This window comes from Carcharodon carcharias, chromosome 3, assembly GCF_017639515.1.
Source record: "Carcharodon carcharias isolate sCarCar2 chromosome 3, sCarCar2.pri, whole genome shotgun sequence".
NCBI classification, from domain to species: domain Eukaryota; kingdom Metazoa; phylum Chordata; class Chondrichthyes; order Lamniformes; family Lamnidae; genus Carcharodon; species Carcharodon carcharias.
This window is the reverse complement of record NC_054469.1, coordinates 136,725,703-137,014,060: the sequence shown is the minus strand read 5'-3', so window position 1 is coordinate 137,014,060 and position 288,358 is coordinate 136,725,703. Positions and strand designations below refer to the sequence as shown.

The window sequence follows — 288,358 nt, the reverse complement described above, 5'->3', positions numbered from 1 at the left end:
TAGGGGAACAGACAGTTATTTCTGTAGCTGTAGACGTGATTCCAGGATGGTATGTTGCCTCCCTGGTGCCAGGATCAAGTCAGGGTCAAGGATGTCATGGAGGGGCTACAGGACATTCTTCTGGGGGAGGGTGTTCAGCTAGAGGTCACGCTCCACGTTGGTACCAATGACTTAGGTAGGAAAGGGGATGAGGTCCTGAAAGCAGATTTTAGGGAGCTAGGGGGAGATTGAGAAGCAGGACCTCTAAAGCAGTAATCTCAGGATTACTCCCAGTCCACTTGCAAGCGAGCATAGAAATAGGAGAATTGAATGATTGAACACTGACTGGAAAGCTGGTGTAGGAGGGAGGGCATCAGATTTGAGCTACTGGGGAAGATGGGACCTGTACAAGCCAGATGGGGAAGATGGGAACCTGAGAGCAAATTCAGAGCAGGGAACAGGAGATGGAAAATTAGTGAGTGACTCTGAAAGACAGAAGAAGCACAGATTAAAAAGTGTACAGCACAAGAAATTGGCATGTTAAAAGGTGCATATGTAACTGCAAGGAGAATAGCAATAAAGCCGATGAGCTGAGGGCACAGGTAGACATATGGCAGCATGATATCATCACTGTTATGGAAACTTGGCTTAAAGAGGGGCAAAATGGCAGCTCAACATCCTTGGATATGGAGTTTTCAGGCAGAATAGAGAGGGATAAAAAGGTGGGGGGGGGGTGCAGTGGGATAACATTATTGGTTAAAGAAACAACTGTAGCTGTGAGAAGGGATGATATAGTAAATGAAGCATCAAATTAAGCCATATGGGTTGAGCTCAGAGATAAAAAAAGAGACAGCCACACTGCTAGGAGTGTACTATAAACCCCCAAATGGTGGGAGGGAGATAGAAGAGCAAATCTGTAGGCACATTTCTGAGTGCAAAACCAATAGGGCAGTAATAATTGGGGACTTCAACTACCCTAATATCAGTTGGGATATGAACAGTGTGAAGGGCACAGAGGGCACACAATTCTTGAACTTCATTCAAGAAAACTTTTCTCATCAGCACGTAACAAGCCCAATGAGAAGGGGTGCAATTCTAGATTTAATCTTGGGAAATGAAGCTGGGCAAGTAGATCAAGTAGCAGTGGGTGACCGTTTTGGAGATAGTGAGCAGAATACAGTTAGATTTAGCATCATTATGGAAAAGGACAAAGATAGAACAGGAGCAAAAGTTCTAAATTGGGGAAGACAAGTTTTACAAAGCTGAGAGGTGAACTTGTGAGAGTGGACTGGATACAGCTACCAGAAGGGAAAACTGTGTCAAATCAGTGGGAGGTATTCAAAAGCGAGATTCTACGCGTACAGTGTAGACATGTCCCCACAAAGAAAATGAGTGGTGCTGCCAAATCTGGAGCCCTCTGGTTATCCAGAAGCATGCAGGGTAAGAGAAAGCGGAAAAAGAAAGCTTATGACAGTCACAGAAAGCTTAATACTGTAGAAAGCCTAGAGGAGTATAGGAAGTACATGGCTGAAGTAAAAAAGGTAATTAGGAAACAAAGAGAGGATATGAAAAAATATTGGCAGGTAAAATGAAAGAAAATCCCAAGATGTTTTACCAATATGTTAAGAGCAAGAGAATAACTAAGGAAAAGCCAGGGCCTATCAGAGATGTACATGGTAACTTGTGTGTTGATGCTGAAGATGTGGGCAAGGCTCTCAATGAATACTTTGGCTCTGTCTTCACTAAGGAGAGGGATAATGCAGACATTTGAGTTAAGGAGGAGGAGTGTAAAATATTGGATACAACAAGCATAATGAGAGAGGAAGTACTGAAGGGATTGGCATCCTTGAAGGTGGATAAATCACCAGGGCCAGATGGATTTTATCCCAGGTTGTTAAAGGGAGCCAGGGAGGAAATAATAGATGCTCTGAGGATCATTTTCCAATCCTCACTAAATACAGAAGGATTGGAGGTCTGCGAACATTATACCAATATTTTAAAAGGGTGAAAGGGAGAGACTAGAGAATGATAGGCCAGTAAGTCTGACCTTGGCGGTGGGCAAATTATTGGAATCAATCCTGAGACACAGGATAAACTGTCACTTAGAAAGGCACCGATTGATCAGGGACAGTCAGTATGGTTTTGTTAGGGGAAGATCATGTCTTACTAATTCAATTGAATTTTTTGAGGAAGTAACAAGGAGGATTGATGAGGGTAGTGCAGTGGATGTTGTTCACATGGATTTTAATAAGGCATTTGACAAGGTCCCTCATGGTAGACTGGTCAGAAAAGTGAGATCCCATGGGATACAGGGGAATGTAGGGAGTTGGATCCAAAATTGGCTCAATGACAGGAAACAAAGGGTAATGGTCAATGGGTGTTTTTGCGACTGAAAAGCAGTTTCCAGTGGTGTTCCACAGGGCTCAGTATTGGTGCCCTTGCTGTTTGTTGTATATATTAATAGTTTGGACTTAAATGTGGGAGGTATGATTGGGAAATTTGCAAATGACACGAAAATTGGTGTAGTTGATAGTGAAGGGAATAGCTGTTGTCCCAAGAAAGATATAAATGGTTTGGTTGAGTGGGCGGAAAAGTGGCAAATGGAATTCAATCTGGAAAAGTGTGAGGTAATGCCTTTGGGAAGGGAAAAAAAACAATGGAATACTGAATAAATGGGAGGATATTGAGAGGGGTTGAGGAAGTGAGAGACCTTGGAGTGCATGTCCACAGGTCCCTGAAGGTGGCAGGGCAGCTGGATGTGGTGATAAAGAAAGCATACAGAATGCTTTCCTTTATTGGACAGGGTAATGACTAAAGAAGTAGGGATGTAATGACGGAACTGTATAAAATGTTGGTTAGGCCAAAGCTGGAATTTTGTGTACAGTTCTGGTCACCACAAGTACAGTAAGGACTTGATTGCTCTGGGAAGATTATAGAGGAAATTTAAAAGAATGTTGCCAGGACTGGAAAATTGCAGCTATGAGGAGAGATTGGATAGGCTAGGGTTGTTTTCCCCAGAACAGAGGCGGCTGAGGGGTGACCTAATTAATGTGTACAAAATTGTGAGGGGCAAAGATAGTGTAGACAGGAAAGACCTGTTTTCCCTAGCTGAGGGGTCAATTACCAGGGAGCATAGATTTAAGGTGATTGGTAGACGGATTAGAGGGGACATGAGAAAAATCTTTTTCACCCAGAGGATGGTGGGCGTCTGGAGTTGGTGGTTGAGGCTGAAATGCTCAACTCATTTGAAAGGTACCTGGATCTGCATCTGAAGTGCGGTAGACTGCAAAGGCTATGGACTAGGTGCTGGAAAGTGGGATTAGAAATGAGCGTCAGTTTCTTTTTTTTGGCCGGCACAGATATGATGGGCTGAATGGCCTTCTTCTGTGTTGTAACTTTTCTATGGTTCTATGGAACCACAATTCTGTGATTGATATAATCCATTAACAGCTTATGGAGATACTAAAAGAAAGCAGACTCCAGAGACTAAGCAATATTTCCCCCCCATTAGCTTCCATATTCAAAGGATCAACCGCCGCCATTTCCACCCAACTCCAGTAAGATGCCACCACTAAACACATTTTACTTTCACCTCCCTTGTCAGCTCTCTGGTCCACTCCTCTAGCACCTCCAACAGCTCATCCCCTTCCCAATGCACCTTCCCATGCAATCACAGGAGGTGTAACACCTGCACCTTTATCTCCTCTCTCCTCGTTGTCCAAGATCCGAAACACCCCTTCCAGGTGAAGCAATGATTTATTTGCACTTCTTTCAATTTAATACGTGGTATTCACTCCTCACAATGTGATTTACACTGGGGAGACTAAGCACAGATTAAACACCTTCGCTCAGTCTGCAAGCATGACCCTGAACTTCCTGTCACTTGCCATCTTGGTTCACCATCTTGCTCTCATGCTCACATTTCTGCCCTTGGCCTGCTGCAATGTTCCAGTGAAGTCCAACCCAAGCTGGAGGAACAGCACCTCATCTTCTATTTAGGCACTTAACAGCCTTCTGGACTCAACATTGAGTTCAGCAACTTCAGACCATGAACTCTGTCCTCCATTTTGATTTTTTTTCCCCCCAAGTGCCAGTTGGTATCTTGTTCTCCAGTTTTTACTTTCAGACAGTGCTGGCCTTTATTCTGCTATTAACTCCTACTCTGGACCAAAGCTTTCATCTTTAATAGTATCATTACAACTGCCTTTACGAACATAATGAACTAGGAACAGGAGTAGGCAATTCAAACCTGCACTGTCATTCAATAAGATCATAGCTGACCAGATTGTAACCTTAACCCCACATTCCTGCCTATCCCCAATAACTTTTCACCCCCTTTTTACTCAAGAATTTATCTAGCTCTGCCTTAAAAATATTCTAAGTCTCTGCTTCCACCACCTTATTTTGCTTCCTTCCACCACAGTGTTTTGCTTTCATTCCACTGTGGCAGTGTGCAGCTGATCTGCACGGAACATGCACAAGGTGAAACCTCAAATTCTCCTGATGTGACTGGCAGCCAGTCTCTCCAGCTGAGCAGTCTGCAGGCGAGGAGAATCCACTTGCAAACCTTTGTTGACAGAAGGCCGGAGGATTGCCCATGTGTTTCCCTTAATATTAAAATCTCATAGTGCACTGACTCCCTGCTCTGTTCTCGCCTCCTGTGAGTTGGTAAAGCCTCAGACAAAGTAGGGGTTCCCAGTGGCCGCTAATTACTTCAATTAATGCCTCAAATATCTGTCTGCCGCTACCGGATGTGTTGCCACCACTGCCTTGACCCCGCCTCTAGCAAGTTCACTCAGAGGTGAGAACATGCTGGTAAATTGACTCGACACGCAACTTTTAAAATTTGCCCCAAACACACACTGCTAAAACCATAGGAAGTCTGTGGGCAAGTGTAAGTATGATGAATGGTTAGTGCCTTTCTCCGGCCGCTGACTGCAAAATTAGCTCATTATGTTCTGAGACGGGCGGGGGAGCGGGGGGATGGTGGTAGTACCCAGCAACCCCTCCCTGGGTCAGTTAGCTACTGCCAACATTTCCAGAATCTTCTGAGCAGTGGGGCCATAAATGTTACCCTATATTGCTGGAGTCTGAACATTCCTATAGTGTGCAGCCAATTACCTCACTTATTACACTAATGGGGGTCCCGTTAACATTTTATATAGGTTCATAGCTACCTTTCAGCTTTTATATTTTGTACCAAAGACATGGCTGCAGGATGACATAGGTTGGGACCTGAATATTGAAGGGTATGTGACTTTAAGAAAGGACAGGAAACTAGGAAAAGGTGGAGGGGTGGCTTTGCTAATTAATGATGGTATTAGCACATTAGAGAGGGATGACCTAAGTTCAGGAAACCAGGATGTAGAAGCAGTGTGGGTTGAGATGAGAAATGATAAAGGCAGGAAGTCACATGTGGGAGTGGTGTACAGGCCCCCTAATTGTAACTATATGGTAGGACAGAATATAAAAGAAGACACAATGGGAATTTGTCAGAAAGGTACAATGATAATCGTAGGGGATTTTAATCTACATATAGATTGGAAAAAATCAGATGGGAAAAGGTAGCCTAGATGAGGAGTTCATAGAATATTTTCAGGATAGTTTCTTAGAACATGTTCTGCAGCCAACCAGAAAGCAGGCTATACTGGATGTGGTATTGCAATGAGATAAGATTAATTGATAACATCATAATGAAGGCACCCTGGATGGAAGCTATCGTAATATGACTGAATTTTACATTCAGTTTGCGGGAGAGAAGAGTGGGTCCAAGACTAGTATTTTAAACTTTAGTAAGGGCAATTATATGGGAATAAAAGCAGAGCTAGTTAAAGTGAATTTAGGTTAATGGATAGGTCAATAGAGATGCAGTGGCAGACATTTAAAGTAAGATTTTAGAATGCACAATAGATACATTTCAATGAGAAAGAAAAATTCCAAAGAGAGGACCCATCATCCGTGGTTAACTAAAGAAGTTAAAGACAGTATCAAACTTAAAGAAAAAGCATATCATTACACAAAGACAGGTGGCAGGTCAGAAGATTGGTCAGAATAAAAAGAACAGCAAAGAATGACTAAAAGACTAATATGGAGGGAAAAATTAGAGTACAAGAGAAAGCTAGCTAGAAATATAAAGCTAGATGGTAAGTTTCTATACATATTAAATAAGAAAATAGTTAACAAAGTGAGCATTGGTCCTATAGAAAGTGAGTCTGGGGAATTGGTAATGGAAAATAAAAAGATGGCAAATGAATTGAAATGGTATTTTGCATCAGCCTTACCATAGAGAATACAAGTGACATCCCAGAAATAGCTGTAAATCAGGAATTGGAAGGGAGGGAGGAACTCAGAAAATTACAATCTCCACGGAAGTGGTACTTGAGCCATGGGCTGACAAATCGCCAGGTTCTGAAGGACTTCATCCTAGGGTCTTAAAAAAAGTGGCTAAGGAGCTAGTCGATGCGTTGGTTTTAATTTTCCAAACTTCCCCAGATTTGGGGGAGGTGCCATTAAGATTTGAAAATAGCGAGTGTAACTCCTTTATTCAACAAGGGAGGGAGAGAGAATGCAGAAAACTACAGGCCAGTTGGTTTAACACCTGTGATAGGGAAAGAGTTGGAAGCTATTATTAAAAATGTTATGACAGGGCACTTAGAAAAATTCAAGGCAATCAGGCAGCGTCAGCATGGTTTTATGAAGGGGAACTCATGTTTAACCAATTTATTGGAGTTCTTTGAAGGAGTCACATGTGCTTTGGATAAAGGGGAACAGGTGGATGTACTGGATTTCCAAAGGCATTTAATAAGGTACCACATCAGAAGTTATTGCAGAAAATAAAGCTCATGGTGTAGGGGGTAACATATTGGCATTCTACTCGTTACAGCCTGCCAACTTGACATTCCCCATTGAACATTGCTGTCTGCTTCCTGTCCATTAATCAATCCCATCCATGCTAATATATTACCCCTAATTCCATAAGCCCGTATCTTGAAAATTAACCTATTGAATGGTACCTTATTGAATGCCTTTTGGAAATCCAAGTATATTATATCTACTGGTCTCCTATATCAATCCTACTGGTTACAACTTCAAAACCTCTAATAAAATTGTCAAACATGATTCTCTTTCATAAAACCATGTTGACTTTGTCTGACCATAATATGATTTTCCAAATGCATTATTAAGATTTCCTTAATAATAGTTTCAAGCATGTTCACAAAGACTGATGTCAGGCTAATTGGCCTGTAGTTGCCTATTTTCTCTTTTTGTCTCTCCTCCCTACAGTAGGGGAGGTACATTTGCTAACTTTCAATCTACTGGGACCATTCTAGAATTTAGGGAATTTTGAAAAATCATAACCAATGCATCCATTCTCTTTGCAGCAATCTGTTTTAGATGCCTAGGATGCAGGCCATAAGGTCCTGGGGATTTGTCAGCATTTAGTCCCTTAAGTTTCTGTACTACTTTTCTCTCTGCTGGTATTAATTACTTAAAGTTCCTTACTTTTATTAACCCCTTGCTTACTCTCTATTTTAGGTGTATAATTTGTGTCTTCTACTGTGAAGATGTTCAACACCTCTGCCATTTCTTCATTCCCCATGATAATTTACTCTACCTGCCTCTAAGGGACAAATGTTATCTTTAGCTACTGCAAAGAACTTTTCTTTTTATTTCTGTTGGACTGTAGATTAAAATTACAATGGCTGCAGTTTGAAAGACATGTCTACTGGAACAATGTTTCAGGACAGCAAAATTGTATATATCCCTCACAGAGTGTGCCATGAAGGATAGGATAATGCCAAGGAGGAGTCCAGTCTAATGGGGAACTGCCTGGCAACAACATTTTAATTGGCTCCTGACCAGTTGACCAGGTTTGTGTGTGGGAACAGTGCAGCAGAAAAGCTCCAAGCCTGAGAAAAGACCTAAAACATTTTTCTCCTGTGTGTGTAAGATTCCAGTAATTCTACAATAATAGCTAGCTGTTTTTCTCCCCCTCATATCTCTATAACCTGCTCTCTCTGAAAAACCCGTGTCAAGGGGAAAAGGAGGAAAGACAAAATAATAGAGACAAGATAATTCCAGCTTAGAATGCTGGCAGTTAAAAAAGAGACATCATTGATGAGGCAGGACTTACTTCCAAATCAGAACCTAGTGGGGCGATGTTTAAATTTGTACAACTCTTCCAAAGTTTGAGGAAAGGGATGTTGAAACATTCCTTATTTCATTTGAGAAGGTAGCTAAACAGATGAACTGACCAAAGGAAAACTGGACATTGCCCATGCAGAGCAAATTGACAGGTAGAGCACAGGAAATTTATGCTTCACAGTCAGAGGAGGTTTCTAGGGATTATGATATCCTGAAAAAGGTCATTTTGAGAGGATATGAATTAGTCCCTGAAGCATACAGACAAAAGTTTCAAAATTTAAGGTAACAGACTGGGCAAACTTATATTGAATTTGAAAGGGTTAAGCAAAGTAGTTTTGGCAGGTGGATATGTGCATTGGGAGTTGAAACTACCAATGAAGTTCCCAGAGAGATCATTCTCTTGGAGGAATTTTAAAACTCCTTACCTTCTGTAATAAGAACTGAAGCTGAAGACCAAAGAGACACAACTGCTAGACAGGCAGCAGTAATGGCTAACTATTTTTTTTCCATCACTCCCATAAATTTGAAAAGGACAGAAAGCGGGAGAGTGAAAGGATGGCAAGTAGTCAGAGTAAAGAATGGATAGCTGGGAATACCTTGAGATCTCCTCCCCAGATCAGGAAGGAAGGCACTAAGGGTGGAGGTGAAACTTGAAGGCTGAAGTGTTTCCATTGTAACAAAGTGGGACACATTCGTTCAGAATGCTGGCAGTTCTGAGGGAAGCCCATGGGACTTATTGGGTTTCATGAGAGTGAATCCAAAAAGGAAACTCAAAAAGAAAATGCCAAGGATCAAATTGTAGCTTTAACTACAAATAAGGGGCTGGAGGTAAACACTACTGTGCATGCAGGTGAAGTGAATAAGGTAGATGAGAGAAATAGAGGGTTTTTGTCCAATGGAAAGATAACCCCTTTTTCATCAAATGATGCAGCTAAACCCATAACTATATAAAGGGACACAGGAGCTACTCAAACTTTTTTGCTGGAGAAGGACCTAGTTTTCCCTCCAGGGAGTTCAGTGAAAGCTGAAGTATTGGTAAATGGGATAAGTGGACAGTATATCCCGGTTCCATTGTAAAAAGTGCAATTGGGGTGTGATTTGTTGTCTGGATCGGTGGCTGTAGGAGTGATTAAGAAATTACCAGGGGATAGAGTTGATTTACTCCTGGGGAATGATTTGGCAGGAGTGAAGGTTATAGCTTCAACCATAATTACAGTATGTCCGTGAGAGGACAGAAAAATGGAACAGTTATAATAACAAGTTCTTTTCCATCGTGTGTGCTAACCAGAGCAATGGCTAAACAAAGTCCATCACCAGAGGTCAATGGAATACCACAAGCAGATGTTAGAGTAGCTGAAACTTTCTTTAAGGATGAGGATAATTCAAAGGAAGTGTTTGGCATGTCTTCATTAATTGAGGCTCAGAAAGCAGATTCAGAGTTAAACAAGTTAGCACAGTCAGCTCACACTGAAGCTGAGGCTGAAAGAGTTCCGGAATGCTATTACATTAAAAACAGCATTCTGATGAGGAAGTGGAGACGCTCTCACAGACCTGTGGATGAGGAATGGACAGTTGTTCATCAGATATTGGTACTGCCCAAATATAATAAGGATATATTGTGAGTAGCACATGAAATTGCAATGGAAGGACATGTAGGAATACAGAAAACACAAGCATCGATAAACAGAAATTTTACCTGGCCAACGCTTCATAAGGATGTAGTGCACTTAAAAAATTGTAAAACATGCCATACATGTCAGGTAGTAGCTAAACCTCAACATGTAATCAAACCAGCACCTTTAATACCCATACCAGCTTTTAAAGAAACATTCAGTCGGGTATTAGTAGATTGTGTAGGACTATTACCCAAAACAAACGCAGGAAATCAGTATATCCTTACAATCATGGATATGACAACCTGATTTCCAGAAGCTATTCCTGTAGGACAGTAACAGCTAAGGTGGTAGTGGAAAAGTTAACTCAGTTTTTCACTCGTTACGGCCTGCCAGTTGAAATACAATGTGACCAAGGTTCTAACTTGATGTCTAAAATTTTCCAGGGCATAATCAGCAGTTTGGGTATGAAACAACTGAAGTCTACCGCCTATCAGGCGCTTTAGAGAGATACCATCAGAATCTCAAACCTGGGTATTGGGTAATGAGAAAGGAATAATTGGCAATCTAGTTGTGAGAGGCCCCTTGGGGATGAGTGACCATAATATGATAGAATTCTTCATCAAGATGGAAAGTGACGTAGCTGATTCTGAGACTTGGGTCCTGGATCTTAATAAAGGAAACTACGATGGTATGAGGCGCGAGTTGGTTATGATGGATTGGGAAACGTTACTTAAAGGTATGATGGTGGATAGGCAATGGCAAATATTCAAAGAGCGCATGGGTGAACTGCAACAATTGTTTATTCCTGTCTGGCGCAAAAGTAAAACAGGAAAGGTTGCCAAACTATGGTTTAAAAGGGAAATTAGAGATAGTATTAGATGCAAGGAAGAGGCATATTAATTGGCCAGAAAAAAACAACAGACCTGAGGATTGGGAGCAGTTTAGAATTCAGCAAAGGAGGACCAAAGGATTGATTAAGAAGGGGAAAATAGAGCATGAGAGTAAGCTTGCGGGGAACATAAAAACTGACTGTAAAAGTTTCCATATGTATGTGAAGAGAAAAAGATTGGTGAAGACAAATGTAGGTTCCTTACAGTCAGAAACAGGGGAATTTATAATGGGGAACAAAGAAATGGCTGACCAACTAAATACATACTTTGGTTTTGTCTTCACGAAGGAGGACACTAATAACATACCAGAAATGTTGGGGAACACAGAGTTTAGTGAGAGGGAGGAACTGAAAGAAATCCGTATTAGTAGGGAAATGGTGCTGGGGAAATTGATGGGATTGAAGGCCGATAAATCCCCAGGACCTGATAATCTACATCCCAGAGTACTTAAGAAAGTGGCCCGAGAAATAGTGGATGCATTGGTGGTCATCTTCTGAGATTTCATAGACTCTGGAACAGTTCCTACAAATTGGAGGGTAGCTAATGTAACCCCACTATTTAAAAAGGGAGGCAGAGAGAAAACAGGGAATTATAGACCAGTCAGCCTGACGTTGGTAGTGGGGAAAATTCTAGAGTCCATTATAAAAGTTTTAATAGCTGAGTACGTGGAAAACAGTGGCAGAATCGGACAGAGCCAGCATGGATCTATGAAAGGGAAATCATGCTTGACAAATCTACTGGAATTTTTCGAGGACGAAACTAGTAGAGTTGATGAGGGGGAGCTAGTGAATGTGGTTTATTTGGACTTTCAGAGGGCTTTTGACAAAGTCCCACATAAGAGATTGGCGTGTAAAATTAAAGCGCATGGGATTGGGGGTAATGTATTGAGATGGATAGAAAACTGGTTGGCAGACAGGAAACAAAGAGTAGGAATAAACGTGTCTTTTTCCAAATGGCAGGCAGTGACTAGTGGGGTACCGCAGGGATCGGTGCTGGGACTCCAGTTATTCACAATATACATTAATGATTTAGATAATGGAATTAAATGTAATATATCCAAATTTGCAGATGACACGAAGCTGGGTGGGAGGGTGCAGATATGCTTCAGTGTGATTTGGACAAGCTGAGTGAGTGGGCAAATGCATGGCAGATGCAAAATAATGTGGATAAATGTGAGGTTATCCATTTTGGTAGCAAAAACAAGAAGGCAAATTATTATCTGAATGGCTATAAATTGAGAGAGGGGAATGTGCAACGAGACCTAGGTGTCCTTGTACACTAGTCGCTGAAGGTAAGCATGCAGGTGCAGCAGGCGATAAAGAAGGCAAATGGTATGTTGACCTTCATAGCCAGAGGATTCTAGTACAGGAACAGGGATGTCTTGCTGAAATTATACAGGGCCTTGGTGAGACCACACCTGGAATATTGTGTGTAGTTTTGGTCTCCTTATCTGAGGAAGGATGTTCTTGCTGCAGAGGAATTGCAGCGAAGGTTTACCCGACTGATTCCTGAGATGGTGGGACTGACATATGAGGAGAGATTGAGTCGATTAGGATTATATTCACTGGAGTTCAGAAGAATGAGGGGGGATCTCGTAGAAACCTATAAAATTCTAACAGGACTAGATAGGGTAGATGCAGGAAGGATGTTCCCGAGGGTGGGGTAGTCCAGAACCAGGGGTCACAGTCTGACAATATGGGGTAGGCCATTTAGGACTGAGATGAGGAGAAATTTCTTCACCCAGAGAGTGGTGAGCCTGTGGAATTCGTTACCACAGAAAGTAGTTGAGATCAAAACATTGTATGTTTTCAAGAAGGAGTTAGATATAGCTCTTGGGGCGAAAGCGATCAAAGGGTATGGGGAGAAAGCGGGAGCAGGCCATTGAGTTGGATGATCAGCCATGATCGTAATGAATGGTGGAGCTGGCTCGAAGAGCTGAATGGCCTACTCCTGCTCCTATTTTCTATGATTAAGACCTAGTGCCATGAATACCCAAAGGATTGGGACAAAGGATTAAATTTCTAACCATTTGCTACCAGAGACTCTCCAAATAAATCTACTGGATTTAGTCCTTCTGAATTGATCTATGGTCATGAAATAAGAGGCCCATTAAAAGTGATTAAGGAAATGTTTCTAAAGCAGAAAGATGAATTCTCCATGTTGGATCATGTGTCCATGTTTCCAGAAAGACTCACAGGAGCATGTTAAGTAGCATGAGGGCATTTATAAATTTCACAAGCAAAAATGAAAGAATAGGCAGACAAACATGCTTCAATTAGAATGTTCCAAGCAGGAGATGAAGTATTGGTATTATTGCTTTTGCAGGGGTGAACCCCTGAAAGTGAAATTCAGCAGCCCGTACAAGGTAGTTAGGAGGGTTAGTAAAGTGATTTATCTGATAAATATCCCTGAGCATAGGAAGAAGAAATGGTTACGTCACATAAACATGTTGAAGTAATATCATGGCAGAGAAGATGATAAGAAAGAGCCAATGTGCCAGGTGGTAGGAGTAGTGGAGGATGACAGAGGCAGTAAGGGTAAGGCAGAAGGAGCAGTAGGCAGTGCACAAAGCGAACCTCCTACAATTCGACTAGCCAATACGACAATACTGGGACAGTTAGACACTGTGTTCTCATATTTAGAGGAAGGACAAATGGAGGTAAGTCTCATTTTGATGTCCATGTGTCACATACCTTGTAACAAAATGCATTTTTGAAATGGCCTTTTATCTCTTTTATGGGAGAAGACATGTCAAGAACATGGGCGGGATTTTCCACATCCACCCGCTGCCGGGAACTTCCGGAGACGCTGCAAGTCAATGGACTTATGGCTGGGGCCCCGCCTTGCCCGCGGCGGGTCCCGCCTGTAACAGGGTCAGAAAATCCAGCCCATATCTTTTTATTTCTGTTGGACGGTAGTTTAAAATTACAATGGCTGCAGTTTGAAAGACATGTCTACTGGAACAGTGTGAAGGATGTATACAATGTTACTGTCCTGGAACAGAGTGTGCCATGAAAGAAGGATGGTGCAGAGGATGAGTCCGGTCTAACGGAAAACTGCCTGGCAACAACATTTTAATTTGCTCCTGACCAGGTTTGTGTGCGAGCAGTGCAGCAGAAATGCTCCTAGCCTGAAAAGGGAAAAGTCCTAAAACCTCTTTCTCCTATATGTGTAAGGTTCCAGTAATTCCACAATAATAGCTATCTGTTTTTTTCCCCTCATAGTTCTACAACCTGCTCTCTCTCTGATAATCCCCTGTCAATAGGAAAAAGGTAAAATCACCATTAAAGACATTGAAAAAAAAGTGCTCAACCAGTGAACTAAAGACTGAAAGTGCTGGGAAGATCACCTTGTGTAATCAACAAAGAACTGAAAGGAATTTGGATGACATCAATCAAAATCAACCCATTGAATCCTGTACTCTGGAGTTGGTGCTATTGAACTGTTTTATCCCACCCTTAAAATCCATGTTTTTATGTGTCTTATGTGTTTTGTATGTGTGTCTATACGGATTTATGAATGGGTAGAGTTTAGATTATAGAGTTAAAAATTCATAGTTCATATTTCTTTCTTTTGTCACTGGTTAAAGACAATTTGTTCAATAAACAGTTATTTACTTATGAAGGTTACAAACCTAGTGCTCGTATTCTGTTAACCTAAATTAAACAGTTATGTAGTTTGATTAAACTTTTCACATTTGTATTGGCTCGGGAAGCAGTGGGGCTTGATAATGCAGTGCACTATCCCCCATGAGTCGTGAAACTACCCTCCTCTGTTTATATACTTATTAAAGCTCTTGCAATCCATTTATGTATTCCTGGCTAGTTTACTTGCATTCATTTTTTTATCAACATTTTGGTCACCTTTGCTGGTTTCTAAAAGTCACCCAATCCTTAGGTTTACTTCTATTCTTCACAGCATTAAAAGCCTCTTCTTTTAAGCTAAAACTATCCTTAACTTCCCTAATAAGCTATAGATGGATCTTTCGCACTGTGTCTTCGTTTTTTTAATGGGGCATATTTTTGTTGAGCATTTTGAATCCTTTCTTTAAATGTTTCCCACTGTTTTTTTCCTGTCATGGATTTTAGTTTATTTATCCAAAAACCCTTAGCCAGCTCTATCCTCATACCTACACCTGAACTGTGCTGGGACTGATGTTCCTGTGAGTCGTATAACTAGGGAAGTAAAGAGAGTTTTAAGTCAAATAGTGGGGGCAAGGGTACAAATTTGGGAAGATGTGGTAAATCAAAGAGTAGAGACAAGGCAAAAGAAAAAGGTATTATTAAGGGAAATGAAAAACAGACCGTGACAGGAAGGGATAGAGAGTATAAATCTAATAGTAAATCAACAGATGAGACTAGAGGTTATAAAAAGAATAAAGGGATAAAACTAAAGGTTTTGTATCTGAATGCACAAAAAAAACAAAACAGATGAACTGAGAGTGCACATCAAAATAAATAATTACGATTTGATAGCCATTACAGAGACATGGCTGCAGGAGAACATAGATTGGGACCTGAATATTAAAGGGTACAGGACATTTAGGAAGGATAGGAAGTGTAGAAAAGGTGGAGGGGTGACCCTATTAGTTAATGATGGTATTAGCACAATAGGTGATCTAACTTCAGGAAACCAGGATGTAGAAGCGGTTTGGGTTGAGTTGCAGAATGATAAAGGCAAGAAGTCACTTGTGGGAGTGGTGTACAGGCCCCTTAATTGTAACTACACAGTAGTACAAGAGTGTAAAAAAAAATAATGGGAGCTTGTCAGAAAGGTACAGCGATAATCATGGGAGATTTTAATCTACAGGTAGGCTGAAAAAGTCAGATGGGCAAAGGTAGCCTGGATGAAGAGTTCATAGAATGTTACCGGGATAGTTTCTTAGAACAGCATGTTCTGGAGCCAACCAGAGAGCAGGCTATGCTAGACCTGGTATTGTGAAATGAGATGGGATTAATTAATGATCTCATAGTGAAGGCGCCCCTAGGTAGCAGAGGCCATAATATGATTGAATTTTACATTCAATTTGTGGAAGAGAGGAGTGGGTCTGAGACTAGGGGCGGAAATTTCCTAGCCTGCTGGCAGCAGGTGTGATAAGTGGCTGGAGCGGACAATATGGCGTGATCTGGTTAACGACAGCGGGAAGGCAGATCGCGATCATCCGCTCAGCCCGCCAGCGTTTCCCACCAACGGCCAGCGGGGAGCTCATTGTAATACATCAGCATCTCATTAAAAGGCCATCCTGCCAGGCTCTGGACCCCCGCCGGATCATCAGTCCACATTGGCAGGAAAGCACGTCAACTTGTTTCACAACACACAGGCGATATGCACTTGGCTGCATTCAATTGGGGGGTACTGAGGTGAGTGAACAGCATTGTTTTCCACAGCTTGCCAGGGTTGCCTGCTGCTTTGCAGGCTTCAGGGGCACCAGGGGGTCCTGGGTGAAATGCTGTCCTGCCTCAGAGGCAATTGTTTTTGGGGGTGTGGTGTCCAGGGGCAACTGCTGCCTGGCCCCAGAGGCAACTGTTTTCAGTGTGGGGGGCAAGGTGGTGTCCAGTGGCAGCTGCTGCCTGGCACCGGAGGTGAATGTGCTCGGGGTGGGGGTGTCCAGTGGCAACTGCTGCCCTGGCGTTGGATCCCATGCACAAGCTATAGAGGTGAGGGGCAGGGTAGGTGAGGGAAGTGGCCAGCAGTGGGGATACCTGCATAAACTGGCATCCCTCTGCAATTGAGACAGTTCAGGTGCAGCCACAATGATATAATCGGGGTTGGGCTTCTAGCCTGCCTGCCCATGCAAGCAACGTGGAGGCACCAATGTGCCAGCAAGCCCTTTACTTGACCAATTTACTGGACCATGCAGCAGTTGGACTGCACAAGTTGTACAATCTCCTCGCCAATGCTGGCCACATAGCAGTCACCGCTCACAGCCCCTTGCCATCTCAGCATCCTGGACCAGTGTCCCCCATGTCACAGGCTGACAGGGCAGCCATGCAGCGCACTCATCCGTGGCCATCCCAGGGGTGGCCAGCTCTCTCTGGGAAGCATTAAGAGGTGGTCACAGAGGGCCAGGCAAGGTGCTAAGTACACCCATGCTAACCACTTCTCTCTCTCTCGCTTTCTTTCATGCTGCAGGAGGACCACATCAGCATCATGGATCCTGGTGACCTAGCTGTTTGCCTGATGGCTGACAGAGAGCAAAGAAGATGGAGGAGAGAGCGACTGCGCTCCTGGCTGTGCAACTGCAGGAGCAGCAACCTCATGAAGAAGGGGCAGCAGGGGCTCCTGCACATGCTGCCCAGGAGCGACAGCGAGCCGTGGCTGGCCTGCATCTAGCGACACTCAGGGTCTATTGACACCGTCTGCCATTCCTGCAGATGACTGAGAACCAGTGTTGCCGATGACTGCGCATGTCTAGGGACCTGGTCACTCATACCTGCCACTTGCTGCAGGACTTGGCGCCAAGGGGACTTGGAGGGCATCCACTGCCAGTAGCTGTGAAAGTGACCGTGGCGCTCAATTTCTATGCCAGTGGCTCTTTTCAGGGCTCCACAGGTGACCTCTGTGGGATCTCACAATCCACCACCCACAAATGTATCCATGAGGTCACAGACGCGATCTTCTTGAGGGCACATAGCATTGTGCTTTTCGCCTGGGACTAGGACAGCCAGGATTCAGCCCAGATCTCAGGATTCCCACAGGCACAGGGTGCGATTGACTGCACTCATGTGGCGCTCAGGTCTCCATCACTACACTCAGTGGACTTCATCAACCACAAGGGCTTCCACTTACTGAACGTGCATCTGGTATGCGACCACCAGAAGCACATCCTGCAGATGTGCGCATGTCTTCCAGCGGGTGTGCACAACGCCTACATTCTCAGTCAGTCACAGATCCCTGGCGTCTTTCAGGGTCCACAAAGATTGCAAAGACAGCTCCTCGGGATCAAACGCTACCCGCAGAGGCCGTGGCTGATGACACCTGTGCAGCGGCCTCAGACTGCAGCAGAGCGACACACCTAGGTAAAGCAGACCATCGGGATGTTGAAAATGCAGTTCTGGTGCCTGGACCAGTCTGGCTATATCCTGCAATATAGTCCACTTAGGGTGTCACACTTCATCATCGTCTGTTGTGCCCTTTACCACCTGGCGCTCCAATGGGGAGAGGAGCTGGCTGAGGAGGAGATGGAGGAGCTGCAGGTCCCCGCCGATGAGGAGGACATTAACAGGGATGAGGGTGAGGGGGTCCTTAGGGGTAATGACGAAGAGGATGAGGTTCTCGCACTGGCTAGATGAGGCAGGCACACTCAGGAGGCCCTCTTAGCTGCCAGATTTGTGGAGGATGATGACAAATGCAGTGAGGAGATGCCATAGATCCTCACATCCCAGTTGTGAACGTTTGACTCCAGTCTGGCTTATGGCAGCGCCAATACCCTCTGTGAGAATGCTCCTGTCATGGAGATGCAGTGGAGGCTCTAATAGTCGCTCGATCACAGGAGTATGATGACAACATGCAGGGAGAACACTCCGTAGATCTTCACACAGCCTCTGTGAATGTCTGACTCCTAACGGGCCGAGGGTAGCTTGCTTGCGCTGCATGATGAGGGCCATCTCATAGAGACGCAGCCATGAAACTTTAGATGCATCTGATGCTGTGTCCGCATTCATCACTTGAGCCCTTCAGGAGCTGGTACACAGCATCACTGGTCACAGATGCTGGTGTGATGGGGGTCAGCCGCACCTTAAAGGTGCTGAGAGCACGCGGAGAGAATGAGAGAACTCTGTGGCACCTGCCCACTACATTCTGGCAGCAATAACCAGCACCATCGAGATGCAGGCATCAGTAATGTTTCCAGGGAGTGTGAGGCTGGACCATCACTGTGGTCTGAGGCTGCACAGAGCACAGGGAAGAGGTCATGGCCTGACACACCCACCTTTATCTTGTGCAGAAAGGTTTCACATCTGAGTAACAAGAACACTGCTCATCAGAACAAGGAGCCATAGGCATGGAGACATTGTTGGAAGTTTATTGACAATAGTGATCAACACCCATGCCCAGGCTTCACAACTACTTTTACTTAACTTTCCTTAACCCTGCTGCCATGTCTTGGTGCTCCCCGGACATCCACAGCAGAGTTGGAGGCAGCCTGCTGACTGTGATGCCCTGTCTGTGATGACTTTGGCGTGCGTCCTCTGAAGGACCGAGACTTGGTGGACCCTGGCCTTCTTTTGGGGTACTGCTGTATGGCAGTGGCACTCTCCTCAACCTGTGAAGCTGGAGCTGCGGAGGTCACAGGGAGAGGGGATTCAGATGGGCCGGACACTCCCGGAGTCACCTGGGTAGATGACCCTGGGGTATGCATGTGCTGATCCTCCTCGCAATGGGTGCCCAGGGACCCTGGCTGACTCCGTGAGCCGAAGGGGTAGCTGGAGTGAGATCAAGCTGCCAAGCACCCTTTTCGCGTACACACTGTTGGAGGCCAACTATGGCATCAGTGATGGAGTTAAGCCCGTGCAGCAGTGCAGGAGTGATGTCCTGGACCAAGGTCTCCATGGCAGCTGCCATCCTGCCAGTGTTGCCCTTGGTGCATTGCAATGCCGGCGCTATCACCTCAGCCTGAAAGCGGATGGACTCCTCCATCGTGCCTAGCAATCTGTGTGCAGCAACTGTCCAGTTGAGTCCAGAGGCTCATCATCTGACTCGGACTCGACAGGTTCCTAGCCTCCAGCAGCCCTCCGAATGCCAAGGACTTGGGAAGTCCCTGCCACAGCCTGCTGTGGATCAGACTGTGCACTGTGCTCACCAGGTTGTGATCCTGTGTTATTCTAGAGCTAGGTCCCATGGAGGTGTGTGTCTCTGCACTGGTGGAGGGTGTGGGTGTAAGTTCAAGGAGGGTGCTTTCAGATTCCCCTTTGGAGGTTACTTTGGGTCTTGACTGGAGGCCCTGGGTCATGGACTCTATCAGCTGTTTGGCAGATGTGCCTGTGAAAGCAAGGAGAAATAATTAGTACATGGCAGTGGCCTGTGAAACAGGACACATCACTCACAGCATGGTTGTCTGATGGATGTTGTACTGCTGGATCATCACTTGGTTGAGCAGCGCTGACCTCACCGTCAGCACAGGAACGGTCCAGTTCCTCGCCAGCCAGCTGGATGGCTCTGTTTTCAAAGTCTGGGAGGACCTTAATTTCGGGCATTCCACCACCGGTGTGAGACCTCTCCCTCTTGTTGTGTGCCAGCTTGTCCTGCATGGATAGAGTTGGAAAAAGTGTTATCAGGATGCCTGCCAGGCCAGATGATAAGTATGCTTGCACTATGAGGGTGGTGAGTGGTCCCATGGACGGGCTGAGGACAATGAAGGTGTGTGTGAAAGAATAAATGATAACGTCCTTGAACTGGCAGTGAGTGAGATCCCTGTGAATGTGTGATGGGTTGGTGAATGTTTGAGTTGAGAGTGTGAGAAGAGTGAATTACCCCGTCGGAACAGAGATCATTCATTCTCTTGTGGCACTGGGTGGCTGTCCTCTTCTGAAGGGCATTGGCACTGACCCACCTCCCAAGCCTGATTGGTGACACCACTGCCCATCCCGTGACCAGAGCGGGGATAGAGGTCATCCTGGCAGGACTCCATGGCATCCAAAAGACATTCCAGTGACGCGTTGCTGAACCTCTGGGTTGCAGTCATTTTTAGGGCCATGTCTTCCCCGCAGCTGTCGTAGGCAGAAATCACTGATATTTTTGCATGAGGTTGGACTTTAAATATGGCATCCAGCGTGATGAAGCAGCAAGGTGATGACAGGCGGGCGAATGAGAGCTCGTCCACCATGGAAACGGCGTTAGTGAGTACAGAAATAGAAGGAGAAAGCAGCTAAGTGCTGGAGAGATGTTGTAGGAGGGAGAGCTTTAGATGCCTGACATTGGGGCCCACTCTGGGGGAGTTGGGAACTGTACAGGCTAGACAGCTTGCACCTCAACAGAGCTGGGAATAATATCCACCCAGGGAGGTTCACTTGTGTTATGGGGAGGGTTCAAACTAATTTAGTGGGGGGATGGTCACTAGGGTGTAGCCAACCAGAAAGGAGAAACAAGGAGCATAAAGGATTGAGAGAACAAAAACAGAATTACCTGGAAAAACTCAGCAGGTCTGGCAGCATCGGCGGAGAAGAAAAGAGTTGACGTTTCGAGTCCTCATGACCCTTCAGCAGAACTGGTTGAATCCAAGGAGAGGGGTGAAATTGAGAGAGACAGGTTGCACTAGAGCAGGCAAGTCCAGCCTTTTTGCATGAGAAGGAGGGGGTGGTGGGGGGCACATTTCCATTTTTTTCTCACTCAAGGGGCTGATGAGCAAATTTCAGAAAGATACATGAATTTCAAAAAGAGTTGACTATGAAGAAAAGAAACAACTTGTTGAGCAAAATAAAGCAGTGTCAAAGCAATACATTGATAATTTTTAAAAAAGTAATTAAGGAAGATGACTGTTGGAGTGTGAGAAGGTCAGAGTGTGTTCGCAACTCACTGCCAGTCTCAGGGTACTCACTCACCCACTCCACTGTGTGAGTTGGTGTGAATAACTGTGGGGATGAAAGTGAGTGAGAATCCAGAGACTGGGAGTGAGCCAGACACACACACTCACTCTATCTTGCACACACTTTCACACACATACTCACTCTCTCACCCACACTCTCACAAACAGACACGCTCACACATTCTCTCTCTCACACACATATTCTCATACACACACACACACACTCACACTCTTTCACACATAATCACATTGTCTCTCACAGGCACACACTCTCTCTTTCACACTCACTCTTAATCTCTCACACACATTCTCTCTTTCCCTCACACTCACTAACTCTCTCTCACACACACTTACTCGTGCTCTCTGTCTCTCTCACACATACACAAGCCAGCCATTTCTCCCACCCTGACCCCAGGCTCTGCATTGTCGCACTGCCAGCCCCTGGAGTCTCTCCTTCCCCTGCAGGCCCCACAGTATCTCCTACTCCCGCGGGCCCCGCAGTCTCTCTCTTCACCCCCTCTCCCACCGAAAACCTCTGTTTTTCCCCAGCATAGTCACGGCGCTGGTGATCGCTGCTCCCTCAGTCAAAGCCTGTTTCTCTCACACATTTGCTGCTGGTAGTTTCTAGTGGGCCTATCAGCCGCAAATGTGAAGGTGCAGCCACTTGAAGAATCTTGAACTTCACTTACCTGCCTTAACTGTATTTTGAACAATGGCCCCGTGGGATCAGACTAAATGAGAATGCAACAAGATCTGAGATAGGTTTACAGTGTGTGTATGTAAATACACAAAGCATGGTTATCTGCAGCCAAGAGCATGAGTCCTGAAGGCTGTGTTCCTGCCAGGGTTAAGGACATCTCTTCTGGGCTGGAGATGAACTTGGAGTGGGAGGAAAAGGATCCAGTTGTCATGGTGCATGTCATTACCAATAATATAGATAAAACTACTAAGGAAGTCTTCTGAGGGAGTATGAATAGCTAAGGGCTAAATTAAAAAACAAGAACCACAAAGGTAATGATCTCTAGATTACTACCTGAGTCATGAGAAAATCGGCACAGAAGAGAGAATCCAACAATTTCCCCTTGACATTCATTGGCATCACCATTGCTGAATCCCCCACTATCAACATTCTGGAGGTTATCATTGACCAGAAAATGAATTGGATCAGTCATATAAATACTGTGGCTACAAGAGCAGGTCAGAGGCTAGGAATCACCTTCTAAGTCTCAAGTCTGTCCATCTACAAGGTACAAGTCAGGAGTGTGATGGAATACTCTCCACTTGCTTGGATGAGCGCAGCTCCCACAACACTCAAAGTTCAACACCATCCACGATAATGCAGCCCACTTAATTGGCACCCCATCCACCACTTTCAACATTCACTCCCTCCGCCACTGACTTCCACTGGCAGCAGTGTGTAGAGTCTGCAAGATGCACTGGAGGAATTCACCAAAGCTCCTTTGACGGCATCTTCTAAACCTGCAACCTCCACCACCTGGAATGACAAGGGCATCAGATACATGAGAACAGCACCACCTGCAAGTTCCCTTCCAAGCAACACACCATCCTGACTTGGAAATATATCGCCGTTCCTTCACTGTGGCTGGGTCAAAATCCTGGAACTCTTCCTAACAGTACTGTGGTGTACCTACACCATATGGGTTGCAGCGGTTCAGGAAGGTGGCTCACCACTACCTCCTCAAGGGCAATTAGGGACGGCTAATACGTGCTGGCCTAGCCAGCAACATCTACGTCCCGTGAAAGAATTATAAAAATAAGATCAGAGAGTTGAATACGTGACTCAAATATTTTTTTTTATTCATTCACAGGATGTGGGCTTCACTGGCTGGGTCAGCATTTATTGCCCATCCCTAGTTGCCCTTGAGAAGGTGGTGGTGAGCTGCCTTCATGAACCGCTGCAGCCCATGTGGTGTAGGTACACCCACAGTGCTGTTAGGAAGGGAGTTCCAGGATTTTGACCCAGCGACAGTGAAGGAACGGCAATATATTTCCAAGTCAGGATGGTGAGTGACTTGGAAGGGAACTTCTAGGTGGTGGTGTTCCCATCTATCTGCTGCCCTTGTCCTTCTAGATGGTAGTCGTTATAGGTTTGGAAGGTGCTGTCGAAGGAGCCTTGGGGCTGTATTTTCCACACCCACCCGCTGCTGTGATCTTCCGGTCCTGTTGCAAGCCAACGGACTTCTGGCTGGGGCATCGCCTCGCCTGCAGAGGGTCCTGCCTGCAACAGGGCTGGAAAATTCTGGCCTTGGTGAGTTCCTGCAGTGCATCTTGTAGATGGTGAACACCGCTGCTACTGTGCGTCAGTGGTGGAGGGAGTGAATGTTTGTGGATGGGGCGTCAATCAAGCAGGCTGCTTTGACCTGGGCGGTGTCAAGCTTCTTGAGTGTTGTGGGAGCTGCCTTCATCCAGGCAAGTTGGGTGTATTCCATCACACTCCTGACTTGTGCCTTGTATATGGTGCACAGGCTTTGGGGAGTCAGGGGGTGAGTTACTCCTCGCACAATTCCTAGCCTCTGACCTGCTCTTGTAGCCACAGCATTTATATGGCTAGTCCAATTCAGTTTCTGGTCAATGGTAACCCCCCCAGGATGTTGATAGTGGGGGATTCAGTGATGGTAATGCCATTGAACATCAAGGGGCGATGTTTGGATTTTCTTTTGTTGGAGATGGTCATTGCCTGACACTTGTGTGGTGCAAATGTTACTTGCCACTTGTCAGCCCAAGCCTGGATATTGTTCAGGTCTTGCTGCATTTGGACATGGACTGCTTCAGTATCTGAGGGGTCATGAATGGTGCTGAACATTGTGCAATCATTAGCAAACATGCCCACTTCTGATCTTATGATGGAAGGAAGGTCATTGGTGAAGCAGCTGAAGATGGTTGGGCTAAGGACACTACCCTGACGAACTCCTGTAGTGATGTCCTGGAGCTGAGGTGACTGACCTCCAACAACCACAACCATCTTCCTTTGTGCTAGGTATGACTTCAACCAGCGGAGGGTTTTCTCCTTGATTCCCATTGACTCCATTTTTGCTAGGGCTCCTTGATGTTACACTTGGTCAGATGCTGCCTTGGTGCCAAGGGCAGTCACTCCCACCTCACCTCTGGAGACCAGCTCTTTTGTCCATGTTTGAACCAAGGCCATAATGGAGTCAGGAACTTAGTGGCCCTGGCAGAACCTGAACTGAGTGTTAGTGAGCAGGTTATTGCTAAGCAAATGCCACTTGATAGAACTGTTGATGACCACTTACATCACTTTACTAATTATGGAGAGTAGACTGATGGGGCGGTAATTGGCTGGGTTGGATTTGTCCTGCTTTTTTTGTACAGGACATACCTGGGCAATTTTTGACATAGCTGGGTAGATGCCAGTGTTGTAGTTGTACTGGAACAGGATGGCTAAGGGTGCAACAACTTCTGGAGCACAAGTCTTCAGTAATGTTACTGGAATGTTGTCAGGGCCCATAGCCTTTGCAGTAACCAGTGCTTTCGGCTGTTTCTTGTTATCATTTTGAGTGAATCAAATTGGCTGAAGACTGGCACCTGTGATGCTGGGGATCTCTAGAGGAGGCTGAGATGGATCATCCACTCAGCATTTCTGGCTGAAGGTTGTTGTGAATGCTTCAGCCTTATCTTTTGCATTGATGTTCTGGGCTCCTCCATCATTGAGGATGGGGATATTTGTGGAGCCTCCTCCTCCAGTGAGTTGTTTAATTGTGCACCACCATTCAGAACTGGATGTGGTAGGACTGCAGAGCTTAGATCTGATCCATTAGATGTGGGATTGCTTAGCTCTGTCTATCACTTGCTGCTTATGCTGCTTGGCTTTTATGTGTCGTAGCTTCACTAGGTTGACACTTCATTTTTAGGTATGCCTGGTGCTGCTCTTGGCATGTCCTCTGCTGCTCTTTATTGAACCAGCCTTGTTGGTAATGCTGGAGTAGGTGATATGCCAGGCCATGAGGTTACAGATTGTGGTTGAGAACAATTCTCTACTGCTGAAGGCCCACAGCACTGCATGATTGCCCATTCTTGAGTTGCTAGATCTGTTCAAATTCTATCCCATTTAGCATGGTGGTGGTGTCACACAACACAATGGAGGGTATCCTCAATGTGAAAACATGACTTTGTCTCCACAATGACTGTGTGGTAGTCACTCCTACCGATACTGTCATGGACAGATGCATCTGCGGCAGGTAAGTGAGGATGACGGTCAAGTATGTTTTTCGCTCTTATTGGTTCCCTTACCACCTGCTGCAGACCCAGCCTAGCAGCTATGTCCTTTAGGGCTTAGCGAGCTTGGTCTGTAGCGGTGCAACGGAGCAACTCTTGGTGATGGACACTGAAGTTCCCCACCCAGAGTACATTCTGTCCCCTTGCTGCCCTCAGTGCTTCCTCCAAGTTCTGTTCAACATGGAGGAGTATTGATTCATCAGCTGAAGAAATGTTTTTAAATACATACATAGATCTACAAGTTATTGCTATCATAACTTCTAAATGCCCTAATTAATCTAAACCGCAGTTACACTTTCGTTAAGGCAACAGTAAGACCAAGATTTTCCATTTGGACACTTGCCCGACATCACCACGCATCATTTTACATGTGGACATGCATGGTCCACCCCCCGCACGTCAAACAGAAAATTCTGCTTCTAGTTACACTTTTATTAAGGCAGCAGTAGGACACAAAGATTTTAAAAGACCCAGGCAAAGAAGCATGATACCCTAAACAACCCAATTCAAAGCGGGTTTTCTTAACTTCAGTACTTTGTAGTCAGCAGCTTGGGGTGTAGATGCTGAAGGCTTTACGCATATGTTAAATCTTAGAATGACTACCCTTACACACAGCCTTTCTCCCCTTTATACATATTTTCCCCTTTGAATGCAAATTCCCGTTGTTTCACCATGTTTTTGGACTTTATCTTTCTAATAATAAAAATCTCTCATAGTACCAAGTTTACCAGTAAACTTTGGGGAAAATAAATACATCGGGCAGAATTTTACTTCCCGTGTGCGGGCATGCACCCGACCCGATCGGGCATAAAATAGTGCTGGCAGGCACACGCAAGAGTTGGCAGCATGCCCACCAACAACTAAGAGGGCTATTAAGCCCAGTTATCAATTAATTAAGTTGCATTTTTCACTGCCTGTCCAACCTTATGGATGGTAGGTGGGCGAATCGGCTAAGCGACTTTCGGATTTTTCAGGACTCCTCATCCACGAGTGGGGTGAGGTTTCCAACAGTACTTTTTTAAAAATTAAAATTTTTAAACATCATTTGTAATATGTCACAAATCAAAAACAGAATTACTTGGAAAAACTCAGCACGTCTGGCAGCATCGGCGGAGAAGAAAAGATTTGATGTTTCGAGTCCTCATGACCCTTCAACAGAACTTGAGTGAGCCCATATCCACCAGTCAAAATTACTTTGTTTTACTCTTTCAAACTCAATATAAGTTTGTCCAGGCTGTTTTCTCATATTCCTAAATTTCAGCTTGTATGTCTCAGGAACCAACTCATATGCATTCAAAATAGTCTTTTTTTTAACCACATCATAGTTCACTGACATTTCTTCTGACAGTGAAGCATAAACCTCATGTACTCTACCCACCAACCTGGATTGTAATAACAATATCCAATTTTCCTGTGGCCATTTCATCTGTTTAGCTTTCTTTTAAAATGAAATAAAAAATACTTCAACATCTCTTTCCTCAAACTTTGGAAGAGCTTGTACAAATTTAAACATCTCCCAACTGGGTTCTGATTTGGAAATAAGTCCTTCCTCACCTACTGGTGTCTTTTTTTAATTGCCTGCATTTTAAGCTGGAGTTCTCTCTCTCTTTCCTCCTTTTTCTAAACTTGCCATTTCTAATTCCCTTTCTTGTTTTCTTTCTCTCTCCTGCTTTTCTGCCTGTTTCCTTTGAAATGCTCTTTCTTTTTCTCTTTCTGTCCTTTCTTTTTCTGCTGCCTCGAGCTCAAGTTTTTTCATTTCTTTTGCTTGTTCAAGTTCTAACTGAAATCTCACTACCTCCAGCTGTGACTCAGTAGTATCAGGTATCACTTCCAACTTTAAATGCTGTGCTATACCTTCAATTAGATCTGCTTTCTTTGCTCCTGCAGGTAACCCCAATTATAATTTATCTGTCAATTCCATTAACTTAACTTTAGTTACCTTTTGTAAACCAGCCAAAGTTATAACTTCAACTCCCAGACAAGTCTTAGCAACTTCTAAAGCCATATTGCCGTCTCACCACTTGAAAAAGCCTCACACTATCTCCTGAATTCAAAATGCTTCTTGTACTCATAACCTTAAGATTCATCAACTCCAAACCAATCAAGGAATCTCAAATATATCCTGCAAACAGCCCCCAGCTTTGTTATGGCACAGCTGATGGTAAATGCTGAGCTGCTCAAATCCCAAAGGGAAACTTGAAACAACTGCCATAACTGTTTTGCAATTTGTATAAATTTTGAAAGGTTCTTCATTTCTAACTGAAATCTCACTATCTCCAGCTGTGACTCAGTAGTGTCAGGTATCACTTCCAACTTTAAATGCTGTGCTATACCTTCAATTAGAACTCAGTATTAATAAGGCCACGAAGTCTTATAGGTTTCTTACAAAACTAAATTAAACCCCTATTAATAGAAGAAAGATTTTTAAATACATACATAGATATACAAATTATTACTATGATAACTTTTAAATGCCCTAATTAATCTAAACTGCAGTTACACTTTCGTTAAGGCAACAGTAAGACACACAGGGTGGAATTTCCCAGAATTGCAGTCAGTGTGGTACTGGGCGGGTAAAATGGAGTCCCACCTGTTGATTGAAACGGTGGGTTTTCACGCTGTATCATCTCGAGCCCGGCTTATTATTTATTCACTCCAGTGAAACACGCTGTTTCCATGGCGAGCGGGCTCTCATTCGCCTGCCTGCCATCACCTTGCTGTTGCGTCATGCCAGCCGCCATCTTTAAAGGGCATCTGCCAGCAAAGCACTTATCGCCACCAGCTCATCATTGCTGCCCGAGGGACATGGCCAGCAAAGGAAAAAAGACTGCAGCCCTCCGCTTCAACGGTGGATCCCTTGAGAGACTGTTGGATACCGTGTAGGCCCGATGGGATGTGCTCTACCCCCACTCTGGCCACAGGATGGGCAACAATGTCACCACCCTGGCTTGGGAGGTGGTGGCAGTGGTGGTCAGCACAAACGCCCTGCAGAGGAGGACAGCCACCCAGTGCCACAAAAGGATGAATGTTCTCTTCCGTTCCACCAAGGTAAGTCACTCTTTTCATCACTCCCAACTCTCACACTCACAAACCCATCACACATCCACAGGGCCTTCACTCACTGCCAGTGCAAAGAACATCACCATTCACTCTCACACAGGCTGTCATTGTCCTCATCCCATCCATGGGACCACTCCCACCCACACATGCCTGGCAAACTTATCATCTGGCCCGGCAGGCATCCTGATACAATCTCCCCGTCTCTATCCATGCAGGACAAACTGGCTCACAACAGGGGGGAAAGGTCGCAGACGGGTGGAGGGATGCCGGAGATCAAAGTACGGACAGCATTCGAAAATAGAGCCATCCAGCTGGCCGGTGATGACTGGGACCAGTGCTGTGCTGACGGTGAGGTTGGCGCTGCTCTACCAAGTGAGGATCCAACAGTGCAACATCCATCAGACAACCAGGCTGTGAATGATGTGTCCTGTTTCACAGGCCACTGCCATGCATTAATTATCTCTCCTTGCTTTCACAGGCACATCTGCCAAACAGCTGACGGAGTCCACGACCCAGTGCCTCCAAACAAGCCCCAGAGAAACCTCTGAAGAGGAATCTGGAGGCACCCTCCATGAAGTCCTGTCACAGCGCTCACCCACACTCTCCAGCAATGCAGAGACACACACCTCGGTGTGTGAAAGCACAATCTGGTGAGCACACCGCACTTTCTGATGCAGGCAGAGGCTGGGACTTCCCAGGTCCCCGGCACTTGGAGGACTGCTGGAGGGCAGAACCTTGCTGAGTCCGAGTCAGATGACGAGCCTCTGGACTTGGTCATGTCACAATTGCTGGAGCTGCAAAGGCAAGCTCGGGAACATCAGGAAGTGATGTCTGCTACACTCCTCAGATTGCAAAGCACAATGGAGGAGTCCATCTGTCTTCAGGCTGAGGTGATAGCGCCGGCATTGCAACGCACCGAGGTCAACACTGGTAGAATGGCGGCCACCACAGAGACCTTGGTCCAGGACATCACTACTGTACTGCTGCCCGGCCTAACTCCAACAGTGTGTATGCGAGAGGGGTGCTGGGCAGCTCAATCTCACTCCAACTACCACTTCCACTCACGGAGTCAGCCAGGGCCCTCGAGCACCCATAGGGAGGAGGATCAGCAGGTGCACACTCTGGGGCCATCCATCCAGGTGACTCTGGAAGTGACTGGCCCTTCCGAGTCCACTCTTCCTGTGACCTTCACAGATCCAGATTCACAGGCCGGAGAGGGTGCCACTGCCACACAGCAGGACTCCGAAAGCAGGCCGGGGCCCACCAAGTCTCAGCCCTCCAGAGGACGCCCACCAAAGTCATCACAGACAGGTCGTCACAGTCAGCAGGCTGCCTCCACCTCTGCTGTGGATGTCCGGGGAGCACCAAGACATAGTAGCAGGGTTAGGAAAGTTAAGTAAAAGTAGTTGTATAGCCTGGGCACGGGTGTTGATCATTTGTACTACTGTTCACTACTGTCAATAAACTCCCAAGAATGTCTCCCTGCCTGTGGCTCTTTGTTCTGATGAGCAGTGTTCTTGTCACTTGGATGTGAAATCATTCTGCACAAGATAAAGGCAGGTGTCTCAGTCCAGGGCCTCTTTCCTGTGCCCTGTGCAGCCTTCAGACCAAAGTGATGGCCCAGCCTCACACCTCCTGGAAATATTATTGATACCTGCACCTCGGCAGTGCTGGTCATTGCTGCCGGAATGTAGTGGGCAAGTGCTACAGAGTTCTCTCATACTCTCTGTGTTCTTTCAACACCTTTAAGGTTGGGCTGACCCCCATCACACCAGCATCTGTGACCAGTGATGCTGAACACAAGCTCCTGATAGGCTGGGGTGCTGAAGGCGGACACAGCATCAGATGAGCCAAAGGTTTCATGGCTGCGTCTCTGAGCTGGCCCTGATCACAGAGCGCAAACGACCTGCCCTCGGCCAGATAGGAGTCAGACATTCTCAGAGGCTATGTGAAGATCTATGGAGTGTCCTCACTGCATGTTGTCATCATCCTCTTGTGATCAAGTGACTAATAGAGCCTCCACTGCATCTCCATGACAGGAGCATTCTCACAGAGGATATTGGTGCTGCCATAAGCCAGACTGGAGCCAAACATTCACAGACGTAATGGGAAGATCTACGGGGACACCTCAATGAATGTTGTCATTATCCTCCACAAATCTGACAGCTGAGAGGGCCTCCCGACTGCATCTGCCCAATCTAGCCAGTGTGAGCGCCTCATCCCCATCAACATCACCACCGAGGATCCTCTCACCCCCATCCCCGTCGGCGTCCTCCTCATCTGAGGAGACTTCCAGTTCCTCCATCTCCTCCTCAGCTAGCTCCTCTCCCCATTGCAGTGCCAGGTTGTAAAGGGCGCAGCAGACTTCATTTTCAGCATCCCGATGGTCTGCTCCAACAAGTTGTGAGCTGCTGCATGAGCCTCATTATATCATTGCTGCAATCTGAGGCCACTGCATGGTTGTCACCAGCCATGGCCTCTGCAGGTAGCCCTTGTCCCCAAGAAGACAACCCTGCAGCCTCTGTGGACCCTGGAAGACTGTAGGGACTTGCGAGTGACTCAGGATGTAGGTGTCGTGCACACTCCCTGGAAACTGTGTACATACCTGCAGGATGCGTTTCTGGTGGTCGCGCACACCAGCTGCACATGCAGTGAGTGGAAGCCCTTGCAGTTGATGAAGTCCACTGAGTGTAGCGAAGGAGACCTGAGCACCACATGAGTGCAGTCGATCACCCCCTGCACCTGTGGGAACCCCGAGATCAGGGCAAATCCAATGACCCTTGCATCCTGGCTGTCCCAGTTCCAGGCGAAATGCACAAAGTTGTGTGCCATGGATAAGATGGCATCCATGACCTCATGGATGCATTTGCAGGTGGTGGATTGTGAGATCCCACAGAGGTCACCTGTGGAGCCCTGAAAGGAGTCACTGGCATAGAAATTGAGCACCATGGTCACTTTCACAGCCACTGGCAGTGGATGCCCTCCAATCCCCTTGGAGCCAAGTCCCACAGTAAGGGGCAGATGTGAGCCACCATGTCCCTAGACATGTGCAGTCATCGGCAACACTGGTTCTCAGTTATCTGCAGGAATGGCAGGCAGCGTCTATAGGCCCTGCATACCATTAAGCGCTGACCAGCCACAGCTCGCTGTCACTCCTGAGCAGCGTGTGCAGGAGCCCCTGCTGCCCCTTCTTCCTGAGGTTTCTGCTCCTGCCTTTGTGCAGCCAGGAGCCTCAGTCGCTCTCTCCTCCATCTTCTACAGTCTCTGTAGGCCATCAGGCAAACAGCTAGGTCACCAGGATCCATGATCCTAATATGGTCCTCTTGCAGCATGAAAGAGAGAGAAATGTGGTTATCATGGCTGTATTAGCACCTTTCCTGGCCCTGTGTGACCGTCCCTTAATGCTTACGGGAGAGTGCTGGTCACCCCTCAGCTGGCCAGAGATGAGTGCGCTGCATGGTTGCCCTGTCAGCCTGTGACATGGGGGACACTGGTCCAAACCAGGTTGCTGAGATTGCAAGGGGCTGTGAGACCCTCCAGCAGTGACTGTTACATGATGGCATTGGTGAAGAGATTGTACAACGTGTGCAGTCCAGCTGCTCCGTGGTCCAATAAAATGGTGTCAGACTCGAATTCTGTGTTGGGGGGATGGGGGTCGAGGGGCGGGGTGGTGGGGTAAGGTATGAAGCACTTGGTGGCCCTTTGTTGCCACCGCGTTGCTTGCATGAGCGAGTAGGCTAGGAGTCTGACCCCAATCACATCAAGTGGCTGTGCCTGATCTGTCTCAGTTGCAGAGGCTTGGTCAGTTTATACAAGTGTTCCCAATGCCTGGCCACTTCCCTCACTTACCCTTACCCCCACCTCGAATGGCTCTGGGCAGGATGCAGTGCCAGGGCAGCACTTGAGCCTCTTCCACCCAGCAGTTGCCTCCGAGGCAGGCTGAGCGGACGATCGTGACCTGCCTTCAAGCCGTCATGAAGCAGGTCACACCATATTTTCTGTGCGCACCACCTATCATGCTCACCAGCAACGGGCTTGGAAAATTCCACCCATAGATTTTAAAAGACCCAGGCAAAGAAACACGATACCCTAAACAATCCAATTCAAAGTGAGTTTTCTTAACTTCAGTACTTTGTAGACAGCTGCTTGAGGCTTAGATGCTGAAGGCTTTACACACTTGTTACATCTTAGGATGCCTACCCTTACACACAGCCTTCACTCCTTTATACATTTTTTTCCCTTTGAATGCAAATTCAAATTGTTTCACTATGTCTTTGGACTTTATCTTTCCAATAATAAAAATCTCTCATCGTACCAAATTTACCAAAAATCTTTGGGAAAATTAAAAGCACTGTTTCTCAACATCTCCTGGCTAGGTGTAATATTTCACTCCCTGTCTTTGAATCCAAACTAGTCTGGTTTATTTAAAATGCAAATATTCCCTTTACCTCTTACATTCTGCAACCTCTCCTATGTTTACCTACTTAACATTTCAAACCTAGTTTATCTTCTGACACATCAAAGCCTTCAGGCCAGCTGCTTTTCTGATCGTTGCTCCCAATGTGGTCTCCTCTACATTGGAGAGACCAAAATGTAAACTGGGCGACCGCTTTGCAGAACACCTGCGGTCTGTCCACAAGAATGACCCAAACCTCCCTGTCGCTTGCCATTTTAACACTCCACCCTGCTCTCTTGCCCACATGTCTGTCCTTGGCTTGCTGCATTGTTCCAGTGAAGCCCAACGCAAACTGGAGGAACAACACCTCATCTTCCGACTAGGCACCTTACAGCCTTCCGGACTGAATATTGAATTCAACAACTTTAGGTCTTGAGCTCCCTCCCCCATCCCCACCCCCTTTCTGTTTCCCCCTTCCTTTTGTTTTTTTTCCAATAAATTATATAGATTTTTCTTTTCCCACCCATTTCCATTATTTTAAAATATTTTTAAATCTTTTATGTTCTCCCCACCCCCACTAGAGCTATACCTTGAGTGCCCTACCATCCATTCTTAATTAGCACATTCGTTTAGATAATATCACCAACTTTAACACCTATGTGTTCTTTTGTTCTATTATTGGTGACATCTTTTGATGATCTGATTCTATCACTGCTTGTTTGTTCCTACAACCACACCAACCCCCTCCACTTCTCTCTCTTTCTCTCCGCCCCACCCCACATACCTTAAACCAGCTTATATTTCAACTCTTTCTTGGACTCGAACTCAAGTTCTGTCGAAGGGTCATGAGGACTCGAAACGTCAACTCTCTTCTTCTCCGCCGATGCTGCCAGACCTGCTGAGTCTTTCCAGGTAATTCTGTTTTTGTTTTTAATTCAGTTAAATCACACATAGACACGCACCCCACTAATACCCAACTAAACAATAAATTCCAATAACATTATGAGAATTATTATATCTTCCTGACACAATCAGCAACAATTTCATACTTATCATTAGACTTCTAATTCCAGGTTTTTATTGGATTCAAATTACACCATCTGCTGTGTTGGGATTTGAGCCCAGGTCCCCAGAGCATTACCCTAGGTCTCTGGATTACTAGTCCAGCGACACCACCATAACCTTTCCGATCTTCACATAGACTGGACCAACCAAATTGCCAAAGATGGTCAGGAAGATGAGTTTGTAGAATGCTTTCAGGGCAATTTCTTGGAGCAACATGCTATGGAACAAAATGGGGATAAAGTTGGATTGACATACACAATTTTCCAATCTAAACAGATGGTTCAAGAATCAAGATTTCCAGAGTCAATTTGGAAGATTATAGATCATGTGTCTGCATTTATTCTCATCTGCTTGCTTTCAAAATCTTGCAATGGAAGCCATCTGATTTTGGGATTTGCCACTCTTTCCTGTCATTTTTTCATTAATTTTATCTTGTTCATGTTGATTTTGGTAAGTCTTTGTCCATTGGGATTATCAGCATGCTGACCCCATCCTTTGCTGTAAATACTGATGCAAAGGACCTAATTTTAACTCTAAGTGAATGAGCTTCAAACAAGTTAAAATCTCACACAAAGTATTCAACATGTCTATTAGTTCCTTATTTTCATTGACAATACCCCTGTTACCAGATTTCAAGGGGCCACATTGCTCCTGACCACCTTCTTTTTCCCAGATAATAATTGTAATGATTTTTTTGTGTTTGATTTTGATATCCCTTGAAAGTTTCTTTGCCTACTCCTTATCGTAGCTCTTGCTATAGTTTGACTCTTTGCTGTTTTTTGTATCTTTCCCATTTGCCTTTGACAGTTTTTGCATTCAGAAAAGCTATTCAGCTACATTGGAAGAACAACTCAGGACATCAGTCAGAGTATCAGCACACAGCAAGTAGAGATTACCACTTTGATAATGCAGACCGATAAGTGGAAATATTAACCTTCAAGTCTGAGATCCCATAGCCTTTCTTCAATGTGATTTGGAATATTTCTCAAGAACTAATGTAAGCAACCAATTGGGATAAACTCTGCTTTCCACTGCCACCAATCCCTACTAGTAGAGCATATCCTCGGCTGTTCTCTAGTATTCGATTTATCCGACACCTGTGAGAAAGAAACAGAACATTTAAAACTTTTTGTGATACGTATCTTCTAATACTATCAAGTAAAATTGTACAATACCTACTCTAACTGATGACAGAACTAAGCTGGCATTCTGAGAATAATGTTCTTCTCCACTGCTGTCCAGGAGTAATTAGTGTGGAATGTATCAGAACCGAGCTCTGTCATGACCCAGATTTCTGGGCCCAAACTTTCTCTATATCTAACAAGAATGAAGGCTTTGGAACACGGAGGCAAGTGTGCACACTTGCCATTAAGAGAAGGGGACATCCTCGTACTCCCCAAGCCTTGAAGGCAGCCTTAAAAGAGGTAGCTGCAGTGATAGTGGATGCACTGCTAATAATTTTCTAAAGTTCCCTATATTCTAAAACAGTCCCAGCCGATTAATGACTTAGATGAATAAATAGAGAGTAAAATTTGCTGATGATACAAAGCTGGGTGGGAATGCAAGCTGTGAGGAGGATACAAAGAGGCTGCAAAGAGATATAGAAAGGTTAAGTGAGTGGGCAACAAGATGGCAGATGGCATATAATGTAGGGACGTGTGAGGTTATTCACTTTGAAGAATAAAAAAGAATATTTTTTAAAAGGTATGAGACTTGTAAATGTTGATATTCAGGGACGCTTGGGTATACTCGTACAAGGAACACAAAAAGTTAGCATTCAGGTACAGTAAGCAATTAGGAAGAAAAATGGCATGTTGGCCTTCATTGCAAGGGGATTGGAGTACCTGAATAAAGAAGTCTTGCTACAGTTGTAGGGGCTTTGGTGAAACCACAGCTCGAATACTGTATGCAATTTTTGTCTCCAAATATAAGGAACAATTTACTTGCATTGGAAGCAGTACAGAGAAGGTTCACTTCACTGCATGTCCAAATGCAGCAAGACCAGGACAATATCCAGGCTTGGGCTGACAAGTGGTAAGTAACATTCACACCACACAAGTGCCAGGCAATGACCATCTTCAACAAGAGAGATTCTTGACATTCAATGGCATTACCATCACTGAATCCCCTCTATCAACATCCTAGGGGTTACCATTAACTAGAAACTGAACAGGGCTAGCCATATAAATACTGTGGCTACAAGAGCAGGTCAGAGGCTAGGCATTGTGCGACGAATAACTCACCATCTGACTCCCCAAAGCATGTCCACCATCTACAAGGCACATGTCAGGAGTGTGATGGAATATTCCCCAATTGCCTGGATGAGTGCAGCTCCCACTAAAGAAGCTTGACACCGTCCAGGACAAAGCAGCCCACTTGACTGGCAACACATCCATGAACATTCATTCCCTCCAGCACCATCGCAGAGTGGCGACAGTGTGTACCATCTACAAGGTGCACTGCAAGAACTCACCAAGGCTCCTTCAACAGCATCTTCCAAACTCATGACCACTACCATCTTGAAGGACAGCAGACACATGAGAACACCACCACCTTGAAGTTCCCCTCCAAGCCACACACCATCCTGACTTAAAAATATGTTGTCATTCCTTCACTGTCACTGTCTCAAAATCCTGGAATTCCCTCCCTAACAGCACATGGACTACAACGGTTCAAGAAGGCAGCTCACACCACCCTCTCAAGGGCAATTACGGATGGGCAATAAATGCTGGCCTAGCCAGCGACATCCACATGCCATGAACGAATTTTTAAAAATAGGCTAGAAGGCGCAGAAATAAAAGGCACGGAGAAAGACAGTCACCACCCACTAGAGGAGCTTCTGGACCTTGGTTGGCTCTTTTCTGAAGTTCATGAGAAGGTTGCAGAAGCAGATGATCCATTGGAAGATGAGCTCCTAAATCTCGTTACGCTATTTGACTTCACTGCCAATTCCGATGAATCCAGTTCTGGAGGTCAATTCCATTGTTGAAGATGATGTAGTTTTACCTTCTTATGTTGACAGCATCATCCCATTGCCTACAGTGGAGCAGCCTCACACAGAAACAAGGAAGGAAATATTAACACACCTACAGAAAGTGCACATAGTACCCTATGAGGAGTAGGAAAGTCGTAATTTCTTCATATCCTGCAATGTTTTCAGGATGTTCATCATTCTTCTTCTCATCTTCCTGATTTATTCAAATCTCAGGTTTTGAATATTTTCTACGTGAAAGATACAGCTGCGAAATTCTTCGTCAAAGTGAAGACGCTTCATCTTCTCAGGCCTTTCCCTGGTGTGCAACAAGGGAGCAGGAGATTCCAGAGAGAATGTTAATTTGTCCTCTTCCTAATCAAGAGAGTGTGATTGTCCATATCCATAAGTCTTCGCTCTTGATCAGTCTTTCATTGAATGGGTTTTACAATGCTTGCAGTCAAGTTGTCATAAAGATCACAGCCCAGCAGTTACCAGCAGTCATGGGAAGCTGCTTTCCCACTCCACCTATGTATTTGCCTTCCAGGAAGAAGACAGGTGATCGTAAATGTCCACAATATCTTCCAAGAGAGCCATGAACACTGTTGGAGATTGAAACCCTTTGTGACAGTGACTTGGAGAAGGAGAAGGGTAGGAGCTGGATAGAAATTGTAAACAGTGCATGAAATTTAGAGACGTTGGAAAATGTAAATAGTTCAGCAAAAGAATGTAGCAGTTTGACGTTATACTTGGGGGAGATGTAGAGCGATGGGTTAATGGATATGGTAAGAAGACCATGATGATATAAATGATATAACTGTGACATCAGTAGTCAGATGACCAAGAGGCTTGAAAAGAGCTAGGCGCAGAACAGCTTGTGTCCTGAATACCATGTGCTTACCCAGGGAGGGTCTTTGTAAATAGTTCTTAATAAATTGTTTGACAGACTTGAAATATTCAGTATAGTTTAACTTCAAAGCCTCATCAACTTCGTTAAGACTATAAAGCATGATATTAGTAAAACCTCACTAACGCTCAGCAATAACATCACAACAACATCAAAACACTTCTAACTATTTACAATATAAGGCTTGTCATAAGGCTTCACATAGAACTATCTCTCAGCACACTATTGTCATGTGATCTTACATCACTGATGATGTAGACTATTTACATTAACCCTTTACACTACATCTCCTCTCTAGTCTCTGGTTGTATTAAATGCCTCATTTACAGTATCCTATATCTCCCCCTGAAGTCTCTGATGAGACTGCACCTAGAGTCGTGCACACTAGAGTAGTTTTGGCCCCCTTATTTAAAGAGGGATATACTTGCATTGGAAGCAGTTCAGAAAAGTTTCACTGGGCCAATTCTTGGAATAAAGAGGTTGTCTTATGAGGAAAAGTTGAGCAGGTTGGGCTTATAATCATTGGAGTATAGAAAAAATGAGAGGTGATTTTATTGAACAGATTTCGAGGCCAGTCTTTCAGCAGATGCTAAGAGGATGTTTCCCCTCAAGGGGGAGATCTAGAACTCGGGGGGCACAGTTTAAAAATGAGGGGTCTCTTATGTAAGATGGAGATGAGGAGAAATTTCTTCTCTTAGAGGGTTCTTAGTCTTTGGAATTCTCTACCCAGAGAGTAATGGGGTTTGGGTAATTGAATATATTCAAGGCTGAGTTGGCCAGATTTTTGATCTACAAGGGAATCGAGGGTTATTGAAGGCCGGCAGGAAATTGGAGTTAAGGCCACAATCAGATCAATCATGATCTTATTGAATGGTGGACCAGGCTCAATGCATTGCACCTACTCCTGATCCTTTTTCTTATGATCCCTGATTCACAGAGATAACTGTTGTGGTGACTTCACCAATCTCCCTGGACTTTTACTCAGCTTTCTCGGAGGATATATAGAATTCAAGTTCTCCATGTTCTCTCTCGAACTCGGTACAGTAGTACGTGAATCATCAGAGATTACCAGTTCGCTGCTCTAGCTGCCTTCCTGATTGTCTGGGTAACTAGTCCATTCCATTGAAGGTCTTCTTCGTGTAGCTACAGGTATGCTTCTGTTTCTTCTCGCTATTCCATTTTCGGTCTCCGCAAGATAAGATCGCGGGGGTCGTGTTTATTTCAAAATCTGGTCTTCATAATTTTGGTCACGAATCTATACTGACTACTATATCAAACTGAAAGAAAAAACATACAATGTGGCAAAGATTAGTGGTAAGCCAGAGGATTGGGAAAGTTTTAAAAACCAACAAGAGATGACAAAAAAAATAAAGAGGGAGAAAATAAACTTTGAAGGTAAACTAGCAACTAATATAAATACAAGCAGTAAGAGCTTCTTTAAATATATAAAAAGAGAGAGGCCAAAGTGAACATAGGCCCCTTAGAGAATGAGGCTGGGGAAATAATAATGGGAACCAGGAAATGGCAGAAGAGTTGAATGAATACTTTGCTTCAGTCTTCACAGTAGAACATTTTAAAGCACACCAAAAATACTAAATAATCAAGGGAAATAAATACAATTACTATCACTAGAGAAAAACTACAAGGGAAACTAATGGGGCTAAAAGCTGATAAGTCCCCTGGACCTGATGGTGTGCATCCTAGGATATTAAAGGAAGTAGCTACAGAGATAGTTGATGCACTGGTAGTAATCTTCCAAGAATCCATAGATTCTGGAAAAGTCCTAGTGGATCAGAGAATGTCCAATATAAAACCCTTATTCAAAAAGGGAGGGAGACAAAAAACAAGTAACTATAGACCAGTTAGCTTAACATATGTCTTTGGGAAAATTTTGGAGTCTATTATAAAGGATGTAATAGCAGAGCATTTAGAATTGTATAATTTAATCAGGCTGAGTCAGCATGGCTTCATGTAGGGGAAATCATGCCTAACAAATTTATTAGAATTCTTTGAGGAAGTAACCAGCAGGATAGATAAAGGGGAACCAGTAGATGTAATATATTTGGAATTCCGAAGGCATTTGATAAGGTTCCACACATAAGACTTCTTAATAAGGTAAGAGCCTATGTTGTTGGGGGTAGTCTATCAGCATGGATAGGGGATTGGCTAACTAATAGAAGATAGAACGTTGGGATAAGAGGCACATTTTTGGGATGGCAACCTGTAACTAGTGGAGTGCCACAGGGATCAGTGCTGGGGTCTCAATTATTTACAATGTATATTAATGACTTAGATGAGGCAAGTGAATGTACTATCATCAATTTTGCGGATGACACAAAAATATGTGGGAAGGCAAGTGGTGAGAATGACACAAGGAGTCTACAGAGGGATAAAGGTAGGTTAAGTGAGTGGGCAAAGACTTGACAGATGGAATTTAATGTGGGAAAATGTGAGATTATGCACTTTGGCAGGAAGAATAGAGGAGCTGAATATTATTTAAATGGAGAGAGACTGCAGAACGCTGCAGAACAGAGGGATTTGGGAGTCCTTGTGCATGAATCCCAAAAAGCTAACATACAAGTTCAACAGGTAATAGGGAAGGCAAATGAAATGTTGGCCTTTATTTCAAAGGGAATGAAGTATAAAAATAGGGAAGTCTTGCTAATGTTATATGAGGCACTGGTTAGACCACACCTAGAATACTGTGAACAATTTTGGTCCCCTTATCTAAAGAAAGATGTGCTAGCATTGGAGGCAGTCCAGAGAAGGTTCACTAGGTCGATCCCAGGTATAGAGGGATTTTCTTATGAGGAGAGGTTGAGTAGGTTGGGCCTGTACTCATTGGAGTTTAGAAGAATGAGAGGGGACCTTATTGAAACATATAAGATTCTTAAGAATCTTGACAGAATTGATGCTAAGAGGTTGATTCCCCATGCGGGAGCATCTAGGACCAGAGGGCATAATCTCAGAGTTAGGGGTCACCCATTTAAAACAGAAATGAGGAGGAATTTCTTCTCTCAGAGGTTAGTTAATCAATGGAATTCTTTACCACAGAGGGCTGTAGAGGCTGGGTCATTAAATATATTCAAGGCTGAGATAGACAGATTTTTAATCAGTAAGGGAATCAAGGGCTATGGAGAAAAGGCAGGAAAGTGGAGTTGAGGATTATCAGGTCAGCCACGATCTCATTGAATGGCGGAGCAGATGCGATGGGCCGAATGGCCTACTTCTGCTCCTACGTCTTATGGTCTTTGCCTGGAGTTTTGGTAAGTTATGTACTCTATGGCAATGATTATAGTTTCTAGTTTGGTTTGCACAATACTCACCCTCCTTCTCCCGTACTCTCTCTATCTCTGTTGCTTTGAGACATGGTACAAGCATGTGTGGAGGAACAGGAAGTTAACTCGAAAGTCACCTTCCCGTTAGAAGTTTAGGTGGAGCCAGGCCATTCTGGAGTGGTGTGAAATGGTAGCTCAACAGTGTTAAGTTGATGTAATTTTTCTTCAACAACACCTTCACCGTCCTCACTCCTCATTTAGCCTTCCCATTAGCTTGCAGGTATTCTGGATGAGCTAGTCATGAGGACAAATCCATAGGCTTGTGTGAACTCCTTAAAACAGTAGTTGGCAAACTGTGACCCATTGTGTGAAATGGCTAGGTCTAGAGTGCTGTGCATGGCAAAAAATTTATTTTAGTAAGATAATGAGAGCTTCTGAGGTGGGACCATGTCGATGCTTAACCTCAACCCATTTGGAGGAATAGTCAAGAACTAAGTGGAATGCCTTATCTTTGACCTTAAAAGGATCCACTTCAAGATGTTCCCACTGTCTGGATGAAAATGGGGATACCATCATGGTTCTCTTTGCACCTGGCAATGGATTACACAGGCGATGCAGTTTGAAATCATTCCTTCTAGTGATTTTGAGATCCCAGGCCATCAAATGGAATTTTGCATGCTACACATTGCAACATTACAATACTTTGCAATCCCAGGTGTCCCTGATGTATTGTCTGAAGGGATCTTGGGTCTGAGGACTCTAGGTTTGAGCAAAGTTTCATCAAAAATCAGCAAGTCATCCCTGAGCTGTCTTTATTGCTTCAGGATGAGTTTAGTTCATCCTTTGACGTGATATTCCAGAAATAGAGCACATTCTTCATCTGTTTTGTGTCTTTCGAATTTCATTTATCCTCTGTATTGTGGCTGGTAGAAATTTTGTGGTCAATGAAGTAGAGAACTCCACATTTTTGACAGAATTTATGTCCTCTTGTTCAGGCTTGTCAACAGGAATTCTTGACAATGTGTCCACTGTAGATTGTTGCTTTCCTTGGTTATAGCTTGGTTGTAGCATCGAATCTCATCAATCGCAAATGGAATCTTTGGACTCTTGGTGCATCTTTAGTATTTAATAATATAACCAGTGGTTTGTGGTCTGTCTCAATGGTAAACTTTAGGCCTAAGACACAGTTGGCAAACTTCTTATAGCCCCGTGTAGCTGCTAATACTCCTTTTTCAATTAGAGTGTAACTTTGTTCTATTTCAGTCAATAATTGAGATGAGTAGTAAACTGGTCTGCATTTATCATCTCTCTAAATTTGAAAGAGTGCAGTTGATGATGCAACAAAAACAAAAATGCTGGAAAAACTCAGCAGGTCTGACAGCATCTGTGGAGAGAAAGACAGAGTTAACGTTTCAAGTCAGTATGACTCTTCTTCAGAGCTAAAGGGAAGTAGAACTTCTAGATTGGATTCCTCATCCAAAGGTAGTTGCCAAATGCCACTGTTTGGTAAAAATTAAGCTCTTTGTTAATTTTACCAGATTCTCATCCACAGATTGCCCTTTCCACAGCTTTGTTTAACTGCATGAGATCAACACAGATTTGCAGTGAGCTGTTTGATTTTTCTACTGGGACCAACTTGTAGGTTATGTTACAGGTGAGATTACTTCCTGATGCACCATTAATTCAATTTCTTGCTTCAACTTCTGTAAAAGTGGGTGTGGAACTTTTCTTGGGGTGATCAAGCACACTGGTTTGGCATCTGGTCTCAGTATGCTGTGATAGGCTGTTTTCAGCTTCCCAAACCCCCTAAATAATTTTGGAAATTCTGTCCCAAATTCTCCCAGTTTGTCTTGGCTTCCCAATTCTTTTCCTTTATAGGTGAGTTGTAGATCTGTGTAAACTTTCCAGCTTAATAGTCAATATTCTTGGTCATTGCTGCCAGAATGTAATGGGCAGGTGCCACAGAATTCTCTCATTCTCTCTGTGTGCTCTCAGCACCTTTAAGGTGGGGCTGACCCCCATCACACCAGCATCTGTGACCAGTGATGCTGTGCACCAGTTCCTGAAGGGCTGAAGGCGGATACAGCGTCAGATGCATCTAAAGTTTCATGGCTGGGTCTCTGAGATGGCCCTGATCATGGAGCACAAGCGAGCTGCCCTTGGCCAGACAGGAGTCAGAGGCTATGTGAAAATCCATGGAGTGTCCTCACTGCATGTGGTCATCATCCTCCTGTGGTCGAGCGACAATTAGGGCCTCCACTGCACCTCCATGACAGGAGCATTCTCTCAGAGGCTATTGACGTTGAGATAAGCCAGACTGGAGTCAAACGTTTATAACTGCAATATGAGGCCAATTAAGGCCATTAAAGTTGTAACTTTTGCCGATTTTTCATGGTCCATCCAATCTTATTGTTGGTGAATCAGTCAGGCGGCCTTTACATTTTTCATGAAACCTCATCCAAGGGTGGGGTGAGGTTTCCGTTATTAAATTTAAAAAATAAACATTCATGGACAGAATTTTTATAATGTCGATGTTCAGGTGACTGTTTTTGATGCTTGGACATTTTTGTTCTGATTTTAAAATCTTTATTTAATACTTTTGAAGCCTTCAGCATCCTGAGGCAGCTCTCTGCCTTCAGGGAGCTTTCATACAGCGCTCGCCCGTGCCTGCGCTTATGTCAGTGCCTGCCCTCCTCTAGCCCCCACCCTGGCAGCACTGAGCATTTCAGCACGTGCTTCACGCTGGCTGGTCGTTAATTGGCTGGCCAGCGCAAAATCGCAGTTGGGGGCCGATTGCAGTTGACAGTCCATTCACCGGCTGCTCCTGGGCCCACCAATTGTGCTCGCACGCCGACCTAAAAATCCTGCCCAATTTTTTCAACTCATTTCTGAGCTGCCTCCTTTGATTCCACTGCCAATTCTAGACTAGTGATATCTCCAAATTGTATCATTTGCATTGAGTTTCTGATTTGGTACACACATGTGTATGACATTACATTTCTAAGTAAAAGTATCATTTACTAAATATTTGTCCAATCTCCAACACAACTAGATCTTGGTAGTTTAGCACACTATAAGTTTAATTCTTGCATATATTTAGGTATTGTCTGCAAACTTGTGAATCATTCTCCCAACATCAACATTTATATAATTAATGAAAACACCAAAACTGATCTCCCTTGGACGCCACTGGTAGCTGATCTTCAAGCAGATCCAAACCCACTAACAACCATTTTCTGCCTATGGTCATTCAGCCAATTCCCAATGCACTGCAACAAATTACCACTAATTCTAAAAGACTCTATCATGGAGAGAAGCCTCTAGTGCGGAATCTTATTGAAAGCTTTCTGAAAGTTTAAGGAGACCGTGTCTACTGGGTTACCATCATCCACTAACCAAAGAAATCCAATTAAACTGTAAAATACATTGTGGGCTAAATTGAATTGTGCATGAGGATTGTGACTTGCTATTAACACATGCTTGTTCAATGTAGTTCAGGCAGCATGCCAACTTTGCGCTGTGTGCACAGTTCAATAATTCTGGCATGTATCAGCAAGGGGCCCAAAATCATAACTTGTGTAAATTAGCCTGCACTCTTAAAGGGGAGGTTCATTTTGACTGGAGTAAGTGCTGGCAGTCATGCAGGGGTGATTTTGGTATGGGAAAGAGTGAAAAATGGGAGTGAGTGCCTTCCAAGGATTTCAGACACTACACTGGAGGTTTTGGTGTCACAGGCGGAAAGGAGGAGAGATGTCCTGTTTCCGCAAGTGGCCCACTAAATACATGCTCAAAAGGCAATGGGAACAGATAGCCGTGGATGTCAATGTTAGGAGTCAAGCCCTAAGAATCTGGATGCAGTGTCACAAGGAGTCGTCAAAGTAATTGAATGCATTTTCAAGTGCCATATCCTACCTATTGCACCACTAAATTCAGACATGGTTCAATTCACCACACACCCATCAATCACCTATCAAAGATTTCTGTCAATCAGAACTCATACCAAACATTCATAAGCATCACTGCATTCTCAAACACTTAGCTTCATATTCTTGTGGGAGAATCTAGAACTAGGGGTCACTGTTTAAAAATAAGGGGTCGTTCATTTAAGACAGAGATGAGAAGAATTTTTTTCTCTCAGAGGGTTGAGTCTTTGGAACTCTTTTCCTCAAAAGGCGGTGGAAGCAGAGTCTTTGAATATTTTTAAGGCAGAGCTAGATAGATTCTTGATTAACAAGGGGGTGAAAGGTTATCAAAGGTAGGCGGGAGTGTGGTGTTGAGATTACATTCAGGTCAATCATGATCTTATTGAATGGAAGAGCAGGCTTGAAGGGTTGAGTGGCCTACTCCTGCTCCTAATTCGTATGTTCATACATCCACATCTCCCAGTGTGCAGTCACTGTCAGCTATTCAAACATGACAGCCATATTACCTGAACAGATTGCATAGCACTCACTCTCTCTTGCAGGACAGATTTGTACAACCTGATGCAGCAGAAGCGAACCAGAGGAATGCCTCCATATCCTGAATCCCATGCAGGAGAAAGTGCTGGCTATTAGTGGGATGCATATTGTTGAGGTGGCCAGCAATGGGGCCGAAGCCATGGAAGAAGATTGTATCTTCATAGCTAATCCTCCTTCTCATATCATCCCCCTCATCCCAAGCTTTCTTCTGAATTACAAGCTGCAGATGGAATAAATGGACATCTCTTATTATCCCACTCTAATTACAATGCAACATTAGCCTTCTTCTTTTCTTCTTTCAGATACCCAAGAGGTGCAACAAGGCCGGGATATGGAGGAACACCAACATGAGAGTGATGATGAAGAAACTACACCACTACTTCCTTTCACACTTGTAGCCACCAGCTCAGACACTCAGAGGAAGTGTGGCTGTAGGAATGGCTGATCAGTAGTCCTAAGCCTAAAGACAGATGCCAGACTGCGCTTCATTGTCACAGGGGTCAAAAAGATCTGCTCTTTAATAAAGTAAAATTGAAGCCTCTGTGAGTTGACCTATTTCTGCTTATAAGACACTATGCGTACCTTATAGGATGAAGTGGTGGGATCTGCTCATAGTGAGGCACTGCCACAAATGCGCTGCAGCCAGGGCATGAATAGTGCAGTTGCCAGTTTGCCAGAGGGCAAAGTCACATATGAGTTTTACTATAGAGCTCAGGTGAGTGCCTTGATGGGCAGCCTACAGATGAACACTGATGGAGGTGCACCATGAAATGCTTGGTGCATTGGGAGCCCTGCTAGGGATGCCTGCAGTCACTGTCAAAGAGCTTGGAGGAGTCCAGCAGCAACTTGACACAGATCTTGATACAGAGCTTGGAGCCCATCCTTTCCAGCTTGGAAGTAGGTGACATGAGGAAACTAATTTTTACGCAGTGAGTGGTTAGTATCTGGAACGCGTTGCCTGAGAGTGTGGGGGCAGATTCAATCGTGAATTTCAAAAAGATAATTGATAATAATCTGGAGAAAAAACTTGCAGGGCTGTGGGGAAAAAAAGGGAAAATGGGACTGGCTGAGTTGCTCTTGCTAGGAGTTGGCATGTACATGACAGGATGAATTGCCTCCTTCTGTGCTGTAATCAATGACTATGATTTTATGGTGGCCAAGTCTCTTCATACAGCCATGATGCAGCACCTGATGATTGATGTTGCAGCTTCTGCTACAGCAAAGGCAGCAACCATCTAATGTCAGAGTGTTGCAATGAAAGCTCAGAATGCAATCATGCAATGTCAGCTTACTGCATGCAAACCCAGACTGCTGGCATCATGACTGTGCATAAGTATGCAAGAGGGCTTATAGGCTTTTTAAAAAAATAGTTCAAGAGTGTGAGCATTATCCATTCCTAATTGCCCTTGAGAAGGTGGTAGCGTGCCACTTTCTTGAATTGCTGCAGTCCATCTTGAGCAGATACACTCACAATGCAGTTAGAGACTCCCAGCTTTTGACCCTGAAATAGTGAAGGAAGAGTGACATAATTCCAAGTGAAAATGGTTTGTTGCATAAGGGGAACTTACAATGGTGGTGTTCCCGTGTGTCTGAAGCCCTTGTCCATCTAGGTGTTAGATGTCACAATTTTGGATGGTGTTGTTGAAGGGGCCTTGGCAAATTGCTGCAGTGCATCTTGTAGATGGTGCACAGTGCTGCCACTGTGTGCCAGTGGTGGAGGGAGTAAATGTTTAAGCTGGTGGATAGGGTGCTGATCAAACGAGATGCTTTATCCCTTTGTCCTAGGTGGTGTTGAGTTTCTTGAGAGCTATTGAAGCTGCATTCATGCAGGCGAGTGGAGAGTATTCCATCACACTCCTGAATTGTGTTGTGTAGATGATGCTTTGGGGTGGACAGGAGGTGTATTACTTGCCACAGAATTTCCAGTCTCTGAACTGTTCTTGTAGCCACAGTGTTTTTATGCCTGATCCAGTTAAGTTTCTGGGCAATGTTAACCCCCAGGATGTTGATGATGGGGGATTCCGCAATGGTAATGCAGTTGAAAGTCTAGGGGAAGTGGTTAGATTCTCTCATTGGAAATGGCCATTGCCTGACACTTGTGTGTTGTGAATGGTACTTGCCACTCATCAGCCCAAGCCTGAATGAAATCCAGGCCTTGCTGCATGTGGGCACAGATTATTTCATTACCTGAGTGAATGCTGTAGAATCATCAGTGAACATCCCCATTTCTGACCTAATGATGAAGCAACTGAAGATGGTTGGGGCTAGGATGCTGTCATGAGGAACACTTGCAGTGATGTCCTGGGGCTGAAGTGATTGGCCTCCGACAACCACAACCATCTTTCTTTATGCTAGATATGATTTCAACCAGTGCAAAGTTTTCCCCTGATTGCCATTGACTTCAACTTGCCATACTCATTCAAATGCTACCTTGATGTCAAGGGCAATTGCTCTCACCTCACATCTGGAGTTCAGTCAGCTCGTTTGTCCATATTTGGATCAATGCTGTAATGAGTTTTGGAGCTGAATGGCCCTGACTAAACCGGAACTGAGCATCAGTGATCAAGTTATTGCTAAGTGCCTCTTGATAGCATTGTCACAAAAGTCCAACAATCTGCTCTCCAACAGATTACTAGGGTTTCAGAGGTGCTATTCTGAAGGATTGACAGTGGCTTTATGAAGCCTGAACCTGCTGTCCTCACCCAGGAAAGCAGTATTCATCCTCCCACACCCACTCCGCTCCCAGTAGCCTGCTGCCTGTTGGCTAGCCAAAAAGCCCAGTGTGCTGCACATGCCAAGATGGTGCAGTCCACAGCTGGGCAATCTAGGCCCAGGGTGGCTCGAGGTAATGCTACAAGGCCATCTTTTGCCTCCTCCACTGAAAGTTTGCAGCTTTACACCAACCACATTGCAGCTACTGGGGTAGCAGTGCTTAGGGGCACTAGGGTTGGCAAAGGGAGAGGAAAAGCAAGCACTAAGGGAATGAACGAGAATGATTATTTGAGTTTTGTGTGGAAATATATATTTATTATATATATATTTATATTATTTATAAATTTGGTTTGGAATGTTTGTTTTGTGGGAACTTTTAGTTTTATTTTCTGGCTAAACAGGTGCTGTGCTGTTGCATTGGTACCACTGTGACAGAGGGAAAGTGAGGTGTGAGACTGAGAGTGAATTGGGGTTGTGGTTACTGTACCACACTCAGATTAGTTCTTCACGGACAGTGGAAAGATTAGGGTTGTGTATAGGTTGCCTCCTTCATTTCTTTTCTTCCTGTTGTTCCTCATGCCAAGCACTATATCACTTGTGGCAAGGATTGTTCCGTCAGGATGGCAAGGTTGTGCAACATGCAGCAGACCACCATGAATTTTGACATCTGCTGTGCTGAGTACTGCATGGCTCTTCTAGAGTGGCCCAGGCAGCAGAAACATTGTTGCAGCGTACCAATGGTCTGCTTTATCACATGTTGTGTGGCCATGTGGCTTTAATTGTAAACATGCTACACACATGGACATGGTTGTGTACTAGAATCATCATCAGCCGTGTGGTCAGCAGATAGCCATTGTCACTCCTGGCCACCCTTGACAATTCATATAACTAAGGCCGTGTAGGTCTTTGAATTAACAGGTGAGTGAAGTAATGAGAGGGCTTGTTCAGAAATCTAAATAGAAAAGTGAAGGCAACTTGGCAATGTAGCGATCTGAGTAAAGACAAGCAGAGTGGAACAGGAAGGGACAAAAAGTTTAACAATAATGGTGTTTAACAGTAACAGCAAATAAGGTCCAAGAAAAGGATAGTAGTTAAAAACAATAAAGTGAAAGACTCTTTATCTGAATGCATGAAGCATTCATAACAAGGTAAAGAATCTAACAGCACAAATAGAGATAAATGGGTTTGATTTGATCATCATTACTGAGACATGGCTGCAAGGTAACCAGTGTTGGGAATAAATATTTGAGAGTACACAATATTTCAAAAGGACAGGAGGAGGAGTACCCCGATAGTAAAGGATGACATAAGGTCAGTGGTCGAGTGACTTTTGGCTCAGAATGTCTTGAAGTAGAATCAGTGTGGGTGGAGATTAGGAATAACAAAAATCGGAAAATGTTGGTGGGGAGTAGTTTATAGGCCCTCTAAGAGTAGTTAATCTATTGGACAGAACTTTAAGCAAGAAATAATTGGAGCTTGTATAAAAGACACTGAAATAATCATGGGGGATTTTAATCTTCATATGGACTGCGCAAATCATTGATCAAAGGTAGTCAGGAAAATGAGTTTATAGAATGTTTTCACAACAGTGATACCAAATAGGGACAAAGCTATTTTAGATCTAGTGTTGTATAATGAGGCAGTGTTAATTAATAATCCCATAGTAAAAGGTCCCCTGGGAAAAAAGTGATCATAATACAATTGAATTCCATTTTAAGTTTGAGAGCGACATATTCAAATCCAAAATAAGAATCTTCATTTAAACAAAACAAGTTTCAAAGGCATGAGGGAAGAGCTGCCTAAGGTTGATTGGACAAATAGGTGTAAAATATTGTGGTAAATAAACAGTGGGAAATACTTAAAGTAATAATTTAAAATTTTCCACAAAAATACATTCCATTAAAAAACAAAAACTCAGTGAAAGATAGATCCATCTGTGACTTGCTAGGGAAGTTATTAAATAAAAAGAAGAGGCTTATAATTTTGCAAAGAGTAGTAGTAAGCCTGAGGAATGGGAGAGTTTAAGAACCAACAAAGGGTGACCAAAATTTTGATAAAAAGGGGAAAAAATAGAATGAGAATAAACCAGTCAGAAATATAAAAACAATACTTTTACAAGTAAGTAAAAAGCATGAGAGTAGCTAAAGCAAACATTGGTCCCTTAGAGGCATGGACAGGATAAATAATCATGGCGAATGAGAAAATGGCAGACACTTTGAACAATTAATTTGTATCTCCCTTCACAGTAGAAGACACAAATTACACACCAAAATAGAGGGCAACCAAGGAGTGAATAAAAGTTAGAAGCCCATGGCAGAATTTTTCACTCAGCATCCGGGCGTGCACCCAACCCGCTTGAACATGAAATAGCACATGATGACATCGGGCGAGCATCCCAATGTCATCGTGCTCTCGCAATAGTTGGATGTGCGTCCACTGATAATTAAGAGGCCTATTAAGGCCATTAAACTTGTAATTAACAGAGACTTTTTGTTGCCCGTCCAACATTCCAGTTGGTGGGTGGACGAATCAGCCTGGCGGCCTTTGCATTTTTCAGGAAGCCTCATCCACGGGTGGTATGAGATTTCATTTATTAAATAAAAAAAAGTAAAAATTCATGGGCAGAATTATCGTCTTGTATATGTTCCGGTGACTGATTCAGATCCGTGGGCATATTTTCCCAGATTTTAAAATCTGTTTTGATTGCATTAAGTTCTTTGGCTCCCTGAGGCAGTTCTCTGCTTTCAGGAAGCTTTCATTCGGCACTCCCCTGCGCCTGTGCTGATTTCAGCATTTGCCTTCCTCCCATCCCACCCCGGCAATGCTGAGCCAATTAACAGCCAGCCAATGTGAAACCGTGGTGGGGGGTCAGTTCCCCGGCAGCTCCTGGGCCCACCAATCGTGTGCGCCCGCCTAACTAAAAATCCTGCACCTAAGGTAATTAATGTCATCAGAGAAAAAGTAATAGAAACCTAAGGGTCTTAAAGCCAAAAATTCCCCGGGACCTGATGTTCTTACATCCTAGGGGTCTATAAAAAGTAGCTGCAGAAATAATGGATGTACTGGCTATGATTTTCCAAAATTTGATAGATTCTAAATGGTTCCAGCAGATTGGAAGTTAGCAAATGTAACGCTCCTATTCAAGGAAGGAGGAAGAGAGAAAACAGATCTACAGGTCAGTTAGCCTGACATCAGTCGTAAAGAAAATACTGGAATCTATTATTAAGGAAGACATAACAATACACTTAGAAAATCATAGAATGATCAGATAGAGTCAACATGGATTTACGAAATGGAAATCATGTTTGACAAATATATTTGAAGTTTTTAAGGATTAAACCAGTAGGGTAGATAAAGTGAGCTAGTAGATGTAGTATTCCTGGGTTTTCAAAAGACATTAGATAAGGTACCACACGGAAGTTTAATATGTAAGATAAGGCTCATGGAGTTGTTGGTTAAATATTAGCACGGACAAAGAATTGGTTAACAGGCAGGAAGGAGAATGCCGTGATAAATGGGGCAGGCTGTAACTAGTGAAGTGCCACAAGGATCAGTGCTGGGACCTCAGCTATTTACAACCTTTATTAATGACTTAGACAAAGAAATCAGGAGTAATATATCTAAGGTATCTAGGTTTGGTGATGATACAAAGCTGGTCAAAAATGTAAGTTGTGAGGAGACATAAAGGAGTAAAGAAGACGTAAAGAGACAGGTTAAGTGAGTGGGCCCAAGATAGCAGTTAGAGCATAATGTGGAGAAGTGTGGGATTATTCATTTTGGTAGTAAGGATAGAAAAGCAGAATATTTTCAAAAGGCATGAAACTTGTAAATGTTGATGTTCAGAGAGATTGGGTGCACTCATGCATAAAACACAAAAAGTTAACAGGCAGGTACAGGAAATTAGAAAGGCAAATGGAAGGTTGGCCTTTATTGTAAGGGAACTGGGGTACAAGAAGGAGTCTTGCTGCAATTGTATAGGGTTTCGGTGAGACTACAAATAGAGTACTGTGCACAGTTTTGGTCTCCAAATTTATGTAAGGAGATACTTGCCTTGGAGGCGGAGAAGTGAAGACTCACTAGGTTAATTCCTGGGATGAGACCGTGGTCCCAAATTGAGACATTGAGTAAATTGGGCCCTTACTCTCTGGAGTTTAGAAGAATGAGAGGTGATCTCATTGAAAAATTCAAGATTCTGAAGGAATTTGACAGGGTAAACACTGAGAGGTTGTTTCTCCTAGGTAGAGAATCCAGAAAATGGGGAAAACAGTCTCAGCATAAAGGGCTTAGGAATGAAATGAGAAGCAATTTCTTCACTCTCTACCCCATAATGTTGTGAATACTCCATCGTTAAGTTCATTGAAGGTTGAGCTTTTTTTGATCTTTCAGGGAATCAAGGGAAATAGGGAGCGTGCGGTGGAAAATAGAGTTGAGGCAGAGGCGGTAAAAAAGGTGCACAATCAGCAAGGGGAGACTTTGGCCCGAGTGAGACAGAGACTGAGTGAGTATATTTGGGAATTTGGTTCAAAGTAGAAATTTGGTGCATAGAGGAAAAAAGGAGCTTTAGATAAGGTTTACTGCAAGAAGTATGACTTAGGATAGAGTGCTGGGAGTTGGATAATTAAGGAAGTTAGGGAAGAAAGTGAAAAAGGTGCTCTTTTGCTTTCTGCTATCTAACTTTCTCAGCCTTCAGGAAGTGACTGAACTCTGCTACAGGAGAAAAAGTTAGTTATTTAGTGAGTACCTGGTAAGTGACAAAGGTTTATTACATAGAAACATAGAAAATAGGAACAAGAGTAAGCCATTTGGCCCTTCGAGTCTGCTCTGCCATTCATGATGATCATGGCTGATCATCCAACTCAATAGCCTGCCCCTGCTTTCTCCCCATATCCTTTGATCCCTTTTGCCCCAAGAGCTACATCTAACTATCTTCTTGAAAACATACAGTGTTTTGGCCTCAACTACTTTCTGTGGTAGCGAATTCCACAGGCTCACCACTCTCTGGGTGAAGAAATTTCTCCTCACCTCGGTCCTAAATCGTCTACCCCATATCCTCAGACTGTGACCCCTGGTTCTGGATTACCCCACCATTGGGAACATCCTTTCCGCATCTACCCTATCTAGTCCTGTTAGAGTTTTATAGGTTTCTATGAGATCCCCCCTCATTCTTCTGAACTCCAGCAAATATAATACTAACCGACTCAATCTCTCCTCATATGTCAGTCCCGCCATCCCAGGAATCAGTCTGGTAAAACTTCGCTGCACTCCCTCTATAGCAAGAACATCCTTCCTCAGATAAGGAGACCAAAACTGCACACAATATTCCAGGTGTGGTCTCACTAAGGCCCTGTATAATTTCATCAAGACATCCTTGCTCCTGTACTCGAATCCTCTGGCTATGAAGGCCAACATACCATTTGCCTTCTTTATCGCCTGCTGCACCTGCATGCTTACCTTCAGCGACTGGTATACAAAGACACCCAGGTCTCGTTGCACCTTCCCCTCTCTCAATTTACAGCCATTCAGATAATAATCTGCCTTCCTGCTTTTGCTACCAAAGTGGACAACCTCACCTTTATCCACATTATTCTGCATCTGCCATGCATTTGCCCACTCACTCAGCTTGTCCAAATCACACTGAAGCATTTCTGCATCCTCCTCACAGCTCACCTTCCCACCCAGCTTTGTGTCATCTGCAAATTTGGAAATATTACATTTAGTTCCCTTATCTAAATCATTAATGTATATTGTGAATAACTGGGGTCCCAGCACCGATCCCTGCGGTACCCCACTAGTCACTGCCTGCCATTCAGAAAAAGACTCGTTTATTCCTACTCTTTGTTTCCTTTCTGCCAACCAGTTTTCTATCCATCTCAATACACTACCCCCAATCCCATGTGCTTTAATTTTACACGCCAATCTCTTATGTGGGACTTTGTCGAAAGCCCTCTGAAAGCCCAAATAAACCATATTTTCTGGCTCCCCCTCATCAACTCTACTACTTACACTCTTGAAAAATTTCAGTAGATTTGTCAAGCATGATTTCCCTTTCATAAATCCATGCTGACTCTGTCCAATTCTGCCACTGTTTTCCAAGTGCTCAGCTATTAAATCTTTTATAATTGGCTCTAGAATTTTCCCCACTACTGATGTCAGGCTGACTGGTCTATAATTTCCTGTTTTCTCTCTGCCTCCCTTTTTAAATAGTGGGGTTACATTAGCTACCCTCCAATCTGTAGGAACTGTTCCAGAGTCTATAGAATCTCAGAAGATGACCATCAATTCATGCATTATTTCTCAGGCCACTTCCTTAAGTACTCTGGGATGGGGATTTATCAGCCTTCAATCCCATCAACTTCCCCAACACCATTTCCATACTAATACTGATTTCTTTCAGTCCCTCCCTCTCACTAAACCCTGTGTTCCCCAAAATTTCTGGTATGTTATTTGTGTCCTCTTTTGTGAAGACAGAACCAAATTATGTATTTAGCTGGTCAGCCATTTCTTTGTTCCCCATTATAAATTCCCCTGTTTCTGACTGTAAGGAACCTACATTTGTCTTCACCAATCTTTTTCTCTTCACATACTTATACTTCACATACTTTTACAACCAGTTTTTATGTTCCCCGCAAGCTTACTCTCGGACTCTATTTTCCCCTTCTTAATCAATCCCTTGGTCCTCCTTTGCTGAATTCTAAACTGCTCCCAATCCTCAAGTCTGTTGTTTTTTCTGGCCAATTTGTATGCCTCTTCCTTGGATCTAATACTATCTCCAATTTCCCTTAAAAGCCATGGTTTGGCCACCTTTCCTGTTTTACTTTTGCGCCAGACAGGAATAAACAATTGTTGCAGTTCACCCATGTGCTCTTTGAATGTTTGCCATTGCCTATCCACCGTTATCCCTTTAAGTAACATTTCCCAATCCATCATAGCCAACTCGCGCCTCATACCATCGTAATTTCCTTTATTAAGATTCAGGACCCTAGTCTCAGAATCATATACATCACTCTCCATCTTGATGAAGAATTCTATCATATTATGGTCGCTCAGGTCATGCACTTTCGTAGGAAGAATAGAGGCATAGACTATTTTCTAAATGGGGAGAGAATTCAGAAATATGGAGTGCAAAGGGACTTGGGAGTCCTGGTCCAGGATTCTCTTAAGGTTAACTTGCAGGTTGAGTCGGTAGTTAGGAAGGCAAATGCAATTTTGGCATTTATTTCGAGAGGACTAGAGTATAAAAGCAGGGATGTGTCGCTGAGGCTTTATAAGGCTCTGGTCAGACCACATTTAGAATATTGTGAGCAATTTTGGGCCCCATATCTCAGGAAGGATGTTCTGGCCCTGGAGAGGGTCCAGAGGAGGTTAACGAGAACAATCCCAGGAATGAGTCTTAATATATGAGGAACGTTTGAGGACTCTGGGTTTATACCTGATGGAATTTAGAAGGATGAGGGGGGATCTGATTGAAACTTACAGAATACTGAAAGGCCTGGATAGAGTGGACGTGGGGAAGATGTTTCCCTTAGTAGGAGAGACTAGGACATGACGGCACAGCCTCAGAGTAAAGGGAAGACCTTTTAGAACAGAGATGAGGAGAAACTTCTTTAGCCGGAGAATGGTGAATCTATGGAATTCATTGTCACAGAAGGCTATGGAGGCCAGGTCATTGAGTGTATTTAAGACGGAGATAGATAGGTTCTTGATTGGTAAGGGGATCAAAGGTTATGGGGAGAAGGCTGGAGAATGGGGTTGAGAAACTTATCAGCCATAATTGAATGGTGGAGCAGACTCGATGGGCCGAATGGCCTAATTTCTGCTCCTATGTCTTATGGTCTTATGATCTCATTCCAAAGGGGCCTCGCACAATTAGATTGCCAATTATTCCTTTCCCATTACACAATACCCAGTCTAGGATGGCCTGTTCTCTAATTGGTTCCTCAACGTATTGGTCCAGAAAACCATCCTGTATACACTCCAGGAATTCCTCCTCTATGGCATTGTTACTAATTTGATTTGCCCAATCTATATGCAGATTAAAGTCACCCATAATTACAGATGTTGCTTTATTGCATGCGGCTCTAATTTCCTGGTTAACCCATTCCCAACATCACCACTACAGTTTGAGGGTCTATATACAACACCCACAAATGTTTTTTGCCCCTTAGTGTTTCTCAGCTTTACCCATAGAGATTCCACATTGTCGGAGCTAATATCTTCCCTCATTATTGCGTTAATTTCCTCTTTAACCAGCAATGCAACTCCACTGCCTTTTCCTTTTTGTCTGTCCTTCCTAAATACTGAATAGCCTTGGATGTTCAGTTCCCATCCCTGATCACCCTGCAGCCATGTCTCCGTAATCCCGACTATATTATACCTGTTAACATCTATTTGCGTGATTAATTCATCCACTTTATTGCGAATGCTCCTTGTGTTAAGGTACAAAGTCTTAAGGCTTGTCTTTTTAGCATTACTTGTCCCGTTCCCACTATTTTTCACTGAGGCCCTGTTTGATTCTTGCCCTTGATTTCTCTGCCTATCACTTTTCTTATTTCCCTTTCTGTCTTTGGTTCTCGTCTTTGATTCCCCCTCCTCTGACTTCTTGCATAGGTTCCCGTCCCCCTGCCATTTTAGTTTAAACCCTTCCCAACCACTCTAGCAAATATTCCCCCAAGGACATCAGTCCCGATCCTGCCCAGGTGTAACTCGTCCAGTTTGTACTGGTCCCAACTCCCCCAGAACTGGTCCCAATGTCCCAGGAATCTGAAGCCCTCCCCCTCACACCATCTGTTCAGCCAGGGTATTCATCCAATATATCCTGCTGTTTTTATTCTGACTAGCACATGGCACTAGTAGTAATCTTGAGATCACTATCTTTGATTTCTTACTTTTCAACTTACTTCCTAACTCCCTATATTCTGCTTTTAGGACCTCCCTTTTTTTACCTATGTTGTTTGTACGAATGTGTACCACGACCATTGGCTATTCACCCTCCCCCTTCATAATGTCCTGTAGCCACTCTGAGACATCCTTGACCCTAGCACCAGGGAGGCAACATACCAACCTGGAGTCTCATTTGCAGCCACAGAAGTGCCTATCTTTTCCCCTTACAATTGAATCCCCTGTAACTATTACATTCCCACACTTTTTACCCCTCCCTGTGCAGCAGAGCCAACCGTGGTGCAACAAATTTGGCTGTTGCTGCTTTCCCCTGAGAGGCCATTCCCCTCAACAGTATCCAAAGTGGTATATCTGTTTTGCAGAGGAATAGCCACTGGAGATTCCTGCACTGCCTGCCTAGTCCTCTTGCTCTGCCTGGTGGTCACCCATTCTCTTCCTGCCTGTGAACTCTTAGCCTGCAGTGTGACCACCTCTCTATACATGCTATCCACGATACTCTCCGCCTCACGGATGCTCCACAGTGACCCCAGCTGCCACTCCAGCTCTGAAACCCGGACTTCCAGAAGCTGCAGCTGGAGACACTTACTGCACATATACTGGCCCCGGGCACTGGAAATGTTCCCAGCTTCTCACATAGAGCAGAGTCTATTCTATTCTATTCCTCAGGTTCAAAATAGTCTGGTAACTGGCGATAAGGTTAATAAAATATATAAATAGAAAATTAAAATATATAATTGAATAAAATAATTAAATAGTCAATTAGAACATATTTAAGGATGTCAGGACAGGTGATGTGTCACAGCTGCAGCATGTGGGAGCTCCTGGATGCCAGTTTGATCCAGGGCAACATGTCCGCAGTAAGTATTTGAAGTTTGAGCAGCTTCGGCTCAGAGTTTATGGGCTGGAGGCAAAACTACAGACACTGCGATGCATCAAGGAGGGGGTAAATTTACCTGGATTCTTTATACCACGAGGCAGTCACACCTCTTAGGACAGTGTCTTCTGATTTGGTCAGTCATCAGGGACAGGAGAGTTTGACTGTGAGTGAGGCAGGAAAGAGGACTCAAAGGGCAGGAGCACAGGAGCACAGGAGGCACAGCCTCACAATTGTCCAGCAGGTTTGGGGTTTTTTCAGCTTGTTTGGATGAGATTGGGGCTGCAGGGTAGATGAATTAACTGGCCATGGCACCGTGGTACAGGACGCCATTCAAATGGGGAGACCAAAAAGGAATGTAGTGGTAGTAGGGGATAGTATATTCAGAGGAATTGCCACCATTCTCTATAGCAAAGACCGTGAGTCCAGACGGTTATGTTGCCTGCCCAGTGCCAGGGTGTGGGACATTTGCTCAGGGCTGGAGAGGAACCTGCAATGGGAGAGGGAGGAACCAGCTGTCGTAGTCCATGTCAGTACCAACGACATAGGCAGGACAAAGAAGGATGTTCTGCATAGTCAGTATGAGGACCTAGGTACCAAATTAAGAAGCAGAACCTCAAAGGTCATAATCTCTGGATTATTACATGAGCTACCTGCAAATCGGCATAGGACAAATCAGATTAGGGAGATGAATCTATGGCTCAAAGACTGGTGTGGGAGAAGTAAGTTCTGGTTCATTGGACAATGGCACCGGAACTGGGGAAAGTGTGATCTGTACCATTGGGACTGTCTACACCTGAAATGCGCTGGGACTGACATTCTTGTGATCTGCAGAACTAGGGGAGTAAAGAGGGTTTTAAACTAAATAATTGGGGCAGGGGATCAAATTCGGGAAGATGTGGTAAATCAAAGAGTGGAGACAAGACGAAAGAAAAAGGTATTATTAAGGGAGATGAAAAACAGACCGTGACAGGAAGGGATAGAGAGTATAAATCTAACAGTAAATCAACAGATGAAACTAGAGGTTTTAAAAGAATAAAAGGATAAAACTAAAAATTCTGCATTTGAATGCACTTAGCATTTCGAACAAAACAGATGAACTGAGAGTGCACATAAAAATAAATAAGTATGATTTGATAGCCATTACAGAGACATGGCTGCAGGGGGACATGGATAGAGACCTGAATATTAAAGGGTACAGGATATTTAGGAAGGATAGGAAGTGTGAAAAGGTGGCGGGGTTGCTCTGTTAGTTAATGATGGTATTAGCACAATAGAGAGGGATGACCTAAGTTCAGGAAACCAGGGTGTGGAAACAGTTTGGGTAGAGATAAGAAATGGTAAAGGCAAGAAGTCACTTGCGGGAGTTGCGTACAGGCTCCCTAACCACATAGCAGGGTGGAGCATAAAGGAAGAAATAATGGGAGCTTGTTAGAAAGGCACTGCAATAATCATAGGAGATTTTAATTTACATATAAACTGGAAAAGTCAGATGGGTAAAGATAGCCTAGATGAAGGGTTCATTGAATGTTTTTAGGACTGTTTCTTAGAACAGCATGTTCTGGAGCCAACCAGAGAGCAGGCTATACTCAACCTGGTATTGTACAATGAGCTGAGAGCAATTAATGATCTCATAGTGAAGGCACCTCTAGGTAGCAGCGACCATAATATAAGTGAATTTTACATTCAGTTTGAGGGGGAAAGGAGTGGATCTGAGACTAAGTTTTTAAATCTAAATGAGGGCAATTATGAGGGCATGAAAGCCGAGCTGGCTAAAGTGAATTGGCAACTTAGGTTGCAGGATAGGTCAATAGAGATGCAGTGGCTAATATTTAAAGGGATATTTCAGAATGCACGGAATAGATATATTCCAACGAGTAAGAAAAAGTCCAAGGAACAGACACACCACTCTGGGTTAACTAAAAAGGTTAAAGATAGTGTCAAACTTAAAGAAAAAGCATATAATTGTGCAAAGACAAGTGGAAGACCAGAAGATTGGACAGAATATTAGGAACACCAAAGAATGACTAAAAGACTAATAAGGAGGGAAAAATTAGAGTAGGAGAGACGGCTAGCTAGAAATATAAAAACAGTTAGTAAGAGTTTTTATAAATATTTAAAAAAAGAAAATAGTTAACAAAGTGAATATAGGACCTATAGAAAGTGAGTCTGGAAAATTGATAATGGAAAACAAGGAGATGGCAGATGAATTGAACAGGTATTTGGCATCAGTTTTCACTATAGAGGATATAAGTAACATCACAGAAGCAGCTATAAACCAGGAAATGAAAATGGGGAAGGAAGTCAGCAAAATTATAGTCACCAGAGAAGTGGTATTAAGTAAATTGTTGGAGCTGCAGGCTGACAAGAGCCCGGGTCCTGATGGACTTCATCTGAGAGTCTTAAAAGAAATATCTATAGTGAGATAGTTGATACATTGGTTTTAATTTTCCAAAACTCCCTAGATTCAGGGAAGGTCCCATTTGATTGGAAAATAACTAGTGTAACTCCATTATTCAAAAAGGGAGGGAGACAGAAAGCGAGAAACTACAGGCCAGTTAGCTTAACATCTGTCATAGGGAAAATTAGAAGCTATTATTAAAGTAGTTATAGCAGAGCACTTGGGTAAGCTCAAGGTCATCAGGCAGAATCAACATAGTTTTGTGAAAGGGAAATCATGTTTATAACCAACTTATTAGAGTTTTTTGAGGAAGTAACATGTCCTGTGGATAAAGGGGACCTGTTGGATGTACTGTGCTTAGATTTCCAGAAGGCGTTTGATAAATTGCCACATTGAAGGTTATTGCGGAAAATAAAGGCTCATGGTGTAGAGGGTAACATACTGACATGGACAGAAGATTGGCTAGTTAACAGGAAGCAGAGAGTTAGCATAACTGGGTATTTTTCAGGTTGGCAAGATGTAACGAGTGGTGTGCCACAGGGATCAGTGCTGGGACCTCAACTGTTTACAATTTATATAAATGACTTGTATGAAAGGGTTGAAGGAATGGTTGCCAAATTTGCTGATGACACAAAGATAGGTAGGAAAGTAAGTTGTGAAGAGGACCTAAGGAGACTACAAGAAGATATAGGTAAGTTCATTAAATGGGCAAAAATCTGGCAAATGGAGTGTAATGGGGGAAAATATGAAGTTGTCCATTTTTGTAGGAAAAATAAAAAGAGAAGCATATTATCTAAATGGTGAGAGATTGCAGAGCTCTGAGGTACAGAGATATCTCAGTGTCCTAGTGCATGAATCACAAAAGGCTAGTATGCAAGTATAACAAGTAATTAGGAAAATTAATAGAATGTTATCATTTATTGTGAGGGAATTGAGTTATAAAAGCAGGGAGGTTATGCTTCAGTTGTACAAGACACTAGTGAGACCACATTTGGAATACTGTGTACAGTATTGGTCACCTTATTTAAGAAAGGATATAAATGCGTTGGAAGCAGTTCAGAGAAGTCATGCCAGACAATACCTAGAATGGGTGGATCATCTTATGAGAAAAGGTTGGACAGAGTAGGCTTGTATCTGCTGGAGTTTAGAAGAGTAAGAGGTGACTTGACTGAAACATAGAAGATCCTGAGGTGCCTTGACAAGGTGGATGTGGAGAGGAAAAATTTACAACTAGGGGTCACTGTTTAAAAATAAGGAGTCACCCGTTTAAAACAGAGTTAAGGCGAAACAGTTTCACTCAGAGGATTGTGAGTCTTTGGAACTCTCTTCCTGAAAAGGTGGTGGAAACAAAGCCTTTGAATATTTTTAAGACAAAGGTGGATAGATTCTTGGTAAGCAAGGGGGTGATAGGTTATCAGGGGTAGGTTGGATGCAGATTTGAGGTTATTATCAGATCGGCCATGATCTTATTAAATGGCAGAACAGGCTTGAGGAGCTGAATGGCCGATTCCTGCTTCAAATGGTCGTATTATATTGAATGACAGAATAGGCTTAAAAGCCCTTGTGCTCTTCTCCTGCTCTTATCTCTTAGGTTCTTATGTTTTTTACGTCATTCAGTAGCCACCCTTTAGTTTACCACGGTGGCTCAAATGCATCTGGTTTGGCATAATTGCTGCCAGAATGCCAGGCATTTGAATCATAGAAAGATTAAAAGCATAAAAGGAGGCCATTCAGCCCATTATATCCATGCCAAGTCTCCCCTACCTTTTCCTCATAGCCCTGCAATTTTTTCCACTTTAGATAATTATCTAATTCTCTGTTGGAGGCCTTGTTTGAAACTGGCTCTATCATATTCTCAGGCAGAGCATCCTAGGTCCTAACCGCTCACTGCATAAAGAAGATTTTCTCATGTCACTGTTGCTTCTTTTGTCAATCATCTTAAATCAATGTCCTGTGGTTCTTGACCCTTTGGCCCACGGGAACTTTCTTCCTATCTACTCTGTCCAGAGCCCTCATTGTTTTGAAAACCTCTACCAATCGTTTCTAAATCGTCTCTTCTCCACAAGAAGAACAGCCCCAGCTTCTCCAATCTATCCACGTATCTAAAGCTCCTCATCCCTGCAACTATTCTTGTAAATTCTGTCTGCACCATCACCAATGCTTTCACATCCTTCCTAAAGTGGGTTGCCCAGAACCGGACACAATATTCCAGTTGAGCCCGAACCAGTGTTTTATAAAGGTTCATCATAACTTCCTTGCATTTATACTCTTATATTTATATGCTTAGGATCCTGGATGTATTACTAACACTTCATGGAACTGCCCTGCTACCTTCAATGATTTTTGTGCACATGCCTGTAGGTAACTCTCTCCTGAACCTGCTTTAGAATTATACCTTTTATTTTATATTGTCTCTCCTCATTCTTCCCACTGAAATGAATCACTTCACACTTCTCTACACTAAATCTGATCTGCTACTTCTTTGCCCATTCCACTAGCCTCTCTAACTACTCTTGAAGTTTATTGCTATCCTCCCTCAGTTCACAATACTTTCAAGTTTTGTGTCATTCACAAATATTGAACTCAATCACGTTGCCTTCACCAACCATCTCCATTACGTCATCAAAAAACTAAAGCAAGTTACTTAAACATGATTTCCCCTTAACAAATCCATGCTGACTTTCTTTAATTAATTCACATTTGTCCAAGTGGCTGTTAATTCTGTCCTGAATTATCATTTCTGAAAGCTTTCCCATCACTCAGGTTAAACTGACTGGCCTATAGCTCCTGGATTTATTCTTACACCATTTTTTGAAAAAAAAAGTTGTTCTTTTTGCAATCCCCAGTCCTCAGACATCATCCCTGTATCTAAGGGAGAATGGAAAATTATGGCCATTGCCTTCACACTTTCCACTCTCAATTCCCTCAGTATTTCATCCGGCCCTGGTGACCTATCAACTTGAAGCATAGCCAGTCTATCCAATATCTCCTCTTTATCAATTTCTAGCCCGTCCAGTGTCTCAGCTAACTCCCCTTTCACTATGACTTTGGCATTATCTTCTATCTTGGTAAAGACAGATGCAAAGTCCTCATTCAGTATCTCAGCCCCTGGCTTCATGCATAAATCCCGACTTAGCCCCACTCCTCCTTTTGCCAACTTTTTACTACTGATATGCCTATAGGGGACTTGTGGATCCCCTTTTATGTTAGCTGCCACCAGTTTCTTCTCATACTCTTTCTTTGCTTCTCTTATTTCTTTTTATAATTTCCTTCTGAATTTTCGATATTCAGATTGGTTCCAAACTGTATTACTGACATCACAGAATCATACAGTGCAGAAGAGGCCCTTCAGCCCATCAAGTCTGCATTGACATGTGAGAAACACATGACCTACCTACTTAGTCCCATTTATCAGCACTTGGCCCATAGCTTTGAATGTTATTACGTGCCAAGTGCTCATCCAGATACTTTTTAAAGGATGTGAGGCAAACCGCGCTAGGCAGCGCATTCCAGACCGTCACCACCCTCTGAGTAAAAAGGTTTTCCTCACAACCCCCTAAACCTCCTGCCCCTCACCTTGAACTTGTGTCCCCTCGTGACTGACCCTTCAACTAAGGGGAACAGCTACTCCCTATCCATCCTGTCCATGTCCCTCATAATCTTGTACACCTCGATCAGGTCGCCCCTCAGTCTTCTCGGCTCCAACGAAAACAACCCAAGTCTATTCAGCCTCTCTCATAACTTAAATGTTTCATCCCAGGCAACATCCTGGTGGATCTTCAGTGCAACCACACCCTTCCTATAATGTGAGGACCAGAACGGCACACAGTACTCCAGCTGTGGTCTCACCAAAGTTCTATACAATCCAACATGGCCTCCCCACATTTATAACCTATGCCTCGATTGATAAAGGCAAGTGTCCATTATATAAATATAAACAACACAAAAACAGAATTACCTGGAAAAACTCAGCAGGTCTGCATCGCGGAGAAGAAAAGAGTTGAAGTTTTGAGTCCTCATGACCCTTCAGCAGAACTACCATTATGTCCATTATGCCTTTTTCACCACCCCACTAACATGCCCCTCCACCTTCAGAGATCTATGGACACACACGCCAAGGTCCCTTTGTTCCTCAGGACTTCCTAGTGTCATGCCGTTCATTGAATACTTCCTTGTTAAATTACTCCTTCCAAAGTGTATCACCTCACTTTTTTCAGGGTTAAATTCCATCTGCCACTTATCTGCCCAATTGACCATCCCGTCTATATCTTCCTGTAGCCCAAGACACTCAACCTCACTGTTAACCACCCGGCCAATCTTTGTGTCATCCGCAAACTTACTAATCCTACCCCCCACATAGTCATCTATGTCATTTATATAAATGATGAATAATAGGGGACCCAGCACAGATCCCTGTGGTACGCCACTGGACACTGGCTTCCAGTCACTAAAGCAGCTTTCTGTCTCCTACAACTAAGCCAATTTTGAATCCACCTTATCAAATTACCCTGTATCCTATGTGCATTTGCCTTCTTTATACATCTCCCATGTGGGACCTTGTTTTTTGCAACTCGTCTATTTCTTTGTCCATAACAAGCTTAAGTTGTACCATGTTGTGGTCGCTATCACTAAAATGCTCCCCTACCATCACATCAGCCACCTGTCCGGCTTCATTCCCCAGAATTAGGTTCAGCACTGCGTCGTCCCTTGTTGGACCCTCTACATATTGACCTAAAATGTTCTCCTGTACACATTTCAAGAAATCCACTCCATCCAAGCCCTTAACATTATGTCTATCCCAATTAATGTTGGGAGAGTTGAAATCATCTAATATAATTACCCTATTGTTATTGGTTTTACACACCTCAGTAAATTGTGCACATATTTGCTCCTCAATTTCCCGCTGACGATCTGGGGATCTATAATAAACACCTAACATTGTGGCTGCCCCTTTTTTATTCCTAAACTCTACCCACAACGCTTCATTCGATGCCCCCTCCAAGATATCATCTCTCCTTACTGCAGTAACTGGCTCCTTAACTAATAATGCAATGCCTCCTCTTCTTTTACCCCCTCCCCTGTCTCAACTGAAGATTCTATATCCCGGAATGTTGAGCTGCCAATCCTGCCCCTCTCTCAACCATGTCTCTGTGATGGCTACTATATCACAATTCCACATGTCAGTCCTCGCCCTTAACTCATCCATCTTACTTGTAATACTCCTGGCATTAAAGTAGAGGCCATCCAGCCTTGCCTTACTCCTTTGAAATTTGATGCAGCTGTACTGCATCTGACTTGATTGGTTTACTGTATTATGATGTGTCCCTATTCTGCTAACATTCTGTGTCCCCTCCCCCTGCCAAATTAGTTTAAATTCCTCCCAACAGCACTAGCAAACCTGCCCGCAAGGATGTTAGTCCAGCTCTAGTTCAGATGTAGACAGTCCCAGTTGTAGAGATCCCACCTTCTCCAGGAACGATCCCAGTGATCCAGGAATCTAAAACCCTCCCTCCTGTACCAACTCTTTAGCTGTGTATTCATCTGCGCTATTCTCCTATTTTTGTGCTCACTAGCACGTGGCACTGGGAGTAATCCAGAGCTTACAACCCGAGAGGCCCTGCTTTTTAGTCTACTGCCTAACTCCCTGAATTCTTGATGCAAGACCTCATCCCTCTTTCGACCTATGTCATTGGTACCAACATGTACCGTGACCTCTGCCTTATCATCCTCCCCCTTCAGGATGCCCTGCAGCCGTTCAGTGATATCCCAGACACTGGCACCAGGGAGGCAACACGCCATCCTGGAGTCACAATGACGGCCACAGTAGCGCCTACCTGTTCCCCTGACTATAGAATCCCCTATTACTATTGCCCTTCCTCTCTTCCTCCCCTCCTGTACAGACAGGCTGCTTGTGGTGCCAGAAGCTTGGCTCTGTCTGCACTCCCTGGAGGAACCAGCACCCTCATCAGCCTCCAAAATGGAACACTGATTTGCGAGCAGGACCCCATGGGACTCCTGAACTACCTGCCTGTTTCTCTTGGACTGCCTAGTGGTCACCCATTCCCTTCCTTCCTCAAGTCCTGAAGATCTGCGGTGTGACCACCTCTCTAAATGTGCGATCCATGATGCTCTCAGACTTGCGGACGCTCCACAGTGTCCCCAGCCGCTGTTCCAGCTCTGAAACCCAAACTTCCAGGAGCTGCAGCTGGGCATCTGTCATATTTTTGATTTTTTACTGCTTTATCTTGCTCTCTATCACTGTCGTCATCCTGTAAACACTGAATTTGTTTGTTGTATCTTTTCCCCTCATGGGAACGTACCTCAACAGTAACTGAACTATCTCCCCTTTAATGATAGTCCATTGTTCCATTAGTTTTGCAAGCCAATCTTTGCTTCCAATTTACCTGGGCCAGATCTGTTCTCACCCACTGAAGTTAGCCCTTCCTCCAATTAATTATTTTTACTTTGTATTGCTCCTTGTCCTGTTCCAGAGCTAACCTGAAACCTATGGATAGAATTTTCCCGTTGGCATGCGGGGCGGGCCCCGCACGCCGACATGTAAAATGGCATGCGGTGATGTTGGGCGAGCATCCCGACGTCATGGTGCATCATCACGATATTTCGGTGGGGGGCATGCAATGATCTCCAATGCGCGACCGCTATTGATTAACGGGCCACTCTACAGTGAAGATCCTTTTTGGGGCCTGCAGGTTTCAGGAAGCCTTCCCTTAGCCTGGGAATGGGAGTTGTGCTCTCCACTGGAGGCACCTCCTCTGAGGAGGAAAGGAGGGCCAGAAAGGGCAGGAGGCCAGGAGTCCACAATCAGCCTTCAGGGGAGCCACCTTTGGGAGGACAGGCACAGGCACAAGGGGCACATGGCCAAGAAGTAGACCAAGGTGGATGGGGCTGCAGAAGACGCCACTATCCTGCTGCCAAGGTTTATAGGCAGCGAAGAGTTACCCCAATATGTCTGAGGTGCAGTGCCGAGGGAAGCTCCTTCTCTTGAGGGAGACAGTCAACTATATCTGTCAGATGATTGGCCTTGATATCTCTGCTAACTGTGTGAGTGGACACCCCATGCCAGCAGCTCTAAAGGTTACAGCTGCCCTCAATTTCTATGCCACTTGCTGTTTTCAGGGCTCGGTGGGCGATCTTTGTGGTGTCTCCCAATCAACTGTCCACACTTGTGTCAAGCAGGTCACAGACGCTCTGTTCAGACAGGCATTGACCTTCATCCAATTCCGCTGCGACCAGGCAAGTCAGACACAGCGAGCCAGAGGCTTCACGGCCATTGCTGGCTTCCCCCACGTCCGGGGTGCAATAGACTGTACACATGTGGCCATCAAGGCGCCAGCAGGTGAACCCAGTGCCTTCGTCAACAGGAAGGGCTTCCACTCCATGAACGTGCAGATAGTGTGTGATCACAGGATGCTGATTCTACAAGTCTGCGCAAGGTACCCAGGCAGCTCCCATGATGCCTACATCCTCAGACGGTCCCAGGTGCCGGGGCTCTTCAATGCTCCAGCTCAGCTGGATGGGTGGCTGGTGGGTGACAAGGGCTATCCCCTCAGAAGGTGGCTCATGACCCCTCTCCGCCACCCAAGAACAGAAGTTGAGCAGCGGTACAATAAGAACCACGGCACCACAAGGGCTGTGGTGGAGAGAGCCATCGGTCTTCTCAAGATGCGCTTCCAATGCCTGGACGTCCAGTACCCCCCAGTGTGTCACTGATAGTGGTTGCATGCTGCAGTCTCCACAATCTTGCACTGGCGAGGTGGGGTGCTGTGGACGAAGAAGATGTAGACGCATTTGCTGCAGCTGCACACGATGAGTCCAGCAGTGAGTCTGAGGATGAGCACGCACAGGGAAATGCTGAGGGGGTAGATGCTGACCCGAGCATACTCCAGGGAGCTAGGGACACCCGGGAGGATTTAATCCAATGAAACTTCAGCTAGAACACCACAGATGAACCTTCAACACAAGCCTGTGCTGCAGGCTCAATACTCGATACCTAAGTGCAAAATCTGCCTAGATAGGAACATTGACTAAGGGCCTTGTCAATAAAGCTCAATGTGACATAACTCACTCATAACATCATGGGTAACCATCCACCTGCAGAGGAAATGAGTCACCCTCAGCCATGGTCACCTGTCTAAATTTAATGATATAACAAAATGAACTTAAGGAAACAAAATGACAAAGGTGTAAACACCACACTATCTAATCATGACCTCATTGCGGGGCAACACAAAAGCACAAGTGAGAAACCCATAGTGTGCCAAAGGTGTCTTAAATTTACGCTTTCGGGTGCTACGTCAAGGTGCTCCCCACTCGTTGGCTCTGGCATCTGAGTCTGCCTGCTCACTCTGCTGTCGCCTTGGCAGCTGTCCTCTGGCCCATGGAGCCTGTGCTGCCCCCACCTGGGAGGGAGCCGCCAGTTCCACAGCTGGCATCTCCCCAGTCGTTGCAGCCTCACCAGATGCAACGGTCACTGGCAGAAGGGCCGAGGAGCTGCTGCCCTTATCTGGAGTGCCCTGAGAGGAGCCTGCAGAGATGACAGGCAGCTGCTGCGCCAACGTGAGGTCGCTTTGGACCTCCCTGCTCACCGTGGTTGGATAGGCACTGAGCTGGGAAACTTGGTGCCCAGACCATCTCCCACACTGGCACTGACCAGCTGAGGTCAATGCTGCTGTGAGAGCTTGCTTGTCCGAGCGCATCCCCAGGAAGCCCTGATGGGTCTCTTGGCGGAGCCTCTCCACGAAAGTCACCACTCTCTCCATGGAGGAAGCATGGCGCTCGGCCATGAGGCTCACTGCATCGGCAATGGTCCACATGGACCCCTCCACCATGGAGCCAAGCATAGCCTCATGTAACTCCGCCAGATCCTCCCGCACACCATGCTGGACTTCCAGCATTTGCGGCCTCACAGCTGATTCCAGAGGCTCATCATCAGCCACCAACTGAGCATGTGCCTGGTCCCCTGCAGTCCCCCGACTGCTGGCGCCATGAGCATTCTCTGTCTCCACCAGCTCCTCCAGTGACAGTGAAGTGCCCTCACCGCTGTGCCCCAGGACACTAGTTGATGATCTAATTCCCACCGAGGTGCTAGTATTTGCGCTGGTGCCTGCCTGGCAGAGATGGTGTGACGCCGGTGGGTCAGAGTCTTCAGGGCCCTCAGGTGTGAGAGGGGGCCCCTGTGCCTCCTCCTCCCGGCCCTGCTCCGCTGATGCTCAAAGGAAGAACAAGGACATTTAATTAGTTAACGTGGAGACAATGTCAATGTGCATCCCTGTCCCCCGGTTCATTATGTGCTCATCCTTCCATAAGCAATGGTCAAGCCATGTTGCAAACTTCAATTACTGAACATTCAGCAGTGCCATGGCTGCTGGGACACTAATGGTGACCTCAGTGCTGAGCAAACATACTTGCTCGTGGAACCCCAGCCTCTCTGACACCGGTAGACCTGGGTGCATGGGGATTCTCCAGATCAAGGACCTCCTGATTGGACCTGCTAATGATCATTAACTGGGCCAGCCCTCTGCCAGTCCTCACCCGCTCGGCAGCATTATGTGCATTCTTCTCCTGAAAAGGAGAGAAGAGCATTGATTAGTGCTAATTGTACCTGGACTCTCTTCATGGACAGCCCATCCCAACCAGCATGGGACATTGCAGGGCTCCAGTGCCTCCTCGCCCCGCAGCTGCCACCCACTCTCACAAAGATGCCAAGCCTGTCCCCCCTTCTTGGCCAAATGCTGCCTACATCACAATTGGCACCACACAATCTAACCATGCAAAGCAAGGAGGCACAAGCACGTGGAATGCAAAGGGCAGCTGATGGATTGTTGCCCCGCCACATGGAAGCTCCCCTCCCAGCATGTCATCACCTTGACTTTGACATGTTTTGCAGTTCCAGCACTGCGCCTGGGTGCAGATCCTCCAGGTTGCCCCCAGAACAGTAATGCGGGTCTCAGTGTACCACATGCTGCGGGTGCAGAAACCATCTCATCACCACCCTCTCAGGGTGACCTAGGCATGGGCAATATCTGCTGGCCCATCCAGCAAAGGACACATGATGTGAATGATTCAAGCAGTCACTACACTCAGAGTTTGGGTGGGGGGGCAGCCAGGGGGGAAAGCCTACCTGCTGGATTAAGTGACCAGTGCCAGCATGGTACTCATCCTTCCCGAGCGCAATAGGTCATTGAAACATTTACGGCACTGGATCCAGGTGCGTTGCACCACGTCGCAGGAGCTCACTATCTCCGCCACCTCCTCCCAGGCACAATTGGGCATGTGGGTGGGGCCTCCTCCTCCTGTCCCTGGGAATGAGGACCTCCCGCCGCACTGCCACCTCCTCGAGGAGGGGAGCAAGGCAATCGTCAGAGAAACGAGGGGCACAGAGCCCCCTTGGCCTACACTCTTGCCTGGTCTACTCACCAGCAGTGCTCTGGGGAGCCCTCCTGCTGGCCCTGTTTGACAGCCTTTATAAGGCTTTAAACAGGCCACCGGGTCACCATTGGACACAGCGATCATAGCAGTCCCGTTGCCCACCCACTCCCGCTGTCCTCGGGAGCCGTATTTCACGCTGGGCGGGCATTAATTGGCCAGCCCATGTAAGATGGCGGCACGGACCCAATCACAGGCGACGATCGGGTCTGCGCCCTCCCGCTCCCACAGGACCCGCCCAACAGGCAGCCAATTCTGCCCTATGATACAGCGATCACTGTCCACTAAATATTCCCTTACTCACACTTCATCCATTTGACACTGCTCATTCCCCAGAACCAGATCCAGCAATGCCTCCTTCCTCATTGGGTCAGAAACATACTGAACTACAAAATTCTCCTGAGCACACCTCATAATCCCTGTTCCCACTCTGTCCTTTACACTATTACTAGCCCTGTCTATTTTAGGATAATTAAAGTGCCCTATTATAACTACAATATAGTTCTTGCACCCTATTGTAATTTCTTTGCAAATTTGTTCCTCTATATCATTCCCCTAGGCGATGGCCTGTACAATACACCCTGTAGTTTAATGGTACTTTTATTGTGTCTTAGTGCTAACCAAATAGATTATGTCCTTGACCCCTCTCAGACATCCTCTCTCTCCAACACTGTACTGTTATTCTTAATGTTACCCCATTTCTTTCTTTCATACAAATATACAAATATACAAATTAGGAGCAGGAGTAGGGCCACTCAGCCCTTTGAGCCTGCTACGCCATTCAATAAGATCATGACCGATCTGATTGAAACCTCAACTCTACATTCCCACCTACCCCCGATAACCTTTCACCCCTTGCTGATCAAGAATCTATCCGGCTGTACCTTAAAAATATTCAAAGTCTCTACTTCCACCACCATTTGAGGAAGAGAGTTCCAAAAATTTGCTATCCACAGAGAAAAAATTTCTCCTCATCTCTGTCTTAAATGGGTGACCCCTGATTTTTAAACAGTGACATCTAGTTCTAGATTCTCCCACAAGAGGAAACATCCTTTCCACATCCACCTTGTCAAAACCCCTCAGGATCTTATGTGTTTCAATCAAGTCACCTCTTACTCTTCTAAACTCCAGTAGATACAAGCCTAGCTTGTCCAACATTTCCTCATAAGACAACCGACCCGTCCCAAGTATTAGTCTAATGTAAAAAGTTGAGGCCCCAGCACTGATCCCTGTGGCACACCATTTCTTACATCTTGCCAACCAGAGAATGACCCATTAATGCCTACTCTCTGCTTCCTGTTAGCTAGCCAATCTTCTATCCATGCCAAAATGTTACCCCCTACACCATGAGCTTTTATTTTCTAAAGTAACTTTTAATGTGGCAACTTATCAAATGTCTTCTAGAAATCTAAGTATAGAATATCCACAGGTTTCCCTTTATCCACTGCACGTTACTTCTTCAAAGAACTCCTATAACTTTGCTAAACATGATTCCATTGCACAAAACTATGTTACAGTGCCTGATTACCTTGAATTTATCTAAGCGCCCTAATATAATGTTTTTAATAATAGCTTCTAACATTTTCCTTATGACAGATGTTAAGCTAACTGGCCTGTGGTTTCCTGCTTTCTGTCTCCCTCCAATTTTGAATAGGGGAGAAACATTTACAATTTTCCAATATAATGGAACTTTCCCTGAATCTAGAGAACTTTTGGAAAATTAAAACCAATGCATCAACTGTGTCATAAGCCACTTCCTTTAAAACCCTTGCATGAAGTCCATCAGGGCTTGTCAGCCCGCAGCTCCAACAATGGCGATTGTAATTTTCATGAGTTCCTCTCTCCCTTCCATTTCCTGGGGCAGCATCTTCCCCCCATTGGGGGGTGGTGCAGGAGTGGGCGCAAGCGGGCGGGTTCATTCCTGACCGGCGCCTCTGGTCGGGGGCGCTCAGCCATTTTACGTGGGAGGGCCAATTAAGACCTGCCCAGCGTGATGTATGCCAGGAAGCGTTATGCGCTCCCTGTGCGGCGGGGGGGATTCCCTGAGCCTGGAGATCTCCCTGAGGCAAAGTGCTGCTTCAGGGAGATCGGCTCAGGTTTCAAACATTGAATAAATGTGAGAAAAAATATTATCGACATGTCTCCTCATGTGACACTGTCACATGAGCTGGGATATGTCCACTACTTTTATTTTAAAATTTCTGGAACATCCCGCCAGTGGATGAGGTTTCATGTTTTTTTCTGAAGGCTGCCTGGGCCCTTCGTCTGCCCGGCAACCTTAAGGTTGGATGGGCAGGTCCATTAAGTGTTTTAATTACTTTATTAATGGCTTTAAGTGGACGTTGATAGGTTGGTGGGTGCGCAGCTGACTTAGCTATGTGCCCGCCGACCTGAAAATCTAAATGACATGGGGTGACATCGGGACGCACGTCCGAGGTCACTCCGTGACATTTTATACGTCAGTGAGCGGGCCCCGCTCCCACTCGCCAACCTAAAAATTCTCCCCGGATTTAAAACCATTTTTAGGATGTTACTTGTAATCCTCCACAGTGATGACCAATGCAAAATACCTGTTCAATTCATCTGCCATCTCATTATTTTTCCATTATTAATTCCCTAGACTCACTTTCTATAGGACCAATCTCACTTTAACTCTTTTAACACATTCAGTGGAACAGCAATGGCAGGAGTTTTTGGGAGTAATTTGGGAGACACAGCAAAAATTCATCCCTATGAAGAAGAAGCATACTAAAGGGAGGACGAGGCAACCATGGCTGACAAGGGAAGTCAGGGACAGCATAAAAGTAAAAGAGAAAGCATTCAATGCGGCAAAGAGCAGTGGGAATCCAGGGGATTGAGAAGCCTACAAAGACCAATAGAGGACAACTAAAAAAGAAATAAGGAGGGAGAAGATTAAATATGAGGGTAAACTAGCCAGTAATATAAAAGAAGATTGCAAGAGTTTTTTTAGATATATAAATGGTAAGAGAGAGGCAAAAGTGGACATTGGGCCGCTGGAAAATGATGCTGGAGAAGTAGTAGTGGGGAACAAAGAAATGGCAGAGGAACTGAATAGGTATTTTGCGTCAGTCTTCACAGTGGAAGACATGAGTAACATCCCCAAAGTTCAAGAGAACCGGGGGGGCAGAGATGAGCATGGTGGCCATTACCAAGGAGAAGCTGCTAGGAAAACTAAAAGGTCTGAAGGTGGATAAATCACCTGGATCAGATGGATTACACCCCAGAGTTCTGAAGGAGATAGCTGAAGAGATAGTGGAGGTGTTAGTGGTGATCTTTCAGGAATCACTCGAGTCAGGGAGGGTCCCAGAGGACTGGAAAATCACTAATGTAACCCCCTTGTTTAAGAAGGGAGTGAGGCAAAAGATGGAAAATTACAGGCTGATTAGCCTGACCTCAGTCGTTGGTAAGATTTTAGAGTCCATTATTAAGGATGAGATTTCAGAATACTTGGAAGTGCATGGTAAAATAGGGCAAAGTCAGCATGGTTTCATCAAGGGGAGGTCATGCCTGACAAATCTGTTCGAATTCTTTGAGGAGGTAAAGAGTAGGTTAGACAAAGGAGAGTCAATGGATGTTATCTACTTGGACTTCCAGAAGGCCTCTGACAAGGTGCTGCACAGGAGGCTGCTCAGTAAGATAAGAGCTCATGGTGTTAGAGGCAAGGCACTAGCATGGATAGAAGATTGGCTGTCTGGCAGGAGGCAGAGAGTGGGGATAAGGGGGTCCTTCTCAGGATGGCGGCCGGTGACTAGTGGAGTTCTGCAGGGGTCAGTGTTGGGACCACAACTTTTCACTTTATACATTAATGATCTAGATGAAGGAACTGAGGGCATCCTGGCTAAGTGTGCAGATGATACAAAGATAGGTGGAGGGGCAGGTAGTATTCAGTAGGCGGGGAGGCTGCAGAAGGATTTGGACAGGTTAGGAGAATGGACAAAGAAGTGGCAGATGGAATACAACGTGGGGAAGTGTGAGGTGATGCACTTTGGTAGGAAGAATAGAGGCATAGACTATTTTCTAAATGGGGAGAGAATTCAGAAATCTGGAGTGCAAAGGGACTTGGGAGTCCTAGATCAGAATTCTCTTAAGGTTAACTTGCAGGTTGAGTCGATAGGAAGGCAAATGCAATGTAGGCATTTATTTCGAGAGGACTAGAATATAAAAGCAGGGGTGTGCTGCTGAATCTTTATAAGGCTCTGGTCAGACTACATTTAGAATATTGTGAGCAATTTTGGGCCCCGACTCTCAGGAAGGATGTTCTGGCCCTGGAGAGGGTCCAGAGGAATTTTACGAGAACGATCCCAGGAATGAAAGGCTTAACATATGAGGAACATTTGAGGACTCTGGGTCTATACTCGATGGAGTTTAGAAGGATGAGGGGGGATCTGATTGAAACTTACAGAATACTGAAAGGCCTGGATAGAGTGGATGTGGGGAAGATGTTTCCATTAGTAGGAGAGACTAGGACCCGAGGACACAGCCTCAGTAACAAAGGGAAAACCTTTTAGAACAGAAATGAGGAGAAACTTCTTTAGCCAGAGAGTGGTGAATCTATGGAATTCATTGCCACAGAAGGCTGTGGAGGCCAGGTCCAAGACCGAGATAGATAAGTTCTTGATTAGTAAGTGGATCAAAGGTTACGGGGAGAAGGTGGGAGAATGGGGTTGAGAAACTTATCAGCCATGATTGAATGGCGGAGCAGACTCGATGGGCCGAATGGCCTAATTTCTGCTCCTATGTCCTATCGTCTTGTGGTCTTATGGTCTTTTTTTTAAATATACATAGAAAGTCTTACTATCAGTCTTCACATTTCTAGCTAGCTTTCTCTCATACTCTTATTTTCCCTCCTTATTAATCCTTTCCTTTCTTTTCCTCTCTTTCTGAACACTTTGTATCCATGAATATTTGGTACCCAGTGCTGCCCTTTGTGGCTATCTGTGACTGCAGCTCAGTTATTTATCACACTCCACACATTCATATACACGTGCAGTAAACTTCATTTAGACTTTATTTAATCCCTTCTTATTCTGACCCCACCTAATGCCATCCTATTTCCTACTCTATTGGTATCTATCTCTTCGAATTCGCTGTGCACCTTGTTTTTCCTCACAAGTATTACTTGGTTCTTACACTCCTGTCAAGTTAGTTAAACCCTCCCCAGTACCACTAGCAAATTACCCCACAAGGATTATTGGTTCCATATTTGTTCAGGTTCAAGTCCTCTACTCTGTACAGGTCCCATCTCTCACAGAACTGGTCTCACTGTCCCAGAAATTGAAAGCCTCCCTCCTGCACCATTTACCCAGCGCACATAAATCTGTTATATCTTTCTACTTCTATACTAACTTGCGTGTGGTACTGGAAACAATCTAGAGATTACCACCTTTCAGGTATCATTATCTATAAGTATCAATGACACAATCCTGAAGGCAGTAGGTAACTTAACCTATCTCCCAGAAATGCCTGCACTGACAGTGAGATGGCAAGTAGAATTGCCAGAGCATGCTCAGCATTTCCCTATTTATGCAAGAGACTGTGGAGGAACGAGGTAGTACACTTACAACAAAAGTTGCTGAGTGCAAATCTATGGTAATACCTACCCTCCTATATTTCAGTGAGACATGGAATATCTACTCAGACATATTAAGCAGTTGGACAGGTTCCATAGATGCATTCAGAACATCAAATAGGAGGAAAAAGTGCCCAACACTGAGGTACTTCAAAGATCAGAAATGTCTGGAATTTAATCCCAGCTCAGATGAAGTAGACATGTAGCCTGATGATCAAATCCCTTAGGTGGTCATATCTCCACAATTTAAACTTGAACACCGCCTGCAAGGAAGGCTGAGATTAAGGTTCAAGGACATCTTGAAGGTGAACCTCAGGAAAGCTGACATGTCCACCAGGGACTGGGAGAAAAATTCACAAGAAAGAACTATCAGGAGAACAATCTCAACTGGTGGCGTTGTTTCCTTTGAACAGCATAGAATTCATGACAAAAGGCAAGCTAGAAAGACCAGGCAGTCCCAACAAAATTAGACAATTCATCCTTTCCCACATTGTGGAAAGCCAAGCAGGTCCACAATCAGGCTTCACAGCCACATTAGAACATAAAACAGATGACTCTACTCATGCAAGAAGTTGATAATGAAGAGAAACTGACATTGAAAACAATTACCTTTGAGGTCCCATTTGCTTGTTTCCTTCCTAGCTCTGTAGACTTTGCCTGCAGGACCTTTCTACCTATGTAATTGCTACCAATATGGACCATGACTGCTGGCTATTCACCCTACCCACTCAGAGTGCTCTGCACATAAGAACATAGCGATATAGGAATAGGAGTAAGCTATTTATTCCTTCAACATTGTTCCACTATTCAATGAGATCATGCTGATATGACCTAACTCCACATCACCACCTTTGCCTTATATCCCTTGATACCTCCCACCACATACGCTTTAAAGGTGTTTCCCTAAATTCATCCATGAACAATATATTTGTTTGTTTATATGAACTACCTGATCCAGGCCTGCTGTGGTTCAGCAGTTTGTGAGTCAGTTTGTAATCCTTAGCTATGACTATGGCTTTCCTTGCTGAAGAAACCCTCTGTTCCTTGAGGTGCATTTTTATAATAAAGGGCAGGTAAGTTTTAAATTCCCCTAATAGTACCAATCCTTTATCCCTTCGTAGGCATGCTCTATTTTTAAAGCGTGGACCCATTGGTAGAACACGATCTGTTTAATTCTTTCGAATTCCAAATAAGTCTGTATGGGCTTCTTACAGGAATTGCAGAATTGCTGATGATAAGACTCTGGGACCAATTCATAAGCACTAAGAAATGTGGCTTTGGTCTGTTTCTAATTTGCTGTCACTTCAAGGAGCAGTGTGGAACAACAGTTACCCTGTATCATGAGCGTCCACAACTCTTGTGGCCAAAGTAGCTGATCAGCTATCTTCTCATAAGTGCTAAAGAAAGATTCTATATCTCCCTCTTCAAACTTGGGAACGAGTTTGGTGAATTTTAGGGCCTCAAAACCTGATTCTGAGTTACAGGGTTTGGAGTACTACTAGACAGAGTTATACTTTCCCTCACTGCTTCAAGCCATCTTGGATCTTTCTGTGCCTACAATTCCATCTCCAATTTCTGTACCTGGAAAACACTCACTTGCTTTTTGGGCTTCTTGTTCCCTCTCTTTTTCTCTTTTCTGAGACTCTACCTCTATTTTCAGCTTTTCCAGCTGTATTTTGGCTAAAGTACCCTTTAGGTCTGGTTCTGATTCAGCTTCTTCTAACTGTTCCAACTTTGGGTTGAGTCCCAAATGTTTAGCCAGCAACTTGACAAACTCATGTCTCTTTGTCTTATTGGGGATTTTAAGTCCTACCTGTTTAGCTATGGCTGTTAGCTGTTCTATGTTTAAGGACGCTAATTTTTGCCACCTAATATCCTCCTAATCTATAAACATCTGTGCATCAAAACTCTCTCTCTCTCTAGGTACCATGTTCCAAGAGGGCATTCACGACCATGGACTTCCATGCTAATCTTGCTCTGGAGGCATGGTTCATCTTCATTGATGGTACTTTCACCCAGTTTGCGAGGCTCTTTAGAAAGAGTGTTCTCTGTCTACATTTCTTTTCCCATTGACTTTTTTCATTTACATCAGACTTTCTAAATCATGATTTCTTATTACATGCCAAAGAAATTCCAACTGTGTCTTCCTGATCTTGGTCAGTAGATTTCTTCTGGTCTCAGATTTTACTAGCACTTCTACATTAGTAGTGTGACTTGTCCACGATAGCTTCATAATTTGCTTCAAAAACCACAACGCTTCAGCCTCCATTCTTCTCTGCATTGCTTCACTGATCATCCAACACTCACTTCCATATGTCAAAATTGATGTCCAGGATTCTCATGGCTAATCTTGAGTTGGTCACAATCTTCTTCATTTTTTGAAATGCATCTTTGGTCATTCCAATCCTTCATCGTATTTCTTGGTCACACTTTCCATCTGATGTTAACATACTTCCTAGGTAACAAAATATGTCCACATGTGTGACCTTTTCATTCTTGCTGTGATCTTACATTCTGGTATGATTTTGCTTTTGGACTCGGTTAGAGATTCTGTTTTCTTACAATTTATGCTCAGCCCTTTCTCACTTTCACTCACTACTCTATCCAAAATGTTTGTGCATCGAAACTAGCCATCGTAACTTCTATTGTTAGTACTTTCAAAAATTTCACTCATGCAGATTTTCATTTGATTTCAACAATTTGGCTCTACGTTATTTCCCCTTCTATTTCCAATTTCTTTAAAATTCTAATTTGGCTGGCTTGCAACTGGATTCAATCCCAGACCTGAGCCCTTAATTGTCACAGATGCTTTAAAATTGTTTCCCCAAAGTTGCCTGTGAACAATATATTTGTTTGAGAGCATGCATTTTTACCCTTGGAGTAATTTAGAAATAACCCAGCAGCAAAGTTGTTTTACTTATAAAGGAAAACGTTAGTTTATTTCACAGTATTGCTCCGGGAGTTACCTAAGAAAAGGTAAAATTACTAACACACACATACACAAACATGTTACAAATTAAGATAAAATGATACTTATAAAGTTGTATCAAATTTTGTCTGTATTTGATTCTGGCCTGATACGTTTTGAAGTCAAGATGTCGCGTTGTCTGGAGTTGAAAGTCTTGAGGTTGTAGAGTTGTCTCTGCAGCTGCGATGGCTTCCACAGTTGAAAAGCTAGAGGTTGCTTTACTTGGCGAGCTTAGTAGGTGGAATCGGGTTTACAGAGAGAAAAGAATGTTCCTTACTTCAGGTATGGCACTTTTAGCTGCCTAGTTACCTTACAGCAGACCAGTAGCTGTTCTTCTGGATGTCCCTCTTTATCTCTCCCTGTTGCAAGCAGTTTTCTTTTCTGTTGCTGAAGCTTCTTTGAGATGGTTCAGGATGGATCTGTTTTTAAGCAGCTTGCTGCATTTTTGTATTATTCTTAACAGGCAAACCAAGAGAGCCATGGTCTCAAAAATGCCCAATCACTTTCCATATAAGGCAAGTAGTAATCCCATTTAGCAATCCAAAGCCTATTTACCATCTGTAGTGATCAAAAAGGCAAAGGTTGTTCACACCTTGCAGTTGTTAATCAACTACTGTCTTTGCGTTTGGACAAAAAGCCAGCAAGTTCATAAATTTCTGTTTACTCTTTTGGAACACTTGCTGAATTTCAAATGTATACGTCTGAGGATGTCTCCTCTTTGCCTGGCTGAAGGGGTTCCAGCCCGAATTGACAAGGAGAAATCCAGGTGACCCTTGAAGTTCATTTTGGAAAAAGTCTTTAAGCTCAATCCAAGGTTTATAAAATGTAACCTTCAAAACAGTTTTTCTAAAAAATTGTAATATCATAACTACACAGTGCATAACAAAAATCTACCATTCTCAGATTTAAAATTAATTACTGATCCAGCATCAAACAAGAGTTTCAAAGTTCTACCACCCCTTGTGTGTGGAAGTGCTTCCCAATTTCACTCCTGAAAGGTCCGGCTATAAATTTTAGACATGCCCCTAGTTCTAGAATCCCAAAGCCCCAGCAGAAATAGTTTTCCTCTATCTGTTTCTGTTCCTTTAATATTTTGAAAACTTTGATCAAATCATCCTTAACCTAAATTCTAGGGAACTCTAGTTTGTGTAATCTTTCATAATTTAAACCTTGGATTACACCTACACTACAATCCCTCCAAGGTGAATCTATCTTTCCTGAGCTATGGTGCTCAGAACTGCTCACAGTAATACAGGTGTGGTCTAACAGGGATTTGTTCAGCAGAACATTTACTGCTTTGTATGTTAGTCTTCTAGATAGCCAGCATTCCATAAGGCTTTTAAATTATTTTCAGTACCTGTTCATTTGAGGTCCAAAGTGAATGATTTCACATTTGCCTACATTGAAATCCATTTGACACAGTTTTTTCACAACCACTTAATCTATCCCATTGCAATTTTTATGCCTCCATCTACACTGCTTATCGGGTTGGCTATCTTTGTGTCATTGACAAACTTGGTTATGTGGTTTTCTATCACATCATCTAAATTGCAAATAAATATGATGAATAACTGAGGGCTCAATACAGATCCTTGCAGGATACCATGAGTCACATCCTGCCAATTATGGTATTTGCCCATTATTTCTACTGTCTGTCTCCTGTCACTCATTCAATTTTCTAATCAGATCAATAACTTGTTTCAATTCTCTGAGCTTCAACTTTAGCTAAGTGTTTTATGAAGGGCTTCATCAAATGCCTTCTGAAAGTCAATATAAGTAACATTTACAGACAATCCCCTCTTTACTTCTTTACTACTTTAGTAACCTCCTCACAAAATTAAGTCAGGTTCATCAGGCCTGATCTAACCTTCAAAAATCCAAGCTGGCTCTCTCTGATTATCTGAAAAAGTTCAAGTTGTTCTGTCACTCTATCCTTAATTATAGAACCTATTTACCCACTGATAGATATTAGGCAAACTGGTGTATGATTCCCTGGATCCCTCGCTAACCTTGCATAAGTAACGAAGTGACATGTGCAATTTTCCAATCTAAGTGAAAAGTTCCAGAATCGAGAGAACTGTAGAAGGTTCTAGTTAGGATATTTGTATGTTCTCACGTACTTCTTTTAAATACTGGGAATGGAGACCAATTGGTCCCAGTGATTTGTCACTCTTTGGTGTCATTATTTTCTTCATTACTATTATTTTGCTTCTGTAATTTTGATGAGTCTTTGTTCCTCATTCAACAAAAGAGAATCTAACCATCTTCCCTTGATATTCAGTGGCACGGTCATCGCTGAAGCCCCCACCATTGTAATGATATGTGTATATTTTTATATTTCTTTGTGTAAGTATATATTCTGTGCAGGTAAGGGTAAGCTGTGTCTGTGTGTGTACAGGGTTAGTCGATGGTGAACAAAAACAAAAATACCTGGAAAAACTCAGCAGGTCTGGCAGCATCTGCGGAGAGGAACACAGTTAACATTTCGAGTGCGAATGACGCTTCAACAGAACTAAGTAAAAATAGAAGAGAGGTGAAATATAAGCTGGTTTAAGGCGGTGGGGGGGGGGGGAGGCGGTGGAGGTGGAACAAGTAGAGCTGGATAGAGGGCCAGTGATAGGTGGAGATAACCAAAAGATGTCACAGACAAAAGGACAAAGAGGTGTTGAAGGTGGTGATATTATCTAAGGAATGTGCTAATTAAGGGTAGAAAGCAGGACAAGCAAGGTACAGATAGCCCTAGTGGGGGTGGGGGTGGGGTGAAGGAATCGAAAAAGGCTAAAAGGTAGAGATAAAACAAAGGATGGAAATGCATTTAAAAATAATGGAAATAGGTGGGAAAAGAAAAACCTATATAAATTATTGGGAAATAAAAGCAGGGGATCGGAAAAGGGGTGGGGATGGAGGAGAGAGTTCATGATCTAAAATTGTTGAACTCAATATTCAGTCTGGAAGGCTGTAAAGTGCCTAGTCAGAAGATGAGGTGCTGTTCCTCCAGTTTGCGTTGAGCTTCACTGGAACAATGCAGCAGGCCAAGGATGGACAGGTGGGCATGAGAGCAGGGTGGAGTGTTGAAATGGCAAGCGACAGGAAGGTGTGGGTAATGCTTGTGGACAGACTGAAGGTGTTCTGCAGAGCAGTCACCCAGTCTGCGTTTGGTCTCTCCAATGTAGAGGAAACCACATTGGGAGCAACGAATGCAGAAGACTAAATTGAGGAAAGTGCAAGTTAAATGCTGCTTCACTTGAAAGGAGTTTTTGGGCCCTTGGACGGTGAGGAGGGGGCAAGTAAAGGGGCAGGTGTTGCACCTTCTGCGGTTGCATGGGAAGGTGCTGTGGGAGGGAGTTGAGGTATAGGAGGTGATGAAGGAGTGGACCAGGGTGTCCTGGAGGGAACGATTCCTGCGGAATGCCACCGGGGGGGGTGGGTGAAGGGAAGATGTGTTTGGTGGTGGCATCATGCTGGAGTTGGCGGAAATGGCGGAGGATGATCCTTTCAATGCGGAGGCTGGTGGGGTGATAAGTAAGGACAAGGGGGACCCTATCATGTTTCTGGGAGGAAGAGGAAGGTGTGAGGGCGGATGCGCAGGAGATGGGCCGGACACGGTTGAGGGCCCTGTCAACCACCATGGGTGGAAAACCTCGGTTAAGGAAGAAGGAGGACATGTCAGAGGAACTGTTTTTGAAAGTGGCATCATCAGAACAGATGTGACGGAGGTGAAGGAACTGAGAGAATGGGATGGAGTCTTTACAGGAAGTGGGTGTGAGGAGCTGTAGTCGAGGTAGCTGTGGGAGTCAGTAGGCTTGTAATGGATATTGATGGATAGTCTATCACCAGAAATTGAGACAGAGAGGTCAAGGAAAGGAAGGGAAATTTCAGAGATGGACTATGTGAAAATGTTGGAGGGGTGGAAATTGGAAGCAAAATTAATAAATTTTTCCAGGTCCAGACGAGAGCATGAAGCAGCGCCGAAGTAATCATTGATGTACCAGAGAAAGAGTTGTGGGAGGCGGAAGGAGTAGGACTGGAACAAAAAATGTTCCACATACCCCATAAAGAGACAGGCATAGCTGGGGCCCATGCGGGTACCCATAGCCACACCCTTCATTTGGCGGAAGTGAGAGGAGTTTAAGGAGAAATTGTTCAGTGTGAGAACAAGTTCAGCCAGATGGAGGAGAGTAGTGGTGGATGGGGATTGTTCGGGCCTCTGTTCGAGGAAGAAGTGGAGAGCCATCAGACCATCCCAGTGGGGGATGGAGGTGTAGAGGGATTGGACATCCATGGTGAAGAGGTGGCGGTTGGGGCCAGGGAACTGGAAATTGTTGATATGATGTAGGGTGTCAGAGGAATCACGGATATAGGTGGGAAGGGACTGGACAAGGGGAGAGGGAATAGTCGACGGTGAGGTTGTTGGAGCCAGACTGTTTGTAGGAAGTAAGGGATAAAAGAGTAAAGGTGTTATTTTCTTGCATTTGTAATGAGGCCTTATGAAGGGTTTTCACTTACAAGTAAACAGAGTAGATTTGAAATTTGCACTTAGGGTTGCATGTTGAAATTGATGTTTAGCTGTTGTATATCAAAGGAGTCTCAGAGCTACTAAAGAACATTTGCATTTTATTGGAGATTCGTGACTATACAGGAGCAGGCATTTTAAAATATTATTGATACAAAAATAGAGAAGAAATAGGGACATGAGTGGTTTTAATATTTGGGAAACTGAGTTTTCAAAGGTATACTTGAAGACAATGAAGAATAAAGATGAAAGGGGTGAAAAGGGTACTTAGGAAAATGGGGTTTCAGCTGAAGTGAGTTGCTGTGGGGGAAGTCCAATTCCTGTGTGTGTAGAATGAGCTGGAAAAGCTGTGAAAGTCTCTTAACCGAAGAAAAGCAACTCAAGTTTTGGGCCGGGGCATATTTGTCCTGAGAAACAGTTTGTTTCAAATCTCCCTTGGAAAAACCAATCAGCGTGAAGTTATTCTGGGAAGTCGTGAATCATACTTCTGTTTAAAAACGGAAGCAATTTCTCAATTTGGGTAATATTTCCTGGATTTTATGGTTAAGAATCTATAAGGCCTGTTGCCAAAAATATAGTTTTATTGTGTACCTTTGATAAAGCATTTTGGGTGTTATTTTTGTAAGATTTTTCTAACTATGTATCTTTTATCTTGTGTGTGTTTAAGTTTTATCTTTTCTTTTCTATCTTTTAATAAACATTTTAATTCTGCAAATTTTAAAAGCTATCACTGGAGTCCTGTGCTTTTGAGTTCAGTAGCTTTCTCTCTTCATTTCTACAGTATAAAAAGAAGATTACAATTAGATGAGATGGATTTCAATCTGAGATCTGGCTTGTTCAGCATTAACATCAGCTGCAGTCATGACACCATCAACATCCTATGGGTTATCATTGACCAGAAACTTAAGTGGACCAGCTAAATAAATACTCTGGCTATAAGAACAGGTCAGAGATTTGGATTTCAATGGCAAGTAGCTCACTTTCTGGCTCCCCAAAGGCTATCCACCATCTACCAGGCACAAGTCAGGAGAATGATGGAATTCACCCATTTGCCTGGATGAGAATATTTCTAATAACACTGAAGAAGCTCAACACCACCCAGGTCAAAGCAGCCCACTCAATGAGCACCCTATCCACCACTGGCGCACTGTTTCCACTGTGTGTACCATCTATAAGATGCACCGTAGCTACTGCCAAGCTTCCTTTGCAAACACCTTACAAGTCCACAAACTCTACCACCTGGAAGGACCAGGGCAGCAGACACACAGGAACAACACCATCTTCAAGTTCCCCTCCAAGACCCACACCATCCTGACTTGGAACAATATTGCCATTATTTCACTGCAACGGGATCAAAATCCCAGAACTCCCTTCCTAACAACATTGTGAGCAGACCTACACCACATGGGCTGCAGCAGTTCAAGAAGGCTGCTCACCACCACCTTTATAAGGGCTGTTAGTGATGGAAAGCAAATGCTGCCATTGCTAGCGATGCTCACATACTATGAATGATTGAAAAGAATATGTTTACTTAGGAGGTCTGGCATGCTATCCTGTTCCTCTGCTGTAAATACTGACACAAAATAAATGCTCAACAAGTCCTACATTTCCTAATTTTTATAAACAATATCACCATTATCAATTTTCAAGAAGCCCACATTCCTCCTGACCACCCTCGTTTTGCTCATAATTGTAAAATTTTTTCTTCGATTTAGACATTCCTTCCAATTTTCTTTGTATTCTCCCTTTTTGTAGTTATTACTATCTGTTTTGATACCCATTTGCTGTTCTTTGTTTCTCTCCTATTGACCAATATTTGTACTTTTTTTGCATTTTTGTATGCTTTCTTTATAGTTTTATGTTGTTTCATACCTTTTTAGTTGTCCATATCAGTCTTTTCTGGCAAGTAGAGCTCTTGCGCCATAGGGAACTATACACTGGTTCTGTGTCACATAAAATTCTCTTTTGAACACCTCCCACTGATCTTCTGTCATCTTAACCATTAACGGATTTGTCTCGTTTACTGTGGACAGTCATTGCATTGAAGTCAATCTTACTTGGATCTAAAATCTTAGTAGTTTTTTTAAACACTGTTGAATTTGATCATATTATGATCACTGTTAGATAAGTGTTCATGCACCATTACGCTGTTAACTCAATCTGGTTGATTACTAGAAAAATAATACTGCCTTTCCCTTTGAAGGTTCCATGATATACTGTTGCAGTAAATTATCTTGCACACACTCAAGAATTCACTACCTTTCTGATGTATGCTAGTCTGATTATCCCAATCTTAATGAAAATTAAAATTCCTCATTCACACCATTCTGCCTTTGTTATATGCATAATTAACCTCTGAATTTATGTAATCCTCCACTTCACAGCTGCTACCAGAAGATCTAAACATAACTTCCGCTATAGTCATAAATAATTTTCTGTTCTTTAATTCTACCCATAGAATATCCATTGCCTCTTTACTTCTTGTAATGTCCTCTCTTAACAATGTAGATTGGAAAGGTTGGGACTGTTTTCCTTGGAGAAAAGAAGCCTGAGAAGAGACTTGGTAGAGGTATTCAAGATCTTGAGGGGTATAGACAGGATGAATAGTGAGAAACTGTTCCCATTTAAAGAGAACATCAAGAACTGGAGGGCACAGATTCAAAATAATTGGCAAGAGGGGTAAATGTGACGTGAGGAAAATTTTTTTCACTCAGAGGGTGATTGGAGTCTGGAACAAATTTGGTGGAAGGATGGTGGAGGCAGGCTCGATCGAGGTATTCAAAAGGAATTGGATTGCTACCTGAAAAAAGAGAATGTGCAAGGTTACGGGAATAAGGCAGGGGAATGGGACTAGATCGAATGCTCTTTCATAGAGCCACTGCAAACTCGATGGGCTGAATGGCCTCCTTCTGCACTGTAAAGATTCTGTGATACTATGAAGTGATTTAATCATTAATCATTAAGTCTGCTCCTCTCCCTCAACTATTTTTCCTGTCTTTCCTGTAGACCTTATAACCTGATACCTTTAGTTTCCAGTCCTTCAGTCTTGCAGCCATGTAATGGCAACAATTACAATTCTGTAAGGGACCATTAACATTGAAAGAGAAATCTGAGCACCTCATTTTAACCAATGGAACCACACCATAAGATTTCACATTTTAAACAAAAGCAAACTTTATTGTACATGCCAGATTTAAACAAGACATGTACTATTATCTTCAACAGTTTGGTTTATAAGTACATATGTTATGCACTTAGTTTTACTTCTTTCCGCAAGAATTCTCTTATACTTTATGATATCTTAGAGTTACTTACTTCTGTCAGGACCACCCAAAAGTATGCCATGGTCCTCTGAAAACTACTTTAATTCTCTACAGGTATTCTCAGAGGCAAAACTTTTATTCACCATCTCTTGACTGTGGACTCCTCAGTCCCTTGTTCTTGTTACTTTCTCAATACTTCAAAGCTAATTTGCTGGTTGCTTTCTTTGCCACAAGGCTCTGTGAGGACCACTGTAGATTTTTGCACTAGCTTCAAACTAGGCCATTGTCCAGCTTCTTTTCCCTCAGGAAATCCAAACTGCGATTAACCCCAACCCGGATTCCATGTGGCGAATGATGAAGTTAGCTTTTTCTCTGCTTACAGTATAGGCCTAAATAACTCTCATTTACTTTGGCTACCTTCTCTCAGTGAGCTTCACCACACATAGAATCAAATCTGTAACTAACTCTTAGCAAGCCCCTAGATAAATTGAGTTCAGAGAATCTCCCTAAACTCCAACCATCTCCATGTCAACGTGGCACACTCTGGGATATCCTCAAACACTTCTGTAGGTCACTTATCCTTAATTTAAAATTCGTTCTTTGGCCTAAAGAAAGAAGTGGATTTTATAGCCCTTCAGGGTTTGCTGAATGCTTTTAAACTAATATAGCTCTAACTCCCTAAACAAAAACATCTCTCTGGACTTCCCTTACTGAAATGATTGTAGATGACATCCCTTCCGTTCTTTAGATAAAGGACCACACCTGCTATTTTATGATCTTACTTTTCTAATTGTTAACTTCTTAAGTCAACATGGTTTAAACCAGTTAAGTGTAATAAACAAAAACAGAATTACCTGGAAAAACTCAGCAGGTCTGGCAGCATCGGCGGAGAAGAAAAATGTTGACGTTTCGAGTCCTCATGACCCTTCGACAGAACTAGATGAATCCCAGGGAGGGTTGAAATATAAGCTGGTTTAAAGTGGTGGTGGTGGTGGGGTTCGGTGGGGGGAGAGAAGTGGAGGGGGGTGGTGTGGTTGTAGGCAAAAGCAGTGATAGCAGCAGATCATCAAAAGATGTCACAGACGGCAGAACAAAAGAACACATAGGTGTCGAAGTTGGTGACATTATCTAAACGAGTGTGCTAATTAAGAATGGATGGTAGGGCACTCAAGGTATAGTGGGGGTGGGGAGAGCATAAAAGATTTAAAAATATTTAAAAATAATGGAAATAGGAGGGAAAAAGAAAAACCTATATAATTTATTGGAAAAAATCAAAAGGAAGGGGGAAGAAACAGAAGGGGGGTGGGGATGGAGGAGGGAGGTCAAGACCTAAAGTTGTTGAATTCAATATTCAGTCCGGAAGGCTGTAAAGTGCCTAGTCAGAAGATGAAGTGTTGTTCCTCCAGTTTGCGTTGGTCTTCACTGGAACAACGCAGCAAGCCAAGGACAGACATGTGGGCAAAAGAGTAGGGTGGAGTGTTGAAATGGCAAGCGACAGGGAGGTTTGGGTCATTCTTGTGGACAGACCGCAGGTGTTCTGCAAAGCGGTCGCCCAGTTTACGTTTGATCTCTCCAATGTAGAGGAGACCACATTGGGAGCAACGAATGCAGTAGACTAAGTTGGGGGAAATGCAAGTGAAATGTTGCTTCACTTGAAAGGAGTGTTTGGGCCCTTGGTCGGTGAGGAGAGAGGAAGTGAAGGGGCAGGTGTTACATCTTTTGCGTGGGCATGGGGTGGTGCCATAGGTGGGCGTTGGGGAGTAGGGGGTGATGGAGGAGTGGACCAGGGTGTCCCGGAGGGAATGATCCTATGGAATGCCGACAGTGGGGGTGAAGGGAAGATGTGTTTGATAGTGGCATCATGCTAGAGTTGTAATAAGCTCCCAGCTTGCTTGAATTGCTTTCACCCTAGGGTTGCTCATCAGTTTCCCAACCAGGTGCCTCCATTCTCCGCAGTTAAAACTTTAATTTCAAAAAGTAAAAATTATACTCTGAAACACATGAAACATGAAAGAGATATTCATAACACCACCATGTCATACCCTCTAAGCTGAATTTGTGCCTGCAATTCATTCCATTTTTTCTTATACCCTGTGCATTTATATAAGGAATGCTTATTTGGGTAATGCACACTAATCTATCCTTCTGCTCTAACATTTTACTCACAAATTTATTATTTTTCCTGCCTGGTTTAATTAGTTTACATCTTTTAATTTTCCCTTTACCTGTAGTCTTTAAAGCATAATTCCTGACTTTTACTCTCTGCACTCCTCCATTTTGCAAGTTTTGAAATATTCAGGTGCGGCCAATCCCAGCGATGCAGTTCCTCTCTTTCCCAGTACTGATGCCAGTGTCATATGAAATGGGACTCCTCTTTGCCACACCACTCCTTCATCCGTTTGTTCACTTCCTTATAAGTCAATTTGTATGTGACTCAGGAATAATCCTTGACATCCTGTTCTTTAACTTATCTCCTCTTTCCTAGAACTCTCCAAAGTGAAACACTTGCCGGCTGTTTTCTATGTTGTTGGTCTCAACATGGATAACAATGACTGGATCCTACCCCTTCCTCTCCAATATCCTTTCAAGTCAGTTTGAGATAGCCCTTGCCCTGGAAGACATCATACCATGTAGGATACGTGATCCTGTTTACAAAGGATGTTAGCCATCGCCTTAACTACTGAATCTCCTATAACTACCATGTTATAACTGCCCTCTTTGTCCTCCTTCCCCTCCACCAGGGAAGAGCTTTCTGCTCCAAGGTGCCATGGTCAGCATTTCGACAGCCATTATCCTTATCCTCAAATGTTGTAAGTGCATTGTATCTATTGGACCTATTTCTACAGATCCTGGTTCTCATCTGGCTTCCCCTTATGGTGTGCACCATCAGCCACATGGACCTCATTCTGATCCAGCACCTCTCTACGAGGTGTGACCAAGGTCTGAAACAAACAGTGCTGATATTTCTCCTCCTTATGCATATCTTCAACTCACGTTCCTGCTCAATGGCTCTGAGCCAGAGAGATTTGAGACCGAGATATCTACTGTAGACGTGTTCTCTCAGGACATTAGCGCTGTTCACAAACTTCCATATACTATATTGCAGTTCAAACGCATAAACTACTCTGCTATAACTTAGATGAGATTATTTATGTTATTAGTGGCGACCCGAAAAATGTTTGTGATCAAATTAGTATCGTTATTACAATAGTACTTCTTTAAAAATAGGGTTTCACTCCCTTTCTCCTGAGTTGAAAAGGACAGGTTTACATCTGATTTGAGGAGTAAGCACTCTATTTCTTTGAAAATTGCCTGTTATAATTTCTGCATCTACCTTCAAAGAAAACAGAATCCTAACTACCATCTTGTTCCATGAAAAAGTCCTTGTTTAGGATTGAAGTTTTGTTGCAACATTATAACTGCTCATCCCTTGGGTCTAAGTTAGTGCAGTGGCAAAGATTTAAACTGTGTAGAAAATCTGGAGGATATAGACTGTAGTTATCGTCTTTGTTGATACAATTCATGCTGATTTATCTTTTTAATTCACTGGCAGCTTTTCTAAAATGTTTCCATTCAAATCCAGTGAATCTTCCTTTTTAGTATGAAGATTAGCTTTTGAATAATAAATTGTATAAAATAATTGTTCCTGCCAATTCATCATCACATCCACCCCTCCCATGCCATCCCCTGCCTCCCACATCATCCATCTCCTGTAATTTCATCCTTCCTCCTCCTCTTTCATCCTTCCCATCCCACCCCTCTCATGCCATGCCCATGCTATTCCTTTAATTCCTTCCTTGTCCTCTCCATCCCATTGTTGCCATCCACATCCCTCCCATAAATCCTATCTCATCCCTCATGGAAACAATCTCTGTAGGCAGGGTAACTTTGTTGCTGGGCTCCCCTTATCATCTGCTGTTTTTGTTCTTCACCAACACTCCCATCCCGCTGCCAATACCGCCACCAACTGTTGGCAGCCACATGTGCAGCACGTGCTTCAGTCCCTAGTGTGTCTGTGTGCACCAGTCGCCACCCACCAAATAAACCCATTAAAGTGACAAATCAAAACAATCCAGACAAAAATAAAGTTTTATTATAGCTTTAGATCTACTTCTTAGTTTGCTTTAAGTTTTTTTCTACACACTAACTTGCTACAAACAATAAAATATCAGACAAAAGTTTAAATACTTTCTGCCTGAAACTCACATAAACCAATACAAATCTCAGAGGCAAAAAAGGATGTTTCCTTCCCCTCTGCACTGAATTTCCACTCTCACCAAGTTTCCAACATTTATATTCTGTTTTTGATGCACTCTGTGGTACTCTCGGGCACAACCTACATGATCCTCTGCTTATGGTCACGCACAAGCTAAATTTTGAGGGTATGGAATGCCTTTTGTTGCAGTATAAGGCAGAGTTGACATACGGTATATGCAAAACAATGTGCGTGCAGTCAATGGTGACCTGCATCAAGGAGAAGCCTGCAATCCAAGCGAAATCATATGTCTGCTCCACCTACTTGACTCTATCAAGAGAGAATGAAATGTAGTTGGCTCTCAATGAATAGAGGGTGTCAGAGAAACCCTTTGTATGACAGTGGACGGCAAACTGTAAAATGCTGCAAACATCTCCAGCTCCAGGGTGGAAGAAGCCAGAAGCATAAAAGTTCATCACCAAGGTCACATTCACAGCCACTGGCAATGTGGTTCTTACTCTGCTCTGGGGTTGCAGTTGTAGGTGGCAGATTCAATGAGGACATCCTTACAGAAGCACAGATGTCTCACACTTTGTTCCTCACTAAGATTCAGGTAGGAGAATTACTCCCTGAACACCCTGGGTATATGGAGCCTCCCCCTTCTCTTCCCTCTATCAGTAGCTGGTCTTCCTCTGCATGGCCTATATTCATGTAATGCTGTTTTCGAAGGTATAGTGCATCCATGTCTGAGAAGAACTATTTTGTGCAAAATCCTTGAAGTCAGCAAAAACTCATTCAACACCAGCCACAAAGCTTCCTGTAAATTTATCCAACTTTAACAACTATTAAAAGCATCAAATCCTAGCAGAATCAAAGCAATAGCCTGAAGAAATCATCTAGTAATTAACCTGCAAATAATTATTGATTTCTTTAAGTATCGCTGGTAGGGGGTCCTTACTGCTGCTGAGTACGTGTTCAGTTGAGTGAGCTAAGAGAGGAGGTAAGCTGGAATGCTGACATCCAAAATGTCACCACTGGTTCCAAATCAGTGTTGCACTCTGGTTGATGTCATGATCTGCCTGCTTTATATAATTCTGGCAGATGTTCACTTCTCATGTGCTAACATATGCACCAATATGGTGTTAACAGAATCACAGTGCAAAAGACGCCCTTTGGCCCATCGAGTCTGCACTGACACGTGAGAAACACCTGACCTACCTAATTCCATTTACCAGCACTTGGCCCATAGCCTTGGTGTCTGGTAGGATTTGCCACACAAATGTGTGCATAATCCATAGACACTGTTTTGGCCCCCTAAAGGGCACTCGGAATGCCCAAGCAACAGGTATTCCTGGGCCCAATTTTGTGCTGAACTTTTGATTTTTAAACAAAACTCTTTTGGATGTCTCTTATGTGGCCTTCACTGTCTAAATAGTCATAAAGAACATTCCTAATAATTTCCTCAAGCTATAGGTGAGTTTAGATTATTGTTACAAAAGTGAAATGCTGTCCATACTGGAAATCAAAAAATGCTGGACATACTCAGCTGGTGAGGCAGCATCTGTGGGGAGAGAAACAGAGTTAACATTGATGAAACATCAGATGGAAAGTCACAACCTGAAATGTTAACTCTGTTTCTCTCCCCACAGATGCTGCCTCACCTGCTGAGTATTTCTAACATTTTCTGTTTCTTTTTCTCATCTATTTTAATATTAAGAACTTTTTTGTTAACAGTACCACTTAATTCCATTAGTTGAACACAATCTTTGAGTGGTGTGATGGAAAGTACCCATTTCATATTTCTGCCATTTCCTGAGAATCCCTGAGCATCTTTCAATGACTCTTCACATAATTGAGAAGCTTGCCCCAATTATTAGCATAGTTGTCCAATTTCCTCTTTTTCATTAACCTTTCAGCTAATATAGCAGGCATATTTCTTAAAAAAAATTCTGGTAAATGTCTTTGCTTTGTTGTGTATTATGCACATTTAATACATAATTTAAAAATGTTTTTAAATCTTATTTGTCTTTGTGCATGACCTATCAGCTACATTGACATTTGCTGACCACACACCCATCTTCTGAATTTGGGGATGTACGTTGAACCTCTTTCCTGGGCAGATTATTGGTATCTTTCACAATTTACTGAACAAGATAAATAGTTTACTTAAGGTTCATTTCAGCATGATAAATTTAAGTCATAAGCTAGCCTCATAACTGGGTTAAAACACTAACATGGTTGAAAGCTAATTTGAAGATTTTGCATTTAAATATTTGAGCCTAATTAGAGTGTGAATTGTCAACCTTACACTGTTGAAGTCTGGTGATTTAAACGTGTTATTATTGGTAAGGTTGTTAAGTGATGTATTTGGTACATGCATTGTTTTACGTACAGAAAGGCTATAAGTGGCTATATTTGATCTTGTATACTATAGTTGGGCTGAACAATTTGCAATGAAATGGTTGGATAAGAATGAGAAAGTTTCATTGGAATTCCTCCATGGAGTTCTTGAGAGAGATAAAACTGATGGGGCATATACCCCATGTACCCAGAAGTTATCCATTTTGGAAGACTGTGCAGTTAACGAGTAAGCGTGTTCAATTTGACCTTTCCCTTTAGAGTTACATGGAATAGTTCTAAATGGGCACATGTTTAAGTCAATTACTGGTTAATTTGTGTTGGTAGGGGAAGTTCATAAATGCTTTATAAATTTCCAGCTACTATCTGAGGAAACCAAGATGATGACTACCTTTCCCTCTCTTTTTATGTATAATTGATCCTTTGAAGCACAATGTCTAAAGTGTGACAACAACAACTTGTATTTAAGAAGCACCTGTAATGTAATAAAACATCCCCAGGCACTTCTCAGGAGCATAAAGCAAGATTTGACACTGAGCTACACAAGGATATATCAGGAAGATGACAAAAAGTTTCATCAGTGTGGGTTTTAAGGAGGATCTTAAAAGGAGGAAAGTGAGGTAGAGTGGTTGAAAGGTATAGGGAGCGAATTCCAGAGCTTGGGGCCAAGACATAGCCACCAATATAAGTCAGCAAGCACAAATGTGATGGGGAAAACAGGACTTGGTGTGAGTAAGGAAAGGGGCAGCAGAGTTTTGGATGACCTCAAATTTATGAAGGGTAGAATGTGGGAGGCCAGCCATGGGTACATTAGATTGATCAAGCCCAGAGGTAACAAAGACATGAATGAGGGTTTCACCATCTGATAGCTTGGGGTGGTGGGTGAGGTGGTGAAGTCTAGAGGTGGAAATATATAGTCTTAGAGATGGCGTGGATATGTGGTCAGAGGCTCATCTCAATGTCATGTATGACACCAAGGTTGCGAATAGTCTAGTTCAGCCTCAGATATCTGCCAAGGAGAGGGACAGAATCATTCACCAGGAAACAGAAGACTGAGAACAGTGACTTCGGTCTTCTCTATATTTTATTGGAGAACATTTCTGCTCATCTAGTGCTGGGTGCTGGGCAAGGTGTCTGATAACTTAATGACAGGGGAGGAGTTGAGAGGTGATGAGGTAGAGCTGAATGTTGTCAGTGTTTATGGTGCAAACTAATGCTGTGCTTTCAGATGATGTCACTGAGGGAAGCATGTAGATGAGAATTAGGAGGGGATCAAACTTAGATCCTTGGAAGGACAGAGATAATCGTGCAGGAGTAGGAAGAGAAGTCATTGCAGTTGATACTCCGGCTACCATTAGGTAGATAAAAATGGAATCAGATGAGCGTAGACCCGCCCAGCTGGATGACTGGTGTTGGAGGAGAATAGCATGTTTAACCATGTCAAAGGCTGCAGACAGGTCAAGAAGGACAAGGAAGGATAGCTTATTAGGCATATGGATGTAATTTGTGACTTTGAAAGGAGCATTTCGATTCTGTGGCATGGGCAGAAACCTAATTGGATTTAAACATAGAATTCTCAGAAAGATGGCATGGGTTTGGGAGGTGACATCATGTTCATGAAATTAGGAGTGGAAAGGAAGGTTGAAGATGGGATAGTAATTTGCAAGAACAGTTGAGTCAAGGTTTGTGATGATGGTAGTTCTGAAGGAAAGAAGGACAATTGGAAAAAGAACAATTAATCATATTAAAAAAAAACTTGCATTATCAATTAACAAGGGAATCAGGAAGCAAATTGGGTTGTCAGCAGTTTTGTGGCAATAGGTCAGGGGAGCAGGAAATGGATCTCATGAGCAAGATGTGCTATGAGGGCACGAGGGGAAATAGGAGAGAAATTAGAGAAAGGTGAGGTTCAGGGCTAGTGCAGGTGGGGAGCTTTAGACCAGGTTTAGTTTAGTGAGCTAGAGGTTGGGATTAGCACTAGAGGCACTGATCGATGGTCTCAATGTGACAGGTACTCATTATTTGTAAGGTAGATGTAAATAACAAGATGTTGGGTAGTAAATTGGTTGTTAAAATCCATGCACTCTTACTTGTCCTCTTTTTTCTTAAGAATACATAGCCTAGACTGAGTTTGAAATAGACTATGCATACTGGCAGGATACTTCAGAGGAATTAGATCTTTTCTTTTGCTGTGAATATAAAGGTGACTCATCTGGGTACCATGTGTTTTTCCAGCTCAGGCTCTGAAAGTTCCTCCACCCTTGCTCTATGAAAATACCCGTTAATTAATTTCTATTAATGTTACAGGTTTCCACTTATATAAACATAGTCTCTCCACACCTAAGGTTATATTATTTCCTTATCATTAGTTTTCCTAATGAGAGTATCTTTTGTTAATCAATCTACTTTCATGTTTTTTGAAACTCTACTGTAGAACTCATCTTTTTCCACAGGAGCTAACTATTGCTCCTCATGCCCCAGTTTCTGTTCATGTCAATACATGGTCAGCATTAATGTAAAAATATAAAAGTTCTAAAACTATTAGGCATAAGAGTTGATTTCAACCACCATATTTCTTAATGCCTCGGAACCTTCATTATGACAAGAACAAATGCAACAATCATTTTTCATTTAACGTTTTCCCTCTCACCTCTCAATTTCTGGTTTAAACATTGCAATTTAAGTAAATAAAATCTGATCCAATTCTTAGTCCTATGCCTGGTTAGATGCAGTCCATCTATTCCAAACTGTTACATCTTTCCTGAAATGTATTTCAATATTTATTGCATTTGATTCATTCTTTTTACATCTTTCCAATTAGCCATCAAGTCTGTCAACTTATTGATTACAGGGTATACTATATATCATGGAAGTATGCCTTATTCCATTTGCAGTATATTTGTACCATATAATTATATATGGTCATTCTGTCATTTAGGTGTCAGTGCATCTTGCAGCTTGTCAGAGTACAAAAATATTGAAGAACAAGGTTAAATTTTATGTACTTTTGGGTTTGGACTTAAGCTTTCAATTTTTAAAAACTATTGATTTTGCAACACTGGATCAAAATGTATCCATGGTTATAAAGGTAGTGTACTAAACATCAGAATACTTAGCAATCTATAAACAAATGTCATGTGATTTGCAAATCACTAGTAATAATATGCCCCTGCCTTGCCAGCGACACTCTCATTCCATGAAAGAATAGAAAAACACTTTTTAATGAATTCATGATCCAAATTACTGTATTTCTTGGTCCACTTTTGCCAATCTTCTCTTGGTCCCTCATCCTCTTCTGAAAACATCAATCCCTCCCTCGGATACCATACTCAGTGCTGGTAGGTTATTCAACATGGTGGACGTCACAGCTAAATCCAATTATGCTCTCGTTATCAGGATCAAAAATACTGACATTTTCCCTTTCCTAAGCTGTAGCATTGATGTCAATTGTAGAATTTATATTGCAAGATCAGCTGAAATCAGCTAAATTAGTACAAACTGGAAATCAAAGGCAAGTCCCTTCTGGCCTACAATCAGCAGAACCATCAGGACACTATTTTGCGATAAATCTTAGGATTCCTCCTCTTGGTGCTACTCATTAGAATTCAGCCATCAAGCTCTGGATCAGAAGGAAATGAACAGTTTTAAGGAAAAATAGATAATCATCCTAAGAAATTGGCCGCCTCACTCCCTGGCTTTCAGATACTCAGCTTAATTTAATTAATCTGTGGAGATATAAAATGACCATAGGCATAACTTCCAAGAAAACAAGATTGATGTTGAAATTGGTTTTGGCCCATTCACGACAGTATGTGCCCTAACAGAAGCCAGAGGCTGACCTGTAACTGGGCCTCAGGCACCACATGCAAGTTGAAGCCAATGAATGCCAGCCAAGTCATGAGGGACTTGCAGCAGCAATGGGAAAGCAATCACAAAGACTGTGAAATCAGGCAAGCATTCTTGTTTCCCCTGATTCCACAGTAATGTTTTTCCTTTAAAAATTCTTAAAACTTACATTTTGGTGGGGGTCGCAGTAGCTGCTTAGGAATCCCAAGTGGAGCAGGCCTGGCACCTGCTCCACTCATTGCAAACTAATTTCCCAGAAGAGTCTCAAAACAGGTGTGGGCCACCCCATTGCCAAATTTGCTATTGCTCATGCCATTTATGCCCCCCAAAACTGATGCAATGCATCCCACTTTCTACCCATTATCTTTGGGGAACAGTGGAAAATTTCAAAACTAATCTATTCAAATTTGAGTAGTTATTTTCCAGATGGCATTTCTGTGGTGCGAGCAATGCTGGAAACATCATGTTCCATTTGATTTTTGATCATTTTCTTACTTATCCTTATAACCTTCAGTCTGAGAGATTTTGAATGAATTAATCATATAAAATTAATTGATTCGGATGGTGTTTTATTTCACACATCAACTTGTATAAGGAGAAATACATTCTCCTAATCTCTAGTTTTGGTTATAGTTTATTAACTTCATACTTAAGCTCTAGTTATGGAATCAGTGTTAAAATAAACAATTTGCTTAGTGAATTTGCTGTCATGTTGCCATCTCGATGTTTTCTCCTGCACTAACAAGTTCAATTACTTCTCATAAAAAATCCAAGTACTAGAATAACCTGCATGACTGTTTCATGAATCTTTTCCAATGCATCGTCATTTTGAATGTAGGGTGCCCAGAATTGCATGCAATATTCCAAATGTGATTTTAATAATGTTATCAATCATGCAGAATTGGAATAAACCATTTAATTTATAACTCTTCCATGCACAGCTATAGTTTATTAGCCCAATTGACAGTCATAAATGTAGTGAAATTTTGATGCATCGTTGATAATCACCATCGCTACTTTCCTTTTCTCACTTTGATATTGGATGCCAATGCATTGCATGTTTGTTTTATCGCATGTTGTGTGTTCAAGCCTCCACCACCACATTCCTACCTCAGACTTCAGTTCATAATTTAAGATGATTCCTTAATTCAGTCCTAGGGAGCTGCATTGCTAGAAGTACCATTTATCATAGAATTCATGAATTCAAAATGTAATTGTTAATTCTCTTCAAGAAAATGGTGCAGGTTAATGTACAGATAATTATTTTTTCCACTTGCATTAAACCCACACCTCAGCTGCCTCTGCCAGCAGTAAAGATCCCATAACACTATTATGGATAGCCACTGGGTCCCTCCTCTAACCGCGACCATCAAATCTAGAAAAACCCATTATACATTCAAGTGATATCTATGCGATCTTGCCACGTGCAAAGCGTTCTCAAGTTTGGCTAAAAACAACAATGGCTTCAACACTTAGGAATAGTATTGATAGATGGATGAAGGGGGATAAAATTATGTTTTAAAATTATGAGTGGGTTCATGGAATTAGGACTACCGTTCTTATAAAGGATAAACACCCCCATGGACTGGTTGGGCTGAAATACCTGTTTTCCTATGTAAATTCCTATGTAATTCACTGCATTAGATTAATGAATTATATTTTAAAAAATTTCTTTTGATCCTTCTGCACCAAGATTTAATTGTCATTCTTCCATGTTCGTAACAATGTTACTTATACAAAAACCAAGGCAGCTGGTAGATAAGTTTGCAACAGACACTCACATGCACACATAACCTCTAAAGAAATGGATGTTATTGCTATACCTTAATGCTTAACAACAATCTCTAGTCAATTCTGATAATAACAGTAATTAACATAATTAAAACCTCAATTATGAATGAACGTTTGTCAAAAAATCTCAAGTCAAAGCTAAGAGAAATGATCTTACAGCCATTGTTGTAAATTACTTGAGCTGCCACAAACTCATAAAAATTATTTTGTTTCAGAATATAACTAAATTTCAAATTTTTGACTTAGTCAACTGTGAATAAATTAAGACCCACATGCTATTTTTAAAATTTTAATTTTTTTTCTATTTTCACATAGCGATGAGGTTAACTTTAGGAATCATTTTCTTTACAGACAATGAAACCGGAGCTTTCTGTTAACTTTATAATCTTTAAGGTTTTTGAATAATTTACTAAATATGTCAACTCAACTTTGTACAATGAAGTGAATTTTCTCATTTTTTTTTTAGTATTTAAATGCTGATCTGTTTGTCCTAAACATGCACAAGTGTAAAACCGTCACACTTTAAACACATTGCTGGGCAACTTTTCTTTTACATAATCAGACATTTCAGACTTCAGGAAACCATATCATAAATAATAATTTGAACAATAAAACTCATTTGAACTAATATTGTAAGCCACAATTCAACCATTATTTCAGCAAGTGTTAGCTATTTGTTTGAATTGAAGGGAAATATTTTACGATTTGGAATGCACTGCCTGAAAGAATGGTGGAAGCAGATTCAATAGTAAATTTCAAAAGGCAATTTGTTATGGAACAGGGGTTTGGGACTAATTAGATAGCTTTTTCAAACAGCTAGCACAGGCACGAAGGGCTAAATGGCCTCCTGTATGATTCCCTTTAATCATTATAAATACAAATCATGAATTAAAATTGTGAAAATTATTCAGGAAATTTGAAAAACTAGACCATTCTTAACCTTAAGCAAATAATACAGAATTTAGAGGACATGGCACTTCATTTCTGTTCAGGCGTGATTTCCTTAACAATAGCCAGTATCTTTTTTTAATTAAAAAATGGGAAATTTCACCATCAAGCTCTGTCTTGTTTTGAAGAACTAAGTGATTTGTCATATGTCTGTACTTTCAGACATTCTCTTCAAACTAGTAATCTATTATGAGAAGAATTGATTTTTTCTATATTTATTATTGATGTAGCAACACCCAGCAGGATGTAGGGTGGGGGCAGGGGGAGGGGTGGCAGATTTGATCTTTGCTCTCTGAAGTTACGTTGCTTTTAAAAGGTACTGGGCAGAACCAAATACTACCCCACAGAGGAGTAGAGGAATATCAAAAGGAAAGTTATTAGTACTTTTGGTCATCTCCTGACAGCTGCCTTCAGAAGTGTTTGGTGAAACTCTAGAATCCTGTCACACACACTATTTCAGATGCAGATGCAAAGAGGGTCCAGTTAAAGGTATGGCAACCGCTGCGAACAATGAAGAAATATACAGTGGAAACCGACCATCATATAACAACTTGGATCTTAATAAGCAAATTATTCATCAAAACTTCAAATAAAACAAACATAATTCATGAAAGTCACTAGAAAGACCCATTTGTATTGCTCATTTACTAATTTTAAAAACAATGAAAACTTTAATCATTAGCATCAACTATAGGAGCTACTGGAAGGCACTATAGATACATGATTAATTTGCTTTCTGCCCTTTCTAAACTGAACATGACCATTTTTCGATAAAAGCAAAAAACTGTGAATGCTGGAAATCTGAAACAAAAACAGGAAATGCTGGAAAGATTCAACAGGTCTGGCAGCATCTGTGGAGAGAGAAACAGTTAACATTCAAGTCAAATATGACTTTTTGCAATTTGTAAGTTCTGAAGAAGACTCGTATTCGACTCGAGCTGTTAACTTGGTTTTTCTCTCCACAAGTCTTCTTCAGAACTTTCAAGTTCTGAAGAGTCATATTTGACTCAATGTTAATTCTGTTTCTCTCTCCACAGATGCTGCCAGACCTACTGAGTATTTCCAGCACTTCCTGCTTTTACTTTGACCATTCTGGTCTTTGTCAATTTTCTTCAAGTTTCGTCTTTCTCTCCTTCTTTTCACTTCAGTCAGGTTTCCTTTATTTTGTCCTGCCTATTCTAATTTTTGACCATTATTTCCTCTCTTTGTACACACTTTGTAATAGACAGATCCCATTTTATTCTCTCTGCTGCCTACCTTGTGCCTTTTTGATTTCCCAGGAAAGCCCTTTTCCATCTTCAGACTTATCTATGCATGGTTATTGATACCACTACAGCAGCATTACAACATTTGCTACCATCTCAGTGCTATTTCATATCAAGCAAATATTAAGCATTTTTATTTGAACAATGATAAAACCATCCAAATTAATATTTTGTTTTGCACTAAGGCACTTTAAGAAAAAACGTCTACTTTTTAGTTGTGTTGAGATAATTAACATAATGATGCCAGTGAATGCATCTAATGGTTATTTTCATTTTTGCAAACAAAAATGACTGAGAAATGAAAATAGTAAATGCCAATAGAGAGCCAAAAACTAACAGTAAAAAGTGAATAAGTTAAAACAAGAAAATGAAAAGTATAAATAAACAGAAATTAACAAAAGCAAAAATGCAAGGAAGAAAAAAAGCCCAAACAGAAATAGAAAAAAAAATACCAAGGAAGGAAGCATTAAAAGAAGGAAAACATAGGGAAAGTTGCAAAAAGGAATACATACATAAACACTTATAAATAAATGGAATAAAAATTCCATTAAAAATTGACAATTTATAATTAAAGACACCTATTAAATGGTAGTTTGAAAGGCACACACTGACTAAAGAAAACACGTTTTAGATTTATTTCAAAAGTTGATTTAAAAATTTAATAAATTTTCTTTTACCATGTCAATTAAAACAAGACGTTTTTCCCCACCACAATTGAGACACACACAATGTATACAGAATTATTTTCCTATGATTTTTTTTTTACTGGTGAGTCAACAGGCTATTCATAATCTTGTAATGACCATTGAGGTACTAAACAAGTAGGATTTGTTCAATCTGAGGGAGTACCAATGTTGAACATTTTATAATTACTTCATTAATTTAACAAAAAGATTGAAAATTTTAATGAATGGGATAATTGCAGACAATTTTACCACAGAGTAAGATTTCAGTAGGATTTGTTTTGTTTTTTGAATTTTAGAATTCTTGATATAAAATGTTAATATGGAAATCCAGAATAAATTTTTAATCATATCAGGATCATGTAGAATAACTAGATAATAACATTTTCTTATTCAGATAAAGTTGAAAAACTTCATATTTTGTGAATAGCAGGATAGCTTATCCTGCAACATTAATTATAGTTTTGGGCCATATCATTTGCATGTATTTTGAATAATTATTTAAAGTAATTGACTTCATATACTGACAACTTACTTCAAAACATGAATATACTCTTATCTGGTGCAAAACGTAACTGAAAAGGTATTGATTATTACAATCTGTACTGTCCATTTTGATTTCAAAGCTCATGTGGCTCAGAGCACATACAACCTCAGTCTGTTTGTTCAACATTTTACTAGAAACTTCAGAATCTGGTTTACGGTGGACAATTCAATAGTTCTATTGTTGTGAAAGCAATTACAAAATGATCAGTAAAGTTAATTCGATAACTTCATAACTCATGATTAAAAGCTTTAGTAAGGAAAGCCAAAGCTCCATTGGACAATGAAATGAGTATCAATTTTGGATAACGTGAATAAAAGTGTCTTGGACTAAGAGAAAACCTTAATTCTGATTAATCTTATACATAAGGACATGGCTCGCACAATTTTATCCATTTCTAATTGTTTTTAGAATTAAAAGCAAAACCAAGTTTGAATAATCAAATCTAATTTGAACCTGTCTAGACCTAAACCAGTTATATGGATAGCAATGTGCCAATTATACACCCAAACAATAAATCCAAATTTGGTATTAACGTATTTTCATAACATCTAGTTGCATTATTCCTTAAAATATAAATTTTTTTGCGTTTTGACAGAAAAGAGGCACAAAAAAACCAGAAAGGACAATCTGATTTTTATTGATAAATATTCCAAATGATTTTCGAAGTACTTTTCCATCAAAAGTTTGAGAGCTTTTCTAATGTTACAGTATTAAATAGACAATGGGGTTTTGATAAAGTTTCAATAATCTATAATTATTTACCATGCACTCAATACGTTTGTAACATTAGTTTTTCAGTAAGCGGTGAAAGCAAATATGCTGCTGTGTACAATGCTTACAATACCTTAAATTATAAATAAAATTAATTTTGTTTGGAGTTATGAATGTGGAAAGTCAGTAGAAAGTTACACTTTAATATAAAATAATTGATTAGTTAAGTCCATTATCAAAATTGCCTTGGCTACAATAAATTAGAGTTAGGCTTTTAATCACAAGCATATATATTTATAATGCGCAAATGTTTTTTTCCCCATCAGGTTTATTAATTTTCACTTCATTTATCCTTGTGCAATGTTGGTTTTTATACAACTTTTGAAATTGTTTGGCATTTTAAGTAATTGTATTTTTATTGTTAGTAGAGACTACAATGTCTACTCAAATAATGACAAGTGTAATACTCAAAACAAAATTAGATATGTTCTAGTGAAAAATTGGTTTGCCAATTCAACATTTAAAAACTGATTTTAAAAGATTATGGCCAAAAATTCAAACCCTACTAACAAGATTTTCAGAAATGTATAGAGGCTCTAACAGCTAGTTGTTGGTTTATATTTTCTTAAATTTTAGAGGATAGCTCCCCCATTTCTATTTTTTTATATAGAAAGCAAGATTATAACTTGTTTATGCAGGAGCATTTTACTATTTTGAAGACATGTTTTATGGATTCCAGCATTGAAACATTACAATTAGTTGAATTAGTTTACGTTAAGTGAAAGTTGAAAACAAGGGCTTTTTACTGAACAAGCCAGTTTACATTTTCATTTGAAAATGAAAAATTATATCACCATTTAAAAGGCAGTACGTTATTAAAACTTTAGATTTTATATCAGTTTTTGATAATTTCAAAATGAAATACCTCTGGTATTTAAAACTGATTCTAATGAATTTGATGATTGTTGGGAATACAGAGAAAGCCTAAGCAAATGTAGAGAGTTTGAACCGACGATTGGTAGAACAAAGATTTAAATAGATACCACTGCTACAATGAAACATATTAAACTAGTTTTTCTACAAAGTGTCAGGTCTTGGATGTTATAATCAGTTCATACTATATTAAGTTTGCGCCAGGCAATTTTTGGTAACATATTTTTATCAATGCAGCTCAAACAAGGTCCTACTTTCCAGTTGCCCCTCCCCCCATTTTGGATCTTCCTTTAAAGTAGAGCATTGGTGCTCGAATTGATCATTTAAAATGGTAACCAAATTAAGTCGATATTTTAATATTTTTGCGAGCTTTTTGGAACATGTGAAATGTTTTATTTGCTCACTCCGCGGCAGTCATTTTCCACGATGCCCCTAACTATACAGTAATTTTATAGATTAAATATTCAATCGGATTAACGATAGCTTTTCTTGGCTTGAAAATGCAAATAATTTACAACATATTTTTAATTACACCAACAAATCACACCTTCGTATGGTTTAGAACCAAAAATGCACACCCTTTACTACAAATCGATATGTTTTAACTTTGCAAGGATTGTTAGAATTTTCCAGGAAAAACTGTTAGGCAAACGGAATACAGAATCGAAACAAAAGATTTAACAGGAGCTAATGTGAACGAAATGCGTTTTATTCGCACGTTTTAGTTCAATTTTAAATATATAAAAGCGTGATATGCGCGAAAACGCTACATATTATCTAGTCAATTAAAGCAGACAGCTTTAATCACGAAGAATGATCGCAAAGTACAAATTCATCTATGAACGATTATTTTCTTTTTATAGGGAAGCTTCCCCTCTCACGCCGGGGGAATCGTTAGCTTTGTCGCTAAAGGGCGATTTAGCTTTAAACAATTTTAAATCGGCAATACCAAATTTCTTACGTTCGCGCCTGCCAACAAAGAAAAGGAAACGGGTTTGAATTTCGGATGTAGATTTTCGTTCGTTCTGAACACTTCCGCCAATAAAGTTGTGCAATGTGAATTTAGTTAACTTTTTTGCTCCCTTCGCTAAAAACGAAAACACTCCATTTAAAAAATCTGCACGAACGACGGCTCAGCACGCGTTATTACAAAGAGATCTGCTTCGCTAATTTAACAACTTACTCCAACGCATCTGTGAGCAAACGTTAAAACCAACCACCTTTCAAATACAAAGACCTTTAGTTCCAATATTTTAAAACGGCAACGTTGTCTTGTGTGAACAACAGTGAACCGGGTTCTTTAGCTTGAATAGAATGAGAGAACAGCGAAACTGCTAGAACTTTCAAAAGATCTTTTTCGACTAACATTTCGATGCAGTAATGTAATTATCTTTTTGGTGGGGCCCACCAACCCCCCCTCCCCCCCCAAAAAAAAAATCTGGGGAAAAAATGTAGCTTACAGATTTTAACATGAAAAGTATTTACGCCTTATTTATTAAGGAGCAGCCATTGCAACGCTTCGGTTTTGATGGCGACGCATTATACATCTGAACGTGGTGTCCTTTCTACATTATTCAGCTTCAACGGGGAGGGGAAAGCACAGGATGAACAGATCACTACGAAAATACACTCCCCTTCCCCCCCGACACAACCAACCCCCACCACTGGTAACTCGCGCAACCACCACATTGAAGAACTGCAGCAGTCAGGAGAATTTTCGCGCCATCGCCCTTGTAAATGGAAGCCTGATTTAAACCAATGAATGAACTTTGTAGGCAGAGAGAAAAAAAACTTGGTCAGTGGTAGCGAGGCTGAAGACGCTTGATAGGATCCAAGAGTCGGGCTGTGTGCGAATGAGAAGGCGGAAAGGGGGAAGAGGGAAAAAAAAGGAGAATGCTCCAACAACTGTTATTCCACAATCAATATGTTTCTCGGATTCACGGACCAAAACCTGTCCCTCCCTCTCTCTCCCAGTATCATTGAATAGCTGGCATTCCTCACGTGAGAAGTTGATGTATAGTTTGACCACGTGGCTCATTCAGCCGGAATATTCAGGGATTTTTTGGAGCTGCATTTTATTCAGAGGCGGTGCTATTAGTAACGTAGTGTGACATTTTCACAGCCTGTTTGCGAAAGGGGTTTTGGGGGAAAGACAAAAAATAGTTTTTTCTCTCTTTCTGCAGCCCGCCATTCTAGACTGCTAATACAACTTGTTCTGGGAATTTATTTTATCATCGTGTTTATTTTGTAAGAACTCTTTCATCCCCTCCCATCTTTTGTATTTAAATCGACCGATTATTTCTCCAAAGGGGAAGATAAAGGCGGAAAGATCTTTGCTTTTTTTGGAGTTTTAGCAACATGAACAAGCTCTATATTGGGAATCTTACCGAAAACGTAACCACTGTGGACTTGGAAAGTCTGTTCAAGGAATGGAAGATTCCCTTCACTGGACAGTTTTTGGTGAAAACTGGTTATGCTTTTGTCGATTGCCCAGATGATAACTGTGCTATGAAGGCTATAGATACACTGTCAGGTAAGCAACTTAATCCCATATCCTCCAATGTAATCTCAAGTTTTGAGGCAAGCAGCCGTAAACCTTGTTTGGTGAGAGGCCTAACACAGCTCCTTGCGCACCAGTTTCGCACAAAACTGACTCGGGTGGGGGGAGGAGGCTGCTCACTCCCGAGTGTTTGAGAAATACCCATTTGCAGGAGCACTGCTTAAACGGCACTTTCTTCAGACTTTCGCTGAAGAAATTATTAATTTTAATCTTTAGTGTGATTTTAAACTCTTTTTGGTGGACCCTGGTGTATCCTGTATCTGCACGCGGTCTTTTCTTTCCCCATTTGTTAAATATTTACAGCGCTCAGTGGCTTTGGCAGTAACTAAAGGAAGATGCATTCTGTGCAGGATGCTTTATGATTTACTCTTTCCTTATTAAACTAGTGGAGCTGTACTGGGTTTAAGACAGTATTGGAGAATTCAGCCCGTGTTGCTGCACCTTCTTGGTATTTGTAGGCCTTTAACAATCCAGGCGGCACCTCGGAGCCACCATTCAAATCAATGCGCGCCTGGGAAAGGAGCACGCACTTCAGTTTTTATACTATTAAAAAAAATAGACAGAAACGAAAGCTCACTATCCAAAAACCATTGACAATATCAGTGTTATTTTTGTTCGTTTCGTCCGACAGCGCGAATGCGTTTCTGGTCGGCCATACTGAGTCCCAAAAGTGTCCTTTAGGACCCGACCACTAGAAACATGGCTGAAAATTAGGCTACAGAACAATTGAGACCACGTCTTTATTTTTTCCCCCAAAGTGTACTTGTTTACATCAGTTTCGGGATTGCAGTTGACTGATTCCTTACATTTACACCGAAATTTCTTGTTACCCGGATTCCGAGATTTGTAACGTAGTTGCTTTGGAAGTTGTTGGTCAGATACAAACTTAACGTTGAGGATCAATGCACTAAAAACGGTCAATTTTAAATGTTTTTAAGTGTTTAACACGCAGCCTTGTATTTTATGTATTGCCTCAGGTAAAGTGGAGCTGCACGGAAAATCCATAGAAGTGGAGCATTCCGTTCCTAAACGACAAAGGTAAAAGGTTTAATTCGTGTCAGGTTTCTGTCCGAACAGAATTAAACTAAAAAAGACACTCTATTGATTATATATGTTTGGAATTAAATGTTATGTAAACCGTACGAGTCTCTGGACTTGGTGTGCTTAATTTAGCATCTAATTACTGTCTGAACTTGGTACTTTTATGTCTATTTTGGGGTTTGTATCTTGTTTATAGTTAATCACTTATGTTTCTTTAAATTGCTCGGGAATTTGATTAAAACTGCATTTGATTTGAGAAGCCAAAATAAGTTTTTAACTAAAACTAAGACCTGATGCAGTATTTCTGAAAAGTTTGGGCGTCAGCAGGAAATGATCTGAGATGTCTTGTATTCTGCTAACCGACAAACACGTGAGGAGTTCTCAATTTAAGAGCAAAAAAATACGAATATCACAATCAAATGTTTCCTCTTGTACACGAATGTAGATGAGATGGTGTGATATAGAAGGAAAGGTATGTTCTCAGAGGCGGTTCACTTAAACGCTAATGTGCAATCGATTATTGGTCGCGTTTAAAATTAAATGCTATAGGATTATTCAAAAATGCTGTTTCCAAATATATAACTGACGGATTGCGTCTAGGGGTGTTAAATCTTCAAGTGTTGGAGTTAAACATTAATTTTTCCGTCTTTGGGACCGTTTTGACCGTCTTAAAACAAACGAGTTAGGGTAATAGCTTTAGAAAGTAATGTCAACTGTTGCATTTTTAAAAAAAATAAAGATCATCATTGGTTTAAACGTTCCATATGAATTTTTACAAGTTGAATTGTTTGTGATGGGATATTGTATCAATTTACTGCTTTTATTTTTGACTGGGATATGATACCTTCCTCTAGTGTTTTTCCTCTGTACAAAAAATGTTGAATACATGATTTAAAATGAGAGCAATTTTATCTAATCTTCAAAGTAAGCCACCACTCTTTGTGCTAAAGCTTTTAGTTCAATGTAATTTGACTATTTTCTGTAGAGTCCTGAGGTTGCATCACAAGGTTGCTGGAAATGCTACGTTTTAAGAGATCTAAATGGTTGAATGGGCAAAATTCAGCATGGGAGGGCCTTTAGGTAGCTTCCTGTGTGATGACTCTTTTCCTCACCCCATTCTTCCACATTAGTGTAGGTTGAGTTCAAACTACTTTAATTCAGTGCCCTCTGCATTTAATTTGTGCAACATGACTAAATTATCAATTTTCAGTGCTCTTCCATTTTATTTGCAAATCACCCAGGAATGTAAAATATTTCATTTTTAGCATGAAGATCTGCTTCCAAAAATTATGTAACTTCACGAATGATGGCATTTAAAACTAAATGTAAAATGAGACTGATTTGTTTAATGAATCATTTAATGCTTTTAAAGTAACTTCATCTAGCTCTGAATGAAAATTGGTTAGTAATAAATTTTTTCCATTTATTTAAGCAAGTTATTGTGCTTTCCTAGCATAGAGTAGGAACTGTACAACTATTCTGATCATTTTACTAATATTTTGTATTAAGGTTCTTGGTTTAGTTTTGATTGAATAGTTGTGAACCAAATTAATTCCTTTGTTCTATTCTTTTGTGATTGAATTGTTCTTTTAAATCATCAGAAAACGTTAGTTCAATCTTAAACATTGAAGTTTTCAAGGATATATACTGTCAATCTTAGTACTGATTTTACCATTTTATCAAATATGAACTGTTTGGTTATATATTAGCAAGATTAAAAACAAATCCAGATCTGTAGTATCAACTGATGCCTGTAATTTTAAATTTTTGATTCTTGTCCTTGCATCACCTGTTTAAAATTTGTGCCCATTTTTGTTTTGGTCTGGTTTAAAAGCCATTGTTTGAGTTATAAATGAACGTAGTGTCTATGAACGTCATATGGGTAAATATGTTCTGAAATGTAGAATATAATGTGCACCTATTTGAAAACACAATTATCATGTTATATTTTCTGAAGCCTTAATTTTAGGTAATGGGTGTGCCTTTATTGCTAGTGCACCGTTCAAACATCTTTGCACAGATATGAAGATGGACATATAGTTCTGGCATTAATCACCAATGTGCATGCTAAAAGGGTGCAGTCTGCAGTCTCCTCGGAGGCCATCTTGAGTGTCACGTTGGTTTAGTATACCTTGAATCTGGATAAAAAACTCTGTTTAAAATTGCAATTGTCACTCATTGGAACCCCCAGCACTCCATACATTAAAATAAACACACACATACTGGACACGAGGAAACAGTCTTTTCTGGAGACTTTATTTCCAGTAGTGAAACTTCACATGCATGTAAACAGGCACATGCAGGGCTCTATTGGCAGGTAGTGTGCTTTGTAGTTTGCAAAAACAGTTTGTGTTTGGCCATGTTTTGCATTATACAGCTAGAGTTCCATTAGTGCTGTAGTACAATATAATCACAATTGAAAATAAACATCATCTATAGCAGTTTCCATGTTGAAATTAAAACAATTGAATGAGTAAGAAAGAGTAAAAAACTTTCAGAGGATTGTTTGGTTTCCAGAAGTTTTTTTTAAAAATCTGGTCCAGTAACATGAGGAAAACTCTGGTATCCTTTTGCCGGCCTCAAGGTCAAATACCAATCTTGATGAGTTGAAGTCGATGTATGAATTTCAGTTGCCCTCTTTGGAGTAATGGAGGGAGACTTTATCTTGGGTGGTGGTTGGGGGAAGGGAAAGAGTTAACAATGTCAGTTCTATCTCAAGTATAATCACCATTTGTTGAAGATAAAATGATGGGTATGAAGAAATTCTTGGGCCAAACAATTGTGCCCTCAGCTAAATTTGTGATAAGGTACTTGCTGATTATGCACATAGAAAAGAAGTTCAGAATATTTGAAATATATATATCTCTTTTCTGTAAGTCAAATTGACAGTTAATATTTAATTTTCTGATTATATGTAAAAATATTCCATATTTAAAGGGGAGACCATTAATTATGTTAAAGATGCTATATAAATGCAAGTTGTTGTACATGTTGAAAAGCATTATGTGGATTTGGGGTTTTTAACCATTTAAAAAAATTGAACTCGTCTAGATATGCTGCCAAAATACTGTCAAAGAAAAATCAGTTTAATATTTGAAGAATTGTTTATGTAACTTCCTTGCGTCCATTGGGTCTGATTGATTTACAAATGAAATCAATGACTGTGGAATAAGATTGATCAGTTAGTTAACTTTACTCAATAACTTTACTTTGGCAGTATTTGGAATCTTGCATACGTACCAGTACAGGAGCCCACCCAGTTTGCTGGTATGTGAATTCTGTGAGCTGTACTTAAAGCCTTTCCTACACAAATATTCACTTTGGTCCGAAGGACTGAATTAGTGAACATACCTTTTGGTATTTGCATTCTCTTTACTTGTTTTGTTTTGTGCAATTTATTTTTTTTCAAACGTTGCTTTGTGTAGGGGTTTAATAGATCTCATCAGCAATTGCAAATGGCAAAAAAACTTGCTTTACTTATAACAGACCAACAATTGATATATGCAGCTGTTTCACCCTGGTCTTCCTGCTCAGTTTTCATCAATGCACAATGTGCATATTTATCCAAATGCCAGTCCTGCATTTTTTTCATGTTTCAAGTTGGGAAATTCAGTTTGAATTATCTAGTTTTTTTTCTCTCTTGTGACTTGATGTGCATAGTTGAGCAGCAAGTAGCTTCCCTCGTTGTGTTCACTTTGCCTCGAGGTTTGGAGGCAATTGAGTGGGGTACTGCTAATCCACATCCTCATCACGTAAAGAAAGGTCAAGAGGTGGTGTTAGTAAGGGTTTCCATAAAGTTGTGTTGAGGCCAGAGGACCAATCAGGACAAAGTGTGCTTAATTTGTTATTCAAAGTGAAATTCTTGGGCCCAGCAGTCACTGCATTCCAGCTCGCGTTGAACGTTCAGAACTGACGTGGGTACGCCCACCATTGCAAAAGCGACCTTTGTACCTGCTGTGAAAGGCAGGTTGGGAATATGGTGCCATAGAGCACTTAGTGAAGCGTTAAAAGGATGAAAGACTGCTCACTGTTATTGGAGAGGGCATGGTCAAAGCTTACTTGGTAGAAGGGTGGGAGTATGTAATGGGGGAGGGTTAAACCTTTTAAGATGTCTTTTAGGCTTCGTGTGATTATATGCTTTTTAAAAAATTTTCAAAATGCACATCCAAACAATACATATTTATCAGATTTGCAGGTTTTTTTCAATTAGTATTTGCAGGACAAGCTGTTACTAGGAAGAAATTGAGAAAATAGATAACCAATGATTGTAAATCGCTTAACTTTAATTCCCAACTGATATTCTACTCATACATACACACTTCCCATCTCATTCAAACTTGTGTATGTCTCTCTCATTTTGATGTTTGTAGCAGAGTTCTATAGTCTTTGCTTGATATCACAGCAGCTGGTGTCCAGTGGATGATATACATGCTCGCAATCTGATTATGCAAACAGCCTGCTGTCATTTGTTGTGCAATGGGCAGTTTAGTTGGGGGGGGGGGGGGGCGCGGCGGTGGGGATGGGTGCAGATCTGACACTTGCACCTGGGGTTAAAATCTGTCTGTTCAGAATTTTGATATATGAATAATACTAACTATGTGAACAAAGTATTCTCTAAACCGTGCCATTTATTTTCCTGGAAGGAAATTGTAAACACTTTATTTAAAAAAAAAAACACTTGCTTTGTGTGCATCTTGGTGAGGGAAGCTTGAGGCCCAAATTGATTTGCTGTATCTGTAAAGTAATGAAAAATGTCTGTGAAGTGGGTGTTCTTTCCTCTGTCTAGGGTTACTTCCTCCTTGACCTCTGACTACAATCAGTGAAGAGGGCAGCCATTGCATTCTAGGCAGCTGAACTGCTTTTAATTGTTGAATAGTACTATGCAGGATGTCTGTGTGGCTTCCTACAGCGACTATCTATTTGTTGTTTTATAGATATTTTGGGGTTAAAATTTTAGAAATAAGCTTTTTTAATCATATCACTCCTTTAACGCTGTTTATGGCACATGTTTGAGTCTTAAGTGTGGTAGAAGTGTCCATGCTGTGGTGTAGTCTTAGAGCAACAATTTGCTAAATGCAGAGAGAATGATCAGTACAATCTGACAAGTTTGTTCAGTGTAGTGACACAAACTGCTTAACAGCTCTTCATTGTATTTTAAGACTGGTTTCATTGTTCACCTTGCATGTATTATTTTCAATCTGGTGGCTTATTTCCGTTACAAATTTCCTACAGTTAACTTTAGGGTTGTCTTTGAATTCAATTTTATTTTAGACATAAGTTTTAAAAGTGCATATCATAAGTTTCAGTAGTATGCAGTCACTTGTATGTTTAACCATGTCTTGGATCTAATTGATCAAAATTATTTTTAGGGATAGGGCAATAGAAATTGGATCAGATTCCTGGATCCAGCCTGACTGCAATAACATCTCTGTGGAGAGTTGCTCATGTGTGGTCTAAAGTTTTGATTTTCCTGAGCCACCTTTTTAACACACTTGGTCAAACATCTTAGGTTTTCTTTCAAAACTTTAATATTAAACTATCCTAGATTTCTAAATATTATTTGGGTTCAATTAGGAAGGTTTGCATAAAGTGATTTTTAAACCATGAATAGGGTACAGCTTACTAATTGTTTTCCTTCTTGGCTTAAAGGAAGCTGTAGAGAGATTGCATACATTGAGGACATCTTTTAAGTGACAGGGGATCAATTTCCTCATTTGTACCAGAAAGCAGGCAAAATCAAATGTAACCTATCTTTTCTAGGTATTTTGAGCTTTACAATGTACCCATGGTAGTCATTCCTATATTGTAGGAATGAGCAAATGGCTGCAATTAAAATAGCTTTCATCAGTGAAATTTTTGCTTACCAGTAATAAATGGTATGGCTTGGTTTATTAATGGCTTTCTCTTACAAACGTAGGAGTGGCTAATCTTCATAACAATTTTGATTTGTCTGTTATTAACCACACTTCACTTGAAGCATGATCCTGTGCCTTTCCTGGATAGCTGGAAAATGTGAAAAGGTTAACACTTACTTATGGATTTGGTGTTACTGTATTGCAGTCAGTTGCAAATGTGATTGTTCTTTAAATTTGGAGACTATAACAGTATCCAAAAGAATATTTCCATTCTGAACTGGTAAATTAATCTAGGAAAGGCACATTATCATGCTTCAGGTAAAATGCAGTTAGTAACAGCTTCACCAAAATCTATATGAATCTTTTGAAATACCTAGTTATTTTTGTGTGATTGCTCATACTTGACATTTCTGAAAATTGTGTTGCAGTGATAAAATAATATTTCTAAGCTATTTAGAACAAAAGTTGTGGGATACAGATTGTATAGCAATATGGCTTACATTTTGAATCCTCCTGTCATTTTAATATTTTTAATTCAGTATTGAAGTTGCATCAAAATCTAATTTAGAAATCTTCCAATATACAGCTGTTTTGGATATTTAGTTCAAATTGAACTGATAAGCCATATTTGATGTGACACAGGACACCGAAAGCATGTGTTGATGTTCTTTGCTAATGGAATATGTAATAGAACAGTTGAAAAATTAATGGTGCACTACAGAAAAGTTTGTAACCATTTAATTACAATGCAACTTTAACAATTATAAAACTGAAAGCCAGAGTATAGCATAAGTTCTAACTTCTGCTTGAGTTTATTTTATAACTGTCTCAAGGTTGAGTGTAGTGAGCATAGCTACATTCTCTTAACCACTGAAAATTGTCTGGATCCGTTTACCTGCCTTTTCTGTATCTGTTGTTTATACTGTGTGTGCAGTATACAAGGGCAAAATTCTAAAGATGTGGAACCTGGTTAACATATGCGATATGTTTGGTATTTACTGAAATTGAAATGATACTGCTGTAGCTACTTGAGATGTAAATAAAGAGTATTTCCTGTAACTTTGTAATCATTAGAATATAAAGCATAGTTAAGTGGCATTCATCATGCGTGGTTTGGATTCCTGTACACCACATACATTCTTTTTACAAAAGGCTGAATCATGAGCTATGTAACTTCATTTAACATTCGTCTATGTTCAGAAATGTGATTTTGTTCTTGTACTGATTTGATAAACATCAATGTATTCAACTCTTCAGTCTCAATTTATTGACTGCTAATATCAAAAATCTCAAACTCTGGGAATGTGCGTGCACAAATTACTGTACTTATTAATACTTGGTAATTTCACAAATCAAAACTGGATATATGGCTGTGGATTTAAGGCAGAAAATTATATAATATTAAAACCACAAGGAAATGGCCATCTCTGACACTATCCAATTGTAAAAATATGATTTGTATGTCCTTTCCATACAATGCAAAGATGGCCAATTTACCAACTTTCTAACGATCTTTTTAATTTGCATAACTTAATTACACTGGGAATGGATATATAGTTTACAAGTTGTTCAGTCTTATATTTTATACAAGGCTGAATTTTTTTCTTTTTTTAAAAAGCCTAAATACCTCAACTTAAATTAAGACCTGTCTCTTGTATGTACCACCTTGTAAACAATGTTACACTAAAATGAATAATACTGTATCTAAAAAAAAAACTTAGTTTTTAGCAAGCATCTAATTTAAAATAATTGTATCCATTGAAGCTTTTGTTTGTAGCAAAAAAATCAGCTTGAAGTTATCCAAAAGTACCAGTTTGTAGTGCAATAAGATATAGTTTACCATTCACATGTAACCCCAGTGTCAAGAAATAAAATGGATACTAGCTTTAGAAAAATTTTAAGTCTACGGGCTCTTTTGAATGTGTCCGTGCAGAGTGTGACAACGTTTTAAAATGATCAATTCTGCGTCTTTGGAAATGAAGTGACCTGAGTTTTGATCAAATTTTAAATTGTAAGGGGCAAATGACGTTTTTTTGTCTGACTACTTGAGTTGCATATTGCTTGAAATCTTGCAGAGGTGTTAGAGAATGTAGAGGTTTTGTAGGTAAATTTTGTAAACATATTAAGAATGAATTGCATTAGTGACTCAATCATAATAGCTGCTGAGATCTTAAAATAAGCATTTCAAAAGTTGATGTGCTGCTTTCCTGAATTTGAAGTTCCTTTACAAATCGTCTGCATGTTGTAATTATTCAAATCCAAGGTAAAATTGGAATTCGCTGTTGTAATTCAAATTGCTAGTCAGGTTTGATCTATTCCTAAAAATTTAAAGATCATCATCTAACATGATGCTTAATGTGATCAAGAAATACCTCTAATCTACAGACTAATGTAGAAAAATTCAAATGTTGGTGATAAAATAAATTTATCTTTATGTCAAGCTTGTTCATGTGCTCAGTTTCTCCTCCCCTATTGAAAACTTTGCCTATTCCCTTCCAAAACCTCTGCCTCTTTTTCCTCCTTTCAGAGGTTCTGCAGACCCTACTTCTTTACCCAGGCTTTTGGTTATCTACCCTATTGTGTGGCTCATGAGGTTTTTTTCTGTTGATAGTACATCCCAAGGTGTAATATGTTTTAAGTGTTATATAAACACAAGTTTTTGCTCTTTTATGCCAGGGTATGATTGCACTAGGCAGTTCTAAGTACCTCAACATTAGCCAGTCAACACTTGCGCAATCAAATAGGGGAATCTCAACTGAACTTGATCTTGTCGCTATCGTAAGCTTTCAGCAAGGATCACCTGATCATGTTTGGGAGCCAGTTTACTGGCTGTTCATCCCATCTAAACTAGGGGCACTAAGACTTTACTGCTGCTCTGGGTAAGATTACATAAATCAACCCAAGCTACTGATGTACCCAAGACTTCCTTAAAAGTTGGGTGGGTTTACTGATTGCTTGATTTTAAATGTTTGCTCTTCGTTTTAACAGTTAAAATGCATTTGTTGAAAATTATCTTCATACTAAGATTTAAATGCTGATCTCATTTCTATAGAATAGCTAATTAGAATTTCTCAAATTCAAACTGCTTCAGAATAGTGACTTTTGAATTAAAATGGTTTAAAGTATCCTTTAAATCGAAAGGCTTCTTGGGACATTTGGCAAATGACATGGTGCAAGTTGTGTACTGATTTATGAAGTTCAGAAAAAAAATATGCAGTACACCCATGAACTCTTAACTGAAGTCTTAAAATTATGAATGAATTTATTTAAGCTCTTTGAATAAAAGGAATTTGTTATATTTGCCTAATACAAATAAACTAGGTATTAGAGTATGAAATTTAGTAATACATTCACTAAATGTTCATTTTTCTGAGCATTAAGGTTTAATTTTTTGGTTACGTTTTGTCAAATTTTGTTTGATAATACACCTTTGAAGTACCTGGAGATGTTTGACTGTTAATTGTGCTATCTAAATGCAAGTTGTTAATGTAGGCGTTAGTTAACCTAAGAAATGACTGTTGGGTTTCTCCTTGTTGTAAACTTTTAAAAGTTTTGAATTAAATTTTATAGATATATGATTTGCTATTAAAACAGACAGGAACATTTGCACACACCATTCAATAAGTGGCTCATTTTTAGCCTTGAAGTGTTCTTGGTTCTTTAAATTTCTCCCTTTCAACCCCATTTGCTACTTGTTGGAGTAAGATTTTACGAGTGTCTGTTACTCTTTAGCAACTTGTTTAAGTGGGCATTGTTCACTTAAGGCCTTTGCGAGGTTATTCTACAGTGGTGGTAGATGGTTGAAAACATAGCTCACCTGACTTTGTGCCTGTGCTACCCAGCTCTATCTAACACAATCATAATTGCAACAATAAGTTGCATTTTTTTTTTTAGTGCCCTTAATATAGCAAAACACGCCAGGCTACTTCATAGTATTGATCAGGATTTGATTAAATGAAATAATGTTTCCTCCTCAGTCTAATTTCTGCCCAATAATACATCCTTTTGTGACTGTACTTTGGCAAGTTAATCTTCCATACTATCTTTGCAATGCAACCACTCCATCAACCTCCTCATCAGTCATAATTTATACATTCTTTTATAGCTTTGCAAGTTCCGCAGCCCATACTCCTGATGCCCATGTACTCAATCACTGGAGCTAGTGCACTGGTATGAAAAGTCATTAAGAAGTTTAATGTAATGTTGGCCTTTATCTCAAGGGATGGAATACAGAGGGGAGCTAGTAATATTTAAATTATAGAAGGACTTGCCCTACCTTGAGTATTGTGGTCAGTTTTGGTGCTGAATCTCAGGAAATATATATTCACTTGGGAAGTGTAGGGAGGATTCACCGGAATGAGGGTCGAGGTTTAATTAATGAAGTCACATTTCATAAACTTTATTTGTATTCTCTTGTGTTTAAAAGGTTGAATGGTGACTTAATAGAGATATTTAAAATTGTGGAGACTCAATAGGGGTAGATAAAGGGAAACTTCCCTCTGGGGGAGGAATGCACAAGAGGGCATAGAGCTAGGTGACGAGCGACAAAATTAGGATGCACATTTTTCCCACACAGCATAATAGAAACCTGGATGTTCTGGCACTCTTTCCCCACCCCCACACATTAATAGACACAATTACGTTTGGGTATCAAAGGATATGGATAGACAGCTGAATGGAGTCAATGGACAGTTGTTTTTCGTGCTGGAGGACAATTTAACATGGGCTTCCCTAGGCGTTTATATTAGAACCACTGGTTTTCTTGATCTTTATTAATGACCTACACATGGATGTGCAGGGCACAATTTCAAAACTTGAAGAATTGTGAACAGTGAGGATAGCGATAGACTTCAAGAAGAAGGAGAAGCTGGGCAGACACATGAAAGATGAAATTTAATGAAGAGAAGTGTGAGGTGATACATTTTGGTAAGACAAATGAGGATAGGTAATGTAAAATAAAGGGCACAATTCCTACAAGGGGTGCTGGAACAGGCAACTGGGGTATATGTGCTCAAATCATTTGAGAGTGGCAGGACAGATTAAGATAGTGGTTAATAAGGCATAGGAGATCCTAGGCTTTACAAATGGATTAAAAAAGCAAGGAAATTTACATTGAGCCTTTACAAAACACTGGCCTGGCCTCAACTTGAGTATATCGTTTCCAGCCCTAGGCACTATACTTTTGAGATGTTATTAGTGAGGGTGCAGAAAAGATTGTGTGGCTCCAGGGATGACGGACTTCAGTTACATCAATAGGTTTGGAAAGCTGGGATTACTCAGAGCAGAAAAGTTTCAGGATTTTGATAGAATTGTGTTAAATCATGAGGGGATCTGGAACAAACAGTTGAACCAGAGAACACAGATTTAAGGTGATTGACAAAAGAAGCAAAGAAGAACTATGCAGCGAGTGGTAGGATCTGGAATACACTGCTTGAGCGATTGGTGAAGATAGATTCAATTGTGGCTGCTTTTGAAAGGGTATCGTAATTATTTGAAGAGAGATTTGCGGAGCTTTGAAGAAAAGGTGGGTGTGGGGCTAACTGAGTTGCCTTTGCAGAGAGCTGGTATGGACATAGTGTGCTGCACCTTCTGTGCTGGCTTTCAGATTCTGTGGAGTTCAGATCAACCATGATCCAATCTGAATAGTGGAAAAGGCTCAAGGGGTGGAGTGGCTAACTCTCGTTCCTATGTGACTATGATCTCTTGTGGATTTTAACCCTTGCTTACTGCAGCCAATGTGGTGGAACCTCCATCAACCTTGGCCTTAAATTTGAACACCCTCTCAATCCCTTTGCATCACACGCTCACCCTGCTTTCAAAAGGGCCTTCAAAAGCATGGTCCAAAAGGTATATTTCAGTCACCGCCCTAAAACTGACCCAACCATAGAGTTCCTTAGGATATTTTGCTGCTGTACAGGAGCCTTCTACTTTTTAGGGATTGTCTATATAGATTATAGCAATACATTGTGAGAATCTTGGCTTTTTATTTCTTTCCTCCCCAAATCCCCACCCTCACTTGGCAAACTGGGAATTGGAGCTGGGACTTACTTGGCGTGTATAAATTACTAATTAACCAAGGTAATTTGGAGGTTCCTATTGAAGAAAAGTGTTTCTATTCTTAGCTTGGTTTGTGCTTATTGAAGTTAGGTTTTGTGCATTCTAATTATAGGTTTTCCTGACATATTGTTGATCATTCTTATGTGTAACAAATTGTAAATGTGTGTAAAATTTTACAAGTCAAGATCAGAATATGATCCTTAATCTTCATTTCGATTGCAACTTTTCCTTGTGATTACAAAAGTTCAATGTAAAATGGTTCCTAACAAATGGGCTATTAAATTCTGTTCTGCACTCTCTCAATTTGAATTCTGTTTTTGTAATTTTGAGTTTGGTATAGATTTGAAACTTTGAATGTTCTGATTTAGTTTAATGAACTTGCAGATTCTATTTAAATATATTGTAATCAAGAATTTTTGGATGCTGTTTATGGTATCCATATTGAAAGTACAACTTTTGAGTCCAGGGTGAAATCAAACTTTATTAAATTGGCCAGTTGTAATCTCATGGCTTTGATTTGTTTAATTCAGATTTGAAAACACTTGTACTTGAACATTAATTTCAAAAGGAGCTTGAAGTATTAAAGATAAGTGTATTGCTGAAACCTGTGGGGGACAGAAAATTTGAACCAAATGCAAGTCTACATCTCAGCCAATAGCAAAACTTGGAAGAATAGAAGCAGGAGAATTTGTCTTCTGCATGTAATTTGATCAAATTGATTGCAACTTTGCATCCTATTTACAAAATTGAAGTACGAGAAAGGATCTTGTTTCTAAAACTTAAGTAATTTGGCCTTTCTAATTTGAGATCTCCTTTTGAAAATACAGAGAATCTAAAATAGACCACATTTGGAATTAAATGTGTTTGGCTGAATATGGCCATAGTGAAGTTTTTTTTTTCTAAACTTGGTACTTAACATAAACGTCAGGCACCAAGTTCAATAATTCAAAAACATTTTAAACTTTAAAATTGTTCCATTTCCAAGTCAAACAACCTGTGTAGAATTGGTTCCAACAGTTATGTTGATTTTAAATACCTTTTGGTAGAATATGCTTCTACTTTAAAATATCAAAAAGTCTTTGCCATCTTTGTACACCTTTCTCCCCTGGAGAGGATATAAGTGGGGGGGCGGGGGGCGCAGAGCTAATTTTCCTTTTTCTCCATGGTGCGCTTCATGATTGTTGATAACTTGAAATTTAGGTTCTCTAAACTCAACGCTAAATTAAATTCCTTCATTCATTTTGTTCACAAAGCTGTTTTTACACAAGTTTAGTGTTCAATTATGTATTTAAGCAATTTATGTCTTCAGAACTAATTTCAAAGCATAACCCCTCAAATCCTGGAAAAAGACAGAGAGAACCGAGGATTCAGACAAATGAATTGTTAAAAATAGGACTAGTACAAGTCTCTTTTTTTTTTAAAAAAAAGTACATATATTTGATTTTATAATTAGGGGGTAGAATAATAAAAAGGATCATTTTAAACTGCATTAATTTTTGGCAGTGCCTAGTTTTTGATGTCTTGGGGCTGGATGCCAAGACCATTGGAGGTGTGCAGAAGAGATTCACTAAAATGATATTGATGATCAAGTAGAAACTGTTTGAGGCAATCTGATTTTCAAAACTGGAGTTTGATAGAAGTATATAGATCAAAATTATTTACACGATTAAGTTGGTAACCAGAGGCCATAAACTTAAGGTATTTAAAAGAATTAAGCGATGTTGAGAAAATCTTTATTTTATGAAGAGAGCTACAAAGTTGTAGAATGTCCTACAGGAAAACTGGTGGAAGTAGAATGTATAATGGCTTTTTAAGAGAGAAGTTTACAAGTTGGTGAAGAAAGGTCAGGGTAAAGCAATTTGTGGATAGCTCTTTCAGAGTTGGCAGATGTGTGATAGTCAAAATGGCCATTGCTGGTGTTCTGTTATTTGGAAAATGAGATTCAGAAGAAACCCGATGAGACACTTCAAAATTTATGAAGAGGTCCAATCGGGTAGGTGTTTAAAACAAAAACGGTTTCCACTTCTGGATGAGTCCAGACTAGAGGCGCAAAAAATAAAAGATGAAAACAAAGATCAAATAAAGAATTAAGGAGGAATTTCTTTTCCTAGCAGTGAGTGTGTTGAACTTGTTGCCACATGAATTAATTGAAGCAGATAGCATTGACATGAGGGGAGGTTTGATGCATAATAAGGGAGAGAGGAATAGGGGCTGTGGGAAAGGTAATTTGAGAAGGAGGAGGTTTGCATGAAGTATAAACATTTGGACTTCACCCTTTGGGCTAAATGGTTTCTATTCTGTACAATCTATTTGATTGCAAGGGAGAACAGAATGGTTCTGGATCCCCTGAAAAGTGAGAGATCTTCATGTAGGATTGAAGAGTGATGTAGAAGACAATGGGTTGGAGAATTCAGCCAGAACCTGCCTTGGGTGGACAACTGATGATGAACTATTAGTGGGGTGATCTCAAGATAGAGGAATATTTTAAGAAAAAAGTACTCATTTTCCTACTTTTGCCTTTGTAGCAAGGACTAACACTTGGTTCTTAAGGGTGCAAATTGATTTGCACACTCTTTCTATACAAGTCTTGTATTTCACAAAATTAATTGGTGCTCTCAAATCTCTACCTTTGGTTAATTAATGCCCAGATATAAAATCAACCTGTTCCAGCCCAACTTTGTAGAAAGCAAATTACCTGACTATAGCATGAGGTTTGCTGGAAAATGGTATACTAGAAGAACACAACTGCTTTCACCAAAGTTTCAGAAAAATGCTGGCAATCCCTTTGGGAAGAAAATTGAAGTTGCTATTCATTTTCGGAAGCTGCCTATCGTATGTGTAACCAGGATACTTTGGCAATGCACTGTCTTATTGTAACTACTTTTAATAATGGGGATGCTATTGGTATCCAACAGAAAACGAAAGATAACCCATCAAGAGTAATTTTTCAAAGACTTAAGACTGACTCGCCCTTTGTTCAAATCCCTCCATGGTCTCCATATCTCTAACCTAAAACCCTCAGAAAACTGCATTCCTCCAACTTTTGCCTGTTGTCCATCTCTACTTTGTTTGCCCCTTCGTTGGCAGCTGTTCCTTCAGCAGTGTAGTCCCCAAGTTGTGAAATTTCCTCCCTAAGCTCCTCTGCTTGTGCACCTCTTTTATTTAACGTGCCCCTTAAACAACCTACCACTTTAAACAAGCTATTGGTTCTAATGCCTCTTTCTTTAACTGCGTGTCGGGTTTTGTCCAATTTCGCTCCTAGGGCATTATATCATCTTTATATAACATAGCATATAAATGCAAGTTTCAACTTAGTCCCACTGTCTCTCTTGAAATGAATGACGTTCAGATTAATTCTATATGCATTGCAATTAGGTCCTTGCTGAAGTCTGATTAGATGATGGTGGGGGATCCTACTCTATTACATAAAATGCATTAAAGTCCATACTGTAGACGCCAAGATAAGTGTTTGGAGTGGGAAGGCTGTAAATAGGAATAACTGTTATGCCAGGCCTGCTGCAGCTATTCTGAAAACTTCATCCATATCTTTGTTACCTCTAGACTTAAAGATTTTGATGTTCTCCTGGCCAGCCATCCACCCGAATGAATTTGAACTCATTCAAAAACTTGCTGCCCGTAGCCTAGCTCTGGCCTGTTGAGCATCTCTGAAATTGTTTCACTGTAGGTTTCTCAAGGTACAGCCTTCAGGCCCTAAGTGTTGAAATTCTCCCTCTTTCTGATTTTCATCTTTCTAAGACATTCTTAAACCTATCTGTTTGACCAAGCTTTGGATATCTGTCTTAGTTTCTCCTAATATGGCATTGTCATTTTATTTTATAATACCCCTGTGAATCATGTTGAAATGTTTTGCTGCAATTAAATAGGGCCTTGATAAGACAATACTGCCCATCTGTTGAGTCTTCAAGTGGGGGTACAGTCCAATTTGACCAAAGCATTGTCAGTTGAAGTGGAGGCATTATTGGTTTCGGCTGCTAAGGCAGAGGTTACTGTCGCATTCTCTGTCCTGCAAAGTCACAAAAAAGTGGTAATCTGAAGATAGTTCTTCAGATTTCCATGCTCCGGTTTGGAGATTTTAAACCTTGTGCTTTGGTTCCCAGTTGTTGAAGTCAGTCTGACATGAAATGATAAATTGCTCACTTGCAGCCTTGTATCTTAGATCCAGCAGGTGTCCAAAAATGCTAGTACCACCTCTCTATGCAGTGCAACCTTTTGCACTGACCATCATCTATTTTAACAACATTCCCAGAGAGCTGTGGATGATCAGTTGCTCAGTATATTCAAAACAGAGGTTGATTAGTTTTTTTTGGGGTTAGTGCAAGAAGGTGGAGTTGAAGTGGAAGAGCAGCCATTATCTTATTGAATAGTGGAATAAGCTCAAAGGGTTGAATAGCCTATTCCTGCTATTATGTGAAGTTATATTAACTTAAGTTTCCACTTTGTCTTCAAAACCCTGGCTGTATGAGATGAAAATGTTGGTTTTTAGATGGAGAGAAATGAGATGGGGTGGGGTTCTGGAGTGGGTTCCTCCATCAGAATACTGGTGGAATTGCCTGCCTGCTTTATTGTTGAACATTTTTTCCCTCTCTTGGCTACCTTTTTGTTCTGTTTACTATGCTCCTCCATCCTCTGTGTGCATGTTCTGTCTTGTAAATTTTTTTTTTTGTGTGTCCCTTATTCTCTCGTCCTAAAATCACTTCAACCATTTAACCAATTTGCAGGTTATTTTAATTTACCTTTTTTGTGTACCCTTTTCCCTTCATTATGTTTCTTTTAAATGCTGTTCACCTTATTTTCTAGTTCTGATGGAATTTCTATACTTGAAGCATTAACTCGTGTCCTCCCCACTAGAGCTGAGTGTTTCAGTTATCCAGAGCCTTTATTTCATTGACTTTTGCTTTATTCGTTCAGTGGATGTGAGTGTCGCTGGCTAGGCCAGCATTTATTGCTCATCCCTAATTGTCCTTGAGAAGATGGTGGTGAGATGACACCTTGAACTGCTGCACCCCATGTGGTGTATGGAGCCGACTGTCGTTTCTGTGGGACTCATCCAGTATAGTTAAACTTGAGATTATGACCAAAATGCATAGCAAAAAATCCTTTTGCTTGTAACCTTGCACCGTTCACCTGTTTGAACATAACGTAAGAAATAAGAGCAGGAGTCAGCCATTTGGCCCTTTCGAGCTTGCTCTGCCATTCAATAAGACCATGGCTGATCTGCTTGTGTTTTGAATTCCACATTCACAACTGCTGCCAACAACCTGATTCTTGTTAGGCAAGGGAATTAATCCACCTCTGCTGTAAAAATATTCGATGACTCTGCCTCCCCCACTTCAACCTCGCTTCAACCCTCAGAGAAAAAATTCTCCTCATCTCTCTCCTAAAAGGATGACCCCTAACTTTAAAACAGTGCCCTCTAGCCTGGACTCCCCCACAAGGGGAAACATCCTTTCCACGCCCACTTTGTCGAGACAATTTAGGAGCGTATGTACTTCAGTCAAGTCACCCCTCACTCTTCTAAACTTCAGTGGAAACAAACCCAGTTTGTCCAACCTTTACTAACAAAACAAGTTTTGTTGAAGGGTCATGAGGACTCGAAACGTCAACTCTTTTCTTCTCCGCCGATGCTGCCAGACCTGCTGAGTTTTTCCAGGTAATTGTTTTTGTTCACTAACAAAATAACTGACTCATTCCAGGTGGGAATTTAGTAAACCTCCTCTGAACCTGCCTCCAATACATTTACATCCTTCTTTGAATAAGGAGACCAAAACTGCGCACAGTATTTGAAATGTGGTCTCGCCAATCCCTGAATAACTGAAGCATAACATCCTTACTTCTATGTTCAATCCCTTTTGTAATGAAGAATAGCATTCCATTTGCCTTCTTAATTACTTGCTGTACTTGCATTCTAACTTTTTGTGACTCTTGTACTAGAACAGCTAGATCCCTCTGCATCTTGGAATTCTGCAGCCATTCTCCATTTAAGTAATATCTGCTTTTTTGTTGTCCCTGCCAAAGTGAACACCTTCACATTTCCCCACATTATACTCAATCTGCCTGATCTTTGTCCACTCACTCAACCTATCTATATCTGTCTGCAACCTCCTTATGTCCTCTTCACAACATACTTTTCTACTTATCTTTGTGTCACCTGAAAATTTAGCTACCATGCCATCACTTCCCTCATCTAAGTCATTGATATAAGTTGTGAAAAGTTGAGGCCCCAGCACAGACCCCTGCAGGGACTCCACTTGTCACATCCTGCTAATCAGAAAAATACCCATTTATGCATACTGTTTTCTGCCAGCTAGCCAACCTTCTATCCATGTCAGTGTTACCCCCTGCACCATGAGCTTTTATTTTCTGCAGTAACCTTTGATGTGGCACCTCATCAAGTGCCTTGTGGAAATCCAAGTACAGCATGTCTACAGGCTCTACTTTATCCTCAGAGCATTTGAACTCCTTCATAAAATTCTAATAAATTAGTTAAACATGATTCTTTCAAAAAACCATGCTGACTCTCCCGATTACCTTGAGTTTCTATAAGCATCAACCTCAGCTGTAACCTTCTGACTGGTCGGTTCTAACACCTCCCCGTGAAAGATGTCAAGTTAACTGGCCTATGGCTTCCCGTTTTGTGCCTCGCTCCCTCCTTTGAATAGAGGGGTTATATTTGCTACTTTCCAGTCTGATAGAACCTTTCCAGAATCTAGTAAATTTTGGAAAATTAACACCAGCACATCTACTATCTCATTAGCCATCTCTTTTACGACCCTAGGATGAAGTCCATCAGGACCTAGAGACTTGTCAGTCTGCAGCTCCATCAGTTTGCTCAGTGCTGCTTCTCTAGTGATTGCAATTTCACCAAGCTCCTCTCTCCCTTCCACCTCCTGATTTACAACTATGACTGGAATGTTTTTTGTATCCTGTGTATTGAACACAAGCAAAATATTAATTTCATATGCCATTTCCTATCTACCATTAACTCCCCACTGTCACTGTCTCTTGAGGACCAACACACTACTTATTCCCTTCTTAAATACCTGTAGAAACTCTTGCTCCATTTTTACATTTCTAGCTAGCTTCCTCTCCTACTCTAATTTATTTCTCCAGTTAACCTTAGTCATTCTCTGCCCTTCTTTATATTCTGACCAATCATCTGTCCCGCCACTTGTCCTTGCATAGCTATATGCTTTTACCTTGTGTTTGATGCTTTCCTTAACTACGTTAACTATGGTTGGCAGGTCCTCCCCTTAGAATTTTTCTCTTTTATGCTTATTCTGAGTATTCTTTAAATGTCTGCCACTGCTTTATTGATCTATCCCCTAGCCTAGTATCCCAGTTCATTTTGGCTAGCTCAGCTTTTAAGCCTACATAGTTGCGCTTATCCACTCTTCTCCCTTTCAAACTGGATGTAAAATTCAATCATATTGTGATCACCGCTACCTAGGGGTGCCTTTACTCTTATGTCATTAATTAATCTTGTCACATTACACAATATCAAGTCTAATATAATCTGCCCTCTGGTTGGTTCTAGAATGTGCTGCTCTAAGAAACTATCTCGAAAGCATTCTATGAACTTCTCATCTAAGCTACTAGTGCCAATCTGATTTTTCCAGTTTATATGTAGATTAAAATCACCCATGATATTGCCATCCCTTTATCATGAGCGCCAAATATTTATTCTTGAATAATTTGTCCTATACTTTGCTCTATATTGTGTGGGTACTGTTAGGGAGCCTGTAGACCACTCCCTGTAGTGACATTTTTTCCCTCTACTATTCCTCATCACCACCCAAACTGATTCTACATCCTGATCTCCTCAACCAAGGTCATCTCTAACTGTTGCACCAGTGCCATCTTTGATTAACAGCACTAATGTGGGAGGAGGGGTGGTTTTAGCATTAATTTGAGGTGTAGCATTGTGTGATTTTCTTTGGTTTAGCATTTTACTGCACATGGCTTTGAGGAGCTAACTTGGCTAAGCTTCTCCTTAACTGATCACCTAGAACAGGTCTCCATATGTACTGTGGACTTGCTGAAACAGTTCTTAAACTGCCAATGTGCATTGGAGTTTGATTGAGTCTTCTGAAAGCATGCTGAATTCTGTTAACTTTTTTGGAAAGTCATGTTTTGTCTGCCCTGTTAATTTAATTCTGATTGGATTATAGACCCACTTTTAGGAACTTTGGGAAATCTGCATTGTTAATGAGAGAGCTTCACGTACCTGGGACATTTTGAGTTAAATTCAGGCCCTTCAACAGACTACTATTTTTGTCTTGCTGGCAGTTGTGGGTGGATAAAAGTTGGCAGCTTGGGGTCAGGACTTGCAGGGAGCCTCATTGTTTGTTGAACTGGCATGATCGTGAGAGGAAATTTACCGTGGGAGAGCTGGGGAGGCGATGGCATTGTTGCCGGGCCAGAGACCCAGGGTAGTGCTATGGGGACCCAGGTTCGAATCTTGCCATGGCAGATGGTGGAATTTGAATTCAATAAAAATTAATTAAAAGTCTAATGATCACCATGAAACCATTGCTGATTGACCATTGCTGATAGTTTTTTTTCACAACAATCTGGTTCACTAATGTCCTTACCTGGTCTGGCCTACATGTGACTCCAGAGCCACAGCAATGCGATTGACTCTTCAATTGTCCTTGTTCAGAGGGCATTTGAGTTGGGCAATAAATGCTGGCCTAGCCAATGATGCCCACAACCCATGAATGAATTAAAAAATAAAAAAAAATCCCCTGGTGTAATTATCTCCCACTTCTGTTGAAGACTACATTGATCTGTACTTGCTATATGTGGTTAGAGTGACCTATATCAAATCCATATGCATCCTTTCCAATGTCAGGCAATCTTTCTATAGTTGACAGCCACGCTTTATGACTTGTTGCCGAAATGCCACTTTTGGTTTAAACCAGCTCAGGAACCAGAAAGTAGCAGAGAGGAGCAGAAATGAGATGAGGACAGATATAAACAGCAATAAAATGAGAGACCAGATTGAGGAAAATAGAAAAAAGTTATGAAGGAGGTATTAACTTGTATGTTGGCTAATGTCTTCTGCCAGAAACTCTCAAGCCATTAATTACATAAATTGCTACATGGGATTATGTTGTGGTCACGTTGAGATAAAGCTCAACCGACCCAGGAATGAAAAGACAAGGTAAAGGAGAAGTTGTGGCAGTATTGATTAAGCCTGTTACGGTTCTAATTAGATTGAATTGACTACATGGTTCTAGGGCTTGGCATAAATAGCCAAGTGGTTATGGTACTGGGTTTGTAACCCCAAGATCAAGAGTTCAAATCTCACAATGGCAAACTAGGAAACAATGTAACTACATCTGAAACAGATGGAAACGGGTTTGTACTCGAAAGAGTTACATGGTTCTAGGACTGAACCTGTGTGGTTCGAGTTGAGGAACGGGGGTGCTGTTATATTGGGAGTCCTTTTTAATATAGAGGTCCAAACAAGTGTTACAAAAATAGAATAGTAATATTAGAGGAATTACTCACCCTAATATAGCCTGGGAAAAAAACATGGGGCTACAGAAAGAGAAGAAATGATCCATGTGACTCCAGTTCAACAAGGAACAAAACAGTGTCCGATCTGATCCTGGAAAGTGAAGTAAACTGAGGGGAGTGTGCTACAGCAGAAGATCGTCTATCCAACAGTGACCACAATTAACAGTAATTCAGTTTAAAGTAATTATGGAAGGAGACTAGCAACTGTCATAATATCATGAGCCATGATCATGTCAAATGGCGTAGTGGGCTTGATGGGCCAAATGGCCTACTCCTACTCCTATGTTTCTATGTAAATATGCACAACCAGGGAAGAGTTAATTTCAGCAATTTTAGAATGTACTCAGCACAAGTAGATGGGAAAAGGTGATTCCAGGGTAAAGGAATAATGGAGCATTAAGATTATTCAGGGAAGAGTTTTCAGGGTCCAAACTAAGCATGTTCCATTTGAAGGAAGATGTACAACATCCAAGTTAGTGTGCCTTGGAAGGCAAAGGAAATAAAAGTTAAATAACAGAAAATGGGGGGTGATGACAAATGTCAGGAGCAAGATTCATTAATAACCAGGATGATTATGAAAGTACAGGAGGGAATTGAAATAGTTAATTGGGAGGTTCACTGAGTTTATGCAAAAAGATTAGCAGGCAACTTTAAAGTGAACCCTAAAACATTTTGGAAAAAGTTGGAATTATTAAGGGCCCAAAGGGAAATCTTCAGATAAAGGGCAGGGCTAGTGTATAGAATCAAAGAACTTCACAGTGCAGAAGGAGGCCATTCAACCCATCATGCCTGTACCAGTTCTTTGCTAGAGCTGAGTTTTTTGGTCACAAGTGTTCAGTTTCAGTAGGTTTAGATAGTAAATCAATAAACAGAGGCACGATGGGACACCTCAGTTCTGTTGAACACACATCCTATGGCATGTGAGAACTTCAGGATGCTTCTCATGTACTGGACAACCACTGGTACAGTGTGCCAGTTGTGGATTCAGACTTGAACAGCAGCTGGTATTGCTGTAATGCATCCACAAGACTGGGAGCTATGTGGGTGCCAAGTTGCAGGAGATGACCTCATTGCAACTTGATATGCAGGCCAAAAGGGCATGGGTGACTGGCAGAAAGATAAGGAACACCAGGCAGGTAGTGCAGGAGTGCTCTTGAGTGCATCTTTTACCCTCTAACTGGTCACAGCTAGGCATTGCATGCAGTTACAATCATATTACAAGGAAGAGGTAATTGTACAGGAGATTTCCAAGAATGATGAAGGAATGGAGAATTCTAGCAATGAAGAAAGTTTGGATAGACTAAGATTGCTCTCTTTAGAAGAGAGGAGGTGGAAGGGAGATTTAATCAATGCGTATAAAATTAAGGAGCCCAGAGGGAGTGGATAGCAGAGAGATAAATAACAATCAGGGGTCATAGATTTAAATTGACTGAAGGATTGGTGGAGAGTTTATTTTTCTTTTTACCCTGAGGGTATTGGGTACCAGGAATTCGTTGCCTGAAAGGATGATAGAGAGAGAAACCCTAATTGTATTTAAAAAAAATACTTGGATATGCGGTGAAAATGTTGCAACATACGGGGCCATGGACCAAAAGTTGGAAAGTAGAATTAAGCTGGATAGCTGTTTTTCAGCCGACATGGACACAGTGGATCAAATGGCCTTCCTCTGCTTAAATTTTGATGATTTTATGCTGTTTACAGGGGAGGTGATAGTGTAGTGGTAATGTTACTAGATTAGTTATCCAGAGGCTGAGGCTAATGCTTTGGAGACACAATTTCAGATCCCACCTTGGCAGCTGGTAGAATTTAAAATTCAATTAATAAATCTGGATTTAGAAGCTGGTCTAATGGTGACCATAAAACCATTGCCAGTTGTCGTAAAACGCCATCTGGTTCACGAATGTTCTTCAGGGAAGGAAACCTGCCATCCTTACCTCGCCTGGCCTATATTTGACTCCAGGTCCACAGCAATATAGTTATTCTTAAATGCCTCTGAAATGGCCTAGCAAGCTGCTCCAAAGTTTAATGCGAATAATGAAACTGGACAGACAACCTGGCATTGACCTAGGCACCAGCAATGGCACACGAGCCCTGTCGACCCTGCAAAGTCTTTCTCACTAACATCTGGGGGCTTCTTCCAAAATTGGGAGAGCTGTTCCACAGACTAGTTACAACCTGACGTAGTCGTACTCACGGAATCATACCTTACAGATCATGCCCCAGACACCACCATCACCATCCCTGGTTTATATCCTGTCCCACCAACAGGACAGACCCACCAGAAGTGGCTGCACAGTGGTGTACAGTCTGGAGTTGCACTGGGAGTTCTCAACATCAGCTCTGCACCCCATGAAGTCTCTCAGCATCAGGTCAAATGTGAAAATGGAAACCACCTGTTGGTTATCACCTACTGTTTCCCCCCTCAACTGATAAATCAATACCCCTCCAGGTTGAACACCACACAGAGGGTGGCTAGAGAACAGAATGTACTCTGGATGGAGGACTTCAATGCCCATCACCCAAAGTGGCTTGGCACAACTACTGACTGACCTGGCTGAGTCCTAAAGGGCATGGCTGCCAGATTGGGTCTTCGGCAGGTGGTGAGGGAACCAACAAGAGGGAGAAACTTACTTGAACTCATCCTCACCAATTTACCTGCTGCAGATGCATCTGATGATGACAGTACTGTAGGAGTGACTATCGCACAGTCCTTGTGGAGATGAAGTCCCGTCTTCACACTCTGGATACCCTCCATCATGATATGTAGCACTACCACTGTACTAAAAATGGGATAGATTTCGAACAGATCTAGCAATTCAAAACTAGAAATCCATGAGGTGCTGTGGGCCATCAGCAGCAGCAAAATTGTACTCAAACACAGCCTGTAACCTCATGGCCCAGCATATCCCCCACTCTACCATTATCATCAAGCCGGGAGATCAACCACGGTTCAATGAAGAGTACAGGTGGGCATGCCAAGAGCAGCACCAGGTGTGTCAACCTGGTGAAGCTGTAACACAGGACCACTTGCATGCCAAACAGCATGCAATAGACAGAGCCAAGTGACCCCACAACCACTGGATCAGATCTAAGCTCTGCAGTCTTGCCACATCCAGTCATGTCCAGTGGACAGTTAAACAACTCACTGGAGGAGGAAGCTCCACAAATATCCCTATCCTCAATGATGGGGGGAGCCCAGCACATCAGTGCAAAAGACAAGGCTGAAGCATTTTTAACAGTCTTCAGCCAGAAATGCCGAGTGGATGATCCATCTCTGCCTCCTCCAGAGGTCCCCAACGTGACAGATGCCAGTCTCCAGCCAATTCGATTTGCTCCACATGATAATCACGAAATGGCTGAAGGCACTGGATACTGCAAAGGCTATGGGCCCAGACAATATTCTGGTAATAGTAAAGAAGCCACGTGCTCCAGAACTAGCCACACCCAAGTTAAGCTGTTTCAATACATCTGGCATCTACACGGCTATGTGGAAAATTGCCCGGGTATGTCCTGTACACACATCCAACCTGGCCAATTCTCACCCCATCCAGTATACTCTCCATCAGAAAGGTGATAGAAAGTGTCACGACAGTGCTACCAAGTGGCACATACTCAGCAATAACCTGCTCACTGACGCTTAGTTTAGGTTATGCCAGGGTCACTCAGTTCCTGACCTCATTACAGCCTTGAACCAAATGTGCACAAAGAAGCTGAACTCCAGAGGTGCAAATGACTGTCCTTGACATCAAGACAACATTTGACCAAGTGTGGCATCAAGGAGCCCTAGAAAAACTGAAGTCATTGGGAATCGGGGAGGAAAACTCTCAGCTGGTCGGAATCATACCTAGCACAAAGGAAGATTGTTGTGGTTGTTGGAGGTCATTCATCTCAGCTCCAGGATATCACTGCAGGAGTTTGACAGGGTAATGTCCTTGGTCCAACCACCTTCAGCTGCTTCATCAATTACCTTCTATCATAAGGTCAGAAGTGAGGATGTTTGCTGTGCAGTCATCAATGTTATACATCATTTGCGACTCCTTGGATGCTGAAGCAGTCCATGTCCAAATGCAGCAATGGGACAACGTTCGGACTCGGGCTGACTGGCAGCAAGTAACATTTGCATTACACAAGTGCCAGGCAATGACCATCTTCATCAAGAAAGAATCTAACCATCTCCCCTTCAATGCCGTTACCATTGCTGAACCCTGCACTCTCAACACATTAAGGGGTCATCGTTGACCAGAAACTGAACTAGACCAGCCATATAAATACTGTGGCTACAAGAGCAGGCCAGAGATTGGGAATTCTGTGGAGCGTAACTCACCACCTGACTCCCCAAAGCCTGTCCACCATCTGCAAGGCACAAGTCCAGCAGTGTGATGGAATACTCCCCACTTGCCTGGTTGAGTGCAGCTCCAATGACACTCTAGCTCGACGCCATCCAGGACAAAGCAGCCTGCTTGATTGGCACTCCATCCACCACCTTCAACATTCACTTCCTCCACCACTGATGCACAGTGGCAGCAGTGTGTAACAGCTCCAAGACGCACTGCATCAACTCAGCAAGGCTTCTTCGACAGCACCTTCCGAATCTGCAACCTCTATCACCTAGATAAAGAAGGGCAGCAGATGCATGGGAACACCACCACCTGCAAGTTGCCTTCCAAGCCATACACCATCCTGACTTGGAACTATATTTCTGTTCCAGGATTTTTGACGCAGCGACAGTGAAGGGACTTCTTTCCTAACAGCGTTTTGGGTGTTCTTGCAACACATGGACTACAGTAGTTCAAAAAGGCAGCTCACTACCATCACCACGACCTCAAGGGCAAATCAGGATGGGCAATAAGTGCTGGTCTAGCTAGTGATACCCACATTCCATGAATGAGTTTTAAAAAAAAAAACACTTTCTGGTTAAGTAGTAGTTTATTATTGCCAGTGCTTTTGCTGTACCTATTTGCCCTAAGGCCATGGAGTCAATGATGTAGTGTGTAGGACTGGAGTCACATGTAGGGTGGACCAAATTTGTTTTATTCCAGAAAGGACATCAATAAATTTGTAACAGTACTGAGGGAAAGGATTGGTGAATGAGCAAAAATGTATAGGTTTAGGAAACTCTTAGCCACAGACTTTAAATCAAAATAATATCCCCTCCCCCCCCCCCCCCGCCCCCCCCCCCCCACAAAAAAAAAATTAGCCTCATTCACTAACACCACAAACCAGAGGTACAAGGCTGATAAACATGACCCTTCTGTCTGTCGAGACAGAATCCACAGGTCGGATTTTTAAAAAAATTAATACTTTAAAAAATATTTTCAGCTGGAATAATATGGATTTTGAGTTCTGACCTCTTAAAGAAGCCACTATTGAGATTTGTTTAAAAAAAAGTTATTCCATCTTGATTTATGTTTGAATTAAATGGTATATTATTTTATTTGAGTTTTTTCTTTGATTTTTGAGATGGTGGGATTGGCATTACTGACATGAAGGTTATACTAAAAGAAGGTAGGGAAGTTCTGGACACAATAGAGAAGGTGCACCAAAGTTGGTAAATCAGCTTGTGCAAATGGAGTGCATCCTAGGTTGCTGAAAGAAGCAAAGATAGAAAAAAAGGACATTGGTTGTAATTTTTAAAGCTTCAGATACAGGAGTAGTGTCAAAGGAATGGAAGGTTGCTAACATTGTACCCTAATTAAAAAAACGGGTGCAGGATAAACCTGGAAATTATAAGCCAGTTAGCCTAACATTGATGGGGAAGTTATTGGAGATCATTATCAGGGACAAAATAAAACTTTAATTTGGAAAGGAATAGATTAATCAAGGAAAGCCAACATGGATTTTTCAAAATGCAAGTACTGTCTGACTCATTTGTTGGAATTCTTTTGATGTAACAAAGAAGGTGGATCAATATCATGCAGTTTGATGTGTATTTATTATGGGCCTGCTGAAGGCATTTAATAAAGTGCCATTCAGGAGACACAAGATAGAAGCCTATGGTATTAAGTGGAAAGTGATGGCATGAATGCAAAATTGGTTCAGTGACAAATAGCAAAGAGTTTTGGTGAATGGATGTTTTTTGGACTGGGAGATGGTTTACAGTGGGTCAATTTTTGGTCCATTATGCTTTGCAATTTTTACAAACAGCCTAGACTTGGACATAAGAGAGCAGCATTATATATTGTGCAGATGGTACAAAAAACTTTCCAAAGCAGTAGATCATGGTCAGGATAGTTTATAGGCTTCAAATTTGGATAAGATAGTGAAATAGGCAGAATGACAGGTGGATTTCAATGCAAAGAACTCTGAGGTGATGCACTTCAGGAGCATTAGTATGAGAAGACAATATGCTATAATTGACAACTTTGAAAAGTTTAGATGAGCAGAGAGACCTTGGTGTCCATGTACACAAATTATTAAAGGAATTAGGACAGGTTGATGAGGTGATTAATAAAGCACGTGTTACTTGGGTTTATAAAGAGAGGCATGAAATATAAAAGCAAGAAATCATGCTTGAACTTGGGCCTCAGCTAGGTAATCCTGGACACACTTCAGGGCAGATGTAAAGGGCTTAGAGTATAATGGAGGTTTGCTCAGATATCATTTGAGGTGACAGGTTTCAATTGTGAGGCGAGATTGGAAAAGTTAAGACTACTCTCCTTTGAACTGAGAAGATTAAGAGATGACCTAATAGATTTTCAAGATAGATTTCTGACAGAATAAATTGGAGAAAAAAATACTCCCCTTGTATTGTGTCAATACCAGAAATCATGAATTCAAAGTCATTAAGATCTAGAGGGGATGAAGAGTGATTTTCCCCCCACCCCCCCCCAATCTTGTTGAGATCTGAAATGTTCTACCTGAAAAGATGGTGGAACTAGATTCCGTAAATGGTTTAAAAGGGAGTTGGGTAGGTTCTTGAAGAAGATGAGGACCTTAGAGGATATGGGCAAAAATTGGGGACATAGGACTAAGCACAACTCTTTTTAGGGAGCCGGCACAGCCACATGGGCAGAATGGTCATCTCCTCCTGTGCAGTAGCTTTCTGTGATTGAAGTTTTTTCAAAAAAAAAGCTTGTCATTTAGATTATTGAAATAAGAACAGAAACCTCTAGAAACACTCAGCAAGCCTGGCATCTGAGAAGAGAGAAATTAAGGCTAGAATTTTGTGCTCTCACTGGTTGCGAGCTTGGTGGTGGGAAGGGCATTTAATTAGACGTGATGGTAATATACTGGAACCATGCTGCCTTCCTGCCTATGCCAGAATGAAATTCTAGGTGGGAACGCCCATGGTTGACCTTTCTGCCCTGCTGCCAATTGAGGCTCTTAAGTGGCCAATTAATGACCACATAAGGGCCTCATCCCTCCCCCACTGATATTTTAACCCAGCTGCAGGTGGGCGTGTCATCATGTATTTGCATGGCAGGATAAACTCTGCATGGCCAGCTTGTCATCTGGGGGGGAATCATTACCTGATCGAAGGACTGGACATATTGGAAAGTGGGTGGCCTGCTGAGAGCCGTGCCCCACCCACCCACCCCCAATATTACTGACCTGTAGCCAAAGTCGCGCAGCGAGCTTGTTACCCACAGTGCTTGTCCTTCCAGCAACAGCCACGGCTTCCTTAGTGGTGCTGCTGAGCACAAGAGCTGCCAGCCTCTGAGTGGTGAGACTTCCGCCGCAGGGTCTTGATTCCAGAGAAAGCCCTCTGCTTTTCTCACCACTGTCTGATCGGCATGTGGTTCAGTGGGCCTTCCTGAAAAGAGGTAGCATGGGTTTCTCACCAGCTCTCCAGCTGGCAGGTGAAATCCCTGATTCCTCAACAAGATTCCATCCCAAGTTAAATTTTGAAGTCAGTGACGTTATATCAGGATCTGGTGTTCAATGTGTGGATGTATAGAGTTATTCTTTGCATCAGAAAGTTACAAATCTGAATATTTCTGTTCCAGGGATAGATGGTAAAAGGCCTCTTGTCTGTCCCACCTTCTCAGCCAGGTCCAAAGATCAAATCTAGTACCTGGTATTCTTGATCAGTATGGCTCAGTACTGTTGTAAGTAGTGCCTTTAACTGCTGAGCCATTGGAAGATTGCTATGGAGAGAATTATAGCAAGCTTCAGTTTCTAACTTAATGCAAAGGGTGAGATGATGCAGATTTGCAAGCACTGGAAAGGCCAATGGAACGCTAAGGCTGGCATGAGGTTAATTCACAGCTACGTGGGTTTATTCAGAAAATAACAGAATTTGTTTTCCATTTTTTAAAATATGATTTTGCAACATTATGCTGAGAATTTGCTTTAAAACCTGAAAGTTTAAAAATTTGATTTCAGGTTGCTTTAACCTTCAAAATTAGCTTCATTCACTAGTTCAGCATATCTCGCTGAGTGTAAACCAAGAATTCAGAGCCAGGACTGTTGGTGAGTTCGAACCCTTCACCTTTTAACTCTGGCATGAATGCTTCAACAAAGCCAAAGGCATGCCTCAGTACACATTATGTTTAATCATTAGGCAGTATATGGCCAGTCCAAAGACTTGCATATGATGCTGGAAGGTCCACTTTTTTAGCCTTTGCCCAAAATGAGAGCACCATTTGTCTACTCTTGTGTTCTTATGAAAAGCCCCTCCTGTATAACTATAGTTTTTAACTCTTGCAAATTGCATATTTGCTGTGCACCCTGAAATACTAGTGGTTATAATTCTGTTACTAATACTGATTTATGCTGTGAGCAGTTGAAGAGGAAGCTGAATATTGAAGAACGTGGCTTTGATAGGAGAGTATATGATAACTTCGGTAATGTTTGGCGCTAGGCCATGTGAAAGGCTTTGGATGTGACCATGGCATTGGTGAGCTAATTCACTTAAGTTTGAAAGCAGAGTTGCAAAATTGTGCAATAGGTGAAGATGGCTGTGGTAAAACCATATTGATGATTATAGTTTAGGCCAGAACTTTCAAAGTGAGGGATATTCTGAGGGTTAATTATGGCTTTTGTAACTTGAAATATCTTTGGAAAATGCATAAGTAACTTCTAAATTAAAATGTTGGAGAGGATTTGCTGTATCACTGAACATTCATGGCCTACTTAAAATTGAAGATGTTGCAAGTTGATATAAAATACAATCAAAATGCATAAAGATCAGTGTAGAACAGGGATCCTTTGTATACACAAAAGTACTTCACATACTGGAAATATGAAACGAAAGTAGGAAACTCTGGAAGCACTTAGCGGAAAGTGTCTTTGAAGAGAACATGCAAGTTGATATCCTGGGTATAACTCCTTCATCAGAACTGGAGAATATTACAGATGAACAGCATTTAAAAAAGCTTTAGTACATAAAAAATGGAGTGCAAAAAATATCACACATGCACTTGGCTGTAAAGTGCTTAGTGAAACCATGGCACAGTAGGAAGCACAAAGTGTGTTGGTTGGGTGGATATGGGCAAATTGGCAGAGCAAGCTCCAATGGTCTACGAACCTGGTAGAAGAAAAATGCAACTCAACACCAAGGATGACAGACAACTCACCAGCGCAGTGTTCTGGTGGTTAACAACCAGCCAGCTATTTTCCCTTCCCACTTTACATTATTACTTTCTATTCAGAAGTGTTGGCAGTTTGTTTTGGTCTTAAAATTATTATTATGGTGAGAAGATTGCAATTGCCTAATATAAAGATGGATGCTGTTCCCCAAGCTTGCTTGATCTTCATTGGAATAGTGTTGAAGGCTGAAATGAAAGAAGTGGCTGGGTGGGAGGGGGTGTGGGTGGGGAAGAATCAAGTGACAGGGTGTTTGGGGTCACTCTTTTATGGACAGAAATTAAGTCTAGTGATTGCTTTGTTTTTTATTGCCTTGCTAACTTATCATACAACTTTTAATAATTGGTATGTTTATACTTTGGCACCCTTTTGTTCCTCTGTGCCATCTAGACTTGCACTTCCCAAGTAATGCGTGAACTACATTTAGATATCTTAATATTTACAATGTATATCATCAATATCGAAGGTTTTCTGTTCAACACCTCACAATACTTCACAAGTCTTGTATCCTGTTTCTGCACCCCCCTCCCAATTTCTAATTATAGATTTAAAATAACTTTGCTGACTTAAAAAGGTGAATGTAACTTTGGTTAAGGAAGTGTTCTGAGCTGTTAGGATTAGACTTTTTTTGAATATTGAAATTTCTGCAAAGGTGGTTTCAAAATACAAGTTATTAGAGTTTGGACAAAACTGATTCTGAGCTGAGATGGGAAGTGATGTCAGCTGCAGACGTGTATTCTCCTTGTCATGTGGTTTTCATGTACAAGCCATCACCATGTTTCATGGTTTGTGTTTATCTGCCTTGAGTTGCTAACCCAATGCTGATTATGCAATAAATGTTTTTGATTTTTAGTTGAAAGCAGTTAGCATGCCAGGTAAACAAGGTATATTTTTCTAAATGGCATAATAAAATGACTTAAATTCTCTTAACTTTCCCCTGGTAGGAAATATAGGATAATTTTAGCTTTATTGGCTTTTGATCAGCTCCTGAAAGATAAGCTAGTTGACCTAGTGTTGGACTGGCCATGTGTGGAAAATCGTAAGCATCTAATGAATAGTTTCATCGTGCTGTATTATTGGCACCCCTCCTGTTCCTGTGAGAATTTAGGTGTTTGATTGGAAGCCCTTTTGGGCTGACGTATTTCAAGTTTTATGTACGTATTATTGTGCATTTTGAGAGAATACATGTGATGATACCACACAAGGTGCTGGGGTTTGCAGTTTTACTGACTCTGCTGATTTGGTTCGAATCTGACTTCTGGAGGTAGGCTGAGTTGCACTTTTAGAATATTTTGTTACCAATTGGCTGTTCTAATGCTAATAAAATCAAGCTTCTTTTGGAAACTTGAAGTAAGAATCAGTGTGGGCATTTTATACAAACTGGTTATAACAACTTTTGCTGTTTATAAATGTCATTAAATTATGACTTTTGTAAAACAATCTTTACTGTATGATCGAGAACACATTAAAATTAAATGAGTCTGTTTGCTGATGATTTGCACAGTGTTTATCTGAGGGATTGTGAGAGAAGCTAATGAACATACTCCATGCCTACTTGCAGCATGACCAGGACTTGGGCTGATATGTGGTGTGTTACTTGCCACTTAAGTGCCAGGTCTCACAGTCTAACCACCTCCCTTTTGACACTCGATGGTATTACCTTCAACTAGTACCTCATCATCAACATCCTGGGGGTTGCCACTGATCAGAAGCTGCATAAATACCTATGGCCACAGGACCAGATCAGAGCCTGGGTATTCTGCGAGGGGAAGCTCACCTCTTGGCTCCCCAAAGATTTTCCACCATCTACAAGGCAAAAGTCAAGGGTGTGATGGAGTGGTCTCCACTTGCCTGGGTGAGTGTTGCTTCAACAACATTTGAGCTTGACTCCACCCATGATGAAGCGGTCTGCTCGATTGATAGCTCAACTACCAGTTTGCATGCTCAATTCCACCATAGCACTGTGACTGTAGTGTGTGCTATGCACAGGATGTATTGCAGCAATTCACCAAGTCTTCTTGGGCAACACCATCAAATCCAAATATCGACATTCCTTCATTGCTCCTCGGTCAAAATCTTGGAGATCCCTGCCTAATAGCACTATAAGAGTACCTTCAGCACTTGGACTGTTGCAGTTCAAGGAAGCTCACTGCTACCTCGAAGGCAGCAAGAGATCCTTGATAACTCCTGACCCCCTTACTAATGTTCACACCCCAAGAATGAACTTTTAAATTAAAGTTGATGCACATGCTTCAGTTGAGAGGCAGGTAAAGCATTCTTAAATTTCTCAAATTTTGACTGTTTATTCACAGTTATAAAAAACTTAATTCAACATTCCTGTGTGCCAACACCAGATTGTCATACAATTTGCTGGTTCTGGAATTGATCCACTTCTGATTGTGACTATTGCAAGTTGATATTTATAACAAGGTGTCAATCTCTTCAAATGAAGTTTTAAAAGTTATCTTATATATACTTTGCACAAAAGAATCTGTTATATCCTATTATTAGCTTTTTTAAAACTTCAGTGCCGTTTGTTTTTAAAATGTCTCTTATGTAGACTTCAAAGTGGTGCAAAACAGTTCTGTTTTAGAGGCAAAATGTTATGGATGGGCATTTAGCAGCTTTCTGGCAACCCAGCTGAAAGCTAGTTTTAGAAACACTTGTGTTGATGTAATTTTTAAAAGAAATGTTACAAGAAGTAGGTTTCCTCTTGCTTTATGTACTCGCTTTAGGTTGACATGGGCTGGGGGCGTTGGTAAACCCCAATGTTAAGTAGGGCAACAGTTGATATTATTACCAGGGTTTTCTTTAATTTTTTAAGTGTAGAAGCTGTTTGGATAAAATTATATTCCTAAATCGGGGACAATATAAGGAATGAAAAAGAAACTGAATTCTGCAATGTATAATGAAAACAATTAAAGCTGGAAATGCAGTGTGGGGCATTCAGTTGTGTTTCCGCCGTTTTCCTGCTGTTTGGCAGCCTTCCGTCTCATGAGATGATGGTTTGCACCTTTTGTGGTCAACTTTGTTCAACATGTCTCGAGTCTTGCTCAGGCATGTCTAGTCTAGTTGATAGTGGGTTGCAAAGGTGCAAGATTCTTCAGCCTCTGCTATTTTCCTGCTAGTTTCTCTTATTTTCTGATGCTTCTTATATTCCCCAGTACTCTTTAATTCTTTCAGACTGGACTGAGCAGCTTTCCATCCATGCAATATCCGATTTTCATGCCGGGATCACCATTGTAAAGAAAAACATGCATCCTTCTCTTTCCATATTAGGTTATTAAACTCATGGGGGCAACATCTTGGGAATGTTAACAATAGAGGCATTCCTAGTCTTTACATTTTCCACTTTGGTTTGATCATCCCCATAAAGTGCTTCCATGTTTTCTGGCTCTGAGAAGGGGTCTCCAAAAAAAAAGTTAATCTGTCTCCTTCAAATACTGACCAACTTACTTTACATTAATAATGTTTGATTTCATGATGCAAGCAATTGAACTAAGGAATGATAGACTCTACTAGGCAATGGCTACTAGTAAAATGCTTAATTACATTTAAATGTTTGAAGCACTAATTTAATTTTTCAAAAGTTTAAATGGTGAATTGTAACCACTTGCTTTTTTTAAAAAAAATTGAGCTTTCAAGATAATGAATGTGACCTTTTACTTTATATGCTTTAACACTATCATGATCAGGTTTTAATGTTGATCCTTTCATATCCAAACATGTGAAACAGTCAATTTTGTTAGTTAAAAAAAGTCATTTTGTTTGCACAATGAATTGTTCATTTAAGCATTTACAATTCTTTCAGTAGCACCTTGTATTAAAATACATTGTGAATAATTATGGTATATTCAGGTGGCATAAATATAATTCCTGAACAGCTGACATTCATTTGGGTTTCCTGTTAACCAAATTTATTTGTGGCAAATCAGAAATTAGAATTTCGCAGGAAGTTGTCATTCTCTGGCTACCAAGTAAAATATTTTGAAATATATTAACATCCGTTATTGCGTTCCAAGTTCTGCTCTAAGTTAGTGAAGGTTTTTAAAATGTTTTTAAGGTGAGATAATATTGTATATCATTAGAACCATTTGTTCCCTCTCCCCTATTTGCAACAAAACTCTTATTTCCTTTCTTCTCTCCCCTGCTACTTCCACATGAGAACTTTCAATCAACTATTTAATGTTAGCCCAGACTAGGGCTGATTTTTAAGCTGTTTTGAAAATGGTTGAATTAGTTTCATTAAGGCTTCCTTTAGAATGAAGCACCATATCGGATACCAGTTAGAAATTTTAAATTTTGAGCCCGCTTGTTGCAGAATAAGGCAAAAATTCAATAGGCGTTTGATGATATTTATAGTTGGGAAAATTGCTAAATGACTTGATAGCTAAAAATGTATTTTGTGTTGCTTTATGCATTCACATGCTGTCATTGTGGAGGTTCCTACCCCCAACTGGTATCACCAAAGTGTGCACATTGAGTCGATCAGTTGCAGATGAATCATGAAATGGAGGATAGTTTATAATACAAATTTCTGCAGGATTAAATTAGGTAAGAATCCTTTTCTTAAATAGCAATAATAGTGTGTAACCCTTTTACATTCAAAGCAATATGTCCCTTCAGTGGTCAATAAAGATAGCATGGAAGACTTATTGGTGTTCAACTGACTGATCATACCCCAGATTTGATTTTGTGGTGGGGGTTGTAATTGTGGGAAAAAAACAGAAGGGGTTTGTAACTAGTTTGGTTAAAAATAAATTGCATGATAGGATGGGAATGTCCCTTTTTCAAAGAATATAAAACATGTAAAGAAACATATAAGATTTAAGTAATGATGCGCATACCTACCAGAGTAATGGTCTATTGTTTTTAAGGATTGAAACATTTTTACAGTTATTCAGTGATTAAGCTCCCCCTTTCTAACCACCACTACCCCCTCCCGCCCCCCGTTATGCAGAACCTTTGATGCATTTCTTAAAATATTTTGAAGTAACCAACTTTGAGTTGCATAGCCACCTGAGCTTGCACTTTTTTTCTGATTTCTATTTTGAATTACTGTACTTTGCTTTTTCTTTTTCAAATTTTAACATTTCCACTAGTGACAATTTTCACTTGTGCTATCGAGAACATTTTCATTTATGCTGAGCACTGTGGGTAAGACTACAGATGGGTTTTGGGCTACTGGAACATCAAATGAAAAATGTTTAGAAACTTGAATCCTGGTGGTGTAGGCTGCCTTGGCATGTCCACTGAATAAAATGCCATCTTGAACAGTGATGTGGAACTGTTCAAGATGTCATGAGAAGAGAAGGAAACTTTTTTTCATTTCAAAGTATTTGAGCATTGATATTTATTTTGAAGATTTAACTTCTAAAGGAAAAAAACTATTCGCTTCATTATCCTATTTCACAAGTTATCTTTCCTCCTTTCTGCAGGAGTCGGAAACTTCAGATCAGGAACATACCCCCTCATTTGCAGTGGGAGGTAAGTGTATCCCTACTTTATGCTTAGTAAACAGTTTTATTTGATGTTTATATTCCTTCCCCTGCTGCCCTTCTTCATAAATGTGAGAGACTTGAACAAAATGAAACAGACATTTGTGGATTTAAGGGAAGGTGTATTACACCCCTTAAGAATTTTTCAGAAATAGAAGTGAGGTAGTAGTTGATTTTAACTTTGTGATACTGGTGTGGTAGGAGTCACAATCTGGGGAGGGGGGCAGTTGTGTTGCCTCTGGGATCCATGGTAATGGTTCCTGGAAAGCTAAGCAAGGGATGAGGGTGGAATAAGGAAAGCCTGAAAAAGGGGCAGGGAAGGTCCAAGGCATATTTTTGTGGGGCCAAGAGGAGTATTTAAAATGGTTCCCTGCTTCTTTGGGGCAGGCAGCCTACCCTTTCCAGATTTCAGGACTGTGGTATAGGGGTGATCATATGGAAAATGTGTCACAAGCCCCCTTCCACTTTTATCATTTTGACTTTTCCAGTTGCTACTGAGTGTGGGTGGGATTTGCGTACTCCCTGGTGAGTGGCAGTTATTCTGTACCTGGATCATCAGTAGGCTTTCAAGTGGAGAATGGCAGAATGGAATTTGATTTAAAAACGAGAAATTGAGTGTAGTTATCAAACTGGAAGATTTTATAAGCTATGTACCCTGAGGATGGTTTTGCTTTTTTTAAATAAGTTAATGTCTTGAGTAAGAATAGTGAGTAAAATTTCCTACTAGGCATAAGATGCCAAGGTAGGAGTTGGTGTAAATTATATGACCAGATTCCAAAGGATTTGAGGTCTTGGAGCCACATGGTAGCTATCGTTCAATGAGGGTAAAATAATTTTGAGAACAAAGAACCAAAAGGAGTATGGACCACTTTCATCTTAGTGACATTTAAAAAGTATTTTTTGGGATGTTGGTGTTTTGGGAAACTTTGGTATTTATTATCTATCCTTCATTATCCTGAATGAATTGATGTAACTGACTTGCCAGACTACTTAAGAAGGCAGTTACAAAGAAGGTGTCACACTGAACAGGGAAGGATGATGAGTTTCTTTACTAAAAGGTATTAGTAAAGTAGTTGTGTTTTTATGACAACCTGACTTCATTCTCACTTTCATTGCTAACACATTGTTATTTCTATTTGTTTTTTTACCCATTCAAATTCTCAAACTGCCATGGCGGAGTTTAAACTTTAATGAGCTCTGGTTTATTAGTCCATGCCTGAGCGTTATTAGTCCAGTAACATAACCAGTGCACTACCTGCCTGTTGATTTAAGAAAGAGATGCTTGGGGCTATTGTGGATAAATATGTGCAACTTCCAAAACTGATAACTACGCTTTTTCTTTAAAAGTGAAATGGGGTGCATTGGCAGAAGCAGAGCACAAGTCAAGAAGTATGGTTGCTGTATAAATGTTAGTCAAACCTTATCTAGAGTATTGGATTCTGCTTTGGTTACCTGCTTGTAGGAAAGTTACATTGTTCTTGAGAGCAAGAATAGGATTTCAGAAAGCAAATTTAAATGATGAGCAATGTCAGGAAGAAGTAATAGCTTTTTCAATTTTTGATTTAGATAAATTTTGAGTTCAAACATTAAGGACCCGTTAGAAATTATGAAATTACCTGTAAGGAAAGTTGGGTAGAATTTTTTTTCAGCCAACATGAATATTAATTGAGTTTAGGGGACAAGCATGTGATGATAAGGTAAGTGGAATTATCTATGGAAAAAGAATTGGCTTGTTCAGTATAATGGTGTTTTGAGTATTATGGATTTTCCTTGTTCTAATCATTGAACATGGATATCGGAAAGTTAATATGGTATCATAGAGTTCAGATTAGGCAATTGTGAATTGCTTGTGTGGAAAAACTGATTTTGATTTCAAACTAAATTCATTAAAAGATCAAAATGTTGCAGCTCAGCCTGAAGGCGGGCTGATACATGTGTCAGACTTGTGATGAATGCAAGTTTTAGTTCTGTTAAGAGGAAAAAAAGTCTTCTATTTTAAAACAGTGATGTAAAATACCTAGAGTTAAAGCTTTTAAATTTCAAATGTAGACCAGAGTTGGGCTATCAATGGGAAAACTGCCCACATTGTTTGAAAATTAGGCAAAGAAAAATTCAAAATGTCCATCAAGGCCTTTACAGGCATGTAAAACAGACAATCTGTGACATTGCTCAGCATGTTGTGAATTAACTCTTTTTGTATGGTGTCTTGATGGATTTGAGATCCAGAAGTATATTAGCTGAGTTTTTTCTGTAATCTGTCACCCAGAAATACAGCAGTGCATTGTGAAGGTTTACAAAACACCGCCTCATTGTTTTATGCAAAAGTGCATTCCGAAAATATTCACACTTTTTGTATCTTGACTATTAACTAGTTGTTCTTATGATTTGTTTTTCTGGTTCCTTGGTTTAAGTAAAAAGGCAGTTGCATTTATGTGTACTTAATTTCTTTTTGTAGTATTTGAGATGTCCTGTTGCACATGACGGAAGCACTCAAAAATGCATGTTTTTTTTTCTTTCCAGTTATGAAATTGAATGGAAGTGTGTTCATTTTTTAGTGGCTTGTACTGCATCAAGCACCAGTTACTCATGTCATCACCTGGTTTAAAACTTTGTAGAAATGGGTATCCTCTTAAATTGGATTGCTGTGACAGATAATGTCAATAGTTTCCTGGTGGTACGGCAACAAAATCACATCCTACCTGTTGGAAACTTTCCCTATCTTGTTGTTGAATCCAAATAAAAAAAAAAGGTTGTTGTGTCCTTTTTCTTTTGAGCATGTTACTTGTCGTCCTTTGTGTCCAGTGCATCTGTTATTTGCATGTATCTTCTGTTTTGTGCTGGTGACTTCACTTTTTATATTCATATGTATCTTCCCCCTTTGTGTACTTTGGTGTGACTCCCCTTTCTTATGTGAAAGTTTTTTTCTTGCTTGACCCACCACGGCCTGTGTGCATCTTCTACATAATTAAAACTTTGAAGGATATAAAATATTGTCTTGATGCAAGGTTATTTCCAAGATTATTCTACCTGTACCTACAATATTATCTTAAAATTTGCTCACAGGATGTTGGCAAGGTCACATTTAGTGCCCATCTCTAGTTATCCAGCAAAGGTAGTGGTGGACTGTCTCCTTGAATTACAGTGCGGTTTATGGTGATGGTTCTCCCATGATGATGAGTAGTGAATTCCAGTATTTTTGATCTAGTTATAATAAAAGGATGATGAACATATGCCCAAAGTGAGGATGGTTTCTGAATTGGATGCAATGGCATTCCAGTGGCATTATTGTTATTGTCCTCTGATAGTAGAGGTTGGAAGCTTGGAGGTTTTGAAGTAATCTTGGTAAATTGCAGTTGTGCACCCTATAAATATTATTGTGATGCAGCTGTAGTGTACCAGTGGTAGAGGCATGGATGCTGAGCCCACTGGTGAGGTGCTGATTGAGTAGATTGCTGTCTCTTGGATAGTGTGAAGCTTCCAAGGCCTGTTGTGGCTGCATCGGTCCATGCAAATGGTGAATGTTCTATTACACAACTGATGAACCTTGATCACTATACGGGTACTTCATTGTCTGTAAAGTAATTGAAACTCCCTGTTGTTTTAAGTGCCTTGAAGTTTTATTATGTTAAAAGGTGCTATATAAATATAAGATATGATCCATTGGTTGTGAAATCACTTAGCTCTGCCAATTGCTTGCTGCTTTTGTTGTTTGGCATGCAGGTAGTCCTGTGTTGTAGCTTCACCAGTTTGGCACCTCATTTTTATTATGCCTGGTGTTGCTCCTGGTATGCCCTCCACACTTCATTTGAACTAGAGTTGATCCCCTGGCTTGGTGGTAATGGTAGAGTGGGGGATATGCTGGGCCATGAGGTTTCAGATTTGTGTCAGAGTACAATTCTGCTGCTGCAGATGGCCCACAGTGCCTCATGGATGCCCAGTCTTGATTTGCTAAATCTGTTTGAAATCTATCCCACTTAGCACGATAGTAGTGCCACATAACACAATGGAGGGTACCCTCAATATGAAGGTGGGACTTGTTTTTGGCTGAGTCTGAAAGGATATGGGTGCTAGACTGGGTCTGCGGCAGGTGGCAAGGGAACCAACAAGAGGAGGAAAAACATGCTTGACCCCACCCTCACCAACCTGCCTGCCACAGATGCATCTGTCTATGACAGTATTGGTAGGAGTGACCACCACACTATCCTTTTTGGAGACAAAGTCGCACCTTCATTTGAGGATAACCATTGTGTTATGTGGCACTACCATTGACGTTTTAGTCCCTCCAAGGGTTTTAGTGAACCAGATGGGTTTTTACGACAATTGACAATTAGACTTTTAATTCCAGATTTTTAGTGAATTCACATTTCACCATCTGCCATGGTGTGATTTGAACCCGGGTCCCCAGAGCATTACCCTGGGCCTGGACTATTAGTCCAGTGATGATACCAATATGCCACTGCCTCCCCTTTTTTGAAAGTTCCAGTGAGATCAGCTTGTTTCACCATTCCAGGTAACAGGTTCCTGCTCTTAATTTTCTGTATCAAAATACTTCTATGAATCTTCCCCTAGGTTCTTTTGTCAATTATTTCAAATCTATAACCTCTAGTTACTGCCAGAAGAAGCCCATTTCTCACTATTTGCTCTAACAAAATTCCTCATAACTTTGGACGTATATTAAACACCTTTTTAATCTTCTCTGCAAGGAGAACAATCCTGGTGTCTCCAGTCTGTCTACATAACTGAAGTTCCTCGTTCTGGTAAACCTCTCTCCAAGACATTGACATCCTTGCTAAAATGTGGTGCCCAGAAATATGTGCAATAGTCCAGTCGAGTTCTCAACCAATGACTTGTATAGGTTTAGTATGGATGACACTGTTGTATTCAGTGTCCCTATTTAGTCAAATCAGGTATCCGATCCACTTAACTGCATCAACAACTTGCCTGCCTCTGTCAGATTTGTGAATGTGTATCATCAGGTCATTCTGTTCTTGTGTCCACTTCAAATCAGTACATTTAGATGATACTGCTTCTCCATGCTACATTATTGCATTAACTCGCATCTGCTATCTGTTTGCTCATTTCACCAGCTTACCTGAGCCCTCCAGAAGCCTGCTAATATCATCTTCCTTGTTCTTCACTATGTTGCAGACTTCCAGATTATACTCCCTGTTCCAAGTCCAGATCAATAGAACAGGAAAAGCAGTGGTCCTAATACTGACCCCTAGGGGACTCCTGCATACTTCTCTTCAGTCAGGACAAACATCAATTTGTAGCTACTGTCTCCTGTGTCTTAGCCAATTTTCAAACATAAGTTATCCCCATGTGCTTCTATTTTCCAAATATGTCCTTAACCATAAAATGGTTACAGCACAGAAGGCGGCCATTGGCCCACTGAGTGCATGCTAACTCTCCTAAGAGCAATCTAGCAAGTCCTGATTTATTGCCCTTTTTACCCATAGCCCTACAAATCTTTTCTCTTCAAGCACTTGCTAATTCCCTTTTGAAAGCTATAATTAATCTACCTCCACCACTTTTAGATGCTGATTTCCAGATCACTTGCTGTCTTTTTTTTTAATAAAAAGGTTTTATGCTTGCATCACCTTTGGTTCTTTTGCCATTTACCTTAAATCTGTGTCCTCTGGCAGAAGCTTCAAGAAACAAGGGGAACTGTTTCTCTGTATCCAGTCTGTCTAGACCTCATGACCTTGAATGCCTCTGTCAAATCTCCTCTCAACCACCGCCTCTAAGGAGAACAATGCTACTTCCTTCAATCTATTGACATAACTGCTTTCATCCTTACCTCATCCCTGGGACCATTCTAGTAAATCTTTTCTCTGCACCTTTTCTAAAGCCCTCACAGCCTTCCTATAGTGTGGGGCTCTGAATTGAAATCAATATTCCATGTTGTGGCCAAACCAGTGTTTTTCCTGGGTTCATCATCATTTCTTTGCTTTTGTACTGTATGCCACTAAAGCCCAATATTCAGTTTTGCCTTATTAATTGTCTTTCCACCTGCCCTGCTACCTTTAATGATCTGTGCACACATATATCCCTGAGTAAATAGTCCTGATCCCATTTACCTGTTCTTTTCCTAATATCACATTTGTTCTATTTTCCTTCACAAGGTTGCTTTGAGAAACGTGGCTTGATATCCAGGCTATATTGAAGACAATAAGGGGCTCAGATGCATGTCTGAACAATCTTAAGATGCAGATGTATTCAATAGAAAGATTGAAAATATTCCAATAGTTAATTGTGCCGGAGAAATGAAGTTCCTCCAATTTTGCTTTGACCTATAGCTTTGATTGACTTGAGCTTTTCGTTATGTGAAGAAAAGTGCCTGTGAGCTCTCTTATTTAATTCCATTTCAGCAAAGATTTGCAATTGAATTATTTATGCAGCATTACAGGGAGGGAAAAAAAAATGAAACAGCTTCTGAATTTTGGAGAGAGACCCTGAAAAGTACAGAACATTTTCTTGTTGGATTTGTGGGCGAAGTAAACAAGGTTAAGGCCTGAGAACCCGAGAACCCGTGAATGCAGTCCTTTACGAGTTTGTACCAAGACTGGATGTGGAGACGGGAAGTGTTTGTTCTCAGCTCCTCATTGCACCCTCCTCTTTTTCTTGTATTTTGGGGTACATTTTCTTTTGCTATAACTTTCTATTTGAAAAGACTGATGTAAGCATAAATAGATGAGTTGTAGTGTCAGCTGTTTCTGCATATCTGCCCTGGACAAGGAATTGAGAAATCATCTATTTGAATTGGTGCAACAATGTTAATCTGCTTGTCTTAAACTTCTATGGAACTTGTACCCAGCTGAATAGTTAGTTTTATAACCTTCAAGTTAATATATTATCTTTCTTTGTAAGGTAATTTTAAGAATACACCCTCTCTTAGCAGTCCAGAAAAGGCTGGATAATGAGGGCTAATCTTGCCAATTTCCTTCCTGTCCAAATTATTTCTCCACTGCTGACCAAGTGGACTCTGCTAGCAAATCAGCTCTCACCACAGCTCTACGTATGTGTCTCCAGAATGTCTGTGCTCTTTTGAACATGCTCTTACCATCCATGAACCTATTAGGGATAAATGCATCAGTATCAGTATTTGATGGAAACCTGTCTTAGGGGTGATAAATCTCTGAATGATGACACCTACCTGCCTGGCTATATATATATTCCATTTGCTTCAAAGATCGTAGTTGTGATGTTTGATGCTTATCACCAGATGCCCTACTCTTCTGGCACTTGCTCCTCCTTTGTGCATTTCACCTTTTTCCACCTCTCTCACCTCTTTCAAAATCATCTTTCTCTACTGCTCTCCCAAGTATGATTTTAAAAAAAGTTCTCTGAGGTAGCTTCACTGCTTTCAACCCTCCGCTTCTGCACCAAACAACTTCTCATCCTCCGTAATTTCCATCTCAACTCTGTAATGTTCTCTCTCCTTTTTTGAATTCACTGCCCTCTTTATCCTCCCTGAATCTCTCCCTTCATGTAAACTCCCTAACCCATATTCACAGTCACCCCCTTGACCTTGCTGTCTCACCATGTATCAATCTCAGAGCCGTCTTTAATCACTCCATCCAGATCCCACTTGCACGCCATGACCTAACCTCCTCCTGTATATGCCCCTGGGGGAAAAAATACTATCCCCCAATTCTGCCACTGCTTCTCTCCTATCCTACTGTTTAACCCATTTTCCCATTCCACTTAGCTAACACTCTCTTCATACCACTTGTAATTACCTTTATTTAAACTTAAGACACTAGTTTCAGATGCAAATTTCTCACCCTCAAACTGATCGTGAAATTCATCATGTTATGATCCTAGAGGATTCTTTACTCTGACATCATTAATTAACCCTGATTTCACATTACCAGATCTAAAATAGCCTGTTCCCTGGATGGTCCAGAACCTATTGTTGTAAGAAACTGTTCTGAAAACACTCTATATGATGTCATCTTCCAGGCTGCTTTTTGCCAATTTGATTTGTCCAATCTATAAGAAGATTAAAATCTCTCATGATTGTTGCATTAATATAGGCCAGTCCTAACCTCTGTCAAAGGGAAAATTTATTGTTAAGGAGGCAGAAAGAGCTCTCTGAGCTCATCTTATCCATGAGACCCACCTGCTCCCTCAGCCCTATTCTCACTAGATTGCTGACGACCCAACTTCCACTCCTGGTCCTCATGTTAGACAATGTTGTTTCTCTGTCTTCAAGTGCTGTCCCTCTCTGTTTTTTAAATCTGCAGTCATCATCTGTCTTAAAAGTAAAGTTACCCTTGACCCAACCATCCTTCTAAACTATTACTCCATCTCCAATTTCCCTGTCCCTCAAGTCCTAGAACGTGTTGTCACCTTCCCAGATTCAATCCCATCTTTCCAGGAGCTTCATGTTTGAATCTCTCCATCAGGTTTCCTGCCACAGTATCAAAACGGCTCTTTTCAAAGTTACAAGTGACATCCTGCTTGACTGTGACAAAGTTAAACTATCCTTTCTCATTCTTCTTGACCTGTCTGCAGTCTTTGACACAGTTGACCACAGTATCCTCCTCCAACACCTTTTCACTGTCGTCTAGCTGGGTGGGACTGCTCCCAACTGGTTCCATTCTTATCTCTCTAATCATGGCCAGAATATTGCCTGCAATGGCTTCTCTTCCTGCTCCTTCACTATCATCTGTATCCCATGAGGATCTATCGTTGCCACCCTCCTTTTTTCTGACCTATCTTTTGTCCCTCAATGACATCATCCAAAAGCACTGCGTTAGTTTTCACATGTACACTGGTAATACCCAGTTCTATCTCCTCCATTTCTCTCCACGACACTACTGCTTCTAAATGATCAGACTGCTTATCTGACATCCAGTACTGGATGAGCAGAAATTTCCTCCAATTAAATATTGGCAAGACTGAAACCATTGCTTCAGGAGCTCTGGTGCTAGCTTCTGACTTCATCCCTCTATCTGGCAAGTCTGAGGTGAAACCAGTCAGTTTGCAACTTTGTTGCCATATTTGACCACGAGGTGAGGTTCTGCCCACAGTTTTGTGACATCAGTAAGACTGCCTATTTCCTCCTCCATAACATCGCCTGACTTCGCCATCTTAGTTCATCTGCTGCTAAAACCCTCATTCATGCCTTTTGTTACTTCTAGACTTGACTTTTCAAGTGCACTCCTGGCTGGTCTCCCACATTCTTCCCTCTAAACTTGAGACCAATAAAAACTATTGCTCATGTCATTGCATTCCCCCAGCACCCTCTGTGCTTGCTGACCCACATTTGCTCCCAGTCAAACAACTTCTCAATTTTAAAATTCTTCTGAATCTTGTTTTCAATTGCCTAGGTTCTAAGCTCTGGAACTCTCTTCCAATACTTTTCTAGCTCACTTTCCTCCAGTAAGACACTCTCTTTAAAACCAACCTCTTCGACCAAGTCTTTGGTCATCTGACCTAATACCTAGTGCCTCAGTGTCATTTTATTTTACAATGTTCCTGTGAAGCACCTTGGGATCTTTTATTATGTTAAAGATGCTACATAAATGTCAGCTGTTCTTAAATAAGTGGGAATGTAAAGAATCCTAGTAATGTGGGGTGAATTGGGGTTGTCTGATTAGGTATTAAATTGGAAAGAATTGCAACCTCCACTGTCTTCAAGTGATCTGAAATTTCCTAGAAAATTGAAAATGTTTAAAGAATATTTTAATGTTTGTAGCAGATGTAAAACAAATAAAGACTGCATTCATTCTCCTAGATGATGGAAATTAATAAATTTAACTTTACCAGTTGTGAAGAAAGATGAGAATATGGTGCTGGATGTTTAAATACCTTGAATGGCCTAAACAAATGTTGGCTATAACAAAGGGTTTTTCATGTATTGTTAGTAAGGAAACAGAATTAAGAATATGTTGTTAGGTAGTACAGAACCTAAAGCTTTTTGTCTTGCACTCATCAGGACACTTTGCAAGAATACCAATACAAGGGGAAAACAACATGCTGTATATGAAGAGAGTGCTGATTGGTTAGCAAGTGGACTTTGATTGGTAGAGGTGTTGCCATGGGGGATGCACCAGTAATGATGACTGACAGTTAACTGCCAAGCATTCTTTGACATTTAAACCAGGTGGCTTGACTCTGATTGGTCAAGGCATTGACCTGAGGAATGAGTCAGCGAATGGCTGTCACTTATTTTGTTTAGCTGAAACAGGCACATGTTCTTTCTGTCTGCAAAGAACAGGGCAGTGTGTACTTAAAAAATGTAGCTTCCAGTAAATGCAAACACGCCAGCATTGACCCGCCAGCAGCAGCAGTGCTGAGCACTGGGGAAGCAGAGCGGGTAGCAGTGATACCCTCACACCCCCTTGGGAAGCTGCAGCCCAACGCCTCATAATCACATTTACTCAGCAGCCAGTGAACTTGGTCTCCAACTCTAGAGGAAGCTGTATTGCTATCATTTTTTGCCTTGTTTCTCCCTGTTACAGTCTAATGCACCCTTTATACTTCATTCCCTTCAGGTTCCCAAATTCATTGCAGGAGGCAAGTTATGCAAATTGAAACTGTTCTTCCTACTTGCTGCTCATCTTCAGAGCCTCCTCTCACAGCAAGGGTTCAGCAAAGGGAAGCTGCAAGTGAGAGATTCGGCAGGAGGATGGGTTAGGGAGTGGAAGAGGCTGCGTCCTGGAAAGTCGACAGCGAGAAGGTGGGTTAGGGAGTGGCAGAGGCTGCTCCACAATGGTGGCAATTGGGTCATGTGGTCTTAGATTAGACTGGCACAAGAAACTTTCAACGGTAAACGGCAATGCAGGTCGCATTAACGGACCATTAAATTGAAACAATGTTAAATGGGGACATTGTGTATTGTTACCAGGAAGCCAATTTGCTGTATTGGTGGACACGAAGAGGAACAGGCTTGCAGATCTTATGGTATTACAGCCTTCAGTTCGTAAGGTTTAGATACCCTTTTCTGCTGCTCTGACAGCATTTAAAAATTACAAAGGGGCACTTGAGGGAAATAAACTTGCAGAACTAATGGGGATAGAGGAGGGGAATGGCACTGACTGAATTGCTCTTCAAAGAGCTTGTGTGGACTCGATTGGCTGAATGGCCTCCTCCTGTGCTGTTATTGCTCTGTGGGTATGTCTTTACTAGACATAACAATTTATTAACACCGGTGAATTTGGGCAACTACAACTGACCAATTTTATCCTAATTTTGTTAATTTAGTTTGATTGTTTAACTCAAGAAAGAGTTACAACTGACCAATAAAGGGCAGGATAATCTATGATTGCCAGAAAAATGCTGCTGAGGGCACAAGACCTGATAGACAAGCTAATAAACAAGTCAAAGAATTGTGTGGCAAGATAGATTGAACCATTCAGAAAGCAGTTAAGAAGAAATTAAGCAGTCAAATGGGTACTTAAATGGGTACTGAAATTGTATCAGTCGATATTGAAGGACGACGTAAGAAATTCAGTGATGTCTGTTATTGTTTTGGGCCTCAGCTTTTGATTGTCCTTTGGTTAGGGTCAATAGAGACTGCAGGAGGCAAGACTGTTGGTAAACTTAAACTTTTATTAATCATTCTGCTAACTATATACAGGTATAAGGCTTAGTACGAGGTTTCACTTGGAACTATCTCTCAGCATATTCTGTTGTCATGCTCTTGCATCATTGGATGACATAGACCATTTTGTTTATATATTTAATATTAACCCTTTACGCTACAGTATGAAACAGCATAGACCCAAAATTTGTCCACACTTTGAAAGCATAAACAAAGTTTACCACAAGTAATCACTGTGCATACCTGCCTCGCCTCTAAATGTGCAAGCCCTCCACAAATTGGTATGTTACCCATGATGTTGTCCATGACTATCAGACTTTGGTACAAATTCTAAAGTCGCATAACACAGGTAAATTCAAGTGCAAGGTAAGTCGCTCAGCACCTCAAGCCAGACCAGTAATAACGAGCCCCATCAGATATGCATTAAACTATTATAGACTGAGGTGGTTTACTTAAAATCATCTCTAGTGTGTTGGTGATGGCCGTTTCATGCCCAAACCTAGACTGGCTAGGTTATTCTGAAATGGGTTGATTTGATATTGTTGTTGATCAGATATACCTGAAGCATTGATAAATGTAACTTGAAATTTAAAAATGGGTCCTTTTTAACTAGGGGAAGATGTTCACTATCATATATTCAAGTTATTGCAAGAATTCTAGATATACAGTATACTTAATGGGTATTGTAAGCATGTGCAAATGGCTTGGTTGAGATCAGTTGCCTGTTTACTTGCATAGGTATTTGACATGACCGAACATTTAGTATGTAGTGAATACATCTAAAGATGGCTTGGTGAAAAGAGTGGAACCAATTTTGCAAGGTTGGGGGAAATATTCCTTTCTGCAATATGCTGCATCTGGAAACCAGTGAATCAATGTAGCTGGGTGGTGTAAAGCCACCAAAAAGTAAACTGACCTAACAGCTCCATTGAGCTTTCTCTCTTCCTTCCTTCCCCTTCCTCCTACCAATTAAGTCACAATTTTGTCCCAGTTAAGTGCCAATCTGAAGTTCTAAAGCCCAGATTGTATGAAAGAATTTTTTTTCTTTTATGCTGTTGCCAATTCTTCATTTGGGGAATGGAAATCGTTATCCTCCTCACATCATTGAGGATTTCCCTTAGTTCCAGGGTAGAGACTATAAATAGATACTGTATGAATTGCCAAAAGTTTTACGCGAAGTTCTGGGTTCCTGAGAGATATTAAACTTAACCATGTCTGGTACAGATGGAAGTGGTTTTTTTTTTTAAACACAAGTGCCTACCTCAGTGATGTTTGAACCTTGGGGCCCTGTGCCACATGTGTAGTAATGTTATGTCATGGTAATCCCTTAGCCCAGGAAACTTGGTCCCTTTTGTGCTTGTTTCTTCTTTTTGTAGTTTTTCCTGTTCTAATTTTCCTTTTTGGAAGAATTAATCTTAGCACAGTTTTGGTGATTATATCCTAAATCAGGACTTGGGGATAGCAATTTGAAATGAGTGCAAATTAATGTAAACAATTTAAAACTGTAGACATGGTCCTTTCTTTACACAAAATTGGGCCTATGAAGATTCAAAGCTTGGGCATTGACAGACTAGCCACTTTTGGGTTATGTTTGCGTTATTTTTGTAAAACATTTCATAGAAGTTGTGTCTTTGCGAAAATTTTGAGGAAAAGAGATTTCAATTTATTGAGCACATTCCATGACTTCAGCATGCCCCAAAGCAGTTTCCAGCTAGTGAACTGCTTTTGCAGTGTAATCACTGTTGTAATGTCGGAAATGTAACAGCCATTTTGCACACATCACTGTCCCACAAAGAGCAATATGTTGATGACCAGATCATGAACTGTTTGTTTTTCATTAATATTTAGGGATAAGATTGGTCAGGACTCCAGGAGATCTCTAAAATAAAGGCAAAATACTGCAGATGCTGGAAATCTGAAACAATGAAAAATACTGGAAAAACTCAACAGGTCTGACAGCATCTGTAGAGAGAGAGACAGAGATAACGTTTCGAGTCCATGTGACTCCTCTACAGATCTGAAGAGGAGTCATACGGACTTGAAACGTTACCTCTGTTTCTCTCTCCACAGATGCTGTTAGACTTGCTGCGTTTTTCCAGCATTTTTTGTTTTTGCTCCAGGAGAGCTCACTTTTTCTCATAGTGGAATGGGATCTTTTATGCTTCTCTGAAAGGGAGGATGGGGCCTTGTTTTAATGTCTCACATGAAAGGCAGCTTGGTATTTGACACCCTAGATTTTGTGTTCAAGCCCTAGGAGAGATGTTTGAATCCCCAGCCTTCAGACTGAGTGTCCTACCACTGAGCCATGGCAGGAGGTTCTCAATGTGGAATTGCTTGGGTCCACTGTGCTTATTTATGAAGCAAAATGAGCATAAATCTAAAGGCTTTTAAAACCCATATCAAAATGCAATTTTTAAAATTTCTATTGAGCAACATATTTGAGGGATTTTCAGTTTAAGATGGGTTTGAACTGAGAGAATATGTGCATACTATCCCTTTCCCTAATTCTGCCTGATTTCAAACATGAGCTTATTTTTGTAAATAAGTGCTCTTTTCATCCCTCAAAACAATGATAGCATATTACTTAAAGCAAATGAAATAGATCATTGGTATCCACCTGGTCTAAAAAGAGTTTGTGCTTAATTTCCATAGATTTTCTTGGCGCAATGTTCTTGAATGAATTGTCACAATGAAGGAATTACCGACTGCTCTTAATAATAGACTCTTAAATGTTCAAACCCCAATAGAACTTTAACCATGGTTGTCTATCCCACCCAGTCCAATCATGTGTTCCAGCTCAATCATAGACCACACCTCTACCTGATCTTAGTATCAGCTTGCTTAGAGAAGGACATTTTCTTTGATAGTACTCCTCTCCCCAAAGTCAGGGGAGAGCAAATACTTTCTCAGTCGCTTAATATGGAAAGAAATAGAAGTTTTAAAATAAGTGTAATCTGATGTGCTGGTATACTGATTGTCCCGTCTGCTCTGATATTTAATTACTTCCTCTTTGTGCACATGTGATTCTACATATCGAGAATAACAGTTGCACTTTCCAATTGCTGAGCCCCCACATCCTGCTGGTTGGAGCCCCCACATCCTGCTGGTAATCCTGAAGTTTAACAATATAAATACTAAAGCTAGCAACACATGTATAGAATTACAAAAAAAAAATCAAACCTGTTTGAGACTGATCCTGACCAAGCTATTGCTTATTACCTTTTTATCTAATTTTCTTTTAATGTTGACAAATTGGAAGAGTTAATAAAATAAACAGATGTTGATGACTGATGTGACACCAGATTAAGTAGGTAGTATTTACTATCTTTGGGGCTCCTATATATTACTAAACAAACAAACAAACTTTATTTGGGGTCCCTGGAAGGTAAACGCTGCCCAGAATGAGTTTTTTGTTTTTATCTCTATGCTTATCCTGTGCTGTGACTTGAAGGAAAGATTGACAGTACGTGTAGCAGTGTGTTTTATGGAGATTTAAGGAATTTTATTCCAAGTACACAATGCAAGTTTTCGGGGAGGGAAACGAATTGGGACACACAATAATTTGGCTACCTTTTGTAATGTATAATTGTAAAATGCAATGCTCAGCTTGAAACTTTAGGTTTACAATAATCTGGATGATGTATCTTTTTGATTTCCAAAGGGCTTTTATGGGTATTTGAGGATGTTATTGGGCCTCTTCACTGTTCCAGTAATATGGCTTTTTTGAGGGTAGAATTTCCTTTTGGTTTAGTTTTGAAACAGTGGGGCTGAAGAAGAGAAGCACTAAGTTTGCTTGGCAACAGATGCTAATGTAACAGCTGTGTCCGGTACTTCTGTGTTGGCATTTGTCCAGCCTTTACACTTCTCAAGCCAGTTATTTGTCTACCTAGACCATTTGCAGTTACTGATTTACATCTTGTGGCAGATAGTCCTAGAGTCTTGATAGCTTTTGAGGCCTAGACATGCAAAAACAAAGTGGCCAAGTCCATAATAATGAAAGATGTAAAATGCAAAAGCAAAATAACCTTTTAATTGCATTTACTTTTGTTTTTAAAGCAGTTGATACGACAAGTGCTTATTTTGATTAGTGTGAATGTTGTAAAATGATACTACTTGTCTAATGATGCATTAGGTTCATTTACCTGGCAGCATCTTTTAAACATTTAAACTTCATGTGCATTAAATGGCAAAGCTGTGTGGCTTGAAGCAGATTTATCTCACACATTTTGTAAAAATTAACCTTCCACCAAAAAACCTGGGAGTACCTAAACTTCAGCTCATCCAAAAATGTGCTGCTTTTATTCTAACTTGCATCAAACCCATTTGTGGGTTGGAGAAGATTAGAAATACATAGATTTGAAAACAAGGATGAGAATTTTAAGATCAAGTTTTTGCTTAACCAGGGGCCAATGTAGGTCAGTGAGCTCGGGAATGACGGGTAAATGAGACTTGGTACTGGTGCTAGTGATAAATGACTTCTAAAGTCTAAACCTGAATATTTAAATAAGAATAGTTATAGGTGCTTGCCTGTGGGAGGACTGATGAAGGATTTTGGCCTTGCTGATACTGAGTGAGACCCCAACCCATTTGTATCATAAGTTGAAGACGCTGAGGGTGGTCTGCAAGTCACTTGCAGTGTGGACCGCAACTGCACAGCTGTCAGCATATTGCAAATCATGGATTTGCTCGAGGGTCACCTTTGTCTCAGCTCTCAGGCTGTTGAGGTTGAAAATCTTTGTCAAGTCATTTCAATCATGGCTCCTTATTGAAGTTGGTCAGGATAGAATTTCATAAGCAGATTGAGATAGTTAGTACAGAGAGTTGGTGCAGTTGCACAGTCTTGCTTGATGTCCATCTGGATATGGAAGGGCTTGGCCTCCAATTCATTTCGAAAGATGTTTGCTGTCATACTATCATGCCGGAGTTTCAGATTAATAAATTTTGCTGGATATGCAGCTCTCTGGAGGGCTTTCCATAGGGTTTTGTGGTTGATAGTCAACAGCCATTGACAGACCTATAATGGAGTAAAGAGGAGAAGAGAGATCAGATGCCCTAAAACGAAATAGGAAGAGAAACTGGATAAAGAAGGAAAAATAATGGCTTCTTTTAAGTGTATTTAAAAAGTCAAAATACAGGGTAGGACTGGCAGGAGATAAAGAAAGGTGTCTGATTATGGTGGATGAAGATAAAGCATCTTTAACACTTGTAAATAATGTAGAAATACCAAAGAGGATTATGGAAGAATAAGACAGAAGTAGAAAGCAAATGGTTCTTTTTAAACTTAAAAAAAAAACAATTTCGTAGAACTCTAGACAGTTAAGTCCCTGTGGTTCAGTTGGGGGAATTCTTGCCTTGGAGTCAGAAGTTTGTGGCATCAGATCCCACTCCAGATGCTTAAGCAGAAAAATCTAGGCTGACCATTCAGTGCCATACTGAAGGCGTGCTGTGCTGTCAGGTGGTGACTTTCAGATGAGGCATTAAACAGAAGCCCTTCTGGCCCTTGGGTGAGCATAAAAGATCCCGTGACACTATATCAAAGAGGAGCAGGAGAGTCATCCCTGGTGTCCTGGCAAATATCTGTGCCTCAGTCAACGTCATTAAAACAGATTGGTCACTGTCATGCTGTTTTGTGGAGTTTGCCATGTACAAGTTAGCTGCCATGTTTCCTACCTTTACAACAGTGGCTTCACTTCGGAAGTACTTTGTTGGCTGTAAAGTGCTTTGGGAATCCTCAAAGATGCTATATAAATGCAAGTGTTACTGAGCTCACATGCTATTTACTTTCGGCCATTCAGACAGCAGAGACTCCAGCTACAATTCAACCCTTATTCAATGAGTGAATTATGCCATACAATTGGAGAATAACTAAAATAACCTCTTGACTCGAGAATGGAAAAAATGATAAACCATCTAACCATAGGCAGTTAGTCCTAAGGTAGGTTGTGGGCAGTCTCTTGAAACCTGTAACTCCAGATAAAAGGAGGTCTTACGTTTGTTATAGATAAGTTTTTATGATGGATGAAAATTTTTAAATAGTAACTGAATAGATGATGAGAATGCAGTAAATGTCTTGCATGTGATCTTCGTTGCCCTGTGATAAGGTGCCCCAGGAGAGACTTGTTAGGAAAAGTGAGATATATGATAAAAGTGTGAATAGGAAGATAGATGAAAAATTGTGTATATGATTGTTACGTTCCTCAAAACCGAGATATATCAGATTAGTGTTGGGTCCACTTTGGTTTTATCTTTTGCCAGCAAGCAGTTGATCTCTCCACACTTGCTGTCATCTCTTGCTTGCTTTGTTCATCTGTTTTATCAAACAAACCTTCTATCTATGTAAAATAAAAATACCTGGAAAAACTCAGCAGGTCTGACAGCATCTGCGGAGAGGAACGCAGTTAACGTTTTGAGTCCATATGACTCTTCAACAGAACTAAGGAAAAATAAAAAAGAGGTGAAACATAAGCTGGTTTAAGGCGGAGGGGAGGGGGGGGGTGCGGTGGGACAAGTAGAGCTGGATAGAGGGCCAGTGATAGGTGGAGATAGACAAAAGGACAAAGAGGTGTTGAAGGTGGTGATAATATCTAAGGAATGTGCTAATAGATGACATTAAGCGTAGAAAGCAGGATGAGCAAGGTACAGATAGCCCTAGTGGAGGTGGGGGGAAGGGATTGAAATGGGCTAAAAGGTAGAGATAAAACAATGGATGGAAATACATTTAAAAATAATGGAAATAGGTGGGAAAAGAAAAATATATATAAATCATTGGGGGAAAAAAGGGGGATTGGAAAGGGGTTGGGGATGGAGGGGAGAGTTCATGATCTAAAATTGTTGAACTCAATATTCAGTCTGGAAGGCTTTGAAATGCCTAGTCGGAAGATGAGGTGCTGTTCCTCCAGTTTGTGTTGAGCTTCACTGGAACATTGTAGCAAGCCAAGGACGGACATGTGGACATGAGAGCAGGGTGGAATGGCAAGTGACAGGGAGGTCTGGGTCATGCTTGCAGACAAACCGAAGGTGTTCCGCAAAGTGGTCACCCAGTCTGCGTTTGGTCTATCCAATGTAGAGGAAACTGCATTGGGAGCAGCGAATGCAGTAGACTAAATTGAGGGGGGTGCAAGTGAAATGCTGCTTCACTTGAAAGGAGTGTTTGGGCCCTTGGATGGTGAGGAGAGGGGAAGTAAAGGGGCAGGTGTGCACCTTCTGCGGTTGCGTGGGAGGGGGTTGAGGTGTAGGGGTTGATGGAGGAGTGGACCAGGTTGTCCCAGAGGGAAAGATCCCTGCAGAATGGCGGGGAGGATGGGATTGTGAAAGGAAGATGTGTTTGGTGGTGGCATCATGTTGGAGTTGGCGGAAATGGTGGAGGATGATCCTTTCAATGCGGAGGTTGGTGGTGTGATAAGTGAGGACAAGGGGGACCCTATTATGGTTCTGGGAGGGAGAGGAAGGTGTGAGAGCAGATTGAAAAACCTTGGTTAAGGAAGAAGGAAGACATGTCAGAGGAACTGTTTTGAAAGTGGCATCATCAGAACAGATTTGATGGAGGCGAAGGAACTGAGAGAATGGGATGGAGTCTTTACAGGAAGCGGGGTGTGAGGAGCTGTAGTTGATGTATCTGTGGGAGTCGGTGGGCTTGTAATGAATATTGGTGGACAGTCTATCACCAGAAATTGAGACAGAGAGGTCAAGGAAGGGAAGGGAAGTGTCAGAGATGGGCCATGTGAAAATGATGATGGGGTGGAAATTGGAAGCAAAATTAATAAAATTTTCCAGGTCCAGGCGAGAGCATGAAACAGCACTGAAGCAATCATTGATGTACCAGAGAAAGAGTTGTGTGAGAGGGTAGGAGTAGGACTGGAACAAGGAATGTTCCACATATCCCATAAAGAGACAGGCATAGCTGGAGCCCATGCGGGTACCCATAGCCGCACCTTTTATTTGAAGGAAGTGAGAGCAGTTTAAGGAGAAATTGTTCAGTGTGAGAACAAGTTCAGCCAGATGGAGCAGAGTAGTGGTGGATGGGGATTGTTCGGGCCTCTGTTCGAGGAAGAAGCGGAGAGCCATCAGACCATCCTGGTGGGGGATGGAGGTGTAGAGGGATTGGACATCCATGGTGAAGAGGTGGCGGTTGGGGCCAGGGAACTGGAAATTGTTGATATGATGTAGGTGGGAAGGGACTGGACAAGGAGAGATAATGGAGTCAAGATAGCAAGAAATGAGTTCTGTGGGGCAGGAACAGGCTGACACAATCAGTCTGCCAGGACAGTCCTGTTTTCCGCTAACTCCAGCATGATGCCGCCACCAAACATACCTCCTCCCCCCCCGGCAGCATTCTGCGTGGATCGTTCCCTCCGGGACACCCTTGGTCCCCTCCTCCATCGCCCCCTACAGTGCAACCCCCTCCCACTTACCATGCAACCACAGAAGGTGCAACACCTGCCCCTTTACTTCCCCTCTCCTCACTGTCCAAGGGCCCAAACACTTCTTTCAAGTGAAGCAGCATTTCACTTACACTTCCCTCAATTTAGTCTACTGTATGCGCTGCTCCCAATGCGGTTTCCTCTACATTGGAGAGACCAGACGCAGACTGGGTGACCGCTTTGCGGAACACCTTTGGTCTGTCCGCAAGCATGACCCAGACCCCCCCCCACCTCTGTCGCTTGCCATTTCAACACTCCACCCTGCTGTCATGCCCACATGTCTGTCCTTGACCTGCTGCAATGTTCCAGTGAAGCTCAACGCAAACTGGAGGTACAGCACCTCATCTTCTGACTAGGCACTTTACAGCCTTCCAAACTGAATATTGAGTTCAACAGTTTTAGACCATGAGCTCTATCTTCCATCCCTCCCCCCTTTTCCAATGATTTATATATATTTTTCTTTTCCCACCTATTTCCATTATTTTCAAATGTATTTCCATCCATTGTTTTATCTCTACCTTTTTTAGCCTATTTCGATACCTCCCGCTGCCACCCCCCACACACACACACACACACACACACACACACACACACACACACACACACACACACACACACACACACACACCCCCCCACCCACCACCACCACTAGGGCTATCTGTAATTTCTCGTCCTGCTTGCTACCCTTAATGTCACCTGTTGGCACATTCCTTAGATAATATCACCACCTTCAACACCTCTTTGTCCTTTTGTCTTTGACATCTTTGGCTATCTCCACCTATCACTGGCCCTCTATCTAGCTCTACTTGTTTTCACCCCCCCCACCAGCTTATATTTCACCTCTTTTCTATTTTTCCTCTCTTCTGTTGAAGAGTCATACGGACTCATAACGTTAACTGTGTTCCTCTCCACAGATGCTGTCAGACCTGAGTTTTTCCAGGTATTTTTATTTTTGTTTCGGATTTCCAGCATCTGCAGTTTTTTGCTTTTACCTTCTTGCTTCTATCTATGTATTTGCTCTGATTTGTATTCTCCCCTCTGTTCTACTAGCAGCCCTACCCAGTTCATTCTGTTATGGAATGCATTCTCAATTTACTGGTGATCCATGAGTAGATTTGCCAAAAAAGGCTGTAAAAAGCATTTTGGATGGTACAGACAGGTGGCAGCGGGAATTTACTTTGGCTAAGTGTAGGTACTAAATTTTGGGAGGCAAAGTTTATTAATGGATTGATGCTGTAAAGTGTAGATGGACAGAGATGCTTGACAACTTATAATTACTTGCATTTAGACTATGCATGATGCAAAAAGGCCAGTAGTATTTGGGATTTATAAGAATTCTTGAATGTAAGAGTAGAAAATAATAAATTTTGTAAGAACAGTTGGATCAGTATGCAATTTTGTGCGTTTCATTATTCCAAAAAAAAAATTGAAGCTATAAATGATTGGACGTTCCTTAGGCTGAATGGCTGTCCCTCGACTCGAGCATGATGTCGACTCGGTTCATGCCATTCATATTAATGTGACTCAGCAGGCTGATTTTTCAATGTGCAAACCTTCGGGGGCAGGACGTTCCACAAAGTGTGGGATCCAGAATGCAAGATTTGCTTCTATTTCTTCCCTTCCCTGCTGTCACTCTGACTCCTTTGTTGAGGTGTTAGAACTCTAACCATGATGTAGCTTAATTGGACAATTTGTCATCATTCTGAGGAATTGGTAGCAAACTCCTCTGTCATTTTAAGGTCAATGTTGCCACACTTCAAGGACTGCCTCAGAGTGTCAAGACCTGATGGCGGAGACTATTTTTAGCCACGTGAACGTAGTGATCAGTCCATGAAGTTGATTTTGCAGGAGTTTTGCCTGAATGCTTGTGGACCTGGCTTCATGAGCGCTAGGGTTTGTTTGACAGTCTTCCCATTGAATCTGCAGAATGTGGCAGAAGCATTGCTAATGGAATTTCTCTAGCATGCTTGTATCACTGATACACAATTCAATTCTCGCTGCATTACAGGAGCACAGTGACGACCACTGCTTTTACACTTAAGACTTTGACTTGTGGAGATCTTTGTTGTCAAACATTTGACTGACTAAAAGCCCCTCTTCCCTGGTGTTATAGCCAACCCATTCTATAAAGATGTTACAATTAGGTTGGGAGGGTAAACTGACTTCCCTCTGTCCCACTCCTGGGTTGGTTTAACAGAGTTTTAATTTAAATAGGAGATGATAGTGCCAATTAAATATATATACTTTGTGTAGCTTAGTGTAAGAAATAAGCCAGATAGGTTCCTTACTTTTAACAAGAGCTAGTTTAATTGCTAAAACTCACTCAGGTAAAGATGCAGAAATTATTGACAAAAAGTTTAAAATGTACAAATGAGTTCAACTACCCATTACTGCAAAAACAACACACAGCCACCCTCCCCAAGCGTGCAAAAAAGAAATAAAACTGCAGCATATCAAATCTTAAAACTTGGGCAAGTTAAAAGTAAAGTTAGAAAAAATATATTCACTGATTGTCCAAATGCTTGTTTAGAACTGAAGGGTCACTTTCCACAGTAGCTGCTGGGTTTCTTGAGAAACTTGGGTTTCTCACTGCAACAGCCCTTCTACAATTGTGGCTAGTTTTCTTTTCTTTCAGAGCTGATGTTGATTCAAAATCCTCCTTTAAGAACTTGGTTTGCAGCAATATTGTCTTCTGGTGGGTTTTCAAATCGCAAATGGCTCGGCTTTGATTAGAGAGGTTTCAGAGGAAGAGGGAGGGGGTAAGGCTGTTGTCCCTTCTATCCCTGTGGCAGTGTCTCCAGGCTTGGGTTTAAATATACTGGATTTGAACTAAGAGTGGGGTCACGTAATCCCTCTCTGGCTTCAATCTGTATTTATCTTAGCCATAGTCTCTGAGAGCTTCGTAGAATCGGTGTCTCCATAATGCAGCTTGTGTCCTTTGTAAATGCAACATAGTAGCTGCTGTAAGCCAGTGTCCTTTGCTTACCAAAAGCGTTCTTTTGAAAAAGCTCATATGTCCATTATAAAGCATCTTCATAACAAAGAAACCCAGGAATGACAGGCCAGTTAGTTTAACCTCCATATTGGGTAAGATTCTAGAAACGATAATTCAGGACAAAATTGTGCCAATGAAGGTTAATCAAAGAAAGTTAGCTTGGATTTTTTTATGGGCAAATCGTGTCTCACTAGAGTTTTTTTTGAGGGTTGATGAAAGTAATGCAGTTGATGTTGTGTACATAGACTTTTAGAAGACATTCAATAAAGAGCTGCAAAACAGATTTGAGCAACCTGGAATAAGAGGGACTATGGCAACATTGATATGAAATTGGCTGAGTGACAGAAAACAGTAGTAAGGTTTGTTTTGGAGATTCTCCTCCCCCTTTTCAGTGTTAGCACCCCTGCTGCTCCTGGTGATATATGTTAGTGAGCTAGACCTTGGTGTACAGGGCACTATTCAAAATTTGCAAATGATACAAAACTTGTAAGTATTGTGAACTGTGAGCAGGATAATATAGAACTTCAAAAGGACGTAGACAGGTTGGTGGAGTGGGTGGACGAGAGGTAGATGAAATTTAATGCCGAGAAGTGTGAAGTGTTTCACTTTGGTTGTAAGAATGAGGGGAGACAGTATAAAATAAAGGGTGCAATTCTAAAGATGCTGCAGGAACAGAGGGATCTGGGTGTATATGTGCATTAGTCATTGAAGGTGGCAGGACAGATTGAGAGAGAAGATAAAGTATGCAGTATTATGGGCTTTTTTAATAACAGCATAAAGAATACAAAAGCAAGGAAGTCATGATAAACCTATTAGACACTAGTTTGACCTCAACTGAAGTATTGCGCCAAGTTATATATTTTTTTTCTAACTTTTTACGTGGCCAAATTTTTAAGATCTGATATGCTGCAGAGTTTTATTAGTTGCATGCTTGGGCACGATGGTTGTGTATGCGTGTATTGTTTTTGCATTTGTGGGTAGTTGGACTTATTTGTACATTTTAAATCTTTTGTTAATTTCTGCATCACATTTTAGGATGTGAAGGCATTAGAGAGTCTAGAAAAGATTAGTGATGAAATTGGTTCCAGGGATGAGGAACTTCAGTTATGAAGATAGGTTGGAAAAGTTAGGACAGTTTTCCTTGGAGAGAAAAAGGGACTAAGTAGGTTTGACAGAGGTATTCAAAATCATGAGGGGTCTGTTCAGAATAGATGGGAGAAACTGTCCTCATTCTTGAAAAGATCAAGAACAAGAGGGCAGAGATTTAAGATAATTGGCAGAAGAAGCAAAGTGATCTGAAAGAAAATGCAGCAAGTGGTTAAGGTTGTGGTGGAGGTAGTTTCAATCGAATCATTCAGAAGGGAATTAGACAGTGCTATTCTCCTGCCTTCTCCCTGTAACCCTGCACAAAAGGAATTCCTCATTCGGGGAGCCTGTGCAGCCCTGATGAGTGGAATGGCTGCCTCCTGCGCTGTAACAATTCTGTGATTAATTTGGTCAATTTGTAAATTAGAAATGAATTAGTGTCCACATTTACATGCAATATCAGTTTCACCTGTAGATGGTGCTGCTGGGGTTTTAAACGTTGAACCAAAACCAGAAAGCATTGGCTAATGTGAGATACCAGACACTTAACAATTTTTGGTGCCAACCCCCCTCAAAATAGGGGGAAAAAAGGATGAGGGGAAAATATTAACCCAATAAAGCCAGAAAGGGAGAAATTGGTATGGAAATCAGAAATTGAACAGTGGGAGGATTTCAAAGAGGAGGTAGGCAGGGTACAGTGGGGAAGTAAAACTAGTATTTCCTGCATGATTAGAACTATAGAAATGAGACAGAAAAAAGGGGTATGACAATAGTAAGGTTCATATCCAGCTGAATATAGAAATTAGGAGATCTAAAAAAGAGACGGGCAAAGGGACAGTATGAGAATAGATTAGTAGTTAACATAGAAGGAAACCAAAAGGCTTCCTATTAACACACTATCATAGCCAAAAGAAGGATGGGGCTGATAGAGACTAAAAGGGATCATCATGTGGAGGCAAGGGGCACGGCTGAATTATTAAAATGAGTACTTTGCACTTTGCAACTGTCTTCACTGACCGTCTACTCTTTTATCATAGAGCAGTAATACTGGGTACGGTTAAATACTGATTGAGGAAAGGTGCTTAAAAGGTTGGCAGCCTTTGGTGCAAAGTATCACCCAGTCCAAATTTGATGCAGCTTGGTACTGAGCGAAGTAAGGTGGAAATTGTGGGGACTCAGGCCACGGTCTTCTGCCTTGGATATAGTGATGGTTCCAGTGGGCTGGAGGAATGTAAATGTTACACCCCATTTTTTCTTTGCTGAGCTATGACTTTTTAAAACAACAGGTCAGTTAACCTGATGTTAGTGGTAGGAAACTTTGGACAATAATCTAGGACAACATGAATTGGCATTTAGGAAAATATGAGTTAATAAACAAAAGTCAACATGGATTTATTAAAAGCAAATCATATTCAACTAACTTGATCAAGTTCTTTCAACTAACAGTGAGGGCTGATGAGTACTGAGCTTGTTTATATGGACTTTTAAAAAGGCATTTGACAAAGCACCACATTATTGACGTATAGCAAAATGGAAGCCCAAGGAATCAAAGGGACAGTTGCAGTATAGACACAGAATTGGCTAAGGGACACAGAGCAGAGAGTAGTGATGAATGGTTGGTTGTTTTCAGGCCAGAGGAAAGTATATAATAATAGGGTTCCCCAAAGATCTGTTTTAGGACTATGTTTTTTTTTATATTTGCCTGGCCTCAAGCATGCTGCCACCCAGGACAAAGCAACCCGCTTGCTTGGCACCCCATCCACACCTGAAACAATCACTGCCTCCATGGCTGATGCACAGTGGCAGCAGTGTGTACCATCTACAAGATGCACTGCAGGAACTCACTGAGGCAGAAATCTCTGGTTGTTGGTCCAGAGGAGGTTACAGAGATGGAGTGGAGCAAGACTCTAGAGGGATTTGAAAAAAGATGAAAGGTTTAAAAATTGATACATTGCTCAATTGGATGCCAGTGTTAAGAGCAGAGGGATGATGGGTGAATGGGATTTAATGCAGGTTAGAATGCAAGCAATAGACTTTTTTGATGTTTTACAGAGGGTGGAAGCTGGGAGATTGGCTAGGAATGCATTGGAGTGGTAAAGTCTAAAGCTAGCAAAGGTATGGATGAGATTTCTAGCAGCAGATAAGCTGAGACGGTGCCAGAATCTGATTGTTACTGCATTAGAAATTAGTTGTCTATGGTGTGGATATGTGGTCAGAAGCTTATCTTGGTGTCAGATTATGACATCAACTTTCAACAACCTGGTTGTTTCCCAGTTGCAGGGAGAGGGATGAAGTCAGTGGCTAGAGAATGTTGTTTCTGGTGGTAATGTGAAAATGGTTTGTTCTTCCTGTATTGGATGTTAGGTAAATAGTTAATTTTGAAACAGTGGAGAGGTTGAGTGAGCTGGTGGAGAAACTGAGGTGGTTTTCCTAACGGAGAAGGTTAAGAGGAGATCTGTAGAGGTGCTCAAAATCATGAATGGTTTTGAAAGAGAAAATAGAAAATCTATATTTTCAGTAGTAGAAGAGTTGGTGACTAGAGGACATGGGCTGCAAACCTTGGCTCTGTGGCCTACGTAGTTTTGATGCTACATGTGCTGTTCTTGTATCAAAATGATGGTGCAAGCTTATAGCATAACCACATCAGATGCCATTTTGGTTAAGGCATCAGAGTGGGCATTAAGAGCGTACACCCAGCAGTTTACAGAATAGGCAGAACATGACATCTGTGTATTGCTGTTTGATGACTGTGCTGCCAGCCAGGACTATTTAAAGGGATCATCAACTATTTTCAGGTTTGTTGCTTACTGATTATTACTGACACTGTCTGAGTTTGCAGAAGAGTTTTTAGTGTAATTTAAAACTATGAACTCAATAGGGAGTGGTGTTGCAAATGATCAAGGCCTTGGTTCTGATTTCAAGTGTTCTGAGGTTCTGGACATAAGTTTTGCTTCTAGACATGAGTCCTCTCATTCCTGCATCATGATAGGGAGTTTAGTGGAGCTAACGCAGGAAGGCAATCTGCTCAGAGTTACAGGGGGAGAAGTGCTTTATCCACACAGGATCTTGCAGGAGCATTTCACTTACCTCAGCCTAAGCCAGGAACACGTGTGTGATGTCTTCTACAGTGCTCACTGAAATTTGCCACTTGCAGCCTTGGAGCAGAGTTGGATTGGTGCTGCCAGAGGCTGTGAAGGTGACAGTCGCCTGAAATTCATTACATCAGGATTCTTCTAGACTGGAGCTGGTGACATCTGAGATTTCCATCCACAACTGCATAAAGGAAGTGACTGATGTTCTTTATGCCAAGAGAGGGAAGTACATTGTGGTGTATGATCAGCCAGAAGCAGGCAGCACATGACTGGCTTTGATAGGACAACAGGCTTCTCTATGGTGCATGATGCCATTGCGTGCACATGTGGCTATGCACATTCTGTATCAAAATTCAGTGATGTACAGCAGGGGTTCCACTCTGTGCAGCTAGTGTGACCATATTGATCACTTGGAAAGCATTAATGGGATTAGACAAAGTCAGCATGGGTTTATGAAAGGGAAATCATGCTTAACTAATCTACTGGAGTTTTTTGAGGATGCAACTAGTAGAATAGATTAGGGAGAATCGGTGGATGTGGTGTATTTTGATTTCAAGAAAGCTTTTGATAAGGTCCCACATAAGAGGCTAGTGGGAAAAGTTAAAGCACATGGGATTGGGGGTAATATGCTGGCATAGATTGAGAATCGGTTGACAGACCGGGAATAAATGGGTCTTTTTCTGGATGGCAGGCAGTGACTAGTGGTGTACCGCAGGGATCAGTGCTTGGGCCCCAGCTATTCAAGATATATATACATGACTTGGATGGGGAAACCAAATGCAATATTTCCAAGTTTGCTGATGACACAAAACTTGGCAGGGTTGAGTTATGAGGAGGATGCAAGGAGACTTCAGGGTGATTTAGACAAGCGTGTGTGGGCAAACACATGGCGGATGCAATATAATGTGAATAAATGTGAAATGATATGCTTTAGTATGAAAAACAAAGGCAGAGTATTATTTAAATGGTGATATATTGGGAAATGTGGACGTACAAAGGGATCTGGGTGTCCTTGTACACCGGTCAATGAAAGTAAACAGGTGCAGCAAGCAATTAGGTAGGGATATGGTATGTTGGCCTTCATTGCAAGAAGGTTTGAGTTCAGAAGTAGGGATGTCTTAATGCATTTATACAAGGCCTTGGTGAGACCACACCTGGAGTATTGCATGCAGTTTTGGTCTCCCTACCTAAGAAAGGATATACTTGCCACAGAGGGAGAGCAGCGAATGTTCACTAGGCTGATACCGGGAATGGCAGGACTGTCATCTGAGGTGAGATTGGTTTGACTGGGCCTGTATCCACTAGAGTTTAGAAGAATGAAAGGGGATCTGATTGAAATGTATAAAATTCTAACAGCTAGACAGACTAGAGCAGGCAGGACGTTCCTCCTGGTTGGGGAGTCTATAACCAGGGGCCACAGTCTCAGGATACGGGGCAGGCCATTTAGGACTGATGAGGAAAAATTTCGGTCATACTGTGGAAATCTCTACCACAGAAGGCAGTGGAAGCCGGGTCACTGAGTATACTCAAGAAAGAAATTGATTAAATTTTGGATATTAGGGGCATCAAGGGATATGGAGAGAAAGCAGGAATATGGCGTTGAGGTAGAGAATCAGCCATGATCAAATTGAATGGCAGAGCAGGCTTGAAGGGCCAAATGGCCTACTCGTCCTAGTTTGTATGTTTCTACATCATGTAGTTGAATGCCTGGTATCCTGGCAGCAGTCACAATGTCTTTATTCTGTGCTAGTCTGTTGTATTTGAGCTTCTATGTCAAACTAGAGGGTGGTTGCTAGGTGATGAGGGCTGTCCACTGACCACCTGCCTCATGACTGGTGTGCAACCCAACCACATGGACACCCTGCATATAATGAGAACCATGCTGTCTGTCATACAAAACATTATTGAGCATACCATTGGAGTGCTCAAGCAACATTGCTTGCTCTCTCTGCGAATCAACTTGATTCGTATACAAGGACAGCCAAATTCCCATGAATGTCAACCTTTAATGTAATATTTTTAAATGGTTGAGAAACTGAGTTTTAATTCTTTCTACCAAGGTGGATAACGTCTCGTTTCCACATATTACACTCCATATATCACCTTTCCCACTCACTTATCAATATGCCTTGCACACTCTTGGTGTCCTCCTGAAAACTTCAATTAGAGACAGCCACATCACAGGAACAATTTTTAAAAAATCTTTCCCGCCAACTTTGTATTGTCAGCAAACTTGGATACATTACTCCTGGCCCTTTTGTCAAAGTCATTAATAGAGATTGTAACTGGCTGAGGCCCAGCACTGACACCCCACTAGTAACAGCCTGCCAATTGAAAATGACCCATTTATTACGTGAGGGTAATAGTGAAGAACTGCAACAGGACATTGATAGGCTTGCAGAATGGGCACTCAAGTGGCAGATGGAACTTATTGCAGAGAAGACTGACATGGTGTATTTTGGCTTAAGGGATAGGGAAAGGCAAATAGACTTAATGGTACAATTCTGAAAAGTGAGCAGGAACAAAGAAACCTAGGCGTTCATGCATATAGGTTGCAGGGCATATTGTGAGAGTCATTAGAAAAGCATATGGGATCTTGAACTTCATAAAATTGAGTACAAAAATCGGGCACATTATAAAGCTCTGTTAGGCCACAGTTTGGGTATTGCATCCAGTTCTGGTCACCACACTTTAGGGAGGATGTGAAGGTCCTTGAGACAGAGTGCAGTGGAGATTTACCAGAATGGCTCCAGGACTGAGAGATCTTAGCTGCCAAGATTAGGTCGGGGAAGCTGGGGTTCTTCTCTTTGGAACGAAGGGGATTGAAGGGAGATTTGCTAGAAGTGTACAAAATTGACAGATTTAGGTAAGGTAGACAAAAGCTGTTCCCATTAGCTGATCTTAAAACCCCATGAACCTTTCTCTTGTGTAACAATCTCCTTTGGCACCTTAATGGATGCTATGTACCTCCGCAGACTTGAATACCTAACTATCCTTTTGCTTTTAATTCAGTAATATCTCAGCCAGCTATTCATTTGCTGAATCACATCTCCTTCACCTTTTGCCCTTGTCCCCATTTGAGCTATGACTCTTTACCAACCCAGTTGTTCCCTCAGTATATCCCTCATCACCACTCCCTAAGTCTAAGAGACGCAAATTGAATGTCTTTGGTGAACTGGTTCAACCATTCATCACTAGAAGAGGCTAGACTTCAAAAGTATTACACACAAACTGTCCACTATTCAAAGATCATCCAGGAAGGCAAAATAAAACACAGCTTCTCTCCACCACTAACCGTCTTCTTTAAATTCCAACTCTGCCTCCTGCAGCCTCTCCTTCAACAGTGTGCAATGAGCTCATGGACTTGTTTGCTACAAAGTTCAAGGCCATACAATCAGCTACTTCTGCTTCTCTCCTTTCCCCTAGCCTAACAGCTTCTAAGGATCCCCCTTGCTCAATCCTGAATTTACATATTTAGTTTATTGCCTGTTTGCCTTCCTTCCCTCTGAGTCCCTCTTGACGATGAGACCCAGGCCCACTTCTTTCTCCTTAGACCAATCTCCTGACAACTCAGCTTCTGTTTCCAGCTCTTACATTAGCTGACATTGTTAATGGTTTCCTTTCCCTGGGTACTGTCCCTCTCTTCAAATCTGCCATCATTTCCTTCCTGGGGGGGAAAAAAACAACCTTGATCCCTCTGCCTCCCTCTGTCCTTGTAAACTACCATCCTATTTCCAAACCTCCCTTTCCTCTTGTGCCTTTAACATGTAGTTGCCTCACGTATCCTCTTTCTCAGAGCTTCTTGTTTGAATCTTTCAAGTTTCTGCCCCCATCATGGTCTGGCTTTTACCAGAATGTTACATGCCTTTCTGGTTGATGATGACAAAAGTAAATGGTCTTTCCTCATTGTCTTCGATCTGTCTGAGCATTCTTAAAGTTTCACCACTGCTGCCTGCTGGATGGGACTCCACTAGCCTGATTTCATTTGTATCTATTCTGTTGTAACCAAAGTATCATCTGCAATGAATTCTCTTCTCATTCCCATGCCATTACCACTGGTATCTCCCCAACGATTTAGCCTTGATGCCCTCTTCTTCCTTACTACATGCTGCCTTTCAGCAACATCATCCAAAATCATGACATCAATATCCAAAAGTGTACTGACAATACCCAGCTGTACGTCATCTCAATCTGTCTTAACTCTTCCTCTGTGAATTTCACATTGCTTATCTGACATTCAGTATTGGCTGAGCAAAAATTTCCTCCGATTAAATATTAGGAAGACTGAAGTTATTGACTTTGGTCCCCTTCACAAACTCTGTTCCCTTTCATCCCCTTTTCTGCCAACTGTTTGAGACTGAACTAAACTGTTTGAAATCTTGGTGTCATATGTGAGCCTCTTACCACACATCCGCACCATCATTAAGTCTGCCTATTTGCCAACTTTGTAGCATTGCTTGACTTCAACCTTGCCATTGTCTATCTGCTGCTGAAATCCTTATCCATCCCTCTGTTAACATTTTTTTTTCCTTCCAGTGCACGCCTGGCTAATCTCCCACACTCTCCAGAAACTTGAGGTCATCCAAACATTTGCTGTTTGCATCGAGTCGCATTCACCCATTTACCCCATGCACACTAATCTACATTGGCTTTGAGTAAGGCAATGCCCCAGGTTTAAAATTCTCATCCTTATTTTCAAATCCCTCCATGGCCTTCCTCCTCCCTATGTCCTTTGCCATGCTATCCCTTAGTCCTTGCACTTGGTAAATTATGGCCTGTTGAGCATTCCCAATTTTAATCACTCCACCATTGGGAGCTGTGCCTTCAGCTGCTTGAACCCTAGAATCCATTAACCTCTACCGCTCTATCTCTCTTTTCTCCTTTAAGAGTCTTAAACCTACCTCTTTAAGCCAGATGATCGAAAGCTTGGTTAATGTCTTCTGATGTGACTTTGTTCCATAATGCTCCCACAAAGCGCCTTAGGACATTTTATTATGATAAAGGCACTTGTATAAATGCAAATTGTTGAAATGCTTTGTGCATTCAAATAAAGCACCTTAAAGGTTTAGCTTTTTACAGTTTTTTCCCGAAATTGATCTTATTCACTACACTTATATTTTTCATCCCTTCTTGTCGCACTGTTTATCTGCACCCAAAACGCTACACTTCTGTGGCCGTGCATTTTCACTTTTAGATTTATAAGTTATGCTTCATGTAATTCCTGTTCCAACCTCCTATCCCAGATCTACTTGCAGCTCTAGCTAAATGATTTACCAGAGCTCTGGTTCTGGCCCAGTTTAAGTGGAGCCACTTTCAGTGGATCACTCCATCCTTTCCTAGTACTGTGCCATTACCCCCTGTTTCCCACACCATTCTTTGAGCCATGTATTCAGCTGTCTGATCTGTTTGGCTGTCTGCCAGTTTGCGCATGGCTCACATTAGTAACCCAGTGATTGCTATCTTTTGAGGTTTTGCTTTTTAATTTAGACTTTTTAATTATGGTTTTAATTAGAAGTTCAAACTGCCTAAGAATCTCATTCAACCTATGTTGTTGGGAGGTGGTGACATAGTGTTATTGTGGTTAAACGGCATTAGTATTCCGGAGACCCAGGGGAATGCTCAGGGGACCCAGGTTCGAATCCCACCATAGCAAATCGTGAAATTTGAATTCAATAAAAACCTGAAATGATGACCACAAATCTATTGCACTCATAAAAACCCATCTGGTTCACTGATGTCTGTCTTTAAGGATGGCAAATTTCCTTCCCTAACCTGGTCTGGCCTACATGTAACTCTACAGCCACATGTGGTTGACTCTTAAATGCCCTCTGAACAAGGGAAATTAAGGATGGGAAGTAAATGCTGGCCTAGCCAAAGACACCCACAGCCTGTGAATGAATTAAAAAAAAAAGTGGATCCTCCTCCTCCCACTCAATTCCTTTCCTGCTGTGTGGAGATGTCTAACCATGGCACCAGACAGCCAACACTAATCTTTGCAGTTGCAGAAAGTACCATCCCCCACCCATTACCAAATTGGTTTTCCCCTCCAACTTGTCTACTCTCTCTTTCTCTCTTTCCCCTCACCCCCCCCCCCTCCCAAAAGAAACTTGAATGACCTCCTGTACCATAGTGCTTTGTCAGTTTGCTCATCCACTCTGCAGACTTGACTGTCATCTGCACAGGTAGCAAGAACTTTGTACCTGTTGGATATGGGTGAGGGCTGAGAATCCTCTAGCACTGCACCTCATGTACCCATACCTGCCTGACTCTCAGTCACACCCTCCTGTCCTTGACCACTAACTAGACTTGTACCACTACCTAATCTAAGGGATATGACTGCCTCCTGCATTTGAATGACTAGATAACTTTTCCCCCACTTCCTTGATGACTTGTAATATCTATCTCCAGCTCAACAACTCTGTGCTGAAACTCCTTGAGATGCAGGCCCTTACTGCAGATGTGGTTGTCTAGGATTACAGTGCTCTCTACGAACTTCCATATGCTGCAGCCTTATGCCGGGGGGGGGGGGGATTTCTTCTTTGTGTTGTTAGTCTTTGGAATTCTCTTCCACGGAGAGCAGTGGAGGCTGGGTCATTGAATATATTCAAGGCTGAGTTGGACAGATTTTTGATAAGGTAGTTGAGGGTTATGGGGAACAGGCAGGCAAGTGGAGTTAAGGCCACAATCAGATCAGCTGTGAATTTTTTGACTGATGAAGCAGTTTCGATGGGCTGAATGGCCTACTCCTATTTCTTCTGAACTGCTGCAAGCATTGGAGGCAAAAAATTCTTCTTCCCACTTGTATGAAATCCTGAACTCTTGCATTTTGTTTGCGATCCATTCTGTTCTGTGACCACCTTATGCTGACTTATCTTAACAGCAGGGCCACTGGCAGAGTGGCGGTGATAGGAGGACAAATGCTGTCATCCTAAGAGGGGACAGCAGGTTTGTGCTCCATGGTGCCACTGCCATTCCTTGCTGGTGGCACCTCAGCAATCCTAGTATTTTGCTGGAGGACAGGTAGCACACCTGCCGTGACACCATGCAATCCCATCTGAGTACTTGTATCCTCAGACATGATGGCAACAGAGTTTACATGGCAACAACTTGAGATTGGATGACCTCAGTCTGAAGTTCCACTTCAGTCAGATATTGGGTGTTTTCTGCTTGTGCTGCAATAGAGGCTGTGCCATTGGACATCAGACACTGCATCATGGTTGGTTATGGAACGGTTGCCATCATACTGGAAAAGATGGGCTCCACGCTCTGCACAAAGTTCTGTGCTAAATGCTGCCTGAGTCCTCCATGCTCTTTCACATTGATTGCAGGCATTCTGTCAATCCTGCCAAGGCACCAAGCGTTTTTGTGTGTGTCCTTTAGTCTTTTTCTGCATGCCATCTCATCAAACATCTCATCTGAACCTTTGGCAGAACTTGTGTGTGACCTTGCCGGCTGGTGAGCGGGCATCTTTGTAACCTTTTTCCCCCTTCCCTGGCTGCAGGCTACTCATGCCTGGTGACTCACCATGTGCCGATCCCACCTCTATGCTACTCTCAAAAGTATGCTCAGTGGCAGCATCTGAGCTGGTGGCTACAAGTGAGAGATTGAGTGGGTTGGGGGGGGAGTTGCGGTGTGGGTTTTGGGGTGGGGAAGCAAGGATTGTATGTTTATACCATCTACAGATTGGTAAATCAGAAGAGATTGCGGGATAAGGAAGATTAGGTAAGAGCATGCTGTCACCTTCACTGGTTTCAGCCTCGCTGCTGGCTATTGTCTCAGTTGTGGCCATTCCAGTGAAGGCCAGCACCATCTCCATCGGGGTGAGGACTCGAGTCTGTGCCTGTCCTCTTAAGTGCTGTTGCTTCTGGTTGTGCACCGCATTGTCCTATGCAAGAGTTTGAAATGTCAGTGAATGCAGTGCTGTGTGTTTGGGTGATATGTCTGTCATCCTTAAATAGCAGGCAATGTGTGCAGGATGTGGGTGCGAGGCTTGCAGCACATTTGGTGCTGGGCTGCATGCTACTGTCATTTAAATTAGGCAGCATGAGATTGTGTGCTACCTGCAGCACGATGAACAGTGCTGGCTAGTCCTGCAATCCCACTCCTGTTTTCGAGGCGTTATCTAGTTTCTCCCCACAAATTTAAAGTAGTCCTCAAGAACCAGGGGCAACATGATTCACTTGTTTTGTGACCTGGAATACACTGCCTGAAAGGTGGTGGAAGCAAATTCAATTATAACGTTCAAAAGGTAATTGGATAAATACTTGAAGGGGGAGAAAAATACCGACAGGAGTGGGATTGAAGAGTTGGCACAGCTACAGTGGGCTCGATGGTTACTCTTGCACTGCATCATCCTATGAATCTCTGATTCTTTGACAGTGAAAAAATAAATAGGTTGACAGCAAGTGCCTAGACCATTTCAACAGTGTTAAGATGGAAGGACCCCACTGCAAGCACCGATTACTTTCTTCTTCCCCATAATACATTGTCGGCATGTCCTGCTGAAGAGAATGTTGATGCTATAGTTAAGGTTATTATGGTCCGTTCTCAAGCTGAAGTGCTGTTAAGACTTAGTCTCATGGAAAGATGAAGAAATGTTCTTCAAACCCTCATTGAAACTGTATAGGAGGCCAGAGACTGCTAGAGTGGGAGTGGGGGAGGAAATTAAAGTGGTAAATGATGGAGAGTTCATGGTTGCAATTGAGGATCAAACATAATGCCTGGTAAATCGGGCAGTAAATCTGCATTTGGTGTCTCCAGTGAAGAGACTGCATAGTGAGCAGTAAATACAATATACAATCCTCCACTTATTTTCTTTCTTTCACTTTTTTTCCTTCTCTCTCTCCCTTTTTCGCCTTTTCTCTTCATCCCTTCTCTCTGCCCCCCACCCCGACTCAATCTAAAGGGATCCAGGAGTCTCAGTAGACTCAGCATTAAACATGTCTGACCAACAGAGTGCATTACACAATTCAGCAAAAACTGGTAAATGTTGTTGACATTTGATGAAAGCTGAGTGTATAGAGGTGTGAAGTAGCACTTTTTCATCCGAGTTTTCAGATATGTGGGACACCAGTGAATGGTTGAATCCATTTAGTTGCCTATTTCCTTTAATAGCTTCAGATTTGAAAGAAAGAAACTTTGTTTTGATGTTGAAGTGGTTTCTTTATGATGAACAGATTTTTATTTCAGGAATTCAGCAGAAAGTGAATCATTTTTATTGCTATCAATTCCTCTCTTCAGTCTTTTTAAATTTTGACTTCAATTATCTGGTTCAAATTAAGCAGTTTTAATGCACAAATATCATGATGCAAAAACCAGTAAAATATCAGAACATAACTGAAGCTTAACACTTTTATATTGGTAATATGAGGGTGAAGAGGAGGAAAAGGAATTCCTAAAATATAAAAGGGATTCCTTTTGCACAGTATATTGGTATACTGATGAAAGGTGTTTGCCCTTGATATGATTTCACAAAGTAAAGCAAAGGTGTAGAATAAAGATTTTTTTTTAAAAAATGACAATTTGAAGTATCAGGATGCTGTGGATAAAGAGGTTGGAAGAGAAGGACGAATGAACGTAGATCAAGGAAAAGTATTAAGAGGAATCTTTTTTTAAAAAAATTAACAAGAAGTAATCTCACAATAAAAAGGAAGTGGCCTAACTGCGAGGATGATAATTTGTACCCCAAGGCACTTCACAGGAGTATTGTCAAACAAAATTTGACACCAAGTCATGTAAGGAGATATCTGGACAGATGACAGAAAGCTTGGTCAGAGGTGGGCTTTAAGGTGGATAGAGGGGCTTAAGGAAGGAATTAGTCTCAGGTCTAGACACATGGCCATACCATTGCTGTAGTGATTAAAATCTGGATGTGCAAGAGGCCAGAATTAGAGAATGTAAAGATCTTTGGAGGATGGGGAGGGGTGGTTGGAGGAGTTTACATAGATGGAGGGATGAGGGGTGATGGGGGGCTGGGATTTGAAAATATGGATAAGAATTTAAAAATTGAGGTGGATTGGGAACTAATGTAGGTCAGCAAGCACGGGTGAAAGGTGAGCAGGACTTGCTGTGTTAGGATATGGACAACAGTTTTGGATGAGCTTGAATTTATGGGGATGGAACATGGAAGACTAAGTAGGAGAGAACTGAAAGTGAGGTTCAGAGCTAACAAAGGCATGACTGAGGATTTCAGCAGCAAGTGAGCTGAGATAGCGGCAGATTCAGCAATGTTAATGGTGGAAGTAGGCATGGATATTTGGCTGGAGGCTCATCTATGGGTTAAATATAACGACAAGGTTTGGAATGGCCTGGTTCAGCCTCAGTTGCTAAGGAGCAGAATGGAATTGGTGGACCAAAGATACTGCCTTCAGTTTTCCCAATATTTGGAACAACTCAGATTGGGAGAGTGGTGGTGGTGGTTTGGGGGGATGGAGGGATGAGATATGGCTGCCAATGGAGTAGCTTAGGAATAGGGGATGCAAAAGAATTCAGGGTTCGAGGAACAGAGCATTAGAGGAGTGCAGGAGAGGTTCAACTTTGAAGAGATTTTAACATGAGGATGAGTTTTAAGTTTGAGGCATTGGAAACGCAGTCTGACAAAACTGGTCATGGTATGGTAGAGCTGGGTGTTGTCATCACCCAGGTCTATATCTGTCTCACCTGCAACTCTCCATTTCAATCGTTCTCATCAGATTTCTGCCACCCCTACAGCTTCAAGATCAATGTGATGAAAGACCTGAATTACATGTTCTTTAATTTATGATGTATACCCCTTCCCCATTCCCATGACATTTCAATGGTTTGCAACCCAATTGACCATACCATCCTTTTCAATGCCCCCACTTCATTTTCACAGTTTAAAAGAATAGCCCTCATTTGTTTCTACTCTTGCTTGCAATCATTCAGTGCATCTCCACCAAGGACTTCTGTTCCCACTACTGCATTGTTACATTTGGAATTTACAGAGCTATCTGGCCCCTTCCTCACCGACATCATCCACAGACATGTAATCAGCTTCCCACCTGTACGCTGACTACACCCGTCTCTACTTCTCTGTTATTGCTTTTGAGGACCTCCATCATTGCCTCGGCTGTCAGACTGCTTATCCAGCATTCAATTCTGACTTTCTTTCAGATAACTATTAGAGGGACTAAAATCATTGGGCAAGATTTTAACAGAAGAACAGAATTGATGCATGGGAGTTCTGAGTACCGGACATTGAGAAGAAAGTGAAGTCTGGATGGTTTTAATATTTTAAAGCCAGCAGGAATGGCACCAGTGCTGCGGGGGTGGGTAATAAAGCTGCTACCATTGATCAAAGGGAACAGTCCACAGTGTAGGCGAATTGTGTGGGGCAGAGGTTTCAAAAGGTACATATGTAGGATTCCTTCAAGGACTTGGAAGTAATCCTGTTTAACAATTTACAAACAGTATTACTTTCAGCATCTTGCAGTTCTACATCTTGGCAGCTTTCTCTAGCAGGTGCGATGCCATGCACACTTCCCCTCAGTCACCTTAGGGGTGCTATAATGTGATTTCTATGGAGACACTTCAACTTTTAGGTTTTGAGGAACTTGGATGACTTCAAAGCTGATAAAGCTAAAATGCAGCTCATTTGAGGTAGTTACAAACTAGGACTGTAAGTGGACTTAGCCAACTTTAAATCCCAAGTGTGCCTTGTTCCTGTTAATTTTAGTTTAGGGTTCAGTATGAAACAGTGTTGCGAGAACACTAAGCTGAGTTCCTGACACTATCCTCTCGCAAAGACTGACTGCTTCCCCCTCTGTAATGTTGCCTTACACAGACCATCTGCGAGGAAAAAACATCCATGTTATGTCAAACTCCGATTAGACCAATCCATGCCCTCCTGGCCAGCATTCCAGCCTCCACATTCTGTAAACTGGCTCACTCAACTCTGCTACCTGTATCTCATTCAAAGTTAAGTTCTGTTCATCAGTTACCACTATTCTTTCATTCCCCCAACATCTCCAGCTTAAAAATTCCCATCCTTGAGTTTAAATCCCTCCCCTCTTTTAATGGAGGTGGTGGGGGTGGATTCTGCCTCCATTTTGAAACAGTGGGCCAGTGCAGGTGTAGGGCTCTTCCACCATTGATGATTGGTTTGTCAGTGCCTTGATGTAGAGCTAGCTGGATTCCTGAAAAGAAAAGGTTTCCACCCAGTGTACGTCCAGCTGGTCTATGACCACAGGGAATATCTTTTGCAGGCCTGCACTCTGTTCCCGGGCACCTGTCCTAATGTCTTTATCCTTTGAGAGTCCCAGGCATTGCAGCTCTTCAGGCTCCATTGGTGGCAGCTAGTGGATAAGGGCCATCCCCTGAAGAGATGGCTCCTGACACACACCTGTTACCTAGCCATGGGTGCAGAGAGGTGCTGCACCCAAAGTTGTCTACTAACACACAACTGTATTGGCATCTTGTAAATGTGCTTCCATTGCCTTGTCCGGGCGTTGGGTGCCCAGCAGTACTGGCCAGCCAGGATGTCTCATTGTGGTTATTTGCTGTGTGCTGCCACAACATGACAATGCAAAGAATTTTGGAGCTAGGTGAGGAAGAGGACCTGGAACGTCACTGTTCCTCAGGAGGACTGGAATGATGATGAAGTGGACACTGCAGAGAAACCTTGTGTCCAAGCATTGGAGGAAACCTGCCATTGCTGTGAAACTTGGGACAGCCGTTGGTAGGCCACAAGGGCTACACTAATGCCAGCCCTTGTGATAGATGACTTTGCCATTCATTCGCCTTCCACCAGTGGCCGTTTGCCTTTTCAACTTGTGCTCTGTCATGAAGTTCTGCCTCCAGGAGGCTCTTGCTGCCACTAATTGGGCATCGAAAGCACCTTTTTTTTTATTCATTCACAGAATGTGGGTATTACTGGCTAAGCCAGCATTTACTACCCATCCCTAACTGCCCTTGAGAAGGTGGTTGTGAGCCACTACCTTGAACTGCCGCAGTCCATATGGTGCAGATATACCCACAGTGCTGTTAGGAAGAGAGTTCCAGGATTTTAATCCAGTGACAATGAAGGAATGACGATGTAGTTCCAAGTGAGGATGGTGTGTGGCTTGGAGAGGAACTTGCAGCCGGTGGTGTTCCCCTGTATTTGCTGCCCTTGTTCTTCTAGGTGGTAGAGGTAGTGGGTTTGGAAGGTGCTGTTGAAGGAGCCTCGTTGAGTTGCTGGAGTGCATCTTATAGATGGTACATACTGCTGCCACTGTGTGTCGGTGGAGGGAGTGGATGTTGAAGGTGGGGGTGGGGCGCTAATTAAACGGGCTGCTTTGTGCTGGATGGTGTCGAGCTTCTTTAGGAGTGTTGGAGCTGAACTCATCCAGGCAAGTGGCGTGCCTCCAAGCCAATTTGGGCCTTTCTTATTTAAAAATTATATTGCTTCTCTAATGCAACATGGGCTTGGGACCTTTTAATGATCCATGCATCTCACACGCGCACGCGCGTACACGTACACGCACACAAAACTAGGAGCCACAAATGGACTGTAGTATAAGGGTGTTCGGCATGGCAAGGATTAACCACCCAAAGTATGATATAGAGAAAAAGATGACAGGAGACAGATGTATGGAGAGACATGAGTAAGAGGCAACATGGAATTAGTTCTTAGTTTGGGCAATAATTTTTACAGATGTATATAGTTATGCGTTACCAATAAACACTACTGTTAAAACCTCTGAACCTTTTCGTGACATCTACTCAACAAACCCTTACAACATGGTGGCAGCTAAATGATTGAACCCCGAACTGAAGAAGCTGCTGAAAGACCCTGGAACCTGAAAAACTAAAGAAACAGCATCCTCACCTAAATGAAGTGCAGCTGAACCAAAGACATAGCTAGAGATCGCCTAAGAAGAAGCTCCATTGCAGACATGGAGGCTGAATGGCAGATGAAAAATCAACTGTGCAGCTAAAGGCCCCACCAGAGCACATGGAGGTCCATTGTGAATACCCAGTGATTGCAGAGGCAACGGCCCTCAAGACTGAACTAGCCACTAAGTCTTAGAGCTATTAATCAGAGAGAGCAGTCCATTTCATTAATCACAGGGGCCAACCCAGGTTCAGAGCCGGCGACAAACTACATAGTGGCCAAGCTCTGTTTGGGAAATAAAGTTTTAAAATCTCAGCTGAAACCAGGAATCGCCTTTTAATCGCCCTATTTTATTCCTGAAAGATTCTAAAAGGGCCAAGATCTTTGATTAATGAGTGCACTGCAAGAAATTGATCCCTTTTGAGGTCAACTCTGTAATCACTGCCAAAACCCGACAAGCACGGGAAGAAACATTGTAAAAATGGTTACTGCAGTGCCATGTTTAAAAGTGAAACAGCATTTAAAGCTGTACTCTCCTGAGCTGAAAAGCAGCCATGGATAGTAAATCAACTTACCAGATCAATTTAGGCTGATACAAGGGCCAGACCAGGCACAGAATTGGGGGCTTTGGTGAAAAAGATTTTCAAGATGCATGATAGCTTCAGGATTAGATAAGAAGACAGGCTGAACAAGTGAATACACTTCTGTACTCAGTAGGTTTGATAACCGATTACATCATTGTGAGGCAAAGAATAAATGAATCTTCAGATAAGTTTGAAGATGTTCTGAAATCATTCGATACCTACTTCTAAATAAAATTTTGGGGTGCACAAAGTTCAAGTGCGTTCAACAGCCCCTTGGAGAACCCGTTGACTTCTTTCATGAACAAATTATACAGATGGGCTGAAGGCTGAGACTATGGCAAACTTAAGTCAGAGCTCATACTAGACCAAATAGTAATTGGAGTGGCTGATGTCCTTTCGGACATACTACAGGCAAACAAAGATCTGACTCTAGAAAGACAATCCAGAAAGGCAGTCTGAAATTCACCAACAACACCGACCCATTTTATGTGGCGAGCCATGGTGTAGAGCAACTCCAACTGTCTAGCTCCTAAAGCAACAAAAGGACATGGAGACTCCAGGCCAAGGAAGACAATACCCAAAACAACCATATGATTATGATATCAGCACTGTGGGCCAAAAGTTGATGCAGGTGAAGGGAATGTCTAGCAATCTCTGCGCAGTGTTTCAACTGCAACTGGCAGGGGCACTTTGGAAAACAGTGCAAGTCTAAGACATCGATACATGTGGAGGATCCCAGAACAATCCACAAGATTGAGGTGCCACACCAAGAAGAAGTCTGACCATGCTTTGGTGAGGTCAAGGATCCTGATTCTCTCTTTTTTGGATTGCTGACATCGGTAAATGGTCACCTCACCATTTCAAATTAGATGCAGGAACCAGTGTTACAGCCCTTTGGATATGGAGCTGTGATTGAAAGATCACTGGCTACGAAGGAACGCCACTCTATGGCCCTGGGGGAATGTGACTCCCGCTCATAAGCATGATCCAGAAGCACTCTGGTATGGTGACAAGCAAATATTCAAAATTTTGTATGTCATCCAAAACCAATTCTTTTCTCTCAAGCAGGGATGCCTGTGTTGTCCTTAACCTCCTCAAAACAGCAGAAGACATCAGAACAACCTCTGCCATCAACTACGCTGACCTGCAAGTTCCTGGGTATGTCCATCAGTGAGGAGACACTCGACTGGGACTTCGGCTCTGAATTGTCTTCTCTCTCTCTCTTTGCAGAGCTTTTTTTTTCCAACTCCCTTGCAGGTGGCAGAAGCTCCTCTTTGGTCAGACCAGCTAAACCTTCAGGTTAATTACCACCATACTTGTGGAAAACATGCATGAGAATGACCAGCAACAGAACAATGAGACCCAACCTTGGGCTCCATTGGTTGCTGTCACACAACCTGAAAACACAGTGGCACAAAATTCCAATTTCTAGCAGAAGCACACAACAGCAAAGCGGTGCTGGAGCAGAAGAGTAACGACCATCAAGTCACTAGAGCACACCTCAGTGAGGGCGAAGGGCACAGGAAAGATGAAAGCCAAACTATAGGCTGAACTCATGGATGAGGAACATTCAAACAGAATGGAAATACACTCTCAACTCTCAAAGATCAAGGCAGACCCCACGGAAAAAGAAAACACATGTTCATACTATGAAGGAACTGAGTGAACAGTCCCTCTGGATCGAGAGGGACAGACCTGTGGTGTCTGAGCAAAGTGGGTGGATTGTTCATGAGGAAAAGTTCAACTCCAAGGAGCACAAAAAATGAATCAGATGGCAACAACCAAGTGCCAGCAACACACACTGCTGCAATTTCAACTCCAAGCCAACAGAGCTTTCCCAAAGCAACTGAGCCTATTGCTCTTCCAAATGGGACCAGAATGAGATCTGAAAGAATTGTCACGCCTCCAGTCAGTCTGAATTTATGAAGACTTGAGGGGGCAGTGGGGCTGGGTTGGTTGGTTGGTGGGTGGGGTGGGGGGGGGTGCGTGCGGAGGTGACAGGGTAGCACACACAAGATTCTACTGTAAATTTGTTGGATAAAGACTTGGCAGTATGCGAGGAGGTGTGACATAAAGGTGTTCAGCATAGCAAGGGTTAATGTGCTGGAGAACAGTACCACCCATGGTATGATGCACAGACACACACAACAATAGATTAGAGACGAGTTGTGTGGAGGTACTCCTCTAAGAGTCAATGTGGAATTATCTCCTAGCTTAGGCTATACCTAGCACATAACTATTCACATATGTACAATCAATAAACATTACTGTTCAACCTTACAAGCCTCCGAACCTCTTGAGACCTATTCAACAAACACTTACAACAGTCACTGATAAAACCGATAAGGAATTCAAGAGAAACTTCTTTATCCAGGGAGTGTTGAGAATGTGGAACTTAGTGCCACATGGCAAATAGCATAAATTTAAATGTGGGAAAACTACACAAGTTAATGAGAAAGAGAGGAATAGAAGAGTATACAGTATACTGACACGAAATGAGTGCGAGCTTGTGTGGAGCATAATCACCCAGCGTGGAACTGTTGGGCTAAATGACCTGTTTCTGTTCTGTAAAATCTATTTAATACTATGCAACCTTTAGTCAAATATTCTAAACAATATACACAGAAAAGAATCTAGCGGGTTGGGATACAATTTTTAGATGAAGCTGGTTATTTACTTCAGGAGAACCTATGTTTGAGTCCTGCTTTTTTTAATAAAAAAAAAAACTTGAGTAATCATTAAATCTATTTAAATTTCATATAGTTTAAAAGTCAGCAGGAATCCTGAATGGATACTTCATTTAAGATTCTGAAAAAACCTGCTAGTGCTTCTAATTATTGATGTTTACAAAATTACTTCAATTCTTCTGTAAAACCAGATACGAATGTGCACTGCCTGCAATCAATCCCATCTTCTGTTGAAGTAGTACATTGGCCTCCTCCTGCACTGTAATAGCTCTGCGAATCTGAGATATTTGTTATTTAATCAAGTTTTGTAATATCTGGTTCCAGTTGTGTTTTATGTTAGGAAAAGTTAGCATGTGTTTCATACAAGCATCTTGAGGTTAGTCTGTATACAGTGGACTATAATGTCCTTCTGCAGAACACTAACAGGGTTTTCCAATCACTTGATGCTTCAGAACAAAAACAGAATTACCTGGAAAAACTCAGCAGGTCTGGCAGCATCGGCAGAGAAAAAAAAAGTTGATGTTTCGAGTCCTCATGACCCCTCAACAGAACTGAGTGAATATTAGGAGAGGGGTGAAATATAAGCTGGTTTAAGGTTTGGGGGGGGGGTGGTGGAGGAGAGAAGTGGGGGGTGGTGTGGTTGTAGGGACAAGCAAGCAGTGATAGGAGCAGATAATCAAAAGATGTCACAGACAAAAGAACAAAGAGGTGTTGAAAGTGGTGATATTATCCAAACGATCGTGCTAATTAAGAATGGATGGCAGGGCACTCAAGGTACAGCTTTAGTGGGGGTGGGGTGGAAAGACTTGCAGGGCATAAAAGATTTTAAAAATAATGGAAATAGGTGGTGAAAGAAAAATCTATATAAATTATTGGAAAAAACAAAAGGAAGGGGGAAGAAACGGAAATGGGGTGGGAATAGAGGAGGGAGTTCAAGATCTAAAGTTGTTGAATTCAATATTCAGTCCGGAAGGCTGTAAAGTGCCTAGTCGGAAGATGAGGTCCTGTTCCTCCAGTTTGCGTTGGGCTTCACTGGAACAATGCAGCATGCCAAGGACAGACATGTGGGCAAGAGAGCAGGGTGGAGTGTTAAAATGGCAAGCAACAGGGAGGTTTGGGTCTTTCTTGCGGACAAACCGCAGGTGTCCTGCAAAGCGGTCGCCCAGTTTACGTTTGGTGTCTCCGATGTAGAGGAGACCATATTGGGAGCAATGATACTTGATACTTCGGTATTTCTGAAAAGAGAAATGTGTTGCCAAACTTTCTGTTATGCACTCAAGACAAAGGCAAGAATGCCAAGTTTCAAATGATCACAATTAATACCACAGGAGAAAAGGAGTGCTGTTTGGTTGGCAAGTTGACTGGCTGAGGTGTTGCCATGGTGAAAGCAACAGGGAACTATAAGTTCCCCAGGCTCCCCTGTAATTCAAAAATGTCCACTGTTAGATGTGATTCCACGATTGGGCACTTGCTGACAATCCTGAGTGTGCTAATAGTATACTAACAACCATAAGATAATCAGTTGAACTTGTAATATGGTTTATTTACGCTTACTAGAGGTGACATACATATGCAGGGACCCACTTTCTGCAAGCAAAAGGAATATGTTCAAGCCTTGCAGCTTTTTTGCAATGCCTGGGACCTTGGGGAGCCAAAAGCTCCCTGTTGTTTTCTCCATGTCAACACCTCAGCCATTCAGAGTTGACTTGCCAATGAATCAGCACCCCTTTTCTGCTGTGGTATAAATTGTTGTGATCATTTGAAATTTGGTATCCTTGAGTTTTACCTAATGAGTGCAAGACGCAGTTTTGGCAAAATGTCTCACTTTTCAGCAATATTAATGTTTACCCCTGTGGTAAGAAAATTACAAAGATTTCTTTGTTATGTACTGGAATATAGTTCTGATAATCGCAGTGGATATGCTAAATGTAAGAAAGACTAATGCATTCTTGTTTCATGAAGAATACCTGATCTTTGAATTCTGTTGGGAAAGATGTCTGCTCCTGAGTGTATTCATTTCCCATATCTTCTCTTTTTGTTCCAGGTCTTGGATAGTTTGTTAGCTCAATATGGTTCAGTGGAGAACTGTGAACAAGGTATGCAACAAAGTTATTTTTGTATTTGTAAATCACCTATCTCTTAACTTTTCTGTTTTTTAACATCACTTATGTTTTTTGGTCTGCAGTAAACACAGAAACAGAGACTGCAGTAGTGAATGTTACATATTCTACCAAGGAACATGCAAGACAGTGAGTATGGTATAAGTAATTGTGGAAAAGTTAATTAGTGCCAGGAATTTTATCAATTTTCTGGCATAGAACTTCAGGATTCACTCCACAGATGACTTTCTTCTACAGATCCAAGTGAATTTTTATTTCCTGTGTCTTTATTCTTCTACAACATAGTTGTAACTGTTAGCGCTTCATTACATAAAATATAAAGCACAAACAGGCAAAATATTGCTAATATTGCTGGAAATCTGAACTAAAATCAGAAAATTATGGAAGTACTCAAGTCAGCTGACAGCTGCGGAGAGGGAAGGTTATTTTAGGTTAATGACCTTTTATCTGGAAGTTAGAGATGTAACAATTTTTAACTAAGTATGAAGGGGAGGGGGAAGAGAAAAGAGGAGGCCTGTGATGAGGTGGAGAGCAGGAGTGATTAACCAATAAAAGGCAAGGCAAAAGAGGGTGGTAATGGAACAAGTAAAGAAACAAAAGATATGTTTACAAGAGCTGTAAATTACAACAGCAGAGCAATTACCAGCACTTACTATCCAAAAAAATAGGAGCAATTGTTATAGTCTGGTAATGCTCTAATATTGAGTCCTAAAGGCTGTAAAGTGCTCTAATCTGAAGAGGTATTGTACCTTGAGTTTGCATTGAACCTTTTTGGAACGGTGTAGTGTCTGAGGACAGGGAGGTCAAGGTGGGATGGAGAAGTAAAACGGCATGTGACTGAAAACTTGGGTCACAGTTAAAGACAGAATGGAGGCCTTAAGCAAAGCAATCACCCTATGTGTTTGCTCTTCACAACGTAGAGGAGAAAGCATTTTGAACAGCAAATATAGTATACTAAGTTGAAAGAAAAAGTAAATCACTTTTTTCACATGGAAGATTGGATGAAAGAAGGTTAAAACAATACATGCTGCACCTCGTACTTGTGTGGGAAGGTGCTGTGAGAAATGGAGTGGGTGGTGGAAGAGTGGACCGCCATGTCCTGAAGGAAATGGTTCTCTATCCACTCCATTACCAATATTCCAATGTGTTTAATTCCAATATGTATGGGAGGTGTGGTGGGGGGTGGGGGATGGTGGTGGCGGGATTGGGGGGAGGCAGCATGGGATGGTTCTGGGAGGTAGGGGAATGGGTGAAGGCAGAAGTATGGGAATATGGTTGAGGGCCTCATCATACACACTAGAGGGAAATCCTCAGTTAAAGAAAAAGGGAGACATATTGGAAGGTGGCATCGTCTGAACAGGTGCAACTGAAACTGAGGAAGTGAGTGACTGGAATAGAGCCTTACAAAAAGTCGGGTTGGAGGAATTATAATCAATATGTGGGTGTTGGGATTATAATAAATATCAGTTGACAGCCTGGCCCCAGAAATGGAGATGGAAGTCAAGGATGGTAAATCGGCCAAACTGTTCCATGTCTATGTTTATGCTCCATGCAACTTCTTTATACCCCTCATCGTTTAACCTGACAACATAACCATAAGATATAGGAGCAGAAATTAGGCCATTCAGCCCATCAAGTCTGCTCCGCCATTCAATCATGGTTGATAAGTTTCTCAACCCCATTCTCCCACCTTCTCCCCTAACCTTTGATCCCCTTACCAATCAAGAACCTATCTATCTCTGTCTTAAATACACTCAATGACCTGGCCTCCACAGCCTTCTGTGGCAATGAATTCCATAGATCCACCACTCTCTGGCTAAAGAAGTTTCTCCTCATCTCTGTTCTAAAAGGTTTTCCCTTTACTCTGAGGCTGTGCCCTCAGGTCCTAATCTCTCCTACTAATGGAAACATCTTCCCCACGTCCACTCTATCCAGGCCTTTCAATATTCTGTCATCTCCCAGTCAATTCTGGCCAGCTCCTCCCTCATGGCTCTGTAGTTGCCTTTATTCAACTTTAATACCATTACATCTGATTCCAGCTTTTTCCTCTCAAATTGCAGGCTAAATTCTATCACATTATGGTCACTTCCTCCTAAGGGTTCCCTCACCTTAAGCTCCCTTATCAAATCTGCCTCATTACACATCACTAAATCTAGAATTGCCTGTTCCCTAGTGGGCTCCACCACAAGCTGCTCCAAAAGGCCATCTCGTAGACATTCCACAAATTCCTTTTCTTGGGATCCACTCCAACCTGATTTTCTCAGTCTACCTGCATACCTTCTATTCCTTTCTCTCTAGAATTCTCTTGTACATTTATGCTATAATTCGTCTCAGTTACATCATTGAGAGTCCTGCGTTTTAACAATTCTTTGTGTAAAGTTTCTTCTGAATTCCTTATTGGATTTATTAGTGACTATCTTTCTTATTGCCCCTAATTTTGGTTTCCTACAAGTGGAAGTATTTTCTGTGGATCTCAAATGCTTTCATAATCTTAAAGACCTCCTGTCAGGCTACCGCTCAGTCTTTTGTTTTTGCCCCAGCCTGTTCAATTTTTCCTGCTAGGTGTAAGTTCTCAATTCTGATATATCTTTGTAAATAATTTTCCACCTTTTTAGTGCCTCTACATTTTATGTAATATGGAAACTAGGTTGTGCACAGTAATAAGTGTGGTTTAACCAAGGTTCTATAAAGTTTAGCATAACGTCTGTACTTTTCAATTCTCCAGAAATGAAATCCCAGTGCTTTGTTTCTCTTTTTATGGCCTTATTAACCTGTGCTGCTACTTTATAGTAATTTGTGTATCTATACTCCGGATTTGCTTTGTTGATTGTATATCAATTGGGTGTTTAATTATATTCAGGTAGGTAGGCATTTATTGGGGAGGTGTGTGTGATCATGCTATCCATTCTGCTACTTGTCCTTTGACTCCACATGCTTGGTACTTTTTTAAAGTCACTTTCCACGTTTCCCTCCCTCATTTTAATACAACCTCCCTTCCATGCATCCAAAATCGCTTCTGCCAGTAGTTTCATTCCTTCTTGTTCCAACTGGTATCATTGTGCCATTTGCATAGTAAGTTGGACAATAAACAATACAATACTTTTATACAGCAGTGTTATAACTTGTAACATGGATTAGATCTGCTGCTAATGGTCAGCTGTTAAAAGTCTGCCCTTTTTTAAAGTTGCCATGTCTGTCCAACATGTCTAAAATGCTAAGTTAATGTTTATTTCTTCAGGTGATGTGGGTTTGCAGATTGGTGTTTGCGCATTTCTGGCTCTAGTCTGGAAGAAAACAGTTTTTCAATTTGTTTTTGGGATGTGAATGTTGTTGGCATTTATTGCCCACCCCCAATTTCCTGTGACAAGATGGTGGTGAACTGGGCTGCCGCCTTGAACTGCTATAGTCCACGTGGTGTAGGTACATTCTTAGTAATGTTAGGGAGGCGGTACTAAGATTTTGACCCAATGGTCAGTGTCTAGAATCATGGTCTTTCTATCCCCCTAGTGCATGTGTACAGTTTGGCAATCATGTATACTGGCAGATTACCCTTTCCAAAACTTCCCAATGTGTTTGTCTCTATTGTTCTAATTGGAAGCCTATCCACACAGTGACCAGGATGTGAAGATGTTCCTGGTCTTAAATTTGTAAGTAATTCCATGTAAAAACATTTCTCTAACACATCCATTTATCTGGCATCCTGTTTATTGTGTAAAGATCAGCAGATAATTAAGTTAGAACTATCAGCAAGGCAAAACTAAACAGGCTGAGACTTTCTCTCCTAAAAGGGAGGGGGCTGAGGGATGACCTAATAGAAACCTTAAATTGTGAAGGGATTTGGCAGGGTGGACGTAGAGAAAATAATTTTGCTTGTGGGCAAACATAAGATTGTCACTAATAAATCCAATAAGGAATTCAGGAGAAACATCTTTACCCAGTGATTAGAATGTGGAACTTGCTACCATGTGGAGTGGTTAAGTCAAATAGCACAGATGTTAAGGGGAAACTAGATATGCATGCAAAGGAGAAAGAAATAAGATTGTGCTATCAGGGCTAGATGGAATAAGTTGGGAGGAGGCTCATGAAGGCCATCAATACTAGCATGGGCAAATTGGGTGGAATAACCTGGTTTTGTGCTTGAAATTGTAAGCAATTCTTTTGCTGTGAGGAAAACTAAGGATTTATTCCCTAGATCAGTGAGCTATATTGAATTGAATAGACTTCATCTGTATTCTGCCATTTGGTTTTTAACTACCTGTTTTGGGTAAATTGTTATTGGTGGTGAGATGTTATCTCTAATTAGATTGGACAAAATGCTTTTGAGGACTTTGGGGTGTGGAAAATGGGGATAGTTTGTTGTGTCCTTTCACTACTTCTGTGCATTAGATTCAAAATCAGACCAGACTGATTAAAGTTTAGTAGTTCCTTATTTTCTATGTATTGAAGGAATACAATCCTAATGAAGACAATTGAGACCTATAAATTGGCACTGAAATTTGTCATATCTCTGGCCATAAGGATACCTGATAAAGTTTACTTTGGTGCAGTAGCGGGTGTTCTTAAGTTAGGCTAAGGCACTTTTTGGCCAGTGTTGGTTGTATTTTGTATATGACTGTGTATTCATGAATGCATTGCTTTACGCTACACTTGGTGATTGTTTCCATTCCTAAGCAGCTGTAGAACACAAAAATGCACCCCTAAAATAAAGTAAGGGACAAAGAAAATTTAAAAACCTGTAAATGCTAGAAAGTAACAGGTCGGGCAGCATCTATGTGGAAAACAGATAATTTAACCTTTCAGGTACAGATGGGCAACAATTATGAAGCAAATATGATAGCAAAAGTCTGTGGATGCTTAGGTTTGAAATAAAAACAATGTGCTGTGTTACAAACAGGAGGGGGTCTAATTCAAACTACCCTGATTTCTCCCCCCTCCACCTACCTGTAAACAGAGCAAGATATTTTGATTTTTGATTTCCCCCTTTTATAAGTAGTGGTGTATTTCCCAACCCTTCAGTTTTGGTGAGATCCAATTTCTATTAATAACCCCAAAGTAAACTTGATACGAGTGAACTCGGGGTCTGTTTACTCGCGCACACACTCAAAACGCAGGAGAGGGATGTTGCTATGTAGCCCACAGTGCATTCACGCAATAAATGAGGGATAGTGAAAGAGATTTACAGAGCAAAGAATTATTGTTTCACATGAGTCCAGAATCAAAAGTCCAATGGTGAATTCTTTCACCGAGGTCAGAAGACTGAAATGATGTTGGATAATTCCCTTTTCCAGGGGAGTTGCCTTCCACGATTGAGAGAGGCATGCAGAGATGAATTAGTCTTGTAGGTGATGGTACAGAAGTTCAGAAGTCCCAGGAGAAACAGAGTGTAGATAAGGCAGACATTCAAACCTGAACAGAGCTCTTTTTCTGAGCTGCTGCTTGCTAGATGTCACATGACTCCCACCTCTCCACTTTGGCTTTGACAAAGGGTGTATGTTCCTTTGTCTAGGTTCCTGAGTTTGATGATCTAACTAGTAAGAATTTGAAAAGAGGTTACATGGTCCTTTGCCCGAGCAGACTAGGAGACTCCAATGGCCAGGCTTGGCTTATGTAATATAGATAGCCTTTGTATCATTCCCTTTGAATTTGTTCTCTGCAGCGCACAGGGACATTAGTATCTCTTCAGAGATAACGAGGTGTCCGCTTCTCTGACACTGTCAGAAAGTTGCTTTTGTTCAGGGTTACAGGTAGACATAGCGTCTGTTACATCTAGAAAAAACTCAGCAGGTCTGGCAGCCTCTGTGGAGAGAGAAACAGAGTTAATGTTTCCAGTCCAGTTGTACTCGGTTAACTCTTCTTTTTCTCTCCAAAGATGCTGCCAGGCTTGCTGAGTTTTTCCAGCACTTTTTCAGCATTTATAAAACAACAGATCAAGGGGTTTGATGGGGGAAAAACACAAATAGGAAAATAAATAGACTGACCTACAAAGTATTGAAGCATAGGAAAGTGGTGAGCATAATGAGGGAAATCAAATGAAAGACATTTGTGCGTGTGTCAGAGGCTGAAGGTAAGGGCATTGTGAAAAACAGGTAAAGCTGAACAGGCTCTAGTAGCCCTGGATCCTGGCACACAGACAAAGAAATCTCTGTGCCAAGGGTGCAGACCACCATTTCCAGAATGTTGACCTGACAGGGTGTGTGCACTCCAAAGCACCAACAGTAAACAAAATTATATATTGGCCTTGGAGAGAGTGCAGCCTATATTTACTAGAATGATACCTAGACTATAAAGGTTAAACTATGATGAGAGATTAAACAAAGTAGGGCTGTATTACCTACAACGTAGAAGGTTAGGTGCAATTTGATTAAAGTTTTCATGGTACGAAGAGGAACATTCAGGGTAGATTGGGAGAAGCTATTCCCACTGTTTAGGAAATGTTGTGAAGTCAGGAAGCACTTCTACAGTCAAAAGGGTGGTAGAAGTTTTGAACTCTTCCGCAAATGGCAACTGATGTTAAGATCAGTTGCAACTTTTAAAAACTGAGATTGATAGATTTCTGTTAACCAAAGGTATTGAGGGATATAGGGCAAAGGCAGGTGTTCAGAGTGCAAATCAGTCATCATCTCATTGAATGATGGAACAAGCTTGTGGGGCTAAATGACCAACTGCTTTTCCTATTTTCCAAAAAAAAAATAATTGCATGATGATGTGGTCAAACTTTAGTTTTTGATAAATGGCCCCGGTCTGAATTCTTCCAACTATTGATTGACTGCCTTGTTTTCAATATTCTGATATCTAGCATGTGTTTTGACTATCAAATTGCTAATGTAATAGTGTGGTGTTGAAGGGACTTGGGGGTTGCTGCTGTTTTGATTACATTGCTGTCTCAATCTTAAGTGCACGTATTTCTAGTAACAAGTACTAATCATGTATTATTGGTGCTTTGTTTAATAGGGCAATTGAAAAACTTAATGGCTATATGTTGGAGAATTGCTCACTGAAAGTAACCTATATTCCTGATGAGATGGCTGGTCAACAGAGTTCACAACAGTTACATCCACAAGCACGACGTGGTTTTGGACAACGAGGTCCGCCTCGACAAGGGTCGCCTAATGGTACAGTTAGACCGAAACAACAACAGTCTGATGTTCCTTTGCGAATCATGGTTCCAACTCAATTTGTAGGTGCCATCATTGGGAAGGAAGGAGCCACAATCCGGAATATCACAAAACAAACACAGTCAAAGTGAGTATTCCACTTGCAACGTTTTATTATGAAGAGCTTTATCATTTATTCATTATTTAAGTTGTAAGTTTGTATTTTTGAGGTTTGCTTGGGTAAGGGGGGGGCGGAGGGGGTGCAGAACAGATGATTACCAGTTATAACATTCATTGAAAAATAATTTACAGGTACATGCAACCTTGGAACTGAGGCCCTGTCGGATTTTGGATCCTACTGATTTTTGGGTTGGGTGGTTTGGGTTGTGTTGAATCAAGGGATGCTCTGATCACTTGTAGCTTAGGGAAAGAACAGTGCACAAAGTCGGCATGCCAGTGCAGCAACTAGCCCATCAAGCCAGTAAGTTACTTTACTTATCTAATAATAAAAATTCATCATGGCAGCTTTAAAAAATGCCTGGTCAGACATTGCCAGTTTTCAGATAGCTAGATTTAAGACACTGGGTGTACTTTAAGTCCAAACCACAGATTGAATACAAATGCCAATTTGCACATTTTTTGGATTATTTCAAACTTGTAGGAGTAAGGAGGTTAGCAAGGAACATAATTTGAGGACTTGACACTACTGTGATCCCCATAGAGACTGATAATTTTTAAAAGAAATTTGAACTTCCAGTTAATAGCTGAGAGAACGACATGTCAAGATTTCACATTTTAAGATGTCTACTGTAACAAATGACTAAAACTGCCATTAACTAAACACTGTCCTTGTTGGCAACCACAGAACAGAATACTCCCCCATCTTATTGTTAGCCTGCCCAGGGAAAAGAAAACACTTCACAGCTATACTTTACACACTCCTTTATATAGAAATTCAGTTTTCCCAGAATCGATCTGAAGTGATTCTTAGCTCCTGAGGGTTTATTCCTGTTCTTCCTTTGGTTAGCCTGGTAACTTAGAATCTTAGAATTTTCCATCACATTGAGATTTTCTTTTCCCGGAGACACTCCCTCTAACCTAAGCTAGGTGACCCTTCCAGCTTAGCTTCTAATCCCCGCAAGTTTGGTCCTTTCAATTCGAGTATGAGCTTCTACCCATGTTCCTGCATGGTGGTCCATAGAAATTTATTGGTCAGTAGCTGTTCCCTCTCTCTTGGATCCAGGCTGACCCAAAATACTCTAATATTTGGTGGTCTTCTCAGCCTGTAACCTGATCTTTATAATGGCTTCTTCTGTTCCTTCCCCATTGAATTATGAATCACACGGGCTTGTATTTAGGTAGAAATGCTAATCAACTGTCCTTGAAAGCCCAACTCTCATCTTCGAACTAGATGGACAGTTTAAAGTTTAAAAAGGTTTGGAACCTGACATTCTCAACTTTTCTGGGACCTTGGAGACTTTGCCTGTAGTGTTAATACACAGGCTGCTGCCATTGTTGCCAAGTAATTGCCTTGTACCCCTTCCCAGTAACCTAAGCCTTTCTTTGATCTCTAAAGCTGGATTGTTACTGCACACGGTCCTTCAGGAAGATATAATAATGTTATTGGAATTTATTGTAGTTTGAGAGTAGGGGGGGAGAAAGGAATGTTAAGCAGGCCAACATGGGGGAAGTTTAGAATGTGAGGTGTAAAAAGATATTCGCATTTTTAAATAAACCAGACTAACTTGGAGGGGTGAAATGTATCACCTAGCCAGGTAAAGTTAAACATACTGTTTCAGAGACACAGTGAAAGAATGGGAATTTGCATTCAAAGGGGGAAATATGTATAAAGGAGCGAAGGTTGTGTATAAGGGTAGCATTTTAAGATCTAACAAGTGTGAAAAGTCTAAGTTTTTAATATTTGTTAGTAATAGGAATGTTGTGCCTTTTGTGTTTAGGATTGACATTCATCGCAAAGATAATGCAGGTGCTGCTGAGAAGCCAATAAGCATTCATTCAACACCAGAGGGATGTTCAGCTGCTTGTAAGATGATAATGGAAATCATGCAGAAGGAAGCTCAGGATACAAAATTGTATGTACATCGAATAACATTTTGCATTTAAATCCTTTAACAATATGAACAATTTAGTTTGTACCTATAAACTAGGCAGGTGTTTTTATAATTACCAGAATATCCCTCCATTCCTTCAAAAATTAGTTTTGATACAGTAGACACATGGAAAACTGCAGCTCTCTGCAAAACGTTTGGTCACCTAAAATTAACATCTCAATAGCCCACTAGCAAAATATACAGTTCTCCCCTAAAGTTTTCAATGTTATTTGCTTCCCAGGCCATTCCATAAATTCTCTACCATAAACCTAAACTGTGCACCTTCCCTTTTCTAATTTTGAGCCTGTATCCTGTTCCACCGTTTGTGGAAATGTCAAGATATTTGGTGTTCGCTTTATTTATTCCTTAAATGTAGAATGCTTGAATCATTTCTACCGTAAAGCCTTCAACCTGCTTTTCTTACTCAAAATGTATAACACAGTATCAGTTGCCCTTTACCCATAGCTTCCTCTCTGCAATCATAGTCAGCCTATACTAAGCCCAATTATGGCAACTTTTTGCTGTTGAGCCAGTTAACTTGGCATAGAACCTGGGATCCTCTGGGGTGCCTCGGTATGAATCAAGGTGCATTTGCCCAGTGAGCCACAAAGGTAATACTAAATAAAGTAAGTTTATAAGTGCCTTAATTTGAATCGCTATGGAGTGATATTGCCCAATACTTTTGATCTTAGGTAAATTAAACGAATCATCATCTGTTTAAAAAGAAAGCTGCAAACTGGAATTAAGTCTCATATTTTACATAATTGCAGCACAGAAGAAATACCTTTAAAGATTTTAGCACACAACAACTTTGTTGGGCGTCTCATTGGGAAAGAAGGAAGAAACCTGAAAAAAATCGAGCAAGACACAGACACTAAAATCACAATTTCTCCGTAAGTTTTGGAGCTTTGGATTTCAGTTTTCTGTGCATTGAATGGTGATCTTTTGACAAAACTTGAAATGTTTATGTTGGTTCTGCAGGTTGCAAGACTTGACCCTTTGCAATCCAGAAAGGACCATTACAATAAAAAGCAGTATTGAAGCATGTTCCAAAGCCGAAGAAGAAATTATGAAGAAAATTAGAGAGTCTTACGATAATGATATGGCTGCTATGAATGTAAGTAGTCAGCATGTGTTTACTGTTCATACAGTGCTGTTGTTCCAGTTGAGGGTTGTATTATCATTTGAGATATTTAACAATTGTTTTCTTTCAAAGGCACCCATAAAATGGATTTTGTCCTTTGTTCCAAAAGCTGCCTTTTTTTTGGTCTTTGCAGACCTTGAGGATTAATAATGTTGCAAGTTACACTAATCTATTGAATTTCAGGCAACCTTATGTTCACTTCGTATTGTCAAAAATCAAACTTGATCAAGTTTTACAGATTAAAATAACACTTTTACAATTCTACCCAAGTTTGGCTGAGTTTGGCATCCATTTGCTTTTTGGTTGAAAAGTATGCTTTATTCATAAAATTTGCAATAGTAGAGGTACAATCCAGATATCATAGTTCACATTGCAGTGTACAGAACAATTAGTTTAAATATAATAACTTACACTCTCTGGGGAATCATGAAACATTTTCTGATACATACCGCAAGAGATTTTATAATGATTCCAGGCCTCCTTATGCAATGGCAAGAGGGCCCCAAACTGGTCTTTCCCATTGAAACTTGCTGGTGGCTGAGCCAAGTTTAAGTGATGATGGAAAATTGTCCTGGTACGCCTTGCCACAGAAAGCAGGAGAAACTAAAATTGGCCACTTACCATCACTTCAGCCTCTGAGGAGTCAACAGTAGTGCCATCAAGTGACACCTATCTATGAATAACTCAATGGTTTTCAATTTCCAGTGGAGCCACTTGGCTGCAGATCTCATAACAGTTTTGATCCAGGTGTGCAACCAGCTGAATCCTAGTATAGAGGCAAGAGTACATGTGTAGTAGAAAGCATGATACAAAGGAGACCTCGTAAACCTGAGGTCAGTGTGGAAATCTGCCAGTGGCTGAAATCATACCTGACAGAAGATGGCTGTGGTGGCAGGATACCAATTATCATAGCCCTAGGGCATTGCTGCTCGACTTTTTAAGGGCAGCGTCCTTGGCTTAATTTTCTCCAGTTGCTACAACAATGACCTTCCATCTGTCGTAAGGTCAGAAGTAGGGCTGTTTACTGACAATTTGTATTCAGCCCCATCATAATGACACCATGTGCACCAGCCGATGGCAGGACGTGGACAACATCCAGACTTGGACAAGTGCCAAATAACATGTGTGTTGCATAAATGCCAACTAGTAACCAGCTATCGGGGACCAGCTGTTTTTCCCTGACCTTCAGTTGTCCCCTGCTGCAAGCTGGCCTAGACTGCATCATTATCTGGAATTTGTGAACCAACACTGATATTCAGCAAACACTTCTGGTGACCTTAAGATAGCTGGAAGCAAGGTCATTTTTTAAAAATGCATTCATGGGATGGGGGTGTCATTGGCTGGGCCAGCATTTATTGCCCTTGAGAACTGAGTAGCTTGCTAGTTGAGAGTCAGCCACATTGCTGTAGTCTGGAGTCACATGCAGGCCAGACCAGGTAAGGGTGGCAAATTTCCTTCTCTAAAGGGTATAAATGAACCAGATGGGTTTTTACAGCAATCAGCAATGGTTCATGGTCACCATTAGATGGTGCAGGAGCGGGGGGACCTGGGTCTATATGTGCATAAATCATGGATGGTGACAGGACAGATCAAGCGCAAGGATAATGAAGCATACAGCATCTTAGGGTTTATTAATAGGGGCATAGAATATAAAAGCTAGGAAGTTTACGTTAAGCCTGTAAAGAGCACTGGTTTGGCCTCAACTGAGGCATTGCATCCGGCTCTGAGCACCACACTTTAGGAAGGATGTGAAGGCACGAGAGAGAGTGCAGAAAAGGTTCATGAGTATGGTTCCAGAACTTCAGTTATGAAGATAGATTGGAGAACTTGAACTGTTCTCCTTGGGGAAGAAATGATTGAGAAGAGATTTGATAAAGGTATTCAAAATCATGAGGGATCTTGTTAGAGTACGTAAAGAAAAACTTCTAATGAATGAGAAGAAACAAGAACAAGAGGCACATATTTAAGGTAATTGGCAAAAGAAGCAATGGCAACGCGAGAAAAATATCTTTTACGCAATGAGTGTTTAGGATCTGGATTGCACTGAAAGTGTGGTAGAGGTGGGTTCAGTTGACACGTTCAAGAGGGAATTGGATTATTATCTGAATAGGAACAATGTACAGGGCTACGGAAGAAGATGGGCGAGTGGCACCAGGTAAATTGCTCCTTCATAGAGCCAACACAGACACGACAGGCCGAATGGCCTAATCTGTACTGTAACCATTCTGTGATTAAGGAGAAATGTCAGTGCTATGAAATGCATGAATTTTCCATTTGCTGTTCAGGTTTGAGACTTGGAGATAGGTGAATTGAGCTTTCTACATTACCTCATTAAACTTATTATCCAAAGCTCTCCCTACTCCTTTTGTGCGTCATTATTTTCCATTTTGCTACTCCTCTAATTGTCCTTCTCTGAAGATTTCTGTGGTCTATAACACTTAATTCCCAATCATGCCCAGCTAATAGCCAGGTCTTTCTGGCTACTACAAATCCTCCAAACTGAATTTGTGCTTCTAATTTAGTTTTTTTTTCATCTCCCATTTCTCTTTGCTACCCCTTTCCCTAAGCCAGAAAATAATTTTGTTTTCAGTTCAGAATTTTCCCCCTTCTCTGCCAACACCTTCAGCTGTTAAACTTCTGCACTACCATTGTTAATATGGGTCCAGTTGGCCAATAGTAGCTATATTCTGTAGGGCTAAAAGAGTGGTATTGATTTTTGCCGTTTATCATCCTGACAGAATTAAAACTCTAGTTTTTATTAGAATCTGTGGCTGTATTAGATTAAATTGAGTATATTTGTTGCTCTACTAAAGATTGCTGATCCAATAGCAGTTCCATTATATTGAGGAAGCCATTACATCTTCAAAATCTAGTTTAACACATTTTACAATAGATCCACCAAACTGTAGCACAAGGTTCTATGCTGTTAATTATTCAGTGAACTATAACAGGGCACTTTTTAATCTTAAGTACTGCAATGTATTCAGCCTAAATAGTCAAAATGAAGCTTTTTACCAATTGCGTTCGGCATTCCATAACACACAAAGCTGATAATTCCATACTAGTGGAGTAATTTCTCTGAAGTCATAAATTTTGAGGTGTGAAAAATGGAGGTATCCTGGTGTAGTTCAGTGATATAATATGACTGGGAGTGCCAGGTTTGACGTATGTGTAATTTGTTCCCTTCTTCCAAGTATTAAGGACAGACCTGATGCAAAGTGGACAGTTAACTGAAAGGGGAAATCTTTAATGATTTGCACTGCTAATTCAGTGATGTGATTATGTAAGTGAATTTTCTTGCAAATACTAACACTTCAGGGATCTTCTGCCCTAACTTGTGAAAGATTGAACTAGCTGTCGAAAGGAAAACCGTGCTCCCATTGCAGAAAATATTCCTTATTAATTCACAGTAACAAAACAGGTGTTATGAAGTCCAAAACGAATAAAGTGCACATAGTATAGAGTGCTGAATTCTGAAGACACTAGATCCTCAATACATGGCCTGATGGGTTCTAGTCACGCAACAGCCTAACAGTCATCCTCACAGAATCAGACCTTACAGGTAATGTCCCAGACACCACTATCACCATCCCTGGGTTTGTCCAGTGGTATACAGTCGGGAGAGAGTTGCTCTGGGGTCCTCAATATCGATTCCAGACCCCATGAAGTCTCATGGCATCAGGTCAAACATGGGCAAAGAAACCTCCTGCTGATTACCATGTACCACCCTCCGTCTGCTGATGAATGTGCTCCTCCATGTTGAACACAATTTGGAGGAAGCACTGAGGGTGGCAAGGGCACAGTATGTACTCTGGGTGGGGGACTACAATGTCCATCACCAAGCGTGGCTCGGTAGCACTACTACTGACCAAGCTGGCTGAGCCCTAAATGACATAGCTGCTAGACTGAGTCTGTGGCAAGTGGTGAGGGAACCAACAAGAGGGAAAAACATACTTGACCTCATGCTCACCAACCTGCCTGCCACAGATGCATCTGTCCATGACAATATCAGTAGGAGTGACCACTGTACAGTTATTGTGGAGACGAAGTCCTGCCTTCACATTAAGGATACCCTCCATTGTGTTGTGTGGCACTACTACCATGCTAAATGGGATAGTTTTCAAACAGATCTAGCAACTCAAGCCTTGGCATCCATGAGGTGCTGTGGACCATCAGCAGCATCAGAATTATACTCGAACACAACCTGTAACCTCATGGCCCAGCATATTCCCCACTCTGTGATTACCATTAAACCAAGGGACCAACCCTGGTTCAGTGAAGAGTGCAGGAGGGCATGCTAGGAGCAGCACCAGGCATACCTAAAAAGGAGGTGTCAACCAAGTTATAACACAGGACTAGCATGCCAAACAGCATAAGCAGCAAGTGCTAGACAGCTAAGTGATCCCACAACCAGCAGATCAGACCTAAGCTCTGCAGTCCTGCTACATGCAGTTGTGAATGGTGGTGGATAATTAAATAACTCACTGGAAGAGGAGACCCCACAAATATCCCCATCCTCAATGATGGAGGAGCCCAGCATATCAAGGCAAAAGATAAGGCTGAAGCATTTGTTACAATCTTCAGCCAGAAGTGCTGAGGGGATGACCCATCTCGGCCTCCTGCAGAGATCCACAGCATCATAGATGCCAGTCTTCAGCTAATTTGCTTCACTCCATGTAATATCAAGAAATGCCTGCAGGCACTGAATACTGCGAAGGCTATGGGCCCTGACAATATTCTGGCAATGGTACTGAAGACTTGTGCTCCAGAACTTGCCGTGCGCCTAGCCTAGCTGTTCCTGTACAGCTACAACACTGGCATCTACCCAGCTATGTGGAAAATTGCCCAGATATGTCCTGTATACAAAAAGCAGCACAAATCCAACCTGGCCAATTACTGCCCCATTAGTCTACTGTCAATCAATAAAGTAATGGAAGAGGCCATCAACTATGCTATCAAGCAGCATTTGCTTAGCAATAGCCTGCTCACTGATGCCCAGTTTGGCTTCTGCCAGGGCCACTCAGCTCCTGACCTCATTACAGTCTTGATTCAAACATAGACAAAAGTGACTGCCCTTGAAATGAAGGCCGCATTTGACAAAGTCTGGCATCAAAGAGCCCTAGCGGAAACTGTCCACTGGTTGAAGTCATACCTAGCACAAAGGAAGACGGTTGTGGTTGTTGGAGGTCAGTCATCTCAGGACATCACCGCAGGAGTTCCTCAGGGTTCCTCAGGCCCAACCATCTTCAGATGCTTCATCAATGACCTTCCTTCCATCATAAGGTCAGGAGTGGGGATGTTCGCAGATTTGCACAATGTTCAGCACCATTCATAACTCTGCAGATACTAAAGCAGCCCATCTCCAAATGCAGCAAGACCTGGACAATATCCAGCCTGGGCTGACAAGTGGCAAATAACATTTGCGCCACACAAGTGTCAGGCAATGACTATCTCCAACAAGAGAGAATCCAACCATCACCCCTTGATGTTCAATGGCTTTACCATCTCTGAATCCCCCCACTATCAACATTCTGGGGCTTACCATTGATCAGAAACTGAACTGGACTAACCATATCAATACTGTGGCTACAAGTGCAGATCAGAGGTTAAGAATTGTGCAACGAGTAATCCATCACCTGGCTCTCCAAAGCCTGTCCACCAGCTACAAGGTATAAGTCAGGAATATGATGGAGCACTCCTCACTTGCCTGGATGAGTGGAGCTCCCACAACACTCAAGAAGCTTAACACCATCCAGCACAAAAGGCAGGCCGCTTGATTGGCACCACATCCACAAACATTCACTCCCTCCACCGCTGACGCACAGTAGTAGCAGTATGTACCATCTACAAGATGCATTGCAGGAATTCATCAAGGCTCCTTCGATAGCACCTTCCAAACCCACGACCGCTACCATCTAGAAGGACAAGGACGTGGGAACACCACCACCTGGAAATTCCCCTCCACATCACTCACCATCCCGACTTGGAAATATATCGCCGTTCCTTCACTGTTGCTGGGTCAGAATCCTGGAACTACCTTCCTATCAGCACCGGGTGTACCTACACCACATGGACTGCAGCAGTTCAAGAAGGCAGCTCACCACCACCACCTCAAGGGCAATTAGGGATGGGCAATAAATGCTGGCCCAGCTAGCGAAGCCCACATCCCATGAATGAATGAATAAAATAAAATGTTAGCCTAGACGGTGTTAACACCATTAAGCCTAATGCAAAAATAGAAAATACTAGATAGAGCCTTGGAACATTATACTGTGTTAAAAGGTGCTATAAAAATGCAAGTTATTGTGCTTGGCAACAGCACAAAATTCTTTAATGATTTAAGGAAAGCTAGCTTCTTGACTTTTTTATGTTTAGTATAAAATTGGATAATTTGAGATGTTTGAAGTTGAATAATTTGACCATTTTTTTGTCAAAACATTTACAACAGAAAATCTTATTTTTGCAGCTTCAAGCACATTTAATCCCTGGTCTAAACCTAAAAGCTTTAGGCTTGTTTCCTCAATCTTCACATGTACTGCCACCACCTTCTGTACCTCCTGCTTATACTCCATTTGGGGTAAGTGTATTCAATGATGTCTGATACTTTTTAATATAAGTATTATTTTCATAGGCTATTGCTTAATGTTTTAAATAAAGTAAAAACTCTTTTTTAGCTGTGGTTAAGTATTTACACCATATTGGCACAGTTCAATGATTTGTGCCTTTACTTTTGTTCTTTTGTGATAAACATATTACAAGCTCCATTATAAAGACAAAAAACTGCGGCTGCTGGAAATCCAAAACAAAAACAGAATTACCTGGAAAAACTCAGCAGGTCTGGCAGCATCGGCGGAGAAGAAAAGAGTTGACGTTTCGAGTCCTCATGACTCTTCGACAGAACTAGGTATTTCAACCCTTCCTGGGATTCACCTAGTTCTGTCAAAGGGTCATGAGGACTCGAAACGTCAACTCTTTTCTTCTCCGCCGATGCTGCCAGACCTGCTGAGTTTTTCCAGGTAATTCTGTTTTTGTTTTACAAGCTCCATTGTTGTAAGATTTGCATTTCTCAGGTAAGTTTACCATATTGATTGTAAAAGGTTATTTGTGACCAGTTTTAAAGAACTATTGGCAGTTTAATGCTTGGAACATAGAGTTATTCCACTGATTTAATTGTTCTTCACACTGTTGTTCCCTGTGTGGCGACTAAGGGAATGAAAAGTTTCTGATGTAACTGTTAAATGTCGGTGTGGAGCTGTTGGGCCACATGGCCTGTCTCTGCTCTCTCTCAATACTTTTTCACTCAATTACAATCATTTGAAATGAAGGGTAGCAACCTAAGCCATGGTTTAATTTACCAGAACTGCAAAACTAGAATGCAATTAAAATATCTTGGTTTTTGTGTGTGGTACTTTTAATTCAAGTGCACTTCCATGTCCTTTTGGGTGTTGGCATTCAGCCCAGAGAATTAGTAGGACCAGTAGAAATAAATCTGCAGTTAATTGCTGGGAATTTTTTACCCAGTATGATAAATAGTTAGGCCCATAGCTTCAAATAAGAAATGTAAGAACTAAGAAAATATTCAAGTCATCAATGTCCAAAGATGAGTCATGAGTGTCAGAATATTTTTATATGTATTGAAATTGCCTGAAGAGTGTATTTCTGGTTAAATCAAGGCACGTGATAGTTTGAGATTTGTATACATTTTACACCTGCAGGTGAAAGTGCCTATTTACTACTTTTTATATGTTTAGTTCCCAATGAATAACCTGTGGAGAAATATAGAAATGAGTGCAAGTCCTGTTGATCTTCTTAATCTACATGTGTCGTGACCTAATTGGAGCTCTTGCGGCACACTGGGTGGTATGCCATCTTCTGTGCCCATAAGCTCTAGGTTCAAGTCCCACTCCAGGAATGATAGGCAAGGAAGGTGAGTTCACAATGCAGCCAAACAGGTTAAATCTCAATCTGCTAATCCAACCAACATTCTCTAATAGCAGGTGGTAAAACTGGGAGAGAATCCTGGTCAGCCATGTGATGTAAAGAAAATTATAGGCTCCACCATTATTCATAGCTCTGAACTACAACATAGATGTAAAAGTGCATGTTGCCACAGGAACTTGCATTCTGGGACTGGATGGCAAGATCGCCATGCTAGATCAGATTAGTGCCAACAGCACAGGGTTTGATCCCCGTTTTGGCTGGGGTGAATTTGGGACCTGCCTCCTTGCCCTACCCATGGTGGAAATCGTGGCACTGTGGTTCGGACCTACTTTTGGGCAAAGAACTGCAAAAAAGATGACCCAATTATTTTCCAGTATCCTGTGAATATTTAGAATTATATTAAAGCTTACAGCTTTGCTGCTGCTGAGTATGGATGGATATTCATGTTTACATGCGCCTTATCAGGTCAGCTACTTTTGAAGCTCAATAACTGTTTTGATAGGTAATGTGGCAACTGTCTATGCTGACAACTTTCTGCAGACGGCATTGGGATGAATAGGCAGCTAATCTGCATTTTGAGGATCTCAGCAGAACGTTTTGAATGGTAGAGTTGAGGATAAGGAGAAATAGGAACATGTTTTTGGAATAAAAATATGGTGAGAGGTTAATTTCTAATTTCAGCTGTACCATGGAGAATTATATATTTTTTAAAAACACAAATGGGTCTTTAAAGCAGTCTTCCAGGATAATGTACTGACTGACACTCTGTCTGTCTGACAAGTAGTCCACTTGTCCTTTTTGGGTTTTTTTTGATGATCCACAATTTCCAACAGTTAAACATTGGAAAAACAATGTTCAAGAGCAGGATCCAGACAGATTTCTTTCCCCAATGTAACAATGCTGAGGCCGGTTGCATTCCTACCACTACGTGGCTGAATGCAGCTAACAGGCTTGGGGGATTGGTCCTGGAACCTTCCTCGGTTATATTTAATATGTGGAAAAATGTAATTATTTTCAATTTGTTTAAAACTTTATTTGGACTTCAGAAATTTCAGCTGTGGAAATAAATGTTAAAAAAATGTTGATTTAACAGCACTGTAAGGTGAAAGTTAATGTAGAAAATTTAAATTGGAAATATTTTAAATACCGGTTTGCAATGGGGAAAAGGTTAGTTGGAAATTTGAATGGCAGGAAGTTTTGAGGATATAATTTTATAAAAAATATACTAGTTTATGTCCCATGTATTGCACTCAGAACTGGAGACTAAGTGTAATCAGATGAAGCAGGGATAGATGACAGGAGATCATTAGACCATCCTGTGCAGATGCATTATAGTCTCCCATTTGGGAATCTAGGTTTTGTCTGTCTTTTATGTTTCAAAGTTAAATTCAAAACTTGCAGGCAATTGGGAGGTAGAGTTAGTTAGAGCATAGAGTTTCTCCAAGCATTTGGCTGGAGGAAAGTTTGTAGTGGAGTTCCCCAGGGGCCAGTGTTGGAACCCCCTGCTGCAGATGATTCAAAACTCAGAAGCATTGTGAACTATGAGGCAGATGGTGTGGACTTCAAAAGGACATAATCAAATTGGTGGAATAGGTGGGCAGGTGGCAGATGAAGTTCAGTCCAGAGAAATGTGAAATTCATTTTGGTAGAAAGAACATGGAGAGACAGTATAAAATAGAGACAGTATAAAACTCTGAAGGAGTTGCAGGAGCAAAGGGACCTGGGTGTATCTGTGTATTAGCCATTGAAGGTGGCGGGACAGCTTGAGCATGGTTATTAAACCATACAGTATCCTTGTTTTTATTAATAGGGGCATAAACACAAGAGCAAGGAAGTTATGTTGAACTTCTATAAGTCACTAGTTTGGCCTCAGCTGGAATATTGTGCCCTGTTCTGGATGCTGCACTTTAGGAAGGATGTGAAGGCATTGGAGAGAGTGCAGAAAAGATTCATGAGAATGGTTCCTGGGATGAGGAACTTTAGTTATGAAAAGAGATTGGAGAAGTTAGAACTGTTTTCCTCAGAAAAGAGGGCTGGGAGGAGATTTGATAGAGGTATTCAAAATCATGAAAGGTCTGGACAGAGTAGATGGGGAGAAACTGTTTCCATTCATAAAAGATTGAGAACAAGAAGGCACAGGTTTAAAGTAATTAGGAAAAGAAGCAATAGTGAGATGAGGAAAAAATCTCTCATGCAGTGGGTGGTTGGGGTCTGGGATGCTCTGCCTAGGTTGAGGCAGGTTCAATTGAAGCATTCCAAAGGGAATTGGACTGTTTTCTGAAAAGGAAGAATGTACAGGGTTACAGGAAGAAGGGAAAATGGAACCTAGTGAGTTGGTCATTTCGAGAGCCGGTGCAGACATGATGGGCCAGATGGCTACCTCTTGCACGGTCATAATTCGGTGATTCAGTGCAGTTTGAGGAACTGGGAGATGCAAAATGTGGATGAAACACTCTTCTGCAGTTGGTAGTCCTGCATTGCAGTGTGACAAGTTCAAATAGGCCACTTCTACTATGGATATAGGAGTTTAAAATATGGTAAAAAGTTGACAAGTGTGTGATAAACATAAAGAAATTTTTGTCCCTTATGTAAAAAAAAAAAAATTACAGATGTTATCAAAACCATATCCAAGCTAATGCCAATCCAAGCAACACACATTAAGCTTAATACAAAAATAGAAAATACAAGAAACGCTCCAGGTCACCTGGTATCTGTGTAGAGAGGAGAAAAACAAATCAAGTTTAAACCTTAATACTTGTTTTCCTGCCAGTTAACCAGCTTTCAATCCATGTTGTTACAGTTCTTCATACACTCTAAATCATGGTTTTCATAACTAGCCTCATGAGCCATCTTATCCACATTATATTCATTTTATCCTATTTGTCAAAACTGATTTACCTGTAATAAAGCTATGTTGGCTTCCTTTATTATTTCATGCATATCTAAATATTCATCAATTTGACTTCAAACTATAGTTTGAGCTTGCGTGCAAATAACATGCTAACTTTACTTGATTTATCCTTCTCTTGCTTCTTGAATAGAAGTGCTTAATTGTCTGCAGTCATGTGCACAACATATTTAATGAGGATTCAAAAATTGCATTCAGAGCCCCCATTATTACTTTTGACTCACTTGGATTGTAGTTTATCATGTACTGATCTGATTTCAAAGCTAATTCCTTTTCTAGTTATCTCTTACAATTATTCCATATCTTCCTGTATGTACAGTAGTATGCATTCCCACTCTTCCATTATTTAAAAGAAAATCAAATAGTCATGCCCACCATCTTCAACTAGACTTCTCTGTCTCTGATAATCCAATACTCCACTCTTCTACATTTCAGTTCAGGTGTAGACCTTTCTTTGGTTTAGCCGTTCCTCGATCCAGTACCCCAGGGATGTGAACCACAATAAACTCTGAAGCTACATGTTGACTTGCTCTCCTTAATCTATCCAGTACATACAATGCAAAGCAACCTTGAGATTCCCAGTCTAGTGCTTAATTCCTTGAATTCCCTGTGCAAGATATCAAACATGCTTTTAAGTCATTGGTTCCGATCTAGACCACAGCCTTTTGCTGACCTTGATTCCTTCTAAGAAATGTTTTCACCTGTTCCATAATGTCTTTCACCCTAGGGCTAAGCAGGTAATAAACTATTTGGGACTTCCTGTATTGGCTGTAAAACTAAGTTTATTTCTTTGACTAGGGAATCTTCTACCACTTTCCTATTCTTGTTAACCGCCTGCTTTTCACTGGCCCTTAGACACCACGTAACCTGTTGTTTCTGCAGTGCTGCTCAGGACTGCCCTTCAGTCACTATCTGCCTCCCAGATTTTGAATGCACTAATGTTTGGCGTAGTAATTAATTTCCTGGGTCTGTAACTTGTGCCTTTCTCCTGCTGCTTACAAATTTGATTGAATTTTTCATGGAGGTGACCAGTTGTGTAGATGAGGGTAGTGTAGTTGATGTAGTCTATGGACTTCACTCGGGTTTTTGACAAGGTTCCGCATGGAAGAATGGTCAAGAAGGTAAGAGCCCATGGAGTCCAGGGCAATTTGGCAAATTGGATCCAAAATTGGCTTCGTGGCAGGAGGCAGAGAGTGATGGTCAAAGGTTGCTTTTGCGATTGGAAGCCTGTGACAAGTGGTGTACCGCAGGGATCACTGCTGGGACCCTTGCTGTTTGTAGTGTATATTAATGGTTTAGATATGAATATAACAGGTATGATCAGTAAGTTTGCAGATGACACGAAAATTGGTGGTGTCGTAAATAGTGAGAAGGAAAGCCTTGGATTACAGTCCGATATAGATGGGCTGGTAAGATGGGCAGAGCAGTGGCAAATGGAATTTAATCCTGAGAAGTGTGAGGTGATGCATTTTGGGAGGACTAACATGGCAAGGGAATACCCAGTGAATGGTAGGACTCTAGGAAGTACAGAGGATCAGAGGGAGGTTGGTGTACATGGCCATAGATCCCTGAAGGCAGCAGCACAGTAGATAAGGTGGTTAAGAAAATACATGGGATACTTGCCTATTAGCTGAAGCATAGAATATAAGAGCAGAGAGGTTATGTTGGAGCTGTATAAAACGCTAGTTAGGCCGCAGCTGGAGTACTGTGTCGCTACACTATAGGAAGGATGTAATTGACTGGAGAGGGTGCAGAGGGGATTCACCAGGATGTTGCCTAGGCTGGAGCATCTCAACTATGAAGAGGGTCTGGATAGGCTAAGGTTGTTTTCCTTAGAGCAGAGAAGGCTGAGAGGGAACCTGATAGAAGTATACAAAATTATGAGGGGCATAGATAGGTTAGTTAGGAAGAAACTTTTCCCCTTAATGGAGTTGTCAGTAACCAGAGGGCATCGGTTTAAGTTAAGGGGCAGGAGGTTTAGAGGGGACTTGAGAAATGTTTTCACCTAGAGGGTGGTTGGAATCTGGCACACACTGCCTGAGGGAGCAGTAGAGACAGGAACCCTCACAACATTTAAGTAATATTTATATGAGCACTTGAAATGCCATAGCATGTAGGGCTACGGGCCAAGTGTTGGAAAATGGGATTACAATAGATAGGTGCTTGACGACTGGCATGAACACGATGGGCTGAAGGGCCTGTTTCTGTGCTGTATGACTCTGACTTCTCTTGTGCCACACTATTCATTTGCCCTGAATTCTGACCAGGACTCTTGTGCGATAACATTCTGGTGCATACATTCTAGAAATCCCTTGTCCTCTGCTGTGTATTGTGACCAATGACTTCCCAAATGCATAGGCATACCTCTGGACACACACATGATCTATGATGGCCAGCTTATCAAAATTCATGCAAGTCACAAGGTTTCCTTGCTCTGCCAGCCCTCTCTTTAACTGGCCAACTTAAGAATTTGTATAGTGTTGGCCTAAATATGATCATCAAACTTATTCTATACCTATCATGTTACATCTGTGCCCTTTCTCACTTGCTTAACTTTGCTGGCACTACCTTTCTTTCATTACTGTTTAAGTGACATGAATTTTCATCCTACAAGCTCATTCTCCCATGTTGGTTTACTCCTGCATTTTTACAATCTTCAATTAACATCATTGTTGGTATCCACTAACCTTTTGTTAATGCAATTTTGTTGCAGCTGCAGAAATCTCAATTTTACACTAACTCAAGACTTTCTGGTGGCTTGTGCATGCTTGGTTCTCTTGTGTGAAGTCAAATTACTTAGTAAGTCTTTTGATTTACATATGTGACTATTTATGCTGTTGTCTTTGATCTTCCCTGATCATGTCTGTCTGATTTATTTCCAGATCTCTCAATCCATGTAGTAGTTCAAATGTTGAGGACTATGTAGATTATTGGGGTACCTGCTTAAAAGTAGCAAACATAGCAATATTTAATCTATTGCATGGAATTGATAACAAAGTATAGCTAGAGTAGTCCATTTGGCCCTTCAAGCCTGGTCTGCCATTCAACAAATTATGGCTGAATTTCTATCTTATTTCCACCATTCTGCGTTATCCTCATCTCTTAATTTCCTTAGCACGCGAACCTATCGACCTCTGCTTTGTATATGCTCAGTGACTGATCATCCACTGCTCTCTTGAGTAGAGAATTCCAAAGATTCACGCCCTTTGAGTAAGATGAGAAATTTCTTCAATTTTAAAGGCTGACAACCCCTTTTTGAGACTGACCATGTTCTCAGTTCTCCAGCCAGGGGAGACATTTCACAGCATCTATACTGTCGAGACCCTCAAGAATGCTATATATTTCAATGAGATCACTTATCATTCTTCTATTCTCCAGGGAATATAGGCCTAATTTACTCAACCTTTCCTCCATGGACAATATCCTTCTCCCAGGAACCAGACGAAGTGAATCTTTGCACTCCCTTGAGGGCAAGTATGCCCTTTGAGTAGGGTAACCAAATCTTCTCTCACTGCTCTCTGTGGCTTCACCAATGCCCTGTAAAATTAAAGTAAGCATTCTTTATTTTTATTGTCCAATCCCTTTGTAACAAAAGCTATTTGGCTTCCTAATTTCTTGCTGTACCTACATGTTAACTTTCCAGAAATAAGGATGTCCAGGTTCCTCTGAATGCAAGTACTTCCCAGTCTCTCGCCATTTAAAAATTATTTTTCCCACCAATGCGGATAACTTCACACTTGCTACATAGTATTCCATCTGTTATGTTCTTACCCACTTGGCCAATCAGTCTCTATCCTGCTACAGCCTCATTGTGTCCTCTTTGCTGCTTGCTTTGTTACGATCTGGTTAAGGGCCAGTGACAAGTTGTTTCAAATAAACGTAGTTGAGAATCCCAGTTAAGCACTTCGAGAATAAAGCCACAAGATTCCACTGTTTTTAAATAAACAAATGAACTTTACAATTGTTACGGATACTGACGCAAAGGTGAGGTAAAATAAATTATAATTACTGTTCCCCTCTTCTGGCCATGACAACATAATTTCTAATTTAATTTGTTTCTCTTTGTATCCATCCCTTGTTGAAATGGTCCATGGTGTGTTTCCCAAACCCTGGTTTATGAGATCCAATGTTAAAAATAACCGCACAGCAAATTCTTTAAGGTGAAACAAAACTAGGATTTATTAACACTCTGAAAGCCTGAGGAATGGATTGTGACACATGTTCACACTCGTGAGCATATAAGGTAGAAAGGCAGAGAAAGGAAGGGAAAGAAGTTAAAAAATTTGAGTTATTTAATGCCAGTGCCTTTTGATTTTTTTTAAATTCACATGGTCCAGTCAAAATCCACTGAAGGTTCTTTAAGTTGGCTTTGTCTGGCAGAGTTCCTGCTCTTTTTCCTATGAGCTCAGTTGACACACTTGAAGGTGCAGTGAAGTATTCTAGTATTCCGGGGAATTAGTTCACTTTGTAGACAAAATACACAACTCTTTCTGGAGATCAGACTTCGAGAGAGATGGCGATCAGAGTCAGGCTGCTAGCCTGGAGTTTGGTTTTCTGAGGTTAAACCACAATTGAAAACAGAATCCAAAAGCTGTACATTTAAATTAATTTGGACTGCTCAAGTCTCGGTCATGTGACAAGGTGGTTTTGGGTCAAGCCATTCAGCTAACTATATGCTTTAAGGACTCTTGTTAAAATCCATTGTATTTTGAGCAGATAACTGTGGAACTATTAGCACAACATTGGAGATGAGGGCCACAATAGCTCTGCCTTTGTCCAGAGCTGGCTGGTGCAGATGTGTTGGCTTGGCTGGAGTGTTCATACAATGTAAGGGGTGTCATATTCCAGGAGGCTGATGAGTTAGCCCTTGTCCATTGTTTAGAAACTGAATTTTCAGAAGGGAATATGGAAGAGAAACGATTTAAGTTTTTTATACCTTCTTGGCATGACACGATTAGAAAATTAAGATAATGTAAAATATCAATCTTGAGCTCTAGCATTCAGAATTAACATGAAGTATAAGTGAATTAACAGGTGAACTGTGGTTGAACGCACCACACTGCACCATAAATGGCAGATGCGGCCAAGACAGATTCCAGTTTTCTCAGCAACTGTTGGGGATTATCTATAGATACACAGTCGACTATAGATAGTCAAGCAGCAGTTTTTTTTTATTTGGTACAAGTGTGCACACAAGAAAAGTGTCCTTTCAGAATGCTGTAAAAGGCAATTCAAAGTTACACCGCGTCTGTTCATTATTTATACCATCTTTGGGAGAGTCACCGTCAACTCTCAATGTTCTTATATTGTATGTCTGATTTGTTACATCCTTAATTACAAATGCGTTTACAACATATACACGGAATGACCTGTTCATCACCTCTGCAGTTATGGAGGAATTTATAAACCAATCATGGACTGACCTGACTGTTAGCAGAAACAATGTTCCAAAGTGTGAACTTTGCTTATCTATCCTGACATTTCACTGCAGTGTCTAGTCATCTGTATATCTTGACCCTGAGGTCAAGCTATCAGTATATTACAGTATAACTCATAGTCCATTCATCAACTTATTTTATCCTGACCCAAAGGCCACATTCTTTAGCTTATCATTAACTGGCCCATAAACTAGTCATCAACTTCCTGGCCTGATCAGGTGGCATATTGTCTATTACAGCCATTCTAGTTTTTTTTTCAAACTCTAAAAACTTAGCTAAAACTGTGCAACTTGACTAAACCTGGGTGATACCATGATGCATCCTGATATGCCACTTCACATCCCACCCAGATCTCAGTGACTACTGTGAGTCTCTCAATCTCATTAAAACTCTGGAAATCCCTTGTAAGGGAGACAGTCTTCACTTTTGAAGATCTAGCCTCTGAATCACCTTCAAAAGTCACTCCAACTTGGACTGCTTCAGCAACTGCTCACCCCCTGATGGTGTAATCTCTTCTCCCGAGACTACGTTCCACCGGCTTCCCAGGGCTGCACTCCAGCACCAACTCACGGGCACATCTCCAGCTCTTCAGCCATGCTGAGCAGAACACCACTGCTCCAAAGAGTTACCTTTTCCGCAGTAGCCTACAGCATAGAGATACCGACCTTATGCTGCCTTTTCAGCTCTCCAGGGCTTCTCCTGAGCCCTCACACCTGAACTCTGCCAATAGCAGCACTTTTGATATCTGGAGCCTCTTCTTCAGCCTCATCTCCTAGTGGTTTCTCTCTCCAATGGTTCCTACTGGTGGTTGTCTCCTGGTGGTTCCTTCCCTGGTGGTCTACTCCTCTGGATCCTCCCCCTGGGTTCTGTCTCTTCCCTGGGACTCCCCTTTGTTATGGTGCCAAACTGGGTTCCGTGATTGTTATTTTCACGCTACGCAGGTGCACTACCCGATCTCTGCAGGTGCCAAAACAGTGCCGAAATCTAAGCAGATGTTGCCTGTCATCTTGCCGTGGTCAGCGCATGTGCTGGAACTCTTAGGCCTGCGGCAAATGGAGTCCTCAGCCTCTGCCTGGAACAAGGTAAGTTCACGTTTCTTGACAATTTTTCCACCTTACTTTGTATCATCCAACTTTTTTATATTGCACTATATCCCTTCTTCTGAGCCATTAATATAGATTGTAAATAGCTAGTGCCCAAGTACTGATCCTTGTGATACTCCTAGTTACAGCTTGAAAATGTCCTGTTTGTCTTTGCAGTTTTCTGTCCATTAACTAATCCTCAATCTATGCTAAAATTTTACCCACCCCCAATCCTATGATTTCTAATTTTGTGTAATAACCTGAGGTTATTGAATACTTTTTCCCAAATATACTACACCCATTGGATCCCCTTTTTCCATTTTAATAGTTATATCTTCAAAAAATTCTTAATTTTATCAAACACAAATTCCCTTTTATAAATTTGTGTTGCCCCTGTTTAAGCATATGATTAAACAAATTGCCTAGTCACTACGCCCTTAACAATACATTCTGTTACATCGTCATGTACAGGAGCTTTGCTGCAACTTTAATTTCTTCAGTACTATTTCTTTATTAATATTGATTTCTTTTAAGTTCCTCAATATCGCTAGACCCTTCGTTCCCTGTTATTCCTGGAATTGTGTGTCTTCCACAGTGAAGATAGATACAAGTATTTGTTTAATGCCTTTGCCAGTTTCTTATTCCCTATTTATAATTTCACCTGTTTCTGTTTCCAATTAGCTCATGTTTAATTTCACTATCTTTCCGTTTACTTTCTGTAGAAATGTTTACAATCTGCTTTTATGTCTGTTGTTAGTATACTCTTTCTCTCTTCTCTTTCCTTACGAATTTCTTGGTTCTCTTTTGCTGCATTATAAAATCCACCAATGGTTAGGCTTACTACTCTTTGGCAATATTTATTAGCCTTTTGAAAATCCATGTATACCACATCTACAGGTTCCCCTTTATTCACCTTTCTTGTTACTGCCTCAAAGAACTCTAATAAATTAATCACTCTTTCCCTTTCACAAAACCATGTTGACTCTGCCTGATCGCATTATAATTTTTTTAATATCCTGCTATAACTTCTTTAATGGATTCTAGTAATTTCAATGACAGATGCTAGGCTAACTGGCCTATAGTTTCATGCTTTCTGTTTCCCTCCTTTCTTGAATAAAGGTGTTACAGTAGCTATTTTCCAATCCACTGGGACCCTTTGAGAATCTAAAGAATGTTGGAAGATTATAACCAATGCATCTACTATCTCTGCAGCCACTTTTTTTTAAAGATCCCCTAGGATGCAGGCCATCTGGTCCTGGGAACTTGTCAGCATTTAGGTTTAATAGTTTTCCCAGCACCTTTTCACTGGTAATGGTGATTGTTTTAAGTTCCTCCCTCACTTTCACCTCTTGATTTTTCAAGTTTTTTTTTTAGGAAGTTTTCTAAGGCTCTTAGAGTGCAGACAGAGACAAAATACTTGTTCAACGCCTCTGCCATTTCCTTGTTTTCCATTATTAATTCCCCAAACTGAATTCTCTCTAGTTACTCCTTTCCTATTTAAATACTTATAGAAACTTTATAGAAATTCTTGTACTCAATTTTCTCCCTCTTTTTCATTTAAAAGGTTATTCATTAGTAAGAGTTTCAGAACTAGCAATAGTTCTGAAGACTTGTGCTCCAGAACTTGCTGTGCTCCTAGCAAAGCTGTTCCAGTACAGCTACAACACTGGCATCTACCTAGCAACGTGGAAAATTGCCCAGGTATGTCCTGTGCACAAAAAGCTGGACAAATCCAACCCAGCCAATTACCACCCCATCAGTCTTCTTTCAATCATCAGTAAAGTGATGAATGGGGTCGTAAACAGTGCTTTCAAGTGGCACTTGCTTAGCAATATCCTGCTCCCTGACGCTCAGTTTTGATTTTGCCAGGGCCACTCAGCTCCTAACCTCATTATAGCCTTGGTTCAAACATGGAGCTGAACTCCAGATGTCAGGTGAGAGTGACTGCCCTTGATCTGAAGGCTGCATTTGACTGAGTCTGGCATCAAAATGCCCTAGCAAAACTAGAGTCACTGGGAATCAAGAAAACTCTCTGCTGGTTGGAGTCCTACCTAGCACAAAGGAAGATGGTTGTTGGATGTTAGTCATCTCTGTTCCAGGGCATCACTGCGGGAGTTCCTGGGTGTAGTGCCCTCTGCCCAACCATCAGCTGCTTCATCAATGACCTTCTTTCCATCATAAGGTCAGAAATGGGGATGCTCGCTGATGGTTGCACAATGTTCAGCACCATTTGCGACTCATACTGAAACAGTTAATGTCCAAATGCAGCAAGACCTGGACAATATCCAGGCTTGGACTGAGAAGTGGCAAGTAACGTTCATGTCACACAAGTGTCAGGCAAGGACCATCTCCAACAAGAGAGAATCTGACCATCTTCCCTCGACACTCAATTGCCATCAATGAATCCCCCACTATCAACATCCTGGGGGGTTGGGGGGGAGGTTACCATTGACCAGAAACTGAACTAGACTAGCCATATAAATACTGTGGCTAGAAGAGCAGGTCAGAGGCTAGGAATCCTGTGGTGAGTAACTCACCTCCTGACTCTCCAAAGCCTGTCCACCATCTACAAGACATAGGTCAGGGGTGTGATGGAATATTCTCCACATGCCTGGATGAGTGCAGCTCCAACAACACTCGAAACTTGATACCGTCCAGGACAAAGGAGCCCGCTTGATCGGCACCCCATCCACAAAAAACATTCACTCTTTGCACCACCGACACACAGCAGCAGTGTGTACCATCTATGCGATGCACTGCAGGACCTCCCCAAGGCTCCTTTGACATCACCTCCCAAACCCACAACTGCTACCATCTAGAAGGACAAGGGCCACAGATGGGAGCACCACCACCTGGAAGTTTCCCTCCAAGCTACTCACTATCCTGACTTGGAAATATATCGCTGTTCCCATTGTCATTGGGTTAAAATCCTGGAACTCCCTCCCTAACAGCACTGTAGGTGTCCCTACACCACATGGACTGCAGCAGTTCAAGAAGGCAGCTCACCAACACCTTCTCAAGGACAACTTGGAATAGGTAATAAATGCTGGCCCAACCAGCAAAGCCAACATCCTGTGAATGAATAATGCAAATTGGCATGTGATTCAGATAACACTCACTTTTCCAATACCGCTTTTTCCAATTCAGGGTCGTGGGGAGTTGGAGCCTATCCTGACAGGCAGTGGGCACTAGGCAGGGTACACCCAGGACAGGACACCTGTCGGGTGCTCATGCACACACACACACACAGGGGGACAATTTACTGCAGCCTGACCATCTTATTGGCACATGTTTGGATGGTGGGAGGAAACCGGTGCACCTGGCGGAAACCCACATGGATACTGGGAGAACATGCAAACTGCACACAGACAGGCAGACACCTGAGGTCAGAATCAAACCCAGGTCCCTGAAGCTATGAGGCAGTGTTAATCACTCTGCAGGCAACACAGCCTTCCAAACTCCCTGTTGGAGCTGCAGAGAACAGTATCTATTCTCCTGATTACTGCCCCTTATCTTTGCCACTTGCTTTTTATTTGCCCCCCACTTAAATGGCCTCCTCCACTGTGGTGCTCTATGGTCAGTTTGCCCATCCATCCTGCAGTCTTTGTCGTCCTCCACACAGGTCGCAACTACCTTTGTACCTGTTGATGAAAGTCAGGGGCTGAGGCTTGTCCATCACCACATCCTGGATCCCCATAACTGCCTGACTCATCATCACTCCTATCCCTTTCTATTGATCAACTCTAAAGTTCTACTTAACCTAATGAGAGTGACTGCCTCTCAGAATGAAGTGTCCAGGTTACTCTTTCCTCTCCCTGATGCCCTGCAATGTCTACAGCTCAGTCCCCAGCTCAACAACTCTTGAACCCAAGTTTCTCGAGCTGCAGGCATTTATCACTGATATCGTTGTCCAGGATCACAATGCACTTGACAAACTCTCAAATGCTGCAGTTAGAGCATACCAACTGCCCTGCTGTTACAATCTAACCTGTATTTTGTTTTTCTTTATTTTATTAGCTAGGTGTTTTAACTAGCTTGCAGTTTCTTTACTGTTCTTAAAGTTCTAAGTCAAATTCTAAATGTTAAAATAACTTTCAGCTTGAGAAATACTTTCCAGAGCATGCCTAGTTGCACTAAGTTCCTGACTTTAGCAATCTGTTAACTAAGTGCTCTTTCAAGATAGAAACATAGAAAATAGGAGCAAGAGTAGGTCATTCGGCCCTTCAAGCTTGCTCCACCATTAAGTATGGTCATGGCTGACCCTCTATCTCAACGCCATATTCCTGCTCTCTCCCCATGCCCCTTGGCGCCTTTAGAGTCTAGAAATCAATCTATTTCTGCCTTTAAATATATTCAGTGACTAGGCTTCCACAGCCTTCTGTGGTAGAGAATTCCACAGGTTCATCACGCTCTGAAGAATTTTCTCTTCCTCTCGGTCCTAACATAGGCCTACCCTATGACCTGAGACTGTGACTCCTGTTCTAGACACCTCCCCCCCGCCACCCGTAGCCAGAGAAAACATCATCCTTGCATCCAATCTGTTCTGCCCTGTCAGAACTCTAGATGTTTCAATGAGATCCCGTGCGCAACACCCCCCCCCCGCCCCCAATTCTTCTAAACTCCAATGAATTGAGGCCTGGTCAGTCCAATATCTCCTTGTACGACAATCTATCCCAGGAATCAGTCTGGTGAACTTTCGCTGCACTCCCTCTATGGCAAGTATATCCTTCCTTGGGTAAGGAGACTAAAACGGCACACGATACTCCAGGTGTTAAATCACCAAGGCCTTGTACAGCTGCAGTAAGACATCTTTGCTCCTATACTCAAATTCTCTTGCAATGAAGGACAAGATACTATTTGTCTTCCTAGCTGCTTGCTGCACTTGTATGCTTGTTTTCAGTGACTGGTGTACAAGGTCCCTTTGTACTAAAACATTTCCCAAAATATCACCATTTAAATAATACTCTGCCATTCTGTTTTTCATACTGAAGTGGATAACTTCAAAATTTATCCATGTTATGCTGCACCTGCTGTGTACGTGCCCACTCACTCAACTTGTCTAAATAGTCCAGAAGCCTCTTAACATCCTCCCCATCTCTCTCATTCCCACCTCGTTTTGTCATCAGAAACCTTGGAAATATTACATTTGGCCCTCTCATCCAAATCATTGGTATATATTGTGAATAGCTGGGGGCCAAGCACTGATCCCTGTCACTCCCTGTCACTCCAAAAAAGACCCATTTATTCTTACTCTGTTTCCTGCCTGGTAACCAATTCTCAACCCATGCCAATGTCTTACCCCTGCCAATCCCATGTGCTTTAATTTTGCACATGGACCTCTAACGTGGGACTTTATCAAAAGCTTTCTGTAAATCCAAATATACCACACCCATTGGCTCTCCCTTATCTATTCAGCTAGTTAAGTCTTCAAAAAAAAATTCCTTCTCTTTCCTAGACCATTGGTTTCCTCACATTCCTGGCAAGTTATTTGTGTCTTCCTCCATGAAGATGGAACTAAAGTAGTTTAATTGCTCTCCTAGTTCCTAGTTCTGTTATAAATTCCCCCATTTCAGACTGCAAGAGACCTACATTTGTTTTCTCTAATCTTTTTCTTTTTGCATACTTAAGAGCAGACTGTAAAAGCTTCTTTTATGTTCCTTGCAAGTTTACAATCATACTCTATTTTTCACATCTTAATCTTCCTTTGCTGAATTCCAAACTGTCCCCAGTCCTCAGGCTTGCCACTTTTTCTAACAACTTTTCTGACGACTTTTTCAATCTAATACTGTTGCTGCCACAGTATTATTGCTAATTTGGTTTGCCCAATTTATATATAGATTAAAGTCACCCATGATTACTGCAGCCACCTTATATGCATCTCTAATTTCCTGTTTAATGCTGTTGCAATGCATGCATTCGTTCCTTAAATATTAGCCATTGCCTAACTACCATCATGACTTTTAATGAAATTCCCCAATCTATCATAGCCAACTCACCCCTCATACCTTCGTAGTTTACTTTATTTAGACTTAAGACACTAGTTTCGGATTGGCCCACTTCACTTAATGAAGTTATGTTCGCTGTTCCCTAAAGGACCCTGTATACCAATTCTAGGATAGCCAGTTGGTTCCTCAACGTACTGGTCTAAAAAGCCATCTTGTGTACACTCCAGGAATTCATCTGCTGCAGTATTATTGCTAATTTGAAACAAAAACAGAAAATGCTCGAAAAACTCAGCAGGTCTAACAGCATCTGTGGAGAGAGAAACAGAGTTGACATAGGTCTGTATGACCCTCCAGAACTGCAGAGAAGTAGAAATGTGCTGAAATTTATACTGTTTCAGGTTGGGTGGAGCAGGTGAAGCTGGATTGAAGGCTAGCATAGGTGGGGGCAAAGGAGAAATTGACAAAGATGTCATGAACAAAAGGACAAAAGGGGTGTTAATGGCAGTAGGTAAGGGCTGTAAGAGGTGCTGTCAGTGTCAAAGGTAAGAAAGCCGAATGTGATAAAGCAGATCAAAGGTAAGCACTCTGAAAAGAACATGAACCAGTAACAGATGGCCCTTGTGGGGAAAAAAGGGTCAAAAATGGGATAGAAAGGGGTGATTAAAAAGGACAAAACAATGAGAAAAATGAATGACAAAAATAAGTGGGTAAAAAATAAAAATGAATTTTGAAAAAAGGGATCGAAAAGGGGTGAAGATAGAAGTGAGAGCTCATGGTCTGAAGTTGTTGAACTCGACGTTAAGTCCAGAAGGCTGTAAAGTGCCTAATCGGAAGATGAGGTGCTGTTCCTCCAGTGTGCCTTGGGCTTCACTGGAACATTGCAGCAGGCCAAGGATGGACATGTGGGCATGAGAGCAGATGAGGTATTGAAATGGCAAGCAGCAGGAGGTTTGGGTTATTTTTAACTTGGTTTGCCCAGATTAAAGTCACCCATGATTACTGCATCCTTCTCATATGCATCTCTCGTTTCCTATTTAATGCCCCATAACCTTACCACTACTGTTTGGAGGCCTATGAATAACTCCCACTAATGTTTTCAGCACATTGATCCTCTTAGCTCTACCCAGACTGATTTAGATTGTTTTATTCATTCGCTAGGCCAGCATTTATTACCCATCATGAATTGCCTTGTTCATAGGGCATTTAAGAGCCTCATGTAGGCCAGCCAGGTAAGGACGGCAGATTTCCTTCCCTGAAGGACATTAGGTTTTTATGACAATTATCATAAAAGATGGAAGCTGTACAAGCTGCACCCTAGCAGGACTGGAACCAATATCCTCAGAGGTACTTGCTAGTACTGTGTGGGAAGGTTTAAACTAGAGTGGCAGGGAGATAGGAACCTAAGTGGGGAGACACAAGAGAGGGAAATAAAGATACAAATGAAAGAAAAACGTAGAAAGCAAAAGTGGAAGGCAGAGGAAATAAGGGCTAGCAGCAAATAAGGCCATAGTACAAAAAAAGTGTAAAAATGTTAAAAAGACAAATCTAAAGGCACTGTATCTGAATGCATGGAGCGTTCGCAGTAAGGTAAACGAATTAACAGGGCAAATAAATGTAAACGGGTACAGTATGATTGCAACTACAGAGACATGGCTGCAGGGTGACCAAGGCTGGGAATTGAGTACCCAAGGGTATTTGATACTAGGGAAGGAAGGGCAAAAGCAGAAAGGAGTGGGGTGGCATTGTTAAAGATGAAATCAGTGCAATAGCAAGAGAGGATAAGAGAGAGAGTGGCATAGTGCTCTTGTCAATGGACTGGTAATCCAGAGACCCGGGCTTGAATCCCATCATGGCAGATGGTGAAATTGGAACTCAAAGATTAAAAGTCTAACGATGACCATTGTGATACTTATTTGCACTATGGCCCTATTTGATGCTAACCCTTGTTTCCTCTGCCTTCCACTTTTCCTTTCTACTTTTTTCTTTCATTTGTATCTTTATCTCCCTCTCTTGTGTCTCCCCACTCAGGTTCCCATCTCCCTGTCACTCTAGTTTAAACCCTCCCCCACAGTACTAGCAAGTACCTCCTGAGGATGTTGGTTCTGGTCCTGCTGGGGTGCAACCCTCCAGCTTTTACAACTTCCATCTTCCCCAGAATTGGTCCCAATGCCTCAGGAATCTAAATCCCCCTCTCCTACACCATCTCTCCAGCATTCATCTGGTCTATTCCCCTGTTCCTGATTACTACCTTTGAGGTCCTGCTTCTTAATTTATTTCCGGGCTACCTACATTCTTCTTTAGGACTTCCATTCTTTTTAACCCTGTCGTTGGTACCAATATGGGCCACAACATCTGGCTGTTCCACCCTCTCAGAATGGCTATAAATTGAGAGAGGGCAACGTGCAACGATACCTGGGTGTCCTTGTACACCAGTCGCTGAAGGTAAGCATGCAGGTGCAGCGGGCGGTAAAGAAGGCAAATGGTATGTTGGCCTTTATAGCGAGAGGATTTGAGTACAGGAGCAAGGATGTCTTGCTGCAATTATACATGGCCTTGGTGAGATCACACCTGGAATATTGTGCGCAGTTTTGGTCTACTTATCTGAAGAAGGAAGCTCTTGCTGTAGAGGGAGTGCAGCAAAGGTTTCCTGGGATGGTGGGACTGATATATGAAGAGAGATTGAGTTGGTTAGGATTATATTCGCTGGAGTTCAGAAGAATGAGGGGGGATTTCATAGAAACAGATGAAATTCTAACAGGACTAGATAGGGTAGATGCAGGAAGGATGTTCCCGATGGTGGGGGAGTCCAGAACCAGGGGTCACAGTCTGAGGGCGCAGGGTAGATGATTTAATACTGAGATGAGGAGAAATTTCTTCACCCAGAGAGTGGTGAGCCTGTGGAATTCGCTACCACAGAAAGCAGTTGAAGCCAAAACATTGTATGTTTTCAAGAAGAAGTTAGATATAGCTCTTGGGGCAAAAGGGATCAAAGGATATGGGGAGAAAGCAGGAGCAGGCTATTGAGTTGGATGATCAGCCATGATCATAATGGCAGAGCAAGCTCTAAGGGCCGAATGGCCTACTCCTATTTTCTGTATTTCTATGTCCAGCAACCACTCAGTGACACCCTTGAACCTGGCATCAGGGAGGCAACATATCATCCTAGTGTCATGTCTGCGGCCACAGAAACGTCTGTCTGTTGCCCTTACAATAGAATCCCCAACTCTTTTATCCCCCATTCTGTGCAGCCAAGCCACTTTTGGTACCATGGACTTGGCTCTTACTGCATTGCGCTGAGGAACCATCTCCCCCAGCAATATCCGAAACGGAAAATCTGTTGGTGAGGGAGATGGACCCAGGCGGTACTCTGGCGGTACTCATTCCCTTTCTGCCTGTGCACTGTACCTGCGGTGTGACCACATCAGTGGACATGCTATCCACCAAGATTTCAGCCTTGTAGATGTTCCACAATGACTCCAGCTGCAGCTCCAGCTCCAAAACATGGTTTTGAGTAGTTGCGGCTGGAGACACTTGCTGCACATGTCGTCACCCTGATCACTGGAATTGTCCCTGATTTCCTGTATCACACAGGAGGAGCATTCCACGTGGCCAAGCTGTCCTACCATGACTTACCATTAAATTACTCCCTTTACTACCTCTAGTTTAAAGAATATTAAGGACAGTAGAAACACCTTACCAGGTCCTACTTACCAACACCGATCCCCTCGTGTTGGCTCCCGGTCCTGCTCTGGTCTCGGGCCTGGTTCCCCTTGCCCTTTCAGGCTCCCCTCATGTTATCAAATGCCAAAAGCAAAGAGCACTCTTGCTTCCTCCCCTAACTCCCTTAATGACCCAACTCCCAGCACTCTATTCTAAGTTGCACTCACGTGCTAAGTCACAATAAGTTGGCTGACTTTATACACTCCTAGGACCAAGGCTAGCTGACCCAGTTATAGAGGACACAAAAACAAAAATTGCTGGAAAAACTCAGCAGGCCTGACAGCATCTGTGGAGAGAAAGACAGAGTTAACATTTCGAGTCCGTATGACTCTTTCAGAACCAGTTATTAACTCTTTCAGAGGTGAACAGTTAAACTAAATTAACAAAACGAGAGACAAAATAAACACAGCCCCTAAATTAGAGAACTGCAAAACCAAAGACAAAATTTAAAGGAAATTTACAAACATCAAATCAAAATGTGATTAAGGTGGTCGATAAAGTACCCCAGTCCCCGCAGTGCCCACCAGGCACAGAAGGCCTCGACAGTGCCAGCAGACACCGTGTGCTCCCTCTCCAGAGACACCCGGCTGTGAACGTAGCCGTGGAAGAGGGGCAGACAGTTGGGTCGGACAACCCCCTCGATCACCCATTGCCTGGACCTGTTAATGGCCAACTTGGCCAGGCCCAGGAGCAGGTTCACAAGGAGGTCCTCCTCCCTCCTGGCCCCTTTCTGCACCGAGTGCCCACAGATCAGGAGCGTGGAACTGAAGTGCAAACAAAGCATCAATAAAAGGTTTTTTAAATAACTGAAAAGGGAGTGCAGCCTACAACAGCCTACATAAATATGGTCCACGGACTCCACAAGACCGCAAAAGGTGGTCTCCTGGGAGACCATAAACCGATACAACCTATGATTGTACAGGACTGCTGCGTGCAACACCCTCCACCCCAGGTCCCTGATGGAAAATGGGCCCTCCAAGGGGACCTCCACTGCCGGATGGCAACAAGGCATGCCAGGGCATGTCTGGGTAGCAGGTGAGGGCAAGGAAGTGAATGGTGTGCAGCAGCAGCCCTTTCAGGAAACCCTTCCACACCATGCTAAAGGACACGGAAGGCATTTCCACGAGGCGACTCAGGTTGTGGGGCACCGGCTCCCGAGAGAGGGTTTTGGGGCTTGAGGCCAATGTGGAATTCTGCCCAAACAGGGGTACGCTCAAATGGAAGACCACCACGCCCCTGCGCCACCTCTAGGCCCAGTATGAGGTTTGGGCCGAGCACGACTGTCCTGAGGTCTTGAATGGCATTGGCCTTGAGCTGGATGTCCATGGATGTGCGAAGCACCAACTCCTGCGGTAGCATCCAGCCCACTCCTTCGCCACCCAGCACGTCCCCGATCCTGGTCATCCCAGCAGCCACAGCCGCCCTCTCTGCCAGCCACTGAAAAGGATGGAGGGGCGGATTCCTGAGTAGCGGCTCTCTGACGATAGCTGCTACTCCTGACGATGGAAAGCTGCGTCGCGAGGCGACCATGTTCCAGACTTGGATCAGCTCCTAGTAAAAGACAGATGGCGCCTGCAAGGAGCCACAAGGCCCCTCGGGTCTATGAACAGGAGCTGCACGTCATAATTTAGGCCATGTGCCTGGTGGAAGAAATACATGGCCAGGGCACACCATCTCTGGGGGGACTCAATGTAAAGGTATCGCTGCAGGGCCTGAAGCTGGAAAGTCGCCACTTGGGTGCATAGATACACCAGTGCCTGACCGCCCTCCACAAGTGGGAGACTCAACCTCAGCAGCGACCCAGTGCAGTCTTTTGTCCCAGAAGAAGTCGACGCGCATTCTGTGGATTTTTGTGACAAAGTCCAAGGGACATGTCCTGCATGGCAGCAGTCAGCTGGCTTATGACCAGAACTCGATCCCAGTAAGACAGCACTCGGAGCAGTCCTGTCCAGCACTGCAAGCGAGTGGTGACTTTGGCCTCCAGCTCCTGCCAATTTACTGGCCAGGATTCCTCAGCAGGGCAGAGGTGGACCCCTAGGTTGAGGAGACTGGTCCTGCTCCAGGTGAAAGGCCTGAGCTTGGGTAGGGGATCAATCTGCCACTGACCAACCAGGAGCCCAGAATATTTACCCCAGTTGATCCTGCAGAGGACGGGACAGAGTAGACCTCCTGACACTCGCGCATCCTCCACAGGTCAGCCAAGTTGGTGAACATGAGAAGCACGTCATTGGCGAAAGCCGAAAGGACCACCCCAATGCCCAGCCTGCGCAGAACCAATCCCAACAACCACCTCCGCAAGAGGCGCAGGGAAGACTCCACGCAGATGGAATACAGTTAGCCAGACAGGGGGCGCCATCAGGGACCGGTTAACCTTAACTAGACACACTGCGGCAGCGTACAGAAGTCAGATCCGGGCGACAAAATACGTCCCAAGCCCAAATGCTCGTAGAGTCCCAGATAAATATTCGTGATTCACCCTGTCAAACGCCTTCTCCTGATCAAGAGAAAGGAAGGCGCTCGACAGACCAGCCCTCTGGGAATAATAAATGATGTCCCAGACCAGATGGATATTGTCATAAATTGATTGGCCCGGGACAGTGGGGTAGGACTGGTCGGTGGATCATGTGGTCCAGGACGGTGCCAAGCTGAGAAGACATGGCCCTGGCAAAGAATTTGTAATCTGTGCTGAGGAGGGAGACCGGCGCCAGTTTTGAGTAGGCAGAGATCCCCCTTAGGCAGCAGGGCAGTGACTGCCCTGTGCCACAAAAAGGGCATCACTCTGGGTGCAATACTCTCCCCCAGGACCCTGGCGTAGTTATTCTCCAGAACGCCCTGAAGAACTCCACAGTCAGCCCCAGGGATTTGCCCCTGGAGAGACTGTCGAGGGCACCGGTCAGCTCCCCCAGACGTATAGGGGAGTCAAGCTTTCCGGCACCCTCCGGGCTGACCTGTGGCAGGTCCTCCAACAAAACTCTGAGCATCCTCGCTGGACAGGTCCGGAGAGAACAGGGCAGTGTAATAGGATTTAGCAATGGCCTTGCTGCCCTCCAGATCCAAGACAAGGGATCTGTCATCAGCCAGCAGCGTAAGGAGCCTTTTCTCCAGTGAGTAGAAGAAGGGAGAACTGCGGTCCATATCCTTAAGGAACCGGATCCGTGACCTCACAAATGCGCCCCGGGACCCTCAGCGCGCCCTTCTTCTCATCGTACACCGACCGCAGGGCAGGGTCCGCATTGGGCTGACGGAGATGTGCGTCCAGGTCAAGCACCTCCTTCTCCAACTCCTCGACCCTGGATTTCTGCCTCTTTGTCGACCGCCTCGCATGCTCCTGACGGAGGAAGTAGGCATGAGCCTTGCCAACTTCCTACCATTGCTTCAAGGAGGGGAAGCCTCCCCGCTTCCTTCTCCAGCCGGCCCAGAAACGACAGAATGAGTTCAGGAACCGCTCGTCCTCCAGCAGCTGGTTATTAAAGTGCCAGTATGCAGATCCCGTCCGAGCACAGAGTGGAGCGAGTTCCGCCCACATCAGATGGTTGTTCGTGCATGGCATCCACTGCACAGAAGCCAACGGAACACAGGACACGTACGTCTTCGAAACGTAAAGATGGTCGAGTCTGGAGCTCTGACCCAAGGTGCCATGAAAGTGATTTCGCTAGACTTCCACCAAGTTGAAGGACCTGACCAGGTCCCGCAACTTACAACTAACGTGCAGTGCTGGGTACTGCCCAACTGCTCAATCAGTGGTGACCTTGTTAATACCCTGCTTAAGCTGGGAACTTTAGAATTTAAACTACAGATGTCAGGTAAATCCTAACTACAAAAAGAACATAGAAAATATGAACAGGAGTAGGCCATTCGGCCCCTTGAGCCTGCTCCGCCATTCATTATGATCATGGCTGATCATCCAACTCAATAGCCTGCTCCTGCTTTCTCCCCATACCCTTGATCCCTTTTGCCCCAAAAGCTACATCTAACTCCTTCTTGAAAACATACAATGTTTTGGCCTCAACTGCTTTCTGTGGTAACGAATTCCACAGGCTCACCACTCTCTGGGTGAAGAAATTTCTCCTCATCTCAGCCCTACATGTTCTACCCTGCATCCTCCAGACTGTGACCCCTGGTTCTGGACTCCCCCACCATCGGGAACATCCTTCCTGCATCTACCCTGTCTAGTCCTGTTAGAATTTCATAGGGTCACCCCCCCCCCACCATTCTTCTGAACTCCAGCGAATATAATCCTAACCGACTCAATCTCTCCTCATATGTCAGTCCTGCCATCCTAGAATCAGTGTGGTAAACCTTCACTGCACTCCCTCTATAGCAAGAGCATCCTTCCTCAGATAAGGAGACCAAAACTGCGCACAGTTTTCAAGGTGTGATCTCACCAAGGCCCTGTATAATTGCAGCAAGACATCTCTGCTCCTGTACTCGAATCCTCTGGCTATGAAGGCCAACATACCATTTTCCGCCTTTACCGCCTGCTGCACCTCCATGCTTACCTTCAGCGACTGGTGTACGAGGACACCCAAGTCTCGTAGCACATTCCCTCCTCTCAATTTATGGCCATTCAGATAATAATCTGCCTCCTGTTTTTGCTACCAAAATGGATAACCTCACGTTTATCTACATTATACTGCATCTGCCATGCATTTGCCCGCTCAGCTTGTCCAAATCACACAAACAGCTCTGCATCCTCCTCACAGCTCACCCTCCCACCGAGCTTTGTGTCATCTGCAAATTTGGAGATATTACATTTAGTTATCTCACCTAAATCATTAATATATATTGTGAATAGTTAGGGCCCCAGCACCAATCTCTGCGGTACCCCATTAATCACTGCCTGCCATTCGGAAAAAGACCCATTTATTCCTACCCTTTGTTTCCTATCTGCCAACCAGTTTTCTATCTATCTCAATACACTACCCCAAATCCCATGCATTTTAATTTTACATGCTAATCTCTTATGTGGGACTTTGTTGAAAGCCTTCTGAAATTCCAAATAAACCACATCCACTGGCTCCCCCTCATCACCTCTACTAGTTACATCCTCTCAAAATTTCAGTAGATTTGTCAAGCATGATTTCCCTTTCGTAAATCCATGCTGACTCTGTCCAATTCTGCCACTGTTTTCCAGGTGCTCAGCTATTAAATCTTATACACTGGGCTCTAGAATTTTCCACACTACTGACGTCAGGCTGACTGGTCTATAATTCCCTGTTTTCTCTCTGCCTCCCTTTTTAAATAGTGGAGTTACATTAGCTACCCTCCAATCTGTAGGAACTGTTCCAGAGTCTATAAAATCTCGGAAGATGACCACCAATGCATCCACTATTTCTAGGGCCACTTCCTTAAATACTCTGGGATATAGATTATCAGACCCTGGGGATTTATTGGCCTTCAATCCCATCTATTTCCTAACTAATACTGATTTCTTTCAGTTCCTCCCTCTCACTAAACCCTGTGTTCCCCAACATTCCTTGAATGTTATTTCTGCCCTCCTTTGTGAAGACAGAACCAAAGTATGTATTTAGTTGGTCAGCCATTTCTTTGTTCCCCATTATAAATTCCCGTTTCTGACTGTAAAGGACCTACATTTGTCTTCACCAATCTTTTTCTCTTCACATACCTATGGAAATTTTTACAGTCAGTTTTTATGTTCCCCGCAAGCTTACGCTCATGCACTATTTTCCCCTTCCTAATCAATCCCTTGGTCCTCCTTTGCTGAATTCTAAACTGCTCCCAATCCTCAGGTCTGTTGTTTTTTCTGGCCTCTTCTTTTGATCCAATGCTATCTATAATTTCCCTTGTAAGCCATGGTTTGGCCACCTTTCCTGTTTTACTTTTGCACCAGACAGGAATAAACAATTGTTGCAGTTCACCCATGCGGTCTTTGAATATTTGCCATTGCTTATCCACAGTCATCCCTTTAAGTAAAGTTTCCCGATCCATCATAGCAAACTCGTGCCTCATACCATCGTAGTTTCCTTTATTAAGATTCAGGACCTAGTCTCAGAATCAACTACGTCACTCTCCATCTTAATGAAGAATTCTATCATTATATTTGCTTATCCCCAAGGGGCCACGCACAACTAGGTTGCCAATTATTCCTTTCCCATTACACAATACCCAGTCTAGCATGGCCTATTCTTTAGTTGGTTCCTCAACGTATTGGTCCAGAAAACTATCCCGTATACACTCCAGGAATATCTCCTCTACGCTATTGTTACTAATTTGATTTGCCCAATCTATATGCAGATTAAAGTCACCCATAATTACAGATGTTCCTCTATTGCATGCATCTCTAATTTTCTGTTTAATGCCATTCCCAACATCACCACTACAGTTTGGGAGTCTATATACAACCCCCACTAACGTTTTTTGCCCCTTAGTGTTTCTCAGCGTTACCCATACAGATGCCCCATCATTGGAGCTAATACCTTTCCTTACTATTGCGTTAATTCCTTCTTTAACCAGCAATGCAACTCCACTGCCTTTTCCTTTTTGTCTATTCTTCCTAAATACTGAATACCCCGGATGTTCAGTTCCCATCCCTGGTCACCCTGCAGCCATGTCTCCGTAATCTCGACTATATACCTGTTTACATCAATTTGCGCGGTTAATTCATCCACTTTAGTGCGAATGCTCATCGCGTTAAGGCAAAAAGCCTTGAGGCTTGTCTTTTTAACGTTAGTTGTCCCATTCCCACTATTTTTCACGGAGGCCCTGTTTGATTCTTACCCTTGATTTCTCTGCCTATCACTTCTTATTCCCCTTTCTGTCTTTTTGTTCTTGTCCTTGATTTTCCCCCTCCTCTGACTCCTTGCGTAGGTTCCCATCCCCCTGCCATTTTAGTTTAAACCCTCCCCAGCCAATCTAGCAAATACTCCCCCTAGGACAGTTGGATTACTATAAAAAGATTGGGGGGATAAAAAGACTCCTTACTCACCAGTCCTATACTTAGGCCAGTACTTAGAGTGTGCTTTGATCGACATTCACCACCTGTGTTCATATGGTAAGAGTCAGTGTTTTATCCTGCAAGAGCTGGATAATTTACAATCTTTTCCGCATACTTGCTGTACCATTATCTAAATTCTTGTTAAGTCCCGCGTCACATTTGTATATGTAATACTAGGCCAAATGCCAAATGTCCCCTCCCCGCTTGCCCTCGTATCAACACATTGATTCAGGCTGTGTGGTTCTCATGTTCTAGATAACAAGGTTGCACACGCTCTAATGTAAGATCAGTCTTCTAAACCACTACTAAACTTTGTTCGTGTGCCCCTGGCTGATTTTCTTCATGGGAAAATCTGGGCTCCTTTGCATACTGTTAATAGTTTGGTGTCATGTGAAGTGAGCTAAGCTCATCAGTACTACACATTTTTTTGCTCAGCTGCACAAAATTTTGCCTAATTTTGAGTCACCACTGATTTCTCCACTCCTTGCCATATTCTCTCCCCTCCCTCCACCAAACCATTCAGAGCTAAATTAGTGCTGCATTCCCATTAAACAATTCCCATTAACATTAAGCAAAAGAATTAGAATTGTCCACAAGTACAGTTTCAAATTCTTTTACACTTAATTGCATATCATGTTCTAGCTGAAGCTTAGTCAGTGATACACTGACCCAGTGTTATGGAGTTTGGAGATACCCTGTAAGTATTGATCATCCTGTAGTCAGTGGTCCCATATCTCTTGATGGTTAGGATCTCATGTCTGTCATTTCTTAAGACTGGCATAGCAACGCTTGCAAATTCCAAGTTTGGTACCTTTTCAAAGGCCCCTGTTGAATCTTATAATCAGGTTTGATTTTTCCAATTACTGCTTCGATTTGGTGGTTGCCAAATCTAAACAATGCAGGAGTTAACAGTCAGCTAAACTAGAATGTTGCAACCAGCAAATCCTTCACTTGTGCATTTCTCTAGTCAATTTAATGGACATTATGACTAGTCAAACTGTAATTCACGCTATTCCTGATGTCATGACTTAAGGCATTGATAAAGGTAAAAGTACAAGAAATTGAGGAAAACATACACAGTATACATAGAAAATGGAGGGCTAGAGCTACTGTGTAGAACATTTCATGAAATTTATGCTGTACACTATTTATTAACACAGTTGAGTTGTTTGGTTTACCCCAATGACTTCTGACCCTGGTTCACCTCCTGGCTAGAGGGCTGTTGGATTCACTGAGATGTGGCTGTCATTCAGTTGCCGAATCATGCATGCTAATGCATTCACGTAATGATCTGCTCGCTTGTCAAACTGCTTCAGAGTCTTACATTCTTGGTCAAGCAATCATATCCTGAAATCATCTAGAACTATTTCCAGAAATGTATCCATCTATGTAATAGGCTTAATCACTTTAAAATGTTACATTTTCACTTTTCAGCCATAATTTTGAAATGTTCTACACAGTAGTTCTAGCCCTCCATTTTCTATGTGTACTGTGTATGTTTTCCTCAATTTCTTGTACTGTTACCTTTATCAATGCCTTAAGTCATGACATCAGGAATAGCGTGAATTACAGTTTGACTATTCATAATGTCCATTAAATTGACTAGAGAAATGCACAAGTGAAGGATTTGCTGGTTGCAACATTCTAGTTTAGCTGACTGTTAACTCCTGCATTGCTTAGATTTGGCAACCACCAAATTGAAGAAGACAAAAATTGTATTTTTCTCAACACCGTCTCCTGCCAATGCAAGATGGCTGCGGATACCTGTCTGTGCATGCGCGTTGGTCCGCACATGTGCAGAAAAACAGTGTCACTGCTGTGCCCAGCCTCAGCCTGCCAGTACCCCTGTATGCATGCGGCAATGATGTCACCACGCACAAAAGCAGTGATGTCAGTAGGTCCTTGTGCAACTATATGGCATTAATGGCTCCATCGAGGAGCTGCTGTTTAATGTGGTTTCCATTTTTACTGGTTGTTGGGGTTAATTGAAAGCCTGCTACACTGCAGCCACTTTATCTGCATGAGCTAATAAATTTTTTGCAGAGCATTCCTCCTGCTTGAAGGCAATTGTAGAGCAGTCTGGGCAGGAATCCATCTCCACCGACTTCCACCCACCATAGTGCTTCCTGTACAAATTGGTTTTGGTTGAGTACATATTCATATGGTTAAGCTTAGGTATTTTTTCCATCTAGTGGATTTGGAAACGTTATGTTAACTTCATGCAGCCATTAAGGACGCCTTAAGGATGGACAAAAGGATGCTGCCACCTAAAACAACTGTGATGATTTGAGCAGTGCCATCTTTGATCCTGGCCGCTGTCTACTCTGTTGCTCTAAATGATGTCGTGGAGTAACACACTTGAACTGTGTATGCACGGTGTTGGCAGCAAACGCAGCCTTTTCTCAGTGGGCAGTTTCCAGCTGTTTTCATCCTGACTATGTTTCCATAAATTGTTCATGGAAGGTCAAATGTTTTTGAGACCTCTAGTTATAAAAGCACCCTATTGGAAGCTAAGTTAACTATTGGCTTAATGCAAGAATAATTTTAAATGTATACGTATTTAAAGCCACTGATGTGAAATAACTTTCCACTTCACAAATTGAACTCAGCTAATGGAAAGTGAGGAACACCATAAAAAAAAATTATTACTTTTAAGACTCAGTAAACTCTACTCATTTTGAAACTGTTCATTGATTGCATTGAAGATCCTATACCTGCTCCACTGTAATTGAGATTCAATTCAACGTTTTAACCCCTTATATACTGATGCAGCCATAGTCTGGGCTCAGTATATGTAAATCATTTGGGTGCATATTTTGTATCATCAACATGGGATTGCATTTTGCTTTAAGTGCAATTTCTACCTGGGTATGGGTTGATACGATACTAACACCAGTTTGTTGTCATCTTCAATTTAGATTATACTAAACGTTAGAGGTGAAGTGTGTGTCAAATTCAAGAGTTCATTTGGTATGCAGTACAGCTAGGGTATTTGATTCTCTAAATTTGTTGGCCTGGATTTTCCACTTGGTTGCGCTGATCTTTTTCTAAGTACGTTTTACCTTAAATTGGCTGAAAAAATTGTGAAAATTTTGAGCGCCAATTACTTTCAAAACTTGAGTTTCTGCTGTCATTTATGCTAGTTTAAAAACATCACATTAGAAACCAACCACACCTCTAGATTGAATCAATCACTATTGGAAGTTTCTACTAATTGTGTTCATTTCCAACCTCTGGGAAGGCTCCAATAATTAATCAGTTCGCTTAGGTGGAAGGATACTAATAGGAACATTTTTTTAAAACTTCCTAATTTACTAGAATGGAAGTGGTATGCCGTGGTATAGCTAGGAATAATTCTGTATATTTTAAGACATTTTCAGTAATTTAGAATCTGTTTATTCACAAGTGGTGGATTGACAGATTTAGCAAAGTTTTTTTTTGATAAACCCAATTTCAGCTGTATTAATCAAACTGCACCTATTTACCATTTTTTTTAAAGAACATTTCCTGATATATTCCTTGATTTATTAAATTACTTTTTAAAAATGCTCGATTTGCACTGGAACAGTTTGTTGACAGGCAGATGAGTTTGAGGGGGACAAACCACTTTTGAAATGGGCACTTCGCCAACTTATTCCCAATGTGGAAATTATCCTATTGTCTGTTTTGTTCCTTGTTTAATATCTGATTTCTGCTATAAAATGCAACATGTACTGTATGTAATTTGTACACAAAAATAATGTCCTTATATAATTGTACCTTCTATTTCATTTTGGCTGTTAACATTTTTTGATTATAGTGAATGCAAACACGTAAAATTTCTGTTTCATATCTTCACTGTTCTCCATTTGGCATCTACAGTAGAAAGCTGAACTGAAATTCTGAGCAGAAACTGAAGTTACTTAAATGCCAATTTTCTTTGTGATTTAGAGCTATCCAAATTTCTGTGATGTGTATGAGGTATCGAGCATTGCTTCAGGGGGCCAGCAACTAGCTGTAAGTGACTATTTTTAGTCTGCTATGCACAGCACTGTTTGCCTGACCTGCTTTCCTGCTGAAGATGTAATAATAATAATAGAACTACCTTCACATTTTTTTTAAACATCTGCTTAAATGGAACTGATTTTGGTGTAATAAGTTTATTGAAGTCTAATGTCAAGAAGAAAAAAATTGACATTTGCTTGTCCCTCATGTTTCACCTGCACAGCCTCGCCATGGTAATCTAATTTACCTATTTACAGTGGTCATGCTGAGATTATCCTAAAATAATCTGCAAAATGCAAAGCAGTTATCCAGCCTAGTTTAATCTAAGTGTTATTAGATATCAATGAAGGAAGGGGAGAAAAAAACCTAATTGGCTAGATAGATGTTGCTGGAGCAGGGTATCTCACTGGACTTCCGCTGGAAGTACAAACTGATAATGGTGAGACAAGGCATATGGGAATCCCAGTGAATGGTGGGACCAACAGTGTTTCTTCTTAACCAAAGAGATTTAAACATTGAGAAAGAAACAGAAGAACAACTTTAGGTGGTGATTTATGGTCAAATCAGCCCTTCAATTCTGGATCAGAGCAGTTGATTTGCACTGCATTATCCGTTATCACATAATTAAGAGGCACTCTTGCTTTTAGTCACCAGACTTGACATTCTGTCTTTGGTTTAACAGGCAGCTAATGTGCAAATCGAAAATATTTTTAGAATAATGGCATCTTTCCCTTAGCTAACTCAATTGTACGAAGCCAAACGGCTGAGTGACATAAATTAGCCAGCAAATTCTGAAGATTGGCAACTCACGGCATTTCTCTTAATTCACTGAAGGTGATATGCTGATTTGCACATTTGAAAATGTTGGGCATCTTTAATGCATCAATTTTCCAGCAAGATCCAACCCAATGTAATGGATGAATCAACAGCAATATTTTCTTCCATTTTACTTTGTTTCCTACATTCATATCTTCAATCAAATTATTTTGCTCAAGGTGCTTGGTGCTGTTTGTTTATGCACTGCTACAGCTTTTGAACCATCCAGTTGATGAATCTCCAAATTACTGAATTGTAGTACAGGGTTGTCTTGAATTATCAAAGGATTCTTGGGGATGAAGTCTTGCAGTTGCCTTTTCAAGGATTCGTCTGAAAATAGCGCCTTGTATCAATCACACAAGCTGATTTTCTGATCATAGTTGCCCACTTTGTTTGAAACAGTATCGTGCTTTTCTTAAATACTGGGCAAACGATTATCATGCTCTGCTAACACTAGAAAAATTCTAGGAGAAAATCTGGGTTTCATCTTATAATGTGATCTATATGACCATTACACTTCACTCAGTCTGGGGTGTGAAACAGCAAATTCGAATGTGATGCTTGCATATGAATTGTAGCATAAACAACTGGACCATCTGCTTCAAAACTTTTTTAAAAATGAATTCTTGGGATTTTGGCTGGGATCTCTAGATTTAAAAAAAAACAGAGCTAACTTTTTAAGGTTTAAAGGCAAGATTGCCACCAACTTATTGAATAGTAACCAATTTTTCTTGGTGATAATACACCGTACTTTAAAATACAATTAAAGTATTCAATCAGACTTTTGCTTTTTGGATTACTACTTTTTAGAAACTTGCAGCATTAACTTAAGGTGCACAAAAAAATGTTCTGAGTGGGTTTGTGACATTATAGAAACTACTGCTAGTTACATTACCTTGCAAGGTACATACTGTTACCTTCAAGTTTCAGTAAGAGGCAAGATGTCACCAACCTGTGAGCCAAGTTTCAATGTCTGTAATCATTCACAGAGTTGGACACTCATGTGTTAATGAATATTTTGGAGGGAAACGCAGTGGGACAGATGTTTGCTGATCCACTGTCACTAGTCCAGTACGGCAGAGGTGGGTGGGGTGAGCTGCACTTGAAAAAGGTTACCCTAAGCCAGTTACTGGGGTTGGAAGGTTGGCAATGCAAGAGGATGGGATACTTGGCACTGCTACTTGCGAGGAGATGGGGACTAGTGCCATAATAGGACCTTTGGAATGCGCGTAGTCATGGCCGAGTGGTTAAGGCGATGGATTCTAAATCCATTGGGATTTTCTCACGTAGGTTCGAATCCTGCCGACTACGTTTCCTCATTATTCCTGATTTCAACCAGAATAAATAGGACCTTTGGAGAATGCCAAAGAGGCACAGAAATTAGCAGTGGGCTTATTCAAGAGGATTTCAAGCTTGAGCTGGCATCAAGGTTGAAGAGTAGTAGTGATGAGTTAGGTTAAGGATTTAGTTGTTCTTGTGCAGAAAGACATCTTTATATGCTGTATGTGAAAGGAAAGGGTATTGTGACAAAGCATAGAGAAAGGAGAGAATCAAGATGCTAGGATAAAGGTTTGATCAAAAAGAAGGATTTTTGAATGGTTCATAAAACTAATAGGGTGATTGCAAAGTGAAGAAGCTGACTAGAATTTCAGAGCTATCATAAGCCCCAGGATAAATTGTCTAGTGGGGTTGGGGGGGTGGGGGAGGAGGGCGATGAGCATGCATTTCAAGTTCTAGAGAAGTGGAATGGGTTGCATTATCCTAATTGTTTAAATTGCTGAAAACTTTGTTTTATGTACCCTATTTTTTTTGGAATGTTGCAGGAGAGGAAGGAAACAACAAACCTGAATTAAATCCACATTTACGTCAAATTGCTAATAGCGTGGATGCTGTTTATATTAAATTGCCTGAATTGTTTTAGAGCAGGAAGTGTAAGTGTTTAAAATACATGTAAATTGAATGATCTAATTAGGACAAAATTGCATAGTTGCAATGAAATTGGAGATCAATATTTTTATGAAAGAACATTATCTACTGCATGAGTACATGGGTTAGATGTCTGATCATAACATTTAATTTGAGTTTTAACTTTTTTTCCCTATTGATTTCCCAAGTTTTTCTTATCCAAATATTTTCTTTCTTGAAGCCACTATACTTGAGAGATTTCCCAAAATTATTTTTGAAAGTTGACATTGGGTTCAGTTTGCCTCTTCCATCTGCGCATGGAAATGGCATCTTGTTTAGTTAGTTACAGTTTCACATCTCTATTTCACCATAAAAAGGTGTAAGGGGAAAAAAAATCTTTTACATTGTGCCTTTCACAGCCTTGGGGTGTGTCTCAATTATAGAAATGTAATCACTCTAGTAAAGTATACACATGCACCAACAAGTTTGCACACAGCAAGATCTCATAACAGAAATAAAATTAACAGTCAGTCAGAAAATCTGTTTCTGGTGGTATCCATTCAAGAATAAATGTTAATCAGGACATTGAGAGAAATCCACTGTGCTACTTTGTATTGTGCTATAGGAGCTTTTACATCCACCTGAGAGCAGGAACTTCAGCCATATGCAGACCACAAAGACTGGAAGATATTCCATAATGCTCCAAAGCCTGTCTGCAGGTCCCTGTCTACTAGTTCTTCACAGATCTTCTGTGCTGATGGGTCAACACTATTCCAAGAAAGCCCACATTCTAAAATAATTGGCAGAGAGTTTTAACCACATCTTCAATCAGCTGCTTTCCATCAATGAAGGAGCAATCAACAGTCTGCCACAGGTTGCCAACAACTGCTCCCTTGACCCTCCCATACTGTTAGAAACATTGACTGCAATCAAACTCCTGTCTGGTGCCAAAGTTCCAGGAGCTGATGTGATCCCAGCTGAGGTCTACAAGGCTGGAGGTCAATGCCTGGTTAAGAAGCCCATTGAACTCTCTCAGTTTATTTGGAAGCAAGGAACCATCCTGCAAGAATACAAAGATGCCCCCATTGCTCATCTGTGTGTACCAGGAGAAATACCAAGAACAGAACACTGACCTCTACACCATGTTTGTTGTCTTGACCAATGCCTTTTGACACAGTCACCCATGGCAGCCTTTCAAAAATGAGAGAAATTCAGCTTCCCTGAGAAATTCATCACAGTGGATGATGCTCCATGATGTAATGCTCATGTGCATCCTGGATGGTGCAAGTAATGTACCATCCTGCTCCATAAAACCTCTGTCTCAATCCCAAGGTTTCAGTCTATGACCAGAACTTGGCAGCGGTGGACAAATTCACCTATCTTAGTAGCACACACTTTCTCTTTGAGCTGTCTATATTGACAACTAGACACATGCAAGAATTGCCCATGCAAATGTAGTCTTTGACAGATTTCGAACATTAGTCTGAGAGCGAAGAGGAGTCAGTCTGCCTATCAAACATGGGCCCAGATCGTCTGGTCTCCGGATGGTCATTCCCCAGAAAATGTGCTAGACAACCCCTTGTAAATCCCAACGCATGGACTCTGACGGAATTTTCTGGGAAGTTTCACCCCTGGGCACCTGGAGCCCTCCAAAAAAAAAGTCTCCCAACTCTTGAGTTAGATTTGGTGACTTTGGAGGGTTAGGGATAGTTACCCAGGAAATGTTAGACAGGAGAAAACCATATCTAGCTCCTGGGTAACTATACAGCTGCCAACCCTTCAGCTCGCCCTGCTACCCCAAGCATGCTGGTACCCTACCCATTTTACTTTTCACACTTATTCCTTAACATTGAAAAGCAATTTAAATGTCTCAATGCTTTTTACTGTTGGTGAATGAACATTTGCTGAAATAAAGGCAGCCGGTGCCCTTAAAAAGGGGGCTTGGCCGGCCACACACACACACACACCCCCACCCACCCAGGGGTGATCCTGCGTTACGCGAAAGGGCTCCCAGAACCAGAATGCTCCACGTTTCTGAAGAGGCCTGGTTTGAAAGTCTGGATGAGAAATGTGGAGCCCTGGGTTGAGTTTAAAGAAAATAACAATGCCAGTCTGGAGCTCCACATCTGATGATTGCCACTCATCGGAAGATTTCCCCTTGTTGGAGGGATCAATAACCAGGGGCATAGATTTAAGGTAAGGGGCAGGGGTTTTAGAGGGGATGTGAGGAAGAATTTTTTCACCCAGAGGGTGGTGGGAATCTGGAACTCACTGCCTGAAAGGGTGATAGAGGCAGAAACCCTCATAACATTTAAGAAGTATTTGGATGTGCACTTGTGATGCCATGGCATACAAGGCTATGGGCCTGGTGCTGGAAAATGGGATTAGAATAGTTAGGTACGTGTTTGACTGGCGCAGGCTCAATGGGCCGGAGGGCCTTTTCCTGTGCTGTAGACCTCTGACTCTATTTGTCCCAAGTCTATTGAGCAATAGTCCTGCCCTACACATGAGAGACTTGGACTGGTATTAGTACCATGCCAAGAAGTTCAACAACTTCCACTTGCGCTACCTTCAGTAGTTTCTGAAGATCAGATAGCAGGACAAAATACCAGGCGTACAGGTGCTTAACGAGCTGGCATGCCAAACATCCACACCATATTGAGACATTCACAATTGAGTTGGGCTGGTCATGTAGCCAGGATGCTTGATTCATGCTTATTAAAATGAATCTTCTATGGAGAGCTTGGGTCTGGAGTGTGCTCTCCTGGCGGTCAAACGATGTGCTTCAAGGACGCTGAAGGCTTTACTTGCGAGTTTTGATATTGATTCGAGTCTTGGGAGAAGCTCGCCCAAGATTGCTGCACTGGTATAACCAAATTAAAAATGGTGGGACCTTTCAAAGCACGCGCATATCAGAGGCACAGAGAAAGCACAAGGAGAGAAAATCCTGAGGCAGCAATTTGTCCAAAACTCGATCACCTGTGGTATCCTGTCCTATTTGCAGCAGGACCTTCAGGATGCAGATCTGCCATAGCAGTTACCCATGTACCCACTGGAACCCTACCAAACACCCCAGATTATGAACATGATCATCTTCACTTCGAAGGCCAAATTACATCCGTTGGAGAGGACAGACGGGATCTAGGTTTAACTTCTCATCTAAATGTTTGCAGTGGTTGGAATTTAGTTGTGTTTCTGTCTAGATAGATAGCCACTAACCATCTGACCTGGAATTCCTGAACAAAAATAAAAATACCTGGAAAAGCTCAGCAGGTCTGGCAGCATCTGTAGAGAGTAACACAGTTAACGTTTCGAGTCCATATGACTCTTCAACAGAACTAAGTAAAAATAGAAAAGAGCTGAATTATAAGCTGGTTTAAAGGGGAGGGGGTTGGGACAGGTAGAGCTGGAATTCCTGGTCTGAGATTTCCTTAATCTTTTAAGTGACAGCTTTGTTTTGTTTCACCGTCTCTTATTTTGATGTGTCCTCCAACACTAGCTTTAGCTAATTCAGAGCTGGTGGTCTTGAGAATACTTGACTTTGAATCCCCTACCTACCCATTAGAGGAACCTTTTAAAATTAAAAACTGTTCAGTTGTAGATTTAAAATTTGATTTGCACTACCTAATTTCCTTTCAAATAAACATGTACTTATTTTCATGAGGTTTTGTAATACTGAATTAATGCTTCCTCATTTCCTAATAAAAACATTATCTTCAAGTTAAACTAAGCCATATTTCAAAATGATGAATGGGCACTGGATTTACACCATCTCAATGTTACACAATATAATTAGTTTAATTTCAATGCAGTTTCAATTAAAATATCCTGGAATTCCTTACCTACCGCAACTATTGAAGCATTATTGTCCCCAAGGTCTGCTGTGGTTTAAGGAGAAAGTCTGTCAATCACCTCAGGACAACCAGGGATGGGCAATTAATATGGCTTTGCCAGCCATCATCATCCACATCCGGGAGATAATTTTTAAATACCTGGAAAACCTTTTACAAATAAAAACATAAAAATCTTAGTCCCAGTGCACCTTGCATGAACTCTAAATAAATTTGATTATCTGTCTGTTCACTTGAATTAGTGAAGATACAAGATCTGAGATATGTTTTGCTCCTCAACTTTTATCAATACTTTAATCTTCTATGCATGTTTGTAAAGATGGTAAAATGACTTGAGTATTGAGCTCCGAGCTTTGTAATAACATCTGCTCCCCTGTAGGCCTTAACTCATAAAGCTGAATAAAAGACTCTTTTATTCTAGCTGGCTTGCAAAGGTCTAGCATGCATAGTGGGAGCAAATTACAATTTAAAAGCAGCATCGCTGTCTTCCTGTTTTTTTTTATTTTTAAAGATTCCAGTGCCTATGTGATTTAATGCTTAATTCTAGCATTTGTAAGCATGCTTTTATGATGCTGACTTATCCTTAAAGTGCTTAGTGGGCCAGAACAAAGAACAGTTTTTCCATTCTCTTCGCAATTTGCTAACACCAGTTGATTGTTTTTTAGGCCAGAGAAAGAAAGCAGGCTTGCATTTATATAGTGATCTTCATGTCCTTGGGACATCTCAAAAGCACTTCACAGCCATTAAATATAAATAGTGACTACATTTCTAATGTAAGAAATGCAAAGGTAACAAAGCTGTTAGACCATGCAAATCTACTTGAGTCTAATTTGCACACATTGAACGCATTGCTTTGGCTATTGAAGTTGTCAATATTTTTTAAAATAATGCTTAACCATGCTATTATGATTTTGGTTTTGTATGGGCAAATTTTAACTAGAGTTGGATACTGGTAGGGGAGGAGAAAGATAAAAAGATTTTAAAAACTGATGAAAGAAAGCATAAGAACCTGCTTGGAAGTGAACCGACTTCAAGGGCAAGTCATTCAGGCAGCATTTCTTTTCCCAGCAAACAATTGAGTTTGGAGGGCAAAAATCTATACATCTAGGCTTTGACTAGGCTTGTTTTCTCTTCTGGCTGGTCCAATCAGATGCTGTTTTATCAGTTTGTATGTAGGGATCTGTTGGTAACTATTTCTGCATCGAATTTAAACAATCTGATTCCACAAGAAGTAGTAGGATTTTATTTTGTAGTTAGTGCTGTTTGGCCCAAGTTGTTAATACAGTGCTGCGAGTTCACCATCTCCATGCTAGCAGAAAGGATAAAGGAAAATACAAAGAATGTCAGATGAATTGGTTTTTGGAGACATGGGAAAGTGTGTATATGTAGTATAAAAATTATGATCTGAGAAGCTTATGTGTAAACTATATTAGTCAAGTTACATGTACATAATGACTCTATATTAATTGCAGCAGCAGTCAGAATCTGAGACGGTTCATGTCTTCATCCCTGCCCTGGCTGTAGGTGCAATTATTGGCAAGAAGGGGCAACATATCAAACAGCTGTCTCGCTATGCATCAGCTTCCATTAAGGTAACCATTACATTCCATTGGCATTTGCTTTAACAAACCACTTCAAAAATGGAGATACAAAAGCAAAATATTGCAGATGCTGAAAATCTGAAATAAAATCAAAAAATGGTGCAAATGCTCAGCAGATCAGGCAGCATCTGTGGAGAGTTAACATGAAATGTCATGTCGATCTGAAACGTTAACTGTTTCTCTCCACAGATGCTGCCTGACCTGAGCATTTCCAGCAATACTTTATATTAAAAATCAAGATATTCAACAAAGCTATTTGCAATCATTTGAAATGCTTACTGAATATTTTCTGTTTGCTTAATTTAATATAGGCAAGTATTTTTATTTTGTTTTTGTCAATGTACTTCTTTATAACCTGAGTATTAAGTTTCCCTGCTAGATCCCCTTACTTGATCATCCTTCTTTATTGGGCCACTTTATAAATGTCATTAAGCTATGTTGAATTTAGTCATTTATAATGTGGGCCTGATCGCAATTTTCTTCGCTCCACCTGTGGCGATCAGGCCTTAACAGTTACCTTGGTTCTAAATGCTGGAATTGTCTCCTTAAACCCTTCTGCCTATATATCTCTTTAAGACACTCCTATAAAACTGGTCTCTTGCTACCTTTCTGATCACCTGCCCTCGAATATCTCCTTACGTACATATGTTGCTGCTGGGTATCTTTTAAATAGAATTGTGCTTTATTTCAACCCCGTCTTTGAGCATTCACGTCAATTTGCTGCATGCACAGAGATATACCAGCTAAAATGAAAATAAATGGGTAACTAATTAATGTTGATTTTTGTGATTCGAATTGAACGAGTTTAATCAGGTAAATTATATTCCATACTGTAAATATAAAGTATATATGATTGTGGGAGAAATGAATTTAATTCTGGCAAATAGAATTCTTAATTAATTTAATCAAAAAATTAAATAGTAATGCCATTGAATGTCACGGGGAGGTGCTTAGATTCTCTGTTGGAGATGGTCATTGTCTGCCATTTATGGCGTGAATGTTATTTGCCACTTATCAGCCCAAGCCTGAATGTTGTCCAGGTCTTGTTGCATATGGATAATGACTGCCTCAAGTGGAGAAAAGGTTCTTTGCAGGGAAAATAACATGAAACTTAAGGTGGAAGAAAGAATTAAGAAGTAACTTTGTGTTGGTTGATTCCTCTCTGAATGATCATTCTTTAATTTAAAGGTATTATTGGTATTCATAAATGTTATATTGCAGATTGCTCCTGCAGAAGGCCCAGATGCTAAGCAGCGAATGGTGATCATCTCAGGGCAACCTGAAGCTCAATTTAAGGTAAAGTTTTGGAAATTGAGTTTGCTTTGAAATAGTATAAACCAGCATCATGAAGTGCCTTTTATGCATCAGGGTGTCTTTTGAACTGCATGCAATTCCAAGTCAGATTTGCGTACCAGATGCAATCTATGCTTCATGCTCATGCTCGATAAATGTTAATATAAAGCTAAGATGAGATACATGGGAACACCACCATCTGGAAGTTCCCCCTCCAAGCCACTCACCATCCTGACTTGGAAATATATCGCCATCCCTTCACTGTCGCTGGGTCAAAGTCCTGGAATTACCTCCCTAAAAGCACTGTGGGTCTGCAGCGGTTCAAGAAGGCAGCTCACCACCACCATCTCGAGGGCAATTAGGGATGGGTAATAAATGCTGACCTAGCCAGCAACATCCACATCCCGTCAATGAATAAAACAAAATTAGCTGTGGTGGTGGGGAGGAATTAGAACCTGCTGGCTGTCACAAATTTTTATTTTAAGATTTCAGTGCACTCAATGGAACAAAACAATATAAACATGTACCCTCAATCAGCTGAACATTGAATATGTTACTGATCTGAGCCCTTCAGATTCTGTAATGGTCAAGGTTGTGGCAGTCACAGTGGTTTAATTTGCATATTCAAGTTCACCTTTGATTTTAATGGAGTTGGGCAATGATATATAGTTGTTGAATAGTTTTGTCGAACATCTTTATAGAGCAATGCTGAAGTCCCAGCAAATTATGACCTAGAATACATAATGCCATAAATTACTGGCATAACAATTTCCTGTAATTTCTGCAGCATAATAATGGCAAATGCTTTAGCTGAAACAAGTTCTCAGCAAATTCAGCCCATGTTCTATTCAAAAGTAAGAGCTAAACTTTCTGACCATTGGGCTAAATTTTCCACTTGTGGTTACTGAATTTTAAGAATTTTAGATTATTTTCATGGAAATATTTTAATGTCAGTGTGGCAAACCAAGGCCCGGTTCTTGAATGGGGACTGTTACAGTTGGACAATATTTTGTTCTTCAGGCTCAAGGAAGAATCTATAATAAACTGAAAGAGGAGAACTTCTTTGGACCCAAAGAAGAAGTGAAATTAGAGACCCATATTAAAGTGCCAAGCCATGCTGCTGGTAGAGTTATTGGGAAAGGAGGTAAAACGGTAAGTCTGGGTTGTAGTGGCATGTATCCTTTGGCTCATGGAGTAAATCTGCTTTTATATTTTTGTAGTCTAAGATATAAATGAGGGAATGCCATTTATCTGCCTACTCTGCAAGTTTTATATGCCATCTTGTAATTTGATGAAGTCTTACATGCTATACCCACAGTTTGGTGGTGTCTGAAAATTTCAAAATCATGTCTTCCTGTGTCCAAATCTTTTTATAAATCCACACTGAGTAATTTTGATTATATCCTGTGTCTGGAATTTTCTCATCTAATATTTTCAGCAAAGCTCTGGTAAATTTTCTACCAGTAACATGGGGGTAACTGTTCTAAGGCGGTCCTCAGATTAGTTCAATCTCTGTGGAGATGGGAATTACATTATTCTCCACTCCTCCGACACTTCCTTTTTCTGCTTCATTTTATATATGGATACTCGTGTAGGTGCTATTTGAAATACTATTTTTAGGATCCTTATAGTTGGACCATCAATTGGAAATATTTTGAAATATAAATATTTTTGTATGTATATATGCTTGTGAGTAATTTCATTTTTTTAAAAGGTAAATGAACTACAGAACCTGACCAGCGCAGAAGTAGTTGTTCCTCGTGATCAGACGCCAGATGAAAATGACCAGGTTATTGTGAAAATAACTGGTCACTTCTTTGCAAGTCAGGTAAGATGTTATAACTACCTTAATTGACATTTTCCTGATGATTAATGACTTGCATATTGCTACTGTCCACTTTTGACCACAATACACAAACTCGTCAACCTTTGGCAGGAATGTTTCTGTGTACACAGGGAACTGAAAGTGGTTCAAGGTGTTGCTTCACCCTCAACATTTTTATGGTGGATATCTCTACAAGCACAGTTGAATCCTGTTCCAATATATCTACCTGTTTATTTCCAACTTCACCTTGAGAGATTTGGTCCAATTTGACAATTTTGTTCAAGTAATTGTATTGAATGGTTGGTGGCAGAGAGATTATTCTGAAGTAAAGTGCAGATCAAGCTGGATGAGTTCTTTCTTCCAATTGCCAGCAGTTTTTTTTTAATTCAGACGTTGGGATTATTGCTTAAACTGCACCAAAGGTCAGGGAAAGAGGATAAACGTATAAAATCTACAATTTGAAAACAATTTAATTATGTTTAAAATTTGTAAATGGCGTCTTTCCTTTGATTTTAATGTAAGGTAATTTGTAAAGATCATTCCTTGAAGTGTTTTCAGATGACTATCTGGTGTCGGTATGCTCAGTGGGTAGCATTCTTTCCTCTAACAAGGTGTAAGTTCAAGTCCCATCCCAGAAACTTTAGTCCAAAAATTTATGCTGACGCTCCAGGGAAGTACGAAGGGAATACTGTGCTGTGAGAGGTATTCAGATGAGATGTTAAACGGGCCCCATCAGCACTTGCAGGTGGACATAAGGGGAAGCGAGTTATCCCCAATGGCCTGGCTAATATTTACCCCTCTTCCAAAATCTCTCTCAAATTCTGGTCATTATCACATTGCTTGCTGTGCAAAAATTGGCTGTCACGTTGCTACATTGCAATAATGACTACACTTTAATCTGTATTGGTTGTAAAACTCTTTGGGATGTCTATGTACCTGCAAGCCTTGCCTCTTTTTCCCTCCTGGCCAGCCACCCACCCTCCCTCACCCTGCTGGACTCCCTCTCTCATCCAGTCCTCTGAGAGACAATTCCTCCTCAGCTCTGTCTTAAATGGGAGGCCACTTATTCTGAAACTGTGACCCCGGTTCTAAATTCACCCAGGAGGGACAACATCCTCTGAGCATCTCTGCTTTTGAGTCCCCTCGGAATCTTTTATGTTTCAATAAGATCACCTCTCAATCTTCTAAACTTCAAAGAGTACAGGCTAAACTGCTCAGCCTTTACTCCAAAGACAATCCCTTCATCCATCTTAGGAATCAACATAGTGAGCCTTTTCTGAACTACTTTCAATTCAGGTATAGCCTTCCTTAAATAAGGAGACCAAAACTGTACACAGTGCTCTGGGTGCGGTCTTGCCAACGCTCTGTACAGTTGCAGTAAGACTTCCCTACTTTTATACTCCACCCCCCTTTATGGCCAACATTCCATTTACCCTTCTAATTATTTGCTGTATCTGCTTGCTAACCTTTTCGGATTCACGCACAAGGACACCCAGATCCCTCTGTACCACAGCATTCTGCGGTGTGTCTCCATTTAAAAAGTAACCTGCTTTTCTATTCTTCCTACCAAAGTGGATAACCTCACATTTCCCCACATTATACTCCATCTGTCAATTTATTTTCCTACTCACTTAACCTATCGATTGTCCTTTGCAGACTCTTTGTGCACCCCCCCCACCCCCCACCACCACCTTGCTTTCCTACCTATCCTAGTATCATCAGCAAATTTGGCTGCAATACACTCGGTCCCTTCATCCAAGTCATTAATGTAGCTTGTAAATAATTGAGGCCCCAGCACCAAACAGATTGCAAATGCTGCTGCAAATCTCATTAGATCTTTTGGTTTCCCAGTATTTCTGGTATGCTTTTTTTCGTGTCTTCCACTGCAAAGACAGAGAGACAAAGTATTTGTTCAACATTTCTGCTATTCCCTTTACAATTTTTCCTGTCTCGAGCTCTCAGGGACCCATGTTTATTTTCACTACTAGAACTAGGGGCCCCAGCACTGATCCCTGTTGGCAGTCCACTTTACAGTTTGAGAATCTGAAAATCACCCATTTATCCCAGCTCTGTTCACTTTTAGTCAGTCAGTTTGACCTCCATTGTATCGTCTGTCTCAATTCAGCAGCTGAAGCCTTCATCTGAAACATTTCTTTTAACATTAGCTAATTCTCAATTAATCTGCATTTCATTGAGAAATAAAACGTCAGTAGGAAAGCTGACCTATGCATGGCTAGCTAAAGAGGTTAAGAATAGTGGTGGGTTAAAAAAAGATGTTTATAGTATTGCTAAGAGTAGTAAACCTGAGAATTGGGTGAGTTTTAGACACCAGTAAAGGATGATCAAAAAATTGATAGAGGAAGAAAATAAGAATGTGATAGAATGAGCAAGAAATATAAAAACAAATCACAAAAGCTTCTACAAACATGTGAAAAGGAAGAGAGTAATGAAAGTAAATGTGGGTCCCTTAAGAGCCCAAGACAGGGGAAATTGTAATGGGGAATAAGTAGATGGCCGAAACATTAAACAAATATTTTGTGTCCCTGTTGCCTTAGAAGACATGAAAAGCTTACCAGAAATAGTGGGAAACCAAGGTTCTAATGAGATTGAGGAAGTTGAAATAATTAATATTAGTAAAAGAAAAAGTACTGGAGAAATTAATGGGACTGAAAGGCGACAAATCCTCTAGACATGATGGCCTACAGGGTTCTTAAAGAGATGACTACGGAGATGATTGATGCACTGGTTGTGACTTTCCAACATGCCAAGATTCTCAAATGGTACCAGTGGATTGAAAGGTATCAAAAACAGCACTTCTGTTCAAGAAAAGAAGAGGAAGAGAAAAATTGGAAACTTCAGGTCAATTAGCCTGGCATCAGTTGTCAGGTCACTGCTGGAGCTTATTAAGGAAGTGGTAACAGAGTACTTAAAAAAATCATAGTGTGATCAGACAGAGCCACCATCATTTTATGAAAGGGAAATCATGTTTGACAAAATCTGTCTCTTTCTTTGAGGGTGTAACTAGCTGGGGTAGGTAAAGGGGAACCATTGGATGAATATTTGAATTTTTAAAACATTTTTGGTGAGGTGTCACAAGAAAAATTGTTGCAGAAGATAAGAGGCTGATGGGGTTGCTATTAATGTATTTGTATAGATAGAGGATTGGTTAAAGGACAGAAAACAGTATGAATAAATCGGTTATTTTAAGTTGGCAGGTTGCTGAAGGGCTGTCACAGATCCATGCTGGAGCCTCAGCTATTTTAATTTATACTAATGACTTAGACAAAGGCACTAAGTGTAATGCATCCAAGTTTGCTGACAATATAAAGCTAAGTGGGAAAGTAAGCTGTGAGGAGGACACAGAGGTTGCAAGGTTGCAAAGAGATATTGACAGGTTAAGTGAGTGGGAAGAAGTGATAGATGGAGTATAGTATGAGGAAATGTGAGATTATTCACTTTAGGTGGGAAAATAGAAAAATTAATGTTTCTTAAATGGTGAGAAACTGTTAAGTGGTGTTTGGAGGGATTTGGGTATTCTTGTACAAGAATCAGTTATCAAATAAGTACAGCAAACAATTACAAAGGCACATTGTTGGCCTTTATTGCAAGGGAGTACATGAGCAAAGAATTCTCACTGCAATTATAAGATGGTGTTGGTAGGACCACGCCTGGAGCACCTTGTTCAGTTTTGGTCTTTGTAGACATGGAAGAATATGTGTGTCTTGGAGGGGTGCAATGAAGATTCGCTGATGGATCAACTCTCATCCCAGGGATCAATGAGGAGAGATTTAGCAGAAACGGTCTCTGCTCTGGAGTTTAGAAGAATGAAAGGTGATCTCATTGAAACATACAAGACTCAGAGGCTGTATCCCCTGGCTGGAGAGTCGAGAACGAGGGACGTAGTCTCATGATAAGAGGACAGCCGTTTCAGACTGATATAAGGAGGAAGTTTCTCACTTGAGGGTTATGAATCTTAAATCCTCTACCCCAAAGGGCTATGAATGTTCAGTCCTTGAGTTTATTCAAGGCTGCTGAGATCAATGGATTTTTGGACTTTAAAGGAATCGAGGGATATAGGGAAAAGGCGTGAAAGTGGACTTCAGGTTAAGGATCAGCCATGCTCTTTTAAAATGGTTGAGTGGGCTTAAGTTGGCTTGCTCCTGATTGTGTTCTTATTCATTTTAATGCAATGCACTCCTGGACCAGCCTCCATTTTCCACCCTCCATAAAATTGAACTCATCTAAAGCTCTGCTGCTATATTCTGACTCCACTTGGCCCAGTTTACCAATTCATAAATCCCCCCATGTGCTTGCCATTAGCCATCTCTGTAATCTCTGAGAACTCTGTTCCTCCAATTCTGACCTCTCTGCATCCTTGATTTCCCTTGCCTCTTCATTGGCAGCCATGCCTTCAGTTGTCTAGGCCCTAAGGCTTGGAATTTCATCCCTTAACATCTCTGCCTCTCTCTCTTGCCACACCTCCTTTTAAGATGCTCCTTAAAACCTACCTCTTTTGCCATGCTATTGGTCACTTGTTATCTACTTATGGCTTGCTGTCACATTTTGCTCCGGCGAAGCACTTGGGACAGTTTATTATCATAAGGTAATATTATGAGTATTTCAGTCTCTCTTGCATCGGACAAAAGGACACAAGTTACTTACAGATGAGGGTGGGTATTTGGCCAATGTTTGTCGATCTGTTTAGATTCTTCCCATTGCAGCATCTTATTGAATCCTGAATGATTCAAGCTTTTCCACTTCTATTACTCTAACTGGGAGTCTGTTGTTTGTTCACTGTATTGGGGAGAATCTCCTGATATTGGTCACATATTTTATTTGTTTAAACCTGTCCTCTCTTGCAGCTGAACTTAAATACTCCGATATAGCAAGAATATTACTTTGTATCCTCTACATCCCCTATTTGACTTGAAAGGCAAGAAAGGACTTGAATTTTTATACCTTTTCACATTCCTGAGATGTCTCAAAGAACTCCACAGGCAGTATATCCTTGTGTATGTGGCTTTTAAGTCCCTGCATTATTTCTGCTGATATCATTTATCTCTATGTGGCAACATGTTGACAAGATTGCCATCCTGTACACATTGTCTTTTAAAACACAATTATTTTTCCTGAGCAAAGATTCCCTGAAAATACAATCTCTTTCTGGCCTTCAAGTTGCACCTTTGTTTAGGCTATCTAGCTATCGTGCTTTTTTGACACCTTGGGTAAGATTTTAATTCATTCAAAACCTACCTGCTTAACACAGTTATAATTGGGTCTCTTGTTTCCATCTGTAGTGTTTAAAAAGTGCCTGGTATCTTTTCATTATTGTAATCACTTGGGCAACTTCACAAGCTCTTACTTTTTTGCTCATACTAGCCCCATTTCCTTGATTGCCCTCAGCCCTTGTCTCCATATCCTGACAACTTTGTCCTGGAGTGTACTGGTCTTCAGCTTGGCTTGCTTTCAAGATCAGATGTTTGATCATTTCACTGGCCTTTGCCATGAACCTCTAACTTTTGTTTACCCATTATATTTTTTTAAAGCTTGCTGAACTAATAAAAGCATCCCTCCCATCTTGATTCTAATTTTCAGCCATTCTCTTTTTAAAGTCTTTTTGCTCCCATTTTATTCTCTAGGCCGCTTGCTTTTCCAAAATTACTTTTGGGAACCGCTTTTTAATTTTTACTTCACATTTGGCTTGTCTTGTGTTTTGCCTATCCTATTCCCTCAGTTGTTCACTTTCTTTGTTTTTTCTTCAGTGCCCCCTTCAATATTTCTATTTAACTTTACTGTAGCTGACATGACCATGTTGAAAATACATAATACTGTCTTTTTCAATTAATTCCTGCTCCCCTTTAAATTTGCCTGCTGCCTGAAAGTAGGGCTGTGTCTGAGGTTTGGAGAGAGAAACTCACCATAGTATATTTGTCTTTAGCATCCGTGCGTCCAGTGTTTTAAAAATAAATGAGTGAGGAAACGTTCTTGGGAAGTAGCATGCCAATGACCTGGAAGCCCTTTGATACAAACTAGGAAGTAAATTTTAGACTGATGTCAAGAAATTATTCATGGCCAACATATAAAGTGGATTTCTGGGTAGAATAATGAAGGTAAACATGGAATTGTTTAAATAATGTGATAATGGGACGGCTGAAGAGATAATACTGTATAGTCTTTCTGCATAGGTGAGCTATAATGAACAGATTGCCTTCCTCACCAACACTCCTCTTGTGAATTTTGTGAATTTCCCAGAGATACAATTTCTTCACGTGTCTCATCTCAAATAGGTACCAGCTCTCACATTTGAGTATATTCTGGATCTCATCATGTCCTGTCTTCTCTATCCTTAAATGGAACAGTGTTAAAACTGTTTGTTTCTTCCTTTTTCATGCTAAACACTTGCGGCGGAATTTTCCATCCCGGCTGACGTCAGGCGTGTGAGCGGATAATATGGCAAGAAGGCCAAAAATTGGTTTCACAACATTGTGAAAATAGTCTGTGATCATCTGCTCAGCTCATAAATGGTGGGGAACATCAGGAAACTCATTGTAATACATCTGCATATCATTATAAGGCCAGCCGACTGAAATCATCCCCTCACTGGAGCATCCACTGAAACAGCTTGCTAAACCTGGCCATGGAGCAGTCACTGATGGAAGTGCTCACAGCCCCTTGCAATGTCGTCATCCTAGTTTGGACCAGTTTCCCCCATGGTTCAAGCCAACAGTGCAACCTTGCAGTGCGGGTTAGGAGAATGTCTGCGCCTGAGCTGAGAACACAGCATGTAGTCCAATGGGCAAAGCTGCTGCCAATCAGTCAGGTGGAGTGGAGTGGAGGTGCGTGGGGTTTTGGGCAGCCATGCAGTGCATTAAACTCTGGCCATCCGTGTGGTGGCCAGCACTCAAGCTAATCCACACGTCTCTCTCTTTCATCCTGCAGAAGGAGTATATCAGGATCGTGGAGCCTGGTGAACTAACTGTATGCTTCGTGGCTTACAGAGCACAAAAAAGACAGAAGAGAGTGACTGAGGCTCCTGGCTGCGCACATGGAGGAGCAGCAACCCCAGGAGGAAGAGGCGGCTGGTGCACCCACACATGCCACTGAAGAGCCATAGCTATCGGTGGTCGGTGCCAAATAGACCCAAGGTCTGTAGATGCCGCCTTTCATTCCTGCAGAAGACTGAGAACTGGTGTCACCAAAGACTGCATATGTCTAGGGAACTGGTCAGCCGTATCTGCCAGTTACTGCAGGATTTGGCGACATGGAGGACATCCACTGCCTGTGACTGTGAAATTGACTGCAGTGCTCAATTTTTACGCCAGTGGCTCCTTTCAGAGCTCCACAGGTGGCCTCTGGAATATCACAAGCCTCCACCCACAAATTCATCCAGTGAGGTCATGGATGTCATCATCACGAGGATACAGAACTTTGTGCATTTCAATCAGAACCAGGAGAGCCAGGATGCAATAGCAATTGGATTTGCCCAGATCTCTGGGTTTCCCACAGGTGCAGGGTGCGATTGACTGCACTCACATGGTGCTCAGATCTCTGTCGCAACACGCGGTCAACTTTGTCAACTGCAAGGGCTTCCGTTGGCTGAATGTGCAGTTAGTGTGCGACCACCACAAACGCATCCTGCAGGTCAGTGCATGGTTTCCAGGAAGTGTCTAAGACTCCTACATTCTCAGTCACTTGCAGGTCCCTGACATCTTCCAGGGTCCACGCAGGTTACAGGGATGGCTCCTCGGGGACAAGGGCTATCCACAGAGATCGTGGCCTCAGACAGCATCAGAGCAAAGGTGTAACAAGTTTTATATTGCAACTCACAATGTGGTAGAGCAGGTCATCAAGGTGCTGAAAATGAGGTTCCAGTGCCTGGACCAGTCTGATGGCGTCCTGAAATATAGTCCACGGAGGGTGTTTCGCATTGTCGTCACCTGCTGCACCCTTTACAGCCTAGCGCTGCAGTGGGGAGAGGAGATGGCTGAGGAGATGCAGGAGCTGGAGGTCTCCTCTGATGAGGAGGATGTTGACAGGGATGAGGGTGAGGAGGTCCTGTAAGGTGACAATGTTGGTGATGAGGCTCTCGTACTAGCCAGATGAGGCAGGTACACTCGTGAGGCCCTCACAATACTGGATTTGTGGAGGATGATGACGACATGCAGTGAGGAGACCCCATAGATTCTCACATTGCACCTATGAACATTTGACCCCAGTGTGGCTAATGGCAGCACACAAACCCTCTGTGATAAGGCTCCCATCAAGGAGACGCAATGGAGGCCCTAATAGTTGCTCAATTGCAGGAGGATGATGACTATATGCAGTGTGGACAATCCGTTGATCTTCACATAGCCTCTGAGAATGTCTGACTTCTGTCTGGCTGAGGGCAGCTCGCTTGCGCTCCATGATCAGGGTCATATCATGGAGAGACAGCCATGAAACTGTAAAAGCACCTGTCCCCTTCAGGAGAACAGTGTCACAGGTCACATGCTGAAGAGATGGGAGCCAGTCCCGTTTTAAAGGTGCAGAGAGCACATCGAATGATGGAACGCTGTGATGCCTGCCCGCTACATTCTGGCAGCAATGACCAGCACCGTCAAGGTGCAGGCATCAGTAATGTGTCCAGGGAGTGAGAGGCTGGACCGTCACTGGTCTGCAGGCTGTCCGAATCACAGGGATGAGGCTCTGGACTGAGACACCTGCCTTTTTCTTGTGCAGAAAAGTTTCCCAACTGAGTGACATGAACACTGCTCAAGAGAACAAGGAGCCACAGGCAGGGTGACATTTTTGGGAATTTATTGACAATAGTGAACGTTATGTACAAGTGATTAATACCCGCGCCCAGACTGTGCAATTGCTGGCACTCTCGAGGCCTTCCGTGCTCAGTGGGGACTGAGGTGTTTTATTTACCTTTTTAATCACATTTTGGTTTAAAGTTTGTAAGTTTCCTTTAAACTTTGTCCTTAGTTTTACAGCTGACCTGACTTAGGGGCTGTGCTTGATTTATCCCTTATTTTGTTAATTTAGTTTAATTGTTTTAATCTAAAAGAGTTACATCTTCTTAACCTTCCTAACGCTGTTACATCTTGATGCTCTGGAGGTCCCTGGTCTGATTTCGGAGTCCTGCTCTAAGGCCTCCTCAACCTGTGGAGCTGCTGGGGTCACAGCAAGAGGGGATTCTGGTAGCCGGGCGCTTCTGGAGTCAACAGGTGGATGGCCCTGGAGTGTGCACCTGCTGATCCCCCTCCCTTTGAGGGCCCCAGGCCGACTCCTTGAGAAGGGGTAGCTGGGAGTGAGATACAGTTGCCCGGCACCCACCTCGCGTGTACACTGGAGGCCAACTATGGCTTCAATGACGGATAAAAGCAAATTACTGCAGATACTGGAAATCTGAAACAGAAACAGAAAATGCTGGAAAAACTCAGCAAATGTAACAGCATCTGTGGAGAGAAAAACCGAATTAACGTTTCGAGTCCATATGACTCTTTTTAATGATGGAGTTCAGCCCACACAGCAGTGCAGGATCGATGTCCTGGACCAGGTTCCCCATGGCACCGGTGTAGGGTGTGGGTGAGCACTGAGATGGGTCTTCAATGAAGGTGCATTCCGATTCCTCAGATTACTTCGGGGCTTAATTGGAGGCTCTAGGGCTCCATTGGCTGTTTCCCAGATGTGCCTGCAAAAGCAAGGAGAGAGAATTCGTACATGGCAGTGGCCTGTGAAACAGGACACATCATTCAGTCTGGTGTATGTTGCATTGCTGGATCCTCACTGTGGAGCAACGCCAACCTCACCTTCAGCACAGGACTAGTCCAAATCCTCGCCAGGCAGCTGGATGGCTCTGTTTTCAACATCCGCGAGGACTTGGATTTCAAGAATTCCTCCACCAGTCTGCGACCTCTCCATCTTGATGTGTGCCAGCTTGTCCTACATGAATAGAGATGGAGAGGGTGTACGCAGGGTGCCTGCCAGGTCAGTTGATAAGTATGCCTGGCCTGTGTGGGTGGTGAGTGGTCGCGTGGACGGGCTGAGGACAATGATGGTGAGTGTGTACGTGTGAATGGTGATATCCCTTGAACTGGCAGTGAGTGAGGGCCCTGACGGTGTGTGTGTGTGTGTATTTGTTGAGAGTGAGAAGAGTGACTTAACCTGACGGAACCAAGATCATATTGTTTAGCAGATCATCTATTGTACCTTTTTAAGGAATATGATGTGAGATCATATTGGCACTGATCACCGCAGCCACCGCCTCCCAAGCCAGATGCATGATGTTGCTGACCATCCCGCAGCCAGAGCAGGGGTAGAGGACATCACAGCAGACCTCCACTGCGTGCAAAAGGCATTCCAGGGATACGTCTTTTTGCCTTTAGAGGGCATGTCTTCCATGCAGCTGCCGTGAGCTGGAAGCATTGAGGTGTGTGCACGCGGTTGCACTTTAAATATGGCGCCCAGCGTGATGAAGCGGTGAGGTGATGTCCATCGAAACAGCATGTTTCCCTGGAATGCATAATTAATGCTGTAGGTTTGAGAAGTCGCCATTGTGGCCGGCAGGTTAAACTTCCATCTTCCCACCTGCTACTGCACCTAGTGCAAATGTGGGACAATTCTTCCCCTAGTTTCCCTCCGCTCTACTCCTGAGTACCCAAATACGGTAGATTTGATTGCAGCTCCCATATTTGGGGAGTCTATTCTTTCACATCATATTCCTTAAAAAGGTACAATAGATGATCTCTTTCCCTTACCCCACCACCCCCTCCAATTTATCAATAGCCTTTATTCTGTGGCAATGTTTCTGCCTCTGTCTACTTTTATCATTGCTATTATGGTAAGTGCTCCTGAAGTCTCACCTTTTTGATTTTTAAGCTCCAAGCTACTCTGTACTCTGACTGCTCTTCCACCTCTACGGATCCTTATTTTGTTGAGATTTCTCACCAGGCTCTTATTCTAACTCATTTTCCTGAATGTTAAAACTGTAAAACTCCAACCTCCTGTCTGTTCTCTTTCAAACTTCATGCTTTTGAAACCTATGGATGGTATAGTTTAATCACTATTTTTAAGCCACTCTTTCAACAATGGTATTTTGTGTCTCCATCACAATTTCTTATTTTGGAAGAAATTCTGCAAAAAGATGGTTTACAAAGGTTGGGGAAGGGGGTTAGATCAAAGTTTTAAAATTGTGTATTTTTAACCTGAATTTTCATCATTTATAGGTGTAGATTTGTGGAGAGGCTAGAGAAGCTGGGATTGTTCTTAAAGTAGAAGATTAAGAAAGGCATTAAAATCATTAAATGTTTTGATAAAGTAAATAAAGAGAAATTCCTTCCGCTAGCAGAAGGAATGGTAACAAATAAATGTAGATTCGACGTTAAAAAAACAAAAACAAAAATAAAAATACCTGGAAAAATTCAGCAGGTTTGACAGCATCTGCGGAGAGGAATACAGTTAACGTTTCGAATCCGTATGACTCTTCAACAGAACTTCTTCTGTTGAAGAGTCATACAGATTCAAAATGTTAACTGTGTTCCTCTCCACAGATGCTGTTAGACCTGCTGAGTTTTTCCAGGTATTTTTATTTTTGTTTTGGATTTCCAGCATCCGCAGTTTTTTGCTTTTATCATAGATTCGAGGTAATTGGCAAAAGAGTCAAAGGTGAGATGAGAATTTTTTTGTAGAGTTAGCATCATTATTTGGAATGTGTTGCCTAAAAGGGTCATGGAAGCAGATTCAAAAGTAACATTCAAAAGTGAATTGGATAAATATGTGGAGGAAAGAAAATTGTGTGGCTATAGAGAAAGAGATAGAGATTGGGATTAACTGGATATACAAATATGACCGGCCAAATGGCCTTGTTCTATGATTTACAACATTTTAAAATATGACTTGAAGGTGAATTTATATTTTATTTATGCTCCAAATCATCTATTGATTAGGTGGAAGAATGTACTAGAAATTTTGTATATAATTAAGGTTTCAATATGTCTGTTTATACATTAGTTCACAGATCTTTCGTTATTAGCCTTAACTTTGATTTTTACTCATTCCTTTTAGGGTGGGAGAATTCAACTTGCACATTCTACTTTGATTAAATGAGGCTTGAGTGCAGTGCAAAATTTGTGAAAATTGCTTACAAAAATTAACTAACTTCTCTGTTGACATGCAGCTTGCTCAGCGAAAAATTCAAGACATTTTGATTCAAGTAAAAAGACAACAACAACAGAAAACAGTGCAGAGTGGACAGCCCCAACCACGAAGAAAGTAAAAGGTTCAGGATCTCCAATCTACCACAGAGACAGATGCCAGACCAAAGAGAGAGAGAGACTGTGTAATCACAGGCAGTTAAACCTGTCGCTAATAAAGAAGCATATGTTCCACCTTCCCCAGTCACCTTTATTGAGGACTAGGCAATCTATGAACTCTGTCTTTGTGCGAATGTATTCTTTAGGCGTTCAAGAAGAAACCTTGTGAAACCCAGCTTTAAATAAGGCCCTTTCACTTCCCTTCTTTTGTTCGAATTTCAAAACTTTATTGCCTTGTTAGCTTTCCCAAAATTCTTAGATCTGTTGGGTTTAATGAAGCTTTCTCTTCTAATTTTTCACTGATTACAAAAAGGCATTGCTCTTATAGTTCGAATCATTATGAAACCTTGAGATTTTTTTGGGGAGGGACTAAGGGAGTTGGCAAGATTGAGGCATCTGTCCCAACATGCAAAATGGCTTTTTTAAATTGGGTTGTTTTACAAAGATTACTAGAATACTGCCATTAGAACCTAAGGGAAGTGTTGAATGGTGTTGGCCAGGCATGAATTGATCATGTATTTTACTAAACTACCTCAGGCATTTAGTACCTCAATTGTTCCTTTTTTCTGCTTATTTTGTATACTTTATAAAAGTAATAGTCAAGCATTTTATTTTTTTAATAAAAAAAAGTAAAATTTGATCAGCTAAAAGCCAGGAGCACTACAGAGAAAAATACAGATGTAAATGTGTTGCTTCTAGCTGCTGGCTGATGGGAGTATTCGATAAATGATACTTGCCTCAGTTTTCCTGAGGTCCACAACACCATCATTTGATCAAAATTCTGTGAATGTTTGAGACGCCGAATGATGCCAATATATACTAATAGCAGCAATGCCATTTTTTTTCTTCTTAAGATAGGATGAAAGTGTTTATTTCCTATTTTTGATTGATGGTACTTTTGGGAACAAAACAAGGAAGTGATGGCAAGAGGCTGGGGTTGGGGAAAGAGGCTGCAAAATGGATTAGCTTTTAGTATAACTGGGTAATTTTAAATGCATGGACCCTTGGTGCCTTTGACCATCACTGCATCTTGATGCATAATGACAGTGTTTGGACTTGGCCATTTTGTTCAAAGAGCAAGTTTCATCTTCAATTACTGGTAGAGCTATTAGATCTGTCTGGGTGCATTTTGGCAGACTTTGCTAGAGTGGACTCTGAATTTATTGAACCACACATTTTGATCACCATAATGGGGAGAAAAAGTCAAATGCTGTTTGCTCATTCTAAAGTTGTTGAAAAATAAGAGTTTACATATGCAGCTACTGTAGTGGGCTACACTAAGTCATGGGAGACGCTGTTAGTTTGAACGCCGTCTTTCCTCTGAGCTTAATCAAAATGCAGCAGGGTTTATGCACATTCTACAGATAACCAGTATAGCAATAAATGCATTAATGGCCAGATTGATAGCCACAAGATACTTTTGTTCTCCCCTCCTTCTCCCACCGAATGTAGTCTGAACAGAATAAGCTAAAATAATTAATTTGTGGTAAAGTTGAAATACTCCAGTCAATTTCCTGAGTGCACCCAATTTCCATCTACCTCAGTGCTTTAAATGAAGGCAGTGCATATTTAGTGCATAAACACTGCTGTGTGTGTGTGTGTGTGTGGTCTGAGCAGAGCCATGCTATTACCTCTGAACCTTTTTTGTGATTTTTTTTTTGTGCATGAGATGATCAGAATCATCATGCTGCACTGAAATAGAGGGGCACAACTTGGCAAAACCATTTACTTCATCAATTTTTGATCTACCTCTTAGATACATTTGAATTAGAGGCATTTCTGCATAGGATAGGTTGATAATTTTTCCCAAAGATCATTTTTTGTACAGGTTAGACAATTTAAAAATGGTCTGGTGTGTTTTTGCCTACATATATTCATTACTAATTAAAAATTCTCAAAGCTTATGTTGTAGCTTTAGCAAAATGGATTAATTCTCATTCTTTTGACAGAGTGACTTCTCCATGTAGAGTTAGAAATGTTTTCTTACATTGATAAAATTACTGAACTACAGAAGGTCATTTAATAGCTTAAATGAATTGACGTGAGGCTGAAAGGTCGGAGCCCACTTTTTTGTTGCAAGTAACATTTGATAAAATTGATTTACCATGTTTTTTGGTTTAATTGCTGCATTTACATTGCCTGATCTGCTGCTGTTATATCATTAATTTTCTGGTCTATATAGCAAGATTGGTAATTTGGAAATATTGGCATTTAGTTGAAGGTAGTTCTGTAAACGGAAGTGATACCAGCAAAAATAATTTGGCTCACTTCCCTTTCATTTAAATACTGTGCCCCCAATGCAGCCCCACTTGTCAAATGCCTCTGTATGAAATAAAAGAATTTAGCTCCTAAGTGATTGTCTTCAAGATATTCAGCAAAATTGCATTTTCTCATTACAGTACTTGAAATAAGTATATTAGATGGTAGTTTCATTGCTGTGGCTTGGCAATTGTTTATAAACACATGACAAACTAACAATTTCATGTATAACCCCTTGACACAATTAATATTCATGGAAGAGGCGCAAACACTAAGCTATTCATTTTGAAACAGCTCGACATGAAAGATCAATCAAAATTAAGAAAATCTTTTGCTTTTAAAGACACAAGCCAATTTTGAACAAACTTTCCTTACTACAACTTACCTTTAACATAGTAAGACAGCAATCCGTTAAACATTGGTTCTCTCCCTTTGGGACCTTTAGGGCATGAGCTCAGAATTTACTTGCTCACTTTCAAGACCATGTTATCTATCTTGCAAAACACATCTTAAAGAAAATTCCATTTTTTGTAGCTTGTACAATTTGTTAATTCTGTTTAGAAATTTCATGCATTTTTTTTTAAATTTGTAAAATCCCAAATGTTACAAAAATATAAATTCCATTTAAGGGAGAATTGGCTGAAGCAAGCTTTGAATGTAGGAAGAAGCAATGTAATTAATGTTTCAACAGGTTCAATAAATTAGTTATTGTTTTTACACAAGGGAGCGTATGGAGAGTGCTCCCATATTCCCTCCAGTTAACCCAGGCAAGTCTATTGCATGTCATCTAGTTCTAATCTTGACCTTATAGCTGCTGTTCAGAGATTGCCCACTAGCTTTCACACCATGTGATGAATTCCCATTTTCAACTTATATGGAGGACCCAGAGTCTTACTGTAATGGGGGTGTGGTGAAACATTGTTGTCTGCCCTTGAGTTTCTTTTCCAATACAATCATTGACTATGTCAAATGCCATTTTTCAGTGCAATTTTAAAGGTTAACTTGTTTTAACTTTTTATTTGTAACAGAAGCTTCAACTCCTTTTAGTATAATTCACTGCTTATATACTTCAAAAGTTCAAAACATATAGCTTATGCATTACAATTTCTAGTATACAAGCCTGCCAGGGTATTAGCTCCTCCATAAACACATTCAACACCTGGGGAACGATATGAAACACATCCAACCAGAATGCAGCAACATTAGTTTCATCTGTGACATGCAGTCATTTCAATTTTTTGAAATGCATGATCAGAACGTCAACTGCTACAACTGTACAGCATGTGCTTAATTTCTACAAGCTGGAGGTCATTCAATAGAACTACTTTCTGAACCTTATACTTAACGTGATCGATCTCCTTTCTCTCTACTAATTCCTCTGCTTATTCATTGCTTTAAATGAGCTCTGATACATTATGAACCGGTATTTGTGTAATTTCATTTTCAATATTATGTGAATCCCTCAAGACAGTCCTTTGAAATCACTTTTTTGGTCCATGTCATCAGTTGGTCCGTATACAAAATCTGTTGGAAGAATTTCTGCAGGTATCTTAGCAAACTGATCATCATGGGTACGCAAGGTCCAAAGCTTCTCCAGTTCATAGATCTCCCTTGTTTCAGGTAGCATGAAATGTACTACAATGTTACCTTGAGAGAAGAAAATAATCTTAGTGACAACAAATAAACAAATGCCTGTTCAAAAGCATTTGATTGAGTAATGATCTTCTCCAGCCACAGTGTTTTAAAAAATGTAATTTTCATCCAATCATAAATGTTCCCCAGCTGTTTCTTACCCACATCCCTCAAAAAAACACTTTGCACCAACCACAAAGTCTATAACTTGGGACTGGGTTTGTATGTAGGGCAGACTAGTTCAGTATCAGATAAAAACAAAAAAACTGCGGATGCTGGAAATCCAAAACAAAAACAGAATTACCTGGAAAAACTCAGCAGGTCTGGCAGCATCGGCGGAGAAGAAAAGAGTTGACGTTTCGAGTCCTCATGACGAAGGGTCATGAGGACTCGAAACATCAACTCTTTTCTTCTCCGCCGATGCTGCCAGACCTGCTGAGTTTTTCCAGGTAATTCTGTTTTTGTTTTAGTTCAGTATCAGGCTCCCTTACCTTAAAGAATTTTCTAATGCTGCCCTCTGGTGGAATGTAAAGTCTCAAACTCTCAATGTTAGTGTAATCATTAGGCTACTGCACCTGCATCAAAAACTGAGTCCAAAGAATGACAACCCTAACAGACTAGTTGGGATAAGTTAACTTAGCAGATATAAGACATTAACATCAGAACTTCCTGGTCAATTGCTAAGTCACCTTTTAAAATTAATTTATGGGATGTGGGCATCACTGGCTAGGCCAGCCATTTTTGCCCATCCCTAATTGCCCTTTAAGGTGGTGGTGAGCTGCTGTGTTGAACCGCTCCATTACCTGTGGTGCAGGTACACCCACAGTGCTGTTAGGGAGGGAATTCCAGGATTTTGACCCAGCGACAGTGAAGGAACTGTTGATATATTGCCAAGTCAGGATGGTGAGTGGCTTGGTGTTCCCATGTGTCTGCTGCCCTTGTCCTTCTAGATAGTGGAGGTCGTGGGTTTGGAAGGTGCTGGCTAAGGAGCCTTGGTGAGTTTTTGCTGTGAAATTTCCAGATGGTACACACTGCTGCTGTTCATCGGTGGTGGAGGGAGAGAATGTTTGTGGATGTGGTGCTTATCAAGCGGGCTGCTTTGTCCTGAATGGTGTCAAGCTTTTTGAGTGTTGTGGGAGCTGCACTCATCTAGGCAAGTGGAGAGTATTCCTTCACACTCCACACTTGTGCATTGTAGATGGTGAATAGGCTTTGGGGAGTCAGGAGAGTTACTCGGCACAGGATTCCTTGCCTCTTACCTGCTCTTGTAGCCAAAGTATTTATGTGTCTAGTCCAGTTCTGTTTCTGGTTAATGTGCAGCTCCCACAACACTCAAAAACCCCTGAGGATGTTAGAGAGATTCAGCGATGGTAACGCCATTGAATGTCATGAGAAGATGGTTAGATTCTCTCTCTTTGAAGATGGTCATTGCTTGGCACTCGTTTTAGTGAAAATGTTACTTGCCACTTGTCAGCCCAAGCCTGGATATTGTCCAGGTCTCGCTGCATTTGGACATGGATTGCTACAGTATCTGAGGAGTCGTAAATGGTGCTGAACATTGTGCAATCTTCAGCACACATCCCCACTTCTGACCTTATGGTGGAAGGAAGGTCATTGATGAAACAGCTGAAAATGGTTGGGCCTAGGACACTATCCTGAGTAACTCCTGCAGTGATTCATGGAACTAGTGTACACATTAAAGTGTCCAGTTCGTAGCTTAAACCAAGCCTGTAATTCATCTGTCTTATAAACAAAAACTGACCACACTGAACCCCTTCAGCACAGAACACTGGAATTACTTCCAGGTACCCATTATTTTGCTCTAGTCTCTTGGTAATTTCTGCCCAGGGGCTAGATTGAGCCCACACTTATCTACATATTCTGCTTCATTCAGATATCGATATCCAAACTTAAGTACTGCAGTGTTAATTTCATTAGAACACACAACTGAAATATAATACAAGAATTAGGAGCAGGCCATTTAATAAGATCATAGCTATCTGATTGTGGCCTCAACTCCACTTTTCTGTCTGCTCCGCATAACCCTTGACTCCCTTGTTGATCAAAAATCAAGGTCAGCCTTGAATATATTCAATGACTCCATTGCTCTCTGGGGAAGAGATTTTCAGGGACTAACAACCCTTAGAGAAAAAACAATTCTCCTTGTCTTAAATGGAGGACCCCTAGTTCTAGACTCCCCCACAAGGGTAAATATCCTCTCACCATTCACCCCATCAAGTCCCCTCAAGATCTTATGTTTTAGTAAGTTCATCTCTCATTCTTCTCGATAGGTATAGGGTCAACCTTTCTTCAAAAGATAACCCCTTCATCTCAGAATTGGTCTAGTGAAACATCTCTGGACTGAACATTAACTCTGTTTCTCTCTCCACAGGTGTGATCTGAACTGCTGAGTGTATTCAGGATCTTTTCTGATTTCCACCTGCTGTGTTTTGCTTTTGCCAATTAAATAAAATGTTTTGTTACAGATTCAACTGAACTTACCAAAATCTATGCACTTCCAATCATCTGTATCTTTCCCTTCAATGTGGACATGAGCAGTCTGCCCTCCCTTCAAGTGTTTATGCTGCAGAATAAATCATTAAATATTAACAGTGCTGATTTAAGTTCAGTAATTTCATTGATTTTAAGGTGACCAGTTTTATACAATTTAGCAAAAATAATTCAAAATTTAATCTCCTTGCTCTTCCTGATATATATTAATGATCTAGACATTGGTGTAAGGGCACAATTTCAAAATTTGCAAATGATATGAAACTTGGAAGCATTGTGAAAGGTGAGGAAGATAGTGTAGACCTCAAAAGGACAGACAAGTGGCAGATAACATTCATTGTGCAGAAATGTGATGTGATTAATTTTGGTTGCAAGAATATGGAATAGGAATATGAAATAAAGGGTACAACTCTAAAGGGGGTGCAGGAGCAGAGGGACCTGGGTGTATATATGCATGTCATTGAAGGTGGCAGGACAGGTTGAGAGCACAGTTAATAAAGCATACAGTATCCTAGACTTTAATAATAGGAGCATAAGGGTACAAGAGCAAGGGGTTGTGTTGATTTTGTATAAGACACTGGTCTGAGCTAGAATATTGCATCCAGTTCTGGGTGCCACACTATGATGTGAAGGCATTGGAGAGCATGCAGAAAAGATTCACCAGGATGATTTTAGGGATGAGGAACTTCAGTTATGAAGATAGATTGGAGAATTTGGGACTGTTTTCCTTGGAGAGAAGACAGGAGATTTGATAGAGGTATTCAAAATCATAAACAACCTGGACAAGGTAGATGGGGAGAAACACTTGTGAAAGGATCAAGAATTTGAGGGCACAGATTTAAAGTAATTGGGAAAAGAAGCAAAAGTGAGACCAAAAATGTTTTCACGCAGTGAGTGGCTACGGTCTGGAATGCACTGCCTGGGAATGTGATGGAGGCCAGTTCAATTGAGACATTCAAAAGGGAATTAGACTATTGTCTGAAAAATAATAATGTGCAGGGTATGGGGAGAAGGCAGGGGAATGGCACTGTCAAGAAGATATAATAATTCTCAATGATACTGGAATTTAAAATTAACATTAAAACTGTAAAATAGAGTAATGGTGCCTGTGTGTGTGAGAGAGAGAGATTTAATTGATTTAGAGGCAGCTAGTCTGGGTGCTTTGATCTAAGAGGAGGGGATAGGTTTGAAATGTTAATTAGATAAACATGGGGAAGTTTAGAAACATAGGTGTCAAGGGAACATTTGCATTTTAAAAGAAACCAGAATAGATTGTTTTCAAAGGAGGGATGAAATATCACCTAGCCAGGTGAAGTTTAGAAACAGTATGTTTATTTTTCCCAAAGATTACTGGTAAAACTTAGTGCTATGAGAGGGTTTTATCTTAAAGGAGATAAAGTCCAAAGATATAGTAAAACAATGGGCATTTGCATTCAAAGAGGAAGATACATATAAAGAAGGAGCAAGGGGTGTGTGTAAGGGAAGGCATTTTTAAGATCTTACAAGTATGAAAAGCCTTCAGCATCTATGCCTCAAGCTGCTGTCTTCAAAGGACTGCAGTTAAGAAAACTCACTTGGAAGTCAACTTGTTTAGGATATCATGTTTCTTTGCCTGGGTCTTTTAAAATCTGTCTTACTGTTGCCTTAATGAAGGTGTAACTGGGAGTTAGATTGAGTTGGGGATTTAGAAGTTATCAGTAGTAATTTATAGATCTATTTATATATTTAAAATCATTTCTCTTTTTAAATGTTTAATCTAGTTTTATAAAAACTATAAGACTTGGTGGTCATATTACTACTGAATTCAAGGCACCCACCTCGAAATTTATACAAATTGAAAATTAGTTGTGACAGTTGTTTCAAGTTTCCCTCTGGGATTTGAACAGTTTGGCATTTACCATCTGCTGTGTCATAACAGTCAGAATTGCTCATTCGGAAAGCCAGTGTAGATACAACAGGCTAAATGTCCTCCTGCGCTGTAACAATTGTTCTGATTCCAAAACAGCAGCTTGTGGGAACTCTTGCATGTAAAACAGTGACCATGTTTACCTAAAATTGATTGCACTTCAAAACAATTCAATGTATGTGAAGTGTGTTGGGATATTTCTTACATTTTTAAACACTTTTGTAATATTTTACAGGTTTGATATATGTATGTGCCCTTTAGCTCCATGAACATTATAAATTTAATTCTCTGCCCCATTTCCACTTTGACCATGGCCACCTCCACTGTTCCATTGAAGCTTACTGTAAACTTGAAGATCAGCACCTCATTTTTCTTACACACTTCACAGCAATCCAGACTCCACACATATTAACAATTGACCTCTTCCTCCTGCCCCATTTTTTTTGGATGACAGCTGTTGATGATTCTGCTGTTCCCATTTACATCTCCTCCAGATCCATCTTTTGTTTCTTTACTTGTCCCATTAACATCTCTTTTTCCTGCACCTGCATCTCTTTTGCTGTTTAAACTGAGGCCACCTGTTTCAGTCCTCAGTTACACACCAGCTTCAGGGTTGAGGCAAAGCAGAAACCTCTTGGCTACAATGCTAAAGTTGATACGTAAACACACTTAAGCTGCTTCAAAAATGGTAACTTTGGAAGTCTCCTCGATTCAGCCAAAAACCAATGAACAGACTCTTTCTATTCCTATTTTCTTTTTGAAATTTGGATGCTCAACATTAGCCAAAGGTTTGCAACAGAACTGTTCCTTCAAATGTCAGTTAATTAAACCAAGATGGGGAAGGTATGATTTGATCATTACAACTAAGCTTAAAAAGAACTATTTTAGTTTCCGTTAAAAGTCAGGAACATGAAATATTCCTTCGTGTCCACAAATTAATTTGCTACAAAACACCATTCCTCTCTTCTGGGACAGAATCTTTGGGTCGGCAAGTGAGGGCGGGGCCCGCTCGCCAATGTGTAAAATGATGCACAGTGACATCATCGCGCATCATTCAGATATTCAGTTCAGCAGGCGCACACTGGAGTCGGCTGTGTTGTCAAAGGCCTATTAAGGCCATTTAAGTAGTAATTAAACTAATTAACTGAGCTGCCCGTCCAACCTTAAGGTTGGCGGGCAGGCGAAGAGCTCAGGCGGTCATCGTATTCATCATGAAACCTCATCCATGGGTGGGATGAGGTTTCATGAAGGTTTTTTTAAGTTTAATAAAAATTTACAATAAAATTCATTGACATGTCCCAGCTCATGTGTGACACTGTCACATGAGGGAGACATTTATTAAATTTTTGTTTCTTTATTAAAATTTTCAAAAATAAAACTGACCTCCTTGAGGCAGCTCTTTGCCTCAGGGAGATTTCTGCACTCTTTCTCGCACATGCATGAAGGAGTGCAGGCCCCGACTCAGCCTACATCCCCCGCCTGCACAGGGAGTGCACAGTGCCTCCGGGTGCACGTCACGCTGGGTGGGCCTTAATTGGCCTGCCCATGTAAAATGTCATTGTGCAGCCAATCGCGGGTGGCAATTGCTAAGCACCCGCTTCTGTCCAACCCCCTCTCCACCCCCCGGACGGGGAGAAAATTCTCCCCCTGGTGTACTCATCTACTAGAAATTCTACAATCTTTCTCTAAGCTCTCATACTAATTTAGTTATGTATCTTTTCAAAAAAATCTACTTGTTTTTGTACTTTTATAACCTTACTGAATAGTCAACCATCAAAGGCTCTGGAAACTTTGTTTTCCTTAACTCTCTCATATGACCAACACAAAGCCTAAGGCCTACACACAGAGCACTGCATCTCCAAGGTACATTTAATTCACCACTATTAAATCACAACACTGTGAGTCATAATGCTTGAAAGGTCAAGTGTATATTATCCTGTGTACTGCATACATTTTAATAAGAATGATCAAGATTGTGATCTAATCCTGGGATATAGATTGGTGTTATAATTTATGGCAAGTTTTAGTGCCTTTCCTGCAAATTAAATAAGTAATTTGCAAAATAGATTCAGCTTTTTAAAAAGTGTATTTTTAATTTATTGTCCAAGAAGTTGACTATTTGGTTTAACTTCTAGATCTAACACAATAGCCTCAATATTACAGAAAGTGAGCGTTCATTGATCTGCTTTCCCAATCATAAAACAATCTTGGGATGAGGGCTTAAGCTTTTGGGTGTTCTAATTATCAAGTCAAATAGCAACAACTTAATTTACACAAATACACCACTTACCACTTTGACTGCATATTGTGCCATTGCTTGTAAATGCCTTGAAGAAGTTCCACTCACAATGATAAAATAATCAGTGTACTTTATTTCCATGGGCAGTTTAATAACGCATATATCTTTAGCATTCTCCTGGCGTAACAAAACCACCAAAACATCAATGTTAAAAACTGGCTGGGGAATGGAACCTAATGGAAAGCAGAATACACCTGTTTAGTTTATTACACGCTACTTCCTAGAAACATTGCTTGGAAATAGCTTAATCCGCTCTAGCAGAATTTATTAAATGCTTTCATAAGCACTATACATTTTCTAGTAACTAACTTGGTAGATACTGCAATTTAGCAAATTTTACTCTCAAGGAGCAAAATCAGAAAACTCAGCAAGGCTTCTGACCAAGAAGATTGAGCAAAGCCAAACAGCCTCCATCACAGAGTGCCTACTTCCACCTCTGATTTATTGTCCATCTCAGACCCTGTGCTGCTGAAACTCATCTATGCCTATTCTCACCTCCAGATTTGACTAATTCTGTGTCCTCCTGTCTAACCTTCCTTTTCGTATCCTCCATAAACTTCAGCTCATCCAGAACTCTGCCTTTACACTAGCTTGTACCAAGTTCTGAAGAAAAGTAATATTGGACTCGAAACATAAACTATGTTTCTCCATAGATGCTGCCAGACCCACTGAGCTTTTCCAGCACTTTTCTGTTTTTATTTCTGTACCAAGTCCTGTTCACCTAATCCTCATTGTCTTCTGATCCCACAACACTTCCAATTTAAAATTCTCATCCTTATGTTTAAATCCCTTTGTGGCCTCATTGTCCTGATGTTTGTAAAGCCCTCGACCTACAATCCTCCAAGAACTCGTTCTTTCAACTCTGGTCACTTGTCCACCCCACTCACTTTGTCTTACCATTAACAGCTGGCAGCTGCTTGGGTCTTAAACTCTGGAATTCACTTCCCCAACCTCTCATCTTTAGGATATTGCGTAAAGCATGTGGTCCTTCAATCGGAATTTAGGGAGCTAGGTAGAAAATTAGCAAGCAGGACCTCTAAAGTAGTATTCTCCCAGATTACTCCCAGTGTCACGTGCAAGTGAGTACAGAAATAGGAAGGTAAGACAGATGAATGCGTGGCTGGAAAGATGGTGCAGGAGGGAGGGCTTTAGATTCCTAGGACACTGGGACTGGCTCTGGCGGAGATGGCATCGAGACAGGCCAGACAGGTTGCATCCGCACAGAGCCCTGACTGTGGGTCATTTTGTTAGTGCTGTTGGGGAAGGTTTAAGCCAACTCATCAGGGGTGTGGGAATGAGGAGAGAATATTAAAAAGTAATACCAGAGTGCATGGAATGTTGGCAGAGGCAGACAGCACTAAAATAGAGAATAGTAAGTTAATAGATGGAGTCTGAGTAAGGGAGCAAGTAATTAAGTCTAATTCAGGGTTACACTGCATGTTTGTGAATGCACGGAGTATAGTTAATAAAATTGGGGAGTTACAGGCACAGATTGCCTTGTAGGATTATGATGATGTGGCGATAACGGAGACCTGGTTTAAGGAAGGGCAGATCTGGGTGTTAAATATTCCCGGTTACAGAGTGTTCAGGAAAGGGAAAAAAGGAGGGGTGGCGCTTTTGGTTGAGTATTGCAGTACTGGAGAAAGAGGCTGTGTCAGGATTCAAGGACAGAATTTATTTGGCTAGAGCTAAGAAATAAGGATACAATTACATTGCTCGGTGTAAATGTAGACTACCAGCTAGTGGGAAGGATATAGAGAACAAATCTGCAAAGAAAAGAAGTGTAAACATTGTAGTTATTATGGGGGACTTTAATTACCCGCATATAGACTGGGATAGTGGCAATGTAAGGGGCAGTGAGGGACAAGCATTCCTAGATAGTGTTCAGGAGAATTTCCGACAGCAGTATGTGTCCAGTCCAACAAGAAAGGAGGCATTGCTGGACCTGGTTCTTGAGAATGAGGTGGGCCAAGTAGATCAAGTGACAGTGGGGGAACATTTAGGGACAGTGATCATTGTATCATAAGGTTTAGGATTAGGTGGAAAAGGATATAAGTCAACCCAGAATAAGAATAATGAACTGGCACAGAGCAGACTTCAATGGGGCACCTTCAAAAAGGAGATAGTTTGGGCACAGTCAAGGTATATTCCATTGATAGGGAAAGGTAGGACAAACAAATCCAGAGCTCCCTGGATGACAAAGGAGATAGAAATTAAGTTAAAGAAAAAGTGCGCTTATGACGGGTGTCAGGTAGCAAATAGAATTGAGAACTAAACCAAATATAGGAAGTTCAGAAGGTATGCGAAAAAGCAAATATGAGAAGCAAAGAGGGATTATGAAAAAGACTGGCAGCTAACGTAAAAGGAAATCCCAAAGTATTCTATAAACACAGCAATAGTAAATAGTGGTAAAAGGATTATGGCTGTCTTTACCTACGAGATAGATGCTGCCCAGGCCACGGTGACAGAGGAGGAAACTCAGTCACTAGAAGGGTTTAAAATTGATGAGGAGATATTAGATAAGCTGTCGGTACTGAAAGTTGATAAGACATCTGGACCAGATGAGATGCATCCAAAAATATTGAAGGAAGTGACAGTGGAAGTCGCAGAGACACTGGCAATAATCTTTCAATGTTCCCTGGATTCGTGGGAGGTGCCGGAGGACTGGAGAATTGCAAACATTACGCCCTTGTTCAAAAAAGGTTGCAAAGATCTGCCCTGCAATTACAGACCAGTTAATTTAACTTCGGTGGTGGGGAAACTTCTAGAAACAATTATTCGGGATATAATTAATAGATGGAAAAATTCGGACTGATTCAGAAGAGTCAACATGGATTTGTTAAAGGATAATCGCGTCTAACTAATTTGGAGTTTTTTTGAAGAGGTAATAGAGATGGTTGATGAGTGCAAGGCCATTGATGTGGTGTACATGGACTTCCAAAAGGCATTCGATACAGTGTAACACACACAGACTTGAGGAAAGTGATAGGTCATGGAAAAAAACAGACAGTAGCCACATGGATACAAAATTGGATGAGAGATAGGAACAGAGAATAATGGTTAATGGGAATTTTTCGGGCTGAAAGAAGGTTTGTAATGGAGTTCCCCAGAGGTCGGGATTGGGACCCTTGCTCTTCTTGATGCATGTAAATGATCTAGATTTTGGTGTGCAGGAGACACAATTTCAAAGTTTGCAGACAGCACAAAACTTGGGAGAATTGTAAACTGTAGGGAGGATAGTGTAGAACTTCAAAAGGACATTGACATCTTGGTAGAGTGGGCAGATGAAGTTCAGTGTGGAGAAGTGAGAGGTGATACATTTTGATAGAAAGAACATGGAAAGACAGTATAAAATAAAGGATACTATTCTAAAGGGTGTGCAAGAGCAGAAAGACCTGGGTATATATGTACATAAGTCATTAAGGATGGCAGGACAGGTAGAGAGAGCTGTTTCTAAGGCATGCTGTATTCTAGGCTTCATTAAAATGGGCACAGAGTACAAGAGCAGGGAGGTTATGATAAACTTATGTAAGACACTGGTTAGACCTCAGCTGGAGTATTGTGTACAGTTCTAGGCACCACACTATAGGAAGGATGTGAACACATTGGAGAGAGTGCAGAAGAGATTTATGAGAATGGTTCCAGGGATGAGACACTTCAGTTATGAGGAAGATTGGAGAAGTTGGGACTGTTTTCCTTGGAGAGAAGGCTGCGAGGAGACTTGATAGAAGTTTACAAAATCGAGGGGCCTGGACAGAGTCAATAGGGAGAAACTGTTCCCGCTCGTAAAAAGATTGAGAACCAGAGGGTACAGTGTTTTGCAAAAGGAGCAAATGTGAGGTGAGAATAAACTTTTTCGTACAGCGATTAGTTAGGGTTTGGAATACACTGCCTGGAAGTGTGGTGGAGGCAGGGTCAAGTGAGGCATTCAAGAGGGCATTGGATGATTATCTAAAGAGAAACAATGTGCAAGGTTGTGGGGGAAAGGCAGGAGATTGGTACTAAGTTAAAATGCTCAAGATACGATGGGCCAAATGACGACCTTCTACACTGTAACAATTGTGATTCTGGGAGTGAATAGCCATTAGCCGTCTGTCAGTTCCGACACTTTTTCCAAACTCCTATGAGCCGGCTAACTTATATACTTGATAATGTCTGCAGTTTACCCAGCTCCGCAGTCGCGTTGCTCTCCCAGTGTTCGCTGGCGTTGCGGCTCCCCGCCGGAGGCCCTCGCGCCGACAAAGCCGGGAGATCCGCGCGCAGCAGCGCGAGCCGAGCCCGGGGATCCGGGCGGAACAGCGCGAGCCGAGCCCGGGAATCCGGGCGGAACAGCCCACTCCGCGTGATACAGCGAGCAGTAAGAGTCGACATTATCTTCCTCATCGCCTGGCAGCCTGTAAGACAACGGAAGAATCCCCGCCCCGCGATTAAACCGTCCACCATCGGCACTGCAGGAAAGATATGACAACTCGCAGGAAACGCCGCACAGGTTGCAAACCAGAAATTAAATCCGACTGGTAAACATTGCGAGTAAGAACCGTTCCCACATGAATTATTAGCGTCCGACTAACTGAATTGCTACATTTGAGGACGTGAGTGAACTGTATAAGTACAATAAGTGAAGCAGTTTGCAAACCTATTTTGTAAGGGGAGTTTATTTTAAAGAACATATATTAAGCAGGAGGAAGTTTTTTTTAAATTCACGGGATATGGGTGTTATGAGCAAGTTCAGCATTTATTGTCCAAATCTAACTACCCTTGAGAAGGTAGTGAGCCACCTTCTGAATTACAACTGTGTGCCTTACTGGCGCAAGAGTCAACTATTACACTAACTCGTCATATTGTAATTGCAACCAGTGAGTTCCTACATGTTCCTCAGCTTTGCACTGCAGAGAAATTTATATGCTGCACCAACTCCACCCCGCTGTTTCCCAAACAACCATCAGTACTGTTGACTAACTGTAACGATTAGAAAATTTAAAGTGTTATTGTTGTAAAGGTTGTTTGCTGGACACATATCTAAGGTACTGCCAAATTTGGGTTCCAGCTCCTTCTAGACTCTACCACACACACAGTTTACTATCACGTGACTGTCTACATCATACAATGGGGGGTACTGTTCTCTAGTCCCACTTTAACCCTTGTTCTGCCAAGCACCCTTATACTGCACCTCCCCCAAGTCCTTACTCAAATACATTTATAATACAATCTTTACTTGCTACCCCACCAGACCCCCCCACCCCAACCCCTCCCAAGATAAACCCGGACTGACAACAATTCTTCCAGATCTCTTTCTGCCACGTTTGGAGGAATGGTAGTCTCGGTTGCTTTGGGTTGATTTTGTCAGTTTGGAGTTGAAATTGTAGTACACTGTGTTTCCAGTACTTGGTTGTCTCCATTTGATTCACTTTTTGCACTCCTTCAAGTTGAGTTTCTCTTTATCAACAACACGTCTGCTTTGTTTGGACATCATGGGTTTATCCCGTTCCTTCCGGAGGAAATGTGCATTCCTAGAGTGGACTCTTTTTTTCTGTGGTGTCTGCCATAACCTTCCTGGAAGGTGACATTTAAAAAATGGAACCTTCATTTCCACTTGTTTCACAATTTCAGCCAAATATTTGTTTACTGTCTTATTTTCCAATTCTTTTTCAAGCTTATGAATCTTTTCATTCAGCTCAGTGACCACTCTGGTGAGTTCAGTTGTCTTTGTTTCAGAATTAGAAACATAGAAAATAGTTATTCGGCCCTTCCAGCCTGCTCCGCCATTCAATATGATCATGGCTGATCCTCTATCTCAACATCGTATTCCTGCCCTCCCTCCATACCCCTTGACGCCTTTAGAGTCCAGAAATCCAATTCCCTCTTAAATATATTCAGTGACTTGGCCTCTATAGCCTTCTGTGGTAGAGAATTCCATAGGTTCACCACCCTCTGAGTGAAGAAGTTTCTCCTCATCTCAGTCCTAAATGATCTACCCTATATCCTGAGACTGTGACCCCCTGTTCTAGACTCCCCAGCCAGAGGAAATATCCTCCCTGAATCTAGGCTGCCCCACCCTGTCAGAATCTTATATGTTTCAGTGAGATCTCTCATTCTTCTAAACTCAAGTGAATTCAGGCCAAGTCGGCCCAATCTTTCCTCATAAGACAATCCTGCCATCCTAGAAATCAGTCTGGTAAACCTTCGCTGCACTCCATCTGTGGCAAGTATATCCTTTCTGCGAAACCTTTATACAAGATGAAAAGCATCACCTGGGCATTCAGTTCATTTCAGAGTCTTTCTTCCATGATTGCTCCTTAGAGATTTCCACCATCTCAATGGTTCTCAGTACGTGTGAGGCATCCAGTGTCTTTTCTTCTAGTTCCTTGATCTTCAGCATGGGATTTACATTTTCTAATCTTATTTCTGTCTTTTCTTTCTCCGTCTGCATCAGAGCTTTGTCCTTGTCCTTCATTTTGGATTCACTGTTGGCCAGATCTGTCTCTGGTGAAGTCCTAACTTGTTTGAGTTCTGTAATTGTGCTACTCACGGCTTCATTATCCACTTCAGCTTGGGAAGTTCTACAGCTTTTCCTTTCAATGCCTCCTCTTTTCCATTCAGCTGGTTCTTCAGCTCTTCAGTCTCTTTCTTGTATTTTTTGGTTTCCTCCTGGAATATAGAACATTGCTGAATCTTCTCTACCAGCTGGTTCTTCAGTTCGTTCAGAGTGACATTAAATTAATTTTGCTTCTCTTCGTAGTTTTCCAGGGGAATAAACTTTGACCCAAGGGATCCATATAACGTGTGATGATCCTTTGACAGGTTTTCCTTTTCTTTGTGAAGCTCAATTGTTTCGCCTTGCGCTTTCTTGTAATTCAACAGAGTCTCCTTGAGTTTCTTCTGTAGTTCTTACATTCTGCTGTTCAAGGCAACCTTCGTTTCTTCATGCTGCTGAAGTGTTTCATACTCCTATTGCATTTGATCTTAAAGGACTATCAGCTGTTCTTTCAATTGTTTATTTTCTTGTTGGCATCTTGCCAGCTCATGGTGCACTTCAGTGCATTGCTTTGTCACTGCTGATAGCTCCAGCACTGCTTCTGCTGGAGCAATATTCAACATCTTTTTAGCTCCTCTTGTTTTTCCATGGCTATGTATTGATTCTTCAAGGAGCCTTTCAGGGCAGTGACTTTTTTTGAGTCCCTTTTCTGCTTGCTGTTGTGCCTGGTGGTACTTCTGATTGAGTTCCTTCAACTCAGCTTTCATTCAAACATTTTCCTGTGGAATTGTTTCATTTTCTTTTTGCAGGTTTATTTTTGGGTTATCTCAGATAGCTTTCCTTCGTTCACACGCATTTGCTTGCTTTGCACTGCTGCCTGCTGTTGCAGTTTGAGTCAGTGTCAGCATTTTCAAAAAGCTCTATTTTTAAGCCTTTCGGCTGCTTCTCAATCTCTTCTTTCTTCTGCAATAAATCCATCAGCTCATGCACTTCATTACACTGACATGGTTTGCGACCACCTTCTGGTTTGCTTAAGTATTGTCTCCCTCGGCCTGGTGGTCTCACGGCTCCCTAGGCCTGGTGGTCTCATGGCTCCCTCGGCCTGAAGGTCTCCTGGCCACTTTGGTGCTCTATTAGGGGTGTCCTAAATCTCTTTTAAGGTCTGCACTCTACACAACTTAGAGTTCTAAATATTTGTCAATAGCTTTTAATATCTCACCAGATGTGGTTGAGGATTCACCTACACCTTGTTTTAGGATTATTTCATCTGCAAATGCACCAAACAAGTATAAGAATGTATTAAGTTGTACTTATGCTAATTTCTTACTCGATCCTGATACAATCCTGTAATATAAATATTTTCTTCTCCAAAGCTCCTAATTTTGGGTATGGTTAGGCCCTTGCCTTTAAACTGGTCTGAAAATGTTAATTTACTATCCATGACTTTTTTTTATAATGCGTGAGTACCTCTTTAATCTTTTATCTCTTCAAGGTGGCTCTGCAGCTGCTGTTTCTTTCTCCCTCTGTGTTCTTCCTGCACTTGTCAGGCAGGCTTCCGCTGTGATCACAGGCCCAACTCTTCTGAGTAATCGAATCTGCAGCCTTTAATGGACTTTTAAGTCAGAGGAGAGATAATGGAAGGCATTTTTCTTTAACTTTCCCTGCAGTTTTTAAAAGCCTTTTTTTCCTTCTTCAGTTCAGCTTGGCTACCACATGTTATGGTGCTGACTGAGGACCCCCTTGCTGCAGCCTTTCTGTAGCTGTGCTCTGGATTGGACTGATCCTGATGGCTGCCTATTTTAAAAAGTAAGTTCAGCTTTTTTGCTGTATTTTGCTCACCTTCCTTGTGATTTGGCCAAGTCTCTTGACTCTGCTTTTATGCAGGTTCTTCTTTTCATCTGTGCAGTGGATTATTCTTTTGTCTGCCTTTTTTCCTTTTCCTTTTGAGTTTTGCTCAGCCTTTTTGAGATCTGATTTCGCCGCTGTGTCTGCTTAGGTCTGGCTCTTCATCTGCACAGCGGATTCTTTTGCTGCCTTTCAGCCATTTTTTCCTTTTTTTGAATTTTGCTCAGCCTTTTTTATTGATTTAGCTGGGTCCCTTGACTCTGCCTTCAGTCAGGCCTGGCAATGGACATCCTTCAGCCTCCACATCTGCAATGGAGCTTTTAGGCACTTTCCAACTGTGTCTTCAATTTAGGCGCACTTCTCTTGGGTCAGGCTTTTGTTTCTTTAGTTTTTCATGCTTTGAGAATCTGGATTTGTTCTCCACCTTCTCTGGGATTCTGGGGTCCATCCCGGGAGGCAATGGTGTAGTGGTATTGTCGCTGGACTGGTACTCCAGAAACCCAGGGTAATGCTCTGGGGACCTGGGTTCAAATCCCACCATGGCAGATGGTGGAATTTGAATTCAATAAAAACCTGGAATTGAAAGTCTAATGATGACCATGAAACTATTGTCGATTGCTGTAAAAACCCATCTGGTTCACTAATGCCCTTTAGGGAAGGGAAATCTGCTGTCCTTACTTGGTCTGGCCTACATGTGACTCTAGGCCCACAGCAATGTGGTTGACTCTTAAATGCCCTCTGAACAAGGGCATTTAGGGATGGGCAACAAATGCTGGCCTAGCCAGTGATGCCCACATTCCCATGAATGATTTTTTTTTTAAATTCTTCACTGCCACCATGTTGTAAGGTTGTTTGATGTCTCACAGAGAGACCTAGATCATGTGTGGTTGAACATAAACTGTTAATTGTTAACCCATAACCATATACATATCCAAGGTACTGGTACCACAGGTGTTGTCTCCATACTGGCTCCTTCCAGACTCTACTCCACACACTGTCTACTATTATGTGACTGTCTACATCATACTGCAGGTGGGACTGTTCTCCAGTCCCAAATTATCCCTTGCTCTGCCAAAAACCCTTATTTTACAATCATATAAAAGGTATAGAATCTATGACATTATAAATGGAATACCTGTGCTGCCTGGCATACTTATCCCTCACCCTCCAACATCCACCACCTATAAACTATACTTCAACTTGACTCTACCTGTTTACTGCCATAGTGGATCAACTAGAGGGTGGGGGGGGGGTGGGGGCTGAGGGGGGCAGATTATATTTACTTTGTGCTTTCGTGTAACATGAGTGATAGCATCCCATTTAGTCAATGAAAATAAAATTTGTGAGGGATGTAAAACAAGCTGCTGAGGAAGGTCACGGAGCGAAAAATGCAAGGACTTTAAAATATCTTACCCAGTCAGTGCAAGAATTGCATAACCACAAAGAGACTAGGAAAGGAAGTAGCCACACACCGTCACCAATTACTGAAGATATGGGGTGTAAATTAATTTAGGTTAGATATTAAACGTCTGCACTGTCACCCTCTCATCTCTCCACACAGACAGAATCTTCAACTCTCTTCTCTGTCCCCTTAATCCCAATGGAATAAGGATCACCAATTTTTGCTTGTATCCTTCTTTCCTATAGATCCATCAAAGCAACAACAGATGAAGGTGGAGGTAAAAAGAACAAAGAACAGCACAGATATAGCTACCTTGTGAACTATAATAACAATTAGGATAATCATCATAGATGGAGATGATTTATTAGGTCTCATGCCTGCCCTTGAGTTCCTACAGAAACTTCCTGCCTAGCCCTCAACAGTTTAACTGTTTCTTCTTCATTCCCATGCACCAGCTGAGATGCTTTCACCTGTAGATGATTAGGTAGCTTTGTGAAGCTGTGGCATTGGCTGACTAGAACACAAAAGAGCAGGCAAATGAGAAGCGGATGAGGATATTGTACATTCCCGGTGAAGATGGAGGAGAAGGTTGCCCATTGTTTTGCAGTTTTGTGACCTAGTACACCTGAAGAGAAGGATGTTGGTGGAATGTTACACTCAAATGCATGTTCTGAGGTCAATCTCTGAGGATGTGCAGCAACTGATAGGTATTAGTCACAATCTCACTTGTGACATCAGGCAAGTTTTATCTTTGTTATAGGCACCAATGGATCCTGTGGCACCTTTATTGGAATCTGCAGCAGATCTCCACATAGGGAGCAGTCAGTTCCTCCACTTCTACAGCAGCAAAGATCAAAGCTTTAGCAATAGGGGAGAGAACAGATTGCATACCAGCAACCTACATACCAGCTTTCAGACAATGGCATGCTGGATGACGGAGAGTTTCAGGGATTTCAGTATCTAATAGTTGCCATTATCCTGCTGATCAGTGGGGACATGGGTCCAGTGGTACGACAGCAGCTGTAGTCCACCTGCCTGATGCTGTTGTTTCTAAAGGCAGCCATACTTGCCAGATCTCTAGCCTTCCTCCTCATTGCACCTCACCAGGGGAAAGTCAAATGTGACATCATGCTTCCCAGGAACAAGTTCCCAAGATGCAGTCAGCAGCAGCTCCAAGTCCCACAACCCTCTTGTAGAGCAGGAGCATTCAACCACAAGCTCACAAAACTGGATCTCATGTCGCTCTAGAACAAGAAACAGAAAGGCATATGTAGCCATTCAGAATGTTAGGAATGAATAGGCGGCTTTTCTGTTCATTTTGTACTTCATTATTACAAAATAGGATGTATATTGACATTGATACCAAATTAATAAATGTTAATGAATATGAAGTATATACAGGAAGATGTTCACATAGTTAGTGCTGATATATTCATCCATGTGCTGATTACTGTAGAAGCAAAGAGGGCTACTGTTTTGCAGGATGGATATCGGAATGAGAGAATGCCCTTTCATTGTGGAAAAGTGGGTGAGGCAGGGGTGTCAAAAAAGACTACGTTACACAGAAGAAAGCCTTCAGTCATGAGATGTGCTCTGATACCTCTTTTAGCATCCACTGAGGAATCCTCTTGAGTGCATGTTGTTGTGATGCTCACTTGCATGCAGCTCTGGTTTCAAAAAAGCAAGGACTTTCTTGCCAATAATGTCAAAGTCCATCCCTTTGCATACAGCAAAATCGCGAAGTGTGTGACACCATTTGATCCATCTAAACTATGAAAGCATGCCAATAAAACCTGGATGGCCATAAATAAGGACATATAAATTAGGAGCAAAAGTGGGCCATTCAGCCCCTCAAGCCTGCCCTGACATTTGATAAGATCATGGCTGATCTGATTGTGGACTCAACTCTGCTTTCCAATCTATCCCCTATACCCTTTGACCTTGTTAATCATGAATCTATCTAACTCTACCTTAACAATATTCAATGACCCTGCCTCCAGTGCTCTCTGAGGAAGAGAATTCCAGAGACCAGTGACACTCAGGAAAAAAAAATCTAATCTCTGCCTGAAATCTCTTGTCTCTAATTTTTAAACTGTGTCCTCTAGTTCTAGTCTCCCACAAGGGGAAACATCCTCTCAGCATCCACTCTGTCAAGTCCCCTTAGGATCTTATATGTTTCATTAAGATTGCCTCTCATTCTTCTAAACTCCAATGGATACAGGCCCAATTTGTCCAACTTTTCCTCATAGGGTTATCCTCTCATTCCAGGAATCAGTTCAGTGAACCTCTGAACTGCTTCCAATACTAATATATCCTTTCTCAAGCAAGGAGACCAAAATTATACAGTTCTCCAGATGTGGTCTCACCAAACCTCAGCACAATTATAGCAAAACGTTTAAATTCCATTCCCATAGCAATAAATGACAACATTCCATTTACCATCCTAATCACTTGCTGTACCTGCATAATAACTTGTTGTGATCCATGTACCAGGACACCCAGATCCCTCTGTACCACTGAGTTTTGCAGTCTTTCTCCATTTAACTGATAGATTGCTTTTCCACTCTTTCTGCCAAAGTGGATGAGTTCACATTTTTCTACATTATACTCCATCTGCAATTTTTTGCGCACTTAACTTAACCTATCTAAATCCCTTTGTAAACTTTTTGTGTTCTCCTCACAATTTACATTCCTACCTATCTTTGTGTTCTCCCCAAACTTAGCAAACATACATTTGGTTCCTCCATCCAAGTCATTTGTACAGATTTTAAATAGTTGAGGCCCCAGCACTGACCCTTGCGGCACACCCACTAGTTACAGCTTGCAATCCCAAAATTAACCCATTTCTCCCCACTCTTAGCTTCCTGTAACCAACCAATCCTTTATCCATGCTAATATGTTACTCCCTACACCATGAACTCTAATTTTCCATAGTAACCTTTAATGTGGCACCTTATCAAACACTTTTTGGAAATCCAAGTACACCACATTACTTGTTTCTTCCTCAATAACTCTTATTAATTAGTCAAACATGATTTCCCCTGCACAAAACCATGTTGACTCTGTCTAATTTCATTAAGATTTTCTAAGTGCCCTGCTATAATCTCTTTAATATGGATAGGTAGGAAATGTAGCATTTTCCCTTTGGCAGATTTTAGGCTAACTGCCCTAAGTTACCTTGTTAAAAGCAAAATACTGTGGATGCTGGAAATCTGAAACAAAAACAAAAACAAAAATTGCTGGAAAAACTCAGCATCTGTGGAGAGAAAGACAGAGTTAATATTTTGAGTCCATATGACTCCTCTTCAGAACTGAAGTTACCTGATTTCTGTCTCCTCTCTTTCTTGAATAGAAGAGTTACATTTGCTAATTTCCAATCTGATGGGACCTTTCCAGAACCTAATAAATTTTAGAAAATTAAAACCAATGCATCCAGTCTCCACAGCCACTTCTTTTAGGACCCTAGAATGAAGTCCATCAGGTCCTGGTGACCTGTCTGCCTTTAGTTCTAATAGTTTTCTCAATACCTTTTCCCTGGTGATTGTAATTATTTAAGGTTCCTCCTTCCATTTTAGAATTTCTGGGATGTTATTTGTGTCTTCTACAGTGACTGACACACAATATCTGTTCAACGCTTCCACCATTTCCTTATTTCCCATCCCCCAAATTCACTCCCTAATGGACCCTTGCTCACTTTAGTTACTTGTTTCCTTTTTAAACACTTGTAGAAACTCTTGCTGTCTATTTTTGTATTCTTAGCTAGCTTTCTCTCACACTCTAACTTCTTCATCATTTCTTTTTAATCATTCTTTGCTGATTTTTAAATTCTGCTCAGTTTTAGAACCATAGAAAAGTTACAGCTGAGAAAGAAACTGTCCAGCCCATCGTGTCTGTGCCAGCCAAATAAAGAGAGAGAAAAAGCATCTAGCCGCTCATTTTAATCCCACTTTCCAGCATCTGGTCTGTAGTCTTGCAGGTTACAGAACTTCAGGTGCAGATCCAGGTACCTTTTAAATGAGTTCAGCATTTCAGCCTCAACCACCAATTCAGGCAGAGAATTCCAGATGCCTACCGCCCTCTGGGTGAAAAGGTTTTTCCTTATGTCCCCTCATAATTGACACCTCAGCTAGAGGAAACAGGTCTTTCCTGTCTACCTGATCATGCCTCCCACATTTAAATCCAAATCATTAATATATATAATAAACAGCAAGGGCCTCAACACTGAGTCCTGCGGAATGCCACTGGAAACCGCTTTCCATTTGCATAAATATCCATCGACCATTGCCTTTTGTTTTCTGTCACTGAGCCAATTTTGGATCCAACTTGCCATCTTCCCCTGTATCCGATTGGATCTTACTTTTGTAACCAGTCTGTAACGTAGGACCTTGTCAAATGCCTCACTAAAATCCATATAGACAACATCGACTACATTACCCTCATCAATCTTCTGACCTACCACTAATCTTCGCAGACTTGTATGCTTTAGCTTTCAATTTGATACTATCTTTAACTTCCTTAGATAGCCACAGATAGTGCATTCGTCTCCTAGAGATTTTATTTCTCACTGGAATATATTGTTGCTGAAAGTTACGAAATATCTTCTTAAATGTCTGCTACTTCATTTCTACTGACCTACCCCTTAACCTATTTTCCCAGTTTACCGTAACCAGCTTTGTCTTCATAACCTTGTAATTGCCTTTATTTAAGTGTAAAACACTAGTTTCAGACAGACTTCTTTTCCTCAAACTGAATGAAAAATTCAGTCATGTTATGATCGCTGCTACCTAAAGTCTCCTTTACTATTAGGACATTAATTAATCCTGTCTCACTGCACACTCAAATTGGCTCCAGAATGTGCTGCTCTAAGAAATTGTCTCAAAAACACTCTATGAACTCAGCTTCTAGGCTACCTTGGCTGAATCAGATTGGCAAATCAATATGTGGATTAAAGTTACTCATGACCATTGCAATGCCTTTCATAGAAGCCACCATTATTCCTTCCTGTATACCCTGTCCTACAGCATTGTTACTGTTGGAGGCCTTTAAACTACTCCCACAATTCTTCCTTTTGCTATTTCTTATCTCTACACAATCTGATTCTACATCTTGATCTTTACAACTATGGCCATCTCTCACTATTGTAATTATGTCATCCTCAATTAACAGAGCAACCTCACCATC

General features: G+C 41.6%; 2 protein-coding genes across 5 annotated transcripts; one reads left to right on the top strand and one right to left on the bottom strand.

Moving 5' to 3' along the window:
- The first annotated feature begins 106,385 nt into the window (after positions 1-106,385).
- igf2bp3 (insulin-like growth factor 2 mRNA binding protein 3) lies at positions 106,386-265,200 on the top strand. Of its 4 annotated transcripts, none has more exons than XM_041185117.1 (16): positions 106,386-107,018; positions 108,023-108,083; positions 144,508-144,556; positions 190,864-190,915; positions 191,005-191,068; positions 197,891-198,181; positions 199,992-200,126; positions 200,915-201,037; positions 201,126-201,261; positions 207,755-207,865; positions 239,208-239,273; positions 247,309-247,425; positions 248,656-248,730; positions 249,748-249,879; positions 250,442-250,555; positions 262,713-265,200. In XM_041185117.1, the coding sequence occupies exons 1-16, from the start codon at positions 106,844-106,846 to the stop codon at positions 262,809-262,811; spliced, it is 1,800 nt and encodes a 599-aa protein (XP_041041051.1). In that variant the 5' UTR covers positions 106,386-106,843; the 3' UTR covers positions 262,812-265,200. The 4 variants fall into 4 exon arrangements, with proteins under 4 accessions (XP_041041051.1, XP_041041050.1, XP_041041054.1 ...); XM_041185116.1 differs by having other exon boundaries at positions 106,387-107,018; positions 247,306-247,425; XM_041185120.1 differs by lacking the exon at positions 239,208-239,273 and having other exon boundaries at positions 106,387-107,018.
- A 904-nt stretch (positions 265,201-266,104) lies between these two features.
- On the bottom strand, positions 266,105-277,898 carry malsu1 (mitochondrial assembly of ribosomal large subunit 1). Its single transcript, XM_041185121.1, has 4 exons — positions 277,622-277,898; positions 273,447-273,628; positions 269,242-269,323; positions 266,105-266,754 (listed from the first exon to the last, which is right to left on the bottom strand). The coding sequence occupies exons 1-4, from the start codon at positions 277,896-277,898 to the stop codon at positions 266,570-266,572; spliced, it is 726 nt and encodes a 241-aa protein (XP_041041055.1). The 3' UTR covers positions 266,105-266,569.
- Between the last annotated feature and the right edge of the window lie 10,460 nt (positions 277,899-288,358).

Excerpts from the sequence above, each read along its gene's own strand:
- igf2bp3 (XM_041185116.1), top strand. The coding sequence starts at position 106,844 with ATGAACAAGCTCTATATTGGGAATCTTACCGAAAACGTAACCACTGTG. Across the intron at positions 144,557-190,863 it reads CCCCTCATTTGCAGTGGGAG|GTCTTGGATAGTTTGTTAGC; the intron begins GTAAGTGTATCC and ends TTTTTGTTCCAG. Across the intron at positions 200,127-200,914 it reads GAAGCTCAGGATACAAAATT|CACAGAAGAAATACCTTTAA; the intron begins GTATGTACATCG and ends ACATAATTGCAG.
- malsu1 (XM_041185121.1), bottom strand. The coding sequence starts at position 277,898 with ATGGTGGACGGTTTAATCGCGGGGCGGGGATTCTTCCGTTGTCTTACA. Across the intron at positions 269,324-273,446 it reads CACAATATGCAGTCAAAGTG|CATAAACACTTGAAGGGAGG; the intron begins GTAAGTGGTGTA and ends TTTATTCTGCAG. Across the intron at positions 266,755-269,241 it reads TTGGAAGTGCATAGATTTTG|GTAACATTGTAGTACATTTC; the intron begins GTAAGTTCAGTT and ends TCTTCTCTCAAG.